Here is a 288,358-nt window from a genome sequence, read left to right as displayed (position 1 = left end):
GGGCAGTATTAGTCTGGTTTCTTCCCTGTGTTTTTTTCTTGAAGAAGAAATGTGTCCGAATACTTAACACCCAATGTGAAATATGTAACATTACAGATCTTTGCCGGGTGGGGGGGACTGTGCTCTCAGGAGCCAGTCTCCTGAGAGTACAGTCTGCTTCAGCATTTTGCATTACCTTCCTGTTTTGGCACAATGGTGGGAGTAAAGCCCTGCCTCTCTGTGTTTAGGGTTTACCAAGGCCAGCTGTCATTTTCACAGGAGGGTTGCTCAAAAACTGATAACCCTCGGTCACTGTTGAGTATACCCACGGGTCCCTGTAGGCTATCCTTGAAGCACAAAGGGGCTGCAGCAGGCTTGGAAAAGCATAATGTCAGAACTGAGGCAAGGGTAGGGCGTCACCTGGTCACCACTACATCTTGCCTCGTGAAGACTTACCCCAACAAGATGTCTCTAAGCAGACCCTTTGATCCTCCTGACTACAGTCTGACTGAGGCTACGTGAGCTGCTATGGCTGAGACCACTGCCTACTCCATTTCAGAGCACCTAAAATTAAAAAAGAACTACACTTACCTTCCTGTGCATGCTGTAACATCCTGGAAGTGTCCAACCCAAACATAACATGGGTCTTTAGGTAGTCTGAGAGGACATGCTCTATCATCCTGCTGTTGCATCCACTGCTTTGCCAGCATCTTCTGCTTCCTTTCTTATTAGCTCAGAGAAGGGAGGAGATCTGCTGTAACTCTGTCAGCTTCTCTGTGCCCCGCTCTTGCAGCTGCTAAGTAATTTGGTGTTGATACAGAGCCAATATGGCTCCTGTGTTAACCAGCTGGGTCTGGATTGCCATAGCTCCATGCATCTTAGTAAGCAGTGAATCCAATATCCTCGGGGTGCCCCCCGGGGGGGCCAAAGCCCACAGCCTATTTTCTTTTGACTGTGGGCTGCTGTGAGGTGTCTACAGTGTGAAGACCAGCAACCAGTGCCTTGTGTCTAGAGCTGCTGTCTAGCGTTGTCTTCAAAGCCAGGCAGAAGTAGTACTGGGGGAATGTGGACTAACCTCCAAAGTTAAGCAAGAGGTTCCTGGCCCCTGATCAGATGGCATCTCATCTCATCATTCAGAGCAGCAGCAGCAGCTCTAAAAGAGGTGCTTGTTGCTCATGTTCCTCCAAGACTGCCTCCTGCTAACTCAGGGGAGCAGGTTGTCCTCCTAGAGTGAGTAGACTGTGTAACTGAAAATCAACCTTCTTCTCTGACTCGTGGAAAGTGAAGCAGAATCAAACAGCTGCTTGAGTCTAGTATCTCCCCTTGCAGAGAGCCCAGGGGTAAGAGGCAAGCTTGTTTGCTGCCATAGAGTTCTGTGTTTTGTTTTAGTACTGACTGCTCACTGCCTCGTGCTTACTTTAATTTAGAGAGCTGCAGGGCACCGTGGCCAGCCAGACCCTGCACTGGCAGAGCTGCAGTCTCTTAGCAGATGAAAGCAGGTGCTCTTAAGTTTGTGTGTTAAGTTTCATTCAATGTCCATCCATCCAATCAAGGAAATACTCTTGTCTGACACTCCTTATACCTTGTCATCTCCCGCTTTCCTTTTTCCTCACCCATCTAAACGTGAGTGACAGAACAACAGATGGAGGGAACATTTTATAAACCGTTGAGTAAAATACAACAAAGTGAACATGTTAAGCTCCTAGAAATGTTTGTGTCAGTGATTTTCCTGCCCTGCTGTCTCTTAGCTCTAATGGCTGCATCATGTCACAAAGGTTTGGGTGGCTGGAAGCAGACAAGGAGCAGCAGTCGGTGTAAATGGAGCTCTAATGTGTTAAAGTGAGTGAGCTGTGGTGTTAGAGAAACACAGACCACTTACTTTGTGAGAAAATCTATTGCCAGGGATTACAAACAAGTGCTATGATTCTCCTCTGCTGCTGCACAAAGTTGAAAGCTTTGAAAGCTTAAGGTGTATTCAAGATTGCCACCAGTCAACGAACAGAGAAGCTGGTCACCACATGTGTAATTTAAAGCACTGCATGTGTAAATATTGCATTTCATTTATCTGTTGGTCTCTTGCCTTTAAAATGTGTAGATTTTGTTTCGGGTACTTCCTGACATAGTCATTGAAACTGGTCAGCCAAAACAGTGTTTAAAAAAAATCTCTTTAACTGATGAAAAATGGGGAGAAAAAAGACATATCACTACTCAAAGTTGTTTAGCTAAGGTGGATGAGAGGCTTCATATTTTATTCAAAAGAGGATTTTGAACATTTGATCTTGACTCATATCTCCAGGCACCTTATTCACTCAAATCTCAGCACTCAGCGATGACTTGCTTCTGGAAATTTTGTGAAATTGCTGGTCAGTTTAACAATTTTCTTTTTCCATCGAGGGCCAGTCCACAGATTGCTAGCAACCTCAGTTTGAAGGCTAATTCAGCCACTTTTAAATAGTTTTGTAAGCCCTAGAGCTGTGGTTGGTAAACATGCAGAAGCTAGGGAATACTAACTTCTGGATCTGTTTGGTCCTCGTAGCTCCATCCAGCTTTCTTTGTTCTATATCTGAGGCCCACACAGCTAGCAGACAGCTCATCACTTCCTCCTGCTGCTTTTCTTTTACATCCATGTATGTTTTGCACTGCTGTCTGTGTCTTTTGAACATCTGTTGTTTACAAATGGTACTATTCCTGGTAATTTGAACATTAAAATCCCATCTCAAGCTGAAGACATGCAGCCCCCAGCATAGGCACACAGGTGTGGGTGCATCCTGGGGATCAAATTCCATCCAGTGGAGGGACGATTGTCTTTACTGACTGATCAACAGTCGCCACAGACATGATCATGTTTACCTCCAAAGGAAAAAGACAAATCAAAACCCTTGACCATCTGGTCTAGAGAAGGCCGACTCTACCACCAAGGCACACCTGTCCCATGTGATAATGGCCAATGGCTGTACGACCTTAGTGTGTACATGTGAACAGGTAGATGGACATCTAATGTTTCAAAATGACCAAAGACATGTGGGGGTCTTTTCTTCAGCTGTTACACTCCCAAACAGTGAGTTTTCTTCTTAACATCATCAGTGGATTTGACAAAATTACTGCTATAGGACAATGTAAACAATTTAAAAACGTATGTATCTCAAGAACAATCGTCTTACTGTTTGTATTGACATCTACAGTCATGGACGAAAGTATTGGCATCCCTGGATTTTTTCCAGAAAATACACCATTTCTCCCAGAAATTGTTGCAATTACTAATGTTTTTGGTATACATGTTTTTATTGCCTTTATGTGCATTGGAGCAACACAAAAAATCCGAAGAAAAAAGACAAAATTGACATAATTTTACACAAAACTCAAAAAATGGGCCAGACAAAATTATTGGCACCCTCAACTTAATATTTGGTTGCACACCCTTAGAAAAAAATAACTGAAACCAATCACTTCCTATAACCATTAACAAGCTTCTTACACCTCTCAACTGGATTTTTGGACCACTCTTCTTTTGCAAACTGCTCAAGGTCTCTCAGATTCAAAGGGTGCTTCTTGCAACAGCAGTTTTAAGATCTCTCTATAGGTGTTCAGTGGGATTTAGATCCGGACTCATTGCTGGCCACTTCAGAACTCTCCAGCGCTTTGTCTCCAACCATTTCTTGGTGCTTTTTGAGGTATGTTTGGGGTCATTGTCCTCCTGGAACACCCATGACCTCTGATGCAGACCCAGCTTTCTGACACTAGGCCCTACATTGCGGCCCAAAATTTTTTGATAGTCCCCAGATTTCATGATTCCTTGCACACAGTCAAGGCACCCAGTGCCAGAGGCAACAAAATAACCCCAAGACATCCTTGAACCTCCACCATGTTTGACTGTAGGTATTGTGTTCTTTTTTTTGTAAGCCTCATTCCATTTTCTGTAAACAGTAGAATGATGTGCTTTTCCATAATGCCCTTCCTTAGTCTCATCTGTCCAAAAAATGTTCTCCAAGAAGGATTGAGGCTTACTCAGGTACATTTTTGCAAACTCCAGTCTCTTTGTCAGCAGTGGGGTTCTCCTCGGTCTCCTGCCATAGCGCTTCATCTCATTCAGATGACGATGTATGGTCTGAGCTGACACTTTTGCACCCTGAGTCTGCAGGACAGCCTGAATTGTGTAGAAGTTGACTGATGATGTTTATCCACCATTCTAACTATCCTGCGTTGCATTCTTTTGTCAGTTGTTCACTTCTGTCCACGTCAAGGGAGATTAGCCACAGTTCCATGGGTTATAAACTTCTTGGTTATATTACACACAGTGGACAAAGGAATTTCAGGATCTCTGGAGATGGTCTTGAAACCTTGAGATTGTTCATATTTTTCCACAGTTTTGCTTCTTAAGTCCTCAAACGATTCTGGGCTCTTCTTTCTCTTCTCCATGCTTGGTGTGACACACACAGGCACACAACATAAAGGTTGAGTCAACTTTTATACATTCCAACTGGCTTCAGGTGTAATTTCTAGATTGACTTGCTTTTCAGTTGACTAAGTCACTAATCTTAAAACTCCTGATTCACTCCTGATTCACTTCAGTTTTTCATACCTTATCTGTGTTTAAGTCCCTGCTGAAGGAGAAAGACATGAGGGAAAAGGCACCTGAGATTTGATTATAAATGTGTCGAGGCTGGGGGGCTCTGTGTTGTGATTTCAGTGACCTTTAAAACCACCTTTGAAAGTTGTATGAATGTAAAATGAATTAATTACAGACCAATTCTTTATGCATCTGAATTTGCCTCTAGCTATTCACAGCTCAACCACCAATATCAGCCTGTGATATAATAATTGACCTTTACGTTAAACTCTGTCATGGAAGAAGAGAGTACAATCTAGATTAAACACTCAGAATTTAACATGGCACGATGCACATTTTCAAAGATAGAAACAGGATTAAGAATAAAACAGATCAACCCCATGCATAACTGTAAGAACATCTCAAAAAGGCTGTTATAACCCATCTTCAAAGCTATTAAACTGCTTTAGTTGTGATGTGTTATTTGAAAGAAAGCAAGGATTTTACAACCCTGAGCAGGACAATGAAAGCCTATTGAAATATTTTAACTGCTTCAGCTTTTATTATCCTTAAGGGGGCTGTTTTTCTTACAACCAGTTTAACTTTACCAAGTCTATAACTATCTCTATCTATTTTTTCATTATTTTCATTTTATTCCATTTTCCCTGTTTGTTTTCAATTTCAGTTTAATTTTAGTTAGTTTTTTCTGCTGTTTTTTTTTTCAGTTTTAAGTTTGCAAAAATGTTTAGTTTTACCTATGTTTTTTTTTTTTTAGTTTTACTGTAAGTGTTTTCAGGGGCATAACTCAGAAAAGTGAGGTAAAGTAAAAATCTTACAATTAAAAAAACACATTCTAAGATAACTCTTCAGTTTTTATTTGATTTATTCAGCTTTTAAGACCTAAAATGACATCATATCAAGCCACTTTGTACACTTGGCTTGGTTAGTCATTCTGCTGGTGTCAAAGAATAAAACCAAGGTCACTTTATCTCTAATTTTATTTTATTTTAGTTATTTTTGTAAGCATTCAGTGCAGTTTTAGTTTTCATTTTAAGTTTCAGTATAACCTAGCAAACAAGTAAGGAAATTTGTGTTTGGTAGATTATTTCTTTGTTGTAAGCTGGTTTCACACTTGAAAAAAACAAACAAACAAAACTGCAGGGGAGTAGATTAAATTCTCACACCACAGAGTAAAGACAGCTTGTTTTTTCCTCTAAAGTGTTTCAAGACAATCAAGTGCACATTTGACCCTTTGTGTTATTTTAGCGACACATAAACATGAACAAATTAAAAAAACATGTGCATTAAAATATTCACTTTATGGATAATTTTGCTAAAAGGTAAAACTCAAGATGAGAGGAGTCCAGAAAAGGATATTTGTAAAAGAGAAGACAAGGAGAGAGAGGCTGGCCTTCATTAACTTTGGCAGCGAAACCTGAAATTGTAATTCAGCACACAGTGTGAAACACTCCTGAGAAACCGATATGGTTTAATAAAACAATCTGTCACCTGCAAAATGTGATCCCTGAAACCTTCTTCCTTTGTTCTGTTTGTCATTAAAGCATACAGCAGCTGTCCCATGGGTGCCTGCTATTCAATCAAACTGTAGGCCAAATGTCAATTTCACAGCAAAATGAAACTCTAGCCATCCAAATATTGAGCTGTCTGATGCTAAAAAACAATAAAGCTGCCTAAGTACTTCAACCACTTCTACCTGAGTGATTAATTCTTTTAAACTCTTTGAGAACAAGAAAACCTCATGTGCCTGATTTTCTTTGGTGTACAGTTTCTCCCAGGACAATTCCTCATGAGGTAGCTGTCCAGATAGGACTGGCTATGTCAAGATTTGTGCTGCATCCTGGACGCAATTGAAGGATCCATCTAGATGGAAAGTAGGCATCTTTCCTGGCCCTGTGTATGTTAGGATTCACTGTATGCCAAATCAAACTTACTAGCAGACTCCCAAGCAGCTTAGTTAGACACTTAAGAATGTTATTAATTGATTATCTACCCAATAAAATAACTACGAATACTTTTATTAAAATACAAAAGTGACTCTATAGAATACAATACAAATTATACATTTACAGCACTTGTTTATAAGTGTATATTAAATTTATTACAACAGTGATGGGCCTGGGTCTTTCAATGTCATCCTATCCAATCAAACTATCCCATGATCTTCTTGGAAGGCTTTCCACAAGATTTTGGATTGTTTCTGTAGGAATTTGTACCCATTCATTCTGTAGAGCATTTAAGAGGTCAAGTATGGATTTTGTACAAGAAGACATGGTCCACAATATTCATTCCAGTTCATCCCAAAGGTGCTCAGTGGGGTTGAGGTCAGGGCTCTGTGCAGGCCAGTCAAGTTCTTCCACACCAAACTCATTAAACCATGTCTATATAGTCCTTGCTCTGTGCACTGGGGCACAGTCATGTTGGAATAGAATAAGGGTCTTCCCCAAACTGTTCCCACAAAGTTGGAAGCATAGCATTGCAAGCATGAAACACATCGGAGAGTGAGGCCCAGTAACGATAATGAAAGCAGCCAAGAAGAATATAAAGGAAAACACACAACCAATGAATAGCTCGTCTGTCACAGTCTAAAACTCCTCTCTTGAATTGATGACCTTGATTTGGACACACACCTACAATACACTTAAGAAATGTCTGATTGTGACTATGTGATATGAAATAAATATGAAGCATACATTTACCATTTTTCTTGCAACATTGCTATAGTGTGCACAGTGTTCTGTTAAGGGTAAAGGTCATCTGTTATCTTCAGCTTTATAGGTTCTCACTGTTGAAGATTACACAGCCAAATCTGCATACTTAAATTCACACAGAGTTAATACTGACACTTTTACAGTGTCTATATGGGTCTACACCACGGAGTGTTGGCTTGAATCTTTTTGGAGAGTTGGTAACTTAACACTCATTGTCATTATGGACTCATTGAGTTAAAAATGGACTCTTTTTGACACTAACCAGCATTACTTTAGCTCAACACTTATGATAATTTTAAACTATAAAAGTTAGCATCATTTTAACACTGTAAAGTGGAAATATTTATGTGTTTAATTCATAGAAAAATATTGTTAAAATTAAGATTTTCACGTGTTAATTCCTCTCACTTTGGGTATAAATTTGAAGACCTTACAGTTTTAATTTTCTTGCAGTTTTCCGGAGGAGATGGAGCAAAGATGCAAATACAGAGTTGGATAACACCCTTTGATAAGAATCAGCCCACCAACCCCTCCAGTACACCACCCTTTGCCACAGGTGGGAAGTTAGTAACCCAGTGGATTACTTCACTCATGGTGCAAAAGTGTTTAACATCAAAAACAATAATTCACAAGAAAAAGGAGAAAAGAAATTTTAAGCAGTGATCTCTATTCATCATCTAAACACCTGTAAATGTGCTAAAACTCATATGAACACTTCACTGATGGGGAAACTCCGGTCCTCAAATTTGAAACAGCAGTGGCTTGAGCTTAGATAAATTGACTCTCTTCAGAGTTAGATTAAGACTGATGGATCAACACTGTCAACTAACTCCAACACTGCAGACCATTTCACTCAGAATGGAGATAATATTAAACGTTGGGAGTTAAAATCACCTCTGAAATGTTTAATGCTTTAATTTCAACACTCAAGGTTTTGCTGTGTAGAGTTTTTTTTTAATCTCTTTTGCTTTTCCTTGTCTTTTCTTTTCTCCCCCACTAAACAGAGCAGCATCAGATGAATAGGACTTCTATCTTCAGATTAACAGGAATCTCTCTAACATCTGTGATCAGAGCTGCATCCCTTTTAACAATCTGTTTGACATAGCTGTTACCTGTTTTGGGCATAAGCCAGTGAGTCTAGTTTCATGCTTTAGGGTTGGATAGGTTTGTTTGGTGCCCCAACAAAGGGTTCCAAAAGGTAGGCAGTTATTTTGGTATACCTTTCCTCATTTCTGACAGCAGAAATATAAATATTTGGCTGTCAAACTGGACTGAACCAATATGAACCAATACATATCACATATACAGCACACCTGTGCAATAAGTTGTAATATCTGTGAATGTGTAAGAACCCTTTTCTTTAATAAATGCACATCTTAAAGCAAAGTGCCAGCAAAGACTTACATTCAGATTGTTTTCTCTCCATAAAGCATCACACTTCTTTCTGCCCAAAGATACAGTGGAGTTTTTTTCTCCTAAAAGTGAGTTCTCATGAAAGCCAAGAGCAATCATATTCCCTTTTAACATTTTCCTGCCTCTCACTTATAATACATACTGTATCTTAAGGGTGAAATCATTAAATACCACTACGCAGTTGATTTCCCTCTCTGCTCAGTTTAAATATCCTGTGGTACCTTTGCATAGGTGGTTCTGTTGATTGAGCCAAATGAGCCCCTGCCCTTAAGTGCACCCTTGGGAAACAGAAAAATGCTCTCTTTAAAACTCTGATTTGGCTCCTTTGCAACACAAAGAAACTTTATTTCCACGGATGGAGAGGAAAGTAGTCTTTGAAAAGGAGAAAACGGATTTATTTGTAGAAGTTTTCCTGTATTTAGAGCTATTGTATCACATTTTGTCCTCAGGAAAGTGAGTGGAGAGGAGGACTTTTAATAAATTACACTAGGCAGACATGCATAACCTTATATAAAATGATCTTTGATCGAGTTGAAGAAAACATGTCTCCTTCCTGCAGAAAATAACTCCATATCGTTGTCTGACACGCACTGTGCGTCATTGTCAATAAACTCTTGTTTGTTGTAGGTAATAAAAATGGCTATAACTCAAGGCTGTCTATTTGAACACATGAAAAAAATGTCTGCATAGGTTGGATTATTAATATAAGCAGCAGGCAGCAGAGCACAGCATGTTCTCTGTAAAGATGAGACAATCACAGAGGACAATAAGGGAAGAAAACACCATGAAATTCTAATAAAAAGAGCACGCAAGGAGAGAAGATGGTTTCAGATGTGTGTCGGATACAATAAGGTCACATTATGCTTATGGCTGCTCGAGTCATCTTGCAGAAATAGGTGCAACAACCCAATCAAATTATCCGAAACATGAAAATGACAGGGTGCTGTGTGGCAGATAGAGGAGGATAAATTCCATCTCAGTTGTTTTGTAGGAGTTCAGAAAAAAGTTTTGTTTTTTCCTTCCTCTGAATGATTCATTGATGTGACCACACGTGCTGAAGTAGACCGTGAGAAATCTAATATCTGAAGTAGATATGGAGGCTAAAAAGAGGAACATATCAAGGAGGATCATTTTAATTAGTAGATCATGAAACACCTTTTTCATCAACCACATGCAGCCACATATATTTTTGATTTCTCTTGCACTATTATTATCTCCAATTAAAAGGACGTTTACCATAATCAAGCCTTAATTTTTAAATGCTAAGGTCCTAATTTTACTTTAATTCACAAACACATAAAACAACAATAAAAAGGACAGCAACTCAACACACCAAACAGCTTTACAGTCTGTGTTGGAAGACAAGAAGATCCCCTCTTCAATGTGAAAAACAGATGAGGGTCTTTTTGTTTTGCCAGGTTTGCAGATTTAGGCCCAGTTGCATTGTTGCAGCACATCGTCAATCACTGAGGCTAAATATGGGCGTCGGGAACAACAAATGCTCTTGCAGTATGACAAAATCAACAATGCACAATGCAACAATACTGGCACATCAGAATTTTTCTTGGAATATCCATGTAGTTTGCTTAGTTTGCTATAATTAACACTCTTTGGACCGCCTCCCTGCAGACCTATGAGCTCCTCTAAAGTTACAAAGACAGTGATGACAAAAACATACAATGACTGGTTGTGACACACTTGTAGTGTTGCAAGTCTGTTGACCAAGACAGGGTAAGATTTTTGTTGCATAGTGTGACTATCCCTGTACCTGTCAACTGCTTTCAGAGACCCCTGGGCCAACCATCTGATCCAACTCAACACCAGGTGGAGATCAGTTGAAAGCTCTGCTCCTCTCTTCACCAATATGTCCAAAAAATATGGCCACAGATCTGCCCTGAACATTCCGTCCGGGTCGTGGGACAGTGGATCAGCTCTTTACTCTTGCAGGGCTTCTTGAGGGAACATGGGAATTTGCTCATCTCATGTTTTGTGGACCTGAAAAAGAGCTTACGACCGTGTTCCACATAGGGGTCATGTGGGGGGTACAGCAGGAATATCGATATATTGCCAAAAGTATTCGCTCACCTGCCTTGACTCACATATGAACTTAAGAGACATCCCATTCTTAATGCATAGGGTTTAATATGACATCGGTCCACCCTTTGCAGCTATAACAGCTTCAACTCTTCTGGGAAGGCTTTCCACAAAGTTTAGGAGTGTGTTTATGGGAATTTTTGACCATTCTTTCAGAAGCGCATTTATGAGGTCACACACTGATTTTGGACGAGAAGGCCTGGCTCTCAGTCTCTGCTCTAATTCATCCTGAAGATGTTGAGGTCAGGTCTCTGTGCAGGCCAGTCAAGTTCATCCACACCAAACTCTCTCATCCATGTCTTTATGGACCTTGCTTTGTGCAATGGTGCACAGTCATGTTGGAACAGGAAGGGGCCATCCCCAAACTGTTCCCACAAAGTTGGAAGCATGGAATTGTCCAAAATCTCTTGGTATGCTGAAGCATTCAGAGTTCCTTTCACTGGAATTAAGGGCCCAAGCCTAGCTCCTGAAAAACAACCCCACGACATAATCCCAGCTCCACCAAACTTTACACTTGGTGCAATGCAGTCAGACAATTACCGTTCTCCTGGCATGTGCCAAACCCAGACTCGTCCATCCGATTGACAGATGGAGAAGCGTGATTCATCACTCCAGAGAATGCATCTCCACTGCTCTACAGTCCAGTGGTAGCGTGCTTTACACCACTGCATCTGACGCTTTGCGTTGCACTTGGTGATGTATAGCTTGGATGCAGCTGCTTGGCCATGGAAACCCATTCCGTAAAGCTCTCTATGCACTGTTTTTGAGCTAATCTAAAGGCCACATGAAGTTTGGAGGTCTGTAGCGACTGACTCTGCAGAAAGTTGGCGACCTCTGCGCACTATGCGCCTCAGCATCCGCTGACCCTACTCCATCATTTTAGGTGGCCTACCACTTGGTGGCTGAGTTGCTGTCGTTCCGAATCACTTCCACATAGGGTTAGGGTGAGTGAATACTTTTGGCATGTAGTGTATATAACAAAAGTGAGAGCTGTATTTGCATCCTTTCTAAAGTCATCATAGGCTAAATGCAACCCTCTATTGAAGTCCCAAAAGCACTCAGTGTGGGCCTGAAGTGTCAGGATGCAGTCTACTGTAGACTAGTTTGGTGTAAAGACCAACTCTCTTGGAGCAGTGGATCACAGGTCCAGTAGCCAAGATACCAGACCTGAAGTCTGCCCAAAGAGACTCAGGATCTCAAGAGGCATCTGGTGCTCCAAGAGTGGACATGAGCCCAGCTGCATACGCCTGTGAAATGTCTGGCTCCCCAAGGCAACTGACATCCAGTCTGGTTTGACCAGAGTCAGCCAATGGTCACTACTGAAGAACTGGGTTCTCCTGAAAACCCTGCAGTCCCTGAGCAGCCTTCAGCATCCGTTTTCAAGTACATGATTGATCTTCTTCTCTGGATGCCATCTTTGGAATACCTGATCCAGTGCCACACATCAGGTCACTATGACCACGATCCAGCAGTCTTCAGGCTCCAACTGCTGGCAAAGCTAAGGAGCTTTCATCTTGATGTCCATAGCCATGTAGACCAACACATGCCTTGTGGCCCCCTCTGTGAGTGCCAGTGGTAGCATTGAATTCATGACAAAGTCAACACCCCTGTGGACTGAATTTCAGTCTGGCCTGAAGTAAATGTTCATTGACAGGCCTTACCTCTGATATTAAGGGGGACGGTTGGCTCACAACCATCAGCACCACCCCCTTGGTTCACCATCCACCGGACCAGTAATAAGTATACCCTCCCATGCTTGTCTTGTTAGGGCGCCTCACCTCAGATAAGGCAGAGACAGAGATGCCAAGTCGAGCAAGCTCTCTTGACATTGCAGGTAAATGAGAGTCCCCCTGAAGAGAAGTCATGCTCCAGGTGCCAACCTGAAAGACTACCTCAGGTTGAGCTGAAACAGCTGAGAACAGGTTGGCAACACCTTAACATGACCAGCAATGTTAAACCTGATCGACATTTGCTACTAAGGGACTTCCTCCTAATCCGACGAGTGTCTTGAAGACTTTGCCCCGTCTTCTTCATGTCAGACCCCAGAGGCAAGGGATGCCAACCCTCTTTCAGCTGTGTTACCAACTGCTGTGACCAAAACACTTAGCTGGAGCCATCGAACATCTGCTTTTTGGTCTCAATCTGTCAATCAGTATTTACATGTATAGCCAAACAAGAACTATCTCAGGACTCTCGACAAATTGTATTTGGTTAATTGTTCATCTCTTGATAAACTAATAGTTATAGCCTAGAAATCTACAAAGACCTTAAGTGATTTTTTTTCAGTTTCTACAGACACAAATGATCCTCTGAAGAATGAATCCAGAAAAAAATTGAAGAAAACCTCACTCCATGGTTACTTTTATTACTACAGTACCTTCCATTATGCTGCTAAAGCTGGAGGGAGAAATGTTATTTCCAAATATTAGTAGACTTGTTTGAGGTATGGTAGATTCATTTTAAAGTGCCATAAATTACAAAAAAGTCAGACCTGGGTTTTAGTCTACAGCAACAAAATACAAAGAAATAAAACATTGTTCATTTATTCAGCATCCAAATAACATGCCTGATTACAAGGTGAACCTCAAGAGGCCTGGAGAAACTGGTTTGCATAAAAATTATTCAAAACTGCCTCCTGGTGTGGTAATTAGCTTTTTATTTTGCCTTCATCAGCAACAGTAAGGTCTTGTAAATTATCTGTACTAAGCTGCACTCCATCCCTCCTCCTTCTGATTACATTTTAATAAATTCCACCAGTTAAAAGTTTGGAGTGTAAATTATGGATGTTCTTTTATCCCCCAACCCACACCACGGTGACTGAGGCAGCACTTCACTACAACCCCCAAGAAAACGCATTTCTTTTGGTCACACTTTGAGTCTGGGAGGCAAAGAAGAGCGTTTTTGAAAGTGGAGCACGAAAAGGATTCCCGAACAGTCTTCACAAACAAACCTCTCCCCTCCAGACCTGATCCTCCACCCTGCTGTGAACCTGGTTAGGATGAAGACATTACCGGGCAGGCTGTGAACCTATGATAGACACTCAGCTAATTCTTCATTTCAGCTCAAGCTGTGTGACCAACAGAGACAGAAAGAAAAACAAGGTTTTCACGAAAACACTGAGGTTAACACTAATGGAGCATTTTGAGTTTTTTCGAGGAGTCCGGTCCTCACCTCAGCTCGGGTTCATGACCTGTGGATATTTGGCATTAGCTGTTCTGGTGGCTTGTAGCTGAATTGGATTTTTGTGGGTGTCTGTCTTCTTTCTCTGCAGTTTGTGATAAATTTAGCTGGACACAGGCCAGGTGGTGAAAACTGTCGAGATGAGGTAATGGAGAGGAATCTGGAATAGTTAAATTGTATCAGATGCTATGATTATGATGTGAAAATGAAATGAAATACAATTTTGCACTTTTTTTCAGTGGCAATGGAGCTTCTAATCCAGATAAATCAGCTGTCTTTCACATTTATTGAGCTATCAAAGGCCAGTCTGGCCTTATTTAATACTATAGCTACATTTACAGACTTAAACATGGAGAAAGAAAGGGCTGGTATAGCTCAACCACAAACCACTTTAATCAGTGACTCTGGTTCTAGAAGTAAATTTCCCTATTTAAATCCTTTACTGACAGTTTACAAAATTCTTATATCAGCATTTTTAGTCCAGCTGCCAGGCCAACAAGCCACCAAAATACTTCTTTTTATCAAACTATTAGGGCTCCACCATGTGGCATAATTAGGTACTACAATGGAATTCTGACTGTTACAACTGCGTACATCTTTTTTTTTTTTTTCGAGGACGACTGAACTACACTTCCCATAATCCATTTCGATTCTAATCATTAATGGTGTTAACTTATCAATCTTTCAAAACATGCACAGACCTTTTTTCTACACTTATTATCAAAAGCTGACAGCTGACATGTGCAGGTGCCGCAAACATCTTCATGGTAACAGCAGCCCCAACCGATCACAGATGTTACTGTGACAAGTGTAAGTGTATTTCTCTTTTTTTTTTGCCTGGAATCATAAACCAATCAGGAGAATAAATCATCAGAGGTATGGTAAGTCTGCCTTGGGTGGTTATGCCATCATGGCTAACAATCTAATGGCTAATAATGAATGGGTTTTTCACTTCTGCAATCACACTGTTGACTCTATAGGCTCAGCTGACATAAAAGACAAAGAGACGTATATGTGCTTTTTTTTCTTGTTGAGTATTCTGTTGCATCTTACCACTTTCTTCTGCAGAACATTACAACAGATTTGTTATCAACTATATGGACAAAGAACCTTTTGTACGTAGCCATAACAGCTTCCACTCTTCTTGAAAGGCTTTACACTAGATTTTGGAGTATTTTTGGAGGATATTTGTACCCATTCATTCTATACATAATTTTTGAGGTCAGGAACTAATTTTAGATTAGAAGGCCTGGCTCGCAATCTTTGTTCCAGTTCATTCCAAAGGTGCTCCATGGGGTTGAGGTCAGGGCTCTGTGCAGGCCAGTCGTACATGTCAGAGAGAAGACGGCCCAGCAGCGGACAAATGTGATCCACTTCTCCACAACAACGGAGACTTATCTCAGCCTAACAGTTCAAAACAACGACAATGCTGAGTTCAAAAGTTCCTGCCTCCAGACAAGCTTTATCCCCCATGATCATATGGGAGAGTTCATTGAATAAGGTCTAAAGATGCTCTCATGTAATTAACTTGTCAGAAAATGGTCCAGCATTAATTACAAAAGATAACAGACTAATATAATTACAGCTGTGAGCCTGAATGGTGGACTAGACTACAGGGTTTTAGCCATTGGCTACATGCAGGATCGGTGAGTTTTGTGTAGGTTTGCTTCACCCTTAATGAGGAAAATAATCATTTTATAATCAGCAATAGTAAACATAACAGAAAACATTTCAGAACTTTCCATACACTGTAAAAGATTGAGCATTTCATGATTTATGTATTTTTGATTTATTGGTACAAGATTAAATAAAGTCATTTTCAAAATAAAACTGCTAAATTTGACTTTATATTGATTTTTACCCTTTCTGCAAACAATTTTATGAAAAATAGAATACAACAGTTTATTTTAATCACCAAACTAGTGTCATTTGGGGCTGAATTAAATGTTCTCCTGGCTTATGCCAAACCCAGACTCGCCCACTTAACAGCTTAACACCACTCCATCAGACGCTTGGCATTGGACTTGGTAATGTGAGGCTTGCATGCAGCCGCTTGGTCATATAAACCAATGCCACAAGGCTCCTGCTGCACAGTTTTGGGGCTCTTTAGCTACAGAAGCAGCAGAGCATTGTTGATCTTTATGCACCATGAGCAGTGATAGTCATTGATCCTGCTCTGTGATTTCACATGGTCTTCTGCTCCTTAGCTGTTGCTCCTAAATACTTCCACTTCTCTAATAAAGTTACTTCCAGTTGACTGGAATATCCAGCAGGAATGAAATTTCACTGGCTCACTACTTTGCCAATACCAAAAGACATCTGAAGAAGTCGGTGATTTTACTAATGAAACTTGCAGTGAAGCTCATATGAACCCTAAGTGATTACTTTTCCAGCCATAACCACTGAAGACTCAGATAGACATGTATCTGTTCATTTAACTTGTTTTTCCTGTGAGAACTTGTGAACTCTAGCTGCTTCCTCCAGATGTTGACTTTTTTATTTTCTAGTCTTAAGAACAACAACACTGGTGATAACAGGATCATTTTCCAGGGAATTTAACGATAAGTTAAATCTACTCTAATTTCTTTATATATATATATATATATATATATATATATATATATATATATAAAGAAGAAGTCATATCTGCTTAGGATTTAACTAAGTTGCATACCAAAGATTTTTTTTCATTTAGTGTTATGCAAAGAAAGAACTGAACACGCAAATGCATGAAGAATTCATACTTGATGCTACATAGAGGCCTTACAGGTCATTGTAACAGCATCACTCTGCCATCAACTGTTAACTTGTCGTTTCCTTTTGAGGAAAGAGCAGTAGGAGAGAGCAGCTCCTGGTGCGTGATGAAAGACAAAGTGTTCATCTGAAGTGAAAGTCTTTCCCTGTGTAGCTCTCTGTGTCCACAGTCTCAAAGAATAACACAAAAGTGTGGCATGTCATCTCTTGTGTTGAAAGCTGCCATATGACCTTGGCTGCAGTATTCAAACATTGTGAAGAAAAGCTTTTAGATATCAGTCCCTGAAATGTTTTATCACACATGATGCCTGAGAACAGAGGGGCCTGTGTGAAGGTTACTCTCTCTGTTATGTGCATTATAGACGGAGTGCAGAAATCTCTTAGTCATGCCATATGTTTGATTTACAGTTTTTCTCTTCATTAACTGTTTTTCAGCATGTGTGTCCATGCACGCACCTGTAGACTGTTCTCTCTGTTGTGGACTATCGAAATTTATATTAGAATAACGACTATTCCCTATTATTACCCTATTATAATAAAGGCCAGTGTTCGTGACCATGAGTGCAGCACTAGCAGTATTTAGCCCTGTTACAGTAGTGACATAAACCTTCCCTCTAACGGGCAGGACTGAAGGCATCAATATCGTAAGTTACTCAATCCTGCAGACCTCCTAGTGTTGTGTAGCCTGATGAAGGGGAACATGAGAGGAGTCTTGTACTGTGCTAAGAGGCTTGATGAGCCACTTTAACATATAAAAAGTCCTCATTTAGTCATGAACATGCTTGTCATTGAAATAGTGATATACTATCAAGTAAGAAAACTTAATGGAGTAGTGTGTTCAAACAGCCCTTTAATGTGAGCCATTTAGCTAGCTCTTTTTTGAGTGCCAGTTTTCTTTCCACTTTTTTGTCATTATTAGTTCCACATTCAAAAAGCCAAACTATTAGAAAATAAAGAGCCGTTTGGGAGCCAAACAACCAGCTCTGTTCTTAGTCAAATGATCTGGATATCATAAAAGACTAGGATTTCCTGTCACAATGAGCAAGGCTGAACAGACATCAGAGTTTAATGTGCTTAACCATGGCTAAACTGTACTGGACCAAAGTGGACCACTAGGGAAATGGACCATACACTCATGCAGGCTTTAGACGGAGGCTTTTTTAATCTGTTAAACTGTTTTTTTTTTTTGTTTGTTTTTTTTGGGGTGGGGGGCGTTGCCTGAATATGTCACTTCTTTCAGGACAAAAAAGCAGTTTAAGAATGTCTTTATTTTTGCACAAAGTCAGAAACAGCACAAAACATTTCTATGCAGAAATCCCCTTTTGCTGTCCATCAAAAGCTCCTTGCTACTGTGTGACGTCTTCTGCAAAGAACCTGTATCTGCTGTGGAGGAGAATCCTTCCCATTACAACGCTGCCAAGATGAAGACTAAAAAAGTATGAACAGTTATGTGTACTTAGGTTGTGCTTGGGTCAATCATGCTGCAGTTTGGGAAGTAAAGTGAAAGAAATTGTTTATCATTAACTCACTGAGTGCCATTGACGTATAAATACGTCAAAGTGTTTTTTCGGCGGCTGGCACAAGGAGGCGCTCTCACGCTCCCTGTGAGTAATTTTGGGGCTTCTGGGATATGTAGTTGGAACACTACAGTCGGAAGTGACCGTAGATCAAACGTCAGAGGTGGACACCCTGGGGTCAGAGAGCAGAGCATCGTTATGGAGGTAATCTAAGCTAAAAGTTCTAACTTAGATGCTGGAAGAAACTTTAAACTTTTGCCTGAGAAATCGCTTACTCACTGAATCCAACACTGAACTTAACGACAGCGAATCCAGGGATCGGCACTTTTATTGATCTGCCTCGGCTGGCAAAGAGGCTAAAGAATGCGCAAGGCCCCCCCCCCCGTACGTCGGAGAAATAAGGCAGCCTCTCGCCAGCTGGATGCATACAGCGACAAGCAGGAGAGGACGTGGGCGTATAGGGAGGTCCCGTGGAGGCCGTCCAGTTCCAGAGTGTGAATGGCATAGCAGTGACTGGAAGCATTGTTATTTATTTTACCATAAAATAACATTTGTAATACAATTTTCAGATGTCTTTTATGTCATTGAAGGCAAAATGATAACATTCAAACCATTGTTCTGCTTGACAGACCTTCTTTCACAAAAATGCATTTTTCTCAGCTTTCTAGAAAAGGTGGTATTTTTGTTGAAACTAGCCTCTATTCAACTTCAGATAAATCAAGAACAGAACAAGCTACAAGCAAATGTTTTTTCCATGATGAAATAGAGTTTCTTCTTTCTTTGAGCTATTTAGTGTTTTCAGAATCATAGTACAAAATATTCTGCGGGTCTTGAAAGATGACTCAAAATGGCCAAAAACGCTGGCACAAGGCACTTCCCATTTTATAAAAGGGAGACAAGGTGAGGCAAAGCATTGGCTTCGCTACGTGTGGAAGTCATGGCAGAGGGTGAATATTCCTCTTTTCCTCCCAGCATTGTGAGTATTCTTGCTACAATTCCCTGTCTTTCTCTCTGTTATGCTCCAACTCTTCTCCTCAACCGGGCGTCTTTCAAACTCTACAAACTCCAAAACTTTGAATAAGTTACTCATGTCCACCATCTCCTGGTGTAAAGTGGTCACAGCGCAGACCGCTGCAATTAGCTCTATCTCCCAATAGTACAGAATCCTTCAAAAAATTCCTGGATCCAGATGGTGATCCAGATCAGTCCCAAAATCTAATCAGTTCTTCCTTATGCCATTTCTGACATTTCCTGAAAAATTCATGAAAATCCGTCCATGACTTTTTGAGTTATGTTGCTAACAAACTAACTAACTAACAAACAGAAAAAAACAAACAAACCCACCCGATCACATAACCTCCTTGGTGGAGGTAATCATACTTGTATTGCACTGCAAGTTTCAAAAAAATAAAGTTTCAACCCTGAGAGCAAATGATTTTTCATTTGAACTCTACATTTCAAATGAAAAATGGGTCTTACCATCAGTTGCTAACATCAGCCTCATGATGATGTAACTGTAACCTCTGCTAAAGCTGGAAATCAAACCATCCTGGTTTATTTGGACCAGTCCCGAAAAGACAGAAGCTCCACAGCAGATAGTCTGGTCCAGTCCTCCTCTCATTAACGGCTTATCCAAGACTACTTCTGATTATTAGCCAGGACATCCCGAGCATTAACCAGCTACGATGAAGAGAGACAGAGCCTTCGTTATAAGCTCCAAGCGGTCCATGTCGTTCTGCACAATGTGATTCTGTGTTGACTGCAATCCAACTTTATCTGAGGATTGGTCATAGGTAGTTTATCGAAGTCCACTGCAACTCTGCTCAGCGTAGGCCTCACTCTCTCTGCTGCTGCATCTGTGTTCACGACACTCAGCTATACAGTTCATTTTGTTTCAGCCTCTTTATTACTCGCAGTGATGACACAAAATCCCTCAATACCGCTGATGATACTAAGCCTTTGGTTAACCAGGAAAACCTCACTTAGATTAAAATTCTGCTTTACACGAAAGCTCTGGTCAAACTTTCCCACTTTCCCTGCATAGTCCCCAGCAATACTGAGCAGTGCAGAGAGATAGATTTGCTTTGAGGTCATCATGCATACATAATTAGCCATGTGCTTGTCTGAGGAGATAAACAACCTCAGCACCAGGACAGTAGATGTAGTAAGATTAGGCAACTTTTAGTTTATATAAACGCATTCTTGGAACTTATCTTCTAGGTTACACAAAATATAATATGCAAGTATTCAGTATTTTTTAGTATTTTTTATTATAATATCTGGTCATTTGCATGTTTTCTACATTTTGACCGGTTATATTTTTATCTGCTGGACTTCTGCCCTTTTTTACAGGCAAATGACCGGCAAATGCCGGCTAACGGAAACCCAGGCTTAGCAGCCCCATGTAGTCAGAATGGTACAATCTTGGTTACATAACAACATTCGACTATGAGGTTCATAGTCAAATCAGACTCCTCCGAATCGAATTGTCCAATCGCCAACTATTCCGGGTCACCCCTAGACAACAGCTGTCCTATGTAAATAAGCAATGCTTTTTTCTCATCAAAACACTCTTCAACTACTGGAAGCTAGCTTTACATCTTTGGCACAGGTGAAGCATTCATGTGGTTTCTTCTTGTTGTTTGTGCTTCACAGGTAACAAAACTCTCAGCAACTGTAGCAGAATTTGATGCATGCTGGGGCCTGCTTATTTTCTAAAACTGCAATCACAGAGATGATGTTTCTGTAAAATCTAGAAGAGGAAATACATCTTGTACAGCTTGTTTTTAAGGTTGTTTCTCAAAGTCACCCAGCAAAGACCTAAAGTGAGACAGCAAAATGCTCTCCGTGTATGTATGTTTCACTTTTATTCCCCTCTGATATTTTGATTCGGCTGGATGAATAAACATTTGAAAGTGACACACAGTCGATCTTATTGAAGGAAAAAAAATCCACTCTGTGTACTTTTCCTGTCATGTCTTTTTTAGGCATCTGCTGCAAAGAAGAAGAAAAAAGCTGGTGGAAATAATGACTGTGAGTTTGAAAAGTTGATAATGGTGGTTTGAAAGGATGTCAAACCATTAAAGGGGCTGTGGAGCGTGTGCAGCCTTGATGGGCTAAATGCCACACATTCACTGGTTTCATAACTAATGGTGCAACGTGGAGGCTTTTAACATTCCTCTTGTATGAGCATTTGTCAAAAACAATTCTCATGAAAAAACACGTGCCGGTTAATTGGACTCATTATTTTGTCAAGCAAGGAAAGTGTATTGTCTGAAATTTAAAGCCACTGTCAACAAATATTTCCCATTATTGACTGCAAAATTGACATTGAATGAGACTAAAATTAGTTTGATTTCTTAGAGAAATTGTTCCCATATTTATCTGATGTAGCTTTTTGAATGAGAACAAAACTCTTAAGAAAACTTTATGGGCATTAAGTTTGTAAGACATACAAAAAATAAGTGGTATAAGTCAGTAAGAAGTGATAAACAATTAGGAAGATGGTGCGAGAAAACCGGTGATGGCATATGCACATTCCTGGAAAGTGAAAACACAGGCAGCATGTTTGTCCAATTCAAAGATCGATGACAGGAGAGGAAAAAAGTAAATTGTGTGCCAGTTGGTTTTGTTTTCCTGGGTAATTGGGGATACAGAAAATCAATGGTTTCCCTTTTATTAACTCAGGAAGGTTCGTACAAGTTTAATCCAAGGATGCAACAGTGACCCTGACAAGTGTTTTCAGTGTGTGCAGGTACAGCTGGTTTAAAGGTTGGTTCTTAAGCACATAAAGAAGTAGAGTTTAGATTTACCTGCATTCTTTTTGCCTGTATGGTGGAGTGTAGTTGCTTTTTCTACAGATTTAGAACATCACTGGACTTATCAGAGCTCTGTCACCATGATTAAGAATGTTGATATCTTAATTGTCTTTGTATATTGAGGGAAATAGTGACAGAAAAGTGTTCATGTGAACAAGGAGTTTGAATGGAGATGGCACAAGCTGACATATTTCTTCAGCTGCTCCTTGGATAATTGGCATTACATGAAAAAATGTTACTAGATCTGATATGTCACTCCGATGTTAATCAGATCAGATTAAAAAATATTAAAGAAGGTTTAAAAGTGATCAACTGTGTCCCTAAACAGAGTGTTATGTTATCAAAATCCATTATTGTTTTTCTTTGAAATAAATTAAGACACCTGTGCTCTAATAAAAACGAAATTGCTCAGTGAAGAAAGGATTTAATGTAACACAAGTTACATAAAATCTGAGAACTGACTGACTTTTACAAGGTTGCAGAGCATCCCATCACAAACAGTTGAAAGTTTGAACTTGTCTCATCACAAATCTTTGGTCTGAACTAGACTTCACCAAAATTCATACCCACAAAAAAAGGCAATATTTACAAAAGAGAAAAACCGAGAGAAAAGTCTACAGAGAAATGCTATGAATAGGAAATCTAAGAAGCCTGTTTGGGCTAGAGTTCACCCCTGTAGGACAATGCTGTATTTTATCAAGCATCTCCTCTAAGTCCACCTGTATTCTGATCTTTGTGTACAGTGAAACATAGTTAGGTGGTTTTTAGGCAGTGCTGTTGCTCATGGCTCACAAGGAAAGACTTAAAGTGAGCCACACTATCGATTTGATCTGTAGGGTATCAGCTTGGATTGATTCACTGACCCCTGTATGCTCAGCGTTTCCAAACTCTGACCAAGGACTGCTAAACCATGAGAGTAATGAAGAAAAATTGATCTCCTAACTGAGGCTACCTCTTTGAACAAACAGATGTGCTGGAATCTGTGAAGTAGCTTGTTGTCCTTGAGGCCTGTTCATTTGAAAACTGCAGGATGTTTTCTGACAGGTGTGACAGACAAACTTTATTCAAAGGCACAAATCACTGTCTCTAAAAATCATTACATTAGACAAATTAGATTGATAATGAGGGCTGAAATATTTAGTTTTCATATTGATGTTGAGTAAATTAAGAATAAGAACCAGCTTATTTGGCCAAGTATGCTAACACAATGAAGAATTTGACTCTAGTAATCTTTGCCCTCATTCCAGAAATTTAACATTACATACATAAAATACATGCACTGAAAAAGTATAAAAAATAAGATAGAGATCTGTGCAAGCTCTTGTTAGTATATTTTTCTAGTACGTACGCATTGATAGTAAGGATGTGCAAAGGGTGCAAGGATGTGGCGTAGACATGATCAGGAGTATAAATTATGCAAGGATGTGGGCAGAGTGAGTCTGTGACTGTTGATTGGTCATTTGAGAGACTCTGTGACTGAAGTATTTGAATAATGGAATTCTTAAAAAAAATAGTCCATCCACACTACTAAAACTTAACATCGTAAAATCTGTTCTGTAGCTGTTATTTTCTTCTACAAACAAACAAACAAATAAACAAAAAAGAACAACTACCCACTCTTTGACTCTATGTGGTAGGCTGAGCAATCTTGTTGATGGTGTTACTGGAAAGAATATTTCTCAACACATAAAATTATATGTGCAGTTTTGATGCACACATCAAGGTGCTAGATGAAAAAAACTTGCAAAGAGAACATCTGTGTGGGTTTTCTACTGCCAGCACAATGAAAACTGGTGCATAAATGAGATACAGTAAGCAGGATTCACAGTATATGCAATTTTGTTCCAAAATGACAGCGGTGCTAAAAAGGCTCTATTGGTTCCAGAAAATGTTAAAACAGGCACATACCCCTGAGGATAATAAATTAAAATTATACCAGCCCTAGCTTTGACTCTGCGCCTGCAGAAAAATGTAAGTCTTAGCACAGTGGTTTTAGCATAATAAGCGAACTAAGCTAGCCGGGATGAGTACATGCTCTCCCTCTTGTCATAAATAACAAATCTTTTTATGTAATTTTTATTAACTAGATTGTAAATATTTTACCTAAACCCACCCACTCTTCATGTATGGAAGAGTATAATATTATATCTCTGTCTAAATGCCACATTCGCCAATTAATAAAGCACAGCATGAGTTCAACACAAGAGGCACATGTGCTTCTTTAAGTTTCTTTTTGAAAGCTATGAATGGCTTCACTTCTTGTAAACATCTCTGCACACATCGCTACATCTCTCACTTTGATTTGCTATTGCACATTCAGTGTTTTGCATGCTAAGACATTTTCTCTGCCTTTAGTTCATTCGGATTTTAAACAAGTGCTCTGGGGAGATAAGCCAATCTCTAAATCAAAACTACTTCACACTTCTGCCATATGCACTTATTCATTATGATCTGCTCAGCAATAGGCAGAGCTCCTGTGCCACAGCATGTTTTACACCTTGATGTCTTCACAACTTCTTGGCGATTTATATAAAGAGCTTGTGAAAGCACCCCTGTGGAGGCTTCAACACTAAATCAGGACTAAGAACAGACATCTTAGGAGAACACAGTCACCTAATCAAGCGTAAATGTGTCATAGCAGAGCAGATTCCTCCCTCCTCAGAACGGCTGCCAAACACGAGGAAGCGTGCTCTCACCCTCAGTTGCAACTGACAGTGCACATCCTTTAAACGCTGTGAGTGGAGCTCTGAGGGCACAAACTGGATAAATCCTGCCTCTGTACTCGCTGTCGCTCCGAGCCAGTGGAGGGATTTTCTCGGAGGAGTGTTTGCAGCTCGGCCACAATGCATTGTGGGGGTGCTGGTGAGTCACGGCTGTGTGGAAGCGGCGATAGAGATGGTGAACAGCTTTCTTAATACTCAGGCAGACATGTTGGGCCTAATCGAGGATGGCACTTCCCCAAGCACCAAAAGGAAAAACAGGACTACCAGCTCATCTTTTCATTATTATACATTTCACATTCTACATTTAGCACTGCTGTTGTGCCCACAATAAGGATTACCAGCCCTCAGATTCTCCTCTTTTTGTCATTTTTGTTTTATTTTACCATGTAAATGTATTGTTTAAAATGTTTTTTTCTCTTTCTTTAAGGATAAAAAGAATCAGTGAATCAAAGTCTTCTCTTCCTGGGTAAAAGGACTCCTTTAGTGTGATTTGAAGCCTGAGGAGGTAACCTTTTGTCCTTGTGAGTATGAGTGAAAAGCTGGCCAAGCATGAAGAGGCTGTCTTGTCCACTCACATGCTGACACATTGCTGATTCATAAACTGCAGCCTTTTCTTCTTGTTATCTGCAGGTTTGAATGCTTGACACACCAACAAGAAGTCAAGAGAGATTTTTTTCCACCATTTCTTGACAGAGGCTAGGAGAAAGAAGAGTGATAAAACAAAGTTTGAAAGTATTTCTTTTTTCCAAAAGTGATGGTCAGCTCCATCTCTGCCTTTAGGAGTGAACCGAAGGCAGCGATTGTCTTTCTTTTTTATTTGACTTTTTGCCAGTTTGCGAAGAAAACGCATTTATACAGAGAGAAACAGCAAATTGGATTCTGGAGGAGGTAAAGCAGTGGCTCTGTGTCTGTCTGTTTCTGATAGAGGTGAAAAAAACTGAGCAAAATTTGAAATGTACAGCAAGTAGTAAACCTCAGAAACTTCCCACAAGCAGCACAAAGAGTTCAAAAAACTTTTTAAAAGTATGACATGAAATGTTTCCTGTATTTCTGATAATTAACCTACGTTAGCAGAGTTAATCTGTCAGTTAGTTCAACTCTTTAGTAGGTGTTAAACTATTGTACTGATTGCTTGGAGAATTTTTAGATGTTAAGAGACTCCAAAGAAATGACTGGAACAACTTTATTGTTAAAGGCTTTGCCTCCAGGGCCAGCATGATATTCATTTTTTGGGAGTCTGGGTGAGATATGTCTGCTATGCTTATCTTTGTGATTATGTCCTCCTGAGCAGACTGTTTAAGTTGGATGTTACCAGCATTTACCACACTGAGGTAGGCTGTAGCATTGCTCATATAGCATGTAACCTCTGTCATAGTTACCATTCTGATATGATCTTGTATGTTTGAATATTCTGAGAGTAGACACTTGAAGTGTGTTTAAAACACAGCATATTCATTACCTGGCACTTTTAGAATGTTTTTCTTCTCCTGGAGCTCTAAGGTAAACACTGACTTCTGTTAAAACATAAAAGCTAGCCTTTCTGGTTTTATGCACCAGGTCTAATGTCAGAATGACTGAGGCATTTGCTTACCAATCAGAAGTGAGCTCTGACATGTGATGCATTTGCGATGATTTTCTAATGGTTAAATATCAACACTCTGGCCAAAAACACTGACTGACATACAGTACCAGGGACGTGCAGAGACATTTTGGGGGGCAGGGGCTCAAGTGAGAAAAAGGGCACTTCTCTTAATCTATTGATAAAAAATGCTTAAAACCCTCCACCTCTGACTTAATAATCAATTTATTTTAATAACCTCACATTCACATAGTTGTTGTATACTCAACTTATTTCTACAAAATAAATCAATCACACACAAAAAAATGTCTTCTTTAGTTTTCACTAGGTTTACCCCAAGAGCAAGCAAAAACAAAATAAGCTATGACACCATGGTCATGTTTTCTATGCTGCTAGTCTCTACTAAATATTTAGAATAACTGACTGCTAGTAGGGAGAGGGGCATGGTGAAGTAAGAGTTTTTCAAGAAAAGAAAAAAATGCACTAATAATTTGTTGATTTTTGCACAAGATAATAAATTCTTTGAAATCTTTTGGTGTAAATGAAATAAAAAGTACTCCAAAATAAACATTATCTTCACAGTGAAGTTAAAAAGACTGTTCTCTACATAAATAAGCAAGCCAAACTACCTTCCAAACTGCTATTAGACTAATGATTAGCTGCAACAATAAGCCTTAGTGCATCTGCACTCCTCTACTGCTCACTTTGTTAATTTTACAGGAAAAAACAGTAGAAATACTGAAAATCACTGCAAAAAAGAAATATCGACAAAATGGAAACAGCATCGTGAGACATGATTAAAATGTAAATGATTTGAGCTTCTATAGCCAAGCAACAGAATACAGAATATCATTATATTAATAATCTATTATTATTATTACTATTATTATCATTATTAATAATAATATGATTATTATTATTATTTCTATCATTATTATTTGTATTATCTCTCCAAACAAGCACACACTAACTGATGGTGATATGGTCTTAGTTTCAGTGTATCTTTCACATCTGGAGGAGTTCTGTCTGTCTGGTATAAAATATCTAGTAGAATGAATAGTTGTTAGCTGAGGAGCCTACAGTCAGAATGATGCAGTAGCTCATTCAGACAGGACTCTACAGCTTAGAACATTTTGTTTCAACGTTCTAGTCACTTTAGAGATTTTAGTCTATTATTTCAGGGGAAAACTGTCTGTAATTTAATTCTGAAGGTTGATGGGGATCTGTTTTAGTTCCCTATCATGTCCTAGGCTATTGACCTCCAATGCCTTGGCAAATGTGTGCAAACAAGCACATTTCAATTAAAAAGCGAATAATTAGCATATCAATGCTGCAATTTTGATGATGGATTTTTAGATACACGTACCTCTAATTACCTGTAGTTGCTCCCCTTTAGTACAGTATGTTAGCCTGTATGACCATGATGAAGTGCCTTAGCTAAACTGATCTTATTACATCAGCTAGTGGCGCATATGTGCACATTAGCAACACACGCTAACTATGTTTGGTCTTCTCATTTGTGAACTTGAGACCTTTCTTAATCACCACTCACCTCCAAGAGTAGAAACACCAGAAACAAATGCAAAACTGTGCTGAGGGTTGGGGTCTGCGGCTGTCTGTGTCTGTGGTCACATCCGCGCTGCGGGGGGGGGGGTCTTACAGAGTGCACTGGAGCTCGTCATCTCCTGACCAGCTATTTGGAGTTTTCTTTTTTTAAATTCATATTTATTTGACAGGGAAGCCATGCGCAAGCAGGAATGTATATGTTTATACAGAGAGATAGAATTTTTTTTTTTTTTTTTGTAAAAAAAAAAAAAAAAAAAAAACTTTGACAAAAGGGCACTTTGGGCATCAAGGGGCAAAGGGGCAGGTGCTCCAGTACTATCCACCCTACAGTTGAATGAATCCACCTCTGTTGATTTGGGGTGTTTTAATACTGAGACAAGAAGAATCCATACTTTTATATCAATTACATAACAAGCTATCTTCATAAACAACAGAAGATCCTGAAAGTAAAGTAAGTGTTTCAATCTTCTTTTTTACCTATATATTACACCCTTTTTCATCTTATTTAAGATTGCTTGATGCCAGTTATAACATGGGACTTTAATGTACGGGTCACTAATGTGACAGGAAAAAGTGTCAATGTTCAGTAAGTTGGCATTGTTACAGACTTGCTGTTGAAGGCTTAAACAAGTCACACTTCCCTGAGGCTCTGGACCACAGTTTAAAGTGGTGGACCCTAATGTGAGTGTGCAAGTGGAGTGGAAATGCATAAAGAGAGGGAGCAGAAAGTGATTTGAGAAAGGCCCATTGTGAGTACGTTAGCGTGTTTCTGTTTGGTTAAATCACCACTGGCGCTAAATGCAGCCCCACAGATCAACCAGCATGGCGGCTCACTCTTCTGTGGCCTCTTTGACAACTAATTTATGAGTATATTCATAATCCTTTATGTGTTTCAGGGGTCAAAAAATGATCACTATCATGTTAATCTGCCCCAAGAGTTTTTGAGTGAGTACTCAAATGACACATAGTGGATAAAGTTAAATAAATGGTTGGTATTTGATTGAAGATTAAAGTGGATAAAATGATGAGATATTCTGAGCATGAGTCACACCAAACTGATGTCAACATAGAAAATGAGTTTAAGCTTTCTCTCAGTATATACATAAAGTATTAACAGAAGACATGCCCTCTGAAGTTAACTATGTGACATGCTGCCACCACAGCCAAGACTTTAAGATGACTATTATTGACATGTGGAAAAAAGGATCCAGATGAGGAACTCTGCAGTAATCCGATCAAAATGTTTTTCTTAATCCTCTCCAGCTTTCAACAGCGATTGAAGTAACAGGCCATAGAAGTGTCATTCACTAGATGGACTACTTAAATTACTACTTAACGTTACAAAAGACTTGTCAAAGAAGAAAAACGCTAAGTTGAAAAGACAAGCTGATGCTACAAAGTTGAAGCTAGCCATAAGATTAGGAAAGACTAGCTATCGTATTGTAGCATTACATAGCAATGGTTGCCGCAAAGGGATGTTCATACATGATGTTATTTATATGACGTGTGCCTGTGTGGTCTGCAGCAGCTCAGTTGTGCATGTGCATGTTGTTTGACCAGTTTTAGAAGTTACAGCTATAATTTTACAATAACTGTAGAAAAATAAAAATGTCCTTTTTCTCTGGAGGTCTATGAGTTGTATATCTGACTTAATTGTGGAACAGTGAGAATTGTGATTGGCTTGTGGTGTTGGCGGGCAGGTCTACGCAATCAGTCAATTAGACACAGGAAGTGTGCTTTTTAAACACCAACAATGCAACATTTTGTTGCCAGGTAGATTAAGCATCCTGGGGCTCTTTTAAAAAGGAGCATGACAGCCAACTGTTAGCCAGACTAGGCATGGGTCCTATGGGCCTGAGCACCCCAACTTATACTCTTTGGATTATTATAGACTTTCCTTGTTTATTATTGTATTGATTCATATTTAACATTTGAATGTTATTGAAACCTTTTCCCTTTAAAAAATGTAAGACATAATTATGCCGCTGTCATGTGAAGTCATATCAGGCTTTTTTACACTGTCCAGGCTTGATAGCGTGGCTGCGCTCTCACCACATCATGTTTCTTAGATGAGCAGCAGATGGATCCATGATGGCAGAGAGAGAGAGAAGGGAGATGTAGCCACTGTTCTGAATAATCAGTCATTTGAATAGATGATTGATTGTATTTAATGTGCAGCAGTTTTGATGAGAAAAACTGGCTTAAAACAGAAAGCTGGATTCAGTTGAGGTAATAAGGTCCAACAGTAACAGTCATCATGCTGCCTCCATAAAAATCCACTAAATAGTAACATACCTTTTTTTAAGGTGGAAACTGGACCATCATGGAGTACATGTTTGTATGATTGTTGCTGTTGTAATCATTGTGGTACTTTGGTGGTACTTTGTGATAGATTTTCAAGGTCTAGAACCACTGGCTTGAATCTGACATGATCCCAGACAAACAGATATCTGGGCTGGCCTGTAATGTTTCTTCAATGCTGTTTCATCTGCAGAATTTTTCGAACATTAATATAAATATTGTAGCATTAATATCATGTGCTGATGCCAAGAAATTCCAGGATTATGTCTTATTTCCTTTGGACAAATCTGGAAACACTATCACCTTAAGTTGACTGAAACATGTAAAAGGGAAAAATGGAAACAATTATCCAGTAGATCGGCACTTTTGCGTCTCTTGATATTTATCCAACCACATCATCTTCCCCTGGGTTGAGCTTTAAAATAGCTCTTTATTAGCATCTGAATGTAAAGCTCTCTCAGTGAAACAGATGCCAGACAGTTGGGGGTAAACATGAAGATGAAGAAAGCGCATAACAACTACTGTGTCATGTCTGTCTAAATCAGTGTTTGCTGCATATTCTGGATTATCACAGCATGGTTAGTGATGATGATGAAGCGTAAAAACCCTAAAGCGCTATGCAAATCAGATTCTATATACAGATTTGAAACTATTTTAAACATGCCAGCGTTACATACCAAGCTAGTGTGATTGCTTTAAAGTAGCAGGAGGAGAGAGAGAGTTGACCATCTGGTTTCTGGAGCTTTTCATCAGAATAATTCTGCTTAAAAATGAAACTGTTTTTGAGTAATTTCTTCCCTTCCTCACATGTGGAATGTGACAGTTAATAAATGTGGTGATTGCTTTTTTTAATATTTCTTTGTATCTGTCCTCACTTGCCTCTAGCTCTAGTCACACATCCATCACTGATAAGAGCCAATCAGCATTTAAAATTTTGCTCCATGTCCTCTCTCCCATACAAAAGCAGTGGATTGTTCCAATCATGCTCTTTCACCACCGCCGTTTTATACTGTAATTAAATTCTCCTCGACCAATCAGCCTGCTTTGTACTGTCAATCATCCAAACTTCATCCAACCCCCCAGAGTTTACAGTAAAATGAGAAAGAAGACATTAAGTCCTTTCTCTTATAAAGATGGCCTCTTCAGCATTAATTTTCCTTCTGGATAGAACTCATCTGGAAAATGAATGATGTTAAGACAAAGAAGAAATTCTCCATTAAAACACTAAATAAAGAGGAAAATTTTTATTCCAACTGCCTTCTCAAGTAAACAGCACAATATAAGATGCAAAAAAATCTGTGTAGTGTTTACATACTGAAAAAGTTTTTTTTTTTTTTTTTTTTTTTTAAACAGGCTTAGATTTAAACATATTGTCAACTTTTACTAAATCAAACCAAACCCTTAGCGAATCCAGCAAGCTCATTTTGTCTTCTTATTCTGAAACCCAAGTAGATCAAACCCTTAGTGGATTAATAAACAAAAAAATACTCCTTGAGTATTTTGAATGGTAGCTGTCTGGTTGCAAGATGAAATCTCATGTAATTATGTATTGTATTGTGTATTGAATCATTTGGACCAGTCAGCGTCATCTAAGGAGAACGAGGCAGTAGCTATGGGCAGGGTTGAGCTGGTCTACAATGGATGCTGTTGCTGCTTGCTTACGTCACGACTCCGCCGCGCCTGAAAGTACTGCTCCTTGACTCTGATTGGTCCTGTCACTCTCTAACCGGGCCCAAATGATTCAGACGAGAGCTTTGCAAGATTAATTCACCAGTGAGAAACATGGCAAATCCATGTCAAAAGAAAAGTGTTGACAAAACAGCAAAACACTCCATGGACCTTTAAGGGTTAAAGGGGACATATTATGCAAAATACACTTTTTTGGCTCTGTGTGTGAAAGTGTGCTGAAACAAGCTGTTCTCAGATCATCCCCTCTGATGTCCCCCTGATGTCATGTGGGGAGTAAGCACCGCCCCCACCTCTGAGACTACAATAAACTTGTCTTAAAGTGGTAAAATATGTGACCTTTAAAGATGAGTAAAGGAGCTCACTGAAAGCTCCTCTTGGCAGAAAATGTTTTTGCCCCCAACCTGCTTCAGCATGAGTTTGTTTCACTATTTGTCTCCAGAGTGATGTAGACTTTGTACGTAAATTTATGTATCGTTTACATTTAAAATGTCCCAAAGTATGGAGTTGTAGGTAAATCTGAGTCAAATGCCACATTTTAGGTTTTGTTGTGGTTGAGCTTGTTGTTGTCATTTCTGTCGAGGTCTGCAGACTCAAACAGCTGATCAGGAGATCACAGAATTTGTAGCCAAGTTGCATTGCAAAGTAGTGCCAAACATGAATGCTTTCTGGGAAATGATACTTTTTTTTTTTTTTTTTTTGACCATTATTTATCTAAAATACGCTTAATCATGCAGAGCAACTGTCTGTCTGTAGCACTGGATAGCCTAGCTTTCTTGCCTGTGCCCCCAGCTTGTTCTCCTTAAGGGGATACCAAAATATTCCTTTAAGTAAGAGAGCTTAAGAATCAGCATTGAATCCTGGGATGCTGAGATAAAACTTAGAGTTGCTGCAACGCTTCTAAAAATAAATAAATAAAATAAAAAAGCCTCTGGTTACTAGTCTGACTCTCTAACTTATACCTGTTACAACTTCAAATTCAGGCAGACGTAAAGTTACAGCTAGGCCTATGCCTGCAAATGCAGACATATCCAGAAGCTTGTGAATTTTATCTTCTGCACTGAATGGATTTTGTCAGCCGTTGTGTGAAACACTACTAGCTGATTGTAGAGCATTATGAGGTGTCAAACACAGAAACTTACTTTGGTTCTTACCCAGACTCGGGCAGAACTCTGAGGTAACTGACAATGTGTGTTGCACTTTGAGAGTGGGCACCTTCTAAAATGAAGTTGCCTTTTAAGTTGATTTTTTTTCCAGTACCACAACCTCTGCATTTTGGATTTAGGTTGAACTAGTATTGAAGTTTGGTTCCCAGCAGTATTTAAGAGTGTCAGCAGGCCTAACAGCCTTTCTAATCTGTGAATGTTGTCACTATGATGGAGTGAACATGACTAAATTAGGTTATTGCACAGTTATTTCCAGAGCTGCACTGCTTACCAGAAATGTTTGCACCCCTAAAACTCTATTTACACTGGTTATTTTCATCTGATGTTTGATCTTCTCTCTACCCACTGATGCAGCCTGGACATCCTGACCAGGCAGATAAATGTGTGAGTAGCACACCATCTCCCACATATTATTCTGGCATCCATGAAATGTTTGCTCAGACATCAATCTTTCTTTTTCCTTAATGCAGAAATAGAGGTCGTGGCTTCTGGCGCAATATGCGGCCTGTCTGCGCCTCAAAGATGGAAGTCTAGCCCGATTTCAAGGTAGACTGCTCGGCTAAATTTAGGAGCTGTAATTCATTCATCACCCAGTTAGTGAATGCACCAGAGATGCCCATTCTTCTTCCTAGGTGTTAAATCTGTCCTTCAGGGTCTGTGCCCATGACTTTGAAACAGTCTGCTGAACAAGGTTTCCTCCACAAATCCACATGCCTCCGTGTGCCTGTATTGTATTCTGTCATTCGATCTGCCTGATAAAAACCTTCCAATAAGCAGAATAAAAAGACATGGCCTGCTGCTCAATTTTCTTTTATGACTAGAAGTTTTACTTTAAAGTTTGCAAGATTCACAGCCAACCGACACCTCTCAGTGTTTTTTCACCTCACAGGAAATACATACACAGGACTAAAGGACACATTTCATCACCTTTCCTCACCTTTGGTCATGAGCTTTGGGTAAAGACTGGAAGAATGAGGTCACGAGTTCAAGATGTCAACATGAGATTCTTCATGAGAGTGGCTAAGCTCAGCCTTAGAGATACAGTGAGGAGCTTGGACATCCTGGAGAGCTCAAAGTAGAACCACTATGTCTTACTTTCCAAAGGAGCCAGCAGAGGTGGATCAGGTATCTGATTAAAGCCTTGTCCACATGGATCAATTTCTTTTTCCTTTTATTAAAAAAAGTTGTCTATAAACAAGGCATTGTTTCAAGAAATGTCTGAGAATTACTTGTATATATGCCAGGCATGTAAGTGACACTACAGCGCTGCCACAGAAATACACCAAAAACAGAGGAGAGGATTTTGGAGCAAGTCCAAAACTTTTCTCTAACTCAAAACTTTATGCTTGCGGCCCTTCTGGTTGCAGTCCTCAATGCATCTAAGAACATGTGGCGTACGCTGTTGACCATTTGTTACCATTTGGAGAGGAGCTGAGGATTTTGCTGTAAAAGCTTGGTAGCTTCTGCTGAACAAACAGTCATGCATTCTGACATTGTTTTTTTCCAGACTCATCCAACTGGGAGGAGACCCTGGCGTGAAACCAGAACTTGCTGGAGGGATTATATATCTCATCTGGCTTGGGAACACCTTGGAATCCCTCAGGAAGAGCAGGAACATTTTGCCGAGGAGCGGGATGTCTGGACTGACTTGCTTAGCCTGCTGCTACTATAACCCAGCCCAGGAGAAGCAGAAATGGATGGAGGGACAAATTAAAGCTTATAGCTGTTACACCAGGTCTAAGGGGTAGTGATGTGCAATACCACTGATTTCCTTTCCGATCCGATACCAAGTAAAATTCAGGCTGGTATCGCCGATACTGATCCGATACCGATACTTGCCGTGAATTCTTAATCTTATTTAGGTTCAGCTAAAACAGCCTACACTAAAGCTAAAGAATCAACAGTTTTCATACACTTGCCATTTCATATAAAAAGCTGTTATTCATTGAAATTGCTATTAAAATACATAATTTAATGACAATAAAATAAATGTCACAATAATTGCACAAGTTCGTCACTACTACATTTCAAAATATTCAATTAACCATCAGTCAAAACAACTGAGACTTCAAATGTTTTACTTTACAGGTAGCCTTACCTGACTAAATCTAGGCCTACTGAGTAGATGTGAGGTGATCTCAGGGACATAGATTTTTACTCAAAGCTGAGCTCATGCAGTTGTTTATTGTGGCATTTATTTATTTCATTACTAATTTAATATCCATATTTATATTAATGAACATTTGTATAGAATAGGATTCCGTAGCTTTAAGAATGCAGGGAACTCCCGTTGTTTGATCTTTAAAATAAAACCTAAGTCTAGTAGACAGAAGTATATCACTACACATCTCCAACAGCTCCTTATTCTTTCTGTACCTGGATAGTTTCTGCCTGCAGCACCTGGACTCCGAGAGTGACATCTGTCTCGCCCTAGCAGCACCTGTCTCTCTCCTCTCCTGCTCTCTGGATCGCCTCATCATATTCTGTTTATGGTTGATTCTTAGATGTTTAACTATCTTAATACTTAACTGTCTTCTCACATACATCACGTGCCGTGTCGTTGCTGTTTATGGAGCTGAAATATGTCCCCACATGACTGCGTTTTAGCGAGCAGCAGCACGTTGTGACGCTCTTATAGAGCCGTATTATGCATGTGACTGACAGGTGGAAGAAGAAGTAGTTCCTACGAACTGGGAATCATTACAACAAGTTTGCGATAGTGTTTTTACTCTCTACTGTATTCCTGTTAATAACAAACTACACATTTGTCCACATTTAATAAAATATCGATATTTTTGTAGGAGAATTGATTCTAAAACATAAGTCTCTGGTATTGGAGGGATCGATACTTCAGTATTGATCCACACATCACTACTAAGGGGCCCCAAATCTTACACAAGACAGAAAAAAAGATAGTTTCTTTTTTAATACTAGTGCTTAACAAATGTATTAGACCACCTGTCATATTTGTCTCAAAGACCATCCAACATCATCAAATGCTTTAATGCGGACTCTTTCATTTTCAGTCAGCTCTCGACATTTTACCATTTTGAACAGGAATGAGGAATTTCAAACTGAATTCACCCAAATTTGAGCCAACTCACTGGGCTTCTCTGAGAATTCAGAAAATAATCAAGCATAACATTCAACCACTAAAGCTAATTTTTCTGTTCAGGAATGCAAGTAAATAACTATAATTTCACATATTAATCAGGAAATATTGATATGCTTTACTATTTCTTCAGTTTTTTAGTAAATCAGTAAATTTGAAAATTCATGGATAACAATAATAATTATATTTTAGCATTAAAAATATCATTTGGGTCAAAGAGCTTCAACATATTGGTGTATTAACCCTTGCAGAAACATAAAAATGATTTTGGTAATTACCAATGCTGTCAATTTAGGGCAGCTGTGGCATAAACCTTACTTTGGTTAGGGTGGTCTGATAAATTTGTTAATCACTGTATGTTTTCCAGCAACTTTTACTACTTAACATGAAATATTGAAAAATGCAGTGACAAGATTGTTTGCTGTCTTTCCACCTACAGTACTTGGATATTTCGGTAAAATATTGTTTAGACTGATGTTATCTGAAATACTTGGGTGGAGGATGTCCAGAGAATGTATATTATTTTAAGTAATATGTCACTGATGATATGCTCTCAATTTTGAAACACAACCACTTGTGAATATTACACCAAAACAACTCAGAAAAGATTTGAATAAATGTCCAGCGGTTCCAAGATCTGAAAAACTACAGAGGAAGTAGGTTTCCACTCTGACTTAAAATTTTTGTGTGTAAGAAATCATTAATTGCAGATGCAAGTTTATAGTGTTTCCTTGCTTTGTATGTAACATGATAAAGAAGAAATCTTTAGAGATTGCATGCCTTATAATGCTGATTTTTAAAGATTAAACTCAGCATTTAGGGGAAGTTCTGAGTATTGATTTTGAGGTGAAGTGGAGAGAGAGCTTATTGCTGTTGTAAATCAGGAACCAGATTTAGAAAAATAAAGGTTAAAGTTTAGTAGCTGACTGTCATGTAGGAAATATGTATGAAAGCTGTTTTAAGTCTTAATCAGAGTTAAATAATCAACAAAACCAAGACAAGATGGAGGTGAGGAAGGACAGAGTCATGAATATCAGGAGTATTAAACAAACTATATTTAACAGGTATGTCAATGCGTCAAAAGGGTTAATGATGAATTTAACACCTATTTCGCCCATGACATTTTAATGTGACATGTCTGAGTGTTACTAAAGCTGAAGAGCCCTGTCAGACAGTAGTGTGTCCAGGACTTTTAATCCAGACGACTGAACACATTTCTTTCTAAGTGCAGACAGCTAGACAGTTTGTGTGGTGCACACTTTCACATTCAAGGACGCTTTCCATCAACTCTTTATTAATGACGATTCAAAAGAGCCTCTTTCAAGAACTCTGTTGAAGTTTCTTGGTAAAAATGATAACAGTCAAGTGGAAACTCTATAGGGAGATATATCCTTTAATGGCTATCCAGAGGTTTTTACTTCAGTCCCATGAATAGCTGGAGCATGCAGGTCAGAACAAGCTTCATGGTTCACCAGTCCTCTTTGCTGAATAGAAACAGTTTAATATTAAACCAAAGCCATGCAGTCTGGTCCAGATATCTGGAAGCATGTCTGAAGAGTGTGAGGGGTTGTATCCTGTTGTCACCCTTCCAAGTAGTGGAAGAAGTACACAAATATTTTACTGCAGGAAAAGTAGTCATACCATAATGTAGATGTACCCAGTCAGTATGACAACAACATTTTATTTAAGCGTGAAAATGCATCCTTCACCCTCTATGGCAATATGCACAGGTTCTTTATTGCTGATACCAGCTTTGATTTCATATAGTACCACAAAATGGTTTATACCAATATTGATACTTTTTTTTTTGTTTTTTTTACAAACTAGTGGCAAAAGTTAATACAAAGATAATCAATGTAGACTCAAAAAGAGACATCCTGTCACTGCAAGATTAACTATGTCCAGAAAATACTACAATTTTAACAAACTGCTAGCATTAATCACATGCCAGAAATAGCTACAGGGGCTGTATCACTATAAAGTACAAAATAGTATACAAAAAACTGAGCACAGAATGGTCACGTCAGAACACATCTGATGGGGAGCTAAAATGATGGTAAACCTATGACTGAACTGTTGGAAAGAAAATAAAAGCACAGAAAGCAGTAAGGTCTAACATCACAAAAACAGTTGAATAGACAGTAGGTCTAGAATTAAAGAGTTTCTTACATTATTATACAAAAAATAGCAATGACAGTTGAAAAGGGAATAAGGTTTGACATCATAAGACGTGAGATAACAATTAAAGCAATAAAGGAAACAGTACAAGGTACCAATAAAATCTTAGGGGAGAAAAAGGAGAAATCAATCAGTTTGTTAAGGCCAAGGAAGGAGGGGTGGAAACTTCCTGCCTTTAGGAAAGTGTTTCTTTCCTGTACTTTTTCTACAGATCCATGTAAGTAACTGTCCAAGAGTCAACTGTGATTTTTTAAATCTAGAGTTGATTGCTTTGTCACTGTACTCCAAGCTAAGCTTGATGTTGGTAAGTTGAGTTCAGTGTATTGATGAAGCCCAATTAGTTGTTCTTTGGATCCAGAAAATGTGAAAGACAGGTAATCAATGTACCTGCTGTACCACTTTATGAAATCTCAGATGGGACTGCTCCTGCTAAAAACGTGCTTCTCCTCCCAAAGGCCAAGAAAAAGTCCTGCATAGTTCAGAGCATAAGCAGCCCCCACCACAGTGCCCCTGACCTAATTATCATTTTTCAGGGTCTAGTTTGTCAACTCCACGATGAAATCTGTAGGAGGGTTGTCCACATTAGGCGTTTGAATGTCTGTAACTAGGATGCTGAAAAAACAGCTGGTTTTGCATTCTCTACTGCAAATATTTACAATAAACAATACATAAGACATAAAACACAGCAGGATGAGACTCTTTAGTGACAAGCTCGAGTGAATTATTCTAATCCATAGGGGGCACCCTGTGGATAATTTTTCATGTTGAACAGGCTGTGATGTAAATGTGATTTTCTGCTCTGGTCACAAAAGCAGCTCCCTCCACTTTGTTGTCGAGCATTAATCCGTTGTCATTTCCTCTTTACAGGGCACAGAATTGAAAGGTTCATACATGGGGCTCATTTTCCATGTATAAATGTACAGATTCCTGATTAAGATTTATGACGAGATCTGCAATCATGAGCCCTTAATTGCACTGAAAATGAAAGCAATATGGTCGGGTTGTGCGAGAGCTGCAGCAATCAATTATTGGGTTTTCCCTGAATAGCATTAATTGATGTGAAATTAGCATCCATGCCTTCAGCTCTGAGCCCATTATCCGGCGATTACGTAGCAGAAATAAAAAATGGGAGTCAATTCATTTGAGCGATTTCACAGTCCAAAAAACACAGTCACAGATTTGGAGGGAAAAAATGATTAAGCATGCTGCTGAGTGATGATAAACTTCTCAAGTATCCTGATAATTGGACGGTTTGAGGAGTTAGTCAGTGGATCGTGAGAAACATTCGTGTCATCTTCAGAGCAATAGAGAAAATGGATGCCAAGGCTAAGGGCGCTTATTGTTTCCATTTTTTGTTAAAGGTTAGCAATAAAAGCATTTTAAATCAATTTCATATCAAAACACAAAGCATGAAGAAAGAAAAAAAAGAGTGAAACTGGACTATGACAACAGATAAAACAAATCTGTGAGCTTGTTCACACACTCACCTCACACAAAAGTCAACCTCCTCTTGGCAAGGAGAGCTCCGCCGGCACTTTCTTTTCCTCCGTCCACTGGGCAGAACTGGGCTAACAAGACGGTCAGTGGCAGTGATGGAGGAGACGGGCAACTGGAGCCCCCGAGGGACACATTACTCAGTGCTTTAATCATTGCAATGATAATCATCTGTGGCAGGAACTGCAGGGGGGCAGTTAGGGCCTATTTGCAGCTCAGTCAAAGGCGCACGCGCACAAATTAATGATGTTCTGCTGTGACTGAAGGAGACGAGGAGGGGGAGGAGGGGGTGAAGGGGCAGGGTGATAATAACCATCCTCTTGTCCTTGATGGTGACCATGTTGAAGAGTTTGATGGCTTTGACGTGATCATTAGAGTTAATTTAGATTATAAATAATTGAATGACAGACGGGTCTGACCTTTAGTGTAGAGGACAGCTACTCACTTCTTCCATATCTGTCTCTCTTTCAGTACCCCACACTGTTTCTAAGTTGAAACTGACCTGACACGCCAGATGGATGTGTTCCACACATCAATCTAGAAAACCTTCAATACTAAGCGTTTGGGAAAGGGCAGAGGATTTGAATAAAACTCGTAGTGTGATTGGATGAATGTTCTGTCTGTCACATCTTTACGGGCCAATCAGAGTAACAAAACACGTGACATAGCTGCGACCGAGGTTCGCGTGCGCAGCTACCGAGGAAAAACGCGAACCATGGCGACTATAGACATGTCAGTACACGACTTTTGTTGGTTTTGAAAAGAAAACCACTCACTGCTTTTCTTTGTTCTTCTTCAAATGAAAAAATGTCGTCAAGTTGTGATAAAACTGGCGCTTTAGTAGCATCCACTCTAATGTCTTCTGCCATAATTGCACCGGCTTTTTGTTGCTGCTTGCTTATGTCACGAATCCGCCCGATTATAAGTACTGCCCCTCGTCGCTGATTGGTCCTGTCACTTTGTAACCGGGCCCAAACGGTTCAGACGGGAGCTTTGCAAGATGGATTCGCCAGTGAAAAACAAGGAAACGGACGTCTCCATCTGCTTTGAAAGGTTAAGTTGAAACAGTGTCAGGAAAAATTTTTCACTGTTGAACATGAGGTTTTACACATTTTCCAAGGGATTTAAATTAGTGGTCTCACAGGGAATACTGTATATAGGACATAATACAAGCAGAGAAAATAAAATAAAACTGGCCTTTTTAGCAAAACCATCACAAAACGATCAATAAAAAAAACAGGGAATGCTGTATTTAGGATTACATATTAAATGGAATTACCTTTTAAAAATCCTAATGATTATGGTTAAAATTTCTCTGTTCCAAACCAAGTTTAACCTAATAAAAATACATCAGAGTTTTATATTCTGCTCTTTTCTTCAGTTTTATGTCCCTTTAAGACTCAAACTGACCATTTGAGGCCAAAATCCATCAATAAGAATTTACTGATGCCCACTTCTGGGAAACAGTTTCATTTTCTTTCCAAGCAATTACTTTAAAAGAGCCTGTGCTACTCTTACTAATCCCTGTCTGCTCTTTATCTAAGCTGCACTATGCACTTTGTAGGATGGGACTTCTAAATGGCAGCAGGATTGAAAAAAAGACGTTAGCTTAAGTATCACAGGAATGGTTCGCTTACTCATCACACACTTGCAGTTTTGAAATAGTGATAGCTCACTGATTTATTAAGAAAATAGTCAAATAAAAATTATGAATAACAAAAGGGCTTCCAAGCATTTTGGAGAGTCCAAGAAGGACTAAAGTTAAAGGTAAATATGAATATTAGTAACACATTTCATCAAAATTCATAGGATAGTTTTTATACTATTTTCCTAAAATATGACATTCTGCTTGAGCACTACATAAAGGTTAATGTAGGATGTAACCTCTGGGGATTCCACATATCAAGTGCCTGGTTTTCTTGGCAATCCATGTGAAAGTTGTTGAAACATTTCCATCTAGACCAGTGGTTCCCAACCTTTTTCCAATAAGCCATCCCATTACTCGTATCTAGGAAGCACCTAGGCCCCCAGGACCAATGTGAAAAAAGTGATATACTGCTGTAAACACACACATCAATTTAAACTGTAGTTATCCTTTAAAGCAGTGAGTGTCTTTTATGATTTTGCATAGCATGAACCTAATTTTAACAACCTTAGGGCAGACAGACCCCATCCATCTCGAAAAAGAGAAAAATTGATATGTATTTTACATTGAGGTGCCTTAAGAGCCTAGCTTTAAAGGAACCCTACATGATCAGATAAATTCATCCTGTTGGATAGATATTTGTATCTCTCATATGTATATTGAACTAAAAACTTCACTAGATATCTGTATTTTGAGTAATTTGAGTTTATGAACTCACCACGAGGCCACAATGTTTTGGTCCGCCATGTTTTAGTCTGCAATGACACTGTGACATCATTTAGCTGGAGTGCTCCTCAACGTTCATATGTAGTAACTGCTATTTCAGATTGGCAGCCAGTGTTACGGCTGCATCTCACACACTGTAGAGACACTGTACGTCTCATGCACGGAGAATTTTTTAGTTTTTTAGTCCAATATAGTTCATATGAGAGATACAAATATCTATCCAACAAGATGAACTTGTCTGATCATGCAGGGTTCCTTTTAAACTCAAGTCGCAATTTGATGTTCCTGCTGTTAGCAATCGGTACATCACCTTGCAAAGCAGATGGATTTGCCAGACTCCATGTCTGTCATCAGACAAATCTTTCTTGAAAATCTCCACTCCATGTTTGTGCCAGAGTTAGGTTGTACTGAAAGTCATTTGTAATGGCTACTGCCGATGCAGTGATTAACTAAGACTAAGCTATGGCCTAGCAGCAGTTTTATCAGAATTGGACCAATGTTTCTGTATGAAATATAGAATAAAAACAGCACTAAAAGCTTTTAATGATGTAAAAGCTGTTTTCACTCTTCCGCTGACGTGCTTCGGTATGAGTTTGTGAGAGTTATGGGGGGAATAAATTTTATTCCCCGAGAAGCTCTGCTTTTCACAAATTACAGCAGCGGTAACCTGTCAGCTCCGGAGAAGTGCAAGTGTGCAACATCTTTTTTTGTATCGTCACTTTAAATGGCCCATCGTGAATGTGACAGACAGAACACTCCTTACAATCACCTTCTGAAGATTTTTAATCTGATGAATGTAATCTGGTGAATGTGAAATACATCCATGCAATGGATATTTGAAACAGTCTATCTGGCGTGACAGATTAATTGGTGCAGAATAGTATCAACATTGCATTATGCTAATGTTACTTGACGTAAAGCACTAAATATTAGTCAGGCGGTAGCTTCTTAACATCAGAAATCAGTTTCATTGATAAGAAAATGAATAAGTAAAAACTCTTAAAGCAAATTTAAGTTTTATTGGTGATTCTGCGAAGGAAAGAAGGCGCTTTCATGACTTTTGGTTAAAGCTGTAGTAAGCAATTTATTTTTAGTATCCTATGCCCACAAAAACAACACAACCCGTCAGGGTCTTGTTATCAAAGCCATCTAACAGAATAACACACTTCTGCAACACCTCCTGGCGCTGCTCTCTCACTTGAGGAAAACCAGCAAGGGACAATGCTCCAGCCAATGAGGAGGCTAGCACTCACAGCCAATCACGGCTCAGGTCAGAGGGAGTGTTCCTATTGGCTGGTGTAGTAGGTGCGCTTCCACCTCTCAGCTCAGTGAGAACTTGATCCAATGGTGGAGTTACCAGCAGTGTTCGGTTCATGCTGAGAATAAGTATTTTTCTTGCCTGTAATTCAGCCATTGATTTCAGTGGGAAAGCAAAGCAAAATCACTCCAAGAGAGTTTTGCCACCATCAGCATTCGATTCAGCGGAAATGCACATCCACGAGGAGGTATGTGAGAAGAGGGGCGGAGCTACGGAGCTCAAACACAGAGAAGAGCAGGACGGAAGGGGGAGTAGAGTTGATTCTACACGGCTCTCACTGAATGTCACATACTAGAGCTTTAAAGAAACAGGGTGAAACATATTTCCAGAGACAGCTCTATCATGCCAACAGAGCCAATAGGTTTGAGTTTTAGTCAATGATAGTGCTCCCACAAGCTCCGCTCTGTGGTGTCTCTGCTCCTTCAGACTCCAGCAGCTTGGAGTGCATGACTCTATTTTTGCCGGATACTGGAGCACTGCCCATCAATTTAGCATGGAGAAGATTGAGCGAGGCCGGTAGTTTAACTGAAACCAAACTAAAATATCAAGTAAAATTTCAGATTAAAATACTCCGTGTTTACGCTAGACAAAGGGACATGAAGAATAGTCAAAGTTTATCTAAATCGTACCTCTCAAATTGTAGTCAATTGATTCAGCACATTTTTCATCAATAGTTCACCCATGATAGAAGCACAAAATCCAAATGAAAGGAAAAAAAGAAGAAGAATCCAAGCAAGTCCACCCTTCTCCAGCTCCTGCAGTTTGAAACAATAGCTTCATGTGAGTTTGTTATATTTTTATAGCTTGCGATTCTGTAATTACCCTGTGAACTCCTTGGTCTCGTGGGTCAAGCAGTCCGGTGGTGCTGCTCTGTGCTGAGCACTCATGGGTGTTGGTGGGGCACACAGCCAAATTGCAGCGCAGACATGACGGACTGGAGACACACCCAGTGGAAGTCACGGGTTAGCCTGAGCAAAAGTTTGTCTAACTGGAAGTATAGCCCAGCAATGGTTGCTTTGATAGGAGGCTCTCTGATTGGTGGGGGTGGACTAATCAGAGAGTCAGACAGTCATTAATTCAAACAGGAAGTTTGAGCTGAAAGAATTAATGAATTAAAGCATTTATAAAGAATCTTTCTAAATGATTTCATCTTTTAACACTGTAGGATGTTAAATGCTGAGCTTTTCAGCTTTGCATTTTTCTCATACCAGGATGTCTTTAAACGTTATTGCACACACTTTATTCCTGACTTTGGTTTGTCAGGCAGTGAAATGTGTGAGCTTTTACTGTGATACAGCGTCTAAAAGCCTCTTTGAGCAATTCACTGAGTAAGCAGCTGATGGTTTCTAAATTAAAGTATAGTAGCCCTCAGCTGTTCTGGATGGCTGCTAAAGATGAAGTACTCTGCTTTACTCTCTGCCACAGTTGTTATTGGAGTAAAGGTATGAGGTTTATAACGGCCTGACTCGGCAGTACAGTTAGTAAGCAGTGTATTGCTTTGGCTTCTTACACTAGCACATTGGATTTGAAATGGAACAATACCTGCAGAACCAAGTGCTGACTCTAAGGTTTATAGTAAGTTTGTTTTCACATCTATATTGGATGAACAAAGAACACAAGCATGAAATCTTTAAATAAAAGATCTCTACAAGAGTAAAGCTCAGAGCTAGCAGCTTTTTACCATTCATACTGATGTGTAGCCAGATGGCAGCTTTTAATGGCTTTAGAAGTTATGATGGGAGAACAGGAGGAAGCAAATCTAAGAAGAATAAGAAGCAAATAAAGTGTACATGGAGGGATGGAGTGGTAGCAGCATCAAACTCAAAATATCTCTAAATGGAGCCCAGTTTGTCATGTGAGGGCTCTAGAAATTATTGACTAAATTTATTTTCTACAATTAAACAAGTTGGATCCATTCCTGAAGTATGTTACACCCCAGCACAGCTGTAATAATTTATTCTTATCTGCAAAAATCACTTAGAAATGAAGAAAAAACAACATACCAGCAACAGGTTACTTTGCCTTTATAGGGCTGGTTGGTTCATTTGGTGCCATTTTTGATTTTAACTGTTGATACAGAGATAGGATGCGATCAGCAGGCTGTAGATAGTTTTGTATTTAGAACATTTCTGGTTGCTCTATGCGCTCCCGAGTTTATGTGCCTTTTCCGTTAAACACATGCTGGGAGCATCTCTGCTGAAAATAGATTCAGCTCATATACTGCGCCAAAGTCAGACCGTGGCACATGTTGTGGAAAATGAGCACTGATAGCATTAATTGGAGAGGTGAGAGCAGCCCTGCAGTGTGCAGCACAGAAAGAATCCAGTGCACTGTGGACAGGACAAGAAGAAATATATACAAACTCACACTCTTGTCACTTTGTTACGACCTCTCTTGTGAGGAAAAACGGGAGAAGCAAAACCAGATGGAATTGGTTAAAGCAATGGGGGGGGGGGGTTACAATGTTCAGAAAAACGGAAAACAAACAAACAAACAAACAAAAAAAGGATTTTCTCTAAAATGCTGACTTTTCAAACAAATTTTTTTCAGCGTGTGTCGTAATTATCCCCACATCCCTATGGTGTGGTTTATTTTGTTGTTTCATGTTCTCTTTAAGGCCACATAAAAGAAAAAGCTAGATTTTGAGATAGTCATAAAATTATAATATTTATTTCATAATTTATGAGGATAAAGTATTAAATTCTGTTAAAATTTTACAAAAATTTAAGTGATACATTAATGTAGTTCTAATTCTAGTCAGTGGTTGGATGTGATATTTTAAAGTGTGATAGTCTGTATAAGGCCCAAATAAGTTTATATTTAGGCTGTTGGATTGGTCATAATTATTCATTTCAAATAGGTTGATGTCTCATTTGAATGACCCGGGTCGAATAAGTTCTATCAAAATCCTGATAACCTGTAAAGCATACAAACATCTGACATTCAGAATAAACTACTTTAATGAGAGGCATCTTAAAATTAATCATGAAAATTATTGCCTGCTCTATTTTATTTTTTAATCTTGGAAATAAAATCTTTAAACACTGTAGATTTACTACTTCGGTATTGTAAATTGACAGCTTTTGTCTAGTGGAACTTTTGCACTGGTAACATCCTCAACATAATGGTGTTTTCAAACATAAAAACTCTCACCTTTATGTGTATTAGTTCATGAATTCAGCCTAATTAAAAATGTATGTTTAATGCAGCCTAGTGTCTTTATATTAATTTAAAATAACTTGGAATCTTACTCAGAGTAAAAGACAATATTGCACCCGATACAAACAGATTGAATGAATGAATGTGGAAATGAAACCATGTCTCCAGCTCTGCCAGAGGGGGGAGACGGGGAGACCCTGCAGTTTATTAAAGAAAATCTGCTCCTGATCAGGTTCGCTTCAAAGACTCAGTTACCAGAGTAACTGACTCAGAGCTTAAGTTTCATCTCCTTGTGAGACAAGCTTGACTCAGCCCCTTTTCTTTGAGAGGGTTTGAGTTTCCTCCTTCTCTGAAACAGAAATATTACAGTTTCCCCCATTTCAGAGTTAACAGACTCAAGATTTTCACGAAACTTTCTTTATGAAATGAAAGATAAACCACAGAACAATTTAAAGCTGATTCTAAGCCAAGCTGCCCAGACTGCTGTTTGATGGAGCTTTTGTACATTAAGGTTCTCACTGATTGGCTAATTGCTTCAGTTTAACTGCACACCAATCAAGCATTTCAGCTGGCAGCACAGGTGGATGACATTACCTAGAGGACAGCAAACACACACACACAAATGCACACACACCAAACAGAAAGGTTAATCTTTCACAGGAGATGAAGTGTGGTTGTAACACACTTTTTTATTGTAACCAAGAAGAACCAACCAAACTGTTACTGTTGCATTAACCACACGATCCACATGTTCACTGTGGGCTTGTAGCTACCTCTTCATATAGGCATATAAAGAAGCAAAAAAGGGGGAATAGGATGTCCTTCTGAGTAAAACATTAGTACAATACACAATTTCTATTTGAAACTATGGATAACTACTTTCTGGAACAAGTAACAACTCATTCTTCTCCCAGGTGTCATGTACAGCATTTGGGGGTCTTGGGCTATTGCCTATTCTTTTCTTTTGGTATAAGAACATTTTTATATGCAATCCCCCCCCAAAAAAGCAAAATTCTTGTGAACAAGCCACTCCAAGCAGAGAAGTGAAGTAGATTCCTTGTTCACTGTTTTTGTTGGGTAGCTATCATCAGACCTAAACTGGTATGGTCTTCACCAAACAAGATACTGGATGATTTAGCAAATATTCCTGGGGTGAGCTTTTATTGACATACTATTTTATTGATTTCATCAGCTGTAAGCAGAGGTGGGACATACTTATTACATTAACTCAGAATATTGTAATTGAGTTGTGGTTTGAGATCTGGTGACTGTAGAGGCTTTTGGAGTACAAGTCATTGTCATGCTCAAGAAACCAGTTTGAGATGATTTGACCTTTGTGACATGGTGCATTGTCCTGCTGGAAGTAGCCATCAGAAGATGGGTACACTGCGGTCATAAAGGGATGGACATGGTCAGCAACAATACTCCTGTAGGTTGTGGCATTGAAACAATGGTCAAATGGCACTAAGGGTCAAGAAAATACTCCCCACGCACCACTACCACCAGCCTAAACCATTGATAAAAGATGGATCCATGCTTTCCTGTCGTTTATGCCAAATTCTAACCCTACCATCTGAATTTGGCAGCTGAAAGACTCATCAGACAAGGCAATATTTTTCAAATCTTCTATTGGCCAGTTTTGGTGAGCCTGTGTGAAATGTAGCCTCAGTTCTTAGCTAATAGAAGTGGCACCCAGTGTGTTCTTCTGCTTCTGAAGGTGTTCTGCATACCTTGGTTGTAAAGAGTTGTTATTTGAGTTACTGCTTTCTTTCTTTCTTCTTGAACCTTTCTGACATCAGCAAGGCATTTTTGTCCAATGGATATTTGAGATTTTTTCTCACCGAGGGAGTATGTGCAGTTCACCAATCAGATATGCCAGAAATCCATCTGACCAGTTCACCAGGCCATGGTTGTGCAGTGGGTGGGTTTGTTTCCCCCTTTACATTGGGCAACAAACAATAAACTATCAGGCTGAGAGTTGGCCTGTCTTCTAAGTGAGTGATGCATCTAAAAATTCATGTCTGGATTGGCTGAAAATAGCACAGTATATGCCTAGCTTTACTTTTGTGTTACATAAATGTTTTTTGTCTTGTGTTTTATGGACGTAACTCAGGAATGACTGATCTAAGGCTGCAGTACATGCACTGTTCCCCCAGCCTCAATAAACAGTGGAAGACATTGCTTTTATAACTGTGTGAAGAAGTAAAGACATACAAATAGAAATAAGCCAAAAGCTTAAGTCACGTATTCATGTCACATCTTTCTTAAAGTCAGATTAATAAATGGATTATCAGTTGGAGATATCTCTTTTCCTTTGTTTTTGAATTTCTAATACATCGTCTTTCATAATTGAGGGCTTATTTCAGCTCACCTTTTCCATCTCATATCCTGTATTCAAATAGGACTGACTGAATGTGGGGAGTAGCGCCAATGCAATGACAAATATGACATGTCAAAACACACAGGGAGCAGCTACATCAGCTCTTCCCCAACTCAATCTCGTAATATTAAATCTGTCAGGCGTAATTGGTTTCCTACCAGAATAAAACATAAAACTGCAGGGAAGACACTGTTCCCAGCTCACCACCATCTGTGCTCTGTGATGTGTCACTGCAGCAACACTTAATGAATTATTAGGTCATTAAATTGAATGTGTTTACAATCGGGGATCCATATACCACCTTTAACTCTTGTATTCGATGTTGCTTCTCACCCCTCTTCTATACTGCACCTGAATTCACCTGTGGCAACCTCTGGCATCCAGCCTGGACCTTCCTCTACAGATTATAGAGACAAACGGTCATCCTGTACCTGCACAGTGTTCCTCAGGAGCTATCAGCCACAGGACAGCTGTGTTTCTCAGCTAAAGCCTGGCAGAGGCCCCAAAGCACACTTCAAACACTGCTCCCTTCTGTACCATGCACATGTGCTGATGATCCCAGTTTCAAGCCAGGCATCACCTCTGCCAAATTTACTGGATGAAGGGATTGTTTCAGGCTTACTAGTCTGCTGGTCACAAGATGTTTTTTTTTTTTTTAAAAAGTTGTACTTGGAATAAAATAAGGATAATGGTTGAAATGTTTTTTCCAGGAATATCTTGTCCTTGGTTTGAGTGAATTCTGCCATGATGTGATAATTAAAACATAGAAAGAACATACCCTGTGGGCTCTAATTCTAATTTCAACATTTATATTTGGTTTGAAGCAGTGTGAGGTCAGGTCTATGGTGCCTTTTGAAGGCTGGATATGTTTTCCCTGTTTACACCTGGCCCACTGTGTAAAACAAAGGTGGGACAAAACCCTGAGCTGCCATCACAGGTAGTAACTGATGTAACGTGTGTAACATCAACATCAGTGAGAGTGTAATTAGACAAAAATCAATGGTAAGACACCAATTTTCAAATTTCATTTGATATGTTAAGTTTTAACATGGTTCTGACATTACCAGACAGCTGGTTAGCTGTATGTTGTAATGGTTTAATGTGGAAGAAAGTGGATTTTTTTTACCACTGCAGTGGCATGTTCAGTATGTATAATGTAGATAACAAACTGTTTTAACGGTAGCGTTGTCACAACTAATTCGATAATGAAAGTTGAAATGACAAGAAAAAGTGGAAATGTTGAGTAAAAAGTAGAAATTTTGAGAATTAGGTAAAAATACAGTTTCAAGATTGAAGTTGAGAAAAAAGTTGAAATGTCAAGAGTAAGGGTACAATGAAGTTAAGTTTTGAGAAGCTAGTCAAAGCTTATTACTAAAACAAGCAGCAGATCTCAGACACTGTGTTTATGAGCTAAAGGAGAAAGAACCTCGTTGTTGTTTAATCTAATTTTCAAGCTAGTTTCACACGTTCATCAATACAAGGAAATTTGTAGAGACAGTAAAGATTCACTGTTTGTTATAGCAAGAAGGAGAGCACTGGCCGATGTTGTCTATAGGATAACAGTATGTGCAGGATGCATGAAGACAATCCCATCTTTAAAACTTAGAGGGCACTTTATAGCATATGTGTATGGATTCAGAAATTAAAACTCACCATGTGTTTTCATTGCTGCAATCATGCATCACCTTTGTGTTATTAGTGGTTAACAGGTAACACTAATCCCATGCAAATAGCACTGAACACAATAACAAACAGCATATCTTTACTGTCTCTACTAAATGCCTTGTATCAATGAACATGTGAAACTTAGTGTACACACTACAGTGTCTAAGAACCATGTTGAGTTTATTCTCAACATTTTGACTTTCATCTTGAAACCGTAGTTCTACTTTATTCTCAAAATTTCTACTTTATTTTTGACATTTCAACTTTTTTCTCCTCATTCCGACTTTAATCCCTAAGAACACAGCATTATTTCCCTTCACCCATGGCCCTAATCCTCTTCGTACACAACAGTTTCTACAACAACAGACTCTACAACATTCAGTTTCTGTACAGCTGTGTCCCTCTTCTGGTACCATCTGTTTGCACCATATAGAGTTGGGGCAGCTGTAAACCAAGCCTGATAGCATTGATTACCCAGAGTGGTTACGCCAGAGAGTGGCGTTCCCCACCTCTGTTGGCATCAGAGTAAAGATCTCCAAGGCTGCAGTAGTGACTGAGCAAAGTAAGTAACAGATCCTATTATCAGTAGGATTGATATTACATACAGAATTAATGAAGAGTAGTAAATATTATGCAGCCTCTTGGACTGTGTGGATTAGCCATTACACATCAACAACATCCGCGTGTGCTGCACTTGGACAAAGTCAGCCTAATATCAGTGCTCTGATATTATGCAAAGGAGGATACTTGGATTTGGAATAACTGGAAAGGTTTCACAGAATATAATTAATCATAATAAGTTAATTTTCTTGTTTGTTTGATGATTAACCAGCTCAAATCACACACTTCAATATCTGGGAATCTCGGTGAGATTCATCTTGCTTTGCTTATCTGAGTCAGGAAACAAAATTGTATTCAAGATGCACTTTTTATCATCCAATAGTGATCACAGACAACATACTCTTACTCAGTTTGAGGGGAGAGAAGGGCTCTACCTCTCTCAAGACACAGGAAACGCAAAAACCTTTCAGTACAGCAACATTCAGAAAACCGAAGTTGTAAGTAGCTTATTCTTTCTTTTATTTATTTATTCCTGGGCTGTTTGCCTTTATTTGATAGGGCGGGATTAGGATATATGTGAGAAAGAGTAAGGGAAGAAGCTGTAAGTTGGATTTGAACCTGTGCCGTGCCCTTGGAAGATTTCAGCCTCTGCATGAAGTGCAAAACACCCGACCGTCTGTGCCTCAGCTTCTTTTATTGTATTAAGATTTGGTGGCTGGTAGGCAGTAGAGATGCAAGCACTTGATGGAGAAAAAATAAATTAGAAGCCAAAACTGACCATGTGTTGGGTCGATTTTCTGGCATTGAAAAAATAAAGATATTTTTATAATTCTTCTATCTTCTGGCTTGTGTTGTGATGTGATGAAGCTGGCAGCATGAAGGAGCAGATGCCTCTGTTTAGCTGCCATTACTCCTCTGTGGCATCACACAAACATATTCCTGCTTCCTCCCATGAGCGCTTGCAGGTCTGACACTATCTTCTGCCAGTGATTTACACCAGTTTGTGTGTTTGTTTGTGTGTGTGGAGGGTGATAAACAGGGAGATGAAGACAAAAAAAGACATGGAGAATTAGGATGCATGACAGAGGTGGAGGATGGAGTCTGTGCAAGGAGAGGAGAGGTGTCGAACCAGATCTGGTCAGGCAGACAAGATCCTTGTAAAACTGGTCCAGCAGATTAAAGCAGGGCAGCTGGCTTTGATGCCGGCTCTGCTCTGTGGCGACTGGAGTGGATCTGGACAGAGAGCTGGATTGTTGTTCTGCCCAGCACTTGAGCTTCATTTTACTGGCTGCAGACATAGCAGCTCTTCCATGGTTTTGGACAAGGAACCAGCACTCATCTCAGCCTTATTTTCAACCATAAGAACCTTCAATCAGAAACAGTCTCTCAGACAGTTTCTTAAAAGACAAAAACGACTGCTTAAGAGCTCGTTCAAGAACTAAAAACTCAATATATGTCCTTTTCAGTGTCAACACTTGAAGAAAAGAAATTATTCTACTCAGAGATTTTCTGTTTTAAGACATACAAAACCCCAAATCACTTCAGTACATTGAACTGCATTAAAATCCTGCAGTTCAAGGTAAAAAGGTTTATGGTTTGATCATGTGTCTTTGACTGAGGCAACAAAGCCTGAAATAGCTTCAGATCTTCAGATGTAAAGGGAAATCTCCCCCAGGGCCAGGCTGCATAGACCTCCACCTGTCATGGGGCTCTGTGGCTGTAAATCCTATGAGGGTTGCATAAGGGTTGGATCTGTCTGCTAGTCTTTCCCTATGAAAGACATAAACTCATAAGAACGCTAACGAATCACACAATTCTAACACATACATAATACACACCACCCTCCTTTGTGTGCTGAAATGGGAAATTCCAACACCCACTACTAGCTACTACTACTACCGCTGCTGCTGAATCAGCAAGACAGCAAGGCTTCTGCTCATACTGGTATCATATTAAGACCCATACTGAGTAGAGAATTAAGTTAGAGTAAACCTCTCTGAAAGACACCGAAGTTAATGGATTTTCAGGCACATTTACAAGTGTTAACTAAATAATTGGGCATTTGAAACTGGAACACTAGCAATGGCAAAATAAGCTGTTTGGCATTGGCAGAGGAGGTTTAGCAAATTTTAATGGACACAACCTACATACCCAGATCTGCTGCTTATCCCGCAAATGCATGTTCCTAACAAATATGGCTTTCCAACGGTATAAGATTTTTGCCAATAGCCATTATTACAACAAAGAAATTATCAACCAAACACAAATTTTATTTTACTCTGTGTGCAAAACTCAAATAGTGGGAATGGTTAACATTGCTTACGTGTGATGGGCCGTGATTATTCTCTGTCAACAGCTGTGTGTTATAATGCCCATAAATATCACAATAGGAGGGAGAAAAGCTGTTAAAAGGAACTTTCCTGATTTTTTTGCTGCAGTGTGGCTGAAGCTAAGCTCTACCCATCATTTTTAGGTATTGTTTTAATTTAGCGTGCCCTCATTGGGGTAGAATTTATAAACTAGAAAAGCACTCAGAGAGTGCAGACCTCTGCCATTAGCTCTATCTCCCAATAGTACAGAATCCTTCAAAAAATTCCTGGATCCAGACGGTGATCCGGATCTATCCCAAAATCTAATCAGTTCTTCCTTATGTCATTTCTGACATTTCCTGAAAATGTAATCAAAATCCGTCCATAACTTCTTGAATTATGTTGCTAACAAACAAACAAAACCTGCCGATCACATAACCTCCTTAGCGGAGGTAACTATGTGTTTAACAGGGTTCAGTTTTCTTCTAGGAGTGCATAATACCTTCTCAGCATTTTCCAGTGGCAAATCAGGTTATTTCTGGTGAGTAAGGCTGTCAGTAAGGGGTAGAACCCATCTGAAAATCAGTAATAACTAGAAAAGCACTCGGAGAGTGCAGACCTCCACCATTAGCCCTATCTCCCAATAGTACAGAATCCTTCATAAAATTCCTGGATCCAGACGGTGATCCGGATCTATCCCAAAATATAATCAGTTCTTCATTATGCCATTTCTGACATTTTCTGAATCATTAAAATCCGTCCATAACTTTTTGAGTTATGTTGCTAACAAACAAACAAACTAACAAACAAACTAACAAACGCTGCCGATCACATAACCTCCTTGGCGGAGGTAATAATAATAGAAACAGATAAAAGAAAGCATACTACAAGGGCAAAGGTGAAAAGCATCCATGCTGAATTATTTACAGGCAGCTGGAGGAACAGTTATTTATTTATTGCATCAAGCAGCATCATGTTAACATTTCAGGTATTTCAATGTTTTGCAGGGTTCAAGTAACCTACTCACCTATGCATTTTAGCATATGAGTTTAAGCCTTGCCTCAGTGCAACCTACATGAATCTATCCCAGCTTGGAGTTAACAAAAAAGCACCTGAAGGACTCTAGGACTGTGAGAAACACTATTCTCTGGTCTGATGAAACCAAATTGATCTGTTTGGCCACGACTGTAAACAGTATGTCTAGAGGAAACCAGGCACCACTCATCACCTGCCCAGGACCACCCTTACGTTGAAATATGGTAGTGGCAGCATCATGCTGTGGGGGGTGTTTTTCAGCAGCAGGAACTGGGGGACTGGTCAAGGTAGAGGGAAAGCTGAATGGAGCAAAGTACAGACATATCCTCAAAGAAGACCTGATCCACAGCACGCAGGACCTCAGACTGGGCCAAAAGTTCCCCTTCCAACATGACAATGACCCTAAGCACACAGCCGAGACAACGCAGGAGAAGCTCAGGGTGAACTCTGTGAATGTCCTAGAGTGGTCGAGCCAGAGCCCTGATTTGAACCCTGTAATATCGCTGGAGAGACCTGAAAGTGGTTGTCCACCAACGATATCCACCCAACCTGACTGAGCTTCAGACGATTTGCAAGGAAGAACGGCAGAAAATTCCCTAATCCAGATATGCAAAGCTTGTTGTATCATATTCACAAAGACTCAAAGCTGTAACTGCAGCCAAAGGTGCTTCTAATAAGTACTGAGTAAATGATCTGTATACTTGCATCAATGTGATATTTCATTTTTCCCCTTTTTAATATGTTTGCAACAGTAAAAAGTTCCGTTTTCACTTTGCCATGTAATGAGTGTAGATAGAGAGAAAAACAATTGCTGCATCAGGCTGCAAAACAACAAAATTGAACCAAGTAAAGGGGGTCTGAAAACTTTCTGAATGCAGTTTATTTCTTTAGTGAACCATTAATAAAAGAATCATACCAGAGTTTGAAAGAATGAGGACTGAGTCCGGTTGGAAAATTAAGAGAAAACAAGGACAATCTTTCATTTCCTAGTAAGTCTGGGATACCTCCCCATGTTAGCTCATAGAATTTTTTTGTTTATTCTGTTTTTATTCAAAATGAGCTTCAACGGATGATTGAATGTTTTTGTGTCAAAGACAAACACTAAAATACCTGCATTTCATATATTAATTCACCTCCTGTATGGCTGGATGACTCACAACAAGTTTCCTGCACCGGACAAATTCATGACTGATGCTTTTAAGAGAAATACACTCAACCCTGTCACGAGCTATTCGTACCTAAGTGACAGTATCCACTAGTTTTACCTGGATGTTTTCTCAGGTTATAAGCAAAGAAATGGAAATAGATGAAGACAGGAAGACTAAAAAGGATGGTCATGAGCATGATTAATTTATTGCATAGTTTATTCACGGTTTGAATACATTATGTAAAATATCTAGCCATAGTGTACTACCAAACAGCTAATGGTAATTTGATGTGCTTCCTCTATAGCATATGCAAAGAAGTGGTTAAATGGTTGCTTTGCCTTTTGAAAGGGATAATTGTAATTGGACGGACACAAAAAAACAAGAATTTGTAAACCAGTCTATCTACTACCATCAGGCGTGTCCTTGTTAACATTGCTGTTAGCTGGAAACTTTGTTGTTACTATTGTATTCTACAAAAAAAAGAGAAAACATTTACATTCAAAAACTTAACTTAAAGTGTTATGGGCTAAGAGGGGCTGAATGCTAACATTTGCCACTACCTTCAGCTAGCTATTGGCTATTACGGAAGTTGCTCTACCTGAAAAAAACACTGGACCACTTTTCCATTTCATATTACAGTTAGAGAGGATTTTTTTTTACTGCATTACCTTTAAAGGTGTTATTTTCAATTACAGTAAAGGCATACACATGCTTTTTATTAAAAAAACAAAAACAAAAACAAAAAAACAAAAACTAGAGCCCTGTGCAGGACACTTCTTAAGTTTCTCTCCGAATGAAGAAAACCCTAAGAAAACAACCACATCCTTGTCATGCGTAACGGTGCCACACATGGATAAAAAAGCAGCAGTGAGTCTCAGACTGATTTCTGGTTATGGCTTAGCAATTGCAATATCAAAGTAATATTTACCGAACTTATGTAAATATCATTTATCAACAGATATTTTAAAGTCATACAGAGGTGGAATTGTTTTCTGATCTCTGGAAAGAGATCAGAAAACAATCATAAATTTGCAGCACACCTCCATCCAGACAGTAATTTAATCTTTACTCTATTGGAGCTGCACCATTACCATCCTCATCATTAGATGCTTAATGCAATTTGCATGGAAAGGGGCGTTTTTTCCCCATATTCAAACATGTTCACACAGAACTGGCGACAAAATCGCAATCACACCACCATTTCTCTGTGAATAATTCTAACAGTAACGTGTGACACATCTCCTTTGTTATCTTGCTGAATATAAGCATGGAGAAATGCTTTAAAGAGAGTTTACTTAGATTGGGGATCGTGAAGCAGGTGTATTATCTTGTCCATATACATTTCCTTGTGGGTGTGTTTCTACAAGGTCCAGTTGTTTATTGGCTCTGTTAATTACTCTGATGAGCTCATAGCAAATGGAACGCGTTCAACTCGGCAGTGTTGTTATTCCCAGCTCCAACATCTGTAGTGAACTGAACCAAGCAGAATTCCCTGAATGATGACTCAGTGGCACAACATTTTGTGATTTTATAGAAAATCTGTATGCATGTATGATTTTTTATGGCACCAGTTTTGAACCAGTAGAAGGCCCCCAAAAATGCAACAGTTGTGAGCATAAAATAATAATAATTAGAATTTCTTCAGTTTCAATAGGGCTCTTGCGTTGGTCAGTGGTCGGGCCCTAGATAAGGGTAATTGAAGCAACGCTGTGGCATTCAAATCGACACAGACAGACAATTATAGTAGTAAGACATTAAATTATCCATTAGCCAGCACCAGACATTAGCTAATGTTAGTAGGCCTCAATCATGTCCTTGCTAACATTACTGTACAGGATCATATTAACCTTCAAAAACTCCAAGCTAACATTGATATTAGCTTGAAAATAATTTCAAACTTACATTAGCTATTATCTGGAGCTAGTCATTGCTATCCAAAATGTTGTTTAACCTGCAAATCTAGCCTAATGTCCTGCCAGATATTCACCATCCATTCCTTTTCAGTTTCTGATCATTCATGAAGGGTGATATGTTAATAGATATTTAGGCTCACTAACAAGCCAAAGAGACATACCCTGTTATTAAAAAAGCATCTGAGCTTCTCAGTCAGAGTGCCATGTCAGGAAAAAAATGACCTCCTTGTGATTACTGTGGATTGCAGACAGAAATAATCACTCTTTAATTATTAGCAGGGTTTGTTTGCATGCTCTATCTCCTTTCTGTTGATGATCTTGAGGGGCATTCAAGTCTGAGAAAATTAAGGCCATCAACACGTATGTCATGCAGGGTGGCTGATTGCAGAATTCCCACATCAGGGAGCAAAGTCCATTATCATTAGTTATCCACAGATATGTGCCGCTGAGAGTCAGGGATGATAGAGCGAGTGGAAGGAGCCGGAGAGAGTGGGAGATAGCTGAGATGCTAAAGAATGAGAAAAGAGTGCCAAATACAGGCAGTGAGATTAAAAAGAAAACACAAACACATAGGAAGAAAAACACAGGAGGTGAGGGGCAGTAAAAATGAAAACCAGAGAGCTATTGATCGTCACTTCTGTACCTGCAATAATGGAGGACAAAAAAGCACCAGAAAAAAATCAAAGTCATTATTTTGGAACAGACTGGTGGTTGCCCTTACTCATCTTTTATAAAAGCCTCTCTGTCACCTGACATTCCCTCCAACATTCATCAGAATTTATCACAATTGTTGGGGCACAGTTTCATCTTAAATGACAGTATGCAAGCACTCATCTGTATGCAGATGATTTAATAACAATTCACATAGAAATTTATGTGGTAAAGAGCCTGACATGAGTATTCTCAGTGAGCTGAGTTTCAGTGAAAGGGATAAAACAGCATTATCTAAAGAGTCTTAATCCAAGAACTAGTTTTAAGCAATATGTTACCTCATGATGACAGATATGTAAACGATTTCTATAATTATTACAACAATACTGAATTGGTACTAGGTTGATAAAATACCTAAACCAAGTTTTCAAACTGACCTTTAAGTTAGCAAACTTCCAATACCGTGAGGTTACTACTAAGCAATTTACATGCAAGACTTCCTTTTCTGTTTGGCACTTACATTACTATCATTTTGTTGTCCATAACACCCTGGAAGTAGCGCCAATCATCTTTTGAGTTCCAGTTCAACAGAAAAATTCAAGACAGTTGCTTTTGCTCCCTTTAGGGTTATGAACCTAATAAAAAAAAGTCATTACCAATGTGATATACTCACAAATAAGAGGAAGTTTGCTAAAGTAACAATATCATATGCCATATTTCTAAAAAGTCAATCATTTTCAGTTTTTCTGTTTTGTTTTTTTTTGTCATGAAGGGAAAGACAGCTTTTAAAATGCTCTCTTCTATGTTTTCTGAGTAGAAGTCAGAGCCATAATTTCTGATGCGTTTAAGGTAGTAAGATAGTCTACACACTGATTGGTTTTATGCCACATGTCAAGCAGATTTCAATGTTTGATTTACAGTAGCTTGTCTTCTGCACTTTTGCACAGATATCTGTCTAGGCTGGCAACACACCAGATAATTTTCACATTTTAACCGACTATGTCTCTCGGCTGGCCTGGGAATGCCTTGGGATCCCCTGGCATATCCGCTCTGCGGAATCAATTGAGGTTTTTAAATTGTCTCTAAAGACTCACCTCTTCTCCCTGGCTTTTAATCAAGGTTGAGTGGACATCTGGCAAAATCTTAACTAATTTTTAACTTTTTAATATATATATATATATATATATATATATATATATATATATATATATATATATATATATTTGCACTGTGTTTATGTATCTTGGTATTGTATCTGCACTGCTATGATCTGTACAGCACTTTGGTCAACCCCGGTTGTTTTAAACGTGCTTTATAAATAAAGTTTGAGTTGAGTTGAGTTGGGAAGAGCTGGACGAAGTGGCTGGGGAGAGGGAAGTCTGGGCTTCCCTGCTTAGGCTGCTGCCCCTGCGACCAGACCTCGCATAAGCGGAAAAAGATGGATGGATGGATGAAAAAAACATGGGAGACCACAGACATAAGGACAGTGTCAAACCATTTATAATATTACAATCCTCCAAATGCACATACTGGACTATAAGGCCAGGCCCCTGGAATGCATCCCTACCATTTCTAGTAACAGCTTACAGTGGTGATCCTAAACACAAGCTCTAACAGAAATTTACGTGATCAGCCATGATGTTGAAAAAAAAAAAAAATAAATAAATAAATAAAAATGGAGGGCTGTCACGGTTCCTTAATATGTGACCTGACGTGTGTGTTTTCTATTTGAGGTGCTGCGGCTGACGGGGACCACTAGGGTCCAGTGCGTTTCCGGGGTTATAAAAGGCTGACCTCCGCCATGGCTCTCTCTCCCTCTCCCAGACTCCATCCTCCAGCCGGCCACATTGTAGCCACCATGTTTTTTCTTTTGTGCATTTTACACGCACCTCAACACTTACATTTCACTACAAACGTTTTCTTACTGATACTTGCACACATGCACAGACAGCACACAATTCACAATACTGACAACAGAAATATAACCATTATTATTATTTTAGAAATAAATGCCCCAAAAGAAAGGGCTTAAACGTTGCCATCCGTGTCCTTCCTTTCTTCTTGTTGCTGCCTTTGAGGCGGGTTGTAACAAGGGCGTTGTCAGGTTGGGCGTATTGGGGCACAATTTCAGACAAAGGGTTTCTAAAAGTTATCCTTTAGAGATAACCACTAAGACCATTGTTACAGCTGCTGTTGTAATGTGTTTTTTGCTATGATGCACATTTATTGCACAAAAATTAAATCTTAATATTAATTCAAGGTATGTAAAAGGATTTGGAGTTTGAAATCAAATTTTATGCTCGCCTCAGTTTGATGAACTTTAATTCCTTGCTGATGAATAAATGTGAGGTCGGTCTATAGTAATTTCCATTTATCATGAGTCAGTCCCTTTTACCTGAAGCCTTTCTGTAACTTTACTCCCCCATAACCTGCAGTCAGCACCAGCCCATGCTGAAAAGAGAAAGCTGTCTCTTTATTATTAGCGCCTATATAAGTATTTCTCTTTAATCCCTACGGGAATTAAACTGTTTTCTTACTGCTTCTTGACCTCTCTGGTCTGTCAGATGTTAAAGAGAGCTGAGCTCTTATTTCCGCCTGCACAGTTTTACTCTGACAATGTCACGCTGGGATACAAAGATAAAGCATTGGAAGGTTGAGGATATATTATGAATAAAACGTCCCCCCTGCCTGCTTCACTTGATTTCAATTTGGTTTCCATTGGAAACAGGCGCCAGGCTCTGATAATGGCATGTGCACTTTTCTGATATCTTTAACCGAGGTAGGAAACACTTGTCATCAGTGTTCACTCTTTCTCAGTGGCAGGAATAGGATTGTGCTAAAGAAGAACAGAGGATTTAAAAGTTTTTGTTCCTTAACACTGTGAGTGCAGTTTTTTTTAAGAGTAAGCAAACCCATCAATTCAGTGACCTTCACTGCCTACTGCGCTGACTCAGCAACAATGTTTTAAATAGAATGACTCATGCAGGTGAGACACTTTTCTTGTAGATCAGTTTTTATTGTTAAAGTTGTTGATAGTAGGGGAGGATTTTTGTGCTACTATTTTCTTTTTAGAGCATTTTTTTGTTTTGTTTTATAAATGATTGTTTGCTAACCCCCCTCCTTTCAAGTTGCCATACAAATATAAGAAAGTATCACAAATGAAAACCATTTGGTCCACTTAATGCAGACGAATACACACAAAACAGCAATTGAGATATCTGCAATGACTTGTTATCACTTTAGGAGGCGAAATGAGCTGTGATGCTGGAGGTCAGATCTCGAAGTAAACGTTGTTGACTGCATAATTTTCAACCAATCATATTTAGAGTTTGGATTCTTTGATATGACAGAGGTTTCAAGCAGGCCTTGCTGCACATCAGAATTTAAGTGTGGCCTGATTGGTCAGTGAGCTGAGCTGACAATCCTTACAATTTCTCAGAATGTTGACATTTTTTCAAGATCTTGGATGTCATAGAGTTTAAACACAACTATGTTTTTAAAACTTAATGAAAGAAGGATGAGGAAAAGCAGGACTTGGTGAAACTGGTCAACCATCCCCACAGCTGGCAGCCCTGACCCAGCCTGGTAGAGATTTTTTTGCTGCTCTTTTGATTCAGCAACTATGAAAGGTACACTTGAGACTCACAGAGTCTGAAAAATGTTGCACAGCTGGGAATATCCCTTTTGATTACAACCGATCTGCGAGGTGTTTGGTGTCACGCTGGGATCTCAAAACCGAATTGCCTCACACAGGCAGCATCAGAGAACAGCAGGACTTCTAGAAGCACTCATGCTTTTGAAATCTTTTGAGGAAATACAAGTCAACGAACATGTGCACAGGGAAATGAAGGCCCACAATGTGCTCATTATCCTCTTTATAAAGAAAAGGATGATGGACGTCTTTAATCAACAAGTGACTTTGGCAAGTTTATGTTATGTATCTTAACTACATTAATTAATGACTTGACTTTTTCTGGTGTATCTGTTGATTTCATGATTAATGACGTCATCTTGCGGAACAAAATAATAGCCAATCAGGAGGTGAACTGACTGAAGAAAGAAACTTGTGCGAATCCTCAATGATTGTCTTCTGCCATGTTTGTTCACTAAAATGTCCTGTTTGACAAAGAGAAAATTTGTGAGATTTCCAGTTTTGAGCTTTGGTTGAGATTAAATCTACTAGTGTAAATGGTAAATGGACTTGAGTGTGTATGGCACTTTTCTAGTTATCAGACTTTTCAAATTGCTTTTACACCACAGGTCACAACAACCTGTTCACACCCCTTCACTCCATTCACTCCTCATTTACACGATGGTGGTAGAGGTTGCTATGGAGAATTGACCATGAGTATTAGCTAGGGATGCATTGATCCACTTTTTTTTTAGTTCTGATCCGATTCAGATAAATATGTGCCGATACCGATACTGATTCCGATATATATATCTATATCTATATATTTTTTAACAAGTATTATTGTTATTGGTATAATGTGTGAGGTTACATGAGGCTGTAGTAAACCACCCAGCTCCTCTTATTAAAAGGCAAAAAAAAATAAATAAAAATACAAAAATGAATTGAATTTAAACAACAATGCTTACCCTAAATAGCATAACTCAAGTAGGTTAAACTAATTACCTATCATTTTTTAAAAACACGTGCTTGAAATCCTTGTCTATACTGTCTTTAATGAACCTCCGCCACTAGAGGCCGCTGTAGCTTCAGTTAAAGGCCGCAGCCTTCCTCTCTGACCCTTCACTGCCGGACGTGAACAATGAGAAGATCTGTGGTGGCTACTCTGTTAGTAGGAATACCGCGGTATGGCAGTTTTCCAAAGTAGTAAATGGAAATAAAATGGTATGTGGGTTGTCAAGGGTTAAGCTCATGTATGACTACTCACCCAAAGTGAAAAGAGGCCAAATATCAAAGCATGATATTAATCTGCAAAGAGGAACGAAGGCGAGCGGTGCTAGCTTTCAATGCTAGACACACTGTAGAGAGTATTATCAGGCTAACGTCACACCCACTCTTCCTGGTGTTCTCTCATCTTTAAACTAGTTTCTACTATTCTAAAAATAGATTTACGTTTAATCTACTAGGTAATTATACCACTAAGAACATCCCGAGCTAATACTAGCTCAGTTTCACGCAGACTGTCTTGTGTTAGACTGCGGTGCGTTCATGGTCTACCACAAACTGTAGGATGGATTTGGATCGGTCACTTGGATTGGCGCCGTCAGTCAAATATCTGATCTATTGATTACGTTCATATTGGACCTGATACTGATATTGGATCGGATTGGTCCCATCCCTAGTATTAGCTAATCACATTCAGTTGCATCTATACCCATTTACACACCACTGTCACAGCAGCCCAAGGACACATCGACTGCCAATACAATGACTGCAGGAGCTGGGGATCAAACCCACGACCTTCCCATTATGAGACGACCGACTCTACCTACTGAGCCACAGTAGTGTGTGGTGTGCTGTTCTGGTTATATCATTATTAATCTTTGCACAGCATCTAAACTGTCTTTCTATCTTCCAGCACAGTTGAAATTAGTACTAATCTGTCTTTACCTTAATACATACACTGATATTTTTAAAATCTATTGGCTAGCTTCATTTGAAGTACATACACAAACATTTGTAATGTGAAAGTTAACACCAGGCAGCTAGCCTATCCCTGCCCTATTCCTTATTCTAACCTTGCAACACAAAGCTTTTCTTAAGCTGAATACAACTCAGCGTGCCTCTTTACACAAAACCATGTTTGGATGTAACTAACTGTCTAAGATGGATTTATTGGGGACCACTGATGTGAGTCATCAATCCTTTGGCAGATCCCAGACGAGCCCCCAATTATGTTACAGGTTAAGACACAGAAGCTGGTAAGCTCACCTGCATGCCAGTTAGCTGGGCCTCCGGCGTTGTTCGCTTTAGAAGGCGTTGCTTCTGTGAGCTAAACCAGTTAGAGTCTGGTAACATGCAAGTTGGCAAATTCTCATCCTCAGCAACAGCTCTGTACCTGTGTTGTGACGTCATTTAAAGGTGACATAGCAGAAGCTTCTGCTCACTGCTGGCGTGGTGCATTTAAAGACTAACGGACAATCCATGACATACCAACACAGCTTAACCCTTTGTTTATTTCCCACATGAAAACCAATCCAAAACAATTTACAAAACAGAAGAAGAGAAAAAGAAGAAGAACTCTATCATGCATATCAATCCCTACATTATTATGATGTGCAGTAAGACAGCCTCTTACATTTTGAACAAATGTTAAGATTTTAGAAATCTTTAATATGGGTAAGGTTTAAATGAAGAAATTATACGGTGAGTTAAAACAGTACTCACTGTTCTCACTTATGTTACAGCCTCATGCATGCCATTTTTATGTTTGGTTGATCCAAAACTTTAGACATGCCAGTCCCTTGTTTAGACAGCTGGAGGGGGTCAAACATACAGAAATGTCTCTGTGTGTTTGACATTTTCTAAAATACATTTTTTGTGGTCTGACCTTTTCAGCAGAAAGAGGCTACAGATGTTTTCTGATATTCTTGCAATGTTCTCAAATAAAATACCATCACATCAGTCCTAAATGTCCTCCATGATGTGATCCTGAACAATTGAAAATACAGAGCCCTCTTATTTATTTGCAATATTAAATCCTTTTTTTCTGGTAATCCTTCATCTCAAGGACCATCGATTTCTCATTTTAACTTTTCAGAGCCAGAGTACAAAAGGAAGTGAAAGCTGTCGGCAAGTTCAAGGAGTTTTATTCTTTTTAAGGCTACTTGACATGAAGGTGACAGGCTGCTTGAAAATACTGCTGGTCAACTTCAGGCTGAAATTTCAGAAACCATTGTTTCAAACAGTGGTGCCACATAAAGGTCATTTCGTAGTGCCAGAGGGTGAGCAAGAGCAGCAGGCTGACTTCACATCAGATCCTGTTATATAACATCCATCGGGGGGATGCAGCTCAAACTCTGAGACCTTGGGTTTATTGTTCTGTCTTGGGTACAGCCCCAAAAAGGGCAAGCGGTATAAATAAGGGATCCAACTTTTTTCCTGTGTTTATTATCATAGGTGGGCCAGAAAATTGAAGTATAAGATGTCCATGTAACCTGACACAGCAGATAGACTGTTTCATCTATCCATTACATGGATGTATTTCACATTCATCTGGGAAACCTCTCAAACAATGTGTATGTCTGGCAAGACTTTTCAAAAATCCTTAGAAGGTAACTGGACAAAATTCTGTCTGTCACATTCATGACAAGCCAATCAGGTTGCGTGCATGTGTAGCTCCAGTTTATGCAGGCAAACTCTGCATAAACAATGGATTAGGAAGTGGATAAAACCTATGCTGAGGCTGGATGGAGAGAGCAAAATGTCTTCTGTGAGAAGAAATTCCTCTGTGGCACCATTTTGAATAAAGTGCTGCTTTTCTACTGCTAATTGCTCCAGTGGTCGTAGCTATTGTCTACTTTGGTCTTACGGTAGAATTCATCCTCCCCTGTAACAATCGTGAACCCATGCCAGAGCAGGTCTGGAGAAGACTGAAAATGCTTGTCTGCCATGTAAGGCTTTAAATTTGGTTCTTTGCTCTTGTTTTCATGGAGAAATGAGGTGTGGTTCTCAGCTGCTGCTAAATCCAAGCTAATTGCTACACTAGCAGCAGCCATTGCTATCAGCTTTCGGTACACTTAAACCCCGCCTGTAGCTACCGTCTATTTCTCCTCAGATGACACTGATTAGTCTGAACCATGTTCGGTGCGGCACAAATGGTGTGGACTGGAGTTTTTCAAGATGGATTTGCCTGATGACCAACTGGCAAATGCATCTACTCTGAAAGGTTAATGGCCATGTACCTTCTGTTTGACTTCTTGTCTTAAAATAAGAAATGAAAGGTCTGTGGAATGAAGAAGGCTGCCAAAATGCAGCAAAAATAGAGCTCTATCATAATATCTCAATGTGTCTATATTACATTGTCTTTCTCTCTGTCTCTGCACAGACGGGAGCTGTCAGTCGGACGGCTGCAGGGTGATCCGGATCAAGAAGTCTGAGCCAGAGGTGACAGAGCTGACTGACAAGTGTCAGATGTTTCCCTGCCGAAAAAAGAAAAGACATATGCCTTCATGCCTGCACACACTTTGACTGTACATTTATACACTAAGGCAACACAAAATTCAAACACAGGCTGCTGCTGATTGCGGGGTTTAAAGACTGTGGTGGGTTTTCCAACTCAAAGCAAGCCTCTCCTCCTCATCACATATTACAATCTTTCAAGTCTTTTTTTTATTTCCACAGCACGTTCCACCATCCTTCGCTGGCATCTGTGTGAAGCATCAGGCATCTCTGCTCAGTTAGAGTTACACACCAAATCTAATTTCAGCAGAGCTTCAGATTTTGCACATGACATTGTTCACAGCAGGTTGGCTCTCTGCCTCACGCTCTTGGTCAGCACTGGTGAGCAACTCAGACACCATCATATTAGCCCCACTCTCATCTCCCCACCTCTATGATTATATTAACTTCATTTACACTGTGGCTTACTTCATCATTGTTTTCTTTACTAATAGTGCAATCAGGTTCACATTATAAATGCTTGATGGGCTACTATCAGATAGGGAAAGAGTACAAGATGAAGAATGAAGTTGCTTGATGGAGTCTCATTACCCAGGAGGAATAGATTACAACAGCATGTCTTTATTGTCATTGTACAAGAACAATGAAATGAAAATGCAATCATTAAAGTCCACTACAGAGTAAACAACATAGTGGCCTAAGTTATGGCTAAGTTTATAATTTCAAATGTTCTCATAATGTTGATATCTAGTGTGTTTTTGAACCACATATACATAAACTTAGCCTAAAAAGTAAGGAAATTTGTGTTTGGTAGATTATTTCTCTGTTGTAACAATGGTTATCGGCAATTAATTTTATACCATTGGAAAGTTTTTTTGTTTCCCTTTAAAGGTATAGTGTGTAGAATTTGGAATTTTAACGACATCTAGCATTTAGATTTTAGAATGTTACCAAAACATCACATCACTAAGTGACGAGAGCCTGTGAAGACAAAAAAGGGTCGTGAGCCAGACATCATTTACAGCAGTGACAAGGTGAGGGTTTATTCATTCATTTATGTAACCATTATTTTAATAGATTATAGGTCAGTTGTAAGCTCTGCCTGCCTTCCAGGTAGATTTCAGGACCGGCGGGCAGGTTCGTATTTAAAAGTCGTGTTTTGCTCTTTCTGTCCCCAAAACGTTGTCGTAGAACATGGCGGTTTGTTGTGTCAGCCTCCGTGAGCGCGACCCGCGGTAATATAAATTTTTATAGCTTTTCTCCTTTTCTTATAAAAAGAAAACAAAAGTTTTAAGGGGATGATTGGACACTTATTTTAACATACTTCACATAAATATATAAACATTATATCCCATTTACACCATTTCTATTTGGCAAAATGCTGCCAAATTCTACACACTGTACCTTTAAATGGTGCCACATTTGTAAGGAACATACATCTGTGGGATGAGCAGTAGAGCTGAATATGTAGGTTGCACTCATGAAAAATTTGCAAAATCTTTTTTTGCCAGTGCCAAACAGCTTATTTTGCTGTTGCTGCTGATTCTTGTTTTGAGGTTCTGGTTCTCTCAGGTGCTAATGATCAGGGGCCTGACTGTTAGCACTGCACAGGAGGCATCTCAATGCAATCTCAATATTAAGATGAGATTCTGCAACCAGTGGCAACCCCATATCTCCACAGTCTGGGACTGAATTCTATCCTCTGACAACGCTCACCCCACAGAGCGGGGTTTATCAGAGACTACTTCATGATTTTCGGAGTGGAGAGGATGGAATAGCCTACCAGCAGTCCTGATCTCAACCCCATTGAACACTTGTGGGATTAGCTAAGGCATGCTGTTCATGCTAGGTGGACCAACACAACCACACTGGCTGACTTGTGACAAATGTTGGTTGAATAATAGGGTGCCATCCCACAGCAGTGTGTGACCAGGCTGGTGACCAGCAAGAGAGGAGGTGCCAGGCTGTGTGGCTGTGTTTGGGTCTTCCACACACCACTGAGGCTCCTGTTTGTTAATGAATAAAGTTTTAAATTGTCAGTTTTCTTGTTTTTTTTTTTTACTTCAATCATCCAATCCACCAAACAAGAGTCAATGGCAGAGTAAGATGTTTAGTATTGGCAGAGATCTGGCAAATATTTAATGTGCACAACCCGCATACTCAGCTCTGCTGCTCATAAACAAATGGCTGACATTGGGCCTTAACCTCTTTACTCCATTGTTCATGATTTTAATTTTTCTTTTTCATAAAATAGTGCCATCAGTCATCCTTTACATTGGTCAGTTAGGTTTTTGACAAATTTTAAGGCAATTCAAAGACTATTCAGCTTCAAATTAATTGAAAAATATTTTTTTCCCCCAAACCCTAAAAAGCGGTTATTTTGGAGATGTGAGGTTTTGGCCTGATGCCAGCAAAATGCATTTTTCTTAAAAATATGCACCCATTTAAAATGTAAACAGGCTTTCCAACCATAAAAGATTTATTGCCAAGAAGCATTGTTAAAACAAAGTAATAACACAGGTTTCCTCACTTTTTGTGCTTAGTTTAAAAGTTAATATAACAAAGTCAACATGTCTGATTATGCAGCATTCCTTTAAAAATGTGCTGAACATAAACTGAATTCCTATTGATGCAGAAATTAAAATCAGCTTCACCTTCAGGAGTGATTTTAGCTCAAAAATGTACATGTGTAAGAGCGTAATCACTGAGAAATAACCTGAAGGATGGCTGGCACTGTGTTGATTTGACTTCTCTAAAGTTGGAATCAGCCTTGTTTGTGAAAAAGTTTCTGTTTACTTTTTGTCTTTTGGTCCAGAAAGAAAAAACCTGGCTCTGTGACTTCTTAGCTAAGAGACAATTTGGCAACCACGGGTTGGCTTACTTGGTCCAACTTCCTCCCATAAGTCAATGCCAAATACTGCTAAGGATGAGCACTTTAACACCTGTGTAAACATTAGCCATGCCCACATACTAGTCATCCAAAAACAGAGAACATGATCATTTAAGCTTCTTTACTCAGCCTAAAACTCTCTGCTAGGTAAATAAAGATAAATGTCAGATAATGAATGCCTATGAAAGGAAATGTTTTGGCCCTGACAAAGTTAGCATTTCACAAAGTGCTACAATGTCACCAACAATGCATTTATAATGAAAACCATCATCTTAATTTTGCTAGCCAGTTTAGTTGTCTTGAAAGACTAAGTGCAACATTTTGATTTGTTAATACGCTCCTTCTGTTTTCAACAATACATTAAAACTCTGATGCCTAACATTAAAGTCTAGACACATGGCTAAGTGTCCAATTAGCAACAAAAATGTTAAGCCCAGTTTTATTCAAAATTAAGCTTGTAAAACATTTCACATTTATGAAGCTGGATGCCCTTTGTTGCTATGATAACAATGGTCAAGTGATCTCTGAGTAACTCTGTAGTTTTGGTAACAATGGTAGAGATCTATAACTTTAAACAGGGATTTTCATCATGTTAGTTGAATAATGTACATAGGGTTTCCTAAAATATTCAATATTCTCATAAAGGCAATACGTGTTCATTTTTATAGCACCATTAATACACAGATCAATTCAGTGTGATTAACAGAGTAAAAAAAATGAAGTATTTAAACATTATGAACACAAAAGACATGATGTTAAAACATATCAATAGGTAATGTCAGTAGATATGGTCAAGAGTCATTCCACTGTTTTCTGGCAGAGGACTCTTGCCTTTGACTTGGAGGTGCTTATTCTCCTATCAGCTGCTTTGCAGTCAGCTGCAAACCGTCCCAGTGCCTGTTGGAGGTCCCAGTCCAGGAAGCCAGTAGAACCACATCATATGTAAACAGCAGAGATGAAATTCTGAGCTCCCTGAACTGGAACCCCCCTTCCCCCCAACTGCACCTTGAAATCCTGTCCATGAAAATCACAAACAGAATTGAAGACAAGGGGCAGTGCTGGCAGAGGCCACCACACTGGAAATATGTCCGACTTTGTGCTGTACCCCAGTGATCTGCCTCAAGGATATAGATAGGACTTCCCCTGGATCTGCAGACCCTCTCCTCTTTGGAGAAGATGTGACAATGTCCTCAGTCTGAGTCTTTGGGTGGTATGCCAAAACACCTTTGGGGCCAACCAAAAGTCCTTCTCCATAGGCTCCCCAAAGTCTAACCAACCCTTCAGGGTTGGTTAGACTTTCTTCAGCATGATGGCTAACTTAGAAGACTTTTTATGTGCCCTTTCTTAACTCTAATGCACATCACAACACTTGGCTTAAGAGGGGAGCTCCCAAAATAACACTAGAGGCCAGCTACAGCAATATCTGAAAGTGAAAGGTTCAAGACAGAGATGCTGCCTGTGAAGAGCAGGAAGAGATGTTTGTTCCTTTAAACAAGGACATAAGAGTGATGTGCACTATACAGAATTTAAAGGTCACTGAGAAAAATTGTGATATTTTACATTAGCCTTTTTTAAATGAAGTAACCCTGACTTTATCAGTGATTTTCCCATGTACAAACGCCTCCTCAGTGTTCCTGGGTGGAGTTTTGTTTCCTGACCTTTAGTGACTCTGTTATTGTTGCACTTTAGTGCAGCTGCAGGTGATAATGAAAAGAGGAAAGGTTGAGGTGATAACTAGGACAAAACCTTAGTGCACAAAATCTTTTCTGCACCTCATTTCCACCTACAGCCTCTCACACACATAAAACCATGCCTGCTGACTTCTTGCCTGTTATGTGTTTACACTGTGAATGTGTGAGTGCAGTCATCCAGTACACTTGCTCCTGGGGCCACGGGTGGTTGAGGAGGGGCTGGGCTCTGGACAGCCAATGATAAGAGTGCCCAGTGAGGAGAGCTGTATGCCACTTGTAGATAAAATAAAAGGACAAAGGAAAAGAGCAAAGAGAGGAATCTACTGAAGAAATAAACAGATTTTGTAACCAAAGCGATGCTGCAAAATCAAGGTTACACCCACAGGAGTAGACGCATTTCCAGACACTGTAACAGGATTAGTTCCACCACAGAGTCGGATGCGGCTCTCTGTGTGTTGCAGTGTGTGTGACTGTAAGTGCTTGCCTGTGACTGACCCCCACACCCACAAATACACTATTTTTGATACAAACATACATGTGTTGTAATGGCAAGCAGCTCCCTTGGCTTCACAATATACTTTATTCAATTATTTGACATTTGAAAGTTATTTTTATTAGACTGTGCTTTGACAATTCATTATCATAAAGTGTGAAAAATATTCATCATCTGTGTAAATGCCACATTACCATTCCCTGCTGCACATCCATTTGCATGTTCTTCCCCAGGCTCTGGTGCTGGAAATGATCCTGACCGATGGCAAACAATTTTATCTACTACGTCGGCACGGATTGAAATATTCTGGGACTGATCAGAATATACCTGGAAGAAAACTGGACTCAATGGCATGTATGTTATTTCAACAGGGAGACACCATACAAGTCATACATATTTCACTGGTGTGCAATAATAATAATTTCTATATGATACATTAGAAGTTTCACTTTTTGAATTAACTTGTAGGAAATATGAACTTTTCATGATGTTCTAGTTTTTTTTTAGACAAATCTGTATATTTGCACCCATGGAATGCCTCCTGTCCAATCAGAACTCCTGGTCAGAAATACTAGAAAGCCACACTAACTCAAAACATCCAGACATTATGTTCAGCTATGCTGACTTTGTCCTGGTTGCAGTTTCAAACTTAACCATCAGATATGACCGGTATTCTTCTTACTACTGGATAAAAGTAAGAGAACAACCCTAAAACCATACTGCCTTTCAGTGCTCTAGGACATTGTTTCTCAACCGGTGGGTAGGAACCAAAAAGTGGGTCACATAATTGCTTCCAGTGGGTCTTGAATGTGTGCCTAGAATAAAGGGGGGGATAAAGTCTATGATGCACCGAAAAGGACGTCCATACTTTAATGACATCACCTTCAAAGTCAAGGATAGAATGTTTTATAAACATAAAAGAGATTTTCAGACGTTTTGATATAGAAATACATCGCAAAAAGTTCAATGGAAACACTTTATCCGCATTTAAAAGTCGCCAGATGTAACATAGGGTGTCACATGACCAGTTTGCTCCAAGACAACATGGTGCAGTAGGTCTGGACATGAGAGGAGACCAGACTAACATCATACTTATACCCCTATACGTTGCTTTTGCGTACATACGGACTTTGCCTCTGAACTATCATCTGTTGCCTTCGTCTTTTGTTCAAAATTATCATTGAAACCATTGTAGATGTAATCATAACCGTACCAAAAAAGTAGGCCAGAGGTGGCAACTTTGGAAAAGTGGGTGGACTTGGCATGTACATTCCAGTCATTTACGCAAGATTAAACCTTATTTATCTTTTTTGAATAAGAGGGTGTGATTTCCCAAAAACATCCAAAGTTTCCATTCAGTCTTGGGGAAACGGAGTAAAATTTAGTATACGTTTTCTCCTGTAACGGAATGCCTTTTAGACACATTTTTGTCCTGTTGCTTATTTAATCATGTTTTGTCCCATCTAAGGTTGAAACTTCAACATTCTCCTTTAGATACATACTTTAAGTATGGTTGTATTTTTTTTTAAAGTTGGGTTGCAATTTCTCATCAGGAAGTGGTGATGGGTCCTTACATCCAACCAGCTGAGAACCACTGCTCTAGGATGATGGTTCTCCTTTTTATGGATCTATGTCAATTCTCATCCCTCTAATCAATCAGAAACTAAACTGAAAGGATTCTGGCAATGATCCGTCAAAAAGATCTCCTCCACTTGAGGCCAAATATTGTGTTTTATCATTTTTTAAATGTTGAGCCAATTTGGTTATCATTAGCCATTTGTACCTGCATGTTGCACAACTTCAATCTTGTTTTCATTTAGGGTAACAGTCAAAGTAAGCATGCAGTTTTTATGATGATCGCATATTTCTACACATTTTTAGCATGCATTTCTTCACAATTTTCCCTCATTATTTCTGGAAACTGATGTTGGAACTGTGCTTCTCTGTGCCACATCTATCTATAAGATTAATGTATTTGTATGTGTCCCTGGGATAGACCACCAAGTGCAAGAAATCCAAAATTACTCTGAATACCAATTCCTGCATTCTTAGACACAAAGTAAACAAAGAAAGTCTGAATTTAGCAGCAGTTTCTCTTCTTGTCACAGCTGGATACACTTTAGGAGCATCTGTGTTTCTGTTCAGCATGATCACAGAAGGATTCATCTCACAGCTCTGTGTCTCTGCAGTTTTGATGATAGACTCCAGGCCAAAAAAAAAAGCTGTCTGTTGGGCATACCATGGTTGGATTTCTTTGGACAGCAGAATATGGATAATTAAACAACAATGATCAATAATTTAAAGTGTTTGGCAGGCCACCGATGAGGCAAAGAGGGAAACAAATCATAGATGTTATTGCTGTATTATTGAGCAGACTGAATTTGAATCCTCTTTTATTCAGTAGATTAGAGTGACACTCGGAGGCACATTTAACTTGCAGACACCAGACGGCTCCTCTATGACGCCTCTGGAACATATTTTGAAGTTAATAAAAAAAGATAAAGATCAAATGAAAAACCTCAAAAGTGTACAGGGAGCAGTGCCAGACATTGATTTTCTTTCTCTTGCCAAGTTTTTCCCAGGCAGCCAGGAGCTCTGATTGAGATTTGACTTGGATGATACTGAGGTCCTGTCAAAGAGGAGGTGTTAGGAAACACAGGAAGCCTTATCTCCTCCTGAAGAACTCGGAGAAACTCACTCCTACAGGAGGGCACTCAGTCCCGAAGTTTTTCTTCTGCTTTGAAAAAATGTCAATGACAGTATGATGAGGAAAAAAATCGTATTTTTCCTGTGTGTAATATCTTCTTAAGCACGACAGGCTGAGCCCCATTGAGCTCACAGTGGTCGGTAGAGGAACATGGAGAAAGTAATCTGAGCGAGGAAATGGAGTTAATGTTCAAAACAGCATAGAGCCAGAGAACAAATTCAAACATTTTTCTTATTTCATGATGAGCCTGAATGACTTATACTCTTTTAATGAATAATTTTTAATACTGACTGTGGCATCTGGTGCACAGTTTGAAATTAGTGTATCTGACAAAGACTGCTCTGGTAAATTGGAGATGGTGCTTTGTCAACTTCAGAGAGCTGTCTGGGTAGTAGAAAAGTAGTACGTGGGTACACATCTGAACATTTTATTCAGTCTTTTTACTCAATTCTTTTCTGAGTCATTTCTGATTGTTTTCTTACTTATCTTACTCTCTGGATAATAATGCAGGGCTGGAGTGGGACTAATCTTCAGCCCTGGAGTTGAATGGCTCAGACCTGGGGTCTCATCTATAAAAGTTGCGTTCATGCAAACCAGGCTCTGAAGTTACACCTCCCATGTAAAGTACAAGTTTATATAAAACAGACCTGACAATAAAATCTGCGTACCTGTAAGCAAACTCTGACCCATGTGTATGGACTTTTTGGAGACAAAGGGAAATTGGCAGCACGTATGGTGAGGTTGTGAATTTAAGCCAGTTTGTCTATGAATGAATCTGAAACAATTAATATGACAAAAAATAAACTTGATTCCTTTATCCACATCATCATAAGCAGACCGTTTCATTTTTACACAAGTCTAGTGAGCCATACTCTACTTTCTAATCTGAAATTGTTTTTAATTAAAAAAAAAAGCCATATTATCAAAGCCTCACCTTCATTTGCTCTGAGAATAAGTGGCCAACCATAACTGTGTTGTAGAAATCCAAACACCAAGAGGCATGAAACAAATAGCGCCAATAATCATTTGTACCAGTTTAACTGCAGATTTTATTTGTTTACCGGGATCAACACTGACTCTTCCTAATGAGCGACTGTGGCTCAGTAGGTAAAGTTGGTTGTAAGGTGGTTGGTTTGATCCCTAAGCTCAACGGACAGTCTGACAGAGATCTAGAGATCCTGTGTGGGACAAAGTTCCGGAATTACAACCATCACTGCAGCCCTCAACCAATCTGGGCTTATGGGAGAGTGGCTAGACGTCTCTCCTCAGTGGAAAACCAAGCAGCAATCGCCAGTCCTGAAAAATGAAGCCAATTTGAAAGTGCAAAAATTCACTTGAGGCTGGCTGCAGGAACACCAGAAGCCCCATCTGAACACGAACACGTTAAAAAGCCATTTTTTACACCAGAAATAAACTGATTTACAGCCTGGTTAAAAAAACAAATGTGTCTCATTAGCTAATGTCTTCATGTCCTCTCACTGTACAGGGGGTGAATTCTTTTGTACTACAATCATTTCGATTATCTTCAGGTAAAACCTCACTGCGCACTGATTGCCGCATCTCATTTGATTGACAGATAGCTCGACAGGCTACCTCCAGAAGGCCGGCTTTAGTGCTAGCTGGCTAGCTCGTCTGCTGTTATAGGTTGATCCAAAGTTCGGTAGAGACAGCGATTTCAATATGGAGGCTTCAAAAGCTGTTTGAGTCCACCTATTGTAATCAAATGGCTGAAGTCACACAGGCTTTGTCCATATCTTTTAACAGTCTATGTGGAAAACACCTTAAAGCCCTCTTTGTATTTGCAAAAAACTCCATGTGAAAGCCAAGCAGGTTTTCATCTGTTTTGCACTGAGGAGAGGCTTCCACGTGGCCACTCTGCCAAAGCCCAGATCATTGCAGGGCTGCAGTGATGGTAGTCCTTCTTAAATATCAGGATCTCTGGAGTTCAGTCAGAATGACCATCGAGTTCTTGGTCACCTTCCTTACATCATTACATCTGGCACTGCTAGCTTATCTGTGCCATCTCCACCTGGAGCGTTTACGACTGCAGTGAGATTGTTAAAAAAAACATTAAAAGTTTTGTACATTTGGCAGCATCAGCTTCTAAGGCTTTTGTTTAATCATAGGTGATAAGAGGCAGCTGTATTATTTCTTCACAAGAGTACCAATTTGTAAAACTAGAAAAAAAAATTAAGTCAGTGAAGATGGATGGATTTAGAAGGAAAAAATATCACTCTGCTATTTTGAAAAAAAATATACCAATGTCATGTCTTCACTAATTATTGTTGCCATAAAGACCGAAAGAGAAGGTAACAAATCCACTGTTGACGGCTGATCGATACTAAGATATGAGTAACTGTGAGTGTGGAGATGGGAGGGAACAGATCAATCAGTTTCTGCCCTGTGATTGATTTTAATGTTGCCCCTTATCAACTTTGCCCTTCACTGGAAATAAACTGAGAATGAAGTGAGCCAGGGTGTTTATGCCTCATGATTGATAGGTAGTCTTGTTCATTCTTCCCCACAGACTCCAGAAAGATTTGGATTGTTTATCCCTTAAAGGAATTTTGTCTTGTCATAATATGTTTAGTGTCTTTTACTTTTTTCCCTACTCTTACTTTTCAGTATTAGTTTGCTTGCTTTTGCAGCACTAGTGCCACTATTCTCAAGCAGCTCATCTAGCAAATATTTCATCAAAAAAAATTCCCACCACCAGTGTCTAGGCTCCATAACGGGGGTATCCCACCACCTCATCAAGTAAATGAGGACATCATGATGGAGTCTGTTCATCAAAGACGTTCTTCATTTCTGAACATTTCCAAACTGGTAAAGTAAATCATTGTTAACTCATAATAAGCCTCTCCTAACTAAAATACTAATGTCACCAGAAGTCACCTTTTCATCTTCTGACATAAACACTAAAGGACCATAGAGCTGGCATTTGTGGTTTTAAAAGAATATTCTGCAAAACTTCTGAAATTTTAAAGAGTTTAAATAGAAATTTACCCCCAAATTAACCCAAATAATGTTCAGTGGGTCTTTAAATTTGGTCAAAATGCTTCAAACAAATTGTCCTTCTTTTGTAACATGATGCCACCAAACTTGAGTCAAATATTTTAACAATCAACTGGCAAAACTTTAAATGTTTCATCAGTCTGTTCTCAGTTGGTACACAGATTGTCCTCAACAAACTATGCCCTGCTTCTTGAGACTCACTCCTCCCCGTGTTGGGACAGGGAAAATCTTCCACTGTGAGGAACACCGTCAAAGAACAACTCAGAATAGTACAGAAACAGAGTGTCCTTTAAATTCCCTCTAAATTTACAGTAGTGCATTTTTGAAAACAGGTTAGGTCTTGGTTTCTATTTGATTTCCTTTAAAAGATCAGCTCTCCCAACTTTGCAATGTGATATGGAGAATTTGTTATTTGTTTTTTGTCACTAGGCGGCTTTGTTTAGTGATTACCTAGAATATCTTTTGTCAGGTTTGTTGTGAGGAAAACAACATCATAAGTTAAAATAAGAGGGAGAGTTCCTCACTGAGGGAAAAAAACAGTTCATGTGACAGTATGATAAAGAAGCGTTAAGGTGAAGATCTGTAGGCCAGGGCACTTTTTATTTCTCTTCTTCCCAACTGCATCTTGACATCTGTTTTAAAAAACCTGCTGTTTCTGAAGGAGTTACTAAAAACAGAGACACAAAATTTAAAGATGCAGAACTGAACTGCATGTATCTCTGTGTGAGGTTGTTTTTAAATTGTGCTGTTTACCTCCTGTAGGGTTATAAAGTACAGCTTATGCACTGAACACCTAAGAGGAAAAGGTCCTCTTACTTTAAAAGCAAACTTTGCCGTACCTGCAAATGTACATCAAAACCTTTAGCCATGGGAGACACAATGCTTCAAGATGTGTGTTTATTCCTTCCATCCAGTGTTTTTACAAAGAGGGTAAAAAGTCAACAACCCTTAAAGCCACTTTGGTCTGCTTGAGAGTTCATATCCTGAAGAAATACGAAGGTTACTTACAGGAGCCGACTTTCCACCTCAGTGCTACTGAACTGTGAGTCAAAGCTCTCACTGATGTGTACATCCATTTACGTTCTGCAACCAGAGGAAACACATTTTGTTTGTTTCCATAAGGAAGGAGACTGATGGACAAAAAATATGTTTAGATAAGGGATGCATGAATGGCGTTCTTTTTCTTTCAATAATTTTTTCCTTTGACTGTGTTGTTGGAAGTCATAAAGGTATCACAGGGTTTCTGTTGCAATAATTCTCTTTTAAATGTTTTATAACCTAACATTTGATATCATAGAAGAATATTTCTGTGTAAATCCATGAGAGTCAAAGCTTACTCAAGTATTGAGGATTCACAGTCCTGCCATTTTAATTAAGGGCACAGAGACGTCTTATCTGTGCTGTAATTAATAGAAAAGGCACAGTTTCTGCACCACAGAATGAAAATGATGAATATGTGTATATGTGTGTCCATGTGTGTGATGTGTGAGTTTGTGATAGAATAATAAAACAGACAACTCATCCCTTCAGTCCACTTATCTACTTCTTTCCATTCAAACCCAGAGGCTGTTTTTTTTATTGAACTAAACATTAGATACTGAAGGCAAGTGTATTAAAAGTTTCCAAAATGTTATACATAAACTTGTCACAAAAATGTTTTTCACTATATATCTACTCTAACTGTGTGTTGACAATGTAGAAATCTGCATTGTTTCATTCTTTTATCTTAAAGTCACATTTAGTCATTGTATTATCTTGAGATTACTGATTTAACTGACTGAAATTTAACACAATTCAAAAACAAGCCCAAATGAGGGCAGGGTAAAACCAGACAGGTTTTATTCAGTCCAATGGCACAAAAATGTGGTCAAATAAACCCAGAGGAGCAGACGAGATAGAGCCAAAAGAAGAAAAAACAGGGGGAGATCATAAGTTCAATCAGGGCGAGGCCAGCAACATGATGAGCAGGATCTGGAGGTCAGACGGTCTTTCATAATTATTTTTTGTTGTAGTTTAGTTGAAGTCACACAGGCTTTCTCCAGTTCTTTTTACAGTCTATGTTTGGCGTGCAGCATCAAGATTAACAAAAAGGTTACAGACACTGCTTTGTCCAAAGGGAGTGCCAAATTAACACCTTAAGGCTGGCCACACATTACAGGATTTTAAGGCTAGATTTGCCTTCCTGACCATTGTGGGGATGAATCTTGGGTGAAGCCTAATCGTAGACGATTATTTGTCTGGATGATCCTCAAATGTGTGGTGTCAACTCGATTGTTTTACTCGTTTCCTTTTTGTTTTTTAAATAATTGCATTTGCTTCCTTCTTTTTGTCCTTGTTTGAAACACTGTTAGGAGTCATTGAGCCTGTGATAAATTTATTTCAAACTTAAATCAAGTCTGGCTTTGAGTGAATACTAATAGGGTTATTACTATTCTGATGTAAACTCAAAGATTTGTTGTAATATTAATTCCACTTTAGATAATGAAATGTGTTTACTAATGCAATAACATTTATTTAGACATGAGACTTAAGTAGGCTTTGTTATTCAATACTAATACCAGACAGTGCACATTACAATATTTCACTGCCATTGGCTCACAATAGCAAAAAAACCCCCACAGAATATAAAAAAATCAAATAGATAATGAAATAAAATATGTATCTAAAATGGTGTATATTACACTCTAGCATTTAAAAGTATTGCACTGCTGAATGTTACATAATGTGCCAAGAAAAACAGTCCAATGTGGGGTTACTGAGAGTTCAAAAGTGTGATGGCCTGGAGGATGAAGCTGCAGAAATCTTGCTGTTCTGCTCTGGATGCTTCTGAACTTTTTTCCAGAGGTTAGTAGGGAGAACAGTCCATAGTGGGGGTGGGTGGAATTTCTGATGATGTTGTGTCCCATTTATGCAATGTCCTGAATATGAGGGAGAGAAGTCCAAGTGATCTCTGCTGTCCTCTCCACTCACTGAAGATACTTCCAGTCTGAAGCACTGCAGCTACAAGACCAGACAGAGATACAGCTGATCAGTATGTTCTCTATAGTGCTACTGAAGAAAGTAGGATGGGGAGGGGGAGCTGCGCTCTCAGCCTGCGCAGGAAATGCTGAGATCTCTTCACAAGGGCTGCGGTGTGAAGAAATCAGGTCAGACTGTCCGTTAAGTTTGTGCTACTAACGATCCCATGGCAGTGTTGTTAGTTGAGTGTTGTGTGGCTGTGCTGGCTCCTCTCAAAGTCTCTTAAAGTTGTAAACATTCAGAATCAGGATGCTTCTGCTGCACCAGTCCACCAGCTGGCTCACCTCCTCCCTGTAGGCGAGGTCACTGTTGTCCAAGATGAGGCCCATCACTGTTGTGTCATTCATGTTCATCACAATGTGGTTACAAGTTAACTTGGCACAGCAGCTACAAGTCATCAAGATGAACAGCAATAGACCCAGCATGAAGCCCTGAGGGAGCCAGTGCTTCAGGAAATGACACTGGAGACGTTCTTTCAAACCCACACAACTCAAGGGAACAACTAGAAGTCCAATAACCAGTTACACAGGGGTGCTGAAGCCTGAGGGCCCTGCTTATCGGATAATTGGTTTATTTTATTTGTTTTCTTGATAGAAACAATACTTTGTGTTCTGTTGCTCAATAGATAATTAGCCTGTTATCTTTACGGGGCATTTCCTTTTCGTGGTTATTTTTGTAATTATTTTAAGACTACAATACTGAAGGAAAAAAGGCTCTTGGCTTCCATGATTTGGAAACTGAATTCAGTTTTCCTACATCAGTTCATCATGCAGAGTGGTTTTATATTCTTTTCAGGATGTTATGGCAGCACAAAAGGGACTTAAAGTTCACGTAGTGAAATAAAAAATTTGTGTCTTAACACACCAAATATGTTGGAGTAAGGTTGCTGTAAACATGTGAAAACACTGAGATCTATATGTGACTGAAATTTGGATTTAGACTGTGGAAAAATTTTCATCTCTTGGCTTGGTTTGATTTGAGCAGGGAGAATATGGGAGTCCATGATATCACCAGTTCACCCCGCCCCCACCGACACTACAATGATTGTGTTTACATGGACGTATGTATCCTGAGTCATGTCCCAGTTTTTATCATATTCAGGATACTGTGTTTACATGAGCACAGAGAAACCAGGTTAGTCATATCCCTGTATACATGAGAAAAACTAGTATTCCGGTCTCTATTAACTGAATCTTGATGTTATTTTTACCATACAAAACAAGGTAAGTTTGAAAATTAAAAAAGATTAGATCACTGCCGGTTATTTGGGGCTAAAGGGCGAAAGCAAGATCTCAAATAACTAGGCTTATATAACGGTATGTTTTAGGTCATTAGGACTATGACACTATAATTATTATATCAATTACAAAGAAAGTTTGGCAGAGATGCAAAGAAGGAGCTTAGCAATCCTGCAGTTGACTTAATTCACTAAATAACTGTCCTGGAAACAACTTCTAAATAAAAGCATGTGAAAACACAGGTACCTAAAGGTGGGTCTTGAAAACGATTAAGCTTCTATTTCAAAAGTACACTGGAAGAGTCATCGTTTCTAAATTTCAGACCTGGGAGGTGTTGACTGATGCATACCCGAGCGCCATCTTTCAATCTTCAGCTCACAGAGCTCTAATTCCCTTTAAATCATGGTGTGAGCGGTCACTCTCTGTCTCCACAGTAAACTTTGCTCACATTTCATTCGTGTCTGAAAAATAAAGCTGTTCATTTCGCGTATTACCTAAATATGGTGCGCTTTGACACAAAACTGCCATCAGTTCACAGACTAACTGTATTGCATAGGTTTTATCCATTCTACAGGAGTATAATACAGTCAGTCTGATGGCTCTGTTGGGCTGCAGTTTCTCTGGCGCAATGGTGTCTGTAGCCGCAGACTGTATTAACCTTTACCAACAAACAAGAAACATAAAAGCTCTGAAACAGCAGAGTCCAGCTTTTCTTGGCCAGGGCACTTCGATAGTTTTTCTTTTTTAAATACCTCTCTGGAGAACTGTTAACACACAACATAATTTCAAACAAGCAGAAAGGTAGAATAAACCATTAAGTGGTGCATGGGTATTGTTTGTTCGTTACAGCAAAACATTCTGATACAGGCTTGTAATAAAAAGGTGTTATTTCTTGTCTTTGGATAAAATTTCTACTGGAGATTGAAATGTGTAGGCTAACAAAATCTGAAGCATACTGTAAGTTTCTCTGGTGCTTCACATTCCCATTGCACTGCAGCATTACACCATTAAATGAAGACTCAATAATATTCCCAGATAACTCAATAATAATTTCCTCTTTAGAGACAACCACATGACCCCTACAAGGATGAAGATGAATCTTCATTCCTACATTGCAACAGGACTGTGCCCTCCTCTCCCTCCCCTCCCCACAGTTATAATTACAGGTGCATGCAGTAAACACTGCACCATGTATACATGCACAAGCCTTCTCATATCAGCCAATCTGTTCATTTTCGCACACAAACTTCACGACTGCCAGGAAATAATAGAACTGGCCCCTGTGTTAATTGCATTTTGAGATTCAGAGTAATACAGCAGTTGGAGCCTGAATTAAGTTATTTCCAGGCAGCTATACTGAGAGGATTCCTCGTGAATATTAAAAGGTGGGTTTGTTCAATCTAGGACACGAATGTGATGCATACCGCTGGCAAAGGTAGCAGTGGGGGTGCAAACATTTGCTTAATCTGTCTGACTTTTAAAAAGGGGTGATGTTTGTGTTCTCATTGCAGATCAGAGAGGCGGAAAATGTTTGCCTGGAGGGGAAATTTTTACAAAGATTTGATCACTTGTTACCTACTTAATTCAAAGGTTTGGTAGATGAGGCTTTTTCCTGCCAAGGCTGACACTAGCTGGGCTAACTTTATCTATTTATTTTGAATTTTAAAAAGCATGTCTGGATGCAACACAGCTTCACAGATTTCACAAACTGCTGTCCAGCTGAGTCATCATTGTGTTTAATCTGTCAGCGACAGCCACAAAAGAGATTTTTGTTTGCATAAATATGAAAGAAAAAGCAATGAAGTGCAAATATGAAAGAAAAATATAGTGAAACTCAAGCAGTCAGTATACACGCCACCAAGAAATAAAGACTCTGGTTCTTGTGGGCAAACAGGAAGATGAATTAAAGTTGATCCTGTAACAGCAGAATTTATGAAATGTTTAATAATCAGGCTCCAGGGTGTCTCGCCACCTGCTGTCCCAGGTTCCTCAAACACATCACAGAGAGGAGCACTGCAGAGCAAACTGGGGAACGCTTATTTTCCAATTTCAGACATTTACACTGGGACAACAGTGAGCTGCTTCCTTCAATTCATAATGTGACCAGCCGGAGATGTCGTTGTGACAGTTAAGAGTACAGCTAACCCTGGGGAATGCTTAACATGGATATAATAAGAGATGGAAATAACTTGGCAAGATGTGAGTTAGAACATGGTTTGCTGGCTAAAGTTATTCTCCGAGTTCTTTAAAAAAAATCCAACATAGTTAAGTATTTATGAACATCAATGCTATGTGTTAAACCAAAGACACATATTACGTGGTCCTCTATCATTTTCTTATTGATTATTATTTTGGGCTCACACACTGATCTTTTTAGTTTCTCTGACTGTTTCAAAGTTTAGCAGGTTTATCTGGAAAGAAAGTAACATTCATATTATATCAGTTGTTTTTTTCTAGTTTTTGGCTGTTCATAACAACATCTGCATTGTGATTTGCATTGGGAACTCTGGTTTATTTGGCAATTTCCTGAAAAACAAATAAAATAAACTCCCAACTGTTGCTCATTGAAGCTAATTAAAAACAAATTAAATGAATTATGCAAGACTGCCTGTGCTCAGTAATTTGGCCCAAATCTCTCGCCTAATAAACTGTTAAATGAGAAGACATTCCCAAGTTGTAAGAAAAGGCTTAAACGTATATTACAAGTATTTACTTAGATGGTAGTTAATGGGATAAGAGGAGAATTCTGTCATTTTGAATCAATAAGAATAGACAGAAGGTATGGTTGTGTGACCAATCAACAATACGTAGCCCTACAGGTGTTAAATGTGTAGCGTTCACATTAAGAAAGTTCTTGTGTTTCTTTCTATAACAAGGTATAGGATATGGGCCACTCATTTATTTCAAGGTCTAAAATAGATTTTTCAGAATCCTCATTGAATTCAGATCTATGACTTGTTTATGTTTCATTTTTGGTAAATCTAAATTTCCAGCATGTCTTTGGAAAATTTGTCAAATTGGAAGTGTATCTTGTATTATTAAAAAAGGGGGGGACAAATTCCACTGTTTTCCCCTCTCCACTTTGCTGCTATTTATAACCACATTTTTGTTAACTTTTTGAAAAGTTAAAGGCTCACTATGTTCCCTTCTCACCATGTTTCCACATACATACAGGTGTGTAGGAGTCAATCAGAGGTTCTTTCACTCCTAAGAGAATCTCTATAATGTCCAACATGCCTGCCGAACTCCCTCCCTCAGTTATATTGTTGTCTGAAATTTGTGGTATGTTGGACATTTGTTTAACCTTGCAAAGCAGATGGATACGCCTGTTTTCTTGTTTTTCATTGGCGAATTCATCTTGCAAAGCTCCCATCTGAACCGTTTGGGCCCAGCTAGAAAGTGACAGGACCAATCAGCAACGAGGGGCAGTACTTTCAGGCGCAGCAGAGTTGTGATGTAAACAAGCAGCAGCAAGAACTGGTGCAGTTATGTAGGAAGAGATTAGCGTTGATGCTGCGAAAGCGCCAGTGTTTCAGAACTTGACAACATTTCTTCATTAAAAGAAGAACAAAGAACAGCAGTGAGTTGTTTTCAAAAATGACAAAAGTGGAGTACTTACATGTCTACAGTTGCCATGTGCTACGTGTTTTTCTTGCTCTGATTGGCCCGTAGAGATGTGACAGAACATTCACCCAATCATACTCCGAGTTTTTTCAAAGCCTCTGCCTTTTCTCGAACATTTCCTATTGAAGCTTTCCCAGATGGATGTGTGACACAAATCCATCTGGCGTGTCAGGTTACGATGCAGCAGGAAGAACAATGACATGTCTACAGTCATCCATATCTTTACAGTGTGTCATGTTTACTCCAAGGCCACAGCGATACAGCTGTGGCCCCGAGGATTGCGGGGCATCCTTTATTTTTATGCACAAAAGGTGGCAACCCTATCACACACACCTACGTGGATTATACTTTACTCAAACAGTTGAACAGGGTCCTAAAGGCCAATGAAATTCATTGTATAGCTTTGTCAGTTTCATCCCTATAGTAGCCTATAGACCACATTTTTAAATGAAAATGTTTAGGCCTGTATTAATTATGTACCCTCGGCGTGCCAACAATGGGAGGAAAAAGAGTGAAAAAAAGATTTTCAATTCAAAACAGTTTAAATGTATACATGTGACACATCTGACAATTAAAAGCAAAAAAGAATTGTGTTGGATGTACATATTTAAACTGTTAAATTTAATTTTAAAATTTAGTTAGTCAAATTTAGTTAATTGTCAAATTAACCTCCGGTGCAAGCCAGCATAAATCTCACTCTGACCGGAGATCAAAAATTGAAAGCCCTGTGTCCAACACAAGGCAATTCACTTTTCACGGATGGACAGAAACTGATAAAAACAGTTTGTTGCCATGGGTACAGCATCATTTTGTTCAATTTTCTGCCATTCAGTAGCTTGCCTGTGTGTTTGGGGGTTATTGTATGTTAAGAAATACATGAAGAGGTTAGCCTGCCTGGCATATTCTGAGAAATTTTGTTTCCCTTGTGTTAGCATATGTTGCTGTGAGTCAGCAGCTTTGGAGTGGAAAAGAACTATTGATTCCAGTTGCACTGAGGGAACATTGTGTGGCATGAATATAGTCAATGAAAATTTGAGAAAGAATCAGACTTAGGCCGGCCACACACCCGGATTTTAAGCCCGATTTTAGACAAGATTTGACCCTGCGACGATTACGGGGGTGTATACCGACTGGAGCCTCGTTGCAAATGATTATTTGTCTGAATAGTCTGCATGTGTGTGGTGTCAACGATATTAATTTACTGCTCCAAATCGCATCATAGCCTCCCAGACCCTGAATCATAAATTCTAGGTCGTAGTGCCACTGATGGAGAACCTACAACAACCAATGAGAGCGAGCACACATGGTAGCGTCACCAGATGGATCATACGTACTTTCACCGCTCACAACCATGAACACAACCGTACCTTAATTCCAGCCATGATTTCGTCCCGAGTCTTTCCCTTGTTTTATGATTTTTGCTGCACCTGTAACGCATGCTAGGACAGCCTGTTGTGGAGAGTCAGCAAGACGGTATCGACAGACATCCGTGTTTTTTTTTCTGAAGCCATGTGATCACTCGAGGTCGTTGGCAGGCTGGCAGGGGTGCGGTCTCCAGTGATTGGACAGTCTGGCTGAGCTGTCTAGTGTGTGTGTTCAGAGGATTAAAGGTGAAAAATCTTTGGAAATTGTCCTGAAGTCTGTGGTCTCCCATGGTTTTCAAATCGTTTCAGGTAAAAAAAAAAAAAATAAAATAAATAAAAAAACATCTAGTGTGTGGCCAGCCCAAGTGAGTGAACACATCTTTGTTTTTTTTTCTCTCTGCTGGGCGCTGTTTAACTGTCATTTGATATCCTGACTTAAGCAAATGCATACTTACCTGGAAAGCTGCTGTGTGACAGAAGTTGTCCATGTTGTGGTGATGTTGTGGTTTAATCAGTCTTGCATGATTTGGCAGTTTTAGGTGTGGTATTTTAAAAGTAACAGGGAAAAATCAAATGAGACTTAGTTTTGTCCCTTTGTTTCTTTTTGAGGCTGAAAAAGTGAAGTCAGAATTTTCTCGATTTCTTGAGGGGTTTCTTGTATAAACATTGTTAAGTTTGCTCATGGAAATGTGGTGGTGTCCTTTAGTTGTTTTCATCTTGCTTTTATATTTAAATTGCAGTAATGAGCTTGAATAATTACTACAACAGCACAACAGGCTTTGTATAATATGCCTGAGATGTTTGTGCCTGGCTAACATGTACATAATTCCTGATATGATGCACAATTAGCATTGTATGGCTTTTAAGTCATGTGAAACCAGTGTTCCCTTACTTTATACTTAATTTCAGATTTCTTGTTTCTGAGTTAGACCACCATTATAAGAGAAATTAGCTCTAAGGTTTGTATAAAGTAACTAGTTCAGGTGGTTTAAATTGTCTAGAAATGCTACTGTCAAACACACTAAACTGTCGGTCTAAAAGCTTACATATCTTATAGTCGCTTTTTGTGTAGCTGGCAGCTGCAGTCAGCTTAAATTTATGGTTAAAATTCATTCCAGTGCTGAGCTAGTTTCCCGTTGATCATCATAACTCCTTGAAACCTCAACAGCAACTTGATTCCCTTCTCTGAGAGGAGACATTATTTTTTAATGAAGAATATTCATGAATAAATAATCAAAAGCTTTAATATTTAGATTTAATTCACAGATAACAAAATGGTTTGCGGAGCATCACAGATATGTGGTGCATGCACTGGGTTGTGAACTCTGGTTGACTTTTTTCCCACATAGTATCAGCTGCTGTTTCACACTCACCTCTCAGCTCATTGTAAGCACATTTGTCATTGTAGATGGTTTGGTTTCATACACAGCAGCACCTAAATGATATAGTTTCTACTTTTTGATATTAGATTTGATGAACAGTAGGAACTACAACTAAGGCTTTACATAGTCGAATCTGCTTGGTCAGATTTGCCTTCACAATACAAAAAACAGTAGAGTGGTGCAGGAATAAGTCCTAGCATTTTACCACTTCTGGTTCCCACGTCTGGACGGTTGGTTAAATGCCTGAAATAAGGTCTGTGATGAGCACAAGCTCGAGAGATTTTAAAGATTACTGGACAATGATTATTGCTATTTCAATTCTTTGTCAATCCTGAATATGGGGGTTCAGTCCTTGAAGTACTCAGCTACATAGATTCTGCCACAACCTCATCTGACCAATCATCATGGACCTGTAATACAGACCCTTTCCAAAAAATTAGAATATCATGGAAAAGTTGTTTAAGTTTCACAATTCCATTCAAAAAGTTAAACTTTCATAGATTATAGATTCAGGGCCCACAATTTAAACGATTTCAAGTATTTATTTGTTTATTTTTACATAATTTGGGCTTCCAGCTCATAAAACCCACGAAAACAGGATTTCAAAAAATTAGAATACTGTGAAGAAATCACCATTTACTTCTCAGTTTTAGCAGAAAAAAAAGAAAGAAATTAGGATCACATCAAATCAATCAAAATATGGTACTTTCAAAATGATCTGTCAATCTTCAATACTTGGTTGGGAATCCCTTTGCCTTAATCACTGCCTCGATGCGACGTGGCATTGAGGCAATCAGCATGTGGCATTGCCTGGGAGTTATGGAAGCCCAGATTTCCTTGATGCTTGCTGTCAGCTCTTCTTTGTTGTTAGGTCTGGTGCCCCTCATTTTCCTCTTGAGAATACCCCATAGGTTCTCAATGGGGTTTAGGTCTGGCGAGTTGGCTGGCCAGTCAAGCACTGTGATGGCATGGGCATCAAACCAGGTTTTGGTGATTCTGGTGGTATGGGCAGGGGTCAGGTCCTGCTGGAAGATGAAATCAGCATCTCCATACAGATCCTCAGCAGAAGGAATCATGAAGTCCTCTAAAACATTCTGGTAGACTGTTGCGGTGACCTTGGATTTAAGAAAGCAGAGTTTACCAACACCTGCACCGGACATTGCACCCCAAATCATGACTGACTGTGGATATTTCACACTGGACCTCAAGCAGCTTGGCTTCTGTTCCTCACCTGTCTTCCTCCAAACCCTTGGACCTTGATTCCCGTATGAAAGGCACACTTTACTTTCATCGGAAAAGAGGACCTTGGACCACTGGCCATCAGTCCAGTCCTTCTTCTCCTTGGCCCAGTTGAGACGCTTCCTACGTTGGCTCAGGTTCAGAAGTGGCTTGACCTGGGGAACCCGACAGTTGTAGCCCATCTCCCGGATGCGTCTGAATGTGGTGGTTTTTGAAGCTGTGACTCCAGCCTCATTCCACTCTTTCTGGATCTCTGCCAAATTCTTGAATCTTCTCTGTTTGATAATCCGCTGAAGCCCACGGTCATCTCTTTTGCTGGTGCATCTTCTCCTGCCACATTTTGCCCTTCCACTAGACTTTCCATTCATATGCTTGGACACAGCACTCTGTGAACAGCCAGCCTCCTTAGCTATGAACTTTTGTGGCTTACCCATCTTATGGAGGGTATCAATGATGGTCTTCTGGCCAGTTGTCATGTCTGCAGTCTTCCCCATATTGAACCTAACAGAGACAATTGAACCAAACTGAAGCAATTTAATGACACCTGGGGAAACCTGTGCAGGTGCTTTGAGTTTAGTAGATGACACTCAGTTTAAAACATTCATGCCCTGTCAAATTTGGGCTGATTTCTTCACAGTATTCTAATTTTTTGAAATCCTGTTTTCGTGGGTTTTATGAGCTGGAAGCCCAAATTATGTAAAAATAAACAAATAAATACTTGAAATCGTTTAAATTGTGGGCCCTGAATCTATAATCTATGAAAGTTTAACTTTTTGAATGGAATTGTGGAACTTGAACAACTTTTCCATGATATTCTAATTTTTTGGAAAGGGTCTGTATTGTTAATCTGTCATACTTTCTTTCACTGCCAGCCTGTTTTTTCAGTGTTGATGCTGCAACCTCCTCCACCCCAGCCACTTCCATTCAGTTCGTCAGCATCTAGTCCAGATCCTCATAGGTCTTCTGCTCATCTCATCCATCATACTACAGCCTCCTCCTCTAAGCCACCTCAAGGCTCTTGGTCCAGAGTCTCAGAAGTCTAGTTCTCATCTGATCCTGCATCCCTCATCAACACCACCAGTGTCTAGACTCCATAGGAAGGTATCCTATTCCTGCCATTTGCCTCACTACCTCTTCAAGAACATAAAAGTATCATGATTGAGTCTCATTACCAAAGACATTGCACATTTCTCTTTCATTAAAATTTGTATAATAAATGACTGTTAAACTTGTATTAAGTCTGTCCTGATTGAAATATACTGAGGCTGGCATCAACATAACTGGGCTGGACACTCAGATATGGCCTTTATGAGAAACACTGCTGTTTTATTTAACTTCAGAGGTCTTTTAGAATGCAGATGTGTTTTTAGTTGTTTAATAGTAATTATACTCATCCTGTCTTCAATATCTTTATTTTGTCCTCAGTAATATCCTTGAAAAGTTTTCTTTGTCATAGCTAATCTCTGAAATGACAAGCACCAAAAAGTTAAAGGAGTGACTCATTATTTTCTGTCTTGCTGTGTAAGGACAAGTGGGGCCAGGACACAGTACCATGCATAGAGTGTCTGATGACTAGAGAAGCACAAGTACCTTTAAGATTTAAACCCTTTATAGAGTCAATTTGTGTACCACTAGACTCAAAGATCACAGGATCAAGGCAAATATTTGTATTGAGTATCTTAAGAAAGTCAGTGTGTGAAAAGAGAGCGCAGAGAGCCCCTTCTAAAGACAAATCTTTTGTCAAGCAAATGTTTGCTTTTTGTCTCTGTGTGAAGCAGGAACAATTACTGGAAACAATACAAAGCTGTGTGGTGCACCACAGTTGGGGCTCGCTACAGGGAGGCTCAATATACCACTACCTGTTCAGCAAGAAATACAGAGACCATTATGCTCCCTTATAAAGAAGCTACACATTCTTTCACATCACTGGCTCAGGTCTGTGTGGGGAGCAATAATGCAACCAACACATCACCAGTCAGCTGCTTTAGGTGCAGTCAGTGCTTCATGTTCATCGTCTTATTCTGCTCTAAGTAGTATCAGTAGTAGGCTATACTACTAAAAGTAGTATCAGTATCAATGCCGATAAAATTACTGCCATAATATGGATGTCTGCAACACCATCATCACTGGTTTAAAAGCTTGTGTTGTTTTTTGGTGCACAAAAGAGTCATAAACAAGGCTGCAGTAAGCATAGCAAAGTGCTATGTAAAGACCAGCAGCCCAGTCCAAGTCCACTCATCAACATGTTTCGATCTGACTCTAAAGAGCAGCCATATAACAAGCCAAACATCACCCGTTTGTATCCATGTGATTAAAGTAAAGCACAGTTATGAGGTAAAAGATGTTTTCTCTCCTTTAGTTTGAGGTCTGTAATAACAGAGCCATGAAGCGAGTGTTTGCTTTGCACAGCATTGCCATTGGCCTGTCTGGGGCTTAAATACGAGCTGGGCTCATGACAGTTCGTCTTGAGCCCAGCACTGCAGCTAATCGTATTACAACAGCTTAAACAGTTCTTGAAAGGTGTGTTTTAACATATGATTTGTTTGTTTTAAGTCCATGATAGAATAGAAGAATAAAATCTTTATTGTCATTGCACAAGTACAATGAAATAAAATGCAATCCTTGGTGCATGAATAAATAATACATAAAGTAAAGTAAGTATAAAAGATAAAATAAAAGATAAAGAATAGATAATAAAGAAGCAGGCTGTGGCAATAAACAAGGTCAGAGTAGCAGCTGTAGACTCTGCAGAAGCATAAACTGACCGTCACTGCTTCTAATGCTAAGTTCAATAAGGAGAGACTAAATATGAGTCTAACAATAATTTATTTTACAAATTTATGAGTTGGCTGGAGGAGGAGACTGAGCTATGCAAGATGGGATGAGCAGAAGACCTATGAGGATCTGGGCTGGATGCTGATGAGCTGAATAGAGTTGGCTGGGGTGGAGGAGGGTCACAGTACCCACACTGAAATAAAAAGCTACCTGTGATAGAGAGAATGACTGATTTGAAATATGGCAGATCCATGATAATTGTTCAAATGTGGTTGTGGCAGAATCTGATTGGTTAAGTACTTAAAGAGAGTAAGTGCCCATAATCAGCTGATCACCAGAGCAGGAAGAGAGAAAGAATGGCGGAAGGGATATAAACAAACAGAGAAACAGTCTTCCAGCTTGAACTTTTGCTGAGCTCCATTTAAAACAATGATAAACATGTTACTGCTGACAAATCCTTAAGAATAAAAGTCTGTAGTTGTTTTCCCCAAGTGATTTTATTGTGAAGGCCCACACCAGGAAATATGTTGTTTTCAGTAGTAGCTTTAAACACCCCAGCGAAAGACTGAAACTTAAAGGTACAGATTCAGGTTTAAACAAGTGAACACAGAGAGACTGAGAAAATGTTTTTTCTGTGATCTTATGCTTAGATATAACTTTATTGTGCCAGAACAGGTTTGTTTTAGGGGGAGGATGGGGTTGTAACCCCCTCACATGCACTTCTGACACCGTTCATCAAGTTACCTAGGTTATGTGTTTATTTTTCCTCTTTTTTTTTTTTTTTTTTTTTTTTTTTTTTACAATTTCCTGTTTTATTTTGAAATACATACCCTTGTCTCTTTCTTCCAGATCCTGCTCCCAATGTTTCCCGCCTCATGTGTCTGCTCCGTCCCTGAAAACCCGCACCTGTGTCTCATCAGTCCCTAATTGTCTGTGTATTTAATCCCAGTGTGTGCTCCCTCATGTAGCCATTTCGTAGCGGTCTCCCCCTTGTGACCTCGTTCTAAACTTTTTTTTGTGATAGCTCTCGTGTGTATGACCTGTTTGTGTTTTTGGACTCTTCCTTTAGCCTTAACCCTCTGGATTTGTTTGCCTGATTGCTCTGCCTTTTTGTGTACTGAACCTTGGACTTAATTAAACGACCCGCCTTTTTGAACACTCCTAACTTGTCTGCACCTGAATCCATTGTCTGTGCAGTTCTTGTGTCACATTTTAATACTTTTAATTTTGTTATAATGTGATATAGTACCATGATAGGCAAAATTAGAAAAAAAAAAAGATATATTTAGGCCATATTGGCCTAACTGTGCCCCTTATCGACATCTGCTTTCACCTGACATGTTGGGGAAAAAATATATAAATTTATATGAAGTCTGTCATGTAAAGGACAGTTCCCTTCTGAGCTTTCTCTTATAGTTTCAGATAGAGGTGGTAAACCAGTGTCACTTCTGCTTCATACCAGATTTTTCAATATTGTAATCACTGTTTCAAACGTACATTTGGCTGTAGTGCGTACATGAGGCTACTGATATCTCCACCTACTAGCCAGAGTTGCAGATAAATAGAAGTGGCAAAACAGTGATATGTTACAGGTTAAATCAAGCCCCAGTTTTCTGCATGTTTTGCTTTGGAAGAGCAAAGCCAGGTGGACCTACATTACACTCAGACCAAATGGCGTCACCTCCTCCTCATTTCAGGTGTTAGCGTTTATAGTAAAAGGGTGTTCTGGCACAGAAGTTAACTACATTTTTGCTGTTTTCTATCAAAGATTGATATGTAAATAACAGAAACATGTGAACTTGCTTGCTTTTCAGGGAAGCTCAGTTGGTGTGTCTGGGGCTTTACCACAGGCTATGTCCTGGACTGGAGAGGCTTGGTTTTTCTCAAGGCCAGTCCAGCAACAATTTGCAACTCCATCACAACAGCTAAGACAAGGATGCTGCTGTCTATCAGGATACATTACAGGAAACATAAGGAACCAGTGATTTCTGGAGCTTGCCTTGATTAAGCGTATCTCAGTCTATAATACAATTTCTTCTAGACAATAAGACAATTACATCAGATCTATTAACTTCACGGATTTTATGCTTTTATGCAAGCCACAGTCTATTCACATAATGTAGGGAATAGATCTAAACCAAATATTTAAAGATCCAAGAGAAACTGAACTAATACAAAAATGCTGTGTAAATCACCAAGATATTTAAGCTTGAACATGAAATAAAAACTCAACTAAACCAAACGTTAAAAAAATGTGAGGAATTGAATAATACACTTAATAGAAATACTCTCAGTTTGAAACTAAAAGATACTGATGCCCAAGAATGACATAAAACTAGTTTAACCTGAAATCAGGCTGTTCCCTTTTGGAGAGAGGCTGGCATACAAAAATAGCGGTGATTAAGATGAAATCCAAATTAATTCATAATAAAAACAGGTACAGCTGATTATTGCACCTTTTTTCATCCTCTATCTGATATTCTCAATGCCAGTGTGAATCTATTGCCATTGTTGTCCAAGCCTAATTAGTCAGGTCTTGGCTGCCTGCACTCTGGCTCTGCCAGGTTTGGCTGTAATGTGGAGTGTTTATCTGTCAGCCAGTCAAACCACAGCTCTGCCATAAGAGGGAGAGAACAGCAAGAAGACAAGAGACAGGGCTTTTTCCTGTTTAAAGATTTATTTTTTTAAGTATTTTTAATACCTAAATAATGACAGTACTGTGGATAGAGTTGGTAACTGGGGTGGAAAGAGAGAGTAGGTAGGACTTGAACCAGGTTTGTGCTTCATGATGATAACATCTGTACAGGGCATTCCCTACTTTGGCTGTGTTGCTGTTGAATTCCAACCACAAATCTGGCTTGATTTTTGCCAAGTATTCATTGTGTAAACTAATTTTTCCCTAACTTTAACCAAATTATATATATATATATATATATATATATATATTTTAAAGAGTTATTTTAGGACCTTTTTGCCTTTATTAGAGAGAGATAGGACAGAGGATAGAGGCATCAGTGGTTCCTTAAAAAGTAAAAAAAAAAGTGAAAAAATGCTATGTGATACAAGGACAGCATATTTATGCCTGCCCTGTTTAGATCATATCTATGAAGATCGAAGACATTTTAATGATGTCATGGGTGGAAAAAAAACCCAATGTCTGGCCCTTGGCTCTCTGACCTTGAAATATTTTGGGATAAAGTAATTGGGGAACCCTGCTTTACACCATCAGATCGCTGGTTTCTTTTTTCAACTCATCCCCACAAATATTGGTTTGTTCTACTCACTCGTGTCTATACATTATATTATCGTTATCTCTACTTTATTGTTCTTAGAAATAGACCTTTATCGTGTGCTGCAGTTCTGATGTTTCTGGTGCATTTTCATTCCGATTAAGTATTTATTCTGATTACAGGAGGTCCATGTAAACGTGGCCATTGTCCTTTGTGGATTTCTACTTGACTCTTCTGTGTGGCACATTTCATTAACAACAAACACCAGAAACTTGGTCATATGTTCTTCTGCTTCCCACCAGCCCATTTTCTGTACAACATGTGCTAAGTGCCTGGCACAAGAATATTTATAAGTACATTGCTATTATATCTGAGAACAAAAGACCCCCTGCTAGCCTTCTCTATCTGTATTTAGACCTCAAGTTGTGCAATTATCCATGTAGATTTGAAAGAGCCAAGCAGGCAGGAGATCGGTTTCTGTCAAAGCTACTTAGCACAGAGGGAGGTGGAAGTTATTAGTGCACATTGGAATGATTTAAAAAGCATTGCATGATTGGAAAATAAATTTCTTCACTTGGTATGCCAGAACTGGCTAATGAGTATCATGGGCCAGGTTCCCATTACCATCACTTTAGATTTCAATTGATGTTACCTGCTATTGAGCCCAGGAGGGAGCAACGTTAAAAATGATTCATGATAGATGGGAAAAACATACAGTACTTCTATGACCTGTGAAGTCAAGGTCCATAGCAGTGTAAATAAGAAATTATCTTCATTTAGAGAGAAAAACTGTCATCCAAGTCTTCTACAGGCTATTTCTGCATGTGTTATCTGATATTCTGTATCAGTCCTTAAAACACACAGGCACATAAATGATATACAGGTATATTTACCACCACAAGAGTACATTTGACAACCATTTTTCATCATCTTTTTAAAAAATATCTATATATTATCATGGTTGATGCATATGAGAGGTGTCCAGTTATTTATTCATAAATGCACTATATCAAGAGCGATGTTTCATGTTTAACGTTCAGTGTCTTACATCATTATTTTTACATTTGTTCTGCCTCTGCACTCTGGAATGATGGTTGCAATACGCTATCTTATCAACTATAAGCCAACATACAGGCAGCTCACAGGCTATAAATACAATGAACTGCTGATAAATACGATCAAAACACAAACAACAAAACTACAACACTGAGAAGATGGGATGACCCTATCTGCGACACCCTACCACCCACATGCAGGTGCATTGAAAAAAAAAATTGAATATCGTGTAAACTTTTTTTTTTCCTGTGAAAGTCAGGGTGCCAGACCCTAGGTTGGGAACTGAGGCCATAGAGAATCTCTGGGGAAATGTCAATAGGAAGATGAGAGACACCGGACTCAACAATACAGACGAGCTGAGGGCTCCCATCAGAGCAACTTGGGCTTCATAACACCCCAGCAGTGGAGTCTGCATCTATGCAACAATTTCTATAAAAGGAGCTCCAACCAATTACTGAGTGCATATGTAAGCATCATTTACCAGAAGGTCAGTATTTCTGTAATATAAATCCTTTTTTGGGCTGATGTTTTGTAATATTCTAATATTTTGAGATAATGTTTTTTTTTTTGTTTGTTTTGTTTTGTTTTTGTTTTGTGTGAGCTGTAGGCTATAATGATCAAGATTAAAACAAAACATGAAATATTTCACTTTGTAATGATGAATCTAGAATATATTAGTTTGACTTCTTGAATTAGATCACAGGGGAAAAAACACTTTTTTCATGATATTCTGATTTTTTTGGGATGTACCTTTAGTATCATTCTAAGGGAAACTGACTGCTTATACCAATAATGAACTTTATTATCTGCCAATACTGCTATATGGTAATGCCAATGATATTGTGGGCCCTTAACAATTATATTCCTAAAACTATTCTTTTTGTAAGTAAGCAGAATATCTGGAAAATGTTTGACAAGTGCACAATTATGTTACATTACTGATGCACACACACAAATGAAAGACTTACATTAGAAAAGTGATTCCTATCCCTGATTAAGCCCTGTTTAAATTGAATGACTACTCAAATGCTATTTCTGTGCATGTTGTGCTTTGCTGAAACTTATGTGTTCCTCTTGAAATTGAGTCTAGTGTAGAATTAAACCTGGTGACAGTTTCATGTCTCCCTGGCTAAAGATAAAAAGTGTGAGGATTGCGAGGGAAGAAGAGTCCCTCATGGATATGTGCTTTGACAAGCCTTCCCTCCTCACTGTGCATGCCTGACTGTAATGTGTTTGTACAGCACTGCTAGCTCAGCTTCTCTGACAGTTTAGCACCATAGACTGAAGTCAGTGAGGAACATGATTTGTGTGTGTGTGTGTTTTAGCTGTAGTACTTTGCTTCTGTTCTCCTGAGATTGTGTTAAGAAATATTGTTTACATTAAAGGAAGTTTTTATGGATATCCAGTGTTGATGGTCAACATAGTCAAATACAGCAAACCATTTTTACCTCCGCCAAGGAGGTTATGTGATTGGGTGGGTTTGTTTGTTTGTTAGCAACATAACTCAAGAAGTTGTGGATGGATTTTCAGGAAATGTCAGAAATGGCATAAGAAAGAACTGATTAGATTTTGGGACTGATCCAGATCACCATCTGGATCCAGGAATTTTTTAAAGGATCCTGTACTATTGGGAGATAAGGCTAATGGCGGAGGTCTGCGCTGTTACCACTTGACACCAGGAGATGGCGGACATGAGTAACTTATTCAAAGTTTTGGAGTTTGTAGAGTTTGAAAGACACACACCCATTCGAGGAGACAAGTCGGAGCGTTACAGAGAGAAAGACAGCAAATTGTAGCGAGAATACTTACAATGCTGGGAGGAATAGAGGAATATTCACCCTCTACCATGACTTCCACACATAGCGAAGCCAATGCTTTGCCTCACCGTGTCTCCACCCCACTGGGGAGGGAGTAATTGGCAAATTAGATTTTGGGAGTGATCCGGATCACCGTCTGGATCCAGGAATGTTTTTAAAGGATCCCTCACTATTGGGAGATAGGGCTAATGGCGGAGGTCTGTGCTCTCTGAGTGCTTTTCTAGTTTAATGCTTGTGATACTGACTGATTGGGCTGAGACTCCCCTGATAAAGGAGTTATTTTGTTATGTTAGTCTGCCATGATGTTAAGTGTATCCTTTTCCATACAAACCACATTGGTGGGGAAGAAATATGGAGATATTGTCACTGGTGGAATGAAATGATCGGACTGCTCATGCCAGTTCTTGATAATTTAATAAAAAAGTGGAGCACTCAGAAGAGAAGAGACGTCCCTGTCAGTTTTGTCACTATTTAATGATGTTGATGGTGGTGCAAAATGACCAGAATGAGGGTAATAGTAACAAGTTTATGGCCAAATAAGACCACTGTGTGGTACATGAAGAAAGAAACATTCTGAGTTAAAAATGGGAAAAAAACTAAGAAGTTGAAGTAAAGTACAAGGGTAATATTGTATCTAGGGATGGAGATTAACTCCTTATCGATCAGATTCCTTATCAATACTTTTATACATTAGCTGGAAAGACAGACTATCAATACGTTTTTAACAGAAGTGATACATTAAAGGTTGAAAAGGTCGTGATTATATCTGTCATTTTTATATTGCCAAAATGAACATAACATTCCTCATCTTTACAAATTGAGCATATAACCCAAGTCAGGTAGGCCATGGAGTCGAGGGCTGTAATGTAATTGAGATCGGCTGATGTCACGAAAGCCCTTTGCATGCTGTTGGCTAATAAGGCTGTTGGAACTAATTTCGTAGCTTGAATATAATTTGAAGAAGAGCAGGGGATCCCAGAACAACCACACTGCCACATATAAATAACAGCAATTAGTACAAATTAACAACTGCTTACAAAATATTTATATCCTCAAATCATCTGTTTCTTCACAAAGTGATCCTTACTGGACTGTAATCATTTTTAAGTTTCTTGTTACATTTGAATGCATCATGGCATTTCACTTACAATCCTCTAATCAACATTTTACCAAGCTGAGAATGTAACTGTCCGTCCACTCGTAACGTACCCTTACTAACATTTTATTTAAAAATTTCACCACAGACTTCAACATTGGATTAATATTTTCATCCGACAGGACTTGCTACAAAGTGACGGGGCACTTTTCAGCACTGATCTGAGCAGATTAGGATAATAACTTTCATGTAGCAGCTGGAGCCGATGTTATGATTGTATACTAGTCCAAGTGCAGCTGGAGTCTTTTTTCTTTAAGGTTATGTTCGAAGGTGCTGCATTTTGGTTTAATTTGATCCATAACGCTGATGTGCTTTGAGCTAAGTTCTCCCCTGCAAGAACTGATGTAGGCCTATGTTTTTGCACCAGTGACAAGATACAATAATGCTATGTCACAGAACCCATGAGGCTCCATAACAGTATCAATAAGCTGACATTGTTGATTCCTGTTTTACATACCAGGGATATGAGCTCCATCCCTAACTATCTCCTGGGGTATTACATCTCACTGGAATGTGATCCACAGTTGTGTACAAATTAAAACACTTCAGTTCTTCTTTCTGGGGGTAAATCATTAAAGATAAATGAAGTCAAATACTTGAAAAGTTGAGTCACAATAGTATACACTGAGCTTCCTCGAAGCTTTACAACATAGTACAAACTAGAAAAGTACTTGGAGAGCACAGACCTCCGCCATTAGTCCTATCTCCCAATAGTACAGAATCCTTCAAAAATTCCTGGATCCAGACGGTGAGCCGGATCACTCCCAAAATCTAATAAGTTCTTCCTTGTGCCATTTCTGACATTTCCTGAAAATTTCTTGAAAATCCGTCCATAACTTTTTGAGTTATGTTGCAAACAAACTAACAAACAAACAAACAAACCCTGCTGATCACACAACCTCCTTGGCGGAGGTAATAACCAAAGATGTCTTTTCACCCTTTTGGAGCAGCATAATAGCCATAAAGCCCACCAGTATTGCCACAAAATACTGTGCACTGTTTTCTTTAAGATACAGAGAAAAGAACTGTGTGTGAAAAGAAAATAAACAAAGTGGACAAGTTTAAGCAGTTTGTGAAAAATAACCATCAAAAAAGAATAAAGCAGAGTGAAACTACTTAAATATGAACTAAGAATTCCCTTAAATATTTTTGATAGACAAGTAAGATGAAGACACCTACGCCTGTTGTCCCATTGTGTTTAAGAACTGATATTATTGCTTTGAATTAAAGCCTCATGAAAAAGAGTTAACACCAAAACTATCCATCAGTGGAGAAAAGCTCCAAAGCTGCTCAAAAACCTTCAAATTCCTTCATGCCCTGAGAGAACAGGGAGGCAATCTAAAGCTAATTATAAGGAACAGCATGCAACAATGGTATAAGAGAGCTTTATTTTTTTCCTAGTGAGCTACAGCATATCATTAATCCCATGGCAACCGGTGCAGCATCAGTGTGAGGCTCAGTGTGTCTGTTTACGCCTCTGTACCAATCACTACACAACGAATGAACTCAAGTACATCCCTCTGTGGCACAACCAACAAGAAAAGTTGTTTCTTCACTTAGTATACTGCTTGTACCTTTTACAAAACTATAAAAGAAATTTTAGGCCCCCATAAGGCTAGGCAGTAATAAAGAAATACCCAAGATATTAAAAAATCTGCACAGTATCCCTTTAGGTATCATCCTAAGAAAAATGTGTGGTGTTTAACAGCTTTACTCCAGAGATGACCATGCTGTGGTGCCACCCTGTGACATGTAATTATATGAGCATGTCTTCATTATTTGACAAATTAGCTCAACTTCATTTCACTTCGCTGCATAATTTATCAATTTCTAGGGTACTGGTAGCTAGAGATATCCCATTTTTTCCTTCCTGATACGATTCTCATACCAGAGTGCTGAGTATCGGCAGATACCAAGTACTGATCCAGTATCGGTGTAAACTTTATGGGCCGTCGAAAAACTGGTCAATTATTTTAGTCCTAGAGGGAACTCAGAACATGGTTCAACTAATAGAATGGTAATATACAGCCTCTCTGTGACACTTAAAGTTGCTTTTCATGCTAATAATTGTGAGTCTTACTGCTAAATATTAAAATAATGACACAGAGGGCAACATCACAGGCTCTCTGTCTTTTTCTCCATTATTCAGGGCATCTCAAGAAAGATCTGCATGTTCAAACGTGCAGTTTGACAAAGCATGACACGATGACTGAACAGCCTGCTATTGGTTGCCAGTCTGTCACAAAGCATAAGAATATGGAGGTTCGCATTCACAACTTGTGGCAGAGAAATTCAAAAAGGGATGAAAAACGGATGAAAAAATAAAGTTCAATATCAGAATGATCAGAATTACTAATGTGGATTAAATCTTTATATAGCTTCAAGAGGAAAACAAATGAAGAGGCTATAATTCATGGTTCAAAAGTTATTTAACTTTTAATAACTGTGTCACTTCTTGTTGTATACAACACCAGTCTAGAAAGGTTTTTAACAAACACATTCAGTGAATAACTACTGCCATGCTGCCTCCAAACTTTGATGCTGCAATGTGTCCTTTTTTCTTTTGTATTTGGTTCTTCTTCATGACTCCAAAAATGGCAGTTCGTATGTGTGAAGAAGAAATGATTTCCCGTTTATAACCCGTACATATAGTATGGCTATAAGAAGCATAATATAAAGCCAAACAAAATACCACTGGTGCATGAATACTCAGCCTTGCTAAAACACTGATTTTTTTGCTTTAAAAAATGGATACAGATAGAAAGTAAGCTCAGTTAATTTTGTTCGATACATAATCAGAAGTACAATGGGCAGAACAAAAGACAGATTCTCTAATCTCTATTGATGTGGCTGTTTCATCAAAAGAAATTTAATGGAAGCAGAAAATGTGTTTTCTACTTCACACATTGTTCGTCATAAATCCCCATGTGTTTCCATTGATGTTCCTATCCCCTGAGCTCTCTGTGAGTAAAAAAAGGATGCATGTCTCCTCCATGAAATAATCTGTGGTGTTAATACTTAAACTGTCATCAGTTCTGACAAGCGTGCATGCTGTATCCATGTGTTAAGGATGTATTCAGACAGCGATTTGCATGTGAAACAGGAAAACAGTGACATAGACATTCAAAGATTATTGTGCTTTCAACCTGTCAGGGAGCAATTTATGTTAAATATATATATATATAACATACATGTACAGATGTAGAAAAGCTTGTCATTGCAAAAAAAAAAGTTCAACAGCAATTCCTAAACATAAAAGTATCATTCAAGATTGGTTGTTGTGAAACCCTAAAGCAATGGTAACACAGAATTATTCATCACATGTTTCTCTGACATAAAGTGTTCCTCACTAAAAATACATTATGTATATCCTCAAGGTCTGAAAAACCTGTTTTCAAATGCCAGATTTGTGAGAGCATTGGCTGCAAAAAGTTTCAGTTTTGTGAATAGTTACTGGATGGAAGCATACCTTTTATTTCTGTCTGGCTTTTCCATGCTGTGTGTAGAAGTTTAGCATGCAGATGTGAAATGCCCAGTGGAACAAGAAAACAAGCCTATTTGCATTTCCCCTTAAAGAACAGATTCCAAATGAGTCAGTGAAAAAAACAGCTTTTAGAGGTTAGGTTTTTGTTTTGCTCTCAAATTTGGCAGTGTTAGCCAAACTCAATGCAGCTTAAGCAGAACTGGATACCAAAAGACACATTTCTACACAGGGTTATGATGAGACCTCATGCCATGAGATGAAAGGTGACAAGATTTCTTGTTAAGGTGAAAACAGTCTCTTGAGTTCAGTAGGCCACAGAGAGGCAGAGCAGCCGCTATGACTTAATGTAGTACTGAACTGGAAATTACAAAGATGATCCTGAGTGTAAAATTGTTGCCGTGGCAGCTAGTGAGAAAGACAGAGCTGATAAGTGAACTGCTCTGATCACTGCTCCAAGCCCCATCCTCGAACACATGCCAGTATGGGCCACACATTGAGCACAAAGTGTGACATAAATGCTGCTAAATACCTGTGCGGACTCTCAGTGAGAGGAATACAGATTTTAATTAGTGTGTGTGGGTGTGTGTGGGTGGGTGTGTGTGTGTGCGTGTGCACAGAGACGCCTCATAGTGTTATTTGTTAGTAACCTTGATTCAGTCGCTGCTTTGTCTTGTCTCCGTTTCATCTCAGCGTATCTGTGCTTGTCACACATCTATCAGCTGTTTGCTACATTTAAAATCAATCAGAAACTTCAAGTATGTAACTCAAAGGGCTGTTGTACACTGCAGTGGTAAACTTCATAATTAACAAAGTCAGTTTGAGTGCCGTAGACCGTATGCTCTCAAAACAAAGACACAATCTGCAGCAGGCAGATCAGACATTGACACGCTCATAACAAAGCTCAACACAAAGCTTGTATGAGAAAAAGGCTGCAAAACAGACAAAAAAGTCTTTGGATTAAATTCTTAAACTTGCATCTGACAAAAAGGTGTTTTTTCAGAGTTTGAATATTGATGTCTTTAAAAGGAAACAAGAACTAGTCTAATTGCAATGATGGAGCTTTTCATATTACAGTCTGCTGCAAGCAGATTTCAAAGGTACAGCGTGTAAAACTGATATTAGCAGCATCTAATCTAATCTATCTTGGACTTGTAGTGTTTTTTGCAATTAAGTTGAGAACATATGTTGGAACCTTTGAAAACAAAGAAGATGGATGGTCCAGGACACCTTTGAGAGAAAGAATGGGAAATTTCCATCAAGAAAAAACCCAAAAAAGGTGAAAAGAAGACCTCAGTCTCAACTACAACTCCTGGCTAGCTCAAAAGCTAACAACAACTGCCAGTAACTGCAACGGAACACTGCCTGATCAACAGGAGACTACTGAATGCTACCTATTGAGGTAGCCTGGGGCGGTGCGTACGAACGCAGCGGCCCGGCGCTCCATCACTAGCAGCAAAACAAAGCCCTACACTTACATCAGAGCTGACAGCGTGCCCACAGAGTTTACATCTTTCCTGATGGAGATTATCCTGAGAACAAGGCGCTCGGAGACTGACAGGAGGAGGGTGTGGAGCAGCACAACACCTACAGACAGTGGGGATGAGGCAGAGACAGCATTGTGCGAGAAGGTGAAAGCGGGACGAACAAGCCGGGCTGCAGGCTAGGCTAAGAGCGTCTCCACAAAAACCTGTCGTATTGAGCATCTTTCTCCTGGATGCCCGCTCCCTCATCAGCAGGATGGATGACTTGGGGCTGCAGATTTCTAACCACCACTTGGACCACTGTGTTTGCTGCTACAGAGGAGACTGCCAAACGTAATTTTGTTGTGTTTTTACAATGCAATGACAATAAAACGACTATCTCTCTATTTAATTAACATTAGATTGTAAATTTGCAATGCTCACTTCTGGTGCTAATTATGGCAGACAGTGGAATTTAAAAAAACAACAAAAAAATGGCAACTGTGATTTGGTCCCTTCTGTGGTACTGAGGAGACATGCAAGATTAAAAGTCAAAGATGGCAGATTCCATTGAGCAGACCCTTTATGTAAAATAAAAAAATATATATTTTGAAATAAAACATGACTCCCAGACTGCACTGCACGGAGCTCAATGCTCTGGCTGACAGTGATTTCATGACTTAAATGCTCAACAATCACACAAACGAGAACATGTAGTTTTGGCTGAAATCCAAAAGCACAGAAATGGCAGCATGGCTTGTACCAGGTCACCGAATCACACAGCCTTGCAAAGTGACTCTTGCATATACACACACATTGCCATGCGGTACAAATATGACAAACTGATCAGCCCTAGACACTATGAAAATATAAAATTGAAAACATGCACAGAGTCATGGCTATACAAGACAAAATATGTAAGCAGCAATATTTTAAGCAACGTTAGTTTCTCAGCACTTCTGCTGTGTCACTGGAAATTAATGCTCTCTTCTTTTGTTATTAAAGCAGAAACATTTTAGCCACAGTTACGTCCTAACACTGCATAAAAAAAAACAGAAAACACAAGTGAAATCATAGAAAAGTAAAGCTTTCAATTGAGATAGTAGAAACATGATTTGTTTTTTGTTGTTTTAAATATAAATTAGTGACTGTTTGAATATCCAAAAATCACTTTCAATCCCTGTTTAAGATAAGGAGTTATCTAAGATGGGGTACCCACAACTTATGGAGCTCAGTGAGAGTTAGAGCAGGAAGACTGTTTCTACTCATTCATTAGTCACCACTCGTTCATGTCTCTTCCTTCTTCCTCTCTTCCTGCTCTGGTGGTCAGATGATTAGGGGCGTTCAGGCTCTTAAGTATGGAAAAAATCAATTTCTGCAACAACCTTGTTTGACCAATCATCATGCACCTGTCACATTTTAAATCTGTCAGTCTCTCTTTCAGTCAGCCAGTCATGTCAGTGTGGATGCTGCAACCCTCCTCCACCCCGGCCACCTCCATTCAGTTCATCAGCATCTAGTTCAGATCCTCACAGGTCTTCCTCCGAGCCACTTCGTTAGTTTCCTGGTCCAGCTTCTCAGAAGTCTACTCTTTATCTAATCCTGCATCAACACCACCACCACTATCAAGACTTCTGGGTATCTTATTCCTGCCATTTACCTCACTACCCCTTCAAGTACAGAAGTCATCACGATGGAGTCTAATCGCCAAAGACTTTGCGCATTTCTTTCTCAGTAAAATTTGTAAAATAAATAATTGTTAGACTTGTATTAAGTCCCTCCTGATTTACCTGTTTTTTGTTGCAAGGGTATTTAAACAGGTACTGATATTGTTTGATTTGACTGGTTAGTTTTCACCATTGGTTTTCACTACTATTACATTGGTAGAAATCTGATATTGTTACAACCCTTGTTTATAGGCACCGGGTAAGCGTTCACAGCAGATCCTCAAGAAGAATTTGATCTTGCATTCCTTGTATTCCTCTGAATAACAGGTGTATAAATCACATTCATACAAAAAATAATGACTCTTTTTAAACAGTGCTTGAAGCAAAATAAAAGACAAATTCCACGACGTACATTTTTAAAATAAAATCTCATTAAGTAGGAAACCAGTTATATTTTGCTTGTGAATAGCCAGTGGGCTCCCAAATAAGATTTTCCTGATGATACCGTTCTAAACTCACTGACAGTACTTTTTTATCAAGCAGTCAAGTCATTAGGGATGTCTAGTGGGTAAAGCCATCTGAGTAGAAAGGAACACCCCCCCAGTGACCATGATGCATTTCAATAAGAAAACCACACATGAAAGTGATTTGCTTTTAAGAGATTTTTCTTACGGGGTGATCTTCTGTGAGTGTCCTCTCCTATTGAGTTCCTCTGGCAACAGAGCTCCATTACAATGATTGAGTCCACACAGAGCACACACGCGCACACAAGCAACCACACACTCTCGCCTCAGGCCAAAAGAGCCATCAATTAGTGCGGGTTCAGTCAAGTCATCATCATCTTCCTCTTTTCTTTTTTCCTTTGCCAGTGCTCTGAAGTGCCACAGTATGGACTCTTAACCCTCTGAGCACTTTGAAATCTGGAGCACTTGTGTAAGAGTGGATTTTATAGGCACATAAGCAAAAGGAATCCCATAATCCATCAGGGTACTGAAAGTGGATCTTGTTTTATGTCAAGGTGGGAGGATGTAAAAATCAGAGGGGTATTTTCTGGGAGCAAAGATTGGCAGAGTGACGCTGAAACCATCAGATCGTGTTTGTCAGCTGCTTTCTGTTTTGCTTTGTACCTCTGCTGTACACTGTCCCCGAGACGAAGGCTGTTGTGTTTGTCAGGGAGCCACTTTTACCTTGTGCTGTCAGATGTCATCCTACAGAGATGCTGGGCACAACAAACATAAATCCAACCCACACTCCCGACTTCTAAAGCTGTCTTTATATGAATGCAGATGTCGTGAAATTCATGAGGAGTCAAGTTTTTTAATGGTGATCTCAGAACCAGGCAAACCGTTACCATGTGATGTGCATTCAGAGGTCTTAACAGGGTGATATCTTGTATTTAATGCAGCCAGTTTTGATGTTGCTGTTAAATTTTAAACTCTATTAAATCACTAAACCAGAGCTGACCTGGAGTTTATTGTCAGCAGTTGTTCAACCAATCATTGAGTTGAAAGATTAAAAACCTTTCTCCATGCTTTTCTACCAGTTTTTTTTATAACCAATTTGCTGACTTGAAGGACATACACAATGTGTAATATATAGTGTTCAGAGTTAGGGTATCTCCATTGGTATAGTAGGCACAGGAGGTGACACAATTCAAAACAATTTCAAGCTCCCCTGAAATGATTGCTGTGTTAGATTTTCATGTTTTTTCCCATAAATATATATTTATATTTAAAAAAAAATAATAATAACATAATTTATTCACAGTAGTGTATTAACAACAAAACAAAATTTAAAACTGAGATATTTTACCATTTATGACAAATATCAGCTAATTTAGAGTTTGATGGCAGCAACACATCTTTTAAAAGTAGGGACGGCCCAAAAAAGAAACTGCCTACATGTTGTACTAATGGAAAACAGATGGAGGAGCATTTTGTAACTAATTTACTAAGTTAATTAGCAACAAGTCAATAACATGACTGGGTATAAAAAGAGCATATTAGAGAGGCAGTTTCTCAGAAGTAAAGATGGGCAGAGGTTTACGAATCTGCAGAAAAATGTGTCTTAATATTGAGGAACAAAATGTTCCTCTACGTAAAATTGCAACGACTCTGAATATCCCAACATCAACAGCACATAATGTCATCAAAACATTTAGAGAATCTGGAAAATCTTTGTGCCCAAAGGACAAGGTCAAAGGCCCATGATCTTTGGGCCCACAACACTGCATTAAAAACAGGCATGATTCTCAACGGAAATCACTGCATGGTCTTAGGAACACTTCCAAAAAATCATGAACTGTCAACACAGTTTGCAGTACCATCCACAAATGCAAGTTAAAGCTTTATCATGAAAAGAAGAAGCAATATGTGAACATGATCCAGAATTATGACACCTTCTCTAGGCTAAAACTCATTTAAAATGGATTGGGGCAAAATGGAAAGCTGTTCTGTGGTCAGTTGAATCAAAATTTTTAATTCTTTCTTGGAAATCACTGATGCTGTGTCCTTAAGAGACTTAAAAGGAGAGGGACCATCCAGCTTGTTATCAGTGCATAGTTCAAAAGCCTGTAGCTCTGATGGTATGGGATTGCATTATTGCCTTGGGCAGCTTACACATCTGTAAAGGCATTATCATTGCTGGAAAGCATATAAAGGTTTTAGAGCAACATGCTCCCATCCTGACAACATCTCTTTCAAGAAAGGCCTTGCACTATTCAGCAAGACAATACTAAACCACATCCATCACTACAGCATGGCTTTGCAATAGAAGAGTTAGAGTGCTGAACTGTCCTCTCCGCAGTCCAGACCTTTCACCAATATAGAGCATTTCACACATTATAAAATTTAAAATCTGGCAAAGAGGACCCATGAATGTTGAGCATCTAGATTCCTATATCAGACCAGAATGGGACAACATTCCTCCCCAAAACTCCAGCAACTAGTCTACTCACTTACCAGACATTTACAGATTGTTGTTTAAAGAAGAGGGGATGCTACACAATTGTGAACATGGCCATGTCCCTACTTTTCTGAAACACATTGCTGCCTTCAAATTCAAAATTAACTAATTGGTTTTTTTTTTCATGAAATGGTAAAATCTGGATTGTTGTTTATGTTCTATTTTAGAATAAGAGATGGGTTTGTGAGATTTGCAAATTACTGAAGTATTCACATTAATCCAGGGGCTCAAATAAAGATGAGATTACTCAAGAACTTATGATATAAGGATATACAGAAACACATAGGAATGGGGTGGATAACAAAAAATCGATTAAAAAGATTAAATCATCTACAAAAATAATCTATTTATAATCTATAGCTTCAGATTCTGGAAATATTTTAACATCTGTTATTAGCAGTCTTCATCTCCTGGTTGGTTTCATGCTGCTCACTATTAATCAAATCACAGAAACTGAGAAGTTCACAGCTTCACTCTCTTTATTCTTTATTCTCCTGGAGGAATTCTGTATTATCAGACAAATATCTACAATCGTCATCTGTTTGAGTTAATTACTGCTTTAAATCTTTCACCTTGCTGCATCTCTTGTTTTGTATCTGCCAATTATCTTTAGTAATGTTTCATATTTTCAGCTTAGTGATACATCTGACTGCAGCTCTATCTCTATCTAACTCACATGCTGAGGTTTTATCATTGAAGTTTTCTACCATAACCAAAGAATACTACAGGTATATTTATTTAATATTATTGCATTGTGCTCCTTAAGCCTGCGAGATAGAGAGTAAGATTGCATGCAAACAAACAGTCAGAGCGGATGTGTGGATCCACTAAAGGCATAGATGTGCTTTCAGCCAAGAGGAGTGAGTAGACTGGCACAGAACTGTTATGTTTGTGGGGATCAGAAAATCAACAGTTAAAGCTGAGCAGGCTAAAAATCTGCTGGTCACCTGTCGATCTATCCATAACCCTTTCTCCAAATCCAAACATATCTCCTCTGAAAATGCTTCTGCACAGAGTAGTTCAAGCCTGATTTGTAAGAGATCCTGCTGATGGGCTCTTACAGCCCCAGGGTCAGAGAGGCAGCCATATTGACTTTGCTGTTTATAAAAACAGTGGCAAACAGAATGCCAACAGGAGTGACTTGAAAAAGGCATAGCCCACGGGTATTTCTCTTATTCCCTGTCTCTGCTTGCCTTTCTGTTTACCTTGAAGTATTCTCCTCTCTCTGCCTGTTTCTGTTAGCTCCATCGCTGACACTTCTCTGTTTGCCTCTTTTTTCTTTATTTCCCATCCACATGTTCACTTCTGCTACGATGAGTAATGTTCAAAAAGATAAGGAGAAATTGTCATAATCAGACAAACACAGCTGTTGTGAAACAGGGGTCCATGAGAGGCCATGTTTGTTGTGTTAGTTTTCTCTGTTGTCTGGCTCCGGATTTCTCTGAGAAGTTGATAAGTAATGCAATTAAATGGACTTCATGCTGCTGAACAGGGATTATTTATTCACGGCCAAAGCTCATTAAAGTTTTGTTACAAAGCGTCCTCTGAGTCTTTTTACAGCATGCATGTTTCATTTTATCTCATTTATTTGAATTCCTGGGGGTCTGAGACAGTGCATGAGTTATTGCACAACGTCTAAGGAGAACATTTCAAACCCTGATTCAAAAGAAGCCATGGTTGCACACGCCTACAGACACTAGCTTCCAAGTTGAATTGCTCTTGAAACGTAAAAAGACAGCATTTTAGACAGATTAGTGGTGTTACAGTGATGTAGCCAAATTGTCAACTTTTGTTTTGGCTTTTTGACTGTTGTTCTGTTTATCTTCCCACCTCTGCTATCTATTCATACTACTCATTAGGCAACAACTGCTTAATCCAGCATGGGCTGATTGAATCCCCGTTGTGGATTTAACTAAGAAGCAAAATAGAAGAAAAAACAGTGCAGACCTGCACAAAAAACTAATGGTTGTACAGTTTTATATGCCGTGCAACTTTGAGACTATTGTGTACTTAATGCCTTCTAAGACTTTTTTCAAAATTTGGTCTTAAGTGGTAGAAAGGAGCACACTCAAAACATTAAACTCTTTAGGTGCAAAACCAAATGAAAACTGATGAATGCACCATCCTGAAACACACCCGTCACTGGTTCGCTGCTCATTGGCCAGATTAAAGACATTAAAGGACATTGTGCTGGATAGCTTTTCTATTTTCTCAAAGTTTAGTTATGACTTGTGGAAGCATCACTTATTTTAACAATATTTTTAACAATTTTGCAAAATGAATAAATACTAACCTGACATGCCAGAAAGACTGTGTTATATATCTATTGTATGGCTATGCCTAACATTCGTCTAGCCAACACTCCATAGTCAGTGTTTGGGGAAGGTAGCACCTTTCAAGACAGTCTGGCTACATACTGTACATCTCTGACGTACGCCACTCTTACAGATTGTTTGACTTTGATTTTTTAAATTCAACTTTATTCATAAACAAAGTCTGGCAGTTACAATAATGAAATAATCTCATTGTAAACAGTACCAACTTAGCCTCATTTTATATATAAAACAGTAAAAAAGGTCAAAGGGTTAGTCTGGGATTAAATTATGTATAGACAAGTTTTAGAAGTTGTAACTTGTACTGCAGCTTGCTTTAGCTTCATTAACTTTAGCTAAAGCTGACATAGCTACGCTAGCTATGTAATTAATTTTACTACATAAGTCAATATAGTTCAGTTACTTTTAGTAATGCAAGATTAACATAGCTAAAACTGATGCAGATACGTAGAGAATATAGTTACCAAGATGCCGTAGCTGCTTCATGAGCTTCACTTTAGCTACATTAGCTATGTAGGGAATTGGTCATGTGGTGGATTTCATGAAATGAAGACTGGACCAGTGTTGAAGCTTTAGTTGCAGTAATTTTGGAGAGAATTTTTGGACAGTGGGTATAGCATAAACAGAATAAACAGCTTTCTTTACCTTCAAATACAGCTCAATCAACCAGCAGAGAAGCTGAGAAGGAAAACATAGAACATGGCACATAACCAAAGATCTGCTGTGCCATTCTGGCACATAGACATACAGAAGCAGCACACCTGCACTTACACAAGCAATATATGTGGTGCGGCAGAGGTTTTACTGACTTATGTTGAAGTTCAGCATTGGGCTTGGTTTTGGGCTGGCTTTGGGCTAGTTCTTATTGGCCATTGGGCTAGATTTGTCACCCAGACCTGGCAACCCTACAGGAGCCACTCCATGTCCATCCAAGCAGCAGAAAAATTGTCTTCCACTGTTGCTTTGTGTTCCCAGCTTTAGATTAACTTTTAGCGCAGTTAGCAATCAGATGTTCCAGTACAAGAGTTTATTACTTTCCTTTGACCTCATATGGACAGATGTGCAGCAGAAAGCCCAAAGCTATCCTGAAAAGGACACACAACCCTTCAACCATCTCAGAAGGACGTTAGAGGCCCTGCTCTCCTCCTAAAGCTGAATCTTGACACCACAAGACTTTTAACTTGCTGGAATCGTGGAAGGAACATTATGGACTGACTGCTGCTCACTCCTGGATCTAGCTGGATATCAAGCTCAAATCACACACCATGATCCCACGTAAGAGGCTTTGATCTGAGCAGAACTAGCTGTAGGAAGTGTTTCATGTCCATTCATTGAAAGCTGCATTTGTTGTTCTATTGTCTGCTTATGAGTAGTTTATTTTGCTGTCTCCACTTTTTTCCAGTACAGTGCCTTCACTTACACAAACATTAGTGCAACTGTATAATCGAAGTCTGTCCACTTAGTTTCTCAGTGGTGAAGTTTAGCCTGAGCTTTCCTTTGTTCTCACGAACATCTTTAAAGTCACATGTGAAACCACATGTGCAGACACATGTGGTCCAGCCATTTTAAGAACATTAGCCATCTTGCCTTTTGTCTATTCTCTCTTTTTCGTACATATTCACAATTACACACATTTATCACGCTTTCCTTTTTTTTCCTGAATGGTTTATTCATTGTAGTTCATGTCTAATAGTTATGTGTTGAATTAATTGTCATTGATAACAATTCATGCTGCTTTGTTTAATAAATCCTATTATAGATTTAAAGAGGAGTTTTTTCTGGTTATTATACACAAATACTGTAATAATCTCTTAGTTGGGAGGGTCAGTGTATGATCTCACAACTTCTATTTGTTTAGATACCAATATTTATTAAATGATAATATTATTATTCAAATCTAAATTCTGAGATTGATTTTTGCTTCTCTTGGTTGGTGTTCCCTGTTTTCAGGGTGGTTACCCATTAATTATTAACCTTTATTATTAATTTTATTCATTCATATTGTAAGTATAACAATGATTATTATCTTTTGATAAACAAAATTAACATTAAAATCCCAACACAGCTATGTAGCTAGCGTACCATTGTAAACTACACTTGCTGCGTTAGAATGTTTTCATGGAGGACAAGCTTTTTCTTGTAAGCACTGTTTAACAGACTGACTCAACTTTATTAAATGTTTGCCATTAGGTTTTTAACTTTTAACTTTGGGTCCTAACCTACCTTAAACATTACCCTAACTCTAAACAGAAGTTTAATACGATTTTATTTAGAAAGTTTTAACAAATATTTCCGATCTGAAAGAGGCATCCCAGATGAACAGTTCTTGAGATGTATGGTCTGCAGCCAGACCCCTCTTGAACCTTTATAAAAAATCTTGGAAGAATTTTCTGTCATTCACATTCATTAAAAGGCCAATCAGAGCAACAAAATGTGATATAGACAGCATGTGCAGCCCAGGGGAGTAAATCACTCAATGAAAGCTCAACAGGCAGCTGCTATTGTTGTTAACTATCAGTGGGGTCAGTTGGGAAATTAAACTCTCACCAAAGCTGGTTTTGGAGAGTAAAAAACATCTTTACTATCAAGAAAAGCTTTAAATGAGGCTTTTTGCTCCTTTTTTAATAAAGAAATGTTATCCATCTCCGATAAAACTGACAATATAGCATAGTATCCTATGCAGCTGCCTAATGAGATAGCTGGTTATGCAAACAGCTCCTTTAAAACATCATCACAAGTGGACAGCAAACAGCACCAAAGAGACCATGTTCCTTAGATAATGAGGTAATGGAAGAATCACTGAGAACAAATTAAAAAAAAAAAAAAAAAAAAGTATATCAGAAGAAGGAAAAATCTTTCCTGAAAGCATCTCTCTCGTCTAATACAAAGTGGAAATGCTGACAGAGGATGACAGAGTCTTGGCCTGTGACACAGCAGGTCCTCTCGGGGCAGCAGAAAGTCACACCCTGCAAATGAACATCTGACATGAGTTAACACCTACAACCTTGTCTTTATTGCCAACTGTATTTGTAGATGAAGGACTGAGCTGAGAGGCGCTGGAGGGCAGAGCTGCATGTCGAGCTAGGCAACACTTGCATCAGTCTCATCTCTTCCTTCTGTCAAGTTGGCTACTTTTCAGAGTTTTTTAGCAACCATGCAAAGTGTCTTGTCTGTATGAAAGTGAATGAACAGGAAGCTGTCACCCAGTCATTCCTGTTTCATTTTAATTTAAGTTTTATTTAGTTCATAACCTCTGAGTATCATATAATGAAGAATAAATTATTGTAACTAGCAAAAACAGCAACATGACTGCTGCATGTTTTGGTAAATCAGTAAACCATTACAAATTCACTGAGAAAAATGAAAAAAGCTGCTTTTGTAACAAATTTGATTTTACTACATAGCCACACAAAATTTTCTCCTTCAGTGCCAGTAGTCTGTAAACTCTGGTTGAGCCTCACAACATGACTGCTGTCGGCTCAGATGACAGCTCATGAGGTGACCCTCAGCTAGTCTTCAGGGGCTTGGCATACTGCTCTGCAGCCTGTCCCGACAATCACCACAGATGAGTGTTAGCTCTGTGTCCCTGGGGTCTGGGAGAGGGAGATCTGCTCCACAGTATCTTCCTCAAACCCTGTGATTCTTCTTTGACTCTGGTGGAAACTTGTAATTTAATTTTACTAAGATGGGAGTGTCCTCTTCATCTCCCTCTGTGTAGCTGGGTCTTGCCTTCTCAGCTCTCCCTGACCTCCACTTCACCTGCCTTGCTGGCGTGCACTTTGCTGAGTCTGTTCTGAAATACTGGGAGCTAGACGGGGAGCAACAGACGTTTGCTGCTCCTATTGCATTCATTCTTTTAGTGTCCATTTAATATTACACCTTTTCCTCTGGCTTTTTGTTGTGGAACTTCTGTTTGGATATGCATTTTCTTGTTGGTAAAACTCAGAAAATTCTTATGCCCCATGTCATGTTAGCATGCACAACGCGCAGTGATACTTGAGAACATTAAGTGTGTAAGTACCTGAAGCCCATCATGTTTCACCATTTACTCACAAGTTTTACCCAGTTCAGGGCCATAAACCATGAACTGCCAATGCCAAACAGCTTATCCTGCTGTTGCCATTGATGCTTGTTTTAAGCTGCTGATACCCACAGGTGCTCACAATCCAGTGCCTGTCTAGCACCGTATTGTCAGCACCTATGAGCATGAGCCCTGCTACAGTGTCCAGTAGATGTCTGCTTGACTGATCTGGATGGGGCCTGTGAGATTGGGCAACTTCAAGCTGGTGTTCCATAAAACCATCACTTGTAGCGAGCCCTAGTACCATCTCCAGGGTAGATGGTAAAAAGGGATGTCAGAGAGGGAATGCATCTCAAGAAGACATCACCCCTAAAAAGTTTCCTCACCCTGTGAGTACCTAGGAACCATGGGCTGTCTTTCACACATTTGCAGTCAGGTTTGCAGCACAACATGGGCGACAGCTCTCTGCCCAGACAATCTGGAACAGATTGCACGCCGCCCATCTCTGGTCTCATAAGGCTGTCAGGTGGCCTGCCATCACTCCTTTTTCCCCATCAGGCCCATTTGTGCTGGTGTCAGCAACATGTGCACTGGATCCTGAATATGTGGAGAAATGTTATGTTGAGCAATGAATCCAGATTCTGCCGCCAGCAGTTGGATTGTAGGGTCAAAGCTTGGAGAAGATGCTGAGAACACTGCACTGATAGAGTGACATCTTTTGGTGGTATAGTACAGTAATAGCGGCAATCCCATATCTCCACAATCTGAGACCAAACTCTGTCCTCCAAGATGACAACCCTCGCCCCCACAGAGCGGGACTTATCTCCAATTTGGGAGTGGAAAGGGTGGAATGGCCTGCTAGCAGTCCTGACCTCAACCCCACTGAACACAGGTGGGATCAGCTTGGGCGTGCTGCTGGTGCCAGAGTGACCAACACTAGCTGACTTGCCAATGCCAGTGCTAGGTGAAGAATGGGATGCCATCCCACAGCAGTGTGTGACCAGGCTGGTGACCATCATGAGGAGGAGGTGCCAGACTGTTGTGGCTGTGTTTGGTTCTTCCACACTTTACTGAGCCTCCTGTTTGTTAAATTAATAAATTGCTAAATTTCCAATATGTCTTATTTCTTTCAGACTTCAATCCTGAGGTCCCCTCATGCCCCCCAGGAGATGTGCGCCTCACATGTTGAAAACCAGATAGTTAAGATAGCATGCAAAAAGGTCTTTGTGATTAATGACTGTTTATGTGGGAGAGGTTGAGCAGGGACCCCTTGAATGATCCATAAATCTTTGACAATAGCATAAATACCTTCAAATAGCCCTGGGAACAAATGCAGAAACAAAGCATTATTTAAAAACATAGGGAGTCTTGTATTATATCTTTTATATCAAAATGCACACTGAAAGAGTTACAGTTCCTTACATTCTTCTCAGAGATGCATTGATAGGCTGGATGCATACAGTGAATCTGCTCTTGTGCATACTGGTTTTCAACTCTTAATGCTTCAGAAAGCATGAATGCCTCCTTAGCTATTCAGTATGAACTAAGCTCTCGTTATTACTCATGACATGCAAACTGAACTTTCTTACCTTTCTGAAATATTTTGTTTTTATGATCCACAGAAACAACAATTGTAATTGAAACTCGATCGCTTAGCACTTATTCAGATGTTTTAAGTTGAAACTTATGAGGAATGTGTTGTCAGGGATGTCTTTGAAGTTATTTCCTGTGGTTTGGGTTAAATATTTTTTACCTCTACACAACCTACCACATAGATCTGAAAATGTATCTGCAATATGCTCTACCTATCTTGAGGCTCTTGTGACTACATACATGGTATTTGAAGGTCAGTGCAAAGTTGCATGCTTGCTGTCACTATTGAAACTCTGGCTATCTGATTGTCACATTATTGTATTGGCTGAAGGAGTCGGTCAATTTGTTTGCCTGAACAGCAGTCTTTGCTTATCAGGTCATTAAGATGTATTGATCAGCGTGTGCTGATGTCAGTCATAGGAGGATGATTTAAAATACTACATGGAGAAATGTCTTTCCTCCTGAGGCTTTTATTGAACCCTTCCTTTGAATGAAAAAAATACTAATGTGTACACATATTAGATTGTGGAGCCTTATTGAAAAAGTTCATCATAATGGTGGTACCTCTGTGAGTGCTGAGTGAAAAACTACTTTATTCAAATCAGCACAAAGGCTTTAACACGCACAATTCTTCTGGGGTAATTTTTATATCTGCCATCATAAACAAAGAACAACCTTTTAGCTTCTCACCCTGCTATGCTGATTTTCACCTATTTGTTAATTACTCTCTTGTCACCGTTCAGATTAAATTGGCCAATTTTAACATTTTAAAGGGAAGTTTCTATGGAGACAAACTGCACTGCGAGGCAGAGTTAGGCTGGATGTGAGGGATTATCTTTATTTTATCTCTCCATGCACCTAGGGGGAAAAGAGGAGTTATGAGCTGCGGCATGATGGGTAATTACACTGCCAGATTGACTGCTTTACTGGTTTCATTCAATGTCTCTAAGGCTGAGCCACTTTTCTACATGCATACACCTCTCTCTCTGTGACAGTGCTGATACAGAGCTGAAATGTGAATACATTCATACCCTGCATTATGATAAAAGTATTATCCACTCAAGCAATACATCCCACTGCATTTTCAGTAGTGCTGTTATTTGTCTCTTTTCCTTTACAGGAACAAACAAAATTGTGAGACATATTTTGAGTGTGTAACTCTCTCTGTTTTAGTTAACTTTTATCAAACACCTCCTCACACCTTGTTCCCTATGCTATGTCTCAAATAAGAAGACACACAGGCTCTATTTACCTCCCAAAATTGCATTAGCCTAAAAATGAAATATCTTATCAGGTTTGAGCAGCTTGAACCACAGCACCTTGAATTTGGGGTTTACATGTTAATGAGGGGATTCTGGGTAAACCGTCAAACCAATCAAAGAGCCTGTGTCTTTGTTGGCAGCCGTCCTGCAGCATAGTGACAATGCATGCCTGGCTTTATTCTCTTAGAAAGCTGGTCCTACTTTGAAAAGTTGTTTGTAGTTTAGAATTGAAAAGAAGGTCTTAAAGTTTAAGCAGAAATGTATTTTAGTCATGTCAAATGTTTTAGAGGTCTGGCCATTTGATTGTGGATGCATTCATCACCTGAGTGCACTTTCTGTTCATCAGCAGTGATGGAACCAAATCAATTCATAAAGTGTTTGAAGCACTAACCACTGGCCATCTTTATCCAGGCGGTGTTTGATAATCTGTGAAGGAGGCTGTTGAAGAAATCACTCCGAATAGAAAGCAGTCAGACAAGGTTGAAACTTCATGTTGCTCCCCACTTTTCTGGTGTGTTCATTTCTTCTTCTTCTTCACAGCTGACAACCTATATCAGAGCAAAGAGCAAGCCATGAGGTCAAACGAACTGCAGAGCTCAGAGACAGGATTGTTGCAAGGCACAGATCTGTGGAAGGCTTCAAAAATAATCGTCTGCACTGAAGGTTCCCAAGAGCACAGTGGCCTTTGTAATTTTTAGATAGGGGAAGTTTGGCACAACCAGGACTCTTTCAAGATCTGGTCGCACGGGCAAACTGAGCAATCAGGGGAGAAAGGGCTAAGTAAGAGAGGTGACGAAGAACCTGATGGTCACTGGCTGAGATCCTGTGTGGAGTTGGGGCGAAGATCCAGAAGGACAAACATCCCTGCAGCTCTCTGGACTTAATGGCAGAGTAGCTGGATGGAAGCCTCTCTTTAGGGCAAAGCACATGAAAGCCACTTGGAGTTTGCAAAAAGCTTAAATGAAATCCAAGCTGATGGTTATAATCTGACACAGCCTACATACAACTTCATCCCAATTTCTTGATCAAATTTGTGCTAACCACTCTGCCACTACAAGATGCTATTGGTGCAATCAGTTTGCCGTTCAGATTAAAGAGTTTCATGGTAACATGGCAGTAACCATTAACTGGAGCTATAGTGGCTACTAGTGGTTGGTTGCTGCATTACAGTTTTGATAGAGAATTTGACTGAGATTGTAAGCCTGAAATGATTAAAAACATTAAGAACTGGGTTAAAATACTAGTAATTTTGGTGCCGCCCAACAAGGGACTTTACATTAAATAATTTAGATAATGAATAATGCACATCCTTAGCAAACACAGATGTGACATACCCACGTATGTTTCAGCTGTCTCTGTGCATACCCACAGATCACAACGCGCAGTGATACTTGAGGACATTTGCAATCATGTGATCCAGAATGTCCATGGGGGTCAGCCATAAGGTATAAATAGGAACAGAGGAGGTTTCTAAGTAAGAGCTCTAAATGGGCCTCTACACTGCAATTATCATCAGAAAAGTTCTACATACAGTGAATATGATTCCTACACTTTACAAAAAGTGATTTTACCACAGTTTCAATGATTTTCCTGGTTTGGTGGCTATCATTATCACAAATTACTCAGTCCTTGAGACCTCCTAACGTCTAGAGTCATCCAGCCATGAAGGGAAACAAGAGCCTTGAACTGAGCCAATAGGTTAGCTGAGCCCGTTTAACATAGAAGCAGGTGCTCATTTGTTTTCAACAAGCATGCTTTTAATTGAAACAATGTTGTGCTAGCAATGGAATTAACCATGTCTATGAAGCTCTTTTATATCAGATACGGTACCTAGCTCCTGTTTGAGTGACAGTTTCCCTCCATTTTTTGACATTATTTAATCCCAATTTAAAAAGCCAAGCTATTATAGTGAGGAGCTAACCTTGCAAAGCAGATGGAGACACCCGTTTCCATGTTTCTCAGTGGTGAATCCATCTTGCAACACTCCTGTCTGAACCGTTTGGGCCCGGTTAGAAAGTGACAGGACCAATCAGTGACAAGAGGCAGTACCTTTGGACGCGGCGGTGTCGTGACGTAAGCAAGCAACAACAAGAGATCGGTGCAATCATGATGGAAGACATTTGCGTAGATGCTGCTAAAGCACCAGTTTTATCAGAACTTGATGACATTTCTTCATGAAAGAAGAACAAAGAACAGCATTGAGTCATTTTCTTTTCAAAAATGGCAAAAGTTGTGTACTGATGTGTCTGTAGTCCCCGTGGTTCACGTTATGCAGTTCTGTATGGAGTTGATTCCTCAGTAGCTGCGTACGGGCACCTCGGTAGCGGCTACGATATCAGGTGTTTTGTTGCTCTGATTTGCCCGTAAAGATGTGACAGACAGAAAGTTCATCCAGCCACCCTCCAAGTTTTTTTCAAAGACTCTACCCTTTCCTGAACGCTGTATTATTGAAGGTTTTCCAGATGGATGTGTGAAACGCATCCATCTGGTGTGTCAGGTTAGTGAGGAGCTGTATGGAAGCCAAACAACCAGCTCTACTGAGCTGAGCTTAATGGTCTGGATCTCTAAAAAGAGACACATTTCCCGTCACAATGAGCGAGACGGTTGGTGAGATGGACATCAGCTGTAGAAACAACATGGCTATGTTTCATATCAGCAGTATTTTATGAATAAAAATCGAAAATTTACTGAGGGGGATAATTTCAAATTCAACTAAGGAAAATCCAAAAAAGGGTTAGGGTTAGGAGGGGGATACGATTAAAAGTAACATACCACAAACTAAGAAAAAACCCAACAAGAGTTATTATGTCACTTCCTGCCCCACAGCCGGGGTCGCCTATGGTAGAAGTGTGCAACAGATGAGCCCAAAACACCCACCATAGAGGACTACAGCCAGATGCCTCTCCAAAACATGGCCTTTTTGAGAATGTGACTCTATGAAGGCACTTTTTGCCCCCCCCATCGGATGTTCTTTGCCGTTGTGTGAAGCCATCTGCAAAGAACCTTTTGTGTTTACAGTCTCATTACTTGCTAGTTAGCTCCTACAACAACTAGCCAGTGACTGTGTAAGTCATTGCAACAATAAAGGATATGACAACAAAGGCATGTCTGCAGAAATCAAACAAAGCACCTTCAGAACTATTTATCTTGGTACATTTTGTGTATATTGATGCCACGATAAACCATGAGATAGAGAAAAAATGAAACTGTATTGATGTGAACAGCTTTTTTAAAACAGTGGTGCCTGTATAATCAAGGAATTGATCTGAGCTTTTCTGCCATCTAAAGCATTTTTAACACATCTTCAGGAATTTGAAAGAAAATGATTTTTCGGGGGAAAGTTTGGAGCTGTGGCGTGATTTTTTTTTTAATCCTCTATGTACCAATACACAGTCCTAATTTGGCATCAGCTGCATACTGAACAAACACAAACAGCTTGTTACACAAAATATGAAACCTGAAGCAACCCAAATTGTACAGATGCTCACCTGCTGTGATCAAACCATGAGGAAAGACCAAGGAAAAAAAAACTCCTTTTTGTGAAACAGCACAGAAGAATGTGATTAATCATTCTGACAACATGAATCACAGATGTTCAGAAAACAAAGACTGTCAGACATGAAGCAGCATCCTCGTCCTAGTTTCACTACTTGTTAGCCAAACTCTAAAGTTTACAGCTACACCCTAAACCTATTTAACTAAAACTACAGAGTAAAAGTTGGGCAAAAACATCTTGTCACATCGCTACAAAACTTTTTAAATAAATTGTGCTATCCTGAATGCTCCACTGACAGCCCATCTTCTGATAATACCAGCAGATTGCTCCTTGAGTTATGAGGAGGTGTACATGCTGATAAAATGAAATAAATGAACAATGCTAAGAAAAGAAAACACTCCTCAGGGTTTAAAAGGACGGGTGAATATTTGCTTCACTGTTTTCAACCAGAACAAAGTAAAAAATAACAACTTATAAATCAGTGGAAGAACAACAAACAAAGAAACACATTGACTGGAGACTGTGTTGCTAAAGAGAAAGGAACATTACATTTCTGAACAAGCTTCCATTTTTACTGAATAGATTTGCAACTTTAAAAATCCATAGAGATGAATCCATCTGCTCTAACAACTGCAATTTCAGTCAGCTTTGGCTCTGAGCCATTGAGCCCTGCCAATAACTTGTTATATATTCCCACTGCTTCTTTTAAAAATTCATCCAGTATCTGACTTGCTTTGAATGAATGCGCCTCATGCTTTGCTTGAGCTGCATGTCAGCTAACCCATAAAATTACAGGGGACTGACAAGACTCAAGGCCCTTTATTGTCGCATGCACATCACCTTTTATACAGACAAGTAGTCATTCAAAAAGAAAATGATGCATATTTGCAAAATAATTATATGTATAAAGAAAATCACAGAAGTAAAACAAGCACCTCAGTCACAAGATATTGTAGACAGAGCACAAGATCAAAATATGGATGAAACAGAAGTTCAGTGTCCTCCTCCTGTACACCGTGCACCAGTTACAGTGAAATATGACACCTTTAGTATAATTACAGCCATTCAATAGTGCATTTAAGGCCTTGGCTCATTGAGGGTGCTTTTTGTGCTGGTAGAAACTATTTTCAGTATAAAACTAGTTCAGTTCAATGTTATGAAAATGCATCAGCAGATTTTTGTAAATGCACTCACAGCGTAACCTTGCAAAGCAGATGGATACGCCCATTTCCTTGTTTTTCACTGGCGAATCCATCTTGTGAAGCTTCCATCTGAACCATTTTGGCCTGGTTAGAAAGTGACAGGACCAATCAGCGATGAGGGGCAGTACTTTCAGGCATGGCAGAGTCGTGACGTAAACAAGCAGCAGCGAGAGCTGGTGCAATAATGGTGGAAGAGCTTAGCGTGGATGCTGCTAAAGCGTAAGTTTTATCAGAACTTGACATTTATTCTTCATCAAAAGAAGAACAAAGAACAGCAGTGAGTTCTTTACCTTTTCAAAAATGACAAAAGTTGGTTACTTACATGTCTGTTGTAGCCATGTTTTGCATTATTGCTCAAGGCAGCGCACACACAGCTCGATAGCTGCTAAGTCATGTGTTTTGTTGCTCTGATTGGCCTGAAGAGATGTGATAGACAGAATGTTCATTCAATCACACTCTGAGTTTTTTCAAAGCCTCTGCCTTTTCTCAAACGTTTCCTATTGAAGCTTTCCCATCTGGCGTGTCAGGTTACTCACAACGCTCACTGTTGGAAACAGTTAGACTTTTGACACACCCCTACTTGTAAGTGTTACTTATCCCACACTGGCCAATCAGCTTTCAACAGGAGAGACTAATCAGGCCTGTCTTCTCAAGGGTAAAGTTTCTAGGTCTACAGCTGTTGCTTATGCCAGGACATGAGTCCTGTACATTAATGCTCCAGTGGTGATATTTCACTAACTAAAGGATATATTTAGCACTGTGAACAATTTAAACAACACCTAACAGTCACTACTGAGGGAAGTCAGGGTTAACTTTCATGCTCTACTGTATACAGTTAATGCTACAGCACTCTGAGGCCTTCTCCACATGGACATGAAAATGATCTATTTCTGTTTTGTTTTGAAAAGTTCACCATGAACACGGCATTGTTTCAAGAGCTGTCCACGTAAGCATGAAACCATTCATAATGGATGCAAATGCTGTAGTTTATATGTGCATGTTGGTGGCGCTGTAGTGCTGCCAGAGAAATACACCAACAAACAGAGCAGAAGATTATGGAGCTCAAAGCTTTTCTCTTACCAAAAACGATTTCATTTACATATTTGTTTTCCTGAAATAAGGTTGTCTTACTACTATTGGCAGCACGTGTGTGTGTGTGTGTCTGTCTGTGTCGATTTGCACACCACACTGTTGCTCCAATAATGCTTAATACCTCTCAGAAGACTTCTTGGGTTTATCGGTTTGAAAGTGGAATGATGAAAAAATTAAAGATATGTACAGATTTTCTAAAATATCCCATAATGTTGTGCTAAGTCATCATTTGGGAATTCTGCTACATTCCATTTACCTCGGACGTCAGAGCTGGGAATGTCAGCCAGAGTTGAATGGGTTCCCTCTGCTAGGAGCTCGTAAGAGAAAGTGACAGAGCCGGAAACCGACTAGACTTTGTTGAAACACGCCCACAGGGAAACAAATTTGGAGGAGATGATACACCTGCTCCATCATCCCTGAACAAAGTAAGCGCTCTTTTAAGTACTTCTCCATGCTCATATTAAACAAGATAGGGGACACACTGCTGTTGAAATAATTCACTGAGAAATTGTAGTTTAATTGCTGTTTTGTCAGCTGTAGGCACTGTGTAAACATGTTTGAAAATGGGTCTGTCTCTGCACAGCCAGCATCACAAGGCAGATGGGCCATGTGATTCTTGGTTAAGACTCTTTGTAAATAAGTCAAAAGGCACAGCTTTCATGCTCCCCTTTTTTCTGTTGTTGCCCTATCACTACACATCCTGGCGCGCAGACCGCTGAGCTCATATGCAGTTACTTGGGGGAAATACACCAAGAGATTAGCCTACTGTCTGCCGATGGAAGTATGCTGTAGTTTATGTGACACAGACTTTCCAGAGATCAGGAAACAATTCCAATTCTGTGTGACTTTACAGTAAATAATGTGTAAACAAGGTCAGTAAATATTACTCTGATATTGTTATTACCAAGCCATAACCAGGAGTTAAATCAGACTGAGCCTACAGGCTGCTGATCCATGCGTGGCACCGTTACGACATGGATGTGAATGTTTTCTTAGGGTTTCCTTCATTCAGAGAGGTAATTTATTCAGCATGATGCTGAAGTGAACATATTAATATTGCCTCTAATTAAAAACACTGTCTGTTATTGGAATCTTCACAAGGGTTGTCAGAATCCGTGCAGAATGCAGGTGGAAGTCATGGTCATAAATCCAGCTGGAGCAGGAGGGATTAAGGAAAGAGTCCTGCTTTGGTTATAGTTAATTAAAACCTACGAAACAACTGAAACTAAAACGCCAAAATCATTTCAGTGAACTGAAATAAAAAATGAAAAAAGACAAGAGAATCAGAGACAAGTATCCTTATTTTTAATCTCTGGCACAAGCATAGTGACCAAAACTTTCTTCATGATTCATCTGAGATGCAGTGATTTACATTTGAAACAGGACACTGATTTCTGGACTTAATCATGTCAAAAATCATATTTATTTTAATCTTGAGCATTAACAAAATATGTTGGGCCACTGAACCCTTTCCCTGAAACCCAAGCCTTGGGAGTAAATGACCAGATTTGATCAGTCAAGACTTCACACAATGACAGTTTTAAGCCTTGAGTTGTATTCTGATATTACATTTAAATAAATAAAATAGAAAAGTGAAGAATAGTCCATACTTTCAAAAGCCTATGATGCTGCTTTTTCTGACTTTTTTAGCTCTTAACCCTGACATGTATCTAATATTACTGGACAAACTAAAAACACTAACTAACTGACACTCTGCAAAAAAACTAATTTAAACTAAAGTGAAATGAAAAACAAAAGGTCAACACAGGATAAAAACAAAAATTACTGAAAAATAAAAACTATTATACCCTTGTCTTGAAGAGCTCCAACTTGTTGATCAGAAATTCTTTCACCTTTGATATTATAATAATGTCTTTACTGTATTGCACTGAAAGGACCAGTTAAACTGAAAACCGCTCAGTCTCTTTTGCTGATGCTATCTAACACTTCAAAACAAATTACTTCTCTGAGTGCATTTTTCTCCATGAACACTGACACCAAGGCTAAAACATGAAATGATTGTCTCTAAACAGTTTAATGACATCTTCTACAGCAGCTCTGTGTCCTTCAGCTCAACTTTCCATATAAAACCAGTGCCAGCAGAAGCACTTCATAAAAACACTCAGCAAGAGTAAGTCCACCTCACTGCCCTCAGCACAGCCTCCAATATAACCCTGACTTCATCTCAAGGCAGAGCCAGCTATTCCCCTCTACAAATGAAACATATTCTGTGTTTTGCTGGAGCGGCTCATCTCTGCCCTCTGGTTTGATTCAAGAGTGTGTCTGCTCAATATTTATGCAAAGCACACTGATGAAGCAGCCACTTATCATTAAGTGACTGCAGTTGTTATACATCAAGGTTTCATGTTATCTGCTAATGTATGCATTATTAATCCACATCAGCTATAGAGTTGTGTCTTTATGCATACCTATTAGTGAGGACAGATATTAATTCCTGCCCACGCCTTTCGATTCCACATCAGGGAAAGAGAAATTCACATGACAGTGTTAGGAATATTGTGGTAACATTATCCTTTCTTCATCCTTTAAACATTGTGCAAAATCTGCAAAAATAGATCCCAGCTAGGGATGGGCTGTTATACAGTATCATCATCAGTATTACACGCTGCCATGAAATGGTTTCTGGCAACGTTCTCATTACTGGTTTAAACACATTTGATTGTACTGAGAACACTTCAGATTGAGTCCCTCAGTCCATTACACAACACATTATAAAAATAATTGTGATTAATAATCATGATCTGAATATTGATCAAAATAAACATGATGATCATTATGGCCAAAACTTGAAGCCCTACTCTACTCTAAATGTAGCTCTACTGTAGCTCAGGTATTTTAAACGCTTGCTTTCCAACAAGTCATCCCCCAATTATTTTCCTATTCGAAAACTTTTATTATGAAACAGCCACGTCAAAAAAATGGTCTGATTTCAGTAGCAGCTTAACACAACTTAAGTTAAAAAAAACTTCAAACCACTCATTCAGTAAGCCATAATCTATTTACTCTGGAAATGAACAACAAGAGACACAAAAAAGAATCTTTCTTTAAACTTATGAACAGATATAAGTTAAGTATCACATCATAGCATTGTTATAGGAAAAGAACTGGACTTTATTGAAACATGTTCACAAAGAAAAGTATTGGCATGTCTGGATGTGATGATACACCAGTGTCATGATTCCTGATTAATGCAAGCTCTCTTGAAAGCACTTGTCTACGCTCATATCAAACAAGAAAACACACAGTGTTAGAAATCACAGTTGTAGTCGTCGATGCTGCATAAACATGTTTGAATATAGGTCTGTTTCTGTGCAGCGGTGCAATGCTTTGTTAATGCTTCACAATAAAGCTCAGGCTCTAAAACTGTGGTTCTCAACTGGTGGGTTGGGACCCAAAAGTGGGTGGCAGGGCAGTTTCAGTGGGTTGCTAATGTGTGTCTGGAAAAAAATGGTGGCAAAAGTCTTTGAAGAACATGCAACCATACTGTTTATTTTACTCTGTTTTATTGTGGTAATGGGTAAATTTAATTGTTTTATCAATATTTCAACTCCTTTATCTCCTTTTCTTGCAATGAAAGAGCTGCTTTACCATGTTAATGAAGTAATTTCTCAAGACCTACGGAAAATTGGCAAAAATTTACATGTTATGATGGGGAAAGAGGCGTGTGAAACATGTCAGTTTTGCCCTGCCTCTTGTTCCTATCATAAATTCTGTTCCATCCAAGATCTTAAGTGAAACATTTTTATTTACTAAACATGAATTGTTGAAAATCTTTGGAGATTGGGGTTGCGATTTGTCATCAAAGATATTGATGGGTCCTGAAGCTAGACCAGTTGAGAAACACTGCTCTAAAACTTCGTAAATAAGTCAAAAAATGCACTGCTTTAATTCTCCCCTTAATATTTTGTAGGCCGATGGCCGCACATAGGCACCAGGGTGAAGAGATGCCGAGCCATTATGCAGTTGGTTGGGGAAAAAAATCCCTTCCATTCACATTGGTCTTATTTTATTAAGCATCTAATGACAAGGATGGTAACAGCATGGCATAAATACAGTAAAGATTAATCTACTGTCTGTGACAGTAGTGTGATGTAGTTTTTATGAAGCCAAGCTTTCCACGAGGAAATCATTCGACCTCTGTACACTCAAAAATAAATGTTGATAAATTGCGTGCAAATAAGGTCAGTAAATATTAGTTTGACATTCCTAGTACTAAGCTACAAGCAGGAGTTAAATCAGTCTGAGGCTCCCAGCTGCTCTTTCATCCATGCGTGACACTGTTACACATGACAAGGATGTGATGGTTTACCTCCACTCAGGGAGGAATCTTAAGTGAACACATTAATATTACCATTAATTACACACTGTCTGTTACTCTGAATTTTTGACATAGGTTGTCAGGATCTGTGTAGTATGCGGTAGGGATTTGACACACCTGTTGTGGGTGTGGGCAGGAGTGGACGGCACGCGCTGGGAGAGTGGGTGACTATGGTCAGAAATCCAGCAGGACTGAGGGAAGTGTCATACACAGGGCTCTACAGTAACAATTTCAAAGGCAAGGCAAGTCATCCTTCACACATTAGCTTTACCAGTGAAAAAAAAAAAACAAAAAAAAAAAAACAAGAGAAATGATTCATTGTGATTTAGTCTTTAGAAGCTGATTTGAATTTTGTCTTTAACACATGGAAACCAAGTTGTCTTGATTTTTGTAAATCTACTGAAAAATGTGGAAGATTTAGAACTCAGGCCTGAAAACCAGAGAACCATGTATCTGCAATAAGTTGCCAGCAGTAATGTTTCAAAGAGCATATCCAAAAGGCACATTCATGAAATGTTTACAAAAGCAACTTTTGTATAAGCCAACAAGGACTATACAGAAAGATAATCGAACCATTTATGTGTCTGACTCTGGAGGAAGCAAACAGAGACAATAATACTGTTACTCTAATTTAAGTATGTTCACAGAGCAGCTGGGTTTGCTGACAGATTTCAAACATGTTCAACAGTCTTATTAATGGTATCCATCCTGTCAAGTATAACACAGGCTGTCAGGGTGGCATCCCTGTAGTACTCAATAATCCCTCCCAAGACTTCCAAACAGAGTCCTTTTCACAGCAGCCAATGATAAGCAGCATTAGATACAGGCGAAGAAGAGGAGAAAAGACTGGGGTGGAGACTGTTAAGTTGTTACTTCATGTTATGTGTCGTGTTGAAGCAGACTGGGGAGGAGAGGAGAGAAGAGGAGGTAGGAGGCAGGGAAAAGCTGAAACCCCTGAGGGAGGTTTGTGTCAGCCACATGCTCCGGCTGGTCCTCACTGAGCCGGCCCTTTTGTTATGCTGATTTCCTCAGCCTTTTGTCCAAGACGCTGATCATGTTTGTGTGTGAGCAATGAGGAGAAGAAAGAAGAAAGACTGACCGAGTTTACAAGATTATGCAGACCTTAAGTAGAGAAAATAATGAATAGAATAGCAATTGTTATTGCAACAGTTGATCACTACTTACAATTACAAATAAGAGTGGGTGAGAAAAGTGTTGATATTACTCTTTGGTGTTTTTCTAGTCTTATGTTTTTGTGAGTACTTCACACAGTGACTTGTGTCATAACTCATTCTGTCTAAAATCATCTCTTGGTTTTTATTATCTTTTACGTCAACAACTATCTTCTTTAACTCTCTCAGGCTAAATCTATGGGCTCTGAGCCATATACAGTCATGGACGAAAGTATTGGCACCCCTGGGCTTCTTCCAGAAAATACACCATTTCTCCCAGATATTGTTGCAATTACAAATGTTTTGGTATACATGTGTTTATTGCCTTTATGTGCATTGGAGCAAGACAAAAAACCGGAGGAAAAAAGACAAAGTTGACGTAATTTTACACAAAACTCAAAAAATGGGCCAGACAAAATTATTGTCACCCTCAACTTAATATTTGGTTGCACACCCTTGGAAAAAGATATCTGAAACCAATTACTTCCTGTAACCATCAACAAGCTTCTTACACCTCTCAACTGGAATTTTGGACCACACTTCTTTTGCAAACTGCTCAAGGTCTGTCAGATTTGATGGGTGCCTTCTTGCAACAGCAGTTTTGAGATCTTTTCATAGGTGTTCAATGTGATTTAGATCCGGACTCATTACTGGCCACTTCAGAACTCTCCAGCGCTTTGTCTCCAACCATTTCTTGGTGATTTTTGAGGTATGTTTGGGGTCATTGTCCTGCTGGAACACCCATGACCTCCGATGCAGACCCAGCTTTCTGACACTAGGCCCTACATAGCAGTCCAAAATTTTTTGGACTTCTTGATTCTTGATTTAAACTTCTTGATTATATTACGCACAGTGGACAAAGGAATTTCAAGACCTCTTGAGATGGTCTTGTAACCTTGAGATTGATCATATTTTTCCACAATTTTGCTTCCTAAGCTCTCAGACAATTCTCAGCTCCTCTTTCTCTTCTCCATGCTTGGTGTGACACACACAGGCACACAACACAAAGGTTGAGTCAACGTCTATACATTCTAACTAGCTTCAGGTGTGATTTCTATATTGCCAGCACCTGTTACTGCCACAGGTGAGTTTAAATGAGCATCACATGCTTGAAATAAAATGATTTACCCGCAGTTTTAAAAGGATGCCAATAATTTTGTCCTGCCCATTTTTCGAGTTTTGTGTAAAATTATTACAATTTTGTCTTTTTTTCATCAGATTTTTTGTGTTGTTCCAATGCACATGAAGGAAATAAACACATGTATACCAAAAAAATTTGTAACTGCAGCAATATCTGGGAGAAAAGGTGTATTTTCTGGAAAAAACCCAGGGGTGCCAATACTTTATTCCATGACTGTATCCCTAACTTATGCTCGCTGGCTGAGTTAAAATCCCCCAACAGGTTCAATGACAGTTAAATACAGGGCTGCATGATGAGTCATTTATGCACCATCATTGCAGATTACACAGACAATTTGCATTTGAACTTTATCTGAAATGGTGATAGACATACAAGTTACACAACTGTAACCAGTGAGTCTATCCGTGAAGTAATTAAGAAGCCCAGCCTATTATATCACTACTTTATACTGCAGGTGTCAGAGAGCTGCTTCAATGGAGCTTAACCAAGTGTGATTAAAATGTGTGTGTACAGTATGGATGGAGTGATTTGGAGAAAATAGACTTAAAGCTCCTGAAGAACTTTTGCTTTGTGTTGGTTTTGTGATTTTGGTGCTCCCTGCAAACAGAATGGTACCTGTCTCTGTTTGCATATGTTGTCTTGTGCATTGAAAGTAGTGCTTCTTTGGTCTGATGGTGGTCTGATGGTGAGAGGAGAGAGCACTTAGAGAGACAGAAAAAGACTTAATAAACTGATCAAGAGGGCCAGTTCTGTTTCGGACCATCCCCTGGATTCTGTGGAGGAAGTGGGGGAGAGGAGGATGTTAGCCAAGTTGACATCAAAGTTGTTATAGTTAACTAAAACTAACTAAATAACTAAAACTAAAATTCAAAAATCATTTTAGTTAACTGAAACAAAACACAAAAAACCTAAGCTTTACCGAAAAAAATGAAAACTAACTAAAATGGTATAGAGGCAAAATACCTTTAGTTTTAGTCTTTGACACAATCACACTAATTGGGACCCACACCCAAGTCTGGGGAGTGTAAAATTGCCTGATCTGATTGGTTAGGACTTCACAAAGTGGTAGTTTTATGTCTGGAGTTGTATTCAAACATCATTATTAAGTAAATAAAATTAAAAGTGAAGAGTAGCCTTTTTTAATATGTTTTTAAAAATGTATGATGCTCACTCAGCCCTGACATCTATCTGTAAAAAACTAAAACTGACATTAAAACTAATAAAAACTAAACTAAAACAAAGCATTTTTGCAAAATAGAAACTAAACTAAACTGACAAACCAGCAGTCAAAACTAATAAAAACTAAACTGAAATCGAACACAGAAAGTGAAAATGAAATAAAAATGAAAACTAATAAAAAATCCCAAACTGTCATAACCTTGGTTGACATCTATTATGGACACCTCACTGCATGACACTCTGGGGGCCCTGAGCAGCTCCTTCAGCAGCAGACTTTTACACCAGTCATTAAAAACATTTTATAAAGTAAGTTGCAAAATCATAAAAAATGAGGCAGTCTGGCCTAGAGTGTCGTGGGCATGTCAGTTGAATAAGCCGAAGACACACCCACTTGTGAGACATACAATCCCCTACAATAATAAAAAAGCTAATACCTGACAGGAGGAATCATCAGTCTGCTATGCTGCTTTGTAACTCTCTTTTAATTCACTGTGACAGGATTTAGCCTACCCCCTGACCTTACGGTGAACTCTGGTCAGAGTGCAGCTGCCTGGCTCTGTGACAGAGCAGAGGGACTGATGTTAAGGATTAAATTTACTGTTTTCTGGCACAGATCTCTCTGTTATGATACTTTTGATGACATGTAGTTCACCGTGGCTGATAGATTTGGGAAATAAACTAATTACATCTACCCAAATTACTGTATTTGAGCAGGTTTTTTGTGTATTAGTACTTTTTTGAATACATTTTGAAATCAGTACTTTTACTTCTACTTAAGTAAGTTTAACTGTACTTTTCCTCGAGAGCAGTACTCTTGTTTTTCCACGACTCTGTTGACTGAACAATAACAGACAGGGAGAGAGTGATTCCACATCACATCCCAAAACAGCTGTTGTACACAGCTGGAGTGTTGGTATCTAAGGGTTAAACATTTGGTGTTGATTTTAACTCCCAAAGTCTGATTTTAACTCCATTCTGAGTTAAGCGGTCTTCAGTATTGGAGTTATTTGACTGTGTTGATCTACTAGTGTTAATGAAACATATTTGCACCATGGGTGAAGTTATCCTCTGGGTTAGAGTCCACACCTGTGATTTTAGGTGATCCTAAAAAGGACATCTTATATAAAGGACACTTCAGTGTTAATTTTTACTTTCTATGAGTTAAATAAACACTGTCAGTTTAACTGCCATAAATATTATGTCATTTGAGTTATTTGTTTGCATAATTAATTTAGTAATTTATTTTTGTGTAAGTATCTGATTTTACATGCCTAATGTAAGGTAGGAACTATTTAGCTAGTTCTTGTTGTCCAGGGGGAAACTTTAGTTGATGCACAGAATTGGAGAAGCCCATGCAACAAGTAGAGACAATACTCACACAAGGTGAAGAAGATTTTTTAAGTCTGTCTTTTCTACATTTTTGTTTTTGGAAGATTTATTTTGCTGAAGGACTCGTTCTGCCTCAGTTGTGTTCAGCCAGTGAGGTATTTATTTCATGTTTATTTTAATGTTTCACATTTTATTTTTCAACTTGTTCAATATGAATTCATGCTGTTTTTTAATGCAATGTACTGTATTTCAAACAGTTTGATGGTGGATTAGATGAAGATGATGTGCTGAAAGAGTAAAGCCATCAGTTACTGAAGAACTTTAATGTGGGATATTTCCTTGAGGGAGTGGTAGTCAGCTTTGCTGTGTATTTTAGCACCTCAGTACTTACTATTTAAAGTAAACTTTGAATTAAATACGTTTTAATTTAGCTTCAGTTATATTCTTTTACTTGAGTACAATAGTCATTTATCTTTGTAGCGTTAGGGGGGTGGGGTACTTCCCCATAGCAGCTGGTGACACTGTGGACTTCCTCCCCTAACCAGAAAGAAGGTGAAACACTTTCTAACAGTCTAAATCCAAAATTCTGTCACATAGCTCTCTATGTTTTCACATGTTTGCAGCAACCTTATTCCAAGATATCTGGAGTGTTAAGACACAAAATTTAGATTTCATTTTGCAAGAACTTGAAAGTCTGTCTGAGGGCCTGTGCTCTTTGAAAACCCTCATAAACGTGTGTTGGAGGTAAACATGAAGCTCTTGTTGGCCGATGTAAAGTCTGTTTTAGAGATGGACTGATAAAGAAATGAGCAATAGTTGCAGCTTTAGATAATAAAAAATAGAAAATTTGTAAAAAGGGATGATTTAGGTGAAGCCCTTTTTTCATTTTTTTTAAAGTTACTATTAATATAGTTTTCCAATACATTATGAGATACTTGTATCATTTTACTACTTGTGCAGTTGTCTTTTAACATGTAATAACTGTGCAGCTGCTATTTATTCCAGAGCGATGTATTGTCATCACACGCGGCTAAAAGATGATGATGACATTTATTGCTCCCTGCAGAAAATTTGACTTGTTTGCCATCAGCATCAGTCACGGTGATGCTGACAGTAGGTTCAATATAACAGAGGAAAAAAAACGGCAATAACTTTCCTAGCAGTAATGAACAGCAACAGAACACATTACACTAAGGTTCACTGGAAGATGTAATGGTTTGGAAAAAGCTGGAGGTAGCTGATAGCTCTGTCTGTCACTCTAAAAACATGGTGAAAAATGGAAAGACTTTTTTCTATGCTGTATTCTTCTTCTATAAAGACTGAAATGTAATCATTAAAAAATGACAGATATAAGCTTTTATAAGATGAAAATGCAATCTTTAATTTAAGGAAAAGTTCATCTTTACTCAGGCAATGATTATCTGTTTTCAAGAGGGAATTTGTAGAAGCTTCATCTTACAGTTATTTTCATTATTGATCAAGTGTTTGACCTTTAAATGTCAGAATGGTATTACAAAAACATGCAACAGCCTCCCAGAGCTAAAGTTAACTCCTGCAGATATCTTCTTCATCTGACTAGAAGTTTAGAATCCATAAATCTGGGTGAATTGTTTTGCTGTTTTATTAACTATTTTTCTTTAATTTTCACTAAAAGACAAAAATTGAAGCTAAAAAAGGAAAAATGTCTAATAGGATGAAGACAGGTGGAATTAAACTGTTCGAGACAAGAAAGGAAAAAGAGACATCGTGCCAAGTGTCAAGCAGGCATGTGAACTTAATCAAGGGTGTAGTAAGAAAAGACAAGTGTGAGACAGTGAGAGCGAGAGAGGTTGACAGGAGGTGTCCCTCTCCTTCAGTCCAGCCCCCAAATTTGACGTCACAGCTTAAGAGACAAAACACGCCACTCTCAGCTGAGCTCCTCACTCGCACACTCTCCGACGCACGCTCCAGACACTCCACAGCAACACTTACCCTAAGCCCGGTGCGTGTAGGCGTCCAGTCATTTCCACAGCAAAATACTGCACTCCAGCAACAAGACAGCCACTTGTTATCTCACTGCTCAGGACTAAAGCATGTAAGTGATGCCTTATTCTGTGTGAAACTGCCGACGGGAGCACGCTGGGAGAGAAAAGGAGCACTCCGACTCCCAGACCCAAACAACGTTCCAGAAAGCAGCAGATGTGACAGAAGAGGAGAGGCGGAGAGAAAGAAACAAAATCTCCCCCTACCCCTCCTTCCTTCATCTGGGAGAACAATACCCTAGCCTGCAGTTGGAGAGGGTCAGCTTTTGTCCCTCTCCCCACGCTCCCGCTGAAGAGCGTGGGGGCAGACAGACGCGCTGACACATTGACCTGCTGCTGTGAGAGGAAAGGAGAGAAGAGGAGGGTCGAACACTTGCTGCGCTCTGCAGCGTTTGATTCAGTACTTGGACAGCTCCTGAGCAGCAACCAGCCTGACTGTGTGAAAGACTCCTTTACTGGTCTGGTTAAGAGACCTAGAGCTCCAGATGCAGCCCCCTTGTTCTCTACAACTTGGCCCCTGTGTTCCCCCTCCATCCTTGGGATCACAGGTTGGCACGGCCGGCATCCAGCAGCTGGAGGAGAAGCTGCTGTTTGAGAAGTTTTGGAAGGGGACCTTTAAAGCTGTGGCCACCCCGAGACCAGAGAGCGTCATCGTGGCCAGCATCACCGCCCGGAGGAGGGTGACTGAGTGAGTTCTCTGGTCTCTTTATACAGAGCTAAACATACCTCTACTGTTTGTTCTCCTTTAAGATCTGGTTACTATCCTGCTGCTTTATGGAATTTTTAAAGTTAGTAGGGTCTGTATTTTTTGGGTAAATTTTTTGTCAAGATTAATCACATTAATCGTAATTAACACTGATTTAAAAATCGTGCACTCATTTTTTAAAAATCATGATTAATCACGTTGTACTTTCCCTTTAAGTCCTCAAGCTACCTATAAAGCGGGTCTGTATCCATGCTGTAAGTCAATTACTCTTAGTTTAAGACAGTAGAATAATCAGAAAATGACACATGAAGAGTTTTAAATGCAAAATACTGTAATATTTGAATGCAAACATGATCATTTAAATCTTTAATGGGTAATCGACTTTCTGTTTATAGTAAGAACTTAGTACTTTGACCAAAGTGTGCTGAAAGGGCAATAAAGCATGCCATTAATCACAATGCAAAAATGTAGTGCACTAATTGTGGACCTGAATTAATTGCAATTAATCTTCACATCCCAATTTCTTTCACAAGAAGAATAATTGATCATACCTCCTACGACTGGTGTCTTCTTGTCTTTTTAAAAAACGGTGGTTCAACAGCTTTAAACTGATGTTCAGTTAGAAACACTCTTCATTTATTTAACCATTTTATTGCAACAGGGATAACCAGTTTTACTTGGTGGAGAAGGCTCTGCTCAAAACATGCTCGCCAGGTTATTCAAGCAGCAAGCTTTAACTTTCCAGGGAGCGCATGATGACAGAACCCTCATACAGATAGATATGCTCATGGCAATGCTTATTGAATATGATAAAATAAGTTCAAAGAAATTAATCCATACTAGCATGGATCTGAATTAAGAGTGCAGCAAGCTTTATGCTATGAAGGAGGTGGCTGGGGTGGAGGAGGTTAAGCTTGCCGGCACAGCAGCGTGGTGCATACGCATTAACGCAAGCAGGGATACGTGAGAAGCGCGTCATATTTACACACACCACTGTACTGGTTTGCATAATTTGCTTGGAGGTGATAATTGGGATCAGCTGGCTGTCAGCTGATCATGACTGGGTGTATGACTACCATGTCTTGCGTGAACTAATGCGAGGCTTAATTTATGTAACATACTCCAGACATGTAATGATCCTTCAGAGACAGTCGAGTAGATTTTAAAACGATGCTCGTTTATCATCCTTTAGTCTAGTAGTCCCACCACCACCAGCTTACAAGAAATTGTGCCCTGAATTCCTCCAAATATTAAACCACCTAAATGTATTTAATGAAAAAAGGTTACAGTTTGAACCGTAAAAGAGACATGACAAAAAAGAACATCATTACAGATAGACAAGTATGCATACATTTTAGTCACTCCATTTACCCTGTAGATGGCATGGACATTTGGCAATTTCTCAAGAAATTTCCTAATTATCTTGGGAAAATCAGCTTTGTTATCCAGGAAAGCTAAAAAATGTATGAATGTGCTGTATGACCACTCAGCGCTTTTATACAGCATGAACATTGTGCCACATATTTTTTTTCCCCATGCGCTTTTGGGTCCCGACCCCACCAATTGAGAACCCCTGCTCCAGTCCCTTCGTTCTTAACTGGTGAGTTGGGACCCAAAAGTGTTCTGTGAAGCCATTTTCAGTGGGTTGCAGCTGTGTGCCAAGAAAAATAATGTGGCAAAAGTCTGTATGCTTTTATTTTGAGGGGCATTTTTCCATCTCTTTGATCTTTTGATCCATCTTGCCTGCTTTGCATTATGAACAAATAGTTATGACTGAAACATGTAAGATACTAAGTGTTGTGATTTTTTGTTAAGGAGGTGGTCAAGGGCCATGACACAAGACCAGCAGATAACTCAGCTGTAGTATTTAAAATGACCATTTTTAGTCCACTTTTAGCTCACTTGTGACTGGGAATCTTTTGGTCTAAGTCTCGAGGCCGTCGTCTTCGCTGATTTATCCCTAAACACAAATGTGTGTGATCTCTCTACGCAGTCAGAGACATGCGTCTCAGTCAAGCACAGCTGGCCTGAGGAGTGTGACATGCAGTTAATTGTCCCCTGTTAAGGTCATGTGGCAGTATCGTCATGCCTCTAATGTCAGTCTTGTCCCCTCATTCTCCTGTGACAAGGCTTTGTGCCCGAGTCTGCTGAAAGAGCAACATGTCACGTCTGTTCCTTCACTCTGACCAAAGGTTAGCTGTAGCCTGTTCAGAATAAGAAAGGAGTATGAAAGTAAAAATCTGTTTGCTTTTATCTCGTTTTCATCCCATTTCACTGCTGTATGCGTGATCAACATTCATCTGCTGGATTTGACAATTTTACCTCTTATTTTGCATACACAGCTCTTCCTGCTGTGCCTATTTGTCAAACATTACGCAACAGCAGTGATGACACTGCTCTGCCTTTCAGAAAGGCTACAGTTAATAAAACACAACATCTTAGAAATGTTTAAACAGTTTAAAAATCTCCACAAGCAAGCTTAAAGAAATACACCAGTGCCTGTGTACTTGAATATCAAATGCTGTGGCTTGCATGGGTGACCTTTGAGTGGTTCTGACACCCACTATCAACTTTCTCTTATGTGAAATTAGCTATGTTAATGAGGATTAGAATGGCCCATTTCATCCTACATCAGCACAGGCAGCGGAAAGACACACTGAACCAGATAATGTGTCTTTAATGGCTTCTATTACAGCGGGACCATAATGCTGCACATGGTCTGGTTATTAAGGATTTTATTAGCTTGTAGAATATGAAAAAAAAAACACTCTTTAGTGCAGGAATATGACCAAATATGACTTTTTTCACGCCTTGGCTAAGCAATCTAACCACACAGCCTTAATTTTTGTGTCAATCATGCAAAGCCCAATTCAGACCATTCAGATCTATTCCTGGTAAATTAGAAACAAAACAAATGAACCCATAATAAAGATAATGGTGGCTGGCTGCAATGAACTGAGCAGCCCTTTTTGAAATAGCCCCAGACTTTGGATCCAGGCCCAGCTGTCTCTTCAGCTTCACTTTCTCTGAGAAGGAATCTCTCCTCAGTGACTTTGGCCCTCCACGAGCTCCATCTAGGGTGACAGTGACGATGATGGCATCGTGGTAGGGGCAGGCGGGAGCGAACGTCCCCCGAGAGCAGACATAATGCTGCTAATTCGCCCGAGTCTGTTTGCAAGAGAAGACGGCATCTTCTCCGGCACCCACTGTTCCTCTCGCTCATCCTGCATCTGTGTTTATTTTCAGCGGGGTGAAATGCAGAGGGACTTTCGGGTGATACAGATTGTAAATAATGAGCGAAACACAACAAACAAACACAACACCCAGAGAATATGGATGCAGGAGGATGTGACTTGTGCGTGTACCCCCTCCTCCCCTCTTTCTGTGCTGCACTGTTGATTTTGCCCGTGCCAGAGAGGGACTTGGGAATGCTTAGACCATCAGAATGCATGGCCTCGGGCGTGCTCCTTTTTTCTCTTTCTCTCCAAGAGGAAACATCATTATTCACTGTGGATGACTGAGGGGTGATGAACAATTGCAATGAAAGTGAGGGGGCATTATGTACGACAAGCAGAGAGGGAGAGAAGAGAGGAGGCTGAGGGGGAGCCACAGGGAGATGTTTCATGCTCAATCAGCAAGGGTCTTTCTTCTGTTTGCAGTGTTCTCTCTTCTTGCTCTGTCTCTCTCTTAACTCCTGAAATAAAAATGCTGGAGGGGCCCCAGAGCCACGGAGGAGTAATTAGAGTTTGTTGTTCTCCCTCTGTCCTCCCTTCTCTGTCCTCCGTGCCTCACAGAGCAGGGGAGAAGTGCACTGGCGCTATTCATTGGGGTGGGGCTCTGCGCGAAACCATTATGACCCTGCAAGCTGTTTTGTCACATGGGGGGGCTCCTCATTAAATATGCAGCCTGGCTAACTTTGGCAGGAGTAGTGTGTGTGTGCGCTTGGTGCATTCATGTGCATCTGTACTGGAACTGTTTTCCAGAATTTGCAAGGGTTTGAAACGAGGGTCTAAGCCTCTGTGTGTGTGTGGCTGCCGTGTTAGTGGGGTCTTGTCCAACACTGTGGCAGATGGCAGGCTCAAGAGAATGGAGCGCAGAGGAGGGGGGAAGTGTGTGTGGTAGGGGGTTTCAGGCCTCTTACCTCAGCAGATGCTGGTTTAACGAGGATGAGAGGGAAAGGGTTTGGAGGGGCTTGTATGCTGACAGCCCCAGTGGGAATATACATCGAGGTGGACGAATATAAAGGAATACTTCAGAATACATTGGAATGAACTCAAACCACAGCCTGGAAAATAGTCATGTTCCTAGGTGTGTAGTTTCCCAGTTGATTAAACACAAAACATAATTACATTTAGTCGACTAGTCTAGAGTCAAATAAATACTTCTATACAGCAGCTTCACACTGCAATGATACAAAAACATCACACCGTAATGGTGCAAAGTTGGTTTGCATAATGTGTCTATCATTAGCAGTGCAAGCGACACCAGCCTTCATGTTATATATCAATATAACCTGACACAGCATCTGGACAATTTTATCCCCATTTTCTAGATCAAGTTAGTGCTTAACCGTACTGTTCCTGTGAGCTGCTCTCAGTGCTGAATCAGTTGGCAGTAGTCAATAAGAGCAACTGGTGGATACCAGCGGTGGGCAGCTGCATTACAGTATAGACAGAGTGTTTTACTGGTATTGTGGGCCTAAACTGATAAAAAAAAAAAGATTAATAATTAGTTCAACCAACCTGTTATTCTGGGGCCAACTACAAGAGGATTCAAATTTAATCATTTAGACAGCTAATGTAGTGGATCCCTCCTAAAACATGAGCATAAAGTCACAAAAACAAACCTCTGAAATCAGTTCATTGTGAGAAAAGTTTCAATAGTAATACATTTTTATGTCGCTGGTGTAAGGCCAAAACCTTGTCTCCAAAATCATCACTTTTCAGGGAATGAAGAAAATGCTGTGTTTTTCAGTTGATTAAACACTAAATGGTCATAGTCAGCATGTTTTTGACACCTTGTATTGCTTTAAAATTCGTTAAACCCCACTGACAGATGTAAAGGGTAACCAATACTACTGATTTATGAAAGAAAATTAAAATCATGAAAATGGAGCTATAGGGTTTTGGCCCGATGCAGCGATATAAAGCACTATTTCATACTGAAAAAATATAACACCTAAATCAACAGTGTAAAAGATGAAATACTAAAATATATTTAAAGTTAGATATACATTTAAATGAAATTGTAAAACAATAAGGAAAATAAAAGACATTGAATATGGGATGGCTGGTTGATTATGGCAAAAACAATAATTACAACAATTGTTAACTTTGCATTACATATGTTTATTAAACTTAACACAGTTAAACTCTTTGAAAAAGAAGTCATAAATGAGAAAAAAACATAAATATGCAAAATATGATTTGCAATAAAAATTAATGAACCAAATGAATAACTCAAATGACCAAAATATCACAAAAAACACAGAAACATTTACCACATGCCAAAGACTTAATAGATATTTCTTTCTGGAAGTAAAACACTGCAACAGGTTAAAAATCAGTTCCTTTTTTTTTTTTTTTTTTTTTTTACTTTTTTTTTCAACAATGTACAGTGTATTAGAGTAACTAAATAGGGCTTTATAATTGAAACATGGGACATAAATAACGCCTTTTAAATGAAATTAAAAAGCCTGAATTAAAGCAAGGATGGACTTCTTCCACCAGAGGCTGGCCAGTTGCAGCTTAAAACTTTATGCTAAAGGTGCCACTGGAGAAAATAAAGTTAATGATGAAAAGAATATTTTCTGTAATGATGTGCAAAACAGATTGTAAAATTTAGTGATTAAGACATCCAGAGAGCAGTAGGAGGGTTTGAGGGTTTGACAGACTAATGGTTCAAATGAGTGAACAGAAGATCTAGCTCAGGAGAGAGACAATGGGGAGGAACATGTCACCCAATTTCTGATTTTATCGATAAAATGATTTAAGGCCTCTTCACATTTTACTTGTCTACATTTGCAGCTTTTTAAAACCCAAGACGTAAGGGATTTCATAGACATTTGGCTATGTATGAAAACAGTACAGTGTGAATTTAACAATCTACATCTGTTTTATAATAATTTACTGACTGAGTGAATGACAGAAAAATAAACCTGGGAATAAATCTACAGTAACAGTCTGGCAGAATGAGGTGACTACTGTATCCAGCCACTGTTGTCAGTTTAGTTTCTTGTAAATGTATGACTTAATGTCGTAAATTAATGACTTTGAAAACTTGATTTTTTTAAGTTTAAAATATCAAAATCAAAAGATTTTCAACTCAAAAATATTAAGGTTTCTTCTCATAACCTACAGCTTTTAAAAGTCAGAAATTCGAAGTTTAGTTTCTTGTAAATTAATGACTTTTTAACAAAAAAAAAAAAACAAAACAAAAAAAAACAAACATTTTTTCTCAAAGACTAAAAAGATCCTCTTAATTTTTGGCCCTAAAACATTGCTGTACATTAGGTTTTATGATCATGATTTTTCAAAGGATATGCACATTTTATTTTGATTTCCAAGTAGACAAGGCCCTGCACCCCTCCTGAGATCTCGGACCCCAGAATGAGCTGAAATCATCATCAAACTGCTTGTTGAAACATGGATTAATTCAGAAAATGTGCTTCCTCTTTTAAAAGTCAAACGATTCTTCCGATGAAAAGCCTGCGATTGCTAATAAAAAATAATGTTAAAGTTTGATTTAACAGGCGACTATAACCAGCAGCAAACTCAGAAATTCGCCCTAAAAACTGAAAGTAATATCTGTAGCTAAAATGAATCAGGTTGGTTACTTATGTATTTTGGCAGCTATGGAACCATGATTTGTTCTCATCTCAACAAAAATGTTGAATTTGCACTTTGATATTGTATTATATAGTCACTAATTATTGAGGATTAATCAGTCAATAATGTTGGCTATAATTATGATGATTATTGTAATATGCAATATTCCAAAGCTAGGATTTTTCATAAATACAATCATAAATTAAAAAACATTTTCCATTATTAAGAATTAAAAATAGGAGTAAATTCCTAACTATGTGGAAGAAACATTAACAAAACACCTTTATGTAATTTAATCAGGTGACTAACGTTTAGTTGTGCACTAGGTCTTCCTCGGGATTAAACAATAACCAGTTAAATACCTTTCTCTTCAGCGCTTGAACCCTGATTGGCTGGTTGGAGTGGGCAGTCAGCATGTACTGAAGCTTGTTTATTGCAGCAGGTGATTTGTCTTTACAAAATGTAATCTGGGTATATTGTGTATGTTTTGTTGTAAACATTTTCATACATTTGTGACTATATTAGAGGGCTAGATATAAGTGCTGTCACAGTAGTGGTTCACTGAATGCTGACTTCCCAACCAATCAAGGTTCAAGCTCTGTAACGAGAAGGGTATTGACATTTTCCAATGACAATGTGTAGGATTGTTAATCCTATGCACCTGATTAAACTGCATAAAAGTGTCGCCTTTGTTTCTTCTTTGGGTTTGCTTGTGAGAAAGTATCCATTGAAACATTCTTTGTATGTTACTGGTCCTTTCTGAGAGCACGGACCTCCACCTGAAATGATTACACTCAACATTAAAGTATCGCCTGTAATAATTTTCTTGATCGACCATTAATGGACAAATTAGTTCAGCTCCATGTATTTTCTGCTATTTCAAATGTTATAGTCCATCATTTCACAGAAAAAAATACACACAAACATTTAAAATGTTAGCAAGTATGTAAGTTCAAAAGTTAACCTTGAAGCTGCCTTTCTTACTTGAATTGCACATTGTTGTTGCTTAGTCTTGATTTCTCTTTCAGATATCTTTGACGTATTGATTGTCAGACAGCTTGTATTTATATTAAACTTCATCCTGTTGTTGCCTTGATGTAAAAAACATAAACTGTCTTTAGAGAATGTGTTGGTGTTTTTGTTTGCACCCCCTGTGCTGTAGTAGTGGAAACAGTTTGAATTTCTACAGCAGCCTTTCTGTAAATCATCCACAAATACACACAAATGCAGACTTCAAATGATCTGAGTGTGGGAATAAATGAATACAGGATATAGAGTCTCAAAGACATCAAGAGCAGCAGTCAGAGCTCCCCCTGGGACGAAGCATCACTCTCCTTTTCACGCGCTGAGAATGACAAACATGATTTAGTGACGGACGAGGGGTTTGTCTGCTGTTATATATATCTCTGTCTCTGCTTCTGCTCTCTTCACCGCCCAGTATCTTTCCCCCCAACTTGTCTCCCTCTCCTCACATCAGTATCTCTCCCCTTCCTCCTCTCAGTATCTTTTCAGTGTGCGTTAACTCGCCCTCTCTGTGTCTGTGTCATATTACTCAGAGAGCGCAGGATGCAGCCGCTGAGGCGTGCTGACAAGAGAGAAGGAGATGATGCCGACTCCCCAGGCAGGAATCAGACTTATCACAGGAACAGATTCACATTTGATATTGATTCCTACATAGCCAATCCGTTTGATTCAAACCAGCGCCACTGAGTCAACACCTGATGCACCATCCACTGTGTTCTCCAGCAGGATGTCTTTTATATGTGATGGAAATTGGAGCCATAACAGAGGGCATATTTCTGAAGTGGATTTGTATTAAGCATTGATTTCTGCAAATCTAATCCATTTTAATCAAATCTGAGTGTCATGAGTAAAACCTCATAACACTGTCACAGCATGATGCGTGTTATGAGGAATAATCAAAACCGTGATGAAGAGGCTTATTATAGAAATGTTTGTTTATTTTACAGCTGTCAAAATGAGCTGCTTTGAAAGAAAATATGAAAACAACACCACATACAGTGCTTAACAAATTTATCAGACCACCCTAACCCTAACCAAAGTAAGGTTTATGCCACAGCTGCCCTAAATTAACAGCATTGGTAATTACCAAAATCATTTTTTATGTTTCTGCAATGGGTAATACACCAATATGTAGAAGCTCTTTAACCCAAATGATATTTTTAATGCTAAAATATAATTATTATTGTTATCCATGCATTTTCAAATTTACTGATTTACAAAAAAAAAACTGAAAAAATAATAAAGCACATTATTATTTCTTGATTAATATGTCAAATTATAGTTATTTACTTGCATTCCTGAACAGAAAAATGAGTTTTAGTAGTTTAATGTTATGCTTGATTAATTTCTGACTTCTCAGAGAAGCCCAGTGAGCCGGCTCACATTTGGGTGAATTCAGTTTGAAATCCCTCATTCCTGTTCAGAATGGTAAAACGTGGAGAGCTCATTGAAAATGAAAGAGTCCGCATTAAAGCACTTCATGATGCTGGATGGTCTCTAAGACAAATATGACAGGTGGTCTAATAAATTTGTTAAGCACTGTATTTTTACATGAATATCTAAAAAGTTTATTCCTAAGCAAACAAATTGTAAAAACTTGTCCCCAATAAAGATGCATTTTAAGGGGGAGTTTGTTGAGTGTTTGTCTTGGTTTTGTCTGTTATGTAGTTGCAAAAATTCAGGAGTTATTTTCTAATGCATGCCTGGCCAGATTGGATGACCTTGTTATTCAAGATTACATTTGTGAGCAGAGGATGCAAAGGGATTTTATTAAACAGCTTAGTGTTGTTGGAAAAAGGAGAGTGTGATGCAGAGGGCTAAGACTGCTTGTTTGTTGTTGGGGTGAGGACCTCTTATGAAAATGCTTCAGTAACAAAAGGAAAGAAATGTTTGTAGCTAAAGGCAAGAATTTTTTTAGTTTTTACCATCGGGACTGAAAGACTTTTGTAATTTTTGAGATGTTTAGAATACCCCTGGTTCCCTTGCCTACGCTAAAGCTGCAGTGAAAATTGAAGTAAGTTCAAAAAGGTCTCCAAACTTCACTAAAGGAAATAAAAAATTCATCTTCACTTATAAAGGCTGTATAACAGGCGCTGGTTTGGCTCAGTCAGTGGAGACTGTAGCCCATTTCTGGTCCCTGCGCATGTCCTCCCCACTCTCTCATCCCTTGTTTTGTATCTCTCTTTAGCTTACCTATTACATAAAGACAAAAAGACCAAAAATAATCTTAAAAAATGGCTATATGTCAAAAATGAAGCTCTAGAAAACTACCTCTGCACTTCTATAGTCTATGTATTGTGCTTTGAGGATTCATATTGTAAATAGTTTTCTGCATAAACCTTTTAAACATGACTTTAAAATATTTTCTGATATGTTACATAGGTATATAAGACAATGTCTATTTCAGGGGTCACCCGGAGAAAACAAATGATTTAAACTGTCTTCCTGTGTGACAGTTTCCAATACCTGCATCCAAGTCCACAATAAGCAGTTAAAGTAAGTTTCAAAGCTTTTTTGTGTTGAGGGGCCCAACTTCATACTTCATGTTGCCATTTAGTTGACATAACATGCTTATAGCTTAAAATGTTCATTTGGCAGAAAACATTTCTAATAAAAATATTTCAGTTGTCTCAACTTAAATCTTTATGATCACTCAGTATACATTAGGGATGCACGTGTTTAGCCGGCGAACGACTGAATTTGTACATCAAACTAGCTGCCGCAAGATTTACATATGGGTTAAACTAATTACCTATCAGTTTTTTTTAAAAGAGGGGCCTAAAATCCTGCCAAATGCTCTTTTAAAACTGTAAATGAAGCCTCCCACCACATTAGCTGCTGTAGCTTCAACGAATGGCTGCTGCCTTGCTGTTAGAGCTTTCCTCTGCACTTCACCAGACATAAACATGAGTACCGGTTAGCATGTTGTAAGAACAGCATGGCATGACAGTTTTGAACTAGAAAAATGGAAATCAATGGTATGTAAGCTTTCAAGGGTTATACTCACCTATAACTACTCAACCAATGTGAAAAGAAGCACATTATTCTGCAAAGAGGAACAAAAGCTGGCGGAGCTAGCTGCTAATGTTAGCTACACTTTTCACAGTATATCAGGCTCACATCATACCTGCTGACACAGCAACCCTGTGATGAATTTGACTGTTTCCAAGCATTTTATCCTCTTTCAGATAAACAAAATTTAAGTGGGCATTTTTTAGTCTGGAAATACACGCCTAGAAACATCCTTGGCATATATCTTACATAGTTTAAGAAACTTAATATGTGTTGTATCAACTAGCTCAGTTATCAAGAGTGCATCCAATACTTCATAATTTGTTCACTCAACATTAACCGTGATGGATTTTTTAAAGTGTGGTTGGTAAATGGTGTGAAGATGGTTTGTAAAACGTTAGCAGTGCTAGCATAGCCAGCCTTTGATCCTCTTTGCAGGGCAATGCCCACATTCCTTCGCTGTCTGTCATCAGTAATACGTGGTTGAATGCAAGGCTAACCTGACACAGCCTACAAACAACTGTATTCCCATTTTCTAGACTCAAATAGAGATAAACTATGCTGTTTCTATGAGATGCTATCGGTGCTATCACTTCACTGTTGTTTACATTTGGATTGTTATTGCAGCATGGTAGTAGCCATTATTCAAGGCAACAGTGGCATGTGTAAGAATGTATGAAAGATTGACTGGGAATGTAGGCCTGAAATGATTTTAAAAAATCATAATAATTTTAACTAAAAAGCAAGTTTAGCAAGCTAATAGTGTGGCTTCCTAGTGGCAGCTGCACTTGTGGTGATGATGTTGTATGTTTTAGCATTATATACATATTTTATTATGTCTTTGTTGAATAATAATGCCAAGTGATCATATTTTTTATTAAACTGTGTAACTTCTTTTAAAAAAACTATGAAAAATGCTAATCATGCACTTATATAAAAATATAAATCCTGGTATAATGGGAAAATTACAAAATTATCATCAAAACACTGAGATGCTTCAGTATATTCATAAGCAAATCATTTTGTATTAAATACCATATACTACAGGTAATGCTAGATCAGGTGAATGGAACAAAATGATCTAGTGTGTTGGTGTATTTAATTGCTGAGAATTTAAGTTTTCATTTGTAACAGGACAAATGTGTCATTTTCTTCTTTGATCACTTGCAGAGTCTGGCTTTAATGAAGCAGCAGCAAATACTTAATCACAAAGGATTAATATTTCAAAGAAAATCAATCCATCTTTATTCATCAGCTTAACTCTCAAGACAGGCTTTCATAAATACTACTGAGCTGGTTTTCAGACGAAATGAAGTGATGCTGCCATGTAGTCTGCAGTGAAGGAAACCTGAAGACAAGCAGTCACTTTTCTCTGACTGTTACAATTAGTAACACTGTAGCTGTCCATATCTCACTGTACCTGCTGGGAACCACTGTACCAAGTCTAATCTCATTTAAAAAGTGGTGCGGCTGAGGCCAGTCAGTTTGAAATTATGTTCTCTCTCTTTTGTCCAAATCTAAAAGAAATTAGCATGATCTAGTTTGGGATTTAGAGAGAGAATTTGTTCAGTTTTTCGGCAAAACAATGACAGACGACATCAAAGGTTACAAAGAGAGATGTTCTCTGGGCTAGACACGGGAGCACTGTAGTTATCAGCAAGGGGGTGACAGTTTTATTGATAAATGCCATGACTCGATTTTTACTTCAAAATGTGACATTTCTGGCCTTTCAAAATGACTTTGGCATTTCCAAATTATATGTTGCAAAAGTACAACGTGGCACTGTGAGAGGTAAGTTTAGCTTTGAAATAATCATCATAAACTTGTTAAATAAAACTTTCTAAAATTCCATTGTCAATAATCTAGTAGGATGAGCCCACGGACCACTGAAGAACTCCCTTAGATTTGTTGTATTAGTGTTAGTGCCCACATTCACAGGGGAAGCAAATCTAAAGAGTTGGTCTGATAGTGATATAATTTCTACTAACCAGGATTTCCAGGTCCACTTAAGTGTGGAACCCACTTTTTTTTTTCATACTTGCTCTTCCAGTCACTTTAGTTTCTGGTGACAACCTGTGTTTTCTGTTTTTGAAACTCTTATGAATAAATAAACCAAACACAACAAGTAAGGAAATTTCTTCTTTGTTCTAACAAGGCTTCTTGGCAATAAATCTTAAACCATTGGAAATCCTGTTTATTTCTCTTTTAAATTGTGACAGATTTGTAAGGAACATGCTTTTGTGGGATGAGCAGCAGAGCTAAGTATGTGGGTTGCGCCCATGAAAACACTGGACTATACCATTTGGACATTTTTGAGGGTGGAGCAGGGCCCCCCAATATTTTATTTCACTTTATTTAATACAGATTTCAGTCTGTTAACCAATTCTTTTAGTTGCTTTTGATTGAATAATGGCACTACTAACTAAGAAAAAATAAATAAAAACACACTTTTCATTGCAGGATTCCCAAGGGCCCCTCCCAACTGTTGGCCCAAGTAATCAGTACCCTTTCCCCCCATGCTACGCCCATGATTAGATCATAGGGTCAAAGTATGGGGAAATGCAGAGAATGCTATGCTGATTGCTGCACCGATAGAGTAACATGTTTTTGGTGGAGGCAGTGTGATGGTGTTGAACTCTATCCTCTAAGATGAAAACGCTCGCTCCCACAGAGCGGGGTTTATCAGAGACCAACTCCAGGATTTGGGAGTGGAGAGGATGGAATAGCCTGCCAGCAGTCCTGACCTCAACCCCATTGAACACCTGTGGGATCAGCTTGGGCATGCTGTTCATGCTGTAGGGACCAACACAACCACTTTGGCTGACGTGTGACAAATGCTGGTTGAAGAATGGGATGCCATCCCACAGCAGTGTGTGACCAGGCTGGTGACCAGCATGAGGAGGAGGGGCCAGGCTGTTGTAGCTGTGTATGATTCTTTTGCACACTTCCGAGGCTCCTGTTTGTTAAATGAATAATGTTAAATTGACAATACATCTTTTTTCAGACCTTATTCGTCCAATCCACCAAAAAACACCAAACAAGAGCCGATGGCAAAATAGTTTTGGCATTGGCAGAGAAAATTTGGCAAGATATTTATGTGCGCAACCCATATACTCAGCTCTGCTGCTCATCCCACAAATGATGTTCCTTACAAATGTGGCACCATTAAAAATGGAAATAAACAGGCTTTCCAAAGATTTATTGCCAAGAAACATTGTTATAACAAAGAAAAGTTTAGTTTTCACACCTGAATTCTTAATGCACAAAGGAAATCACTGCCTGTAGCCGGATGTACCTCCAAAGACAAACAAAAAAAGATCTTTTGTGGTTAACAGCTGAACCTACATGATAACCCGCAAACAGAAATGTTTAATATGGCAGGATGTACAGTAACAATGGCTCTGCAAGCAAACAGCATGTCTCTGAATTTAGCCTGAAAGAGTCTTTGATTAAACCAATCTCTTTCTTTGTCTGTCCTCGTACACACTCTGGAAAGATGTAAGTTTGTGTGCCAGCTATGGGATGTTAATCAGCGGATGAGTCCTTTTTGTTCACACATACAGATGATTATTACTGGAGATTTATTGTGTGGCTTTGCATTGAAGATTGTGGCTAAATGGAACCAAAACATGGAATCAAAAAAACCTGAGTACTGTCTTTGTTTTTCTTTGGTTACTGCTTTATCTGTGTCATGCTTGCATCATGAAAATAATTTAAAGTAGTGGTTGTAAACTTCAAAAAACTCGAAGAATAAAAGTAACAGCTGCAGTGAAAGCATGACACAGTCAGCTTTGAAAAATTAAAGTCTTTAGAAATGGTTTGAATCCATCATAAAGACATGGGCAACCTTTAGTTTTTTCAGCAAGATATTTGGAAGAATTGAGTTGTAAATGTTGCAGTGAAACAAATACAGTCGAATCAAACAGAAATAGCAACAATTTGTCACAGGAAAGGACATCTTATACTGATTTTTCAAAGATCTGGAGTCCTATTGGTTCATTTTGACCATTCAAGCATTTACATGAGTCTTTATAAGCTTACAAGCTTTTGTCTTATTTATGTGTTGGCAGCATGCTTACTCTCACTGTAAGCTGGATTTTAACTTTTATAACTTTTATTATCTAATATAATAAACATAGTGAAACCAAACATTAAGGAAGCAGTAACTCCACTTCCTGTCGTCGTCGGGGATCTTTGATGCTCCACAGGAGCCAATACTACTCAACACTGATTGTGAGTGTCTATACATGGAGGTAAATATATTTACCTCCATGTATAGACACCCATATGTGCCCATGTATACATAGGCACATATGGGCGTACAGTATGGAGACTGACACACATTGCACCAGAGGGGGGTTCAACATGATAAATCCTCAAGAGCTGAACAGCCACAGCAGCGTTTTTGAAGATGAAAGTAAAGAGCCAGGAGTTAACCCTTTCCTCAAAACCCTGAGCTCAAAGCTGCTGTGAAATTCCCCCTAACAGATCTCAGCCTGTGGTCCACCTCTGTGTGGAGAGAAATGTCCTTCCTCCAGCAGTGTCTGTGAAGTCCTGGCCTGCATTTCTGCTGCTCCCCAACCTTCCCCCAATCTGGAAATCTAAAAAAGAAAAGTAAAGGTCAAGTGTCCAGACAGTGAGGCTGGTATCTGGTCATTTTGTTATATGAACATTATCAGAAACCAAATTCAACCCCAATTAAAAAAGAAGTTTAGGCACTGTGTAAAATGTGAGTAAGAACAGATTGCAATGATTGTCAAATCTCATAAACCTATATTTGTTCACACATAACCAACATATCAGATGTTGAAACTAAGACATTCTAACATGTCATGAAAATTTGAGCTCATTTTTAATTTGATGGCAGCAACACATTTCAAAAAAGTAGGGACAGGTCAATGGAAGGCTGGAAAAGTAAGAGGTACTTGTGAAAAACAGCTGAGGGAGCATTTAGCAACTGATTTGGTTAATTATACCCAGGTGAGGGCTACACAGCTGTGCAGGGGTTAGCACTGTTAGCACTGGATGGGCTCAGAAACACTTCCAGAAATCAGTCTGTTGACACAATTCACAGTACTATCCACAAATTGCTGTCGTCTGACCAAAACCTCATAACTCCAAAATCACCGCATTTCGGGGAATTTTTAAAAAAGCTGTATTTTTTTTATTCATTTAACACTGAATGGTCATAGTGAGAGTCTATTTTACACTTTATATTGCTTTAAAATTGGCTAAAACCCACTGAAAGATGTAAAGGTTGACCAATATCATTGATTTATGAAAAATAATTAAAATCATGAAAATGGAGATACAATATTTTGACCTGATGTTAGCAAAATGCAAGTTAAAGATGTTTGCTCCCAACTCAATGAAATTGTAGTTTGGTAAAACCAGACTCACACAACTATCTATGGCTTATACCTTATGTTGTATTTTTTTTTTTTGTTTTTTGTTTTTTTTTTTGCACTATCTATTGGGGGACAAAACATTGCAATGATATTGATACAGCTGTTTATCATATGATTATTATCAGATTGCTGCTGAAAGATATCTCCACACAGTAGGCTCATAATAATATTTATGTGTTAGTTATTAAAAATTGCACTTTAAACAGATCTTCCTGGCAGTTTTGCTCCATGCTTCTCTACTTCATGACTACAACATTAATGAGGGCAACATGTACTGTTTTTCTTTTTTTTATTTATTTATTTGTTGGGGTTGCAGGATCGAATTCTGATCCTGGCTCTGTTTTGTGCATGTCCTCCCTTACTCTCTCTCCCCATATTTCCTGTTTCTCTTCAACTGTCCTATTGAATAAAGGCAGAAGCCACCTCCCGAGCATGATAACAGCATCGCAGCAGTATAAAAATAAAGTAATTATAATCGCTCCAGATCAGGCACAGGCAGTCTAAATATACAGATACATTTCTGTCTCTCACCCAGTGTGTTATTAAAAAAGACTGTACCCCTGTTTTGAGATCATAATGTGTTTTGCATCTCTGACACCTGATCAAAAGTGTAAATTAAGAGGAAGGAAAGGTTGAACAGCTCTCTCTGAGATGTTAAAGAAAGACAAATGCCCAGAGTTAAAGTGCTTCCAGATGTTACTGATGTGGTTGTGTAAGCCATTTTTCTAACTGTGAGCCCTGACAGTCACACAGAAATACACCAAACAAAAAAAGGTTTTATTTAATCTGTGTACAAAGAGGTAGATGTTCAATCAGCATCAGTTAAATGTAAGGCGAGAACATTTTCTGTCATGCTGCGAGGATAAATTTTCTGCTCCAGTGGAAGAGAAGGGGGAACTGATTCTGTTTGAGCTTCAGTTTTTACGCCTGAATTAGTTCTGTTTCATAATCAAAACAAGAAAACAAAAACATAAGCACTGTTTGAAAATGAGCTGTCTCATTGGTTGGGATTTGAACAGTTAGCATGTTGAAATCTATAGCCTGAGTTAGTGCATTTTGGATCTGTTCTGCACCTGGTTACACTTACTTTATTTCACAATCCAAAGCTCTGAAATTCAAAAACATTGTGGCATTCAACTCCATTAATACAGTAAATTGTACTGCTTGTTCACTGTATGTGTGTTTGTTCAAATGTGTGTGTGTGTGCTTGTCATTTAGTCAGTTTCCAAGTGCAGACTCAGCAAGAAAAAAATAAATAAATAACAGATGGAGAAACAAAGACACAAAAATCTCTGAAATGTAATGAGACCAGTTCCTCCTGTGAAAAGTGGAATATTTTCTCTGTAGTTCGGATGAAATAGGGTCCGTGTTTTTTTTTCCACGGAAACTGTCAAGAATGGCTAATTTTAGAGTCCCAGACTATATTTGAAAGGGTTGGGGGGGGTGTCTTATCTCCATGAACTTTGACCTTGTGTGTTGTGGCTCTATGACTTTATTTTGGAGATGTGATTAACACATACAGACAGATGTTGCCTCAAATACTTCAGTGGACTTCCAGCTCTGTTTTGTTTTTTGAGGCCACGGCTTGGCTAAACCTTGTTCAAGGGTTTTTAGAGAGGCTCAGTTTTTAATGGGAAGGAAAAAGAAAGATTAAAAATGACCAAAAAACCCCACATTTTTTTTCTTTAGTTTGTCAAATTTTGTGAAATAAAAAAATGTGTTATGATACAATGCCTATCAGGATACAGACGCCACCATACGATACGTATTGCAATAAACATTAATTTGGAATAACATGTCCGACACAGAATTAACTAGAGCAGCTCTTCTTTATTGTATGATTGCAGGAAAGGCAGTTGTAAGGATTTTACATTTAAAACACTTAAATTCAAGTCATCAGAGATCCAAGTTAATTGAAAGATTCTATTTAGTTAGCTATTAATAAATGAAAATAAACTAATATTCAACTTTTTAAACTTAAAATGGCCCTCTCTTCATCTCTCTTGGTATTGTTTTTCATACCTTTCATTTCACATTTTCATTCACTTTAATATAAGTATATAAAAACAAAGATTTTAATATAGAATGAGGGGAATAGAAGAAGAAAAAAGAGATGATATAAATGACAGAAATAGGAACAAAAAGGAGATAAAAAGAAGACAAAAATTAGACATACTGGGGTATTCTTTGACTGACATGCTGAGATTGTCCACTTTAGGACACTGATTCAGCTGAGGTTATTACATTTTACTCAATATTAAACTCCAGCGCATGAATAGAAATCCTTTCTTGAGTCTTGGCCAAAGGGAATTGAATTATATGAAGCCTCATAATGTAGAACATTGAATAAACTCATAATAGGCAGCGAGAGTAAGAACGTGAAAACCTCCTCGGCCCTCCTCTTGCTCTACATGAAATGGACGTCAGTAAATCTTTTAGACAGTCAGAGATGACCTATTCCTCTGAGCGATTCATTACTGATGAGTGCCGTGGCTGAGAGAGAGGGTCGGCTCGCTCATTATGACATATTAGATCCTCACAAAGCAGGGATGTCTCGGCACATGAAAAAGAAATGAGCCAACTTTTAAATTTAAGTGGTGATCATTTGGCCTGCAGTGAAGAGGAGCCACACACCGCAGGAGAAACAAATTCAGTGAGATGACCATTTGGAAGAAAATAACTACATGTTAGTTTCTGAGTTTATTTCAGAGATGTATATGTCTATTAAGTGAGTTATTTTCAGCTAGAAAAATTCTAATGCAGCAAGCCTAAAAGCAACCTTTAAATAGTAGTTTCAGAGTTGATTTAAGTACAACAGTTACTTGCCCTCAGCACTTTGTGATGTTGGCAGCAGGCTCTTTTGAGAAGTTTGTTCAGCTTTACAGCACTAGTTCACACACCAGCTTTCAGCTAAAAAGATGCCAGTTCGCCTTGTGGGACCTCTTTGATACAATGGCTGAGGCAAAGAGACGGAAGAGAATGGTGACGGTGACTAAAAGTAACAATCTTTATTTTTGCTGTAGACTAAAAACATTTTAGTTTGGCATCAAAAGATGAATATGAGATCAGAGATCAACTTTTCAGCTTTTTTTTCCAGTCCTATTACATTGATTATTCAAACAGTAAATAGCGCTGAATGTCCATACTCAGTTTCAGTTTTGGGTTTTGCCTTTGGAGACTGCATTTTTAGCTGAGAGGTGTAACCAAGATGAAAACCAGAGAGCTGTCTATGAGTGAAAAACAAGCAACTGTGAAGCTGAGAGAGGATGGTAGATCCATAAGAGCCATTTCACAAACATTGGCCAAAGCCAGTACAACCATTTGGAATGTCCTAAAGAAGACAGAAACCACTGGTGTATTTAGTAACAGATATTGAATGGGACCAAAGAAAACAGCAGCAGTTGATGACAGAAACATTGTGAGAGCTGTAAAGAAAGGCCCTAAAACAACTGTTAGTGAAATCACCAACAACCTTCAGATGACAGCAGTGAAGGTATCACCATCTACTGTTTACAGAAGACATCATGAAGAAAAAAACAGAGGCTACACCAGAAGATCAAGACACTCATTAGCAGTGTTGGGGGTAACGCGTTACAAAGTAATCTGTTAGAGTACTCAGATTTCTTTTTTGTTGTGTACTCGTTACGTGTTAGTTTTACAATTCAAGTAATCCCGTTATTAGTTATATTTCATAAAGGTAATCCGTTACTGAAAGAAAAATCCCAAATTTCATCTCTCGTCCGTGGCTTGAAGCATATGCTCTGTTTGTCCTTCTCTCTTCCCGTAGTCACGTTGGCACGTAGCACCATGCCAGCAGAAGGCAAACATTCTGTGCCATTACACGTGCATCGCTAGCTTGTTGAGCCAGCGAGATGACAGAGAGGACAGCAAGCCACTGTGGAATTATCCCTAACTTTGGATAAAAGGGACAAGAACAGCATCTTGGTGAAACGTAAGTTTAAAAGCTCCGCTTGCTTTCATTCAATCAGCTGTGCAGCCGTTCCAATTGAGCGCTATTATTACGTACAGTATTCGAGTGAGTCTGCCTCTGCTCAGCTTGTTGTCAGATTGTGAGCATGTTAAAGAGCTTGGGCGGGGTCTAAGCAAACAATGGAGGAGCTCATAATGTTGGTGTATCCTGAATATCCTGAGCTCTATAACATGGCTCTACTGTCCTACAAAGACAACCAGAAGAAAAACTGTGGAACCAACCACTGACACGTATTTTCTAAGGGGAATTATTTTGACGACGGGACCATATTGTTCCCTCCATTTTATAGTACATTATACATGTTAGTATACAGAGATTGTGAGGTACTTTATGTGTTTTTGGGGAGGGGGGGTTTGCTGTGAAGTTCACCGAAACACCTCTATGTCATTGCTGCCTCGTACCTAGGCGGCAGCAGCCACATTAAAAAATGCTCCTCATTTTGGGGGACTCCTCCAGCAGGGAGGCGGTTTTCAGGATAGTTACCGCGTGGTGGGCTTTAGTGGTGTTCTCAGGCTGCACAAATACAGATTATGGGCTGTAAATAAGGCTGTACATTGGCATTAGAGTCTGCACATTCAAATGCAGACGTGCGATCATTATCTGTCATTTTTACAACCACCGAGTGGAACAAGTGGTTAAAGGGTTTTAAAATTTAGAAACGCATGAGTACTCTAACGTGTTAGTTTTAGAAGTAGGTAACACAGTAACATAACAAGTTACTTTTTCTGTATATAATCTGGTACTCTAATGAGTTAGTGTCAAAAGTAACACTACCCAACAGTGCTCATTAGCAACAAGAACAGGAAGACCAGGCTGGAATTTGCCAAAAGGCACAGAGATCACTCTCAAACCTTCTGAACAAAGTTTTAGACAGATATTTACAGCCAATATAGACTGATGTTTACAGCAAATATAGACTGATAGTTACAGGCAATATAGACAGATATTTACAGGCAATATATTTACAGCCAGTATAGACTGATATTTACAGCTTATACTGACTAATGTTAACAGCTGATATAGACTGATATTTACAGGCAACATACTATCTAAGTTGATGTAGACTTACATTCACAGTAGATTTATCTCTTGTATATATAGACAGCCTACTGATACGGGTAATTAATTTTTAAGTTAGTATTTGCTGATATTTACTACAAATATATTTACTGATATGCTGATAAAATTGTACATCCCTACCTCAAATTTAGAGATTTTTAAGAATTCAGTGGCAGTCAAAGTGGTATTTTATGACATAGCCTTAGTGATGTAACCTATTTTCTTGTGCATCACAGTCTTAAAGCTTTAATGTGACATTATGTCTGCATTCTTTTTTTTTTAAATATATATTGAAGAAAGAGGCCATCAAGCATCAGAAATCAGCTTATAGGGTTTGTATGTTTTTGTTTTTATGCTAACAGTGATATACATATGATGCTAATTGGGTGTAATGTCTAATGTCTATCACTAAATTGAAAATCTAAAGATGTTTTCTGAGGTTAAAAAACACAAGTTTTATATTTAATCTACAAGATAACGGCAGTTGAGTTGGCTTCTGATACATCACCTTTTGCTTGCTGAATCACTCAAACACAGACTTGACCAAACAGATTGACTGGTAGTAAGTCCATAAAATTCTGATTATTTCTTTAACCTAAAAATATCTAGCAAAACTTTGCTCATGTTCTGCAAGTTTCCAGAGCAGCTAAGTAAGCAATTTTGGTATCATCCATCATGCCAGTACTTTTATTACCCAGTATGAACTATTATATAAACCATCTAACATATTCCTACAACATATAACATGAACATACATTCCTGTGTAATGGACTCCTACCTCCATAAGGGCCCCATCATAAATGATATGGGACAGGTTTTGAATGTACGGCTGCTGAGAAAGTCATAATCATAATAAGATCAGTGATGCTTTAGGGGAAAAGACGGATAGTTATTGCCACATCCAACTGGAATGTGCCATGAGGAAGCACAATCACTCATAATGACAGCATGCTGAAATCCTTCTCAATCTAAAAATGCACTGAGGCAAAGGCCTCATTAAATATGCATACACACCCCAGAGATGGCATATTGGAAAATCTAAAAGAAAAATCCTTCATAATAGGCTCAAGACTTCTCCCCCTGGCTGCAAATTTAACTCCTGAGTCAAAAAACTCCCAGGAGCATCCCATTTACTGTAGCTCCACACACACATAGAGGACATTCAGACGATTGGTTTCACCCTCAGTTTTGTCTACAGTGACTGTCAGAAATGTTGGCCTCATTTTGTTTTTTCTTTCCATGCTACTTCTTTTGTAACTGGACCCCTGAAGCGGTCACAGTATTCATTATTAAAATGCAAACTTATCAAAGTCAAGTCCTCATCACTTAAATTAAATCATTTCAAGGCTGAGTGGCTCCCACGTCTTGGCCTCCTTCTTCATTTTTCATTTTCGCTTCTTGCCCATCCTCATTTCAGGAAGATGCTCTGCCATTCACATGGAATTGCCACCATTTGCATAACTGATGCGGGGCTAAGGGTGCAAACCGCGGCACTGTTGATGTCACATATGCAAACAGAGATGGAAGCTGAGGAATTAATTGGCTCACTGCTTTACTTCCTCCTCGCTCTCACCTCTGCTGTCACTGTTTGATATGAAATGTCATGCAATGACAAGCAACTCCAAAACTGTGACATCTTCAAGGTGAAAGAAAGATTATTTGCATGTCGTTCTCTGTTGAAACATTGTGCCAAAGTTGCATCAGAGAACAGTTGCTTTTTGTCTTTACTTTCTTTTCCCTCTTTAATCAATGAGAGGGAATATTTCAAACCTCACAGAAAGTCTGCATTCATTATTTATGACTAAATCTCTTGATTTAGCCTCGTTTTGTTATTCCTGATTCAATATTAAGTCTTTTAAATGAAGCCACTTTGCCTTGTTCTTTACCTTTCTTATATGTGCATAAAATGTAACCACTGGCCTAGACACATTTTCACAGCAGCTTTTTTTTTAATGATAATGCATTTTTTACTGCCTTTAAGCAGTAAAATGACTTTATTATATCTGAAGGGTTGAAAGGGCTGCTGATCAATACAAGAGTCGCCCAATTTTAAACACTCCCAGCACATAACAACTAGTCATGAGTGCATTTATAGCTGCTCAGGGGAAGGTTGTAATGCCACAAGGGCACACGATCTCAGAGACAGTAAAGTAACCTTCACAGTTTAACTTTATCACAATGAGCCAGGTTCAGTCTGCTCTCTGTCTCCTCAGAAAACCAGTCATTCAACATCTCGTTATTATAAATCAGAGCCTGATCAGTAGAAACCTTGAAGTTCTTTGTTTGCATTTTTATGTCTAAAATTCTCTTTGCCTAAAGCGTAATGGTGTTCAATATGAAAAGTATTTATTTTGTATTAATAGTAAGACCTGCAGAGAGAGAAAATAACAGTAGTGATGCGCAGTGAAGGAATTAATCATGTACAAACAGAAAGGAAGAGATTTCACTAATATTTCATCCTCTGATTGGCTAAAAACAAAGAGTAAAAGTCTGTGAATCAATTAATAAACCAATATTGTAGTTTTTTTGTGTCAAACAAATCCCAATAGAGAGTAATGAATCTTTGGGTTTAAGCAGATTTTTAAAATGGCAACATGCTCCAGCAAAATAATGACTTAAAATGGCACTGATAAGGGCTGCACAATGTGGAAAGATCTCATTTTAACTATCTTGACAGATGTAACAATTCTAGGGCCTTTAACATTTAATTTGAAGATTATGATCAAGATTTTATTGGGATACAAATAATTGAAAAAGGGTATGCCAAAAACACTACAAATATGTCTAAGTGATTACTGAATAAGACTTTCTTTTTTTTTTTTTTTTAATAAAATCATTCATGGATCCAGTGCTAGTACTTCACTCTCTCAGTAGAAAGGGTGAATACAAAGGGAATATAATAAGGTAAATTTTAAACAATGTGTTCTTTAGGGAATAATGCATATCAACAAAAGACTAATGCAAGGTGAAAGGTCTCGTCTTTGGTCTCTGTAGCAGCCCAGGCTTGGTTGAAAGGGAAGAGGAAATGGCTGTCCTGATGGCAGGCTTTTATAAGGTTCTGGATGTGACTTTCAGAGAACTTTAAGCATATTGTGATCACCAATTTATTTATTTATTTTTTTTTTTAATGAATTTGCAGGTTTAGCCATGATTAAATGATTTATTCTTGAGGACATTAAATCCAAATAATTCTGTTTGGTTGAATTACTTGCTAGCGTCACTGGAGATATGAAAAAATTGAAATCCTTTCCTAGCAGTATGGTATTCACTCCCTTGGATGTTTTACCCTTTTACTGATTTTATGACTCAGTCATGGTCATTACAATCCAGCTTTTCTGGCAAAAAAAAAGAAACAAAAAACACATAAAAACACCTGCATTTGAAAGGTCTAGTCACTGGTTATCAGAATTACTGGCTACCATGACACAATGAAAACAAAGGAACACCCCAAGCAACTCAGAGGAAAGGTTATTGAAAAATAATTTTAGTTATATCAGTCCTTAAGAAATGGAAGGATTATGGCACGTTTGTAAATCTGCATAGATCAGGCCATCCTCACAAAGCTTTATGGGAGAGTGGCAAAGAGAAAGCCACTCTTGAAGAAAACTCAGATTAAATCTTGACTAGATATGCCCAAAGGGATGTGGGTGAAAGTCAAGTGCGAGAAAGTTCTTTTGTCTGATAAAACCAAAATGGTGCTTTTTGTTTGTCATACAAGACAATATATGTTTGGCGGACACCAAACACAGCACATCACCACAAACACCCTGCTGTGGTTTTCAGCATCATGTTGTGGGGATGCTTCCTGGCAACCAGCCCTGGAAGGCTTGTAAAGGTAGAGGGTAAAATCAATGTGGCAAAATACAGGGAAATCCTGGAGGAATACTAGTACATGAATACATTTCACAGGCGCAGTAAATGATGATTGCTGAAGAGTTTTGTGATTGTTGCACTTGATCAGCAAGTGGAAAAAAAACTTGACAAGAAACCATCATCAGGTTTAAAAATAATAGAGTCAAAGTTTCATCTTGTTAAAATCCCTGACATTGTTTCTTTACATTTAGGTTGAAATTTGTCCTCTAAGCGCTCACTGTCAGTTCTAACCAGCATGCTCAGCTGCCACATAGCCTCCAGTCAAATTCCAGAGGGACAAACTTCTTAATGCCTCATAGATGAACATAGATCTGGTTTGCCAAGCAACAAACTGATCCTGAGCAATTTAAGATGCTGGCTTGTCAAGGTCAAAGAGTGTCAGTACAGCAGGTATACAGTGTTGTTAAAACGCTCAACCTTCCCAGTTTGCTGCTTCCAAGTGTGACTGTTATTCCTGATGACATTCACATTTCTGGCACATCCCATCAACAACTGATTAGGACAAACAGAGCTGACAGATTCATCACTGTTCCAGAGTGAGACCAGACATGCAAGGAAGTAAAGTAGAACTCTCCTGTTCAGTCTGGACAGATCATCCCCTGAAGAGAGGGAGACATAATCTCCTTCTAGAACATTTTATACTACAGCTTATTTATTAACAATCAGAAAGAAAAACTTATTATTTGGAGCTGTGATGACAAAAAAAAAATCATTTTTTTACAGAGTCTCAGTCAAACTATAATGACTTCAGTGAAGTATAGATTATACTTGTCATTTCCTATTTGCAAACTCCAGAAAATCAATAAAGAAAGTTATCATTTTTACATGACATCAGCACATTGCCCAAACTCCACAAGATTGGTGTTTCTGTGGTTCCAGGAAATGGCTCATTTCTTCCCTTAATTAAGTTCAGTGACAGCCTTGTGAACTGCTCAGTCATTAGACAAGTGTTGAATAAGGCTGATGCAAGTGAATGGGTAGCTGTGGAGGCAGAAATAACTTTGCAGAAGCTGTTTAGCAACCACACCGCTGATTCATTGCCTTAGTGACCAGTTTGTTTTTCAGAGTTTGTTGGAAAGTTTGTTTGTAGACGCTTTAGGGTTTGACCAAGAATCAGTGAAATCAGGCTGTATTTATTAATACAATTTATGTGACTGCAGTATCCAAAGTTGACATTTTATGTGATGTTTGTATGAAAATTCTGTCTTACGATGACTTTTAGTTCAGATTAAAGACATGTAAGTGGCATGGCTTCAAGGCCAGCTATGTTCAATATTCTCTCATCACACTTGATTCCACCCTCATAACTACAGACACAGACACAGACACAGTAGAATAGAGACATACAGAGGGAGAGCATGGACTTTCTCCATGAACTTTGGAGATAAACATGTTGCTCCACACTGTGTCACTTAAATGTCATCAACCATTTCTAACATGGCTCAAGCATCATGCTGGTGACACACAGACTTTGCATGCCAGTAGTCCATTTGCTGAATTGATGGAGATATCAGACTCATTTTGTTATTGATTGTATATTGCAGTCTGCAACTGGTGGGTCCAATCTTGCCCGCATCCCTACAGATTTTGACAATCCATGTTCAATATTTAGAATAACAGACAGTTTAAATGAAAGGAATGCTAGTATTAATGTGTTCACTTAAGAACCACCTTGACCAAGTTTCCTCCCTGAATGACAGAAAACCCTGGAAAACATGTACAACAGCCACATCCTTGTCATGCACACTGGTGTCACACATGTTTGATCCCCAAATAACTGCATAATGGCTCAGCGTCTCTGCCCGCCGGTGCGTTTGCAGTGATTGACCTACAACATAAGCAGAGGAGCATTAAAGCGGTGCCTTTTTGACTTCTTGAGGGGGCAAACTGAAGCAAAATCTTGAATTATGTTGGAAATTTCTACATATTAATTATGTTTTTATGGCCCCAGTTTCAAACCAGTACACCCAAAAGTTCTTCTGAGAGGTATCAAGGATAATTGGAGCAACAGTGTGGTGTACAAAGAGACACAGACTCATAGACAGACACACTGACAATATTAGTAACAAGATACAACACAACAGATGAACATCACTACTGATATCAGTTCATGCCAACATGATTTGCTGATGACCAATACCTGTCAAAAGGTTATCTGCTGATACCTGTTATCTGTGCATCTCTACTTTTTATTTATCAAAATAATGGAGTTACTCTGTTCCATTATCCTGATTTAACTGTTGGCAAACATAATCAGGGGGCTCTTCAGCATTACACAACAAACACTAGCATATTAGCATTGCAATGTCACCATTTTGGTTAGCATTTGCCATCAGCTTGTAGCTGTTCTGTGTCCTTCTTCATGTAATTCTCTTTTCAAAGTGACGCTGCTCTCAGAAACAGCTTGAGACCAAGTTTGAAATAGAAATGTCCTCGGTTAACTGCAATATGTTGTCTTGTTTGTCTTGTAAATCCATAAATAATCCATGAATCTATTCAGTTCTGTCAACAAGGCGGGTCCTGCACAATCCAAGTTTAATTACATTAAGCCTTCAAAGGCAGAGTCACTCCTCATCACAGAGAGGTGATCTGCTACAAACACTGCAATTCATCAGCTATAGGCAGCATTCATGAAAATGAATCAGAGACTCATTCAGTCCATGACAGATTTGGTCTGACAAGGACAGTTCAAATGCAAGTCAGTGGCTGTGTTGGATTGCTGTTAATATTTAAAAATGTTTTGAGATTTTGTCAGCCACTGATGACCATACGGAGTCATGCAGATATGTTTTAATTACTGTTATTACTGTTACTGCAAAACATTTTGATTCTCATTGAAAGGTTGCAGAAAGGGCCTTCCACACATTGGTGAGAAGACTTAGATATATAATAAAGACAGCTTCATTGTCTGAAATGGTTGAATTTTGCTTTTGACCATATCTTGACAGCAAAACATTAAAACCTAAGATGTGTATCACCCTACAAAGTGTGCTTTATAAAGATATGAACATAGCACTGGCCATCAAATTTGTCCTCTAATTAAATTTATCTGGCAGTGATCAGGGTGATCTGGGGATATTCAGCCTAATTATAAGAAATATAATTAATGTTTCTGCTCTCTGCTCAATTCAGTTCCTTCCTATGGCTTGTGATTAAGGCGAAGAAGACTTTCCTTTCCCATTCCACTTTTGCACCGATGAAAGCATCGGTTATCGCACTGGGCCTGATTCATTCGGAAAACATGAAAGCCTCTCTGATAGCCACATAATTAAACAGTTATTTTGGGGCATTCAATTTAAACTCAGGCTCAGCAGTGCCCTTGTAGCAGGAAGAGAATTGCTTTGTCTCAGCACTCTCTTTGACTCTGAAGCCATTTTAAAGGAATCTAGTCACAATAAAACACCAGATCTGACTACAACAGGAGGCGCAGAGTTAATGATTTGCCTTTGATCTGACCAGGGTGAAGCACGAGTGCCTTTTGTCCTCATCTAAATGGGTCCCTCGATCTGTGCAAGACTGCTAAATTATTAAGGCTTTTCTGAAAGTTGGAGTGTTTTAGGCATTTCTCTTGCATTGCACTGAGGGAACCTTTTAAATCAAAGAGTTTAAAATGGGAGAATTTTGAGCTGTGTTTGTAATAATCATGATACCTCATCGACCAAAAGTTGTGGGACAACTGTCTAATCTCATCAACATTCAAATTAACCTGCATTGCCTCCTATTGATTCAGAGCTTACTGCAGCAAAATAAAGCATGGCACATTGTATCATGTGTTGGACATTGAGCCTCAGGCCACACTTCGACTGCAGGACACCCTCATCCTGTTCGATTTATTCTGCCCAGTTGGGAGGGGAAGTGTCAGCCTATCAAGCAATGATTTGCGTAAACAAACAGATCTTGACTGGTGGCATAATCCTTCCCATGATGGCCAAAGGGAAAAAACTTAATGCACTGAGATATCAACGTCAAAGTCAAAGAGTAGAATAGAGTCTATTTTTAATCCACTTATCTGAGTCCTTCGTTTTCTGCACATTAGCCTCGTTATTCAGTCTGATGAAAAATGCTTTTGAAATGCAGCACTTTAGATTTCAGGTGGTGCAAATGAATAAAAAACCCTGTTTATGACTGTGTGAGTTGATAAGAGAACATTTATATAATCTCATTCTGCATAACTTTTCCCTTCACATGCATTTTACCACATTAATTTGTCTTTAGACGTATGTTCCAGAGCACAGAAGTAAGCTTGATGGCTTCTCCTCTCATCCTCTTCAAGGAAAAGCTCTCAGCACTTCTAATGATTGACATATTCACTTTTTCTCCTGCAAACTCCTCCACCATCCCTTTCTCCATCTGTCTCCGCCCTCAACGACACCTCATCCAGTCAAGTATGGGCCGAGAAAGGCAGGAGATTAGTGGCTAATATCGTATTGGAAAGAAGGCATAATCTCACAGTCATGCTATCTTTTCTCATTTAGTCTGACGTGAGAGGACGGTCCTCCAGCATGACTGACAGCAGCCAAGGTTAGGCTGCGTCAGATTGGAGGAGTCAAGTTTAAAAAAACAGTTAGCAAAGCACCATCTTAGCCTTCAGGTCAACATTGGGGATGAGCACCAGAGCTATCAGCTCTAATCCTGGCCTAAAGCTCCATTGCCCATTACCACAGGAGCAATATAACTCCAGGACCTGAGATGATTTCTTTGTAGATTCCCAAAGGTTTATAATAATTGGAGTTCTGTACAAAACTCTCATGTTGGTGATTCGTAAAGCCAGTGGAAATTTTCTGACCGTTAAGAAAAAAGTGGCATCAATAAATCTCATCCATTGTGAGTAAAAGATCAGCACATTTTTCTCCTTTATAAATGATGCTCTGTTTTAACACTGAATCCCAAGAGCTATTATACATTTTCTTTAAAATACACATCCTCAGAACAATTCCTTGGTGATGTATTTTACTGGTGGAAGCAGCTAAAGTGTGGCTACACTTCTTGCAGACGGTTAGAGCCTTGTCAGGATTCACATTTTCCACCCAAACAATACAGAAATTTTAGACTGTGGAACTATTTTTAAGGACTTATGGTTCCTTGTCTGCTTTCACAGCGCAAGACCAATGCAAATCAGTTGAATTATGTCTGAAAAACAATAGTTGATTTTCAAACACAGCTTCTTGTTCACAAACAGTAATTCCTTATAGCGAAAGAAATATGTATTTATTAGGGATGCATGATATGGAAATTTGCCAATATCCAATATGTTGAAATTTACTAATCAATTTTGGCCAGTACAATATTGACAGCCAGGTTAAGTTTATGATATGTTAATGTAAGTCAGAGCTTAAAACACAGTCCTTAAAACACAAGTTAAAGTCTACAAGGATGAACAAAGACATAAACCTCTTTACCTACTTTAATGCCGTAAAGAACCTACTTTAATGTAGGGGTCGACCATGTATTGGCCTGGCTGATTATTGGGGCCAATATTTGTCATTTGAGGGGTCTGGCTGCAGACCGTTCATCTCTGACAGCCTCTCTCACAGGTTGTCATCTGAGACAATGTATATATCTCAGAATAGAAGTGCTGTAAAAGGATATTTCATTAATGAAAAAGAGATAAAGATCAGAGGTCTAATCCTGGATTAAATTATGTATAATAAACTCCTTTTAAAAGTAGCTGAATGAACGGTGGCTTGCTTCAGCTCTATTAGCTTTAGCTAAAGCTAAAATAGCTATGCCAGCTATGTAAGAAAGCTTTAGCAACGGAAGCTTTAGTTTTAGCTAACATAGCTATGTAGATAATATATCAGTGTAGTTTACGAAGCTTCTTTGTGAGCTTAGCTTTAGCTAATTAAGCTACATAGCAACGTTATCCACACAGCTTCAATGTCTACAGTTAGGTTAGCTTTAGCAATATGAGCTTGAGCAAAACAAAGCTAAAGCTAACTTAGCTACATAGATAATGTAGATACATAGCTTATGTAGCTGCTTTGTGAGCTTAGCTTTAGCTAATTAAGCTACATAGCAACGTTATCCACACAGCTTCAATGTCTACAGTTAGGTTAGCTTTAGCAATATGAGCTTGAGCAAAACAAAGCTAAAGCTAACTTAGCTACATAGATAATGTAGATACATAGCTTATGTAGCTGCTTTGTGAGCTTAGCTTTAGCTAATTAAGCTACATAGCAACGTTATCCACACAGCTTCAATGTCTACAGTTAGGTTAGCTTTAGCAATATGAGCTTGAGCAAAACAAAGCTAAAGCTAACTTAGCTACATAGATAATGTAGATACATAGCTTACGTAGCTGCTTTGTGAGCTTAGCTTTAGCTTTGCTAGCTACATTAGCTACATAGCTTAAGCAGCTAATGGAGCTATGTAATCTATGCTTGCTGTGTAAGACTGTTTTCATGGAGGACACTTTTTCCTGTAAGCAGACTGTTTACGCTGCTATATTAAACATTTTGTTATCAGGTTTTGCAGGTAAGCTTTTGAACTTTAACTTCCGGTATCCTATCCATTATCATAACCCTTACCCTCACCCTAAATGGAAGTTTAATCCAAATTTATTTAAAAAGTTTTAGCCTGTATTTACGTTCTGAGATATACAACGTCTCAGATGAATGGTCTGCAGCCAGACTGTCTTGCCATTATCTGTATCAGCATGCTATTTTACCAATAGTAAATTAATTCAAACCATTTAAAAATGCACTATTTTGGCTCTGTTGTTTCCCTCTGGCTTTGTTTTAACCCTCCACAGTCTCATCTATTGTCCTAGCACTAGCCAATTAACGCTGAAGTCTGTGTGGCACAGACGCAGCAAGTGTATGGCATCTGTCCCAGTTTTTTTTTTGCTGCTTCTTAGTAGCTTTTTGCTGTTTCTTGTGTTGACAGATCTCATTCTTAATTGTTCATTTTGCTTTATTTCTTTAATCAATTTGACTTTGTGTGTCATAAATAAATATCGGTTCCAAATATTAGTTTTTTTTTTTTTTTTTTTAGAAAGTAGTCATGTACGTTTTAAAGTTGAAACCTCATTCTTGATAACTAGGATGAAAACAAGCTGCTATGGAGCTTCATCATGCATGTAAGGATAGCTTAAAGGTTTTGGATTCCCAGTTTTGAAGTTACACCTGTACAAACCACTATCAATACATTATACATTGATGTTTTTCAGTACAGATTGGTTGGAGTGTGACTGGATTATTCTTTATTTGCATGGAGTTTCCAGCATACTCAACCAAAGCAGCCCCATAAGAAAAAGGCTTAAGTGACTTTTATTTTGCCTCTTGTGTTATTCATAATCTGCCTCTTCTCCAAACACTGCAGAATGTGACTCACCTTCTATAAAACTCCCCCAGCTCCCCTGAGAACTTGGAGTGGACTCTGCACTCCTGAGTCACTTTTATGTCTCCCTCCCCTCTCCTTTATTTCCTCTGTGTGAAATGGGCTTGTAGGATTTCTGTGACAAAAAGGAGAGACTGTAGTTTACATTAAGGGTACACACTTCTAAGGCGCCGCTGCTCTCCTGTTCACTCAGAGAACGGCTGTGGTTGTCAGAAAAATGACAAAAAACACGCCGTCAACACTCTGACGGTGTCTAAAGCAGCTGACAGGCTTTGCGCCAGATGCCTCATACACGCCTTGAGGGATTATTCCTGAACATATCTTATTTCCCAATACGGCCTGCACGGTGAAAAATAACACAAAATATGCAATTTATAATATTACGCTTGTTTACCTATGTTATGGAGCAGGGATGCTTTTCATAGAGCTCTCAAATTAGATCTGTGTTAACATGCTCAGCATGCCTACACATGCTACATTGCATTTATGGATGTGTTTCCACCTGGTAAGTTATTGCTTTAGTGGAGCCTTGCATGATGGGACCAATTTGTCATGCTAGGAAGAAATACCAGGAATAATGTGCTGTGGTACTTTTACTGTTTAACATAGTCTGTGTTTACTAGAATGACCTTCAAAAGACAGAACGGTCAAACTCTTAGCTAGCAAGAGCAAACTAGTTTGTGATTATTGCCTTATTCTGTCTTTTGACTTAAGATCAGACTAAAAATGATATATGTAATATGGTCTTATTGCATTCTTGTCCATCTGTTTTTATTAGTCAGAGCAAATAAATAATGAGCAGCAGCTGGTTATACTGCAGATGTTGGGATTTTATTTACTTGTTCATTTACCTAGATACATGGATGAGGAAATACAAGTCCGATACATTCAGATGTTGGCAAGTAGTTTTGACTTGTTGCGTTGCAGTCAGCAGTCATTTATGGCACTTCACACAGTGTGCCTGTAGAGATTACTTAGAGACTGGCAGTCACCCAGTGCTACCCAGCCAACCAATCACAGGGCTTGCGGTCTGTGCTGTTTCAGTGCGTAGTTACATTTTCTAAAGAGGTGCACATCAGTAACATACAGTTACTCAGATTCCATGCAGAAGTATAATGACCATGTCAGACAGGGGTGCATGGTGGCTGTGTTTCAGCTGTGCCGCAGCTCTGTTTTCATTTCAGCTTGCATGTTAGCTAGTCAGAGCTTTCAGACTACCTGAGACTACCAGCGTCACATCTCACACTGTGTGCCTGGTGTGAAAGCAGACATGCAAAGCAGCCATCATGGAAGATGTGCCCAGGGGCAGAGTAATGGTTAGAAGTGAATAAACCTCCTTTTAGGATTTTTGCCCTTGCTTTCATTTCATGAATTTGATACATCATAAAAATGTGTAAGATTTACAGGTGCAAACATGTCAATATTTTTACCTTTGAAAAGGATAGTGGTTGAACTATTTTCTTGTCTTTTTGGCAAGGGAAGCTAAATTAAGCTAACATACTGATGGTCATTATTTCAACACTTATCATATCCCTGCAGGCTGGTTTAAAACAGGCTCACATTTATAGTGATGCCTTTATATATGAACTACAATAAGAGAGTGGTGACGAGACTGAATATCTCTGTTCAAATTTTTCATGACAAAGAGATCTTGTGAGTTGATAGACATTTAAAACAAAGAAGGCTGAATGATTAGTTAGAAAAAAAATCTAGATTTGTCTTCAGGAGTCACCAAAATCAACCCAATTTAAAAGTTTCTCAAAAGAGCTTTAAATCAGATTTGCTATTGTCAGGGCCAAGACCTATATCTCAGTTACTCACAGCCAGGGGTGTAGCTAGGGATTTTGGGCCCCCAGAAAGAATATTACCGGCTAGCCAAGCAACATTGCATCGTTTTTACAAATATCTATGGATTTGAACGTATTTTGAACCATAATTACCCAATTTTTGAACAACATTTTTACTATGGTTACATTGAATTTATTTGCATTATTTTTCAGCTCTTGACTACACCATTTAGACATTTTAAGGGAGGAGCAGGGTCCCCCAGTATTGTATTGTACTCTATTTGATGCAAATTGCAGTCTGTTGACTGACTCATTTTGTCACTTTTGATTCATTAATGACACTTTTTACGAAGAAAAATAATAATAAAAACACACTTTTCATTGCAGGCTTCTCAAGGGCCCCTCTTTACTGTGGGCCTGGGTAATCAGCACCTTTTTGCCCCCGTGCTACACCCACGCCCACAGCACATGCCAACTTGGCTAACAAATGTCATACACAGTAAAAACTGTGTTAATTTTTCAGGGTCACATTGATTTAACTCCCTAAGTGTAATTTTAACTCCACCCTGAGTTAAGTGGTCTTCAGTGTTAGAGTTGTTTGACAGTGTTGATCCCATCAACTCTATAGAGAGTTGATGTAAGCTCCGCCTACTTTCATTTTAAAATTTGAATAAGTTTCCCATGATGCCCTCATGCTGAGTGTTCATATGTGTTTTAGATGTTTTGAATTGTGTTTGGATATGTTTGGATGATGCCTATCGTACAGTAATCATTGCTCTGAGTCTTTTGTTCATGTTTCTGGTGGATTGTTGAAGATTTTGAAGTTTTTAAACTTTCCAAATTGTTTTCAGAGTAAGTGACTTCCTACCTGTGGCATCAAAGTGTAGTGTATGTGTAAAGCAACAGGGGCTGCATGAGGGAGCAAGCAATTAAGCAATTAAGCAATTGATTGATTATGTTATTAATCAATCTGCTGAACCACATCAGAAAAGAATGATCTTATTATGCTGTTAAAAAACAACTTTATGTGTTGAAAAGCAACACTTCAATGCCATGATGTATCACTATTGGAGAACTATATAAACTCAGCTTAGGTGTTGAATTTAACACTATGGGAGTTGAATTAACACTGACATAGAATTGATTTGTTATTACAGAGGAATAGATAACCAACACAACTGGCAGTAATTTTTACACTCCTCAGAGTTGATTAATCTGTAGTGTTAAGTTTTATTAACACTGTACAGTGTTAGCCAGTGTTCATTTTTTACTCAATTTTGAGTTAATTTTACTCTGAATTTTTAACACTGGGCAAAGAGTTAATTTAACACCAATTCTGATAAGCACCAAATACACTCAGACACAGTGTTAAATTTAACTCTTTAAGTGTTGATTTAACACTGCAAAATGTGCTGTGCAGATGTGAAGAATGAAACCCCTCAGAATCAGACACTTTTAACAATAGGAAGAGAGTTCAGCTAAAAGATTTAAAAGTGGAATGAAATAAATATTTGATCATTAAAAATGTAGATTCAGACTTTTTCAAACAGAGAGTGAAGTTAGTTCTTTCACCAGCAGTTTTAATATCAAAACAACTTTGAAATCTACTGACATTAATTGGTGTGTGTATAACACTACAAGAAATTAGCAAAAACACCAGACCGTATGTGCATGTCACTTGACAGTTAATGCTGCTCATTATATCCACATTAATACAGAGCAGAACGTGCAGCCTGATGCTGCATGGTAACACCATTTAACAGCACCTTTGACTTTGAGGGGGATTATCCTTTAATAAGGTTTAAGCCAAATATAAGAAGAGTCTTAAATTAAGCCAATCATTTCAACCCATGTGGCTGTGATGCTTTTCAGTTAAAGTCAACCCAAATTTCTGTTTGTCACATCAACATCCACGCTTGAAGAAAGATAAATAGTGTTCTTTATTCTTTTGTGTGCATCTCTATCCTCCATATTTTCAATACAATAATAAAGAATTAAAAACTGATAATAATAATAATAATAATAATAATAATAATAATAAGTTTATTTTTATAGCACCTTTAAAGAACAGCAAGGTCACAAAGTGCTTTACAAAAAGGTAAAAGAAACACAAGCAATTAATGCATCTACCAGTGTATGAACAAAAGCTGCAACATAGAAGTCTAATCTGAGAATAAAAGGTAGCTTTTGAATTTGGAAAATCCACAGAAAAGAAACAGGATCAATAAATTAAGATAAGTCTTTTCTTTTGAAAGGAATACTGGAGAAATCAATTATAGTGTCTTTAATAAGCATAAGGCAGTCTATTCCGTCCACTTGTATTTATGCTGTCATTGTTCTCCCTGGAGGAACAGAGGTTACACGGCTAAATAAATCCCCTTAGGACCTTGACGGCTTCAGCCCTCCCACACATTAAAGATAATGGAATAATTCACTTGCCCTTGAGCCCTTCGCAATGCATCCATACAGAACTTCTCATTGGTTCGGCATCAAATTGAATGAACCTCCTTTCCATAAAAAGGTAATGGACGAAGATAGCCCTCTAAATAACACTTGCGGTAGGGGAGGTGAGATGAGCCAATTTATTATCTGACTTTGAGGAAGGTGTGTACGAAGGGGAAGGTCACTCTCTCATTGATCACCCATTCCCCCTTTAGGGAAATGGTAATTATGTGTACCAACATGCTCCGGGGTCACCTCCAGCCATCGCTGTAAAGGGTTAGAAACTCTCCAGGGAGGAGGTGGTGTTGTGTTGTAGAACATTATTGTTTCAGCATGGTTAAAATGGCTCTGTGTCACTGAACTTGACTGATGATATGGTGATGTGAAAGTCTTTGAAAATGTTCTGCAATATATGCTGTAGTCATAGCTGATTAATGCAAATGCTAAGTATTACTTTCAATAATGTGATGTATGTTTGGCAAGTGCCAAAGAGGTCCCCTAAAAGAGAAACATTCCTATCTGAATTCTAACTCTGTCTGTACAACTTTAAAACAACATTATGTAACTCTCCTACCTAATTATAGTACTGTCAACCAAAAAATAAAGATGTCATTCTTGCAGCCGAAATGACCTTTTTTTTTTATAACTCATAACACCTTATACACATACTGCAGAGTAAAAAGTACTTCTAACATTGTACTACATTTGAAGTTTTTCCTGAATTTTCATGAATAAATCTTTCTCTTGAACCACACAGCTTGATTTCTATGTTTTTCCTGAAGCACCAGTTTTAAATCTTTAGACTTAATTCATCTACCTGTGCTACAGTATATTACTTTAAAAGTAAGCTGTTTCTGCCCTTTCTTAGGAGGCGGGAGTGGAAATCAGTGGTAATAAATTTTTGGCCGAATGATGTGGACTTGTTGGCATTCTCAATGTGCATTTGTATTAAAAAATGCTTAAAACAGTTCACATAAATGCCTAATGAACACTTCTAGGTATACTGTCTCCGGATCTTACTTAATCAGGCGAAGCCCCAGATATTTAAGTGTCCTGGTTCCATCCCTGGTCTGGACCATACTCCTTATGATATCATTTAACAACCAAACATTAATCCACAATAAGCTCAGGGCTAGCAACATTATCAAAGTTTAAATGCCAATGACAAACTTCCTTTAAACAAGCAGAAACTTCAAGCAGAACCAGACTCACATTAAACAGCCATCTGTCAAAGCTGTGCTTGGGGAGGGGGGTTAAAGCCATTCTAACTGGTTCAAACACTAACCTCTTGCTAAAAAGAAGCCAGTTTGTGTGTCCCAGTACTGTCTGGTGGTTCAATTAACGCAGCTGCTTTACTAGATGAAGAAGGTATCCTAATGCACACTATCTCTCAAGTTTGCATTTATATAAATCAATCAATCAATCAATCAATCAATCCTAGGCCAAAAAGCTATCCCTTTCCTTGTCAAGCTTCATGTTACAGTAGCTTTATAGGTCTAGAACTTAATAACCTACCTAAAGTAGCATGGTACCTTCTCCAATGTAGCCTGTAAGATACAGACTAGAGACCCGATCATGGCAACAGCTGAATATTCATACACACACTCCATATGTGAATGGTTTGCAAAGAGCACTATGATGATGTAGCTTGAAACAAGAAGCTAAACCTATGATTTAAATATAAGTTAATGGTGTATGAGCCTTATGAGCTGCATGATTGTTTTTCTTGTCAGTGTAGTTTTTGGTTTAAATTTAAACACAGGCTTCAATCAAAGATGAACCAGTTTATCTTAAATTAGTAAATTAATGACTGGTTGTTCTAAAGTGTGAAAAATAAAGCCACTGTTAACACCTTGACTTAATTTTGTATGCTGCATCACATTTCCAAACTCATCATAACACATGAAGCTGATGTCTTTCTCCTTGATTACGTTTTCAAGGCATAAAGGGATGTTATAGACTACTGGAAATGTGATCACAGCCAGAGTTAAGATTCAGTGTAAATTAATCTTTACCTGTCCTGTAGTCCAATAATAACTGTAAATGACCCATAGCAGACTCTAAATGCGACAGGGGATGACCGAATCAAATTCTCCCTTTAGAGAGTGCTTAAAATAGAAAGAGGCTCTTACTCAGATTGGGAGTGTTTTCTTCCTCATAGAATCTTAAGATCCTCAGATCACTGGACCACCATGCTCACTCTGATTATACTTCATTGTGAAGGCTGCTCTGCTTATCTTTCACAGGCTAATGTCTCTTCTCTCAAAATCAGATCATGTCTCCCAGACAGCCAGCAGCACCCACACTGATTAGCATCGAGGGGGAGAGGTGGGTAGAGGACGAGGAAGTCAGCGTGTGTCTTGATTGCTCTCTGTAGTTGTCGCGTTCTGCATGGCCCTGCTCTGATTCTAAGATGATTATCTTAGATGAGATAGCCACGTGGCATAGCTAATGTAAATCTTCTAATGAGCAGAAAGTGATGTGTCATGCTTGTACCAAACTCCTGCAAACATATACATCCATGCACAGTCATGATGAGAGGAAAAAAGGTGATATGTTCACCACAAATCTCTCAAACGATGGTGTGCATGAGTTGTAGATGTAATGGGATATAGATGATATTAAGAGACATTTTTAAAGTTGATTTAAGGACGCTGGAGTGGATTAAAAGCAGAGATATACGGTGATTTCACTTGAAGAAAGAAGGAAAATGAGAAAAAAAGAAGCGATAGAGCAAAAGAGATTACACTGAGGATGTGACACCCGTGACCCATATAACAACCCACAGGGTGTAGCAACAGACGTGGGAGGAGGTCCTGACTTTGATACACACAGACAGCAGGTGGTGCGGGACTGCCGAGCTCCGCTCAAACCAGGAAGACTCAGCTTCTTGGACGAGACTCAAATAGACTGAGACAGAAGGTTAAAGCAGCACAGGAACGAAGACGAAACAAGCCTGGAGGTCTGAAACAAGCATATGAAGAGAGCGGGGAGTCAGCTGGCTTCAGATTGCACATTACGGCATCCACTGAAGTACATTTATAGCAGCAAAAATGAAGCTGGCTCTGCTGGAACTGTTAGACGCTGAGCCTCCATCTGTTCACGAACCACACCTGATAGTTGACAAAGATGCAGAACATGAGGAGGGAGCCCACGGAATAGTTCACCTGTACATGTATGTGCTCCAAAACCAGCAGGTTAGGGCACTGTGCATACTGTGAAATCTGGAATGGTATGAATGTCTCAAGTTTATTGTGCTTTTCTTCATCTCATTGAAGGTGTTCTGGTACAATTTTCATCCTGTCCAACACCTGTACCTTAATTGACTCATATATAGGTAACAAGTACCTCTCTATTAAAAACCAAGTTTTCAAAAACATTGGGACATCATGAGAAACATGTAGAAAAAAAATGAATACAGTGATTTGCAAAAAAAAGGGAAAAAACAATCTGTATTCATTTCACACTTTGAGCTTTCCCACACTCTTTACTGTGAAGCCATGCTGTTGTAACTCATGCAGAATGTGACTTGAAACTGTCTTGCCATAATGCATAGGGACATCCCTAAAAAGGTGTCATCTGGATGGAGGCAAATGCTACTTTAACACCTGTATCTACCTCTCAGTATTAATGTTTGCTTCACAAATGTGCAAGTCACCCATGCCATGGACACTAATACACCCACACCATCACAAATAGTGGCATTTGAACTTTGTGTTGATAACAGCCTGGATTGGTCATTTTCCTCCTTAGCCTGGTGGACTTGATAGCCATTATTTAAAAAAACGAAACTATTTGAAATGTGGACTCATCCATCTAAGATGAGCTCAGCTACAAAGAAGTTGGCGGTGCTTCTGGTTGTTGTTGGTATATGGCTTTCACTCTGAATGGTAGTCAACTTTCATTTGTAGATGCAGTGATGTACTGTTATCTGAAAATGATTTTAGAAAGTGTTCCTGAGCCCATGTTGTAATATCCATCACAGAAAAATGCTAGTTTCAAATACAGTGCTGCCTGAGGGCTCAAATATCACAAGCAATTAATGATGATTTTCCACCTTGCCCTGCAAGTGCAGAGATAACTCCAGATTCCCTGAATCTTTTGATGCAATTCTGGACTGTAGATTTTGAAATAACTAAATTCCTTGCACTTGCATATCATAAACTGTTGTATTATTTGCAGTAATAGTTTTTTTTCACAGAGTGGAGAACCTCTTGCTGTAGTTGACTGTGAAAGAGTGAGCCTTTCAGGAATGCTCTTTTTGTAGCTCAACATGACACTATTACCTGGTACCAGCTGAACTACTTTCCTACTTTCCTACTTTTCCATGGGTTTTTGAGCATTTCACAGCTCAACCTGTTTTTTCTTGTACCGTCCCAACTTTTTTAGAACATGTTGCAGATTGTGTGGATATTGAAAAAACAAAACAAATAAACAATAAAGATTGTTAGTTTGTGTTGTATTCAGTTTAATATAGTTCAAAAAAGAATCCTCAAATGAATTCTCAAACGAGCCAAACACACACAGATCACATTTTGAAATAATGTAAAATTGAGTAAAACTTGTCCAAATGTGGGTGTTTTATTTGATCTTAAACGTACTAATGATAAATACTGTCAAAAGGGCAGAAACAGAAAACTGAAAGCAACAAACTGGCAGGACAGAACGATTTGTGAGGGGGAGATGCAGGTGTGAGGCAGGGCCGGCTTTAGCCATTTAGAGGCCCAGGGCAAAGACCAATATGGGGACCCTTCCCCTTTAGCTAAAAGCAATGATAATTAGAGGAGAAAAAATAGAAAACATAACTTTAAGTTAACAGAGTCACACAACTACAATAAATATCCAAATATTAAATACAAATACCCAAACAGACACCCATGATTCATCAGCTCTTTTTTTTTTTGTTTATTCACTAGGAGGCAGTCATTGTGCTCACATAACTTGAGGTCTTACAACTTAACACATAACACATAACTTGAGGTTAAGAACTGGTTATAACACCTTAAACCTAATGCTGACCAGTCAAACATGTTCACTTACAAACACACACAAACCCTATATATCCACTCACACACCCATACACACACTCACCACACAGACACACACACACTCACATTAGATGAGTTCAAATGACTGTACGTCTTCAGAAGTTTATTTGTTGTTGCAACACTTAGCACTGATCATATCCTGAATGCTATGCCAGCACTCTTTTTCTGTGTGATTAAGTTCTGTCACATTCTTATTTTATTTAAAAAAATAAAAAAATTCAAAAAGCATTCATTGTATTTGTCAAATTTAATAGATTGTTACATTATTAAAATGGCATATTATTTGATAAACAGTGCTTATGACTTGTAAGGACTCGAAAATTTCAAGTCTATGACTTCGGACTTGTCTTGTCTTTACTTGAGACTTGACTTGGACTCAACTTCTCTCTGTAGGAGTTTTCAAATGAAACTTTATCAGAAGTGGAAAAAGCACAAGACTATTGTACTCAAATAAAAGTACAGTTTCTTTGGGTACAATTTAGGAGCAGTCAAATTTCTGGTCAATAGATATACTCAAGTAAAAGTAAGAAGTATTTTATTTTAAGTTTATTCAAAGTAATGAGTAGCTGCTGAGCAATTGTACAGAAAACTATGATATTTTCCTATTGGCAAAAACAACATGAAAATATGAATCTCCAGCCAGCTTGTTCACACCTTTGTAATGTAACTGTTTTGGATGTGATGTGGAATCAAATGTGGTACTGACCATCATGTGTAGTCAAAGCCAAACTAGTAGCCAGTTTCATGTTGTTGACAGACAGCAAGAATATCCTCATTTTGACTTTTTTTTTTTTTACTCAGTAGTGAATGGTTAATTTGTACTGTGGGTGATGACGTTCCACTACAACATTCATCATGTAATGTTTACTGGGCTCGAGGTCATTAGCCATGCTGGTGTCTGTACTACAACAACTCCAAATTTTTTCCCATAATTTATTATAATTGATGAATGAGTTCCATTATCTGGCTGGTTGTGTGATTTTTTTATAAATGTGTCAATAATAGTGCAGAATGACGTGAAAACCCATTGTTATGCAGAATTCACACGCATCATTTCCAGCCTTAACCCTGGCTGCCAGATTGCACAGAGCTCCTGTGAGGGTAATTCAATAGAAAGGGCAGGAAAAAAAAAATCTTCATTCTAAATTCTGTTCCACTTTCTATTCCACTGACATTGATTATCTAATGAGGGAACAGATACTGTGAAAAACGGTCACAAGCCAGCCTTTGTGAATAATTCACATGGCTTCTTTGCATGGGAAAGGGCGCCTCTGCTGAGGATGAGGTTAAAGGAAAAGAGAGAGTAAGTTGGTCCACGCTCTCTAATTACCAACGTAGATTCTGATCTTGTCAGGAGTTCCTTCACTCTCTGTCTTGCAACCACAGTGTCGATTGGCCCATTGAGCTTCCTTCTGCCTGTCATGGCCGCCTGCAAACCTGATATGTTTTCTGACACAAATTAGTGTGGAGCTCTTGCAGCTCATTAAGGCGGGAGAGGAGATTGAAATAGCAAGTGTAGGGTCCCAATCTGTTTGCCTGTCAAGGTCTGTACATGCAGACGGGTGTGTGGAAACCTGTAATGCTAGAAATGATTCCCACAGAGCAATTACAAGCAGGTATAATGGTTGCTCATTAGAGGTAGAAGTGAAAGAAGTCAGCCCAGAAGGTCCTCGACGCACAGATCCATGGCTGCTGGTCTGTCAGAACTGACTCTAAATTAGCTTCAGTGGCATGGAAAAAGTTATTTACAGTTTCTTTTGTGGCTGCTGGTAAATATCACTCGTTTAATTGGCTGATTACATTTCAAGCAGATGGCAGTTTTATTCTCTGTCTGTTCTCTCAATTAATTGGAGGATGGGCGCTGCAGAAAGTGTTTGTTCAGTTCGTCATAGAAAAGCCGGTCCTTCACCAAAAAGTCCAAAACTCACATTCAGAATGAAATGCCCAATACTGAACCCACCTGTCAGCTGCTGTTTGAGAGAGCAAATTAGACTCCATCAGGAACAATAAGAGCTCCTTCACAGCAGGCCTGTTTCCCTTTTCCAGACTTTTTTTGATAGGCTCCACTCTTTGTCTTCTAGTTTGGTCAAACCCTGAAAAACTTCTGCCAATCACCTGCAGGCTTTTTCCTCAGCAGCTTCCTCCCGGGCTGTTCTTCACGTCTGGTGTCATAGTTGTGCTAATTAAACTCAGGGTGTGCAACGATTATTGCTCACTGCTCTCCACATACATTAGCATCTGCAGAAGGCTCTCCAGTAATCTCCTTCACACAGGAAGAAGTGTGGCAAGGAAGTGTGCCTCACAAGCAGCTAATTAAACCCAACTATGCCCACTTCCCTCCCTCCGCCTTTGCACAAAGAACCCTCTAATCACTTCTAACTCAATTTGGAGGCGAGTAATTGATGCACATATAAGGTTTATGATGCGTGAAAGAGGGGAAACATTACCAGTTTAGATGTTAACAGTTTGGGCTGAGAGGACGATGTGACACTGGTGTTGTTCTTCTTCTAAATGCCTCTTCTTAATGGAGTTGTCGATTCTGACCACAAAGAGAATCATCATCAGTGATGAGATGATGATGATGATGGTACTACAATGCAACTTTTATGAGGGCCACAAACAGAATTGTCTGGGACTGATGGTAATCAATGCATTTGTGCTGGATCAGTAGCATTGGTGCTCGCGTCCTGGCTAGTGTCACTTTGCCATTTCCCCCCCTTTTTGCCAGTTTTGCCTATTTTTGTCACTTTCAACCTCTTTATGCCATTTGTTTGATTATTTGAACATTTTTTTGCCACTTTGCAACAATCTTTTGTCTCTTTTCATAGTGATCCTTTCTTTTCCAAAAGAAGTTGTCAACTTTATGGATCCTGATATTTGTGCACATTATGTCCTTGCTAAGAAGCCTGACATTACTTTACAAATCATTTAATTCCATATCCATATTGTTTACACCACTAAATAAAAGGTAAATTTGAAAAAAGATTTATTGTACAACAGCATAAATATGAATTTTTTTTTTATGCTTCGATGAGAGTGGCAACTATCAAGGTAAAAAAGAATAGATATTGTTATCACAGCCTAACCTTACAGTGGACCATGATTTCACAGATCTCCATGGTCCCCCAGACTGAGGGACATGGAGCCCCCCTTTATCCCCCCTTATAGGTGGCCTTGGTTTTAAAGCTAATCACCAGTAAGATGAGCTTTGTTTGGCTTTCTCCTGCTGTTGCTCTATGTCCATGTAGACATCCCTTTTCTTTGCAACTGTGCTCCTGATCACTCCTTCAGCTTTGACTGTAGTCAACTTTGATGAACATTTTTCCTCTCAAGCCAAAGCAGCTTGTTACAGGAAGAAAATGCAAAGTAGCAGCTACAGGGAACGGTGGTCTTTTCATAGCCTTACACTTCACTGTGTACTTCACAGGGAGGTGATGCTGCATCTGTAGCATGAGCTCAGTTTTGCAAAAAGCACTAACACATACAGTAATGTATCTGTGTCGCGCTTTGACATGTCAACCCTGCGGTTAACACGTTTCCGACTCCAGTTTCACATCCTCAGCAGCAGCATCCAGCATGAAGATGTTTTTCAAATTCCCTCCTACAAGTTCTCCCCTCTTCTCAGCCTGTAGTGGCTCCTGTAATGAACCACAGCACTTACAGCTCTTGTGATTTGATTTAAGCTCTACTGAGGGAAGGCAAATAGAAAGCTGCCAGTGGAATCCTGCAGGTTTACCCAAGTCAAATGAAGCCTTCAGGCTATGATTCACTGCATTAAAAGTATTTCATTTTCCAGAAAGATTCATCCTCAAGTTGATTTTAAACTCTGGAGAGAACCATCTAGAGATGTTTCAATATATATTTTAATAAGATGTGCTTAAGCTCAGGGGGCAGCATTGGGAATAGAGCGGTTTCATTTGACTGCTGCTCTGATGTTTTGGTTGTATTTTAATTTTTCCAACATGCTTATTATTTTACTTGGTCAAACATGGATTTGTTAGCCCAATTATTTCTTACTTAAAGTGTGGATTCATTAATACAACAGCAGATTAGCTGGAAAGGCATTTTCTTAAATATTGCTCATTATTGTGAGGACTAGGGAGAAGTTACGGCTCCAGTTAGGGGTGTCTTGGGTTTAGTCATTTCTTGCACACCCTGTGAACACAGTGGAAAGAGTTGCCTCTTTGCTGATCTATTCTTGTGTCTGACAATAAATTTCACCACTTTTTAAGCTAATTTTCTAGCACACAAGTTGTTTGTGTTAGTAGTGCAATGTTTATCACAATATCTGACACCGACCGTGCTGCAGGGTTGACAGATATCAAAAACAACTATAGTCAGTATTCTCTCTGATTGTCTCCATTACTTTGGTGTTACAGTTTCATTTAGCAGTTGTGCTTGTGCTGTACATCCAAATCGATGCACAACACAAGCAAAAATCTAGAAAAGAGAAAACATCAGTAAATGCCCTGAAGTACTTTGAATCTACTAACATTAGTGCAAAACTTGTTTACATGTTCGAGATGAACATTTGAATCAATGAATCGATCCCTTTTTCTATCTAGTGTTATTTCAAGCTCTCAGTGATAGCCTGTGATGTTTTAAACATGGAGAAAAAAAGTGGAAAACAAAAAAACATGCAAAATGAAAGGCAACACAGAAAACAACCTAATATGTCCTGATAGTAGAAGTAAAAATTGACACAAAATAAAATGCAAATTAAAATACGTGCTGATAAAACTGGCGCTTTAGCAGCATCCACGCTAATCTCTTCCTCCATAACTGCACCAGCTCTTGCTGCTGCTTGTTTACGTCACGACTCTGCTGCATCTGAAAGTACTGCCCCTCATCGCTGATCGGTCCTGTCACTTTCTAACCGGGCCCAAACAGCTCAGATGGGAGCTTTGCAAGATGGATTTGATTTGAAAAACAAGGAAATAGGCATTTCCATCTGCTTCGCATTGTTAGTGTGCTGTCACATCGTTTTTAATAAAAAGCCAATGCTGTGGATACTCGCGCACAATCCTGACTCTAGTTCTTTAGTAACAGATCACTGACTAGCTCATGTAAACACAGAAAGAGACTTTTCAATGGAGTCCAAGCAGGGTGCTTAGTAACTCATTTGTTGTTGGTGCTTTCTGCTTCCACTGGTCTGTGTATAGTCTCTAAAATGTATTAGCAGCAGTACTATCATCACACCTCTCTGCTTCCACATCCCGAGGCTTTTTAAAAACAGCGCAGCGATAGGAAGACTAAAGGGTCTTACTGCTCTGCCTCCTTGCAGCTTGCTGCAGGAGCCTGCCTAATGACTCCTAGTCATGGGAATACGTACACCTAACCGTGACCCTCAAACCATGACAGTGTGGGGCAGATATGAAAACCATTATGCCACTACTAATAACAGAATACTGTAATTGAAAAAATAGCACATTATGGTACTTGTTACAACAAAAAGCAATCTAAGTACTATATGAGATCACTTTTTAACACGCTACCCCCAACAGTGTTGGTTAGCCATTTACTTTTACAGGCGGAATGTAGCTAACTCAGTGGATAACTTCACTCATGGGGCAAAACTATAGACTATAATCATCCCAATAGCTTTAATTATTCTAACCCCAGTCTGCAGACAATAAGGAGGAATATCAGTTTATTGATGAAGCTGGCTCCTTTACTCATTACAAATGCATATTATTTAGCTGGACACTGTTTAGTACACCTTAAACTTGGTTTTAATAGTTGCCTTTTGAAATTAGTAATTCAAATATGATAGTGAAATTGACATGACAGGATAATAAAAACATTGTGAGTGTGATTTCAGGTCACAGAGTTCCCATGCATTATTATGAGCTGACATTTGATCACAGTTCCATTACTTTCCTGCTGGTATGAAACAGCAAGTCACTGAGATTGTCGTGAGCCTTAATGAGCACTTCAGGCCAATAATTCACAGAGCCTCACTCACACTGGCATTATAATGGTGCGTACACAGTTTCTATTAAGATTTCTGACATGTTGGGAGCTTTCTAATCACCCTGAGTAACCTTTACTTGGAGTTACAGCTCCTAAGTAAACACTTCTCTGGCCTGAGGCGGAGGTCTGAGCCAATCGACTCATTTGTGCTGTTCTGGAAGTGATTGCTGCCGAGTGGAGACTGCTTTAATTTGATTGATGTGTGGTTCACCAAGCCGTGGATTTGGTTGTAATTACTCTTTGTGCTCACTGTGATAAGGAAATTAATCAAGTCATTATGTTGCTCCCATTTTATCATCAGGACACAATAATTGAATAAACCAACCTCACTTGTCTTCAAAGTCACTCCAGCTCACAGCGTACTCAGCCACAGGAAGGGGAGAGGGCGGGCTATTGCTGATGAGCTGATAGATAGTGAGGTGAGAACGTTCACCTCAGACACTGTTGTCATTGTGATGAAAATAATCAAGTCAGTTCTCTAAATTCAATCACATACCACATAATGAACAATTCATTGGAGGTACTTTGTTAACAACAAATAATCAGTTTATTGAAATTAATCAAAGAAGTGTTTAAATCTTTCATAATCATATTTGCTTTCAATTAGTCCCTGGACAGTGCCTGGGGCCCACATTGACTCTGAGTTTGTTTAAGGAAAATATTACTGAAACAATTTTAGGGTTTGAGGAATCTAAGAAGAACTGTAACTTTGTTGAGATGTTGACGGAGCAGAACATCTCATCTATTTGCTGATCTTGTCTTGTACATGCAATTAGTATTTATTTAAAAAATAATAAATGCTTTCTTCTTGGTTTTTCACAGACTTCTCATTTACATTTTCTGTTGAAATTGTAAGCAAAGGCCCTTTAAGTCCACTTGCTGTAAATGGTTTCATCACAAATCCACCTGGTAGCATCCATGACAGGGATTAGGAGATCTTCTCCCTAATGGTCTTGTTTTTCTTAGGAAGCATTGGTATGTAAGACTGTTGAACAAACATATCCTCATAGTGAAATTCATTTGGGTTACATGTCAGAATTATAGTAGTAATCATGCATTTTTAATGTGTCTCCTTTATGTGAGTTTATTTACCACCACAAAATTTGTAATCTTGATTTCAGGTTGTGGAATTAATCTCATTTTTGTTAAAAGATGTCTTTTGTATATTTCTTTTATTTCATCAGGGACCTTTTCACCTACGTACACTCTATACATGTCATCATCACTGCAAGAGAAAGAATCAATCCCACATTATATTTGTAAAGCATACTCTTAAAAAGGATTAAGTCCTTCATCTAAAATTCTCTTTTTGCAAAACTATAAAAGTTAAGCAAAAACTGAAAGTAGATGACCCTATATGTCATGCAGGTAATAAGACAAAGGCCCGTCTGTCACATTCATGATGGTCCAATCAGAGTGACAAGACAAAGTGAAGAAGTAGACATGCACAGCTCCAGCATTAACCTGAGCTATACAGGCTGCTGTAGTTTATGCAAAGCAGAGCTTGTCTGTAGCTAAAATTCATGTTGAAACCTATCATAAAATGCGCAATAACACCTCCTCTGCCAAGAGAAGCTTTCAGTGTGGCTCTTTGCTCCTTTTTTAAGGAACAAATGTGGTCCAGTTCTAATAAAACTGCAGCCATACCATAGATATAAGGCCTTTGTTGGAGGAGCTGAAGACCCCCTCAAATGTTCTTCAGTCCCCCCAACAAGAATTACAGTAAAAATAGTAGGGGTGCACAATGTTGGATTTTTGCTACTATCTGATATGTAGATATTTTAGAACTCATTTTTGCCAATACTGGTATTTAATTACATTTGTTTTCACTGTAAAATACACCAATTCCATCCTGTACTAAAATTTTTTTTTAAATATTGGTAGTCTATTTTTTTTTAAGAAGCTGACAAAACATTTGATTTTTACTAGAAATAAAGGATGTATTGTTGTTGTTTTTTCAAATACAGCCATACACTAATGAAAAACTTACAGTAATGTCTCTGGGTTACGTGTGCATGACATGTTACATGTATTTTTAACAGTGAAGCCAAATACATCAGCATCTTTTAGGGCAATAAACAGCAGCAAAATAACCTGCTGACACTGAGCTCCACAGTGCAAAAAAGAAATATCTTATAAATTTAGATAGATTCTCCTTATTACTCAGCCAGTTTGCAGGATGGCTCCCTGAGATACTCCTGACAAAGTGCTTTAGATAACAACAAAAAGACAGATTCTTACATGCAAAAAGTCAAGCTATAGTTCAGAGCTTAAGTATGATTTTAAATTTTTGAGATGCAAGATGAACAAAAGAAATAAAACTTCAACATAAGTAGTTATCCTGATTCTGCTTTAAACAGCACAAACTAACTAAGAAACCAAGTTTAATGGGCATTTCACTGTAAACAGCTCTGTAACAACACAGTGACACCCACATCTCCAGTGTTGGAGAGTGGACACCTGCAGAGTGTGCGCCATGCACGGGAGACTTGGCACACAGAAGTCCATAATTGCTTTTGCCATATTTCACACACTGTCATGTAGGACGACATTTACATTCTTTTTCTATATTTTCCATGTCCGAAACATGTTATCAAAAGTGGCTGCAACTGTGGCTGCTGAGTGAGCACTCCTGTGAGTGCAGGACAGGCTTTTAAGAGTGAAATCCTCATTTCCACTGAGGCAGTGAGGCTCAACATGCTAACAGGACAGACACTTGATGTCCATAAATCTGTGGTTAGGCTAATATGTTTAGTTTTAACGAGGAGCTTCTCTATGTGACTGGAAACAAAGTTTTGCAGTTCAGGTAAGGCTATAAGCGCCAGCTAGATGTAATATAGCGGGGCTTTAAATGCATCATTAGCCCATGGAAGCCCGTAAATTCTACCACACTGAAAGGCTGATTATCAAGAGCTATAAATTCAATTATTTTCCTGTTCAGCTCCTTACCTTTGGGTGGTCACTGCTGTATTTTTAGCTTTTTCGAATGACTTAAGTAGAGGCTGTTGATGGGTTTTCCTTGACACGAAGTTTTGTCATTCTTTACCTGAAGAAAGTCCTGTAGTCATCAGGGTGATGGTTTCTTAGATGCAAAATTAAAATGGTGGTGTTGAAGGTGTGTTGTCTAGTCCTCCTCGTGTCACATGTACTTTACAAGCGATGCAAACAGCAACTTTGCCGTCTTGTTCCCACAACTCAAACCTCTCCCACACAGCTGACATGTTGAGTTTGTTGTTGGTGCGTGCGCTTCGTTATGATGTCACATTATTGGCTGTACAGATCGGCGTAAAATTTTATTATAATCGGCCGATACCGATAATTAACTTTTTAAGCTGTTATCAGTTGATGCCGATACACTATGATAATATCGGCCCTAAAAAATAGTCATTTAGAGATTTTTTAAATGCTTGAAGGGTGATAAACAGCACATTATCTGGGGGTTTCCAGATTTCAGAGCTCAGATATAAAGCAGCAGGTCTCAGAATAAAATACATCAGGAAAACATGAGTCAGATTGATTGATATATGCACAAAGATGCTGCATTTATTAAAATTTTATGAAATGCATTAATACATATGTTTTCCAACATCTTTTCCATGAACTCACCCCAACAGAAAGACTTTGAAATACCAACTCATAGTAGAGCAGCAGAATGCAATGAAGGAAAATTGTGTTGTTTAGAATGTAAGAATCTTTTTTCCTAAGTGTTAAAGAGATCAGTCCTCTACTGAGCTACTGAGATGCTCGATCCTAGAGTGACCTGACTGAGGTGCCTATAAGGTTGCAAACACCATGATCTGTTTTAGATGTTGTAGACAAGCATCTAGATGGGGTTGGACTTCAAACAAGTTCTTTAATCTTCAAAGGTTGTGGTATACTGACAAAATGAGAGCAATAAAGTACAATGCAGCATGATGGCTCACTATGTGACATGGTGCAACACAGCTGAAAATATCCCCCTCATTCCCATTTGCCCCAAACTTGGAACCTATTACAAAAGAGCATAAATGAGAACTTGAGTTACATTTCTGTTGCAGCTGGAACAATTTGAAACAAGAAATGTGAGAGTCAAGGGGTTCATGAAGAAGTTGTTTTGTGTTTAATTTTTCTGTTTTGTTCTCTTTAATTCTTGAATAGTTCATAAAAAGAGAAAATAAGAGGATTAAAGAAAAAAGCTCTCCTTGGAGAAACTACAGACTACATACAGTATTAAATGGGATAAATACTTTAACTATTGATTTGTGTGGATTCACAAGCAGAAATTACTAAGAGCCATTGGTTATTCAACAAAAGGACTTTTTATTCTTAAAGTAGATAAAGTTTAAAATGTATGTAGGGAGTAAAATGTACTCATTTCCTTGCACAGAATGGAATAGCTGTCATCATTTATTAATGCAATATTTTTTAAAGCTTTCCAGAACAAACTGTTGAGAGAATTCATTTAAAGATAAAGCCTCAAGCTTTGAAATTAAAACAGAAATCAGAAAACTGAACTCCCTTGTTTCATTATTCCAGCCTAATGCACTGTCAAGGCTTAATGCTGAAGTTGGGTGTTAGATTTGGAGCACACTAGCAAAGACGAGAAATTGCCTGGAGTCAGTGTAACTTCCTAACTGGGGCTGTACAGCCATTAAATCTTTGATCTTCGCTTCTATCATTTTGCCTTCCCATAATGCGTTGTGCGGGAGAGGAGGCGGCCAATTTGGGGCTGATCTCAGCAGCTCAAAAGGATTTGCATCCATCCTTGCAATTTATTCTGGCAGGAGGAACATCACCAAAAAATCTATTACCCATCTGTGTGCTTAGAGGAGAAAATCGGCTCCGCTGGGGAGGGAATACATGAGGTTATACTTTTTACCCAGAAGAATAGATACAGCACTTTCTCATGAGCATGCTTGTTCCAGGGGACATGACGAACCCTCAGACTGTTTTTCACAGAAAATCCAATGGGAAATCTGTAAATTTCATCAAAACACACTATAAATGATCACTTGGCAGACATCTGATCATACAGTGCCTGTAAAAAGTATCACCCCCTAGATGTTTTACCTTTTTTATTGATTTATAAATTAGTCATGGTCAATATGATTACACTTTTTGACTAAAAAATCAAAAATAAAAAAACCCTCTTTAATTCCAGAGTGGAAACAGATTTCTACAAAGTGAAGTTACATAAAAGTCTGTCATGTAAAACAAGTGACTGCATAATGTTTACCTGCTTCAAGTCAGTATTTAGTTCCGCAAATACTTTGGCTGCAATCACAGCACTGAGTCTGTGTGGATAGGTCTTAGTCAGGCTTCCATGTCTGGACACTGCAATTTTGCTCCATTCTTCTTTGCAAAACTGCTCAAACTCGGTAAGGTTGAACCAGGATTATTGACAGCCCTTTTCAAGTCCAGCCATCTATTCTCTACTGGACTGGGTCTCACATTAGAATATTCACCTTGTTGTCTTTAAACCATTTCTGTGTAGCTTTTGCTGTGTGCTTCTGGTCATTGTCTTACTGGACAATAAATCTTCTCCCAAGCTGTAGTTCCCCTGCAGACTGAATAAGATTGCCCTCCAGGATTTTCCTATATTTTCCCGCATTCACTTTACCTTTCAGTGGAAGGTAAAGTGAACGCGGAAGGCTTCCACCTTTACAAGCCTTCCAGGGACAGCTGCTGAGGAGCAGCCCCACAGCATGATGCTACCATCACTGTGCTTCACAGTGGGAATGATGTGTTGGTGGTGATGTGAAGTGTTTGGTGTTAAGCAAACATATAGCCTCTTGTCTGATAAATAAACACCATTTTGGTCTCATTAGACCAATGAACTTCTTCTACTGGACCATGAGGTCTCCCACATGCCTTTCGGTGAACTCTACTCAGATTTAATCTTGAGTTTTCTTCAGCAGTGGCTTTCTCTTTGCCACTCTCCCATAAAGCTTTGACTGATAAAGAACCAGGGCAACAGTTGTATGCAGAGTCTCTCCTATCTCAGCTGCTGAAGCTTGTAACTCCTTCTTGCACGTTCACTCAGTTTGTGAGGTTGGCCTGATCTAGGCAGATTTACACATGTGACATATTCCTTCCATTTCTTTATGATGGATTTGACTGAACTCTTGGAGATGTTAAATGCTTTGGAAATTCTTCTGTATTCATCCCCTGAATTATACTTTCCAATAACCTTTTCCCTGAGTTGCTTTGAGTGGAATGGTAGAATACTGATTGATCAGTGACTGGATCTTCTAGACACAGATGTCTTTATACTACACTCACTTAAGAAACATTCACTGATCTCAGTTGATCCCAATTTCACTAATTGTGAGACTACTAGCACCAGTTGGCTGGACCTCTGTTGAATTAGGTCAGTCACCTTAAAGGGGTGAATATTTATGCAGTCACTTATTTTACCTTACATATTTTGTTTAATTGACATTCCTTTTTAGAAATGAACTGTAGAATCTTCGACATTTGATAGTTTTATTGTAATTTTTTTTTTGTCAAAAAAGCCAAATATATTGACAATGATCGATTTATAAAATCAATCAAATGGAAAAACATCCAAGGGGGTGAATACTTTTGGCACTGTACTTGACAGAAAACATCAGCTCACTTAGAAGCTCATTTAGATTTAAGTGTGTTTCAAAATTTCTAAATGTCATCTCATAAATGTCAAGCTTTTCATACAGAAACCTCATGGCACATCCTCAAGTTTTAATGGCAGCTTCATTGATCTTTTGCTCTTTGGTTTAATTGATTGGGGCTGCTTGATTACATGCTTATGTTTGTGTCAGAATTCAGCTAATTGCATCAAACCCTCCTAACATTTAATCAATGCTTTTAGCAAAAGTATCCTCTGTAAATCATAACTTTGAACAAGTTACAAGTGGAGTAACAGTTTCTCTTGAGAGGGAGATGTCTGACTCTCTTCCTGTGGGTGTTATTGCTCGCTCGAGTCCTTTGGGTGATGATGAAGTTGTTCTTGACTCGAGTCTGAAACTTGGGTAAACACTTAGAGTAAATTAAAGCAGGGCGCCTTGAGACCACCCTGTTTGGGTTTTAATTGTGGCAGTAGATCATCTCTTTCCCTGGTAATTATCTCAACTATCATCACTTCTATAATAACCATAATCAATTGTTCTTAGTGACTCTGACGGGGATAATGAAAAGTTTATTAACCTCACATTGGGATGGAGAACTCTTAAATCATCCTTGGAACCAGAGAGAGAAAAAAAGAAAACATCCTGACTCCTGCACACTTTTCTCTCACTTCTGCAGATTTCTCCTTAGAGGATAAAGGTCACAGAAGTCCTTCCACAGTCTCAATTAGCAGCTTTGATAGCTCTGGCATGTTTACAAGCTTGTGGCTGAGATCAGAGTTATTAAAGACCCTGTAAAGACAACTCCAAAATTTGTGTCTTAACACACTAGATATGTTGGAATATGGTTGCTGTGAAAATGTGAAAACACTGAGATCTACATGTGACTGATTTTTGGATTTAGAAAGTTTTTCACCTCTTTCCTGGCTTGGTTTCATGTGGGCGGGGCCAATATGTGGGCTCATGATGTCACAAGCCCACAGTGGGGAATGACCCCACCCCTCTAACACTACAATATAAACACACAGAGCATTTCATCTTAGTCCAGTCTGTTGTTAGCTGAAGTCACTGCCTTTAATGAAAGTTAACAGACAGTTAAATGCTGTTTTTTGTTTATTGTGAGGTAAATTTGCCAAATCTTTCAGCCCAAGTTATCTGGATCAGTTAAAGCATCACAACAGACTTGAGCCAGAAAACGGCCTTTGTCTCTTCTTCTGAGGTCAACAAAAGGTCAAGAGAAAGGATAATGGTGTGAGTGCTTTCCTCCATTCAGATTGTATCATTTTTTTTAATCTGAGAGGATTGTATTTCTCCTGAGTGGGCGTGGCTTCAGCTCATTTAACAGACACGCCCACACCATCCTGGAGCAGATTTTACTGCCTCATTTTTCATCATTTTGAAGCTTAATTTTGTGACCTCGGAGATTTTTTATTTGCCTGAAATTTGATTTAGGGGTTCGTCACACAGTGACCTGTCATAAAACAAACCTAAATACAGATTCATTTTCACTTTACAGAGTCTTTAAGGAGCTCATTTGGACCATTTGGAAACCTCCTGTTTTGAATAATCAGGATGTTTGGGTTGTTACACTGTGGGCTCCTGAGAACATAGATAATATCAACTCTTTTAAGCTGAATCTGGCTTTACAGTTACAAACACTGAACTGTGTTTTGAAACAACTTTGAAAATGAGTTAATAATTATAATTTCTGTCTTTCTATTCTTCGTTGTGTTCTTCATACTTCTGAAAGTGATCTCTCATCCATTGATCACCTGTTGTTGTTTTCCTGTTTTTGCTTCAGGATTAGGTCTATTGATCCTTCCATTTGTGTCCTCTAACTTATTTACCACAGTTTGTTATTCACTTGAACTATTAGGCTTGAGTCCAGCACTCAGCAGGACAGAGCCCTGTTAAGGGTTGCCATGGACACCATCACAACAGATGATTGGTTAGATGGTTTGAGAGGAGCCTGTAACAATATCAGTGATTTTGAAAAGAAGTCCATGCAAAATTATAATCATTTATAATATTCACTGTTTATTTGAAAAGAAAAAATGTACTAACCATCAGATTTGTTCAGATTTGTATCGTTTAAGGAACAAAAAATGACTTTGATTGAATGGACTGCACTGGAAAGTCTGTATTGTCCCCGAGGGCAGTTTAATTCACAGCAGGAGTCCACACAGGCTTTTTATACATCATAAAAAATACACAGAAATGCATATTTGTTCTACTTAATCATAATAAAAATGATGATAATGAGCACTTTTCAATACAAATAACAAACTGCTTTATAAGAAATATTGAAACTTAGAAAGAGCACACTGACAAAATAAGCAGTCACATAAGAAAACAATCAAACAATAAAGAGAGATTAAACAGACTAAGTATTAATTAGATAAAATTAAAATCAGAGAGTCAAAGCCTTTTTTGTAAAAGAATGTCTTGGGTAAAGAAATAAAACAAGTCACTGACTCTGCAAGTCTGATCTCCTCTGGCAGGCTGGTCTAGAGTCTGGGAGCTCTGACGGCAAACATTCTAATGCCTTTTTTTCAGCTTTGACTTTGGAACAGCCAGCAGAGCTCGGATCTCAGGCTGGGACCTGGTTCATAAGGTGATAAAAGCTCAGAAATATAGGAGGGGACCAGCCACTTTTGTGCCTTAAAAGTTAGTAAAAGAATTTTAAAATCAATCCTAAAATCAACTGGCAGCCAGTGGAAAGAAGTTAAAATTTGGGGTGTTGAACACATCCATGTTCCTCTTGTAAACTGAACGGCTGCGTTTACGCCCTCTGCAGGTGGTAGATTCATTTTGGGCTGAGACAAGTGTATACACTGTAAGAACAAACAGTGAAAGATTTTTTAGAAAAAAACCCAAAATGAGTTGTGTTAATGTACACATCTAAAATAGCTATTTTCAGCTCTATCAGTAAGAGTTGATTGAACAGATGTTTAGATTTCAGTAAATAGTACTTAATCATTCATACTCAAGTTATTTTTTGTTATTGTACCCAAATTATTTGACTATTATCCCTTAATCTGCAGTTTTCCCAAAATGTCTTAAGACACTTTGCAACCTGACTGAAGTTACTGACTCAGTTAGACAAGTCCAGCAACTATAGTATACAAGGGAAATAATGAATATGATGGAAGAGGACTTCCTGGTTTAGTGCGTACTTTTTACTCATTGTTACTTGTAGTTCCTTAAGTCGGACCAGTTTGGGTGGCATTAATGTTCAGAATTGTAGTACGTGATGGAAATAAAGGAAAACTGCAGTCAATGAAGACCATGTAGCTTTGTGAAAAATACTTCAACATGTTGTTTTGAGTTGGATTTATACTTTGAGTGTAAGAAAGCTTTCATGGTGCATTTTATCTTGTGAAAGTCTTGTTAATCCAACATAAATGTACAAGAAATGATCACTCAAAAAATGTATTTCCACTTCTTTTAAACTTTAGCATAATCAATTTCAACAAACATTTTGAGCAGTTTCAGCTTGTTTGGTTTTACAGTGTAATGAGTTAAGTTGAGTTAAGCTGTAATCGAGGCAGGGGGAAATAAAAGCACAAGTTTCTCAAAATCTTTGCATGACACTCGAATTATGCTGACTGGTCCAAACTGTTTCTGGATCCGTTGTAGACACGAGCATTGCAAGATGACAGACGTGGAGTCTGGGAAATCCATCTGCTTTGCAAGGTTTAAAATGTGAAATTAAATTTATAAATGATAAATAAATGGTAAATAGATAAATAAATGATTTTAATGAGTGTAGTGAGCATTTTCTCAGTCATGTGTAAGAGCTTATTGGAGTGTCAAATGGATTGTATTTAACCCCATGATGACAGAAAGATGTCATAAAGTTTCTGGGCTGGTCATTTCATTTTGTAATGATCCTTACTACCTGCAGTCAAGTAACAGAAATTTGTGTTCAGTGTGCTCATACAAAGAGCATATTTTTAGGCGTACCATATATGCAAGAGCCGTCCATATCAAGAGCCATTCATCCTTGGCCGGATGTCGCTTCAAAAAAGTGGGGCATGGAGTAAGAGTTTACCCACTTCTGTGGGTACCACTACACCACTGACAGGGAGTGTTTTCGTATTTAACTTAGCTTATGAAGAGGTATACATTTTCTCATCTACTTTAAAAAAAACTGATAAATACATTTTCCAAAATGTGTCATCATTCCCCTTCAAAAGTAAGGAGACAATTAAGATGCACCACCTTCCTGAGATTAAGATCAGTATCCAGTGCACATGTGGAGCTCTTATGTAGTATTCAACAGAATGAGTATAACTAAATGGACCCATGAAGCAGAGGTTGAGAGAGTACAAGCTGATTCACTGCTGAGAGCAAAGTGCATCAAAGCTGGAGTGGATTTATCTGTTTGTGCTTTATGGGAAAAATGAGATTACAGAAAATAAAATGTACAAATGTCCCTGGAGTGTCTCTGAACTCTATTTTTTAAGATCTCATTCTGTCACAGTGGGGTTTATGGGTTGGAAGAGAAAGGTTGCATTCAAGTGCTGTGTTTTATTGTTTCCCTACAGATCCTCTTTAAGCTCAGTACATACTCTTCCTACCCAGAAGGCCAGCTGATGTAAACTGTCACAGTCTTTGAGTAAACACAATTTGATGGAGCAGAGTGTAGATGTAAACATGTCTGGTAAATTTTAATTGATGCAGGTGAGCATGTAATCTGTTAATTGCTGGTGCAGTTTTAGCACATTTTTTAACACAAATACCAGAGCTGTGAAGCACTGTTTGCTGGCTACTTTAATGGCTGCCTGCATGCTCCTGCACACCTGTACCACATCAGCTGATTGTTTGAAACCACCAACAGAGAGGCGCGGCCGTGTGAAGCAGCAGACAGATTACAGAGCAGCTTCTGGCAGATATTCTAGCAGTTTATTTCAATTTTACATCATCAGTGGGGTGGGGTTAGTAAAACTGTTTACAAGCAGCAATGATCTTCCTGTGGTGCTGGCAGTTGATGTTTGATGAAAATCCAAGCACAAAGCTGGAGGGGCAGACAGATGGTTAGATAGAAAAAAAAAAACAAGAAAGATGTTTCATATTTATGACCTTTGTTGTTGGAATATATAGACCTTTTAAAGCACCAAACTTTGCATTTGTGCATACCAGTTTCAGGTAAGATGTACTCATAAATGAGCTTGTTTAGAGCAGCAACTATGAATGAATTCAGTCCAAAAAGCCAAAAATGTACATCACTATCATGCAATTATTCCAAAGAGCATTTCACAGGTGAAATTTTAAAATTGCAATTAAAATTTCTTGGTTGATTTTTCCATCCTTATTAATTTACACTCCCTTTCATTTTAACATAGCCATGCTCTCAAACATGTTCCTGTAGACAAAAATATGATATGATGCATTATTCACTTTTTATTCTGTGGCAAATCCTTGTTTAATCATTTGAATTAAGTTAAATGTCAGCTATTTTGCCAGAATAGTGCAATCTATGGTCCAAAAACATATAGAAAGTGTAAAAAATGGTTTACTGTGGTATTTTTAGAAATATGTGGCTATTATCACATGAAACACACACCAAAAGATACTTCAGATCATTCTAAGCTTCACTTATATAAAAGAGTACTTTGAATTGTGAGGTGGGTATCACAAACCTGAACCTCTAAATTTCATTTCATGAGAATAATGCTTTCACAAGTTTTGCAAAATTTTCTCTTGCATAGTTAAAAAAAAACCTCTTTGATATATTTAAAAAAGAAGTAGGAAATAACACCATTTTTTAGAGATTTTTTAACCATAACACTGCAGTCACAGTTCAAATAAAAGTCTTCCTTTTACAACAAAAATATAATTACATGTAGAGGAATGTCAGAAACATAACACTTTAAAAATGTTCACTGAAAATAAGGCAATAACTGTGTAATCTTTTTTTTAAATTTATTTTTTATTATTTATATTTTTAGGAAACTTACACAAATTCCCCCCAAAAAACTTTTAAGACTATTTTTAATTTTCTCATCACATTTTTGTTTCAGTGACAAATTTGGGAGACAAAAAATTAGGAATCTGAAAATAAAAAGCAAAGTTTAAGTGGAAAAACTTAGAAATATATACTTTGAGTGTTAGCAGTATGCAGGAATTAAAAGGTTTTAGGAAATTATTGCCTTTTTGTCTTCATGGTATTTCCAACTCTATTTGGTGCCTTTTTTAGTAGAATTTTCCATATTGTGTCTCACAATTGTGTCTTTACTGTGTTGTACCGTAAAACCTTCTGTCTATATATGAAGACATCAATTTTTAAAAAAAACTTGTTGTTGGGATAAATGTTTAGTTGTTATACTTGTCAGGCCCTACTTATCCCAAATAGGTAGGAAATAATAAAATGTATGACAAATGCTTGGTTCTCAGGAGATTAATCTTGATTGGTGTATTCATTTTTAGAATTGCATTAACTGCATGTTTTATTGTCCTTTGCAGTAGACTCTGGTTGAGCCACTGCAGCCACAGTGATGTAAATAAAGTCCACCACTGCTCCTTTATGTTTCATTTCAGTTTAAAAAAACTCACAGACAGCTCAGTCATCTGCTGCCCGTGTTATCGGTTATTTCACTTTTCACTGTTCCTTTATTTCTTTATCAGTCACAAATTCCTTTTTTGTGTGGTTGAGTTCATGCCATAATCATTGGCTGACTGAAGTTCCCTTGTTTAATTTCAGGTCTGCACTGACACAAGAAGTCAGTTACCCTTAGTTTACTGCAGTACAAAAATCAAAAATGAAACAAAATTATTCAAATGCAAAGCAGTGGAGTTTTATATGGGGAGATAAATCATGATGAAATGTTTAAATAATTTACAGCCCTAGTTAAAAGAACATTTAAGAATCCTGCTAATTCTTGATCTGAAAATGTACCATTGAGTTGTGTTGTACCAGTTCAGTGTTTCTCTGCAATATTTTACTTTGAATATGAAACAGTACACACAGTTTTTATGGTCATGAAACTTTAAGCAGGACAACAAAGGACCAACCATCCCTTTAAATATCATCAATAAAACCTTATCTTCTCTAATCTTAATGAAATATCCAGATATTTGTTTTGAAATTGTAACCTGAAGCTGCTGCAAGAACAAGAGAGAGAAAGAGAGAGCACTCTCTGAATTGCAAAACTACCTTGGCAGTTGGCAATGTTTCAGTACATTGCATAATTTGCACAATGTGCATGACTTTAGCTGCAGTTTTGGTCACCGAAAATAAATTCACCAATATTGGATGGCGAGAACCTCTGTTTTGTTGTGTTTCTTCTCCCATTTAACTGGCTCATTTTTAGCTTGGACTTTCTGTTTTTGAACAGCAGTTAAAGGCAGAAAGGAAAAAGAGATATCTATCAGAGGTTAAGACAGAGTGGACTGAATTCATTGCTGGTTCAGTATTTAAATGAGTTTAGAATTACAAATATGCAGTACTTGACTAAAATGATGCTGCTTTCAGTTGCCAAAACTACCAACATTAAGGGCACACAGGATGTTGAATCTTATGTTTGGTGTCCAAACTGTCAACCCTGGCCTCCCTGTGACTTGGGTTTTGAAAGAGTGTCCCACTTTCCAGATTGGAAAAACATTGTGTGTTAAATTAATCCAGGCAGCCATCACCATGTGAAATTTAGTTGGCTAATTAGTTGCATTTTGATGTTTTTTGTTTGGAGACATCATTGGCACTCACACTTCCTGCACTATAAAATGTCACTTGGTCCAAGTTTAGAAACACACAGTAGTGAAAATTACATCCTCACTTTTTTTCTCACTGTAAAAGTGCAGTCTTCATTTTTGCGGTGTGTTTCTTGCACCATCTGTTAGTATTTGTTACCCAACCACGTGACAGTGAACAGCAGCGGTGTATGACAGAGTCTAAAGGAGTGAGACGCTCCCTCTGTGACAAAGAGCAAAACAGGAGCCAGTCACAGCACGGCCACTCTCTAGATTATAAAAATAGTCCTCACAAAAGGAGGCAAACATACACAGTGTGACAAGCTGGAGAGATGGGGGCCACAAAGTTATAAAATGGGACCTGAATCTCCAGCATACAGACAATGGTTTCAATGAACAGCTCTTCCTAGCATGCCATATTTCAGCAGGGATTGGAGCAGAGCTGATCCCTGTCCATGACTCCATTTTACCTGCATTACGGTAAACAAATCCAGTCAGGATTTTGGAGGATTAGTGTCCACATAATTCTCCGTCATGAAGTACTTTAACTTAATCTGCTCAGTATTTGCATTCATTTCAAGCGTCTTTTTTCCCGTTTGGCGCATTGAATTGTCCCTTTAAATACCTTCAATCATTTCCTGGTTGTGAATTAGGACTAAAAAAGGATTTTAGCTTGAGAGAGACTATCGTACATATATGTGTGAGAAAGAGGGAGAAGAAGCAGTGACTATGGTCTGACAGATGCAAACAGCCTTCTATAAATCCTGGTGTTTATAGCCTGGAAAGTTTGGGACATAAATTGCGTGGCCAGATCATGGGAATGTGCATCAGTGATGGCAAATCGATTTCATTTAGAAGTCATCAGCCGTGGTTCTGAGAGTGACAGAAAATAACAAAGAGGCAGAAGGAGGGTGGGGGCTACTTTCCTCCCTGGCTTTACTCAGGGACACAGATCAACATGATGAGTGTTCAATGGCACAAATGTTTCAGCTTTTTTATGCCCTCGGAGCAAGTAAATTACCTTTATTGTCCTGTTGGTCATGATGTATAAACAGGTCTGAAACATCAATAGTTCAGGGACCAATGACCTCTATGTACAACTAAAGACTGCTTTATAATTAGGAATGGTTTTCATACCTTGCCGATGGTTTTGCTTAGTCCTCTATTTCTATTAAATGTATGAAATGGACAAAATAAGTTGTAGGGTATATACCCTCAACCTGCTACAGGGGACTACAGATGACAATTAGCCCATGGCTACAATCTGGCACTTTTACGTATCCATGTTCATGTGCATTGTCCCTTTTAATAAATAGATAAAAACTAAATAAAAATAGAAAAAATTACAAGGTTTGTCTGTATTGGCCTGATTGGTGTTGCAATGGTGTTGGAATTTATTTACTACCTCCAGCAAGGAGGTTATGTGATTGGGTGGGTTTGTTTGTTCGTTGGTTAGTTTGTTAGCAACATAACTCAAAAAGTCATGGACGGATTTTCATGAAATTTTCAGGAAATGTCAGAAATGGCATAAGGGAGAACTGATTAGATTTTGGGAGTGATCCTGATCACCGTCTGGATCCAGGAATTTTTTTTAAGGATTCTTCACTATTGGGAGATAGGGCTAATGGCAGAGGTCTGCACTCTCTGAGTGCTTTTCTAGTTTTCTCTTGTCTCTGTCATCAAGTTTTTACACTTGGTTTTGTCGTGTTTGTCAACATAATGTCTCTTCACTTGTCCTGTTCTGTGCAGCATCACTTAATAAAGAAAACAATTGTGGTCTAGATTTGCTTTAAATGGAAAGTGTCATGAAAGAACTATTGCCTTGGTTTTGGTCATATTAAATCAATGAAAGCAAAAAAAAAAAAAGTCCATATAGGGACAGTTTTCATGAATTACTTAATTTGACCTTTATTTAATCTAAAAAAAAAATGTGGGCATTTCCTCATTTTCAATGAGGTCAAGAGTACAACCATTAAAAAATGCATTAAACAAAATAATACAAAAAAATTCAACAATGCATTTAAAAACAGTTATACATTCAAATGCAGAATAGTTTGTTAAAGTTTAAAACTGTCCAATAGGAACAAGTGTTTGCAGTGTACATGTTTGTTGTAAAGTTTTCAGCAGAGAAGCTAAAAGCAGTTCTTCCAAAAAAAGTTTTTGAATGTGGAACTTCTAACATCAGCTGGTTACTAGATCGTGTTGAGTATTGATTATGTGACTGATTAACAGAGATGTTATATATGATAGCATTTTACCTTTTAAGGTTTAATAAATTAATAAGAACTAGTGCATGTCACTTCTTAGTTACACCTTTTTATATAAAATACACTGGTGAGTGGAGTAACCGTCACCAGTAATGAATCTGAGGGCTCAGTGATAAATGGAATCCAGGGGTTAAAGAGTAGAGGTAGAGGCGTTTCTATAAAAAACATCACCATAATCTAAAACAGCCAGTGATACGCTTCCTACTGAGCAATGGGAAGTCAGTTTTGTTACTGTGGATAAATAAGTTATTTTTTTCTCAATGATGCATGTTATGATGTAACTGTCAGGGTCGACTGTTAGTCTTGGTTCCATCAAAACGAAAAACATTCTGTTGTTATATGAAAAACATTTTCACATTTTTATTACATATAGCTTCCATGAATAGACAAGAAAGACGTAGCCTCACTTGCCTTTTTATGGCAGCTGTTGAAACCCATCTAAATGTAAATGTTAAAACAGGACAAGTGGGATGTGGAGGACAGTAAATGACTTTAAAGCCACAGTGGTGCAGCAGTAAGATGCAGCACTGATTTTTGATTATTGCAGATTGAAGCTGGGGCAAATTTCTATTACAGACTTCCTACATTTTCTTGGGATTGGTCTATAGAATATTTTTTTGGGATGGCACTTTCTAAATACATATGTAGACTCTGAGATAGTTGCAGTGAGACACTGCAGACATGTTATATGCAGCTCAATCAACCAACACACTGTACACAGTTGAAAGAGGCTCCATGAATCAAATTGGCTGTTTGAACTGTTAGCATGAAAAATGTTAATTTTCTCATCATGTTAGACTGGATTGCAGGGATGAGCACTCAGTTCCCCCAAAATCTGCTCCAGTTTCCAAATCTCTTTAAAACCATACCAATGCTTGTGTTTGGCACCAAAAGTGCTTGGCTGGAAACACTATTATGATTTAGCTGTAAATAATTATTCATTATTGAATTTTTCTTTAAAATGGAATCAATTTTGGTCATTTGACAGAAATCTGAGTCTTTGACGGGCTTTGTTAAAGTTTCAAAGACAGATACTCCTGCTGGATTGTGATGAGGAGCCATAATGTTGGATCTAACATGATGACAGTGATCAAGCATCCAAGTCTTATTTTTTGTTCCTGATATCTCAGTCTTGCTGTCAGATGGTCTCAGCATTAGAGATACTTTAGGTCCTTTAGAACAAGGGTCCAAAAAAAATGTTGACTAACCAGTCAAATTAGCAAGTAGATAAAAAATCCATCTGCCAAGCATAATTTACCAGTCGAAATCATAGATTTGGTTTTAATGTCACGTACATGTCTTTTTCAATACACTTCATTGAGTTAATAAGTGACTATGTTCCTTCGGATCATAAATTGGTGTTTTCACATCAGAATTAAAAAGAGAGAGAGAGGATTTATTCTTTCTGCTTTCATTTTGTCAAAGGTACGAGTGCCCAGGGCACCCCTCAGCTCTGCTTCTGTGTATTAAGCTCATAAGCATTACAAACAAATATTTTAGATCTGCTACAGAAAACATGTTTCTTTTTTTCCACTGTTGGAGCTGTGGCAGTGTATGTGTGTTTAAGTCTTTGTGTGTATCACTGGCTGTGTGGGCATTGCATGTTGTGCTAGACAAACAATTAACAAGGTGCATGTGTTTAGGGACTACTGTATGCATATTCAGTATAGAGTGCTGTCTAACTGAGTCTATATGGATACGTCTACACCAGGCTGTGGGAAAGCATACAGCTTTGAGTTGTTGATTATTGTTACCTGTGTGATAAATACAGACATGGCGATGAGGTTTTATTTGTGACTATTTGTTCTTCTCCCAATCCATAGCTCTCTTGCAGACTGAAGAAGCTTGTCCTCCAGGTTTTTCCTATATTTTGCCGGATTCATTTTACCCTCTACCTTTACAAGCCTTCCAGGGCTGGCTGCTGAGAAGCATCCCCACAGCATGATGCTGCCACCATCGTGCTTCACAGTGAGGATAACATGCTGTCTGATGGCCAAAAAGCACCATTTTGGTTCCACCAGACCAAATAACATTCTTCCACTTGACCATGGAGTCTCCGACATGCCATTTGGAGAATCTACTCAGATTTAATCTGAGTTTTTTTCAACAGTGACTTTCTCTTTGCCACTCTGCCATAAAGCTTTGACTGGTGAAGCACCCTGGCCAAAGTTGTTGAGTCACTCCTATCTCAGCTGCTGAAGCTTGTAACTCCTTCAGAGTAGTCATAGGTGTCTTGGTGGACTGTCTCACTAGTCTCCTTCCTGCACAGTCACTCAGTTTGACAGGCCTGATCTAGGCAGATTTACACAATTGCCATATTCCTTCCATTTCTTCATGATGGATTTGGCTGAACTCCAGGGGATGTTCAGTTTCTTGGAATCTTTTTTTGTATCCATTGCTTGACTTACTCTTTTCCGTAACCTTTCCTCTGAGCTGCTTGGAGTGTTCTTTTGTCTCCATGGTGTAATGGTAGCCAGGAATACTGTTTAACCAGTGACTGGACCTTCTAGTCACAGGTGTCTTTGTACTACTCACTGCGCTCAGGTGATCCCCATTTCACAACTTTTGAGTCTATGTGCACCAATCTACTGGACCTCTGTTGAATTATGGCAATCAGTGTAAAGGTGGTGGATATTTATGCAATCACTAATTTTACACTACAGACTTTTGTTTAACTGACATTACTTTGTAATTTACTTTGGGATTCCCCACCTAACCAATATTAATCACATAAAAAAAACAGAGAACAACTTTAAAGTATTGTTGATGTTTCTTTACGGAGTTATGCCTTGACATTCCACCATCTCTCTTCCTCCATCCTCCTTGATCGGAGTAATCATTCTTTGCACTCCATCTCTTTATCTCCCCCCTCACCTCTCAAACACCCGGTCATGTTGGAGCACCCAGTCTGTCGTTTTACATTATTAGTTCCCTGCTCTGGGGCTGCTCCCTCTTATGCAGAGAAGCAGGGGAAAAGGCAGGTGAGCAAGATGGAAAGCGACGGCTCCTGCCTGCTCGTTGCTGGGGGGAGAGGAGGAGGTGGCGTTGACGGCCTAATCTCTGTCTCTGATTATCTTCTCATTACGATCAGATGGGAGCCACTCGAAGAAGAGGAGAATGTGTAATTACACTCACATCTCCCATGACTAAAACAGAGGATAATAAGCAGGGTGGGAAGTGTGCTCATGCCTTATTATTCAGTTTATGTAGCATTTGTTCTGCAGGAACATTAAATGAGGGGTGAGGAGTTTTGGATGTTGAAGGTTGGATTAGCAAACACCTGATTTATTGTAAAACAAAAGTATTTTCCCTGCTTACAAATGCAGAGAATATTTCAAAATGGGGCTGATAATTACATTTTTACCTCCACCAAGGAGGTTATGTGATCGTCAGGGTTTGTTTGTTTGTTAGCAACATAACTCAAAAAATCATGGACAGATTTTCATGAAATTTTCAGGAAATGACAGAAATGGCATAAGGGGGAACTGATTAGATTTTGGTAGTGATCCGGATCACCATCTGGATCCAGGAATTTTTTTAAGGATTCTTCACTATTTGGATAGGGCTAATGGCGGAGGTCTGCGCTCTCCGAGTGCTTTTCTAGTTTTCTCTTGCTTTTATGCCTGTATTCACATATGCTGTAACTAACAATTTATACACTCTGGGTTTGCAGAAATAGAAACAATTTCAACTCTTTTTTTTTTGTAAATATGCATCCTTTATGGCTGCATCTGCAAAGCACAAGATAGAAAACACCATTTCCCAAAATGTCAGGGCAACTGGAGCATGTAAATAACTACATTTCAATTGACATCTTGATTTGAATGGTAAATGGCTGACCTCCAATTTTTTCCCAGAGTATGGCTGGAAGGGAGAAATGGAGGGGAATAAAACACATATCCAGCAGACCAGAGGGAATAGGGCTAACCAAGCATGCTAAATCCTCCTCCCTGTTGTATGATGGAAGCGTTAACTGTGCAGACAGCTCCAAAAAAATTGCTGAAAAGTTCTCCTGAGAAGTGCAAAAACTAAAACTCTCCTTTTCTCTTCATTCACAGCTCAGAGACGACTGCCTGCCTGCCTCTCAAGACTGATGAGAGAAAAGTGGCGGACTCCCGGGTGGACACTGCTAACAGAAACGGCTGCATCAAAGGAAAAGGGCGCAAACACCACAGTCATCGCAGGGCTAGGAGGTGAGCTGGCTTGAAAACCATCAAGAAAATTTAAAAGAATAAGTACCTGAAAAAAGAAAGTAGAGAAATCAGGTGCTTTACATTTCTGACTTTTTGTTCCTTTGGTTGCTATTGTAGATTTAAGTGCCTCTGATAAAGCCTTTTTAAAGTATAACAAAACTCCTTGAGGGCTTTCTTCTCAGTGAGAAACAGCACTAATCTCTATATTCTGTTTTGGTGAATGTAAACAGTCTTATCAGGTCAGCCCCAGTGGAGAAATACAAACATGTTGTGAGGAATTCCACACTCTGTCATTCAAACGCTCTCTGTTCACCAACACCTACAACCAAAAAGTCTGATATATGCTAATTCTCCAGCTTCTTATTTTGAGGCTGGAGAAAACAATTCAGATACATGTATATATTTATATTTTTCTGAAGAAACCCTTTAATTAATCCGACACCTTCAAAGCCTTTTCTCACAGCTACACAGCAGGGAAGCAGAGGATGATATGTAAAACATGACTGCAGCCACATCTGAAGAGTTACAGAGGATCGCATACAAATCACTTCTCTTTGGATGAACTTTATCCAGCTTCACTTTGTTTTCTGAGTTGAGCAGTGAGCAGACATATAAGGGCTCTGGGTATCTTTTTTTGTTAGTTTGTGGTGCAGAGAAAATATCTGGAAGATAAAAGCACAGGGGGAAAGATTTGTAGTGTTTCCCAGTTTAAAGAGTTGGATTTTTTTTTTCTGTTTACACAAGAGGACTGATTTCAAAAGGCAGAGAGATATAAGGAGCTATTTAAAACTTTAGAACTGAGGGGTTAGAAGAGATGGCTGGAATGATGTGGACTCACTCACTAGACTGGACAGCTTCATTAATGAGGACAGACATCAAAAACGAGGAGATTGTTAAACCTTTGATCACAAGGTCACCTGGCAGGACAAGCAGCTACATCAAGCTGTGGTTGGGCGTCTTCATCCCAGACACCATCCCAGACACTAAATTTATCATTTGTATGCAAAGATTTATAAGTACAAATAAATAATGGATCCCAAGTGTCCCGGAAAAAAACAAATTCATGTAGAAACTGTGTTTTGCCTCCTAAATTCCATTTTGAAAAAAGTGGTAAATGAGGCCAAATTGCTGTCCTATTTTCAAAGCACTGCAAGTTGCTGTCTGAGGAAGTCTCCTCTGTAGAGAGAAACATTTTTCCTTGGATTGTTATCTTGCTAATTGGCTGGCAGCAGCCCAATTTAGCAGAGCAGTGGATAATGTTGATTAGAACATAAAACCACAAGTCACTGCTTTCTAGAAACAGTATATTAGCTACAGCCACCTTTAGAAAGAAATTGTCATCAAAACATTTCAAATAGATTCATTTAAAACAATTACAACATTTAATTATCTGAAGAAAAACCCACATGAAATACAGAAAACTGTTTGGATCATTATATGGCACCAGACACAAAGCCTGAGCTCGACATGTGAGGCATGTTTTATATATGTGATGGCTTTAGTCACACGTATACATTAATGGGATTCATGCACGATTACGGCAGGAAGCAAAGCAACACGATCTTCAGGAAAATGAGCTGCATTCAGCATTGAACGTATTCTCATCAAATGTCTCTAAATCCCCTTTTCCATACACTATTGTTTTGCACAATCACCAGTCCCAATGTAGCCTGCAATTGACTTGCTCTTTCATTCTGCCTTTCATTCTCTCCACCTCATCAAAGAAATCGTTTCTGCTGGCAAGAAAAAAAAATGCAAATGCTTGCCGTGTGCTCCCTCCTCACAAGGCCAGAATGGTAGAGGTGTTAATGAGTGACAAAGCGTTCTCATTACCAGGAGAGGGTACTTGGGCTTGGTCTGTCTAACCAGCTCTAATGCATTTCAGTTGCTAATGCTCCCAAACTGCCGACTTCACATAGTAGGGTCATTTATTACAGCCAGACAGTCTTCTGTATCCAATGAAACAGGCACAAAGTCTCCCAAGCTCTGTGGTCACATAAATCAAGGACAAGTGCAGTTTGTCAATGTCTGCATCTCTTCTGATCATGATGGACTGTTAGCATGTCGTGCTGCTAGTGTAAGGCAATATTTCCTCCAATTATGATGTAAAGGAAAATCATATATATATAAATTTTATTTATACAAGCAGTTAAATGTCCTGGCACTTGCCATCAGTGTGTTTTTAGGTTAAAGATACTCTACATTGACAAACATATTTGGTTACACCTGTTAATTATTGAATTCAAGTGTATCAATCACATCTGTTGCCATAGGTGTATAGCCATTTGCATGCATTTCTAATACCAAATGTGTCGTTCTGAAGAGCTCAGTGACTTCTGCAATAAGACTTCATGAAGTATTATCCCTGCTGGATATTCCACAGTCAACTGTAAGTGATATTAGAAAGTGGAAGAGTTTAGGAAAAACAGAAACTCAGCCACCAAGCAGAAGACCACGTAAAAACACAGTGCAGGGTCAATGACTGCAAATAAGACATCAGTGCCTGACCTCATAAATGCTCTACAGAGTGAATGGGCACAATCCCCACTAAACACTCCAAAATCTTGTGGAAACCTTTCCAAGAAGAGTGAAAGCTGCAGCTAAAAAGGGGGCAACTTCATATTAAAGTACGTTTATTTGACTACAGTGTCATTACAGTCCCTGTTGGTGTAATGGTCAGTAGGCATATTAGCCTCACTTTTTGTACCTGATCAAATTTCTGAATGCATAAAAAAATGCATTTATTGATTGGGCTCAAAATGACTGCCACCTCTCAAATCTTAAGTTGCTCGTGCTCAAACCATTCTCTGCTCCGTCGGGTAATAGCTGCACTCAGAACTAAATTCTGCCCTTGGGCTTTATGGTGCACCAACCATAGGAAACAAATATATAAGGTTGACCAATCCTGTTTTCTCAGCCCATTTTTGGTGTGTTAACTTCTTGAAGTGTTCCATATCAGTGGTTACTCTTTATAAACTGTGTTCTGGTCTAGCATTTCTGTTAAATGGTTTAACCTAAAGTGTCGAGCTGATTCACCTAGCTGATTGAGACAAAGCTCCAAACCCAGAAAGAAAACTATCCAAGAGTGGCTGTTCCAGGGCAAAGCACAAGTGACCTGAATGAGAGGAGAATGTTTGAGAACAAGTGCAGGATATTTTAGTGGCCAATAGGAAGCAGACACTTTGAGCACAACCCGAGCAGATCTAAGCACAAGGAAGCAGTTTTGAGCACAGAAGAGATTTAAAGGAAAATATTTAAGAACCTGAGTTCAAAATCAATAAGTCATGCTCTCAAAACTTTAAAATAAGCTCTTGTATATAGTCTCAATGATAACTCCCTATACAGGTTTGTTAGCAGCTTCTCACACATCAGTGAAATTAATCAAATAAAGCTTCAAATAAGTACATATTTATGATGTTCTTCCCATTGATCATTGGTTAAAAAAAATCAATATTTTGGGTTCCTTGGGAGAATTTGTTGGACAGATTCAAAGCTTAGATACCTCCCTCTTGATCGCCTTGATGGCAGATCAACTAAATAAAGATCAAGAACCTTAGAGGCCTGACAGTAGGTTGGAGTGAACATTAAAGGATGTTTGCTTGACATTTTACGGATGACACACTGCTTTGATCGCTGTGATAAACCCGAAGATGTAAGGCCTGGAAATGATGTGAATTGGACGTCAACAGATTTGTTTGTTCATTAATTCAGCAGTCAGCGAGCTTATGTTTACCTTTCTATTTTTCCTCTATAATTCTACTCATATGGGAGTAAATAGGCATGTGTGTGCAACAACAGCAGTGCCTCACATCTCCATGTCAGATTCCTTCTCTACCATATCATCAGTGATATAAATCCCCCATCTCACCTACATCAAATCCACATGAATTCTAGTTAAACTTACATCACACTCTTTATAGTTTTCCCAACAAAGACTTTTTTTTAGGGTGGCCCTGGTGTGCAAAACACAACTAAACACAACAGCAACAGTAAAAAACACATGTGCATAAGGGTACTCTCTGTGATATTCATTAAAGCATCTTCTCTCATCTGTCCTTTGCTGTTTATCACCCTGCATGTTTACTCACATCCTCTTCGCTGCTTCTCAGTCAATTTTCAGTCAGTCTGTTCTTAAAAAGCTCATACACTGAGTCCGTGACACTTTAAAGGTCTTCATCTCTATTCCACATCACACATTTTCAGAGTGCAGATAAAGTTAACCTTCAGACAGCATTCAGTCAACCAATGGAGAGTTTCCAGCTGTTGCTTTAGGTGCTTTAATGCCAGAAACACAGACTATACATCTCCAATGAAAAAGACTTCTGTCAGTCCATCATTTCTTTATTCGACTTCTGAAATTTTAAGCAAAGGTGTCAAGAAGATCTTTTTGCAAGACATTATCAATGTCGCTTTTATAAAGAAGAGATATCCATTGTTTTATTGTTCAATGGGTTTTTTTCCAAAGAAAATTATTTTTTCATTTTAATTGATATAGAAAAAAAATGAATGTTTATATTTATCATGATGAGTTGATATCTCTCATGGAGAGCTTTCCTTTTTTAAGTGTAGTTCTCCAATGTGGTGCTATTTCAAGAGTAGCTTTGTGAAATGGTTTGTGCATCTCAATACTTGGTGATACAAAAATATGCTTTAACAGTCAGACAGGGAAAACATCTGTATATTTCTCTAGCAGAGCTTTGTCAAGTCTGAGCAAATGACTCCCGTGATATTACTGCAGTAATCCCAGTTTGGGCCACATTCCTAACAGAAAACCTGCCTCAGAATCCAGAGGTAAGAAGTTTAAAAGAAGCAGTCATTTCCCAGGCAGGTAGTCTAAAAAAGGATGCTTCCTTTCATGTGAAAAGTGTAGGATCCGATTTTTCAGAACCAGATTTCTGCAGCTTCCTCTCCCCCTTCTGCAGCAGAAAAGTCTCTCTCTCTCATCTCTACAATTAATCCAAAATGCAGCCTCCAGGATTTTAACAGGTACCTGGAAATGAGAGCACCTATCCTTTCATCTTTGCACCAACTGCATGTTAGTTTTAGAGATGATTTTCAATTTTTTTACCTCTCACTTCTGAAGCTTGGAAACATTTGGCCCAACGCAGTTTCTGACTTTTAGCTCCTCACATGTCGTCATGGTTCCTTAATGCTGCTGCTCTCCTGGTAGTTCCTAAACCTGAACTTTAAAAGTTAAGGTGACACAACTTTTGCTTCCAAGGTCCCTCAGACTTTCATTAACCTTCCAGAGAAGATAGAGATGGCTTTTTAAATTAACTTCTTTAAATACATTTTCATGATCTCTTGTCTGTCTTATCTATCTAACCTTTCACCACTTATACAGTAATGGCCAGCTCTTTTTATAAGTGGGTGTAAAACCAGTTTCATTCAGTGTTTCAAATAATGATGCCAAAGTGTGGTTTTCAACTGTAATTTAAAAATGAACACAGACTCAAGGTCACAGGAAGACACTTGTAGTGGACAGCATGTGTCACAGATCCATCTCTCCTCAGATTGAAGCCATGTTTTCTAACTCCTCTTGCTGACATGAGATATGTTTAATGCTTCATACCAGTCTGGATTGGATTTCGTCATCCTGTTGTGATGGGATCATCTCATACGGGACATTTGGCTCACAGATAATCTTGCTTATGTGTGTCAGGATCAATCTGGGTGCTTCTATGTACAGTTATGTGATTCCAATGATGAGGCATGTGGATTATTTTACCCCACCCTGTCTGTTTCCCTTATTTATATGTAAATAATTTAGGGGAAAATATTTATGTAGAGGGATTTTCACGATTGGCACAAAATACCACGAGAAAACTGGAAGAAGAAGAAGAAGACCTTCATTAAACCCTTGGGAAAATTCAGTTTTCTAACTTTGTTGCTGGACATGCTGCACACACATAGGCCGGGTATATTCAAATCCACATACACAAACTGAATCCAGTAGACATGCACTAATGGAAAGATGCCTGGGTCAATTCAAAATTTTGAATATTTCATATTTAAAAGCATCAGTCTGATACATTTTGAGAGAAAAATCAAGCATAATTACAAGACAGTATGAATGTATAATAAAGTATCTATCTATACATGGTCACATTATGCTATATAAGAAATGAGACTGACAACTTCTCTCATGAAATGCGCAGCAGCACAACTTTAGTGTAGTCGACTTGTTAAGATAGCTACGTTATCTCCAGGGCTAGACACTAACTTTTTTGCTGACAAGCAACAGTGGTAAGTGGTTTTGCATACTTACTAGCCACTCGGTATTTCCACTAGCCACAGTTTTGGTGTTTGGAAACTATGAGCTATATGCCAAATTTGGTACAAAGGGTATGATATGACACACATGCTTTACCTTCCCTCATCAATATGATCAATATCAGCTCTCCTCTTAATAAAGCATTTCTCCCTTCACAGCACACTACAGATATGTCATACTTCACTGTTAGAGACAGTAAGTCAAAACTCTTAGATTTTTATTTTCTCCAATGGATATTAAGTTTATGCTATTAATAAAAAACTGTTAATTGGCTGTTTTGTAGAAAAAACTACAGCAGATTACAAGAACATTTCTAATTTTCACCCTGACAAATCTTCACCAGAGAATGTTAAGTGTCAAACCTCCTGTCCTCTGCTCTACTCTCCTTTAAACTGTATGGTGGAAATGTCTTCATATGTGTTTCTAAAATTAATCAAAATATCTGTTTAAATAATAGATGACATATTTGGTGCAGGAAGCTCACATTTGGAGAACAATAAACAACTGTAATATCTGATGTTTAATATTAGAAGCTAAAAAAAATCACTGTTTAGTTGAATTTTCTTTGACTCCTAAGTGATCAGTTAGTGACTTTTATCCTTCTGTCTCTGTTTCTCACTGCCTCACTTCACTGATTCAAAGTTTCAGAGTTTCTCTCGTCTTTTATAACCGTTAAGTATTATATGGCAAATCAAAATACAAACGTATCAAAGGTTTTAATAATGCTTCGATTATGAGCGCACTTGCGGCGGTTTTATCGTTTAGATCGCCCTCAACAAAGAAAGAATATAAATAGAGTATTGATTGAACAATATTCAGAAACACTGCCCGCCCTGGCTCTCACAAGCGACAGAGACAAACAGCTGGAGCACACACACAAACGGCATGGATGTGCTGATCCTCCATGGACAGAGAGGCACTTTAAAGCCGAAGGACAAAGTCCAAGTCTGAGTTTATCCTCCAACATTCTGAAACATTTTCCCTAAACAGAAAGAAACCTTCAGTGTACATTACCAGCACATTAGCGTGTTCGTGTGTGTCAGTAAATGTGTGTGAGTGTCGTATTTGTGTGTGTCATAGAGCATCAAAGCCTTTGGCGCTGCGTGAAAATGCACGAATGGATGAAGAGACCAGCCACTTTCCAGTTATTTTGGAGGGAAATTTGAGCCTTTATGTGCCGAAGGCCTCTCTGTAACAAGTCTAAATCATAATGGCTAACAGACAAGTACAGTCAGAGTGAAGCATTAGTTGTGACACTGATAAATTCCACCCGCTATCATGGCTAGTTAGAGTCATTGCTACCTGTCATGGCCGAAATCCACCCAGATTTGGCTAGTTGGCGGGTGTAAATGTCAAGCCCTGGTTATCTCTCCTGCTATGTTAGCTAACGTTATGCATCAATGACACGATGCCTCTTTCAGCAAGCTTTAATTCCTCTAGTAATATTACCTGTAGCTAACGTTAAGCCTATGTCAACAGAGTTCCTGGGTATCTTAGATATACCAGAAAATATTGAAATCATTGCAACCATGACTCACCAAATTCAGTCAGGCAACCAACGTTAACTATATTCCACTTTCCAAATCGGCGAGGCGTCTTCTTTTCAGCTTCCAAATGCTTTGGTCTGCACAAGCGAACTGCTTGTACACTTCACAAACCAATCAGGTAGCAGTATTTCCCTACCTTCCCAAAGAAAGAACTGGTGATGTGAGGCCCTTCGCGCTAATATTTCCATGCTCTCAGCTTGTAGAGTGAATGTTTTTATCAAATTCAAGGCTCCCTTCAGGAGCGCACACATGTTCGCAGTTCACTGATAATCTCTGGTATACCCCATGTCCCGTCCATACCCCCCCCCCCAAAACACATATTTTCTCATCGGATCTACACGATTCACGTAGGTCACCTATTTTGGTTTCAAAACGGCGAATTTTGCCGAAAGGTGGGTGATTTTCATGCCTGGATGATGGTCTCTGTTGCCACCTGTTTGTTTTAACCAGGTTTTTAAATGCATTTTTAATGAAAGAAAGTTGTTCATTTTGACATATGATTAAAGAGGAAACAAGCCTCAGTTATACTTCAGCAGAATCTGAAGAGAAGGACAAACCAGAGAGGAATAAATGTCATTTGCATTATTGACCCAAACACAAAAAAACCCATAAAATTTTGGGGTAGTTTTCCCTTTGTAAACCGCCAGACAGCATCAGGAATGACTTTCTAATGCCCTGCCAACCCCGCTTTAATAAAGGAAATAAACATGCGGAAATTACTATTACCCACAGACCATCCAGCTGACATGGATGATGATGCTGTTTGTGTGTGTGGGATAGAGATAGAGAATGAGAGAGCAAGGATATGAATGGACTTCCTACGCAGCTTTAGAGGGGCAGGTCCCCAAATTTTGGAGACATCATTATAAACCATTGTGACTGAAGGAAGGTGTATAACTTCATAGCAACAGCTTTCTAACTGCTTCCTATCAGGTTGTATTTGTTCGAGGGGTTAAAGTTTGAAGCTTCTTCAATAAATCTGAAGGGTGATATTGATTTATTTAGTTTAATTAAAGACTTTGATTATGTTGAGTTATCAATGTTTTGCAAATGGTATCACTTTATGTAACCACGTCCTAAAATATACATGTATACTTAGTGATCACAAGGTCAGGGAAAGGTCATGGTTAAAAATAACCACTTAATATCATCTTTTTCACATTTTGTGAAAACATCATTATAAACCATTGTGACTGAAGGAAGGTGTATAACTTCATAGCAACAGCTTTCTAACTGCTTCCTATCAGGTTGTATTTGTTCAAGGGGTTAAAGTTTGAAGCTTCTTCAATAAATCTGAAGGGTGATATTGATTTATTTAGTCTAGATTTATGTTCATGTTTTGTTTCTATATTTTTTCACCTGTAATCTGACGATGATGATCAATTCAACAAGAAGTAAAAACATGAAAAGTAAGTGTAATTTGGTGAACAAGCCCTGTAACACTCACCAAGTAATTTCATAAATCCAATTCCAAAAGTCCAGATATTGGGATCCTGAAGCTGTAGCTCACTCTGAACAATGCGCTCCTCTCCCAGCTGAGTTCTTACAGCGAGGGATTTCTCATTTCACATCTCATCACTGTTATGAATACAGAAGTAAGTGTCCCCTCCTCTGTGTCTCCTCCTGCAGCCCCTCCTCTGATGAGGACGTCTCCCCTCAGCCCAAAGCGAAGAAGAAGAAAAGAAAGTCCCAGCGGAGGAGGAAGAGGAACAGGTCAGTTCCGAAATAGAGATGACATTGCAGTGAGATGTTTTGTTTGTCGCCTTTGTCGTCTTCCATGAAATGAATAAACCGACGTGTGCGGGACAATGCTAGGAGTTCACGTATTGCTTTTCCTCTGCTTTAGGTCTCCTTCACACAGTCAGTCGCCCCTGAGGAAGAAGAAAAAGAAGAAGAAGAAGAGCTCCAAGAAAAGCAAACGGCATAGGTATCCTCTGCTTATTTTCTGCTCTTACTAAACAAACTTAGTTGTCTTTTAAATTTATTGAAGTTTATTATTCATTGAAGTGTAGGGACAGATGGGAGGCAAGTGAACTAATGTTACTCTCAACAGCATTTATAGATAGAGCTAATTCTCAATGTGGGTCCCTAGATAAACCTTTAAAATACACAAAAGAAAGCAAGAAATTAGAGGCAGTAGAAACAAACTTGACATTGATAAAACAGATACAATGCAAAGAAATACAAGTAAAAAATAGTGAAGATGCATTGATTATGAAAACCAGGGCTGATACTCATGTTTAAAAAATAATCAAAACAATAGAAGACCAGTACAGACCAGTGCTGCAAGGCTCTGCCCACCTCTTCTGCTCCATGTTCTGAAAGAAAGACTCCAATGAAAACTGCTCTTGGTAAGTTGCATTTACCAAAAAGTAAATCACTGTTATGATTTCACTGATTAATTTCACATAATAAGGGAGTAAATCTGTTCGTATTGGCCTTCCTGTTTGATGCTGTAAATAGAGCCCTGTGCCGGACTCTTTTCTTAATCCCACTCCCACTGGATCTCTGGCATACACCATCCACTCCTGCCCAGACCCGCAACAGTCATGTCCATCCCACACACATCCTGCATGGATTCTGATAATCCATGTTAGATGTTCAGAATAACAGACAGTGTGTTTGATTAAAGGCAATGTTGATATAAGACACTGCTGAGACACTGTAAATGACATAGAATTAAAATGTGTTATTGAAAATGATGTTCATCACAAACTCATCATCACCTTAAAAATTACTGAAGGTCAAAAGAGGGTAATTCAGGGGGAGAGAGAAAGTCGCAGTATGAATAATGTTACAACACTAACGTTAGCTTTCAAAGTTAGTTTCATGGAAACTAACGGGTTCACTGTCCCACCGTGTAAACTTCCACCGATTAATAATGCTTCACAACCAACCATGATGTGCCACGTCATCAGAAGGATGATGGACCTGTCAGCCCTGACGCACCTGTCACTCACACTTTTGCTGTGTTTATGTTGTATAAAAAACGTATGAATTGTCTTTTACACATCATTTATTCATTCTATTTTGGTAAGCGCTAGCTTTCAATTGAAAAAAAAGTTTATGTTCCAGCATTTATTTCCTCACCTGCTCCTGCTCACAGCAATGAGAACTGAACTGAGATTTGCATTGGGTCTTGCGTGAATCATAGGATCCAGCTCCCAAAGCAGCCCCTGGCCTGCTACCAGCTAATTGCAAAGCAATATGGGATCACTCACAGCATGAACCAGGAAGGGCACTTTTTAACAGCTCTCTCCCTCAATATGTGAAATTTTTCCCTGAAACCAAAATGAAATTTTAATTTTTAGTTTCTTTTAATCAGAGTCCTTAATTAAGAACAAGAAGGAGGTGGGCGTGCTGAGCAGCACATCTTTTCTCTGCAACCTTAAAATGCATAGTGGGGCCACAACATTACAGGGAGGTTGGGGGGATACATCACCCCATGATCTTGGGCGATTAAACTCACTACTGATGTCAGAGAAAAATCATGGTCCATCACATATAAGTGGCTGAAAACTGTTTAGCTAATACCAGACAAGTCCACTTTGAGGGCCAAGTCTTTAAAATCAGGCTTTTCTTTTCTTTCTGTTGCAGGTATACCTCAAAGAAGTCCAAACACAGGTTTGTGTCTGAATTTTGCATTCATTTTTTTGCATAACATAAGCATGCTTGTGGCTATATTTTCTCGAGGTTTATATATTTATTAGACAGTAATTTTTTGAAGGCAAAGAGCCCTCACCTGGATAAGTTTCTGTTGTGTCATTTAGATTTCAGGCCTTTCCTCTTTAAAGCCAGTGTCCTTTGTGTACCAGAGGAAGCAGACACTGTGCAGACTTGGCTCCTCTCTCATGACTCTGTTCTCTTTCATCCCACCAGCTCTTCAAGTTTAAAACATAAGAGGAAGGATGAGCGCAAACACAAGAAAAGGTCAGTCTGTGCTTGTTGCATCAGAATCATGTACTCTCCAAATCCCACACAACTTTTTTGACCCCTGCCGTCCCACACCTCCTCTTCCAGTCTTTGTTGAGGACAAAAGAGAAAGCACCAACCAGAAGCTTCTCATGTAAGGGCAGGATTGGTGAAACAGGATGCAGCTTTTTATTTATCTGAGCAGAGCGTGAAAAAAGCCTCGTAAAGAGGGAAACAGATTGAAAGCCTGAACCACAAAGAGAGGGGAAAAGGGGTGAAAGAGGGTAAGAGAAACCAATTTCATGCTGTGATCTTCTAACATTTTATAATTCGACTTTGGATGAGCGAGCCGTTGTTTGTAAGCACAGAGCCGAGTTCAGTCGCTGCTTACTGCCACAGAAATCACGACTTTCCGGTTCACTACAATGCTCTACTCTCTGTCTTTGTTGTCTTCACGCCTTTCCTCTTCCTTTACAGTCTCCCTCTCGCTGACTCTAATTTTTTTTTTTTACATGATACATATTTTTCAGAAGTAGAGATGAAACACTTGGAAAATCCTACTTTAATTGTACATCTTTAAAGTTACGCTTGATCTGGGTGCATATTTTAAATCTTGAACAGTGCAACTTAGAAAACAAGACCCAAACATCTTCAAGTGGCATATAGTACGCAACTACGCACTCTCTGTCGCTACTACCAATAATTATTTAAATTTTAGATTAATCTATGCAACAAATCAGTCATTGGAGGATATTTGCAGCTTTTTGCATCTTAATAAATCTTTTTTGTTGTAACATGACTGCATTTTTTTAATCAAGTAATGAACAATGACAGAAAACCAGCAGCCAAAGCTGTCAGAAAAATAAGATGTATGACGTTCACCTGCAGTTGTTGTTACTAAGCCCATAATCTTGAGCTTTTACTCAATGAAAGGTAAACATTATTGACAGATCACTGTGAAGTAAGTTCTATCGATTGATTGATCGTTGTGCTTCTTATTCACTCATGCCCTTTCTCTCCTCTGCACTCTTCATCGCCTCCTTCAGTTCTCGGACTCACTCGCGGCGGAAACGCCGCCATCGGAGGTCAGAGTCGGAGAGTTCCTTCTGCCAGTCTTCCACAGAGGACAGGTATGAGCCCATCACCCCCCCTTCATCCCCCACTCCTCCCTCCCTCACTTTATCTTATCAGCCTGAGGTGTCTGCAGAGTTCCCGGTCACACGGCGGAGATGACTGATAAGACAGAGGTGACTTCCTGATCGCAGGCATGGCCAGCCCTTATCACAGCTTCACAGGAAATGGCCCCAAATTCACTGCACAGATCGATGGGCTCAATTATAATGACGAATCTCAGACCTGTGATAGTATGAAAGATGGATTTTTTTTTTTTTCAAATATATCTTTTATGGATTTTTTCACAGAGTTGGTAGCATGACAATTACTTTTAGCTAGTACAATAAGTAGTGATAATTAAGCCTGGATTAAATCAATGATAAAAGAATAAAGAGGCTGAATGACCCTGTTTTATGAGCCTTTATGCATTCAAACCAAGAATCGAGCAAATCAAAGCATCCTCCAGTGCCAACACTGATAGGTTCTTTTGCTTATTTTGATGGATTTTGGGGCTTTTTATGCCAATATATATTTTTTTTTTTTCAAAGAGTAAGGTAGTTGATCGAGTCGGAAACAGGTAAGAGAGAATGAGGTAGAGATATGCAGAAAAGGGGCCCCAGGCCAGGCTTGAACTCTGGCTGCTCACATACATTGTTATCCATGTACCCTATCTTTAAAACAAATTACACATTCATCAATAGCAGCAACTATCCATAAATCAAATAATTCTTATAATTCAACCCAAATGTGGAGGGGGTTCTAAGGAGTAAAATGATACACATACGTCCTCCAAATTATTATGAAAATTCCGGACAAACATTTGATTCTCAGTTTTTCAATCGAAGTTTTCAATTATGCTGCTTCTCCCGTCAGTTCACATCACTGACATCAATCTCATACAGGTTTGGTTGTTAGTTTGCCAGCTGAGCCTGATTAAAGGGAAACTACTTAAGGAGGTTGTTCGACATTATGAAGCAAGTCAAAGGTTTCATGCAATACGGTAGAAAGATGACAGATCCTCCAGAGGTTTGCTGATGTGCATAAAGCTGTATTTTAGCCACCCTTAACCTAAGACCACAAGGAGAAATGATTGCAGTGGGCTCAGAAATATATAAAGACCAATTTTTAAACTGTTTTATTCGCTGATGAATGCTGTGCTACACTGGATGGTCCAGATGGATGGAGCTCTAGATGGTTGGTGGATGGCCACCTTGTCCCAAAAATATGCAAAATATGTGGAGTTCCTAATTGGAACACAGGGTGGACAGCAGTTTACCTCTAAACGGCAGTTGTAGGAGGAAATTCTGCCATCCTCAAAGGAAACATAGGCAGAAACTATGAATGGACTTACAAGTTCAATGGATGACAGAATTGTTAGGGTATTATCAAAAAAAGGCTCCTATGTTAATATGGAGCTTGATCTGTAAAGATGTTTTTGATTGAAATAGCTTTGATTTGAGAAAAATATCCACCTAATGCAAAAAAATTACATCAGATTTCTGTTTTCAATCCTTTAGAAACTATTGTGTGTTTTGAAACTTTGTTTTGCATAATAATTTGGAACCCTGCATTTTAAGTTATTTGTCATCATTAGTAATTATGTCAAATAAAGTCCAGATTACAATATAGTTGTTGAGGAATGAAAAATCTACTGACTGCCAATTATATAGATGATTTAGTAAAAAAATGAACAAAAACAGTTTGCATGATAAAATGGAACACAGTGTAATGTGAAGAATAAAAGCAGATAGAGAATGAAAAATGACTCCTTATGCTATCCCAGTTTTGTTTTGGATCAATTATGAATGATTTAATGATTATGCAAAACAACAGCATGTATTTGCTGACTGCTGAAGGTCTATTTCAATCATTCTGAACATTTTTATTTTTTATTCCCCTCCCATGATTGTGTTTTTTGATCATTAAGTTAAGGAAAACAGTTAAAATCAGCTCAGATTGAGCTTTAGACAGTTTTTTTAACAGTTGTTTTTACAGTAGAAGTCTGTACCTTTTTAACTTAACTTTCCAGACAGAATCATGCTCAACTTTTGTTCTTCACAACAGCCTATGAATTATTTGAGAAAAAGAGCAGAGAACAAAATATTACCTAATCTTTTTTTCTGGTAGATTCTGATCATTTATTTAGACCTAATGAATAAAGTTCATGTTTGTGTTCATCTCTCTAGAGTTCTGAATAGGCTGTAACGGAAAAGAAGCCTTTGCTTCTTGTTTCTGTGATATGAAAACTAAATCCAGCTGTTTCCCACAGACACCGTCTGCAGAAATCTGTGGTTCATCAGACATTAGGGCACCTGGAAGCTGTAGTCGAGGAAACTAATGGAGTGCTCAGCCACACAGACATGAAGTGGAGACCTGCAACCAAATCAGTGTGTAAAACGGCTCCAAAATATCGCTCCATCCTCTCAACCGCTACCGTAAGTACACTTTAGGACTCTTAACAGTGCCACCACTGGGGTTAGTTTGATTTCTCAGTTATGGCTATGTGAAACAGATCACTGTCAGTCAGACATGCCCACAGTGAGATGGATAAGGAGTCATTCTCAGTAGAGAGAAGAACAATGTTCCTCTTTTGAGATCTGAATTCTGGTGTTTCTATCAGAAATCTTGGCAACATTATTCAACCTAAATGCAACTTGGCCCCAGTCTGAGGTGTTCTTATAAAGTCTCTTATACCAAGGTACTTTTGTCTGTTCTGATTTTTATTTCTTAAACAAAACACTCCTTGTTGATACTTGAATGATACCAATGAAAAATGCTGTGTTTTGGAGGGTATTTAGTGTCAGGGATGAGCATTTCAACAGTCTTTTCCCTTTACACATTATTTTCATGTACTAATAGTACACCTAAAAAAATTTTGTCAGGACAAAATCAGTACATTAACATTGTTTGTGTCCTTAATTATTCTTCTTTCAACCAGCTGTGTTCTTTGTAGACATGACCAAGACTGGTAAATGAACAAACAAAATTAAAGCTGTTAATTTGGTTAATGTTTAATATTGTGTACGCCATATTAAAAAAACAAACTGTTATCAACCTAAAAGATCAGAAGAAGATAAAATGTTGTCTCTCTGCCTCATTTTTAGTTCATTAACAAGTGTCTGACAGGAAAATGTTTTAGGCATTTAGCAAAAGTGTGACAGACTGCTTGGTCCAATCATATGAGACAGTCTGATCACAGATCTCAGATTCCCCCCTACAGACCCCTACTGTGAGATGTAGCCTCTGTCAGAGTGGAAACACCCGATGACTTTATAAATAAAATTTGATTAAACTTCCAGTAAGAGATAAGGTATGGGTTAGGATACCAAAAGTTAAAAGTCAAAGTCCTGACATGCAAAACCTGATTACAGAATGTTTGATAAAGCTGACTAAACAGTTTGCTTATAGTGAAAAAGTCTTGTCCTATATGAAAACACTCTAATGCAACTAATGTGGTTAAGGGTAAAGCTAATGTTAGCTTGTCAACCCAGCTATACACACATAATCCACAAGTATACAGATAAGCACGTACCAATAAAGAAGCACAAACCAAGGAGAACAAACAGCCTACGTACATCTTGTGCACATATTATTGTACAAGTTAGAATAGAAATATTTTCTTTTAAAGCAATGTCAAGTCACAATGAGGTAAAAAAAAAAATCCAGTAAAAAATAAAAAGATTAAATATTTAAAAACATCATACAACATACTTAAAGTTATTTTTTTTAAAACCTTTAAGCCTCTAGCAAAGCAAAGAAATTTTTAAACTGGTTAAGTTCATATTCTGGGACTCTTTTTTGCCTACGGGATGGTAGAAGTTCATACTCAAGATAGAGGACACGAGATGGATCAAACAAAACTTGCTGTGCTTGCCTGAAAACAAACTGTTCATACATGGACTGTAGAGACCAACAAGTTTCAGTCTGCACCAGGTGAGCAAAATTAGATTTTAACTGAACAGAGAGTTTAAGTGTACTGATTGACACCAAAACCCCTAATGTAGCTAAAGCTGATGTTTCTAAAAGTGACGGTAACATAGCTACATCAGCTCATGCAGCAATGTTAACTAAGTAACTAGCATAGCTACATTAGCTTTAGCAAAAGCTAAGAGAGCTAAAGTGAGCCTCTGTTCCTGTAACTACTTCTAAAACGGGTCTATACATACTTTAATCCCAGATTAGACCTTTGACCTTTTTTCTGTTTTGTTTATGAAATGTCGCTTAATCTACAATGTTTGAAATGTGGCTATTTTATAAATGTAACTAAGACTTTGCTTATGAATAAGGTGAAACTAAAATAAAACTTCTAAAATGTTGTACCAGCAAATTATGTCACTTATGAGGTAGCGTTTCACAGTAGTGGTCTGCAAGAGGAGCGTCTGAGATCTGTGGTCTGCAGCCAGACCCCTCTCCAAACATAAGGCATTAGAAGTGGATTTCCTTTTTTTCCAACACTTTTATGTCTTTGAGATTATAAGTTTCAAATCCTATTGGTTACGGTCTGGTAGATTAGGTCAGCCTGCGGTTGGTGGATGGGTTGTGGGTCAACATTACTCTCAAGGATATTTGCAGGTAAAGTGCATGATATTAAGTCTAAGTTTATTGTTGCTGCTGACAGACTAAGGATAACATCAGTGCTTCTTATAGTACTTTTGCATTCATTGATGGCAGATTTGAGGAAAGACTGGAAATGTTTAATGGGGAGGGTGGGGCAGACATGTATCAAAAGCCAAAGGCCCTCGATCTTGGAGCCTGCAAAACAGCAGCTTCTTTATTTTGGGGCATCAGCTCTAAAAACGTAGCTAGTAACGTAAAAGTAACATCATTAATACATTTTTGCTAGCAGCTCATGTCCACAAACTTAAATTTCCTCCTCAACTAACTCCTGTTTTGATCATTACCTCTCTGCAAAAAAAAACACACCTTTCACAACAGTTGAAAGCCAGGCTCGTCATTTAGTGCCACCTCTGTTTCTGGTAATACTAAAAATGTATTTTGTCAAAAAAGGCCAACTTCTGTCTGTAGCCCTTGGAGACAGACAATGAGATACAAAAAACTGAGCCTGTCACTGGCAATAACAATCATACTTAGAGTGTACTATAACTGAGTGCTGTTTATTTATAGAGAGATGTAAAAGTTAACCTTAAAGTAATTGTAAGATTATTTCTGACTAAAGTCATCAAGAAGCCAAAGCATCTAGATGAGGGCAAATGCTAAAAAGTATCCTCTCACATATGGGGTTGGTCTGAGGCAGTAAGGCAGGGGTCTCCAAACTATGACCTGTGGGCAAAATACAGCCCACGGACCATTTTTGATTGGCCCACAACAAGTTCTTTAAATTGAATAAAATATGTCTTATATTAGAGCATGAAACGTGTGCTACACTGTATTATTCTTTTTAGTTTCAGAATGAGGTGCTACCATGCTAAGTCTGTGAACAAACATTCTGACCAGAATAATTTTGTTTTTTGTGTGGCTAAATTGAGACAACACTGTAAATGGTAAATATTGGCTACCAAAATAATACCAATTTCTTGGTTTATAATTCCCCGATGGATTAGGGCAGCAAATAGCGGCAATGATATTCCAGGGTCCAGGGCCAACCAGAGCCCCCTGAAATCTGATTAGCCACCCCAAAATCATTAAAATGATTCTTTATTTCCCTTGTCAGCCCTTAATTAGCAACTTTATCAAACCCAATCACTTAGAAGGTCATTAAACACATTAGAGTGGTTTTACTAACTGAAATTTCCTCATGATGAGGAATATGAAAGTGGCAACACCATCATTAAATATTTCTCATAAGTGGCCCCGATTGAAAAAGTTTGGGCCATGCAGTAAGATCTTGTACCCACTCAGCTCCTAACTTTGGTTCCTGTTAATGCAGAGATAAAGTTAATAAATTTGTACTAATAGCCTTAATGAAACTATACACACACCCTCCAAAAGTATTGAAACGGTGAGGCCAATTCCTTTATTTTTGCTATAGACTGAAAACATTTGGGTTTGACATCAATCAGCTTTCAGCTTTTCAGCTTTCCAGCTATTTACATCTGGATCTGATAAATGACTTAGTAGATAACACCTTTTGTTTGAACAACCCAGTTTTCATGGAGAACATGCGACTGACAGGTGTGTTTTGTTGCCCAGGTGTGTCCTATTGCGTTGATTACTCAAACAATAAATAGCACTGAATGTCTACGCTCAGTTTCAGATTTGGGATTTGCCTGTGCAGACTGCATTTATAGTTAGACTTGTAACCAACATGAAATCCAGAGAGCTGTCTATGGGTGAAAAACATGCAATTGTGAAGCTGAGAGAAGATGGAAAATCAATCAGAGCCATTGCACAAACATTGGCCATAGCCAGTACAACCATGTGGAATGACCCGAAGAAGACAGAAACCACCAACTAACAGACGTCGAATGGGTAGACCAAGGAAAGCATCAGCAGTTGAAGACAGAAACATTTTGAGAGCTGTAAAGAAAAACTGTAAAACACCTGTTACTGACATCAGAAACAACCTCCAGGAGTGAAGGTATCACTATCTACTGTTCAGAGAAGACTTCACGAGCAAAAGGACAGATTTCACTAGAAGATGTAAACCACTCATTTGCCAGAAGAGTAGGAAGGTCAGGCTGGAATTTGCCGAAAAGTACAGAGATGGGCCTCAAAAATTCTGGGACAAAATTCCATCGTGCAGCAAGATAATGACCCAAAACACACTTCCCAAACAACAAAGAAGTTCATCAGGGGAAGGTTTTAGACTGGCCAAGTCAATCTCCCGACTTAAACCCTATAGAGTGTGCATAAAGGGGAGACTGAAGGGAGTAACCCCCCTAAAACAGACAACAACTGAAAGAAGCTGCAGTGAAAGCCTGGAAAAGCATCACAAAAGAAGAATGCAAATGTTTGGTGATGTCAGTGGGTCACAGGCTTGATGCAGTTATTGCAAGCAAAGGATTTATAACTAAATATTTAGTCTTATTTAATTTCATCTATTTTAAGTTTATCTGTTCAAATATTTCTGCTCACCTAAAAAAAAAGTGTTTCATTACAAGTAATGTATCAGATCCAGATTAAAATACCTGGAAATAAAAGCTGAAATGTTGACCTCTTGTCTGAGTCAACCCCAAATGTTTTCAGTCTACAGCAAAAATAAAGGAATTGACCTCACTGTTTGGAGGCAAGTGTATTTCTTTATTTTTACAGTTCTCTTTTAACCTAAATAAATATAAACCACAGAATTTTTCAGAACAACATGCAATATGATACAAAAGCAGGATGGTCATTTTAATATTTGATATTATACATCCAATCAGCCATTCCAGTAGTTGAGAACACAGACCTGACCTGAAGTGAGAAAAAAGAAACTGTTCAACTGTGACTGACAGCTTTCAGAAGCTGTATTTTTTATTTTGATAAGGTGCCATGCATTTCAGATTGATTTCCCCTAAGAGCTTTAAAAAACCCTTAGCTCTGTCCTTAAACTCATTGTCTCATGCTCACTGAAGCATGAGATATTTTTAATTTCTCTCCAGCAATCATTAAATTATGCTAAATACACTGACGAATGTTTTTAATTACACACCACAGGGTTTTAATTGAAATTCAATAAATTAATCCATATATTGAATCATGTCAGCCATTCAATATCCCAAAGTCTTTTCGGAGGGTTTCCCAGCTGCTTACTGACAGGGGTTTATTGGTGTTTGCATTCGTTATGGGCTTTTATTTGGGGAATGAAAGCACTTCATTTCATGAGTAATGCAGAATCATCTTTACTTGAATTTTTTTTTACTGAAAAAATTAATCCAAAACAGGAAATAATGATTTATTGGTCATGTTTTGTATGGTGTGTGCACTTAATTTCCATTTTATTCTAATTGAAAGCTCTGCAAAGCACTCTTAATTTATTCTGGATAAAGTGGTAGGTATGCAAAGAAAGACAGACAACAAAATCCACAAAATCCAAATGCAAGTCGTTTAGTATAAAACAGAACTTGTTTTGTAATTATATCTTGAAAGTCATTAAATGTTCTTGTGGTGAAGCTTTAAAAAGCCAACAAACAGAAAAGAAGCTGATATTTTCAAAAAACACCAAGGCAGAGATTCAATGTTTATTCGATAGCAGCCTTGTCAGAACAAGAGAAGCTGACATTGAAGAATGTCTCAGTTAAAAATAAGTGAAATCTTTCACTCTGGAGTTTCACAGATTGTACATAGATTCGAGTGATAAACAAGGGCGGTAAAGAACACAGATTGTTTTAATTTCCCTCAGGGCTTGGTCTGTTGTGTCGACTCTAGGCGAGATAATAAAAAGGAAAACTTCAGGAGAAGAGACCGTCTCAATAAGTAAAGAGAACATACTTTGATAGAGATAACTCAGCCATGATCCTGGGAGATTTGGTATCTTTTTCCATCTGTAGAAGTCTGCAGTGGAAAAAAGCTGTCTTATTTCGATATACAACATGCAAAGATTCTAAAATCTTCAAAGTAAAGCACCAGTAAAGAAAGAAAAAGGAACTTTCCAGTAAAAGTCTAACTGGCTCTGGGTTTGAAGAGAGGGTTATTGTCTTTTTCTTGCAATTCACGACTCTAATGATGCACTTATGTTGCCCGCTCTTCCCTTTTTCTTACACCTTACCTACTTAAGGAGGAAATCTTGATTGGTAAGTCGATACTATCCGCAGATTGAGGGATTTACTTGTAGGTCGGTGCAGGCTAATTATTTACTTCTTACAGGAGAAAGAGTCACAGTCATCTGTCCTATTCTGAGGGCTTTCTTAGTTAGACTGATGGGATCTCTCTTTGTCTGCAATCCTTTTCATTTCTACATAATACTCATTTTGTGATGTTTGTTCAATGTTCTTTAAATGAAGCTTTTCGACGGGGCTATTCTTTACTCTTTTTCTCTTCACTACAGTTAGAGGCGGTAGATCTTTCCACGCATAGTTTTACTTTCTTCTCTGCTGTTTTGTTCTTCCTTTCATATCCTTGTTTTAGTTTAGACTTACTTTATCTAACTTTGTTTCCTGTTGATTTCTTTGACTTTAGTTGAGTTCAGACATTCTTTTGAGGTTAATCGCATGCTTCAAATTTGCATGATGTCTTTTATCTTACAAAGTTTTCTGTCCGAAGAAAAACAAAAGGAAACTTCTTCTGTGTTTTCAAGGGTATATGTTGCTTTTTTACAAGTAGATTCACAGTTCATCAAAGCTAGCAGGCTCCACTTCTCTACATTTCCTGGTTTTAAGCTGAGGCCTGTTTGTCTGTTTGCAGATTTTGTCATCAAAACCTGCAGGCGAGCTCTCACAAGGAAACGGGTCCCAGGATCTATCGAGCCAGATCGAAGGTCCGCATGATTACGATTCTGGGAATGACACATCTTCGCCGCCGTCGAGCAAAACTGGAGTTTCTCAAGCGAGTGTCAGTGAGAAAAAGAGGAGCCACTGCCAGCATCTGACCTCACTGGAGAAGCTCAAGTTCACAGACAGAGACAATGTGTCTGATTCAGGAAACTCTGTGACCAGCTATGCTTCCCTGTGCAGACCCTACGGGGAGGACAGCTTGTCTGCAGCCCTCTTCAGCACAAAGAGGTGATGCTGTTTTCTTTATAAATAATCCATTTGAATAAATGCTTCTCAAGAAAATAGCAAGCTGTTTATCCTCTGTTACCACGCTCTATGTCCTCTTTTGAAATATTCATTTATGTGAAAATAAGGGAGCAGTTCTAAAAAACATAACATGATACGGTTTTATCACTCAAAGCAGTAAAATGTCTTAACGTGTTTTCTTTGCAGGGAGCAGATAACCTTAGGGTGTCGGGTACAAGTAGTTCGATCTCCCAAGACCTCAGGCTGTTCACAGAGGATGAGCAAAGCGTCTCGAAGGAGACTGAAAACCCGGTCATCCAGCAGAAGGAGCCGGAGCAGAAGCAGATCCTCGGGGAGTTCCAGGAACTCTGGACGCTACTCTCGAAGTCTGTCACTGTCATCCTGCAGGTTGGTTTACAACTTTAAAGTTTCACATCACTGACATCGACCAATCCACCAGTTAGACTTGAGTATACTTGAAATCTGGGATTAACAGGTAGAAAAATCTTATTATTTCCCAGCACAAACCAATTACTTTAATGATCCACTTATTTCCTCTGAAGCCATGATGACACTCAAATTTGTGGTAAGGAGTCAAACTTAACTCTGACTGCTCACATTTCCCTCAGACTTCGTTAAATCAGCTTTGGTAGTCTTAAATAAAGCTCAACAGTGCCAGCTTGGTTCTGGAGGTACACATTTTTAATAAGGTGCTACCTTTTCACATTTTGGTTTGCTTCAATTAAAATTTTTGGTGAATTTTCAGAAATTCTCAGGGAAATTATCTGGACTGAAAATCTTCATGAAACTGGGCCTTTGTGGCTAGTGTCATGGTAGGATGATAATTGAGGATAATGACAAACTTTCATGTAAATTTCCAATCAGGCTCTCATTTGAAATACTGTTTTTTTCCCCAAAATTTTAATCTGAATTTTTGTATTTTCTTAAGACTTTCTTTAAAAAGTTTTGTTAAATTTGGAAATTTTAATTTTCAATTAAGTTTTTAATTTTTCCAACAGTAATAGAAATTTTTAGAGAAATTTTTGAGAAACCTGTCCATGGCTTATGCTGTCCCAAGAGATGTCCTCTATCTTTACCGTAAAATCTAAATAAAAATAACTTTTTTTTACACTACTGATTCAAACTTTCCCCTGATATATTTCAAAATGATTGGCTGTCAAAAAAATTCAAAAAATGTTTGCTGTTTTGTCTGTAGCCCAGACGCTTTCTGATAAGCAGTTAAGTGCTAACACTAAACTCTTGCAATGCTTGTAAGCGGTCTAATGTTCCTTCAAAATATCATTCAACTTGCCTTTTGACAGTTAAATATTTCTAGTTGGGAGCTGCAACAGCAAATGTTTGGTTCTCAGTGTCAGTCACTTTATACAGCACCATGACACATCTTTGATGGAAAATATTCTAATAGAAATAAGATAATTTAAAATCAAATTTCTGGATCCAGAATTTTTGGGGAGAAGAAAAAAATAGAGAAGTTTAGTGACTGACACAAGAAGAGGAAGAGTTGAAGAGTTCTAGATGAACAGTATGTAGCAGAGTCATGTTAATAACCTATTTTATTTGATTATTGGCTTTTCAATTCCAGTATTTGATGAATTGTTAAAACAATACAGTCTCAGAATAAGGCTGCAAGGCTGTGTTGGATAACTCCCTCAAAACTTTTGTCAAAATACATGAAACTTTCAATGTTCCTAACTGGTATGTCATCATGACAATATTCAGTGTACAGTACTGAAAACATTCCTAGTTTTTACCTCAGAAATCTGGTCAAGTTACGTTTATCATTCCCACGGTCATTATTCTTAATATTGACTATTCAGCTGACTATTTGACAACCAGTCAAAAAGTACCATCACCCATGATCAAGAAAAGGAAAATATCTTTACATTGATATTTTGCACAAGAATTGACCAAAATCATTTATTGACTTTAAAATTCATCAGTTAAAGGGGTATTTCTGTGTTTTTGTAGTTGGGTTGAAGTACTTGGTAATAGCAGTAGCCTTAGCCTCCAGAGATTTCAGAGTGTTGTCCCTTTAAGAATATCCTGCTGGGGATACCAGCCAGAAATCTAGGCTTTACATTGCTGCAGATGGGTACAGTTGTGTTGTGTAATTTACCGAGTTTTAGGTAAAAGTGGGCCAAATAACAATGTTGGCTCACCTGCATGCCATATCAACATTTTTTGAAGCGTTTTATTTTTCACCCTGAAGGCCTCTGTGTTTGGCACTATTTTGCAATGCAACCTTCTGCTATGTGCTCTTCCACAACAGTGTATCATCATCTGTGAATTAGCTGTTTAAGCTTCATTCAAGCTTTGACAAAGACAACAAAATAAACTTAAACTTGTTATTTCAGCTCAGTTTTCCTCTTAAACAGCTGACACATTGTCTTCTTAAGGTGAACATATCATGCCCACTGTAGTTATCAGCCGTTAAAAGAATAAAGCAGCAGCCATAAACTTCCTTGGATGACAAATTCCAAGTTAAAGTAGGTCAGTAAAATACCAGCATTCACTAAGGTGGGGAACTCTGGATGAAGAGTGATGCAGGCTGCAGATGCTTGCTTGGACCAGGAATGTCTCAAAGAAGTCATGACAGCACCAGCTCTCTGGGGTCTTGGGCATTGGGTCAGTTTGCACACCAACACCACTAGGTAACTGGGATCTCTCCTGCCCAACAGTGTTGTTTAAATTTCTCTCCTCCCTCTTTCTTCCCACTAAGTCTACATCTGCACAAGTTGTTCCCCTGTGTACTCCGGGCCATAAAAGTATCCCCTGGTATCCACAGTAAAAGGCATGTCAAAATCTCTCATTTTTAGTTTTGTTTAGCCTAGTTTGTTGTTGTTGTCTCTGTTGAAGCCCTTAAGACTGGACAGCTGATCAAGCGATGATATGCTGTATGAGAGAGCATGTAACCGAAGGTTGGCTTGCAAAATAGTGCCAAACACATGTTTGAAATGGCATGCAATTGAGCAACATTGGTTTTTGGTCCAGTTTTACCCAAAACTTACATACAACATACAACATTTCATACAACACAACATCAAAAATACAAAATATTCCTTTACTAAACAGAAATGTATGTGTTATTAGGCTAATTAAACTTAATGATGGTGAAGTTTTGCTTTGCATAAGATCATTTTAAAAGCATTGTCCATCCAAGCATGTTGTTATCTTGATAGCAACATGACTTTAATAGTTTAATCTTGTCCAAAAAAGGCAACAATGACAATTTATTAGAATTGAAGCTGCTTCAATCTTCATATATTTGTATTATGTTTGCAAAAGAAGTAGCACTTACTCATATTCTGTTACTTTATGATTCACCAAAAAATTCCAGCTACATCTATGAAGCCTATGTTACTACAACCTCCAGGAATTAATTGTCTTTTTTCTTATTGCCAGCTCATACTCCCGCTCCCCGAGTTATTCAGCTGATCCGAGGCGACGAGGTAGCGTGGCCAGCCTGAGCTCCAGAGGAAGCTACTGCAGATACACTCCTGACAGGTGGACTTTGAGTTGCTAATGACTCCTCATTAGTGTTTCACCAGGATAGATATATCTATGTATTTACATTGTTGGTGATTAAAATTTCATATTGTTATGTCTGCCTCCCAGACTACGAGACAGAAAGAGAACACCGAGCTCCAGAGAGACAGATGTTAAGCATTCACACAAGGTTAGTGGGAAGAGACGAAGACGCAAATCCTACTCCCCCATGAAGAAGAGGAGGAGAGACTCACCAAGCCATCTGGAAGCTCGCCGAATCACAAGGTAGCCCACAGCTTTCCCATCCTGGCAATTTGGAGCAGTAATATCCAATTTTTAGGCCTAATAGCAGCAAAAAATGTGTTGCTGGCTCCTCCCTACGCCACCTCGGTTGGACAAATCCCCTACCTGAAGTCACAACGTGTTGATGTTCTGTACACCTTGAAATGGCATTTAGCCAGAGGATGAGATAATCGTCAGCTCTGAAGTCACCGCAGGTGCCGAAGAAGCAGATGGTGATCATAGGCAAACGGAAATGAATGAAATAATTTTCAGCAGATCTTCTGCCTCACTGTTAGTGTTACTTTTTCATGCTGCTTTTTTGGCAGCAGATGACAAACAAGCAGTAACACACTGAAAAGAACATACAAATGTCACAAAGAGATTTCCAACTACAGATTAAGTTTCTACTTTATTGATACTGCTCTTCATCAGATAAAGAAGCTCTGATGGAAAGCTTTCAACAGTTCTAGTTTTACAATCAACTGTTTTGCAATTAAATTCACATTAAGGTAATTTTGTTTTCAACAGGTTGGACAAAGGTTGAATGAGAGATCCACAGAAAACCTAGAAAATATGCCCACAACTGTTTTAAATCTTAAGGTAGCTTTATTTGTCCTAGATGTCTAGGGTAGGCACGGCGCTAGGGTTACAATTTTGGATGGGCCTGTGTTATTTTGGTGGGGTCTGTCAATACTAAAGGTTTAAGCCATTTCCTCTTCTTGTAAGGAAATATACTTTATAAGAAAATACCAGAGATGTTTCTCTGAAACATTTAACCTACATTACAAACAGCCTTTAGTCCACCTCCAGACTACCCATAAGTTTATAGCTTACACACTTAAGTAAAGCCTTTATCCAATGCAAAAAAAATGTGATCCCGTGTGTTTTTAGCCATTGATGGTTGAGAACCTTTAATCAATTTTCAGAGCACTGTTTTTAACATCTTTGTAAGAAATGATCTTTTTTTGATGATTAAGATGAATATTTATTTGTTGATACTGCTGGCAGAGTTAGAGAAAGAGAGTGTTGATGTATGATCTGCACTGGCTTTTAATGAGGCAGAAAGCACTGCAAACTAACGAGAAAATATAAGATAATATCATCAAGAATAGTTTGTGTTTTAAGCCAGTTTAAAGAGAATCAGACCAGACAGGAACATCCTGCTCTACCTCTTGCCTTTCCTTTGCTGTTTTGTCTGTGTTTGAAGAGACATTAAAAGGGTTATTCCAGGTTATGAAACTTGACGTGACTCTCAGCAGAGGCAGTGCCAGTTCTGTGGATGAGAGAAAAGCGATCATAAATGCTTGAAAAGTTGTCTGACTTTTACATGAATAAAAGTCTTTCATATGTAGCTCCCTCTCCGTCCCTCATGGATACATCTGCTGCTCAGCTGAGAAATATGAAGTGCATGTAAGCGCACTCACACTGATTTACGGGGACAGAGTGAAGTCGTTGGATGTCACTGGTTGTGACTTCACACATGATGGAAGCATAATAATTGTAGGTTAACCGATATGGATTTTTTTCAGGGTGGATGCCAATGGCGATTATTAATGGTTCTGGAAACCAAACCAGTTACCATATTTGGAACAGGTATGCATTTACAGTAAAAATGGGAAGAGGTCTGGGTGCAGAACATACATCTCAGATGGCCACTCTCACAGACTGTTATTCTGTGAGAAGAGAAATACATGCTCAAACTTTTGAAATAAAATCCAGTTAAACCTCTGTTTAGGGTTAGGTTAAGGGTTAAGGTAACAGTTAGAACACTAAAAGTAAAAGGCTAAAAACCTGACCTGAAAAATCTGATTACAAAATGGTTAATAAAGCTGAGTAAACAGCCTGCTTACAGGAAAAAAAAAAGTGTTACATTTAAACATTCTAACACAGCAAGCAAAGCATACGTAGCTACGTTAGTTGTGCAAGCCACGTAGCAAATGTAGCTAAAGCTAAGCTCATAAAGCAGTTTTGTAGCTACCTTCTCTATGTATGTAACTACGTTTGCTTAATCTCACTTTGCTTCAGCTATACTGGATTATGTAGTAATGTTAATTATGTAGCTATTGTAGCTATATTAGCTTTAGTTAAAGCTAACGAAGCTAAAGCGTAGATTTGATTGTTAGCCATATTATTGAAAGTATCCCAATTTCAGACTTACCAAGAGCTATCTTGGAAACGGTGGTAAATGCACCTGCAGAAGACAAAAGCAAGGTATTAACCTTGTTTGATGAAAAACTGTTAATTTGTGATCTCAGAGAAAAAAATACTCCAATACCCACAGCTCTTGAATGTCACAGCGACAACTCTGTTTGGTGGAGTCTCTGGTTACCATGGAAATGTCTACTAAGCCCACAAAACGAAGGCTGTCAACTTTGGTGATGACATTACATGCCACTGTAGTCTGAAGCGATAAATACTCAAACTACAACATATTACAGTATTTTCATTTAAAAAATAATCACTACAATAGAGATAAGTATAGAAAAAAGGTACATTTATGGTTTGAAACCGAATCACTTACAACGAATAAAAGGAATTGCAATGAATGCGTAGTTTCTTCCTCATTGTAAAGAAATACAAACACAATCTTGTTCCTTTGCCTTTTTCTCCATTTTTGAATGCCATTTTTGCACCAACTCAATTGTTTTGAATACTAGATAGTAGCTGGATAGTTGGATTCATGCATTAAAAGCATTTTAATTAGGAGTCTACAAAATGTCTATGAGGGATTTGAATGGTGAGTATCGTAGCACCACCCAAAAAGTGTCACTGTTGAGCTATATGGTGGCATTTTGGTTCTGAAAGAGACAGCGTCTCAGATGAACAGTCTGTGAGAGGTCATCAGAGATGTACGGTCTGCAGCCAGACAGTCTTGTAAAAATGAGCCATTATTGTCAGTAATCTCAGTGTTATACTTCAACACAAATAAGTGGTGATAGGATGTAAAGGTGTCATTCAAAAAAAACTGCACTACTTCAGTACTAATTGCTACTAATAGATGAACACGGCTATTACACGGCTATTACATGGCATCAGGCCAGTCAGTGTTGTGGGCAACATTAGGGAGACTGTGGAGGATGAAAACAGAGCGATATAGGTAGATGCAACTCACAGATGAGCCAACTTGGCACACTTTGTAACTCATTAAATTTATCAGGGATCAGAAAATAAATGTCTGATATAGATGAATATCAGCCTCAGTGATCAGTCAGACTGACAATTGGTCATTCCCTAACAATAATAATGTCCTCACACTTTTTACCAGTTTTTGTTCCAATTCTAAAGACACTTCCCCAGTCTCTTTCTACATACTGTGCTCAGTTTCGTCAGCCTTACAAGACTCGGATGTTGACCATTGACCTGTCTTTAGTGTAATTCAGCTTAGGTGGCTAACAAGTTAGCATTAGTTTGTTCATAAGTTGAAAACATTGCCTCAAATCATCAGTGCTTCTTAGAAGTTCAGTCATGTTAATTTATATGAAGGAATGAAAGCTTTCCAAAAGTCTGCCCATGTGGAGAAAAGTGATTAAGAACAACAGCTGGGAGACAAACCACGCCTGGTGAGACGCCAGAATAAAAATCTGTGCTAGGAATGTTAGCAGCAGCACAAACAGAGCCAGATATTAAACTTTTTATTGTAGCAACTACTTTGTGCAGTCTGGTGTCACGCCATCGTGGTTCAAATTCACATCTTTCAAAGAAGAGGTGCACATAAATAACTTTGTGCCTGTGCTGGGCACTAAGCAGGTTGTTTACTGTGGATTAAATATATTTTTGATGAAAACAACTATCTGGTTAGTAGCAGCTTTGCACACCTTACAGCTTTAATTCTCCTTCCTTTAATCAGTTTCACACAACTTACCTTCTTGGCTTTCCACAGTGCCAGGAAGCGGCCCATCCCGTACTTCCGACCCAGCCCATCCTCCAGCAGTCGTTCTACCAGCGTTTCATCCTGGAGCAGCCTCTTCACCCGCAGCCGCAGTCGCAGCCCAATCCACAGCCTGAGCCGGAGCCGGAGCAGAAGTCACAGTTACTCCTCATACAGGAGCTACAGCCGCAGCTCCTCCTGGAACTCAATCTTTGGGACCCGCAGTCGCAGCAGGAGCCGTGGTTCGTTGAACAAACGCAACAAAAACAGGCATTAGTGTTTCTCAGAGAACATTAAGGGACCGAAGCGCCAGCCGTGCTTCCAGTTGGGAGCGGGGATGGCACTGGATGTCAGAGCAATCGACTGTGAGCGTCCGCTTTGACGCTTGAGTGGAAATGTCCCAGCAGGGGTTCAAGCACGGCTTCTATTGATGCAGTCTTGTTCACTCGGCCCGTAGAGACTGCTGGAGACCGAATGTCTTTTTGTTTGTTTTGTTCTTGTGCTGCATCCTCCTCTTGCACCAGAACTCACGATGGCCTGGGACTGTTCATCTGTTATATATTTACTGAAGAAGCCACACATCAGACAGAAACAGTGCTTCTGTATTTGGTTAACTTACATAGCTGTTGTTTTTTTATTTCCATTAACTTCTCACTGATATTATCTGAACTTAAAAAAGACTTAAAAACATCATATTTATCCATGAATTGGCCTTAAAATAGTGATAAATAAAGCCAGAGCCTACCAAGAAATGCCATAATTGCTTAAATTAATTGATTTAAGATGGAGCAATAAGCAAAACATGCTAGAAGAGATGTGTTAAACCTCTCCAAAGTTTCAAAGGAAAAAAGATATTTACTGTCCCTTGTCAGGCTCCCATGTATCAGCTTTAGCGCGGTGATGTGAAGAATTGAAGTAACATTTGAGCAGTTTGATCCGAGTGTTTACAAACGGCTTCAGAGGGATTGTTATCAGGAATAAGGGAAAGGTTCAGAGCTCTGATCTCGACACTTCACAGCACCGCAGAAAAAAAAAAGAAACTGAAAAATGAAACAGCAAGGGTGGTCTGACGGCGAGCAAACTGCCTGTCAGCTCAAATGTCAAATTAATTTATCCTCTAATCAGGTGGAAAACAATTGAAATGTCAGTCGGTGTAGTACAACAGTGAGCGATTGAAACATGGTGCAGGAAACAGGGAGGGGGATTTCTTTTGACAAAATGTCCACAGTCAGAGTCAGAGGAGGTTTGCTCACTCACAGAGAATTAAACATGATGAAGCTGTCTAGGGAAATGGATATTTAAAAACTAAATTAAAAAGACTTTTGAACCACATTTTTTGCATAAATATCATCCGAGACAGGCTGTATGTGCACATATATCTGTCTGAGATTTTTCTTTCTACTTTTGATTTCAAAAGAAAACACAAAGACGAAGCTGTACCTCGCACTGGCACATGTCAAATCTTTTGAATAGCACTGATTGATCTTAATTAACTTTTTTCTTGGTACAACACTGGAACCAAACACATTCAGTATGTGTCATCTTTGCTTTGTTCTTGAATTTTGTCTGAAGGTCAAGTTATGGATTGTGCAGCATCATACATATTTATAACGTATTTAATATTTATTGGTTTCCTTTCCCTCCCAGCAGTGGTCAATTTTTCTATGCAACAATGTTAGTTTATTATTATTATGACACTGCTGTACTTTAACGTTTTGTTTTTTATGTAAATTATGTTTGAAATGACACATTTCTCTTATGAGCCTCAAGTAGATGATCAAAACATGGAGGAGCAAAAATTGGAATGCAGAAATTATTCTTCCTTTGTCTTGCAGAGAGTTAAATGAGTAAATTTATAGCATTCTCATATTTTTCTGTCATCCAGTTTTTGTTTGGTTTGGTTAGCTAGCAAGTTTTCTCAATTTGATGACGACATTTTTTTTTTTTTTTTTTGGTTTGTTTGTTTTTTTCAAATTATTTACACCTTTCTGTTGTTTCAGCTTATTTTTTCTGTGTTGTCATTTTTAGGGGTTTTTTGGGCCAGAGGCTTTAGTGTTTACCTTTAAAGGGCTATTTCAGTATATTTGAAGTTGGGCTGTGTAAGGTACTTGGTGATGGTGTAGGGTGACCAGACGTCCCTGATTTCCAAAGAGAGTCCCTGTTTTGTAAGACTTGTCTTCACACTCTGAAAACCTGACCCTGCTCATGTCATCCCTGTAAATGTACTGCAACGCAAAAAAAAAAACAAAACAAAACAAAAAAACAACTTTCCACATAGTTAGACACATACAGCATCTCTGATTGTGACTTCACACAGGCTAACAGCATCTTTTGTTGCTACAGACTGATATAACTTTTCTCTGATATTTGCCAAACTGATCAAAAATCAGAAGATGATGGTACTTTGCTCCATAAAGAGCTGCATTTTGATGAACAGTTGACTGTAACGCTTAACTCAGGCAGCAGTCTAATGTCCCTTCAAAATAAAAGTCAACTTGGGTTTCACCAATTAAATGGTTTTGATGGAAAGCTGCAACTGTGACAAATGTTTCCTTTTCATGAGCAAACAGCACATCATCCTCACTTGACTTGAAATTACTCATTTTAGTATTGTTTTGACTCAGTAACTTGTTTCCTCTGATGAAACCCACAGATTCAAGCAGCTGTTCAGACATGCTGAGTCGGAAGAGTACGTAGCTTGCATTGCAAATAGCAGCAAACAAAGAGGCAAACAAAGAAAAATGAATTTAAAAGCTTTTGATGTAGTTACAATTGAGCCAGCATTGTTTTTTGACCCAATTGGAGAAACTGTACCCATCTGCTACAGCCTAGCTTCTTCAGCGTATCCTGTTTGAACAAGCAACGCTCATTGCTCAGGAGGCTAATGACACTACTGCTGCCAAGTACCTTATAGGAGCTGACTTCAGAAATACTGATATAATCTTTTAAGTCACAGCAGCCAAAAAGTAATTCAGGACCTTACTTTCAATACAACCACAATGTAACATTCCTTCACGTAGGATTATGAAAAATTTAAAGCAAGGTCAATTACACTGATCAGGAAGCTTTAGCGATTCTGGTGGATTTTTTATGTTTCACTGACCATTTGTTAACATTTATCACCAACAATATTTGGGTTTTCATCTTTCTCTCTGCAAGCAGGCAAGGTGGTTTAGTTTTCTAAAATATGAAACAATTCCAAGAAGGTTAATCCCCAACTTCTCAGACTCCAGACTTTGAATCTGCAGGAAAAAGTTTGAAACTGCCTCTCCATGTAATTAAGAGACTTATATTTCTCAATCATTTCAAATCCATCATCTTGTCTGTGGAAATGCTCCAGGCCTGACAGACTGCTCTCTATGCACTCAATACTCTCAGATTATTTCCCTGAATGTCAACTAAATTGGACAAATGAGGGAAACATGATGCTGAAGGAGGAAGGAACTTGGCACAGAAGTCATTCATAAACTCTAAACTGATGATGACTCATGTCAGCCTGTGTTGACGATGTGCCTAGGGAAGATTTGTGCAGTCATGCTGATAAATTTTCTAGATGGGCGCTCAGGCCGATGGCCCTCTTCCCATCTCACAATGTAAAGTTTACATAAGTTCTTGTGGTAAATAACTTTAATTATGTAATTACTGTGGTGTAAATATGCATCTGCATTGTATAAAGTGTGATTTATCTGATTTTCAGAATGTGATTAAGGCCTTGTTGGATGTTCAGATGTCGGCTATGAAGCATTGTGCAGCGCAAGAGGAAAAGAATTGTGCCATGCAGGCATCAGTCAATGGACTGTAGATGTCTTTGTGCAGAAAATCTCTCTGATCATGTCTTTATTCTTTTAAAACCCACAATAACAAGCTCATAGCAATAGTGCTCCAGTGTTTCAGTGTTCAATTATGCATATCCTCACTCTGTTTTCAATTTGAAGGAGCAGAAGTTTTTCCAAACTGTCACTTTTATCTTGTGTCAGTGAAGAACCCTCCATTGTAAAAAAAAAAAAAAAAAAAGATGTGCCACCTGGAAATTGAATAACCTCATGAAATCAACTTTCCTTTTGACTGCGTGTTTAGAATAATAAGGTATATTAAAGCAAAAAAAAGACATGTTCTGAATAAAAACACCGATGAGCTCTTGTTTTATGTTCAAACACATGCAACATGTGCACAAAGTTGACTTCTTAGCCCTGTGGTTTTATCCGTACTGTGACATCACAGGTTTGAGCTTAGGCTCTGCGTTACTTACTAATAAAAAGTCAGTGAGTCATAAAGAGGAGGGGGCTGCAGATCTGCATGAGTGACATGTGGACTCTAACTTCTTTTGGGCATAAGGAGGCTGGGCTTTGGTCAGCTGTTGCGCCTGCACGCTGTAAAAAATATCAGTGTGAAAAAAAACTTTGGACTTAGTTTAAGCCTTATATCGTTATTTGGCACTAATAAAGAAGCTGGGAAGGATTATTTTGGTTAAAGAAAGTCAATGTTTTATGCCGCTTTCTATACTTCAAAGATTTAAACCGTGTACATAACTTCTTTGGTGAGGGATTTTTGCAGTGCGCATGCTCTTCAGATCCTCCCAGCACTTTCCGGACACTTGCTCTGTGCAGTATCATCGTCTGGGAAATCACCGACCCGTATAAAACCCGGAGCCAGGAGGGATTGTCGCGTACAAAAAGCTGTCTACCTTCAGGAGTTTGTGTTGGATCAAACGGGACTATTTGCGTAACGGTGATGCGCGTGATCCAAAAGTGAGGACTTTTTCTACGCACAGATAGAAGTAGATATTTTCGCCTTCAGTTAAAAGTTTTTTTCTTTTATTTTGGCACACATACAAGGACTCTGAACTGGTTTGAGCTCTACAGTGGACATGGCAGAGGGAGACTTCTACACTATGGGGAACCGGCAGAGGTTCCCCAGGGATCCGTTTGGAGAGTCGCGGTTCAGAGATCAGTCTCCATTCAGGGACCAGTCTCCATTCAGGGACCAGTCCCCCTTCAGGGATCAGCTCGCTTCTCGGTTTATGGAGGACGAGTTTGGGATGCCGAATTTCCCAGATGATCTGGCGATGGACTGGCCGGGCTGGGCTCGGCCTGGTCGGCTCAGCACGCGCCTCGCTCCGGCGGCCTTTGGCAGCAGTTTACGCACAGGTTTCCCCTCGCGACAGTCTACGGGAGGAGGCCCTACGCTGTTCACGAGCAGGTACGAGCCTTCCTCCTCTTCCCGGGGCTCACCCGTCACCACCGGAGGAGAGCCGTGGAAAGTTTGCGTGAACGTGCACAGCTTCAAACCGGAGGAACTTCACGTCAAGACGAAAGACGGATTTGTAGAAGTGTCAGGTGAGTTGGAATGAGGTTTGAGATGAGAAAGGATAAATTATTAAAGTTTAAAATAAACGGGTTAAGATGTCACTGGAGGTAAAACGTTCATTTGGTCGTTATAAGTAGGACAGCTGTCATGTAATCTGTGAGTGGGGGGGTCACAGTGAACCCAGCTGATCATTTCTTACTGTGAAAACCAATCAAGACAACAGGGAGAGAGGTTTTATTTATTTATAGAGTGCATTTATGCTGCAAAATGGCACTTAAAAGAGATGAGTATGCGGGGAAGGGCACGTTTTTAACAAAATCTAACCACCATTATGGTAGGCAGATATTTGCACATGGAAAACATTTTTTCAGGCCTGTATTTACCATTTAAATATGGATGCCCTGCTCACAGTGCTGCAGATTTGAATTTGATTGTTTACTAATGATATTTGTCTCAAAATATTTTATTTATGTGTATAAATTTGACTTTGGAGAGAAATTTCACCACATTTTGATGGAGATGCATTGTTATATATAAAAAGTGTGTCTCAAACATTTCCAACAAGAACTGGAAGCAACTGGAAAATGTGGAGCAGTCTAACATGTTTCAAGTAAAGTGAGCCAAGCAATTTTGAGTCCTGACTTTGGTATTATAAAAACCTTTCACTGCAGTTTACATCTTAAATCCTGGAAAAGACAACCTCTGTCCATATGTTCCACTAAAACACATTTACAGCACATCATAAATCAAATGTAAGGGAAGTCTGCCTGAATCTAAATGAATCAAAGCATCATAAACACCTTGCAGAGAGTCTCTCAGGAGCTTCACTCTAACCTTGCAGAGTGGTATCAGCTCTTTTCCTTTGACAGCAGGTTTGGAGCTTTATAATGAAAGCCTCAGAGGTATAACATGCTCTCCACATTAATGAGTCTGGATTTGGATGCGGCTGACACATTTTGGGGACTGGGACTTGAATGTTGGCAGGCAGATCCTCAAGCTTAGACACCTGTTTCAGATTCCTGGAGAATCACTCGGAGCTCGATTTAGATTTAAAGCAAGGCAAGGCCCGTGACAACAGTCTCTGTTTAGAATAAGACACGCCGCCTGCTGCCATTAAACACCAGGGAGAATGTTCTGGAAATAGGATCACACTGTTACCCAACAGTATGTGCACAGGTATTTGTTTCTGAGGGCGTCACGTTTTAGCCATCAACTACGGCTGTTACTTGAAGAAATTGCATCCTCATTTCTGTGTTTCAAAAATAAAATGAATTCCAGGGATACCCCAGCAGCCCCCTCCCCAGCTCAGAGTTTTTTATAAACATATTGTTGGTATGCCAGTTGGGTCATTCAATCACCGCCATGTTGGGTCGACGAGATGCAGTGACTCAACTCTAGACTCTAAAAGTGTGACAGGGCTCGTGGTACACATGTTTGAAGTGTTCAGCACATAAAACATTAAATATTTAACAGAGAGTAACCCCGGTGGTTGTTACTCGATGAATCAGTTACTTTTTATGCTGAACAGTGATTTATAAAAGGTAAGAGTTAAAGTGCTGTGAAAAAGTGTTTGCCTTCTTCCTAAATTCCTTTTTTTTTTTTTTTTTTTGCATATTTGCCGCAAGTAAAGTTTTCAGATCATCAACAAATGTATATATTAGACAAAGATGCCCCAATGCAAGATAAAAATCACAGTTTTAAAATGGTTTCGTGTAAGCAGCAAACAAAAATGGGCGCGTTTCAGCCTGAGGCTTTCATCAGCATTTCCTCAACATCTGTGGGTGTGACACTTATTCATAAACAATCAACACCAGGTGGCAACTCCTCCAGAAGGGAAGCCTTCTGGTTTCATCATCTACAGATTGATTATCCTAGAGGTTTAAATGAGGAACTGGTTCTTTCATGGTTTTTTTTTTTTTTTATGTCTTGCTATGGACGATGAATTAAGTGGTGTTCTTTGTTCCGACTGACATGTACTAGGAATCAACAACATGTTTCAATACATTCTTATTTAGAAGGGTCACTTGTATTATGATTCTGTCTGTGATTTTGTTTGTTTATTTTGCTTCATTTCCAGGGATGACAGAGATTTAAACGTTTGGGGATTGTATAATGTTGTGATTTAAATGTCTTGTTGGTATTATTGTTATTATGATTAATTTATTTTTTCTCTGCTGATGTACACACATCCTCATCAAGTTGTATTTCATTGGTTGATTCCTATTGTATCATTTGGGTTCCCTATTGGACCGTTCTGGTGATGAGTTGCCATCTGGTGTTGATTGTTTATAAATAAGTGTCACACCCACAGGTGTTGAGGAAACGCTGATGAAAGCCTCGGGTTAAAATGCGTCCATTTTCGTTTGATGTTTACATTTCCTTTAAATAAAAAGTGTAAAACTTTATGACGAGTGCCGATCGGTTTGTGTTTTGCTGCTCAGTGTTTTTGAGCCGGCACCGATATTCCTGCATTTTGTTGAGTTGAGCTTGTTCTTCTTCTCCATTCAAACTCATGTGGCCCTGTGTGAAAAAAGGGATTGAAAAATAAAACAGAGTAGTACCCCCTACATATAAAGCCACCCATAAAAGGGGATTAAGGGGAGAGCTTTCTAGGGCCCAAGCGAAATGAGAGCCCATAGACGTGAGCAGGGTCATAGCCTTTTGTAAAGGTATCTGTCTTAATGATATTTTATTTTTAGCCTAAATAATTACCACTCGTAAGCAACAAAACAAAAATTGGTTTATTAATGCTGTAGAACAAACATAATATTTAAACACTTTCCCTAAAAGAAAATTACCTTTTATTGGTAAAGTTCGCAATATGGATGGGCAAACTAAAGCATTTGGAAAGTAATGCTGGACTTCAAAGCTAGGCCATGATGTTCACAAATATCAGGAAGCCAGAAAAGGCAGAAAAAAACTTAGACAACTTTAACAGAAAAGAATAATTATGTAAATAGGCAAAAAGTGGCACAAAAATTGCGAAAATTGCATGAAAGCAGCAAAACCAGGTTAAACCTGACCAAAAAAATGACTCAAGTGACAAATATGAGTGAAAAATAACTAAAATGGGCAAAAGCGGCACAAACGTTACGTAAACGCCAAAAAAGTGGCAAAAATGTGTGTAAAGTGGCTAAAGAGTGGCACTAAAGGGGGAAAAACAGCAAAAATGGGTTAATAGTGGCTAAACAGTGGATATAATTGGGTTTTATGGGCATAAAAGGGTTTAAAGTGGCAACAAAGAGTGAAAAACTAGCAAAAATTGAAATGTGTTAAAATGGTTTTGAAAGTAGCACATATAAATAACTCCAACATCAGAACCTATTAATACAGTAATTTGACACATATTCAGGTCCAAATGAGGTAACTGTTAGCCAGAATGCTAGCATCAATTCTTCACATCCAACACACATACATTGATATCAATAAATAAATCACAACTTGGGAAGTGCCCATTCTCTGGGTTTTCCAAGGGCCGAGGGAATTCTGTGGGCATGCCTGACTACCAAGGTTACTATAGTTAACTAAAACTAACTAAATAACCAAAACTGAAATTTGAAAGTCATCTTTGTTAACTGAAACTGAATAAAACCTGAGCTCTACCAAAAAACAAAGACTAAATTAAACTGTTTAGTGCACTTACAAAACTAACTGAAATAAATAGAAATGGAGACAAAATATTCTAAGTTTTACTCTTTGACTGGCACCTACATCCAAGAGAGTGAAAATGGCCTGATTTGATTGGTTAAGACCTCACACAGTGGTAGTTTTATGTTTGGAGTTGTATTCAAACATCACCTTTAAATAAATGAATAAAAAGTGAAGAGTTGCTTGTTTGAATATGTTTTTAAAAAATGTATGATGTTCAATCAGCCCTGACATGCATCTGAAAAAAAACTAAAACTAACACTAAAAGTAATAAAAACTAAACTAAAATGAAGCATTTTTCCAAAATGAAAACTAAACTAAACTAACAAACCAGCAGTAAAAGCTAATTAAAACTAAACTTAAATTTAACACAGAAAGTGAAAACGAAATGAGAAAAAAACTAATGAGCAATCCAAAACTATTATAACCTTGCTGACTACATAAAAAAAATACCTTGAAATAAGAGAAGGACGCCAATTCCACCCATTTTTGGTTGGGCTGCAGGTGGTTGAAGAGGTGAGTCCTTTTTCTTCTGGGTGTCACAACTACTCAAAAACTTTGAACCCCGTTTCAGACTGGGAGTGCGTTTGCTGTGTGCAGCTACCTTGTGTGTCAAGCCTGGGCTGCACTGTCACTGATCTCTACAAGTGACTTGATCTATGGCATAGTAGGAATGTAACGGTATCAAAATCTCACAGTACGATAGTACCTCGGTAACAGGTCCACTGATACCTTTTGTGGTCTGTTGAGCCTTCATGCTGTTGTGTTGATGTGGGATTGGGAACGCTTCCTTAACTATTTTTTGGCCTGGCCAGATTCTGCTCCTCACATCTTCATGAATCTTTTCAGGGTGATGATTTACCAAGTGGCTCCTCATGATACTCATATTCCCCATCAAGTGTGTCACCATGGTCTGGCTGTGTCTGCATATTGATTTTAGTTTGTCCGTCACCTTTCTCATTTCCTGCCACCAGGAAACCAAAATGCTTCTACACGTCAGATTTAGAAGTAGATAGAGCCTCTACAATCTCAAAAACATTGTTACTCATATCTCCCTTGCCCCTTGTAGCATCCACCATGTTTGCTCTGTTAGATCAACCCAGCAAGTGGAGTGCAAAGGATGATGGGTAAACAAGGGCCGATGGTTGCTGTAGTTTCCACTTCACTCTTCACTCATCTCTCCTGTGTCAGCCATTGTGCGAGCTAACGTCTCACTATCACTATCAAGTTATACCTCATCACTCAAAGAGTATGCATGCGAGTGGAAGATTCATCGTGTATTCAGGGCTCCATCTGATTGGTCAAAAAATGGAAAGTGACAGAGTGTAGATATTTGTATTTTAAATTTGTCTACTCTCAGGTGTCCTTTTCAGAGAGATAAATTCACAATTTTGTTTTGCAGAAACAATGGATATGTGGTTAATTGTTCGGCCTTCAAAAAGTTATTGATTATTGCTACAAAAAATAATACTTTTTTTTTTTTTAACTTTTTATTTATAGTTTTTAGATAGAATGAAATTGCAGGTACAGTAAAACATAACAAAACAGAAAAAAAAAATAGATAATCATGAGGTCTTGGGTTGGTCCAAACTTAAGGCAAAAATAATGCAGTTCGAGTATTCTTTGAACTAAACTGAGCTGTAAAGCAAAGTAATGATCACCTAAAGTTTCAGCTTTCTGCATAGACAGAAGGATGAACTGCTTCCTAACGTCTGTTACAACAGTATATTAAAGCATCGTCTGCATACATATATATATAAACTTAATTAGTAAAGCTCTCCGTTTCCACACTTTTGAGAATATGTTCCTGATGTACTTTTCAAATTAAATTCCTGATTTAGAACAGCCATTTAGTACATCATGTTTCACAATAATATCTCCTCCCGGATAAAAACAGCAGTACACAGAGCATCTGGAATTTGGTGTATTCTCTGTGTCTCTGGGAATCACTCCCTGACCTAACCTTCATTATTGATGACGCACGTCAGGGTTGATCACAGGACTGGTTTTAAGACATGATGTTTGAATTTTAAATTCATGACTTCAGTGGTGACCTAAGCTCAGACTCTCTAGAGTTTTTATTCCAACCTCAATCTCTGGTGGAGCCCAAAACTTGTGGGCAGAGATGTCACTGGGGGGTGTAGAGTTGCACATAGTGGAGCCTGGAGTGCAGAGGGGGTTGAAGGGGTGGGGCAAGACACACTGCCGGCTGCAGGCAGAAATATACAGCCCCCCGAGCAGCTGCTAGCTAACGCAAGAGAGGGAGAGGGAGAGAGAGGGGTAGAGAGCATAGACAGAAGACAGAGGAGGGTGGGGATGGGGTTAAAGGGTTAGCTGTTTTACACAATTTCAATGTGTTTGTCTGAAGAGTTCTTGCAAGACAACAATGGAAAGAAAAGAATGTTTGTTATTCATTTCTATAACCCACCCTGAGATCCAGAAACAGAAACACAGCAGTGATGAAGCAATGGAAAACTGTGAGCCAAATGTTGTCATCAACAATGTGATGGCCCAGATACACACTGAATCTCAATGTCAAATGTTCAGGTTTAAAGTGACACAGCATGCAGATACAGTCAGTGCGTAGGCTAACTGTTGATAATGGTCTGATCTGTGACCTTTCTAAACTGTTGCACAACTTGAGATCACATCTGAGGTTATTTAAAGTCACTCGACTCATTTGTGTGTTTGCTGTTTTTTTTTCAAACAGGAAAACATGAAGAGAAGCAAGAAGAAGGTGGCATTGTGACAAAGAACTTCACAAAGAAGATTCAGTGAGTATCATTCAGTATGACAGTGAAATGTAACTTTTTCTGTTCCCTGTGTGTGCATAATGTGCTCAAAGAGCAGACTAATGAACCAACTAAACTAACTTAAATACATTGTGTATTTCCTTGAAACCTAAATAACAGATAGAATCATTTCCTTTCATCATAGAATATTTTGAAATCAAGTCAAACTTCTTACACAGGGCAAAAACATAAATCAGTCAGTCGTTATTTGTTGTTTACAAAGACCCATTATAAAGGATGCATGATATTTTTGGTTTTACACTAGTTATCGTAGAACTCATCTGTACACATTAGCAAAATGTGCAAAAGTACCACCGTGTTTCACCTTATAGGGTGAAGCACTTAGTTCGTAGGGGTTTGAGCAGAACTAGTGTATAAACATAGCACAAAAAGTAAGGAAGTTTGTATTTGATAGATTATTTCTTTATTGAAACAATGCTTTTTGGCAATAAATCTTACACTGTTGAAAAGCCAGTTTATTTCCCTTTAAAAAGTTGCCACAAGAAACATGCATTTGTAGGATGAGCAGCAGAGCTGAGTTTGTGGGTTGCACCCATGAAAAATTTGTCAAATCTTCTCTGCCAGTGCTAAACAGCTTATTCTGCCATTGACTCTTGTTTGGTGTTTGGTGGATTGGATGGTTGAAGTCTGAAGAAACAAGACACATTGGCATTTTAACAATTTCTTCATTTAACAAACAGGAGCCTCGGTAGCGTTTGAAAGAATCATACACAGCCACAACAGCCTGGCACCTCCTCCTCATGCTGGACACCAGCCTGGTCACACACTGCTGTGGGATGGCATCCCATTCTTCAACCAGCATTTGTCACAAGCCAGCTAATGTGGTTGTGTTGGTCACTCTGACACAAACAGCACCCCCAAGCTGATCCACGGGGTTGACGTTAGGACTGCTGGCAGGCCATTCCTTCCTCTCTACTCCCAAATTCTGGAGGTAGTCTCTTAAAACCTCACTCTGTGGAGGTGAGCATTGTCATATTGGAGGATAGAGCTCAGTGGAGATATGGGATTGCAGCTGGTTGAAGAATCTCATCCTGATATCTCTCTGTGTTGAGATTGCCTCCAAAGATGACAAGCCTTGTTTTTCCAGTGAGGGAGATGCCGCCCCACACTATCACACTGCCTCCACCAAAAGATGTTACTCAATCAGTGCAGTGTGTGCAGTCTTTTTCAAATTGTCGGGCCAGACTGGCCATATCGTTCTGCAAACCTACAAATCTGTAGAAGCCAACCTAGGGTTCCTAACTGCTGACTGGGTGAGGAAACTGTCCGCTTGGGATGTCGTCTTCTTGGGATGCCCACTTTGCAGCCTGTCTCTGATATCCCTCGTTAAATGGAATATGGCTTTCAGTTTACTCCAAATGATAACAGAGAAGTGTCCTATCACACAGGCCCTATCCAAATCAGTCAAATGTGGCATACCGATTCTTAAAGCAGACACCTACTGACCACTGTAGCAGGGCCGATACTCACGGGCTGACCATCAGGTGCTAATCAGGTACCTGATGTTTTGCACCTGAGGATACCAGAAGCTCAAAACAAGCATCAAGAGCAACAGCAAAATAAGCTGTTAGGCATTGGCAGGGAAGATATGGCCAATTTTTTATGGGTGCAGCCCACATACTCAGCTCTGCTGCTCATCCCACAAATGCATGTTCCTTACAAATGCAGCACCATTTTAAAGGGAAATACACAGGCTTTCCAGGGGTGTAAGATTTGCTGCCAAGAATAATTGTTAAAACAAGAAAATAATATACCTCACAAATGTCCTTACTTTGCGTGCTAAGGTTATAATGATATCAGTATCTGTGAAAATAGCTTGGAAATATTAGCATATTGAATAGCTGCCGAATCCAATATGTCTGCTCAATTTCAATTGAACTTTTGGAAACAACACCGCGCTCATCAGTTTAACTTCTCCCTTGCTGACCAATTAAAATCAAGAAGGAGTGGGACTTATGATACCAGTGTTGTCAACAGTTATGGCAGAAGATAAACTGATCTGATTGTCCTTTGAGTCATAAAGTTTTCAGGTCTATGGCTACTGCTACTGCCAGGAAAATTTCTTTACATTGTCTTCATGTTTTCTTGGGGAAAAAGGGAGGTGCAAAAAGAGAGAAACTGGTAGAGACAAACAGAAAAACAACACTAAATATGATACATTAATGGCTGCCCTGGCCATGAATTTATACTTTTAAGCAAAGAGATAAGAAGTGCCGCTTTGTTAAACCAGTTTTTCCCAAAAGCTAAAAACATCCACCCTTCACATCTACACGTTTTCTCTTAGTTTGTGCGTTACTGTGTTATTAAAGACACTAACATCCCTGCTTTTATGATGTGTTGTTGAGGGACTACAGTGACAGAATGAAAACAGAGAAATGTTGGTGAGAATTAGGAGACGTACTTCAGCATCACTGTGTAGTCTGTCCGTCAAGTCACAGCACAAATCAATGGCTCTATGATCGTCTACTCCAAGACAGAAACTGTTGAAACAGACAAAAGGATCGTGTTATCTGACCTCAACTGAGTGTGAACTCCAAACTGTGGCTACTGCTTCAAAAAACCCTTTGTAGTAAATGAATCTCTCCGCTCTACATGGAGACATGTTGTGTAGCACAGAGCTGCACACATGTCGTACAAACTGTAGACCTATCACATCCTAACTCTTACAAACAGGCCACAGAAGTTTCCAGAATGTGCCCGGCTCTATGCTTGTTTAATTGGCCTGTGCGAAGACTTCAAACGGCAGCGCTAATCGCTGGTGCGAATCGCTGGTGTGTCACTCCACTTCCACTAATTTCCTGTTGGCTAATTAGTGAGCAGTTGTGCTAGCTGCACACCGTTCACATCACAAGCCTTTTAATTGGAAGCCCCCGTATCAGGACAGCCGAGTAAAACCTGAAACCACTGACACACTGAATATATACAGGCGGAGAGAGGGAGTGAAGAGGGAGTCATATATAAATAACTGACCTGGATATCCAAATCCTCTGGCTATATTAAAGGCAGAGATAGCACAGAGAAGTCACATTGCTCAAGTTCAGGAATGTGAGAATGTACTTTTAATTGAGGTCCTGCTACTTTCCCTTATTCATATAGTGACAGCTTCAGGCAACTATTTAACCAAAATAAACATAAAAATAATTGAATAGAGATGAAAACAATGAGTTTTTTTAAGTTTTTGAATTTTCACGCAGAAAAAGTATACTTACTGAAACTGTTAGATTCCTTTCAAATTATAGTTTAACGTACAAAGAGGTCAAATCAAACACGTTTTTCACACATTAAAGAAAGTTTGGAGGGTAGGCGAAAAATATCTTTAAAAACTTTTTTTTTTTTAATTTAATCAATATGTAGAAAAATCAGCCATTGCAGTATTTAAGTAAAGCTGCTTAACTATTATTGAAATATAAAGGATTGTAAGAAGAGTTCCCGGTCATATTTATCATGATTATTATCACAGTGAATTATGCGCACAGAAGCAGCAGTGATTTTATCGCAGGCTAAAGTGAAGCTTATACTCCATTACATAAATCTAAGAATCATGAAATCAAGTTTTATATATTTAAATTCCTTTGCAAAAAAGGCTGCTGGTTGAATTAATCTAAGTAAAGATGTTTATATTTATTTTAATCAGTTATTCTCAACTGGTGAGCCCAAGTACCCACCACTACCTTCCTATTGACTTTAGACCTACAGTACATTTTTTAAATGTTTCAATCACTCAAATAAATTTGATCCAAAAATGTAAGTTTGGATTTTGAATAGAATGAAACGTATAACTGTACAAAGAGACACCACAAAGCCAGCATGTTTTAAAAGCACATCATTACATGCAAGGGAAACTCATATATTGAACCATTACACACAGACTGATATATACTTCAACCATTTATTTATTTTAATTTTTATGATTATGGTTTACAGCTTTTTAACCCAAAATTCAGTACCTCAGAAAATTTGAATATTACTTAAAACCACTAAAAAGGGATTTTTCACTCAGAAAAATTGGACTACTGAAAAGTATGAACATGTGGCACACTCAATACTTAAGTTTCACTTTTTCAGTTGAATACCATTAACAATTTTTTTGATGATATTCTAATTTATTTATTTATTTATTTATTTATTTATTTATTTACTAATTTATTGAGCTGCATATGTTAAGTATTTATTGATTTATTGATTAAAATGTGTATTTCAGATGTGTAACAAAAAGTATAAGCTGCACTTACACTGGTAAAACAAAAAATGATAATAAGCAAAGGACATCTAAAATTATAAATCTTGGACTTTTCTTTTTTATCGGTGAACCGAACCTGTACGGAACCGTGACCCCAAAACCAAGGTACAAACCGAACCGTGAGTTCTGTGAACTGTCACACCCCTAGTAAGAACCCAAACTGAAAATACAATTAACATCAGAGTATTATTTTTAATAGATGTAGACAATTGAGTGCAAACAGTCCATATACTGTAGCTTTATTAACAGAATTTCATGATAGAAAAAAATGATGCTGGATAAAAATAGTTGTCCAAGGTTTGTTTTTTCTGTTAAAGTCTTGTTAAACTAGAGATAGCTCACTTATTAAGCTCATCTGATGTTACATCAGTTTTCTGAGGGCAAAGGTAGCTTTAAATCTGCAGGTCATGTAACCCTGCTCCAATACTAGACCTATCACCTGTATATATGTAAAGGTCAGCACTTCATTCATGCTATAAATATTTATGTTTTTCTTCCTCTGTATCTTCATGAGGGTCGTGGTATAACTTGGACCTACTCAGGCCACATGTGCTCTGTGTTTAATAAGGAGGGTGCAGTGGATACACATCATGTTTTGCACACCTAATACACTCACACTCTGTTTTGTCCACTCTCTCTCTGCTTCAGCATCTCTGCGAGGTAAAATGAATCAGACAGTTTTTGGCAGCTGTACAAAATCAATGCGTGAGATAAAAAGTGTGTTTGCCAGAGGTACAGTAAATAAACTCCAGAGCGAGACCGATCAGGCCTCTGATGGAGTCACACTAAGTGGACCGCTGAGAGATTTGACTTTGTGAGTTGGAGCAACTTTACTTCACAATTACTTGCTCTTTGAAAGAAAGTTGGGGACTTCTGTATCATTTTTAGACCTGCAGATGTGTGGAAAGAGCTTTGATGGATCAGTTTCTTTTACATTTTCTTTCACTAACTCTAACTTGAGATATTAAATGCAATTTTTCCATGCCCCAAATTTTTTCATGGCCCTCTTGATAACTGAAGCAAGTTTGCCATGATGCCATGTTTGTGTGGGAGGTGCTGTGAAGCAGAATGCATGTGTTTATTATATATTATATAGAGAACAGGAGCACTACTTGTGGAGCTATAGCATTCAATTATACATGGCACAGTTAATTAAAAAAACACAAAAGAAAATTATTTGGAGGTGATTTCTTTGTTGTAACAATGCTTCTTGGCAATTAATCTTATACTGTTGGAAAGCTGGTTTATTTCCCTTCTAAATGGTGCCATGTTTGTAAGGAACGTGCATTCGTGGAGCAACCAGGCTGTTGTGGTGGTGTATGGTTCTTCCACATCCTACTGGGGCTAATGTTTGTTAAATGAATAAATTGTTAAATTGCCAATATGTCTTGTTTCTTCAGATTTCAATTATCCGATCCAACAAACAAGAGTCAATGTCAGAATACGCTTTTTGGCAATGGCAGAGAAGATTTAACAAATTTTTCATGGGTGCAACCCACAAACTCAGCTCTGCTGCTCATCCCACAAATGCATGTTCCTAACAAATGTGGCACAATTTCAAAGAGAAATAAAAAGGCTTTCCAAAGGTATAAGGGTTATTGCCAAGAAGCACTGTTACAACAAGAAAATAATCTACTAAACACAAATGTCCTTACTTTTTGTGCTGAAATTATTCATAAGTAAACTCAATTTGTTTTTCCTCCATACCTGGTTTATAAAAATGCATAACTTTTGTTTTCTTTTGGTTAATACAAAGTCTTACATTATTCATGAACATATGACAGCAATACTTGTAAAACATTTTCATTTTTCACAGCATTTTCATAGCAAACTATTATAATTGTAGAGAAGAATTTTAAAAGTACATGCCCACATACAACTCATCTGCCCAGCTGCTTTACCTCTCTAGCTGTATTATTAATAAAGACAGCAAATAATGTTAGTGATAAAACATTACCTTGCTTAACCCCAGAGTATGTGGGATACCATTCTGTAAAATAATCACTTACTTTAGCAAAGCCCATGGGTTAGTTAACAGCTGGTATATTTGGTGCTGAATCATCTTTAAAGTTATACCTTACTCTGATCCAGACCCTTGCTTGAGCACATTTTCTCCAACTACCTGCAACTTTATTACATTATGCACTGTGATATACTTTTGTGTCTATTGTTGGAGGTAGTGTTCTACTATTATTACAACTTTATATTCTTATTATGACTTTTAGTTAAAAGCCTTTCCCTATTCACTTGTTGCATTCTCAACATGTCCTGGATTTGGGCTGGGCCTCGAGCTTGTCGTTGTTAAAGTGGACTTGTATTGCTCAATGAAACACTGGGATGTGATATTTATCTACACAAATAGAGCTTACACAGTCGCTCCGTCTGTCTGATCCAATAAGGAGAGGCTAAATGTTTAGCCACTTCTGCCTTGTATTTCTCAGTGGAGTGGGAAGCCATGCAGTAGAGGGTCCTCTCTAATTAAACAGAGGGTAAACCCCCCCCCCGTCTGCTTCTCTGAACAGGGCAGCCTGATGTTTATATTAAATCCCTGAGACACTTGGCTGCTCACACAGAAAACCTACAATAGCCATATTTGGCCACACTGTCTCACAGAGACCAGCCCTGATCTCTGTGTTGGCTTTGCTGCTGCTTTTGAAGGACGTTTATTCCAAAGGGAGGTGCTATGCTTTAAACTTGATTTTACCTTTTTAATGAAAATAAAAACCAGTCTGACAATTAAAAATCATTAAATATCACTGATCCCAAAGGCTAGTCATAATTAAAAAGACAAGGATCCTTTCCTGAACATATTCATGCATTGTCAACATTATTACATGGTTGGTCAAATCTTCCTCAAAACTGGTGTGGGACATCCCACCGTACTGCTCTATATTGCCATCAATCACCCAAAGGACTGCCTCCAACCCTGTCACCATTATGTGGTCAACCTCACCAAACAGGAGGTGCTTTTTTCAAGGTCTTAACATTGCCCTACAGGAACGAAAATTCACACACATTACCATGTTGGAAAGACAGATGTACAGGAAGATTTTGATGGGTGCATGGGGCGTAATGGCTAAGTGGTGCCCCCTACAACTTTTCAAAATAATCAGCCCCTGCATCCCGTTAAAGGTAAGGTCATGAATCATGGTCAGCATATGTATCATGTGAGGACCTACACAAAAGAATATGGGACCCATACACAAATACAACAGGAAGTCAATCTGATTCTTTGAATTTCCAAAAAAAACACTGAACCTTGCTGGATCACTGGCAATGGCCCAGTTAATGAAAAGTGGGATTCATGCGCATTTTAGGCACTGGACCAGCAAACAAGCACAAAATGTGAATTGATTTTCTGGAGATAAACCATAGTGATAGTTTCTGTTGCAGGTTTGTTAGAAAGTTATTTATTCTCCTGATAGAAAAGGAACTAAATGAAGATGTGAAAAGGCTTTATATTGTTGAGTCTGGGTATGATTTGTAAAGTTCTGTGAGATTCAGTTTCTGTCTTTGTCCTTTAACTTGGTCTTTCTGGTCATATAACTTTTGATTGATCCGACATCGCTGCAGCACACATATTCTGATAGTCGAGGTTGTCCTTAAAAAATAGATTTCTATAACTTGGTTTTGCTTGAAAGGGTTGAGATTCTACAGACATTTTAACATAAAAAAAAAACAGGCGGACCAACAATAGTAGAAGCTAGCTTGAGGTTCCAAGGGTGCCTTTTTTGTTTAATAATGGTTTAACCTCTGATAACATTTATATTCTTTACTTTGTGTTCCTTATTTATTTGTTTTTTCCAAAACTACAATATAAGACTGAACATGCCTGCATCCAATTATCTCACCAAAGTGCCCCCTGCTGGACATGAGACACTATTTAGACTATTCTCACTATCTTTAATATAATAGGCTCATAGCAAATGACAGGCATTCAACTTGTGTGTGACGTCATTTTCCAGCCCCAAAATCTGACTTCCAAGGTAAATATATTGCACCAGAAGTCACCGAATGATGACTTGCTGAAACATTTTGGTGATTTGTGGAAAATCTGTACACATTTTTTTTTTCATGGCACCAGTTTCAAACCAGTTCACCCAAGAAGTCATTTAAGAGATATCAAGGACGATTGGAGCAATGGGGTGGCATGCTAATCGACACAGACAGACAGACACACCGCCGTTTATAGTAGTAAGATGTAACGACTTATGTGATCAAGCATTGGCTTATTTTTCTAACAACTCTTTATATTTTATGCAGGTTTTGTTAACCAATGATCTTTCATGTTTGGCATTATGAGCAACACGTTTGACATTTTTGGTGTTGTAGTGACAAAAACCTATAAGAGGGAGCAAGTGTAAAAATAAGCACGAAAAGAGGTTCACAGGTTTTAAATGTATGCAGATGACACTCAGATGACATTAAATTAAATGATGATTGTATTTTTTGCCTTCTCTCTATCCCAGTGCTAAACCCTTCTGAATAAGAACTTGTGATGGTTTTCAGTGCATCCTCTTGCTCTGAGGTGTTTTTGTGAGTCCATGGGTACAGCTAGCTGAGGAGAACATGCTGAGTGTTTTTAATAACTGTCCAAATCTTGTGCTGACTTCTTTTCTCCCTTCTTTGGTTACACACAGCTAAAATTATCTGACTTCAGGCTGTTTATGGGTATTGACAAAGTGTCAGTAAAAAAATCCAGGCATTTAGCGTTTACAGAGCAGCTCTTAACAGAGGAAAATGTCATAGAGATTTTCTGACCTCTGAGCAGGAACTGAACTGTTTCTCTAGGCTGTTTCTCCTCTTCCTTATTTCATACCTCCCACTCGCGCTTTTAAACATGCTGAACACACACAGAGGAAAGTAAACTTATGCCACTCTTAACATCTAAACTTCTATCTGAGAACTAAAAAAACTTTTTTTCTTACTTTTCTCCTCTCAGGATCCCGATAGATGTGGACCCACTCACTGTTTTCGCCTCCTTGTCCCCCGAGGGGGTCCTCATCATTGAAGCCCGGCAGACTCCTCCATATTCTCTCTTTAGCAGCGAGGGCGCTCAGGGGGTTGAATCACCGCAGCTTGAGGCCCCCAAGCCCCAGGAAGTCCCTTTAGTCTAAAACCCCACCTTCAACCAATATAAAGAAATCCTGTTGCACATGAAATATTTGGCCTTTAGCTTCATAATGTACAGGGTTGTACCAGTTATGTGTAAATTCAAACATAGCCTAGTTTAAACCTGTTCTAACTTATCAAAGAGTTTATGACACTATAAAATGAGAAAATATTTACAGTGCAGGCTGAAGTAAAAACCTCAATCTTAAACCTGCTCCTTGTAGGTGTAAAGTCTTGAAGGATGAGGAGGAGCAGAAGATTTTTTTAGCCATGTGGCATAAGTAGAGTGTTGTTCATGTTGAATTTTAATACTCAGAAATGTAGAATGACTTTGTTCTTAAACCTCCTTTCCACAAATGTAACTTTATATATCAAACTAGAAGATCCAACAGCACTTCATATCAATATAATGATATATTTAGTACCAAAGTGATAAACCTGACTGTATTTCATCTAGTTAAATTAAAATGACTTGCCTGTTAGCAGCTTGTCTAAGCTAGCACATAGTGTGTATGAAATCCACCATGAAAGTTAGAATTTTGCAAAGTTCTTCTGGCAAATTCCATATGAAATATTATGGTGGGAAGGAATTTTGCAGGCACTTAGATATCACTGAGGTTCCTATAGGAATGAATAGACTACTGGCTGAATCCCCTCCATTATCGTGTTTAAGTGGAAATGAGGAGTTAAAGCCACTTTAGTTCGAGTGGAGATCATTTCATCCATGCAACAAGACTACAGATCACTTCTGTTTTAAAACAAGATTTCACTGCTTAGTGTCACTGTTACTATTTTACACAACTGGCTGTAGATTAAGGTTGTAGGTGTCATCACCTAATGCTAATGCTTTTTTAAAATTGTATACTTTACTGTCACTGTTTGAGACTCAATAGCAGTAAATGTTATTTTCAGCTTTTAGTTTGTACAGAAACTGTTAGGCACAAGAAGCAGCACAGTAGCAAAGACTGCATAATGAGAAATGCTATCAACTGATTGAGCACATAGAGTTACCTGTCACTTATGAGACAATATTTTGGTTATGTTACGCTCTACTGGTTAACCTGTCTTCAAGGTGCAGCCAGTCAACTTAAGTTACTAGCTAACTACTTTCAGTGTGGGGTTCAGTCTAGACTTTGCACCATATCTTAAGACAGAATTTACACAGAGCTGGTGCAACAGGCCACTGGTATTCATATTTGTCAAATAGTCAAGGAAATGACCCCTTTGTGCCTTTGTGATTTTCTTTTAAAAGTTGCACAGGCATTTTAGGTATAGAACATAAGTTAAGAGGCACCAAATTCTGGTTTGTACTTTTGCATCAACTTCACACAACAGCTAAACTGTAGCAGCCTCAGAAGTCTTTTTTATATCACTTTTAAAGCAAAAATATAAATATCCAGGCTTGAAATAAAAAAAGTAACATCTTACATCTATATCAATTACATCTATTATATTGAATTTTTGATTGTCAAATCAAAACCTAATGATTCATATCCATATCATTCATAATTAGTACAACCCGAATAGAAGAATTATCTTCAGGAACAACAGTACACAGAGGTCAGAGGTCATAGCAAGTAAATGTATGAATTTCTTAATAAATAAACTCAGACTTATACTTTTAATATCATGCAAATAATCAGTTGGAACATAATTTTTATTCACCATAATATATGTGATTATTTTGGTTTAAAAAAAATTAATTGTGCCTTTATTGCCTTGAGTGCCCTGAAGTCACCGTTAATCTTTTGAGTTAATGAACGCTACTTAAACTGACAAGAAACAAAAATATATGCTCTCTTTGTTGTCTACATTAGAGGATGGATTGTGTGTTAATCCTGTATTCAACCAAAGTGTGTTGTAAATATACTTCATTATGTTCTTAATCATTATAAATAATAATCTGAAGTGTTCAAGGTTTTTTGCATTATGGTTTGATTTTCTGTTTTCTATCTGAGCATTCAGAAAGATGGCTGCATGACTGTTGTGGAGGACCGACTGATTTTTATGCCAAAGATGTTCGTTTGTCTCCCGCTGATGTCTTTGTATTGGCTGATGCAATATAAAATGTCCGGCCAATATTCCAGTGTGTTTTAACATCTGTGTCTTTTTATTGAGAACCTTGCCATTCACAGGCCTGAGTCCAGGGATCCTGTGGTGTTATTGTTGGATAACAGTAGGGATTGGGCAGCAGATTAACAGTGGGTTTAGTGCTGGGGGAGATTGGCCTAAACACGCAGAGGCATTTATGCCAGAGCTTTTGTCTGCAAGTGTAAAAAATTGGGATAGCTCCATTGCATGTCATGTGATGCAAAATATTGCAATCTTCTCTGTGTACTGGAATCAAAAAAGGATGATCAGTTTGGATTTAAAGTATCCAAACTGGGGTTTTGCCAGCTAAAGACTTCCACAGGTTTTGACTGCTTTCTATAACATGCCAGCTCACATAAAATGTTGTATTTATTCCTATTAGACTATGTGTGTGGATTCTTGCTGCCATGGCAACAGAGTAATTGGAATCAGGCCAGTTTCTCCTTGGGCAAGTTACTCATGTAGAAGTGACTAATGCACAGCTGTGCAAACCTATAGTATCTGATTAATGTCAAAACCTCTTAGCTGAAACAGCAGGATAATTAATCTCTTTTTTAATTTTGCACTCACGTATTTTCAGAGGTAATTATGAATATGGTGCACATGAACATGATTGCTTATTCATTAACAGTTGCAAATTTGCTCATAGACTACACCACAGCTCATAGTAATTTAGAGAGGAGGAAAAAGCAGTGAGGAAATAATGAGTAACACCAATACAGTATTTAACATTTTCATATGCTTTTGCTTTATTGGAGCTCCAAAGATTGCATGATTATATGGCTATTAAATTTATCACTGTAATGCATCTGTAGAACTGGTGCAAGGTCAAATAAGCAGGCTGTCTATCTATATGTGATCTGAATGTTAGAAATTTTCTTGTTTCTACTCAGTGTGTTCTTCTTGTACATCATGGGCCTCCAGCTCCTGGCCCAGTGGACCCCTGTCCAGCTCTGACTCTTCAGACTGGGCTGTTTCGTCTGCAGCTCCTCCTGTTCCTGCCACCTGGATCTCTCTATCCTCATCTGGTTCTTTGTGTTCTTGTTGTATGGACATGTCTTTGTCCGGGCTTTCTTGGCTTTCTGAGGCTTCATGCTTCAAAGAATCTTGAAAACTCCCTGTGCCTTCGCCCTGTGCAGGATCTGAAGGATGCGACTCTCCAGATGGCTCCTCATGGGTCTCCTCCTCTTGTCCCCTCATCTTTTCATGCTGCTGTGGTCCAGCTGCAGAGCTGTCAGGGTGGGTCTGATCACCATGGACCTCTGGTGGAGACTTGTCCCCATAGTCCTCTGTACACGTACTGTCTGGGTCTTCTGGTGCTCTGCAGCTATCTGGGTCTGCGGCAAGAGAATTTTCCTTCTCCTCTCTCTCTCCATCCGCCTCCATCTCCACCTGTGTTGGTGCATTAATGTGTTGAAAATGTCAGCGGTGAAATAAATGAATGGTTAGAATTAAAGGTTAGCTAGCCCCCCTTTCATGCCCCACCTCATTACTGATTTTGTATGCTTGTCCTTTCATTGGAGAGAACTCAAGAGGGATTTCAAAATAGATGCAATCAGGAGGTATTGTTCACAGTTGTCTAAGAAATCAGCTACAGAAATGGATTGGCATTCTTGGAAACATGGTTAATCGTCAGATATAATAATAAAGAGCATTCTTATATCTGTCAGTAAATAATTGCATAACACGAGAAGCTAACGCTGGTTAGCTGAGCTTAGTTTACACTGGAAACAAGAGGGGTCTGGCTGCAGACCATACATCTCTGATGGCCACTCTCACAGAGTGAGTCTCTCATCTAAGATGATGCATATCACAGAAAGGAAATGCTGGAATTTCACAGTACAGCGTAATTCCAGTTTTCGATTTTTTCTTTTTAATTTCAACTTAATTCATAAACAAAGTCTAGCTGTTCCATTCATGAAATAACTACATTGCAAACACAACAGGCTAAGCAACCTTTCATGAATAACTAGAGAAAAAGGTCAGGGGTCTAATGCAAGATTAAATAATGCATATACCCGTTTTAAAAGTAGTTACACTAACAGTGGCTCACTTTAGCTTCATTAGTTAAGCTAAAGCTAATATAGCTATGTTAGCTACGCAATTAACATTACTAAGTAAGATAGTGTAGCTGAGTTATCCTTAGCTATGTTAGCCTTAGCTCATTTGCTATAGCTCATGTCAGCTACATAACATATAAAGAAAACAGAGCTACGTAGATAATGTATCTATAAAGCTTACATGGCTGCTTTTTTTAACTTAGCTTTAGCTACATTAGTTGCATAGCTACGTTCTATATGTAGTTCCATTATCTACAACCAAATAAGCTTTAGCAATTTGAGTTTTAGTAAACATAGTTTAGGCTAATTTAGCTACATAGGAACATAACTGCTTTGTGAGCTTAGCTTAAGCTATGTTACCCACATAGCTCTGTAGCTCCTTTATCTACATAGCCGAAGTAGTTAACAGAGCTACATAAGTTACTCCTGCTTCGTTAGAATGTTCATGGAGGATGAGCTTTTTTGTGTGTAAGTGAACTGCTTACACGGCTTTAATGAACGTTTTGTAATCAGGTTTTGCTGCTCAGGGTTTTTACTTTTAATTTTTAGTATCCAAACAGTTTCCTTAACCTAACCCTAAACAGAAGTTTGATTGGGTTTTAATTTTGTAAGTTTTAGCCTGTATTTCTGTTCTGAGATATATTGCATCTCAGATGAACAGTGTGAGAGTGGCCGTCAGAGAAGAGCAATCTGAAGTGAGATGGTCTTGCTGGAAACAGAAAGAATAAGGCTGTTTGAAAACGACATTTATCTTGAAAGCGAAATCTTTTTAGTATGTATAGACAGCAAACAAACAAATATTTTAAAGAAAGTTGCAGATTTTTTATTCAGGGACTGCTCAAGGCAAGGAAGCAGTAAAGGGCATAAATCCCATAATTTAGTGAAGCCATGACTATTAAAATGTCTTAAAATTTTAGTCCTTCAATAGCCAGCAGGTGGCGACTCCAATGAAAAGAAGTCCTATTTTTATGACCTAACCTATTACACCAGATAGACTGTTTCAAACACCCACTGCACTTTTCAAAAAAAGGTGACAGGATGAACTTTCTATCTGTCACACTCATGATGGGCCAATCAGAGTGACAAGATAAACTGAGGTAATAAACATGCACAACTCCAGCGCTAACTTGAGCCATACAGGCTGGGGCTGCCGTAGTGTATGAATGGCAGAGGTTGTCAGTAGTTAAAATTCATGCTGCCAAAGCCTATTGAGAGACATGCAAAAACATCTCTGCTAAAGAAGCTTTCAGTGTGGCTTTCTGCTCTTGTTCTAATAAAGAAATGTGGTCAAGTTCCAATGGTGGGTAGTAACATGTTACATTTACTCCGTTACACCCTACTTTTAGTTGTCTATGATTTGTTTTCATTAATTATTTTTTTACACTCAAATGAACTCTCACAGCAGTGTGATCTTTGCCTTTCAAACGACGAGGAACAACAGCCACATAATGCGCTGTCTACTGTGTCTAAACGGTGGAAATCTCAAGCTCCAAAATTAGCACGTCAAATCTAAGAAAGCACGTTACGATAAGAAAGCTAAACAAGCTAACAACTGCACTGCTAGTTAGCTAAACATTTAAATAATGAGTTCAAATCTCTGTTTTAACTCGCAGACTGCAAAGACACAGTTGTGTGAGTGATAAATGATGTTGTGTCCAATCACCGCAACTCTGCTAGCTAAAAAGTAAAAATTAAATAAAAAGAGGCAAAAAGTCAGAAATGAGGCAAAATAAAGTTCCTTATGAAGTTACTCACTACTTGAGTAGTCTTTTAAAAAGGTATTTATTTACTCTTACTCAAGTGCTTATTTTTATGAGTACTTTCACTTCTACTTGAGTAATTGTTATCATTGAGTAACAGTACTTTTACTTAGTACTGTAACTGTGTACTCTACCCACCACTGTCCAGTTCTAATAAAACTGATGCTGGTGTTTGGTTACAGTCTTTTGTTTTTAATGTATTTTATGATGTTTTTATGTTCAGTGGTTTTACTTGTTTTAGTCACTGTGCAGCACTTTGGTAAAAGTAATGGTCTGTAAAATGTGCTATATAAATAAAGTGGATTGGATTGGATTGGATTGAATCTTATTACTCAACCAGAAACCATTTCATATACAGACAACATTTTCACTGACCAAAGCATGTCAGCAGAGGAGTGGAAACATCTTTTCTATCATGAAAAGCTTTTACTGCTGTTCTTTGCTCTTTATTTTATAAAGATATGTGGTCAAGTTCTGATAAAACTGCCACTTTACTTTAGCTACATCCCAGCTAAACTTCAATGGATTTGCCTGACTGCCATCAGGCAAATCCATCTGCTTTGAAATGTAAATTTTACAAGAACTCACAAGATAATAAATTCTCTTGGATGATTTGAAATCATCGTTAACAGTTAAGCAATGAGTATATCCTCCTTAGTTTAAATGTTTAAATTCACCCTATCATATTTCTCTTTAGATGAAATAGACAATAAAGGACAGTATTTACCAGTGCTGTGGCTACCTCTGTTTGAAAGTTGCTACCTCTAAGCCAGCAATAGGATGAACAACTGTCCCCATAGATACAGTTGGTATCACATCAAAGAATAGGGGATAATAATCAGGTTCACTAGCGTGCAACGCTACAAATACATGGATTTTGAGCTCTGATGCTAAAGCTAACAAGCTGCAATGTTCTACACTGAGCCATTTCTATTAATCAACAAGGAGGATACCATAATAAACTTATCAGAAAACAATCAGAATGTTGTCCATATGTTATAAAAGTCTGGATAAATGTTTCCACTCATTGACCCAACATGTCTTTTGAATTACTTGGTAAGAGACAGCATCATATTCTCTACATCTATGATGCACTCTGTGTTTAGAGTGTTAACTTAAACTCTTTAATGAAAAAGTTTCTGATTTTTAAGTGTATTTGTTGTGCTGAAGGCCACACAGCAGTATATTAAGTTTTTATACTTACCAGGTCCCAGTAATCTCAATCAGCTTTATCAAAAATGCATAACAAATGAAAGCCCAGGTCTCAGAGGGTTAAAAATCTAAATACGTTTTTTAGAAGCAGTCACCTTTATGGGAATGATGATAGCAGTAGGAACAGAGGATTCAGGAACTGGAGCTTCCACAGTCAGGATACCATCAACAGAGAGAGTGGATGCTATTTTGGAAACATCAATCTCAGCTGGGAGCCTGAAAACAACAGAAGTGTGTTCACAAGGTCTCTACATGCACAGTGGTGGTGCTTTCATGTTCTGACACTGATATACATGATATGTAATTTTTCAGCTCAGTGAGCACATTACAGATTGAGAACTGTTTAAAAAAAAACCTTTGGTGCTGCATTCTCCACCGCTGACTGGTGTTTGTAATGGATTAACGTGAGCATATTTCATGGTCTGTATTTAGAGCAGTGTTTACTTTGCATACCTGTATTTCCTTGTGAAACATCTGGCAATAAATCCATGCTCGTCTGGCCTCTCCTCGTGTTTCCCTAGGAATGGATTACCGTTTATGGGGAGGAATGTGAGGACACAGAGGAATCACGCAACACAGAGAAAACCACTCAACACAGAAATTAATTTCTGCCACAGAGCGGTAATTTCCCAATGCACATTATTGAAGCAGCGTTCTAATTTTGTTACATTCAGCTTCCTCTCCATCCTTGCTTAGTTTTGAGGGATTTATTCTGTCAGCTGTGAGAGAACTCTATTTATATAACTGTTACTTTATGAGATGATAATATTAGATAGACAGGATTATTCATGTTTTAATAAGAGCAGGAACTATCCTGTGAGTGAAAGTAATTAGCTGTGTTAATAAAGTGGACTTTTAGAGCTGTTTAATTAAAAGAACCTTGAGTAAATTAATGTTCTGTACCTTCAACCTGCAGGAATCCGTCAGTGACACTGAGACTAATCTCACAGGGGGAGAAGTGAGCCACGTCCAGGCTGACCCTCCACTTGTACTGCTCCTTACTCATGGTCTGTTCTGGATGATGCATCGAAGCAGAGATGTAGGGCACAAACATTGGTGCGGGTATGTACCCCGGCCAGTAAGTGGCTGCCAAACTCCTCTGGAGCCACTCCACATCCATCCACCGAGGGTCTCGAGGCTCCAGGAAAGGCAGCAGGCCAACATCCTGACTGAAAAGACGGCCGGACTGCCACAGTTTTCTCTGGGGGTACCAGGGGACATCCCTTCCACATGACAGCTCTGTTTTTGTCTGTACGCTCATGTTTCTTAAATTAAATGGCACAGAAAAAACTCTTTTGAAATGTTAAAAAAAAAACTGCAGCTCAGCAAGTAACTTCTGAACTAATGGGGTTGACTTACTTAAATTTATGCAGTTAAAATCTCATCATGGGTCAGGGAAATGTTCAGCAACGCTGAGAATGACGAGAGACACAAAGCTCTCTGAGGGGCTTTTTATACCACTCCTGCCTCTCTGGCACCCATTAAGCATTCAGTGATCCCATGAGACTTGGGCATGGGGTGATGGGTGTGGAATTGGAGGCTGTTACCTCTTGCTGGCCTGAAATATCTAGCAGACTAATTAGTTGTAATTTATAACTTTTGAGCCTACAATGGTAAATAGCGAGCAGTTGTCTGAGGCTGTTTGTGACTGGACTGTTGCATCTGTTCCCTGAAGACCGCTCCTCTCACATCCCAGTGAACTCTATTCTGTCAGCGGTGACTAGGCTCCTCAGTCTTGTCATGAGTCAGTGATAATGTCCCCTCCCTCCTGTGTTTCACCCCTCAAAGGACACAGTTGCAGCAGTTCGTCTGGAGCATGAAATACCTCTACTAGAAGCTGAGGACACATAATGCTTTTTTTTGTGGGGGTTATCTGAAAGTTTCAGTGGCATGTGTGTGTACTGAGTATATAAAGCTTTCTTCCACTCCATTTTTCTTTCACTGTGTGGTTTCAACAGGATTATTATTGTTCCCTCTTTTATCAAGTGTGACAGACTTGTCAGTGTTTCATTTTTAGAGCCATGTGCCCTGGGATTTTGGCGAACTGTCCACTGGAGCACAAACAGATTAAAGTGATGCCTCAGCCACAGATTCTGACCATGCTGTGAGAGGTTAAATTTGGACTTCTTTGCTACTGGAGTTTTTCTTTTGAAAAAATCTGAAACATTGTTGTTTCCTTTGTTTCTTACCATCAAAAGACTCATCAAAGTCCATGGCATGGGCCATCTTACTGCTCAAGCTTTTCATCACACCCAGCTAAGATTTACAAAAATTTAAAGCACAAAATACTAAATGACCATTTTAGTGTTATTGTACAATGCTGAGAAACTAACACTTGTACTCTGGTCTGGTTGATACTCCCTAGACCATGGGTCTCAAACTTGTGGCCCGCGGGCCCCCCACTTGAAATCAAAGTTTAGTGTTAGTGCGGCCCGTGCCTTTTACTCACACACACTACAGCCTCAGTTACAAAATTCAACCAGTTTCTGCTTCCTATTAACAACACTGCAGCTTTAAATCCAACAAAAGGCTTGTTTCATATTATATCCATAATATGAATAAGCATTAAAGGGATACTTCAACATTTTGGCAAATTCGTCCATTGCCATAACCCCTATAGTCTTAGTAATAGGTTACCTTTACCTTTAGTTGTCGGTGCGAGCTATTTTTAGATCGCCGCTGCCGAGTTCGGACCTGCTGTGCCAACTCAATGTAAGCAGACGGTATTCCGGCTTTCCCTCATCAAACTCATCAAATACACAATCCAACAACTCCAAAACGCCCTCGTGGACAAGTTGTGACTTGCACATTCACCACGCTATGAAATAATAACGTATACTTATGTAACATTACAACACATGAAGCAAATACTCTGAACTATTTCTTGAGTAACGACTGGGCGGAGTGACACAGTGCAGCAGCCATGTCTGGAGTGTAGTTCCAGCTTTGCATTGAGCTTTAAAACATCTCCGTCTGGTAATGTTCCATGATCATTTCATATTGCAGCAGTAATAGCGCAGCAGTGCGATGACTCTCTGCAGGATCCTTGTATCTCTCTCACTTCCTCCTTTCTCTCTCTGATTCTCCTCTCTGGACTCTGTGCACTGATCCCTGGTCAGATGAAAAAGGGCTCGGATCAGGTTTCATGAACAGGTTGCTGTTTTAAAGCCATGAACAGTCATGGCGAATGTATATCTAATTAATATTCCAGTCTTGTAAATTCATCATCAGTGGATTCTAAAAATGTTAAAATCAGTAAAAATGGTCATATGTTACAAGGGCAGCATATTTTTACCTGACCTTTAAAGATAACTTGCAAATAAATTATCTTTCTAAAGCAGCTAATCAACCTTTTTGTGTGTAAACATGCAGCACTAATTAAATGGTACAGCATCTAATATTGGATAATTTCTCTTTATAAACATTGCAGCAGCCTGTATATCAATCGATGGTCATATTGATATTGCTAAAAAATTGTCTGGCCCACAGGACATCTCGTTGGAGCAAATCCGGCCCCTTACCCTAAATGAGTTTGAGACCCCTGTCCTAGACAATCTGACTGCAGACTTCCACTGTCAGACCCCTTATAATGTGGTTCCATAAGAAAAAAGTGTTTTTATTTACATCCTTGGTAGCTGCAAATGTAACAGAAAGACAGTCTTGTTTGAGAATCTGCATCTAGTGCTTCTTTGCAGTCTAATGTGATACAACTGAGCTTATTTCCTGCTTAACCTAAGTTTACAGTTACATATAACTCAAGAAACAATATGCCTTAGCTTAATGTCTCCAAACTAAACTAAGTGTAAATACTGGACATGAAGTGTACAGCTTACTCATGACAAAATACATTTCTGTTAACTAGTAATGCATGTGACATCTTGCAAACATCGTATATATTAACAACATAACAGGCATATCAGTTACCAAATGTTAAACACAGCTAGTGCGCCACACTTGCAAAAATTAGCTTCAGATGCTAGCGCTAGTTAGCATCCTCATTTTATGAAAAAAACAACAGTTCCAACATGTAAACTTACTTCACACATGTAGATAAACCTAATCTAACTTGTGCACTCCTCTCTCACCAGCAAACACAACAGAAAGACAGTCTTGTATGAGAAGCAGCATCTAGTGCTTCTTTGCAGACCGTCTAATGTTACGTGATATAACTGAGCAGACTTCCTGCTAAAACCAAGAGAGCAGCGTCAGTTGACAACACAACAGTGCAACTACTGACACCTACTGGCCAAAACGAATATTGCCCTGTGATTCATTAGGCTTAAGCAGGTGAGTTTATCCTGTTTAAAGTGACAAAGAACATCTAAATAAATTTAATTTAACCAGAAAAATTATAGAGGGGGTCCAATATGATAACAGGGAGTGATTAACAACAATCCTGGGCATTGTGCTACTGATACAAATAACCAGGGCACCACATCTGTTACATCTAATGTTGACTAAAACTACTCTATTCAGGTAAGGGTTAGGCTAGGGTAGGGGTAAGTGCACAGATAATGCTCTGAAGGAGAGTGACATATGATGAGAGAGAATGACACAGGGGGTCTCAGGGCTGCAGCAAAGCCTGCCTCTTGTAAGGGGGCTTGACAGTAGAGAGGGCCTGACAGAGAGATAGAGGAGAGGTAGTTCATTATGCCATCAACTATAGCATAAGAGTTTATTTTACAAATTTTAATGATAGACAAAGGTGCAAGTCTTTGGCAATTAGACTCCATCATGATATATTCATGTACTTGGAAGGGTAGTTAGGCAAATGGCAGGAGAAGGATATCCCCTATAGAGTCTAGACACTGGTGGTGGTGGTTTTGATGAGGGATGTAGGATCCGATGTGGAGTAGACATCTGAGAAGCTGGACCAGGAACTAATGAGTTAGCTTGGAGGAGGAGACTGACTTCTGCAGGATGAGATAAGCAGAAAACCTGTGAAGATGCTGATTAACTGAGTGGAGGTGACTGGGGTGGAGGGTTGCAGCATCCATACTGAATCAACAGGCTGACTGTGGAAGCAAGAATGACAGATTAAATTTGACAGGTGCAGGATGATTGGTCAAACAAGGTTGTTGCAAAATCATATTAGCTGAGTAGTTAAGAGAGTGAACGCCCAGCTGATCAACAGAGGGGGGAGAGAGACATGATGGAAAAAGGGAGAGGTATGAAGGGTGAATCAGTCTTCCTGCTTGAACTTTTGCTGAGCTCCATAAGTTTCACTACAGGCCTTGAGAGGGGCCTGACAGTGGAGAAGGGGCCTTTCCAGCTGACCTGATTCAAGTAAGGCTAATTACAATTCTATATTGAATATACTGGGTGGGACCAAGTCATCAGAGACTGCAGCTCCCAATCAATGGCAATTTCCATCAAAAGATCCAGCATTTGTAGCCTACATAGACTGCTGATGCAGAGCTCAAATGAGAAGTTATAATAATTGCCCCCTTCAGAGACTAAAAGACTGAGAAATGTTACGTTAAACATCTGTACCATAAAACCTAATTTTTCTCAAGTCAATTTTGGTTATGCAGCAAAGATTTTACAAATGATTATGGCAATGCATAATGATAAGGGATTCCATCTTTTCTGGATGTTAATATTTGGCATATTCAAGCAGCTCTGCAATCTAGAGGATGCTCTTCTCCGTTTTTTTTAATCTGTCTTTGTGGTTCATAAAAAAGAAAAGAAAATTGAACACAATCTGACTAAAGATTGATTTCCATTATTTGTAGGTTGAGAGTTTTCCTCATTGGTTTTTGAGCTTCATGGACTGTAACGATACTGAAGAGACAGAGCATTAAAAGATAGATAAATGGACTGTAGAAAATGATTATTGATCTTGCTTCTTTTTCCTCTTTTTTCATTTAGATGGATTGCATGCAGGCTAACCTACAGAGAGTGGATCCTGCCTAAAATTATCATGCAAGCTTTGGCTGACTTCAGCCATTATAAAAAACAAATCTCAGTATTTAGAGTGAGATTGATGGTTTTTATGACATCAGTAATCTCAGTTATGAGTGAAATATATCTGTGATTAAAAAAAAAAAAGAAAAAAAGATAATGCAGCCACTCAGAAGTATTCACTGTTGTATCAGAAACTAATAGAGAATGATTGACTTTTTGTCCGACAGACACAATGAAACACCAGAATGTGAAAAGCAAAAGTATAAATGAAGGTTATAATTGCTGAATCAATGAGTGTATAGCTGCTTTAGTTTTAGGTTCTCAATATTGTGCATGCTGGCTTATTAAAACACTGAAATTTTACTGGAACATTAAAACATGTCCGATTTACACATGCATTTCCAATTATAGCTTGAACTTCATGTCAGAAAGCCCTTGATAGTGCAAATAAGAAGTGAGGATGTCACTGGAAAAGGTGCTGTGGTAGATTCTTCACAAGGTATGCTAAAGGTAACACTACATGAAGTTGAATAGAAGAGCCATATTTTTTTGAGCCTTCAACATTGGATGGCTTTCTAAATTGGTCTAAATTGGTCTTAAAATGCATCCTTCAACAACAAGCAAGAAGACAAGCAAAACAGCCAAGAAAACAACTGTTATGCTGCAATTTTGAATCCAATGACTGGTTTTAGCATCCATAGGTATTATGATGTTTTCAAGCATCTAGCCATGCAGTCTACGTTTGCAAACATTTGTGATTTAAAAAGGATCTTTCTGAAGAGCTTGGTGACTTCAAACATTGTACTGTGATGGATGCCACCTTTGCCATAAGTGGGTTCATGAAATTTCATCCCTGCTGGATATTCCACAATTAACCGTGAGTGATTAAAAAGTGGAAGCATTTGGGGACAACAGACACTCATGGAGTGATGTAAAGCACACTAGACTGTGGAGCAGTAGAAGTGTGTTCTGTGGAGTGATGAATCATGCTTCTGTTTGGCAGTCAGATGGGTGAGTCTGGGTTTGGTGGTTGCGAGGAGAATGTTACCTGCCTGAATGCACTGTGACTTAAGTTTGGTGAAGGAGGGATAAGACATACCAAGACACTTTGGACAATGCTATGCTTCCAACTTTGTGGCAACAGTTTGGGGAAGGCTCTTCTTTATTCCAACATGACTGCCCCAGTGCACAAAGCAAGGACTATAAAGACATGGTTTGATGAGTTTGGTGTGGAATAACTTGACTGGCCCACACAGAACCCTGACCTCAACCCCATTGAGGACCTTTGGGATGAACTGGAACGGAGATGGCAAGCTGGGCCTTCTTATCCAGTGAAAGTGCCTGACCTCAAATGCTCTACAGAATGGCTTGTCACAGATTCCTGCAAAACACTCCAAAATCAATAATTCAAGCCTCCAAAACCTTAAAATGCTCTCCTGAGTTTTGCAACAATAATGACTCTATACACATACGAGTGTTTTGCTCAGTTGTATTCTGAATTCAGCACTGTGCCCAAAAGGAGCACTGTTTTCAGAATTGAGAAAATGTGTCCATTAAATACATCTCTACCCTGTGGTAATACTTCCAACTCCTCTTAACACATCACTCACCAAACCATCATGATGCTTCGAATCAGATTTAGCTTAAAAGTTTTCCTGCAGTTTTCCTGTGCAAATAAAAAGCTCATCTGAAGTTACTCAAACTCTCGTTCTTCACTGTGTTATCTTTTTTCTGATTCATCCTCATCCCATCTGGCAGCCACTAGAGATCATAAAGTCTTCCTCCCTGGTCCCCCTTGCTTTTCCTCCCTTGAACTGCTAATGCCCCTCTCAAGCAATACATCCATATCTTTCTGTATATACTTTGATCCCTTTCATTTTAAGGCATGGCTTCTATCTCACCCTTCTTTCCACCCACACCAACCCTTTAGTCCAGCCACTCAATCTACTTTTGAATCGGCACTGCCCCTTCTCTGCACTCATGCACATCAAGTGTGTCTTAAATACAATTTTCCAGCCCAGATGAGACATTCTGGACTCAGAGTTTAAGATCGGAAACGCAACTATGACCCAGTTTACTTTTACCATTAGTGCAATTTGAGCTACAGAGGATCTTGAAAGTCAGTTTTCCCTACTCAACTACCCCGATGCTGTGTCTGATTCCCCCCCTGAAGCCTGTTCCTGCTAATAAATGCATTTGAAGTAAGATGTTGCCATTTGTAAGATGATTACAGTCACCTATGCTCAGGGGAGAGCTCAGCAGAGGCCAGTCACAGCAGATCATGAGGCTTCAAACAGCTCGCTGCGAATCTGCGCAATATTAGCAGCTAATGCATCAAAGGGGATGAAGTGTCAAACGGCTGGTTTGTCCCTGTGGACACTGCATTCATCACAGTTATTGTGAGGCTGGCTCAGTTGCTGAGGCAGGCTGCCTGCTCGGTGAATAGATGCGTGGCGCATATCAAAACTGACACATCAGGATTGAGTGTCTTATCTAGGGAAATTTTGGGATTTTACAAGTTGTTGCAGCCAGGAAAGAGACTGGAAGAATATGAAGTGATGCTAGAATTTTGATCTAACATAAAGACGATGCTGCTGATAGTAGAAACGTTTTTCTGAATTGGTTCAGTTGAGTCTGTTGCCAGTCTATTCCCTCTCTGACAACAGTAAACAAGAATAACCTCATAAACACTGTAAATCACTGAAGAGGGAAACAAGGCAATCTAATCTTGAGCAGTTTCCTGTTCTGTGTTATTGCATTTACAATGCTTTTCATTCAGCTCTCTGTGGTGCTCTTAAGACAAATGCAATGCTGACAACAGTGTTGAGTTTGAATTTGTTTCTCTTGGGTGCTTGTAGAAATCCAAAAGCTAAAACCACTTCACAGATTGAGGTTTTCTATGTACTGGAACATTTAGTGAGTGCATTCATGTGAACACAGACTGTATCTGTATGCTGAGGTCTCTATCAGCGTCCGCTGAAGTAGCAAAAAGGCTATGGCAGTGTCCCGGTCTGACTCGAAAGAGATTTGTAGCAAATGAGCTCATCCATCAGCAGAAGCGCGTAGGGACAAGGGGATGATGAGGAGAAAGAGGGTGAGGAGGAAGATGAAGAAAGACGGTGGGGCTGAGCGGAGAGGAGAAGCCTCGCGGTGAAATATGAAGGCTGTGGCATTTCTGGGTTCTCCGGCACCTTCTCTTGTCCTTTGGATGTTTCACCTCGCAGAGTTTAGCCCAGCTCAGTGGTTGTCCAGTACATCTGTTGCTTTGCCATTAATCAGAAAAAGTCATGACATTTTGTGGAGAAGCATCTTCAACTGCATTAACCTCCAAAGATTTAGCATTAACTGGGACTCAGTGTATTTTGACCTCTTCACATGCAGTTTGTCCAAGGTCTGAAAAAACAACTTGTTTGAAGCTTTTCCAGCTCTTCATCAAAGATAAATCATGTTTACACTGTGTAAAATATTAAAAACCAAGACTTGATGTTTTTCACAGCCACATCCTCATTTATTTAGGAATATTTTCTAAATGTCTCGGATCTTATTATAGACACATTTCTCATTAATCTGGTGTCTGAAAACTTTTGCACCTTTCCTACAATTTTACTTAAAGATTTTTAAGTTTGAAGAGCATGAATCTAATCCTGTAGAGCAGATATGACAGGTTTAAGCTCCAATCTGAAACATTGTGCCAGGACTGAAAACAGATCTATCCAATCAGCATCATTTAAAAAGGATAAGACGGTAGCTATGGGCGGGGTTTAGCTGTACTGGGAGAGGGTATCAAAGGCTGCTGTTGGTGTAGCGTTAGTTCTGATGTAGCTAATATATAGTGGTAATTATATCAGAAAATAGAGATCAAAAAACAGCACTGAAAGCTTTTCATGGAGGACAAGATGTTTTCACCCTTCTCCTGACCTACTTCAGCATGAGTTTGCAATAGTGACGACTGAGTTTAATTGTACTGTAAGCTGGTATATGCAATGGCTGCTGCCAGTGAAGCCATGGGCTCAGATGTAGCTATGGTAGTTTTATCAGAACTGGGCCACATTTGTTTATTGACACAAGAGGAAAAAGACACACCAATAGCTTCTTTTGACAGAGAAGATGTTTCTCTCTCGACTGACCTCAGCATGAGTTTATCCACCAACAAGCTCCACTGTTCATGAACTACAGCAGCACCTTCCTGTTGAGCTCAGGTTACAAGTGGAGCTGTGCATGCCTGACTAATGATTGTGACAGGCAGAACACTCATCCAATCACCTTCTGAGAATTTTTTTTAAAGTCCTGCCCTTCCTGAACGCTTTTTATGGGAGGTTTCCTAGTATGGTTAGCATGACCTAGTCTGGTCAAGAGAGTTTCATGGATACATTTTATAATGGCTGTAATGTAATCTTGCAATCACATGCAAATAAAGAAGTCCAGTCCTAAATTAATTGCCCTCTAATTTGATAATAGAACAATTATTCAGCATCTTTAGGTATCAGCAACTTCATTTTGGGGACAGATTCTTTTCTTTGCATTTTGTTGAGAAATTATTTTGGGAAAGAACTTTTAATGTTTCAGTGGTGGATTATTATTATTATTATTATTATTATTATTATTATTATCATTATTTCTACACTGTTGACCTATTTGTTAATCTTTTGGTGTTGGTGTTTTCATTTTTTTTTTTTTTTTTTTTTTTGCCAATGTTTAAACTGATGCATAGGGTATTATTTACTTATTTATTTTACTTTTTTTCCCCTTTCATTCGGATCATTTTTAGACAATTAATCCCTTTGGTTCCTTATTTTCTAAAAATTAATTGGTTTAATTTTAAATGAATAGGTTTTTAAAATGCTTTAACATTTAAACATTTAACAGGGTGTCCTGGTAATACTTTAAATATCTGCAGTCTTTTCCATTGAAATATCCTGGCTGTCCTGGCTTGAAAGGTTTGTTAAAAAAAAGTTCAAATGTCATTCAGAAGTACCAAATTTCCGTTCTTTCATTCTGCCAATCATTAATTCTATAATCTTTCACATATTAATTATACATAAGCAATTCATTAGGATTATTTGATTACTAGGGCTGTAATTAATTTGATTTTTAATCAACTGGCAACACTATTCTTGGGTTTTCGTTACTCCTTATTGTGTCTTTTGAATAAAATTGCTCCTTAGGTGTAACCTGATGTTAGAAAAATAATCCCCAGCAGAATAGAAGGATGCTTGGCTTCTCATATTACAGCTGGCCAGTATGTGGCAGTGTACGGGATGACTCCCTTACTGATGTGAAACCATTCCATCAAAACCACATATGTAGAAGACATGAAAGTGTTAAAAATCTGAAGATAAAACCAATCAACACAAATATCCAGCCCAAGCCATCGCCCCCTTACCTCTTGTCTCATGATCTGTAGTCAGCTACCGATGACCCGCCAAAAAAAGTCGACCTATCCATTATCAGCAAACCTCCAGATTCCACAAGACGAAGTAAGGTGTGACGGTTAATCATCAAGTTCACATTTATACTCCTCTCACACTCAGATCTGATTTATTCAGTTACATCATTTTATCTCACATAAGGAGGGTTTTTAAATGATAACAGTTTATTATCTTGAGATTAATTCATTGATTGTGTGTCATTTTCAGATGCCATGTCATATTTGAGATGCAGTTTTATCTGCCAGCTAAAAACAGGTCACATGAGGTCACAGTCTTTTATAGATGAAGATTTTCTCTGAGCTCTTATGACAGGAAGATAATCGCTACTTGTCCTTTTGCTTTGTGTTGCTGTTTTTGTATGCTCTCTTTTTCAGAGTCTTCAAATGCGTCAGCCAGACTGGAGAGAGAACTGATATCCACTCCCTGAGGACACACCATGGCCATACCAGGTGAGTTTTAAGCAAATATGGTAAAAGTAATCCTTTATACATATGGTGTTTCGCAACTTGAAATGGATAAGCACAGCACAAGTCTGTTTATGGCATTAAGTCACATTTCATAAAAAAACAGGCATGACAAAAGGAAAGCTGCAACTATTTGCTCGCTGCAGGTATGCTCAGCTCTCAGTGCATCTGTGTCCTGCAGGCACCAGAGTCCTGGCACTGAAAAAGCTGTGGCATTTGGTCCAATATGTGTGTGTTTTGAGTGTGTGTGCAACCCTCTAACCCTACCACAGGGTGTAGAGACAACATCCTTCAGGGGCAGCCAGGGTACCTCCAACCGGCTGACATTTCTGACAGCCTCTCATAGAGCACAGAGTGTTGAATTATTCATTCAGGTGTTGTGTGGAAAGGTTGCCATTTTCACAGGAGGAACTAACCCCCGAATGAATTGTGGCTGTTTATCCCCGCAAGTGAATACAGTAGTAATGATTTGGGGCTGTGATGCCTTTTAGGGCAAATGGCAGCACCATTTCCTGTCAGCTCACATGTCCAAAGCTCATACATCTCACTGCAAGTCAGTCAGTACAGCACCTCTTCAATAAAATCAGGTAGGTTTTGTTTTTCAGCTCAGATTAAGACGTGGAAATATTTAACATGGAGCTGCCTGCTTTTCATTTAGTCTATACATAATTATCAGTTCATGAAGTATGTTGTTCTACTTTTAACAAGGGTAATACTTCAAAGGGAATAATACATTTCAACAAATAAAAGAGTTACAGTGCCTATAAAAAAGTATTTCCCCCCTGGATGTTCACCCTTTCTTGATTTTAGAAATCAGTCATGGTTAATATAATTTGGCTTTTGTGATAAAAAGCAAGACCAAAAAACCCTCTGTGTGATTGCAGCAAAAGGTGCATCTACTAAATACTGACTTGAAATGACCATGATTGATTTGCAAAATTAATAAAATGGTAAAACATCCAAGGGAATTAATACTTTTCACAGGCACTGTACATTTGGAAAGCAATTCATGAGAGGCACTAATAAAGGGCTGTGCTACTGTGTAAAAATGTTGAAGCTTAGTCATAAGTCAGAGAAAAATATAACTCTTACATAAGAACATAAAAAGTTAGAAAATTAAATAAAACCATATGATGTACTTCAAATGGCCCTAATCCTCCATAAGACAGGGATTTGTCAAATAATTTAGGCAAACCAAAAGAAACACTGAATTAGCTTTAATCTTGTCTTTCAAAGATGAGTTACAAAACTAGGACATGAAATTAAGAGAGCCACTTGAATATGACTTGATCCTGTGCCACACAGAAAATACTTGATTAAATTGTGCCGATCTCTTGTACAAAACTCCTAAAATGATTGCAAAATTTCCAAGTGAGCTACCAAGACACCTATGACTACTCTGAAGGAGTTACAAGCTTCAGCAGCTGAGATGGGAGAGACTCTGCATTCAACAACCGTTCCATTTGTCACCACTCAAAGCATTATGGGAGAGTGGCAAAGAAAAAGCCACTGTTGGAGAAAACTAATATTAAATCTAGACTGGGGTTTGCCCAATGGCATGTGGGAGACTCCATGGTCAAGTGAAAGAAAGTTCTTTGGTCTGATGAGACCAAAATGGTGCTTCTTGGCCATCACCACAAACACACCATCTCCATTGTTAAGCACAGTGGTGGAAGCATCATGCTGTGGGGATGCTTCTCAGCAGCCGGTCCTGGAGGTCTTGTGAGGACAGAGGGTAAAGTGAATGTGGCAAAAATATAGGAAAATCCTAACCTTGTGAAACAGATGGATTGTTTCCGTGTTTCTCACTGGCAAATCCATCTTTCAAAGCTCCCATCTGAACAAATTGGACCCTGTAATAGAGACAGAACCAATCAGGAGTAAGAGACAGTGCTTTCGGGTGCAGCAGAGTCGTAACATAAACAGGCAGTGACAAAACAGGCCGGTGCAATTATGGCGGGAAAGATTAGCGTGGATTCTGCTATAGCATATACAGTTCTTTTCAAAAATACCACAAGTCGTGTACTGACATGTCGACAGTCACCATGGTTTGAATTATGCAGTTCTCTGTGGAGTTCACTCCTCGGTAGCGGCGCACACCCATGACGTCCTGTGTTGTGTTGCTCTGATTTGCCCGTAAAGATGTGAGACAGAACGTTCATCCAATCACCTTCCGAGTTTTTTTTAAAGGCTTTGCCCTTTCCCAAACACAGTCTATGGGAGTTTTCTGGCGTGTCCGGTTAGGAAAATCCTGGAGGTCAATCTGACTCAGTCTGCAAAAGAACTACGGCTTGAAAGAAGAATTATTTTACAGTATGACAATGACCCGAAGGATACAACGAAAGCTACACAGAAATGGTTTAAAGGGCAAGGTAAATTTTCTGGAGTGGCCAAGTCAAATCCCAGACCTCAAACCAATAGAGAATTTGTGACTGGACTTGAAAAGGGCTGCAACTTGACAGAGCTTGAGCAGTGTTGCAAAAAAGAATGGAGTAAAATTGCAGTGTCCAGATGTGAAAGCCTGATTGAGATCTATCCACACAGACTCAGTGCTGTAATTGCAGCCAAATGTGCATCTACTACATACTGAAAGAGGTGAATGTTTATGCAGTCAGTCTTTTTACCTAACATTTTTTTATTCAGTTGACATTAATTTGTAGGGATCTGTTTTCACTTTGACATTAAAGAGGGTTTTTTTTTGTTTGTTATATTTGTTTGTCAAAAAAGCCAAATTTTGACCATAATTGATTTATAAAACTGAAATACAAACACATTGATAATGATGAAATCCTGTCCACATTTCGGATAAAACATGGGTCATTGTTACTCTAGATACTGCTATTTACCTAATGTGCTTACATCCAATTTCATCAAACTGGTTGATTTTTATTCCGGTCCATTTTTGTGTTTCTGCTCTTTTTAAATGATGTATTAGCAGTTTGTTTTAGTATCCAGAGTCCAGTTTGTTTTTGTTTTTCCTGCTGTTGCCTTCCTGTGGTGTCTCAGTACGATAGAGCCCACTCAGTGTTTTGGATCTTACCCTTGCCTGTGGTGTTCTGTCACTGATGACTGAGCCAGCTTGTGTTGTTGCAGTCTGCCATTTGTCTCTGGTGATTTTGACATGATACTACCCAGTCTGTCTTGTCAACACTACTGGAGTCCAGTCTCTCATGGCATGTTACTGGCAGATAATGCTGCCCAGCTACTGTTATTCTGCATAAAAAAAAATCCCATACAGGATTTTTTTGATGGCATTACTGCTAGCACATTTAGTAGATTTACATTAGATTTGCATTAGGATGTTGTAGTATGTCTGATCATTGTCAAGATCCCCAGAAGCCTACGTATTTTGTTGCCTGGAAACAAGCTGCCACACACGGACTCCCATGATCTGAAACATGAAAAAACTACTCCCTCAAATGTCTAAATTTCAAACCACCAATCAAGTCCTCTGTGCGAGCACTATCATCTTTAATGAGCTTTTCAAGCCACTTTGTGGTTTGTGGAAGAATAACTTGTTATTGACTGGGAGGACAGACGGCAGTGATGAGAAGGTGTAATGGGTTTTCACTTCAGAGCTTCAATGCTTTCAAACACAAGAGTTTTATTGTGTGTTTGAGTATTGATGATACATTGCTTCTTCTTAATGCCTTTTATTTTCTTGTCACATCAGCCTGTCATTGAATTGCTAGCTTTTTTCCCTCCATTTTCTCTTCAGCACATTATTGCACAGCTTCTGTGCCATGCTCTGTTATCACAAACATTTAAACATGTAATTCAAAGGGAATGACACCCTTCTGTCTGACATTTAGAAGATGTAAATAAATTAAAATAAAAACTGAACCAAAGTGTAAGAGTCACTTCAGCACAAAGAGCTAAGAAATTAGTCACATCTCATGCAAGGTCAGTGAGCCACCTCCCACACTCTCGACAGCCTGCAGCCACTCAGGGGAAAAAACTTTTTGCACATTTGAAGCCACGAGTCATTAGCGATGCTGATAGAAACACACTTTAATTAAGACTGCTGAATTTTGGACTTAGATGTCACATTTGAAGATTAATAAGTAATATCAGGGGTGTGGTGGTATGCAAATGGAGCAGACATGCCTCACAGCTAAACTGGTGCTCTCAGTGTATCACTGATCACAGCCAAATTAGCATGCTGGAGCACAAGTGCTCCGTGGCCCCCTCCTCGGCTGAAGTGCTTGGCTTCACTTGTGGGCGAAATATTACCAGCCAGCTGCTCGCTAGATAACAAAAAAGAACTGGAGCAGCAGAGTGTAGGAACATATGCTTGGTTTTGTACTTTGCATCTCTGTTTTCATCCTTGAAAAATATCTAGGTCTCTAGGAAGAGAAAGGTTACAATAATACTGAATGGGCACTGTGGCTTTGAGCCTCAATCTTGTTCCTGCTCTTTGCTCTTCATGTTAATAATCAGGAATTAAAGTTTCTCCCTGCTACACTCAATATAAGTCATGAGTGAGCAAATGTATGTAACTACTGTTTTTTTTGAAAATCCAGTATTTTAAAAGTTTAATATCAGCATATACCATGTATATAACTGAAAAGAAATACTGCTGAAGTACTGAATTTTCTAAAGCCTTGAGTATTTTATTTTTTGGATATCAAAACATAATACTTTATCTCAGTGTCTCAGTCATATTGAAACTCTTGATGGCTGCTGAGCTTTTTCAGCATTCAGAACATCTTTTAAGCTGAACTACAGCTTTCATTTCATGTAGGTGCACATTCACATTCTCTCACAAACTCCTCCTGACATGAAATTATTAAGAAACACAGAGGTGAGTTACCTCATCCACTCTCCTGGCAAAGTCACCCCAACAGTCTGTGCATGTGTCTTTTAATTTTCCGCTGCAGAATTAATGCAAAGGTAATTACTCGTGTAGCATGAGAAAAACAAGCAAACAGTATTTGAGGAAAGGTTACGGTTGGAAGCTAAATCGTCTTAATTAAGCCATTAATCTGGCCAGACGTAACACGTTTTTTCCATAATGGTCTAGTTAGGTGTCATTTGTGCTTGCCTGCTGCTTTGGTGTGCTCTGATTTAGATGCTTTACAGTGTGTGTGTGTGTGTGTGTATTGTGTGTGTACAGGCATTGTTTTGAGGGATTATAGCAAAGCACATTAGAAGGTAACTCATCAGCTTTGATGCGTTTTGTACGTCTCTGACAAAGACAGGAGACGAATGTGTGGGCTTGATGTTTTTTATTTAGTTTTCTCCTTCCCGTCATTTTGATGGTTGGAAAGAAAGCATGTATCATTATTCACTCACTGCTGATGCCTTGAATTCCTGACATGATTCTGTGTCTCTGCTTTGCAGGCCTTTGGCATCAGCAGTTAAGCTAGGCCAGAGCTACTTCCACCTCCTGTGAAAGGAGGAACAGGAGAAGAGGCAGCGGATGAGTGGGAAGGAGTGCCCAAGAGCAAAGAGCTTCTCTCCTAACTCAGAGAGTGAATAAGAGGAAACAGACAGGAACTCATGTCAACTCAGTTTCTTGCTGACTTTCTGTGTAGTTTCTCGGCTTGGATGTAAGATGCATTTATAGTATGATTTGTGTTCACATATTTTGGTTCAAACGAAGTTTGGACTTGTAACTGAAGTTTTTTACCCTTCACATTTTTTAGACTAGAAAATACAGGATTTATCCAGAATTTTATACAGAAATATTTTCCATTTATATAATCATTGTTGAATGTAAATGCAGCTAACCTTGCAAAACTGATAGATTGGCCAGATTATGTCTGTCATCTGTCTTTTTCTCCTTAGACCTGGTGAGATGTAACCTGACATGCCAGATGGATTCGTTTCACACATCCATCTGGACAAGATTCAATATTTTCAATTCAATATTTGAGAAAAGGCAGAGGCTTTGAAAAAAGACTAAGAGTGTGATTGGATGAACGTTCTGTCTGTCACATCTCTACGGGCCAATCAGAGCAACGAAACACATGACGTAGCCGCTATCGAGCTGCTTGTGCGCAGCTACTGAGGAATAACGCGAAACATGGCGACAATAGACATGTAAGTACTCGACTTGTTGTTTTTGAAAAGAAAACATCTCACTGCTGTTCTTTGTTCTTCTTTTAATAAAGAAATGTTGTCAAGTTCTGATAAAACTGGCGCTTTAGCAGCGTCCACACTAATCTCTTCCTCCATAACTGCACCAGAGGCCTGTACAACAAAGCTGGATTTTCTCTTACCGAGATAACTTAACCTTGGTTTTTCTGTACGACGGCACTGGTTCACTTCTTACCGGGATAAAGCACCGTGGTAACTTATGCTGAACGGCTAACCTGCTCCGGAGCAGGTTATGTTCTGGATATGAGATCAGCGAGTATGAAAGCACCGCCTCCTGACCAATCAGTTCTCTTGGAAAATGGCCTGCCCATTCTTAGAAGATCCTGGTTGGTGCACGGATTGTGAAAAGAGCGCTGAGGAGAGAATGAATATTTAGGGATAGATGATAGATAAATACTTGTGATTTCATCCATACAACAGAGACAGTGTGGAGAAATAAAGCCTTGTCACTCGCTGCTTTGATCTATGTTTTTATATTTGATCTTCACTTGTTCCCAAGTCCTTTTTGCTCCACTAGGGTTGCATGTGAAATAATGGGGTTAATAATAATGGTCACACATGGCATAACTGCAGAAACACGGATTAATGGAACACACAACTACTCATGCCGTCACAGTGAGGAATTAATATTACAATACAAAATTCTCTGAAGAAGCTCTGCCACAAACATCAGTGCCATATTAAAGTGAAACTGAGTGATCAGAGTGCTGTCCGTTTATATTGTCTGGTGAAATAATATTGTATAATACGACGAATTTGCGCATTAACAGAGTCAGCAATATTCTGCCAGCATTCCTTCCTGGCTTATACTGCGGCGACAGTGTTGCTTCTGGCCTGGATGATTGCTTTAAATTCCTCATATTTTGATTGTCTGTTCCTCCATTGAGAAACACGCTGCCCTGCAGGGTTTCTCCATGTTTGCGATTGGTCAGACGTTGCAAACACCACCCCTTTTATGTGAGCATGCACTGATCCAGATTGGAAAACCCTGGCTGCAATTATCAAGTTGATAACCAGCTTCATCGTACAGCTGATCTGGGTTGCGAATGTCCTGATAAGTCAATCCAGCTAATGAAGAGATATCCAGGCCTTGTTAATCCAGCTTCATCGTACAGGCCTCAGCTCTTGCTGCTTGTTTACGTCACGAATCTGCTACGCCTGAAAGTACTGCCCCTCTTCGCTGATTGGTCCTGTCACTTTCTAACCAGGCCCAAACGGTTCAGATGGGAGCTTTGCAAGATGGATTCGCCAGTGAAAAACAAGGAAACGGGCGTATCCATCTGCTTTGCAAGGTTAGGTAAGACGCCTATGATGTTGTCTGTGGTTCAGAAGTAGCTTGACACTAAGAACACGACACTTGTACTCAATCTCCTGGACCCTTCTGTGTGTGATGACTCACTCTGCTGCTCCCAGCCTCAGTTCACTCATTGTGAAGTCCCCCTGAGTTCTTGAATCTGCTTTGCTTGACAATCCTGTGAAGGCTAAGCTCATCCCTGTTGCTTGTGCTCCTTTTTTCTTACCACACTTTTCTCTTCCAGTCAACTTTCCATGAATATGCTTCAATTCAGCTTTTGAAAACAGCCTGCTCTTTCAGCATTGACCTTCTGTGACTTAACCTCTTTGTGAAGGGTGTCAGTGATTATCCTCTGGACTTTTGTCAAGTCAGCAGTTTTCCCCATGATAGTGGTTATGTGTACTGAACCAGAGAAAGAGTCTGAAGGCTCAGGACACTTTTGCAAATTTGACTTTTCCATATTATTCTAATATTTTGTGATAGTGGACTTTTGATTGTTGTGAGCTGTAAGCCATATTCATCAAGATTAAAAAAAAAAGTCTTGAAATGTTTCACTTGGAATAAGATCTAGAATATATGGAAGTTTAACTTTCTGAAGTAAATCATGCACCTGTATATTGAGGCTTTGATTAGCTATAAAAAATGTGATGGACAGAATGCATGTCCTATAATCACCCTGCAAGATTTTCCTTTTGAAAGGTTCTGCCCTTTCCAAATGCAGACTATAAACTGTTCCCCAGATGGATGTGAAATATATCCCATTCACCTGATATGTGAAACAATCTATTTAGCATGTTAACATCAAAACCCTTGATTTCCAGTTCTCCTTTAACACCAGGACTGCCAACAGAAAGGGCTGGTGATTGACTGGAGGGAGGCTGGCAGAGTGGAAGGGGCACTGGGAGTCTAAAGGAGGCACTGGAAAAAAAAGAGAAAAAACAAGGATGTTAGAAAATGCTCCAAAAGCTTAACAAGAATCACAAATGTTATTAATGATAGAGCTGGAGTTTAGGCCTTATACCTAGCTGGACATAGGCTATACTCTGGCAACTTCTGAGCTCCAGCCAGGTGTACATAAGCAGGTCTTGATTGCTTCCAATGAGCTGCTGCTGAGTAATTGAGGAGTCTCAGTGCCTCTAAGCCACTCCCACCAGCCTTCAGCGAAGGAAAAGAGAACACAAAACACACACCTTTCAAACTACAACACAAGCATAATGAAACCCAAAACAATCACTAGTCAGATCACAAAAAATAAGCACAAACAAATCCAACCATGGCAACATCTTTTCATTTTCTGCAGCTGTGATGTTTCAGTTAGCAAAGCAAATCCCTGTTCATAACGTATTCTGCCCACATATTTTATTTTAGCTTTTGCATGAGTCTTTTTATGGTTTAATTGGATGTTTATGAGCCATTTTGTTATCATGAGCAGTATCACTGTATACTCAAATGTTGCTCAGACTTCTTTTTATGCTCCACACTGGATTGGTTTTGAACCACATTGACACCAGCCTCTATGTAATCCATGTCTATACAGCAGACATGTGCAATACATGAGCAGAAGCTAATTGAGGTCATACTGTAGTTGGTTAATCTTAACGGTGCGATATCTCTATTGCATTCAGGCGGCTTCTATCTGCAGGAACCAGCTGGTCAAAGCGAGGTTAATCAGAAAGAAAAGTCTGTCAGCACCACCTTTCACCCCTGTCCATCACACTCTGACCTCGTCTCAGCAAAGTAAAGCACTGAGGTAAGGTTGTTACAGCATAATCCCTCAACTATATTCAAGATAGGGGCCTTAAAAAGGCACTCATGCAAATATGTTTAAGCACCTGAGGGAGGCAGCTTTTCAAGAGCCTTGAGCTGTTTCTGTACAATGTGCTGTTGAAACAATGTTTTATTAAGATTTACAAGACACTCATGAGACCACACAGAGGCTGAGCTCACTATGGGCTGGTGCCCATCTTATGTCAGTGGTTTTATATTAATGTTGTCTCTGGTTACTCCAGCTTCTCAAACAGCTTAAAGATGTTCTCATTAGGCTGACTGGTGATGCTAAATTGCCCACAGGTGTAAGTGTGTGACTGCTTGTAAGTCTCTATATGTCAGGGAAAACCCTGTCTCTCACCCATTGGTCCTGAGGCATTGTTTTTTTTATTTATTTTTATTTTTTGCCCAAAATACAATAAAAACATAATATTTTCAAGGAACTTTTAATGTAAATTTATACTGAATAGAACTGCAAATCAGCAAATCATTTGGGCATAAATGGTGCCATTCCATCCAAAGAAAGAATCCTTTACAGCCAGCATCATTTTTGGGTATTATTTTTCTCAGAGAGTCCTCATCATTCTAAAACCATTCTAGAAGACCAATGCTTTTCTCTTCTTCCACCTAAAAAAGTGCAGAAATCATCATATGTTCATCTTTCTAAAATTTAATGACTGCAGTAGGAATTTAGTGTGAAATAATTAGCACTATTCATAAAAATGTTATGATCAACCAGGTCCATTCATTTATTATTATCAGTTAATTTTTTTTGCATGTAACAATCAAAACACTCTACAACAACATATTTTTATCAACCTAAAACATTTGGTGTTTGAGAAAAGATTTGGGGCCTTTTGAGAATATGTATATATGGGGCTTTTGAGAATCGATTTGGGACTTTTGAGAAAAGATTCAGGACATTTTAGGAAAGATTTGGGGCTTAAACCATTTGAGCCACCCCCTTGCTCTACCTTTGCTGATGGGAAAGGATGTCAAATGGCCAAAGAGGATGTTATCCGGATAAAAGAAGACACTAAAGGGGTACTGTAAGGCATTAATGTAAAAAGGTTAAGGGATGAAGCCTGATAGGAGGTGAAAGTAACACCATATAACAATGAATAATTCATTTTTATTTCATGAGATTTGGGGTTTTTTTTGCCTCTATTAGACAGGTCAGCTAAAGAGGAACTGTAAATATGGGGAGAGAGAAATGTCAGAAGATATGCAGTGAGATCCAGATTTGAACCTGTTACCAGTGCTTCAAGGACTATAGCCTGGGTGCCTGCCCTGACAGCTGAGCTCAACTGGCATCCTGCTGTGAATAAATACAATAATACTGCACTCTACCTTTTATGGATATTTTGTAGTCTCCAAGTTATTATGTATTGGGATGTAAAAGTTTATAATTTTCTTCATTTTATCCATTATCCCACTATCACTGTATTTTGATGGCCTTGTTATTGTGGGGCACGTATCATATTGATAGTTTCCCTGCAATTCCCATTTCTATACAGGTGAATATATTCTTTCATGATTTTTCCATACACAAATACACTGTTCAAAAATAATAAAGGGAACACTTAAATAACGCATCCCAGATCTCGATGAAAGAAATATCCAGTTGAAAATCGATATTCATTACATGGTTGAATGTATTGAGAACAAAATAATATAATAAATACCAGTGGAAACCAAAATCATTAACCCGTGGAAGACTGGATTCAGAATCATACTCAAAATAAAAGTGGGAAAATCAGATCGGAATATCAGAATGGCAGGACATTTTGTAGGGCTCTGGCAGTGCTCCTCTTGTTCCTCCTTGCACCTCCTTACTGGCCTGTCTCCTGGTATCTTCTCCAGGCTCTTGGCAGTGAACTGAGAGACACAGCAAACCTTCTTGCCACAGTGCGTATGGATGGGCCATCCTGGATGAGCTGCACTACCTTGACTACTTTTGTGGGTTGCAGATACCGCCACATGCTACCACTAGTGGTGAGGGCACTGAAAAAATGCAAAAGTAGCCAAAAATCAGCCAGAAAGGATGAGGAGAGGGACATGGTCTGTGGCCAGCACCTGCAAAACCATTATTTTACAGGGGTTGTCTTGCTAATTGCTTCTGCTTTCCACCTGTTGTCAGTCCCATTAGCACAACAGCTGGCGAAATAGATTCACAACCAGTGTTGCTTCCTAACTGGACAGGTTGATATCCTGAAATGTGATTGATTTGGAGTTGCATTGTAATGATTATGTGTATATCCCCCACCCTATGTCAATTGTTTTGGACAGATGGGTGGATCTAGAGTCTATATATATATACATATATATCTTGTTAGGGATATAAAACTGCAGTGAATTATAGTTGTGGCTCACACTGCACAGGTCAGTTCTTGCATTTTCATATCTTGTTCAGCGATTTAACGACATAGAAAACATTATTCAGCCAACTTGTTTTGTGGTAATAGATGCAGAGTTGGGTGTGCCTCAGACTGAGCAGCAGCCAGAAAGCAGCAGCACCACATTTCAGAAAAATGAGAGAAAGGCTCTGCTTTACTTTGTCCTTCAGCACTCACACTATATAACCTTCACATTTACAGCATTCATACAATCTGAGCTGTACTCTAACATCTACAGTTTGGAGGTTTTGTGTAGATGCTCTGTGCTTCTTCACCTTTGAGAAATAAAGTCACGTTTGTGGAATCAGAGTTTTAAATTAGACAAGGAAACGCATCCGAGCTGAAACAGTCAGTGGTACGTCTTTTTCAGTCTTTTGTGCCAGGTCAAACATCTAACTGACATCTTGATGGAGACCTTCAGTCCTTGTTTAAAAAGGGCAAAGGCTTACGTGTGTTTTTCAAAAGAACCTCTACAACCTGTAGGGTCTTAAAGGAAAAAAGTGAAGAGAAAGATTTGATTTAAGAGAATCACTGCACTTATTCCTCTCTCTTCTGTCACTCAGGGTTCATCTGATTCATGTCAAACAGGCGAGTTTCTACACCTCAGCAAACATCACACATAGAAAAACAAACACGGCAGAATGTTGAATGTTTAATGCTGAACGTCTGACAGTGAGGAATGCTCCTGATCTGTTCATTTTGTAAGCCTTCTCAAAAGACTGATTTCTTTGATGCTGCATGAACCAGAGCTAACCTTTTCTGTAAATCTGCTGTGTTAGAATCTCAGATGCTAGATGACAGTAAAAACACAAAGAACTTTTGCTGAAAAAGAGACATTTAATGGTTTCTGCTCTGCAAGTGTTACGTGCGGTTGGAATTCTTTTTAGGGGATTTGATGGAAATATTTCTTTAATTATTGTATCAAAACAAAATTCAAGGCAGTTTGGATTAGATTTTTGTGATTTTTTGTGACATTATGTTTAGTACAACCTATTATATGTTTATGATTAAGTAAAGCGAAACGCATTGCCAAGGGTTAAAGTGAATTAAAGTAAAACTAAACACATTTCTGAATCGGTCAATGACAAAATAAAGAGAAAAGTGAAAGAAGCCTTTCAAGCTCACTAAATATTTTTGAAACTATCAGTATTTATCATTGAGTGAAACATCTTATTGTGTCAACAGGAAAACAAGGGAAGTTAAAACTACAATTAAACCAAATAAAAATAAATTGATGAAAAAAAATAGTTGAATCAATTAAAGCAAGGGAAATAAAATAATATAATAATATTTTTTTTTACTGAATCGTCGAATTAACCCATATTATTAGTGTGTGGTGCTATGGATGCAGATGCTGACAATGTGAATCAGGATGAAAATGATGAGGAAAAACTGAATGTTGTGGAGCAATTAGAAACGTCAAAAATTGCACTGAAGAAAAAAATACCGATGCTCATAGAGACTGTAGGAACTCTAGTCATGAATTGTTGGAAATGTGGAAAAACCTTAAATTATGCATAATTAATGGTTATCAGAACAGAAACTAGACAACAGTGTAATCGACTACATGATAGGGTAAGATTTAATCTGGGTAAAGTTATATGTCATAAGTTTGATCCTTGGTTTCCTGACAACAATTTTAGGATTCAAGCTTTTCTGGACATAAATAATGAAAGAAACTACTATTGGAATAAACAACTAAAAATTAGATCAAAGTTAGATTGGTTAGACTACACAGTCATAAATGCTGTAGAGTAGGAGCAAACCGGTCAACAGATTAAAGAAAGAAAAGACAAATTCATTACAAACATAGGGCTGGGTAAGCTCAATAAAGTTGACTGTAGTAAACATAGCTTTCACTGTAGTGAGTTAAAGACAACATTGGTTGATGAGGAAATTAAGGTTGTTTTGAAATTAAAAACAGGAAAAGCAGTAGGAAGAGACAGAGTGTTAAAAGAGTCTAATAAAAACACAGCATATATTTTATGCCCATTTATGTTTCTTTCATTAAAATAATTTTGGACTCTGGCATCAGTCCTTGGCTTGACTGTATCGAGGTACAAGAGGAGAGGAGATCCTGAGAACTGTAACAGTTACAGGGGAATGTCACTGATGAGGAGTTCAGGTGAACTGTGTACCAGTGTGGTAAATGCAAGGTCATGTAATTTTTGTGAGGAATGTCTTTACTGACCGAAACTCAAGCAGGATCTAAATGAGATGGTCAAGAATTTATCAGAATTTCTAAAGTTAAAAAAAAAAGTTCAATTGAACGACACTGTGAAAAAGAGAAATGCCTGTTTTGCTGGTTTATTAATTACAGTACAGTTTGAAGGGATTAGTGAAGATTGGAAATAGTGTATGAGGAATTAATGACAAATTCTCTAAGTTGTTAGGGACGGGTAAAAGAACATGAAATGGTGTGTATTTAGTAATTTATGTTAACAGAGTTAAGTCTGAATCTGTTGTAAGTCCAGCATGAGTCAGACACAATTTCTATGTCTACAACAAAAGAAGGTTTACAGAAATAGACCATAGGTGTGAATTCTG

At 38.7% G+C, this 288,358-nt stretch overlaps 3 protein-coding genes across 3 annotated transcripts; 2 read left to right on the top strand and 1 right to left on the bottom strand.

Annotated features, from left to right (window-relative positions):
* Window positions 1–134,948: 134,948 nt before the first annotated feature.
* Window positions 134,949–234,861, top strand: srrm4 (serine/arginine repetitive matrix 4). Its single transcript, XM_041788354.1, has 13 exons — window positions 134,949–135,575; window positions 203,976–204,110; window positions 213,561–213,644; window positions 213,778–213,858; window positions 215,529–215,555; window positions 215,811–215,861; window positions 216,890–216,973; window positions 219,226–219,391; window positions 226,239–226,555; window positions 226,760–226,960; window positions 229,976–230,077; window positions 230,189–230,344; window positions 234,222–234,861. The coding sequence occupies exons 1-13, from the start codon at window positions 135,373–135,375 to the stop codon at window positions 234,484–234,486; spliced, it is 1,872 nt and encodes a 623-aa protein (XP_041644288.1). The 5' UTR covers window positions 134,949–135,372; the 3' UTR covers window positions 234,487–234,861.
* A 3,985-nt stretch (window positions 234,862–238,846) lies between these two features.
* Window positions 238,847–257,241, top strand: hspb8 (heat shock protein b8). The gene is made up of 3 exons (XM_041787210.1): window positions 238,847–239,545; window positions 245,875–245,938; window positions 255,160–257,241. The coding sequence occupies exons 1-3, from the start codon at window positions 239,077–239,079 to the stop codon at window positions 255,332–255,334; spliced, it is 708 nt and encodes a 235-aa protein (XP_041643144.1). The 5' UTR covers window positions 238,847–239,076; the 3' UTR covers window positions 255,335–257,241.
* A 4,408-nt stretch (window positions 257,242–261,649) lies between these two features.
* Window positions 261,650–264,372, bottom strand: si:dkey-1k23.3 (heat shock protein beta-1). Its single transcript, XM_041788236.1, has 3 exons — window positions 263,356–264,372; window positions 262,906–262,969; window positions 261,650–262,668 (listed from the first exon to the last, which is right to left on the bottom strand). Exons 1-3 carry the CDS (start codon window positions 263,711–263,713, stop codon window positions 262,521–262,523), a joined length of 570 nt encoding a protein of 189 aa, XP_041644170.1. The 5' UTR covers window positions 263,714–264,372; the 3' UTR covers window positions 261,650–262,520.
* Window positions 264,373–288,358: the final 23,986 nt, after the last annotated feature.

This window comes from Cheilinus undulatus, linkage group 5, assembly GCF_018320785.1.
Source record: "Cheilinus undulatus linkage group 5, ASM1832078v1, whole genome shotgun sequence".
Lineage (NCBI taxonomy): Eukaryota > Metazoa > Chordata > Actinopteri > Labriformes > Labridae > Cheilinus > Cheilinus undulatus.
Note: the sequence above shows the minus strand (reverse complement) of the source record. Positions and strands in the feature narration are given on the sequence as shown.

Excerpts from the sequence above, each read along its gene's own strand:
- srrm4 (XM_041788354.1), top strand. The coding sequence starts at position 135,373 with ATGCAGCCCCCTTGTTCTCTACAACTTGGCCCCTGTGTTCCCCCTCCA. Across the intron at positions 135,576-203,975 it reads GCCCGGAGGAGGGTGACTGA|CTCAGAGACGACTGCCTGCC; the intron begins GTGAGTTCTCTG and ends CTTCATTCACAG. Across the intron at positions 219,392-226,238 it reads CCATCCTCTCAACCGCTACC|ATTTTGTCATCAAAACCTGC; the intron begins GTAAGTACACTT and ends GTCTGTTTGCAG.
- si:dkey-1k23.3 (XM_041788236.1), bottom strand. The coding sequence starts at position 263,713 with ATGAGCGTACAGACAAAAACAGAGCTGTCATGTGGAAGGGATGTCCCC. Across the intron at positions 262,970-263,355 it reads CGGATTCCTGCAGGTTGAAG|GGAAACACGAGGAGAGGCCA; the intron begins GTACAGAACATT and ends ATCCATTCCTAG. Across the intron at positions 262,669-262,905 it reads TGTTTCACAAGGAAATACAG|GCTCCCAGCTGAGATTGATG; the intron begins GTATGCAAAGTA and ends TGTTGTTTTCAG.
- hspb8 (XM_041787210.1), top strand. The coding sequence starts at position 239,077 with ATGGCAGAGGGAGACTTCTACACTATGGGGAACCGGCAGAGGTTCCCC. Across the intron at positions 239,546-245,874 it reads CGGATTTGTAGAAGTGTCAG|GAAAACATGAAGAGAAGCAA; the intron begins GTGAGTTGGAAT and ends TTTTTCAAACAG. Across the intron at positions 245,939-255,159 it reads AACTTCACAAAGAAGATTCA|GATCCCGATAGATGTGGACC; the intron begins GTGAGTATCATT and ends TTCTCCTCTCAG.